The 288,358-nt window shown below is 43.6% G+C and overlaps 2 protein-coding genes across 8 annotated transcripts; one reads left to right on the top strand and one right to left on the bottom strand.

Moving 5' to 3' along the window:
- Positions 1 to 62,610: 62,610 nt before the first annotated feature.
- Positions 62,611 to 84,930, top strand: C1QL3 (complement C1q like 3). The gene is made up of 2 exons (XM_075587492.1): positions 62,611 to 64,088; positions 81,403 to 84,930. The coding sequence occupies exons 1-2, from the start codon at positions 63,495 to 63,497 to the stop codon at positions 81,580 to 81,582; spliced, it is 774 nt and encodes a 257-aa protein (XP_075443607.1). The 5' UTR covers positions 62,611 to 63,494; the 3' UTR covers positions 81,583 to 84,930.
- Positions 84,931 to 91,284: 6,354 nt separating this feature from the next.
- PTER (phosphotriesterase related) lies at positions 91,285 to 234,069 on the bottom strand. 7 transcript variants are annotated; one of them, XM_075587486.1, is made up of 6 exons: positions 185,829 to 185,846; positions 179,481 to 179,528; positions 146,852 to 147,291; positions 140,113 to 140,378; positions 124,416 to 124,556; positions 91,285 to 92,009 (listed from the first exon to the last, which is right to left on the bottom strand). In XM_075587486.1, exons 3-6 carry the CDS (start codon positions 147,281 to 147,283, stop codon positions 91,799 to 91,801), a joined length of 1,050 nt encoding a protein of 349 aa, XP_075443601.1. In that variant the 5' UTR covers positions 147,284 to 147,291; positions 179,481 to 179,528; positions 185,829 to 185,846; the 3' UTR covers positions 91,285 to 91,798. The 7 variants fall into 7 exon arrangements, with proteins under 7 accessions (XP_075443601.1, XP_075443600.1, XP_075443599.1 ...); XM_075587485.1 differs by lacking the exons at positions 179,481 to 179,528; positions 185,829 to 185,846 and adding an exon at positions 233,958 to 234,069; XM_075587484.1 differs by lacking the exon at positions 179,481 to 179,528 and having other exon boundaries at positions 185,829 to 185,872.
- Positions 234,070 to 288,358: the final 54,289 nt, after the last annotated feature.

The following is a 288,358-nucleotide window of genomic DNA, read 5'->3' as shown; positions in this document are numbered from 1 at the left end:
GGGCTAGTGACGAAAAAACTGAGGGACAATAACCTCAAGTACCGCTGGCTGTTCCCCTTCCCTCTGCTAGGAATTAAAAATGGTAATGCACATACCTTACGCAGACCTGAAGATTGAGACGCATTCCTCCGCAAGCTGGGCCTGGGACAATCATCAGAGTCTCCCCGGGTCTCCCCACACACTTCCCCGGCAAGGGGCGAGGTCCCACCATCTACCTGGAGCACAGCAGGCTCTGCTGGATCCATGTCCGCTCCTTCCAATACCAAGAAATGAGCCGAGCTGGGTCTCCCCCAGATGAGCCCAGCAGATCGAACTGAAGGCCCCCGAAAGAAGGTACCTCCCCAGGCTCATCTAACTGCACCATCCCAGCGAGCCCTGTGGAAAACACAACGTCCCTGTATCGATATCTGGTGGTCTTCGCTTGGATCCCCCTGCTGTTCCCCCCGCTGATCTACCTGAAAAATCGAAGTGGCGGCCATCTTGTCTTCATGCTGAGTGGGATCCTCTAAGGAGAAGCGCGGGCCCGCAGGACACACCTCTGAGAGGCTCGACCTACACCAGCAAAATGGCGGCCTTCCCTCCCCTTCCGGTCCCTCCTCCCCTGCTCCAGCGCCTCGCGATGATGCGGGAGATGTGGATTGGCCGGAGCCGGTGGTGACGTCATGGCTGCATGGTGGGGGAGGACACGAAGCAACCGGAGTGTCCTATGATGGATAGAAACTTAGTTTTTCCTCAGCCGCTCACACCGGAAGGACAAAAATAAGTTTAATAAAGGCCACTGAGCCCTGTCCTGACCTGCTCTCGCCCTAGTAAAGGGCTAGTAAACTGAGTTCATAAACATCGGGGGACACCCAGTAGTAGTGGTGTCTAAGGGGGCCAACATATCTCCGTCCCCTAAAAGACAGAAATCTTAATTTTAAATATAGGTCTCAGGTCATGAGATTGGGGGGAGGACTTAGATTAGGTGTGATTTAATCTACTGTATAGTTAAAGTTACAATCTGAGGGGCATAAGGATAGTTCATTTAGGTGTTACAGGTTTATTTACAAAGGTTATTTATATAGATTTATATAGGCTTATTCTAGATATATAGGCAAGGTATCTATCTATATATATATACGTTTAAATTATGTAAACTATGAGAGTTAGATGGGTTATTTAGGTTTTATAGGTTATATAGGCTATATAGGCGAAGAAGATTATATAGGTTATATAGGCTACATAGATAAGGGTAGTGTCATACTAAAACCAATAGGTCATTCACATGAGGGGGTAGGCTCCCCCCCTATTTGCAAGTATATATCTACCCTGCTGTACATTTTCTTATGCTGTTTGTAAAATAGGTTATTCATATATTTTATATGTTATTACTGTTTGCTGCCGGTAATTGTTAAAAACAGAAACTTACCCGGTACAAGTTAATATACAGTATTGTGTTTCAAGTTTACAGACGATCTGTCTAGCTCTACCTACGGGCATAAGGATCCCACTCGGGCTGGTCCAGAGGGGATCCTGCCCATTCTCTGTTTATATGCTAATAGAGATATATCGATAAAACTGACAGTGTTGTTTTCATGTTTTCTGTATGTTACATGTGTCCCCGTCCCCTCCTATACTCATGTTTCCCCCCCACCACCTTTCCCTCACTCAGCAGATAAAGAAGTGGCCTTTCACGGATCCTATGGAACCTATGTCTCCAATTCGCCCGTCAACCCAACCGACAGATCTCCCGGCCCTAGGAGAGGGGTAAGATTACCACTCAGGAGCTGCACTCCACACCCACTAACATAAAATGGCCCTTAGCATCATCTCACACAATGTAAAAGGTTTCAATAGCCCCACTAAACGGAAAATAGCTTTCACAGAATATAAACGACGGGCGCCGATGTATTGATGCTCCAAGAAACACATTTTAGCGACAAAAGTGCCCCTCGCTTCATGGATAAACAATTCTCTAAGTTCTATCTTTCTTCGGCCCCTGAAAAAAAGAAGGGGATTGCCATACTTTTCCACAACAGGATCCCTTTTGTCACTAAGACAATAAGAAGAGATAGAGAAGGCCGATACATCATTCTAACAGGCTCCATACATGAACAACCCATCACATTTGCAGATGTGTATGCTCTCTGTGAGCAAGATGCAAAAAATAGCACATGGTCATCTATTTGTGGCAGGGGATTTCAATATTGCCCTCCAACCAGCCATAGATAGGTCTAGTACCCCTAAAGAGAATAACAAAAAAGTGTGGCTCTCCCTGACTACAGGCCTCCGTAAAAACCATTTATCAGATATTTGGAGAGAATTGCACCCACTAGAGAGGGATTACACATTTTACTCCCACCCTCACAATTCATACAGTAGAATTGACTACTTCTTCGTCTCTAGTAGACTGGTCCCGTTGGTCGCCCGAGCGGAAATCCATGATATTTCATGGTCTGACCATGCACCTATAGAGCTAAGGTGTAACCAAATTAAATATGACAAGCTTGGAGCAAACTGGAAATTAAACGAATCCCTTTTGAAAATCCCTGATATATGCGAACACATTGGTAAAGAAATTAACCAATTCTTTGAAATCAACACAGGCTCTGTGGAATCTCAGTTAGTTCTCTGGGAGGCTCACAAGGCGACCCTCAGAGGCACGTTGGTAAGTGTCGCATCGAGACGCAAACGGGAGAGAGATGCTAAAATGATCACCCTTCAGACTAAATTAAGCTCCTTATTTGAGAGACACAAAAAAAATCCAGATCCGCAGGTCCTCAAGGAAATGAAAGACATTAGAAATTAATTAAATATGCTTCTTTGGTCCAGGGCAGACAATTCGCTTTGTTGGTCTAAGAGGAAATTCTATGAGAGGGCTAACAGGCCAAATACGATGCTGGCCCGACTCCTATGTAACAGACAGGCGAATTATAATATTCAAGCGATTAGATTGAAGTCGGGCGCCACTTCGGCCAACCCTAAAATTATAGTAGACGAATTTGGCAAATTTTACGAATCTCTATATAACGGAGAGAAAGTGGCACATACCGCCAAAACGAGTAAAACCCTAGGAGATTTCCTAGCAAACTCGAACCTAGCAAAACTTACGGAGGCGGACAGAGAGAGTCTGGGTGCTGAATTTACTATAGAGGAAATTGCCACGGTTATAAAGGAACTAAAACCGTCTAAGGCCCCCGGCCCAGACGGCTTCTCGGGGATATACTATAAAAAGTTCTGGAAAGTACTAGCCCCTAGGCTGCTGCGCGTGTTTAACGCAATCTTAGCGGGAGCCCCGATCCCCGGAGACATGCTTCGGGCGTCTATATCACTAATCCATAAATCAGGCAAAGATCCGCTGGACTGCAAAAGCTGTAGACCAATCTCCCTGATTAATACTGATATCAAAATCTACGCCAAACTTTTGGCCAATAGACTAAGTCAGATCCTGCCCAGACTGATACATCCAGATCAAGTCGGATTTATTAAAGGTAGACAAGCAGCGGATAACACCCGACGAATCATTGATCTAATAGAATTGGCTAACAGAGGAAAAACAAAAAATATGATGTTACGTCTGGATGCAGAAAAAGCGTTCGTATTTGTGGCCGTATTTAAAAGAGATGCTCGGGGCATTCGGATTCGGAGATAGGGTGAGTGAAGCGATCATGGCACTTTACTCAGGCTCTACTGCTAGGGTCATACACCAGGGCTTCCCATCTTCCCAATTCCAAATTAAAAGCAGCACGAGACAGGGGTGTCCGTTATCCCACCTCCTGTTTGCCCTCTGTATGGAACCCCTAGCAGCGCAGATCCGTGGCTGTCCAGACATAGTAGGGGTAGATATTTGCTTGCAATCCCACAAAGCAGCTCTATACGCTGACGACATTCTATTATTACTATCACGACCCCTCACTTCTCTGCCAAATCTCTTCAACTTGCTAGACAAATTTACTAAAATATCTGGATTCAAAATCAACCAATCTAAATCGGAAGCTCTTAACATCAGCCTCCCCATGGAGGTTGAAAAGCTACTAAAGCTAAATTTTGATTTTAATTGGAAACAGAACCAGATTAAATACTTGGGAGTCCATATTACCAGAGATGTCAGAGACATTTATAAAGCAAACTGCCCTCCCTTAATTTGGTCACTAAAGGCTGACATCTTAAAGTGGTCTTCCCAAAGAATCTCATGGATAGGCAGGATACAGAGTATCGAAATGAATCTTCCGCATCCTATACCTATTCCAAACGTTACCAGTACCACAGAGACTGAAAGAATTACTTTCGCTTCAGTCTGATATCTCCAAATTTATCTGGGGAGGCAAAAAACCGAGAGTAAACCAATTAATTATGAAACGGCCCACTGCTGAAGGGGGCTTAGCGGTACCTTGCCTGTTGTCCTACTACAAAGCGGCACAATTAAGCCAAATTATCCAATGGCACTCCAGCCCTTCATTGAAAAGATGGGTGGAACTAGAGGGGGCGGTTTGCGCTCCAATAGAGCTGAAGTCCCTAATTTGGCTCCCCAAAACAGCACTAGTAGCTGCTGATATTCCGCTTTACTCCCTAACCACTAAAAACTCCCTGATGTCCCACCTATGGGGGAACACCAACTTTGCTCCCGGTCTGCGATGTAGCAGTACCTCAATTTGGGAAAAGACAAGATATTTACGCCTTAGGGACCTGGAGGGAAATAGTACAAAAATTAAATCGTTTGAACATATAAGATCTGAAAAAAACATCCCTCACTCTGAATTTTTTAAGTACCTCCAGGTCCGAGCATTTTATAACAAATTTGCCCCTTTTCCAGCACTGACTAACTTTGAAAAGCTCCGTCTGGCAGAATCAGACACTTTGGTACTCACATCGCAGTTGAACGGAGAGGTGGTCGGTTCTATCAACCCGGCGCAGCAACACCCGAAATACAGAGCCCAGTGGGAATCAGATCTCGGAGAATCCCTAGAAGATGATGACTGGGATAATATCTATCTAGCTGCAGCCAAAAGCTCAATTTGCACTACACTAAAGGAGAATGCATATAAGGTCCTAATGAGATTGTACCACACCCCACTAAAATTATCAAGGTATGTGCCAGGACTCTCCCCGCTATGCCCTCGACAGTGCGGAGAGTCAGCTGACCTGTTACATATGCTGTGGTCTTGCCCTCGGATCGCTCTGCTATGGGAAGAAATTCGAAATTGGACTCAGAGGATCTTGGACCTCCCGATTCCCCTTGACCCGTGGCTGTTCATACTGAACAGACCACTGAGGGGGCTCTCAAGAGCAAACAATACATTAATCGGGCACTTTGCCCTAGCGAACCGATGCAAGATCGCAGCAGTATGGAAACTTAATGAGATCCCACACATCCCCAAAATTCGGAACAGGATTTGGCATGTCTGCCGGATGGAGAAATTAACAAGCTTAGTTAATGACACTGGCAACAATTATCTAAAGATCTGGGTACCTTGGCTGGCCCAAACAGACATCCCCGGGTGGAACGTACCACAATTTGGCACTGATAGCTCTAGATGCATTCTCCTTTGGCTGGTCCAGATCATACCTCATCTTTACACAGAGTCAACTGTTAGCATGAATAATATTGCAAGAAAGATCCCAGCCAGCAGGGACTTGGAAACATACCCAAATAGGATGAGGTTCAAAAACCCCAACCTAAACGGCAACTCCCTGAGAACCTCCTCCACACCTTGGGGCTGACCCACCCATATCACCCTTCTACTCTCTCCCCCCCATGTCATCCCCACCCCTCCCCACCCCGTGGTACGCGATATCCACGCTATAAATAGGATAGCAGCCGATTCACCGTGAGCTGGGTGTTGTCTCAGTTAGTCTAGTCTTGTCTTGTGTTGTCCTGTTATCATTCATAACGCAATGTAACATTTTTATAAATTAATTTTGATTTATATTTTATTTTCTTTGCATATGTTACTGCTACGATATAATTTGTTCCTGTACTTTACATCAATAAAATTGTCACGTTATAAAAAATAAAAAAAAACGAGGAACCTCAAAACAAAAAGATTAAACAAAAATATTATGGGTGCACCAATAGTAGCATAGAATAAAAATCCAAAAATATAAATAAGGTACACCAAAAGGATTTATAAACGTACAAATAAAGGCTTTATTTTAACATCCTACCAATGGGCTCATTAAATGTGAACCACAGTCCTTTCCATATACTGTATCTTCATAAAAAAATACCCAATGTTTGTATATTTAGCATCATCTTCAAGAATGTTATAAATAAGTAAATAATGCTGGTTCTGCAAGGACAGCCATGGCAACGATGCAGAATCCTTGCTTATTATCTCATAACGTTTGGGGTCAGAGACCCCTTCATCAGATGTAAAAATATGGTATGGTAAGGACTGAGCTTAAGATTCAATGAGCCTAGTGGGAGGATGCTAAAATAAAGCATTTACTTTTATATTTACAAAGCCTTTTGGTGTGCCTGGATTACTTTTTTTTATTGTTTTAACAAAGGTTGAACAATGTCGACGGACTGATGTGTTTTAACAACCTAAATTACTATGTAGATCATAGAAACGCAGTTTACAGTGTAAGCCGTAATTTTCTCATTCAAGGCAAACTTATTGGCTGTTGACTTAAAAAAATCAGGATGTAAGCATCTAAAGATATATGTTGTACAAAAGGAGGCATAATATTGCACATATATACAGGCATACCCCACATTAACGTACCCAATGGGACCGGAGCATGTATGTAAAGCGAAAAGGTACTTAAAGTGAAGCACCACCCTTTCCCCACTTATTGATGCATGTACTGTACTGCAATCGTCATATACGTGCAGAACTGATGTAAATAACGCAATTGTAACAGGCTCTATAGTCTCCCCGCTTGCGCACACCTTCGTTACAGGTAGGGAGCCGGTATTGCTGTTCAGGACGTGCTGACTGGCGCATGCGTGAGCTGCCGTTTGCCTATTGAGCGAGATGTACTTACTCGTGAGTGTACTTAAAGTGAGTGTACTTAAACCGGGGTATGCCTGTAATGATGTTTAATTTAGCTAACGTTGCTCTAGCCCTGACTTAGATGAGCATATTCTTCACTGCGGTCTAAATGTTGGCCCCCGCTGTTTTATCACAGATGTATTGTTTGTTTTGCACGTTGGTTTTGCTGTTCAAGATGGCTGACATGTCATTATGTTATCTAGCTTCTGTGGCATTTCTTGAGCGCTATAAGCAAATAATTGCAAAAAGGAAGCAAATAAGAAGGAGAAGACTGTGTGCCTATTAAGGAAGATATGCAGTGGTGTTAGACTTTTTTCTTCCTTCTGGATTTTCCGGTCTAACAAAATAATTGTACATAATTGTAGTTTGTTCTTAAACTGACTGCAAAGTATTATGTTGCACCTTCAAGTGGAGTTGGGCTTTTACTTAAAAAATAAATGCCGACGACGGTGGTGATGATGATGACGAAGATGATGATGGTGGTTCAGATTCTCTCTCCATATAATCATAGCATTTTTACATCTACTCTTGCCTCATGGATAGGATAAAAGCAATATTAAACTTGCTATGCAATCCATTGACAAATTACAGACTTAGTCATTCCTTGTTAACTACGTGAACTTTGTTAAATATAATAGTTTTTTTTAGCTGATGCTTATTTTTGTCAGTTATCAAGGACTTTATGTTTCGGATTTTTTAAAACTATTATTTAATTTAGCTGACAAAATAGTAATTTATAAATATTGCACAATTTCACAATGCCATATGGCCACCGCACCTGTGTAGTTATTCCATCCTCCCTCCCACCCCCATCCATCTCCAATTGCCCAAGAGCATTCGCTTTGAAACTGAGTTAGATATATTTCCATACATAATCAATTATTTTACAAAGGAAATTATGTAATTACAAGTGTTGTTATATTATGTGGGTTAGAAAATGTTTCTTGTATTTCAGAAATTATAATTAAATGGCCAATGTGAGACCTACAGTGCAGTGAATCATTGATGGGTCTGTACATACAGTATATGAATTAAGGATAGGCGGTTTGTGATTCCTTATACCTGAACCCAGCAAACTTACTGTAGGAAGTTCAGGATTCTGATTGATGATTCTATTCAAAGCTGTGCACAGACTTATTCTCAGGATTCTCTCTTCATTATCCTACTCCCTCCTACATTGGGTCCTATGCAGTAAGCAACGGTAAGCCAATTATCACCAGCATATCGCCAAAAACCCTACTGCTATTCAGTAAGCCCCGATAAGTTGGCGAATAGAGAACTTTAGTCAACTTTTTTTTTCCAAAAAAATAAATAAATCGCCAAACGCGCGGCGAAAAGCTGCTTATTGCCAGCTGGTCAAACTTGTGCTATTTGAGTAGCCCCAAATAGCTTATTGAGGCTAATCGCTGCTCTAGAATGGAGATTTCCTCTTAAAAACCTCCGCCAGGAAAAGTTGGTAAGAGGAGCTGCCGAAAAGCGTTGAGACTTAGAAAAACAAATGCATTTTTCCTGCATCGGATCGGAGCTGATACCCATTATTATAGGCTAAAGCAGTAAAATTCCGGGCATTATTGAAATCCCTGCTCTCTGATTGGTTAAAATTCCAGGCATTATCCAATCAGAAATGCCCGGAATTTTTGAGCTTGCATTGTGTATATTTTCAATATGTTTATTTCCAACCAATCAACTTTCAGAACAGCTCTGAGACAGGGCAGGGGATTGGTCAGGAAGTATCAGCCATGGGTTGACTCCTCTCCCTCCCTCGTGAAACAGAGCTGACTGAGATTGACTGAGCAGATTCAGTTGAATTGGGGGGGGGGGGAGACTGCAAAGTAAGTGGCTGTCTGCAGTTTGTTTGTGTCAGTAGCAGTGTGTGTGGTGTGCTGTTGTGTGTGTGTGTGTGTCAGTGTCAGCAGCAGTCTTTAAGGGTGTAGCAGCAGAGTTTGTGTGTGTATGTGTGTGTGTAGAGCTGCTGTATTGTGTGTAGAGCTGCGGTGTGTGTGTGTAGAGCTGCTGTGTGTGTGTAGAGGTGCTGTGTGTGTAGAGGTGCTGTGGTGTGTGTGTAGAAGTGCTGTGGTGTGTGTGTGTCAGTGTGTCCGTATCAGCAGCAGTGTTTATGGTTGTAGCAGCAGCAGTGTGTGTGTGTGTGTGTGTGTATGTGTGGTGTGCTGTTGTGTTGTATGTGTGTGTGTAGCAGCAGCAGCAGCAGCAGCAGCAGCAGCAGAGTTTGTGTGTAGCAGCAGTTTGTGTGTGTAGAGCTCCTGTGATGTGTATGTAGAGCTGCAGGGTGTGTGTGTGTGTGTGTGTGTGTACACACAGAGGGGGAGCAGTGTGTGGATATAGATAGCTGCAGTGTAAGCATATATAGAGGTGGTTCAATGTATTTACCATTTTATTTGAATAAACTATATATATATATATATATATATATAACTATCCAAAAGTGTCTATTATTTATTTAAAAAGCCTATATTTAGCCTATAATAGTAATAATCCCCTCAGAACAGGGCATTACTGGCCAATAATGCCCTGGCTGGGTTAAAGTCCCTCGGCTTCGCCTCGGGCCTTAAACTCTTTCAGCCAGGGTATTATTGGCCAGTAATGCCCTGTTCTTCTGGGATTATTACTTAAATATCAGCACCGCAGACCCCCGGCATCAATCCCATGCAACAAAAATGCATTTACAGTCAACTTTATTACCTTAGCGGCTAACCGCTAAGGCAATAGAAGAGTTGACAACAGAAGCTTTATTGGAGACAGAGGGGGTAAGTGAAAGGGGTACTTGGCCGTTCAATCACCCCCTAGGCAGTCACCCACCTAGTCAGTAACCCAACCCACCCAATCAGTCAGTCACCTAGTCAGTAACCCACCCATCCAATCAGTCAGTCACCCACCGAATCAGTCAGTCAGTCACCCACCCACCCAATCAGTCAGTCACCCACCGAATCAGTCAGTCACCTAGTCAGTCACCCACCCACCCAATCAGTCAGTTACCCACACAGTATGTCATTCAGTCACCCATCCAGTCAGCCACCCACCCACACAGGCAGGCAGTCGTCTGCCTTTTGTTGAATATATAAAAATAAACAGATTGCATTGTAATGTTTTTTTCCGTATTACAATAAGAAGAAAACAGTTAAGTAAAAGTTGCGCGCTAAAAAATATTTTTCGTGGTAGGTGTGCTATGGGTTCGGGGGGAAAGGGAGGCTGAATCTTTCATTTGGCCCCACGATTTCTGTTGGCGGCCCTGGATGTAGTCAATTTTAATGCTGCCAGGTGGGTTTGAAGGACTTTATTTTCTGAGAGAATATTCTCAGACTGCTCCTGACTCTCAGCACTCTAGTATTGTACAGCAACCGTTTTTTTCAGGGACTGAAGTGCACTATGCAGCTGTCCCTTCAGCTCCTTACAGCTCTGCTGTGATTTTTGGCTCCTAAGAATCTCAAATTTCAACTCCCCCCTCAGTTACTCACCTCCCTCTGCTGTTTCAGCATCCACTCCAGATTTTTCCTCTTGACCTCTACCATGTGCAGATCCTGCAACTTCTGCAGAGCGCTCTGGTGCTGCTCTTTTATTCACAGCCCTACCTCCTGCAGAGCATATGATGTGCATCTCCTTTCCTTCTCTAGTTGCACTTTGAGATATCTCTTGCTTCCTCATCTGTTCATTGCAACTGTAGCCGAAAACTAGAACTGTGCAATCTTTTTGCCTGACTTTGCGAATATGGCAATGATGGGAACACCTCCTAACCACCACAATCAGTTATGTTCTTCTCTCACTGGTTTCTTTAAAGGTGTTTAATTGCAGCACCTACTTTGACTATTTGGGTTGCATGGTAATCTGGCCCAAATCCTGGTCTGGATTTCTTATCTTTATCTCTATCCGGTATCCTTTGAGGTAGGGAAATTGTAATTTATTCTTCCAAGTACGCTCCTTCATAATCTTCATTCTCCTATTGATTTCAATTTAAAAAAATCCCATCCACCGATACTTATTGGCCAAGGAATACATCGTTTTCAACTTCTTATAGTCCTAGTCCACTTATTTAGTTGTTGTAAGGATCCGTGAGTCTCGCTACCCTTGGCGCGCTTCCGTTTTACCTCAGCCCACAATCGGTTGCTCCGCTTCCCTCGCATCCTGCGGCTCGTCACCTGGGCCATCTACCAGCCGCCGGTATATGACAGCACGCACGTCATATACGAGAGTCAATGCAGACTCCTCTGGTCCCGCCTCTGGGTTGCACCTGCGTGGGGACGTCATCGGCGCACCACGTACGCACGGGAAGCGCCCTCTACATGCGCAGGTACTGTGTCACCAACCCCGTCAGTAAACCTTCCCACACCTGCCTCCTGCATCTCTTCAGCCAATCACAGCAGACGTTCCTGATGAGCCCCCTCTCGTCTTGTCTTCGTTGGTCCCAGTATGCTTTATATGGTCAGCCGTCCCACTGCTTCATCGGTTGAGCATAAACCTTCCTACGTGCGAAGTGTTCACTGCTGTCTTGCCTCACCAGTCTTGTCTTGTGCTTCCAGATGTTTACTCCTGCCTGTAGCTATTCTTCTGGACTCCGCTCTTCTGTTCTCCTGACCCCGGCTACGTATGATGATCCGCACCTCTCCATCCCGACCTCGGCAAAGTACCTCGACGATCCGCTCCTCTCCGATACTGACCTCGGCAAAGTACCACGAGGATCTGCCTCTCTCCAATCCAGAACACGGCTAAGTACCTCCTACTATCCGCTACTCTCCAACACCGACCTCGGCAAGTATAACTGACCATCAAGACCTCTCCTACCCCGACCCGGCTACCTCGACCAATCTACACTCCAGACGCGCCCACGCGACAGTGGGTTGGTGTAATATCTAATCCCCACCTCAGCCTCGCGGTCACGCCTTGTTTGTGGTGAGCACTCCATTACAGTTGTAGAGTTGACACATTTGATCCCTTTCTAACTTGCTTTGGCAAGTTCTTTGATTTGTTGGTGGAGATCTTCTGGACTTGTGGCAAAACCCGAGCTTGTTGTCCGCAAACCGTAGGGGACATAATGTCTTGAACAATTCTTATACAATAAGTGTTGTGTTGTTGTGGAAAGCTTTGTGGACAGTGTCTCTCTGTCACACACTTGCTTAGCCTTATATTGCTTGTATCTTCATATAATTTAATGGTTAATGTGTCATTCTCGTAAATGTACTTATCATATCAACGTACACTTCTTTACCACTAGAGATGGGCAAATCCACCCAAATCCGTTTCCCAGATTTTTGCTAATGTTACCCCCAAAATCAATTTCACTATATAAAATCCGCAAATGGATTTGAGCAGTTTGAATACACATGAATTCATCAAAATCTGCCATTGGATACAGCTCTCGATCCTCGCCCAACTGGTAGCTCCCCTCCATGACACCCATGGTTTGATTTCAGACAATATTGTTACAAGCTCCTTCCATAACACTTTCAGCCTAGTGCACTCTGCTTGAATTTGAAACATTAATTCCATCAATTTACCTTTCCCTACGTCATTCCTGCAAATGTGTATTAACACTATGGGGCCTATTCTATAAACTTCGATAACAAACTCATCGACGATTTTGAGCACTTGCCATACAATTTGGCAAGTTTGCTATTCAGAAAGCTCCGATGACCTGCCAAACTCGTTCGGGAAGTGCATCTACCCGAGCGGTCTGGGTCCTGCCCAAACACACCGAGTGGGTGTGAAAAACAGCTCAGATCGCATTTTTTATAAAATCACTCTATTCTAGTAACACTATGTGGCTCATTCACTAAACTATGATAAGTGGCTTAATGTACGTTAAATGCCTTATAGCTCAATATTGCCTGTTTTGCTATTCACTAAACCTCGATAACAGTGCAGTATCGCCTTATAATGGCTTTTTAATGAGCTTTAACAATCTGACCAAAAAAAGTCGTACAAAAAGACAAAAAAAGGCCCAAATCACTTTTTTTTTGCCAGAAACTGCTATTCAATGAGCAGTGATAAGCTTATCGAACTTTAACATTTTGCAATATTTTGGCGCTAGCTAAAGGCTGGGGCTAAAGATATTGCAAGATGCATAAAAACATTTTATATTTACTGCACAGGATTGATACCGGAGGCCGGTGGGAACCCCCAAGAGACCCATGGGGACCCCCGAGAGACCCATGGGGACCCCCGAGAGACCCATGGGGACCCCCGTAGACCTGTCCGGCCCCCGAAGATCCAGGGGTGCCCGCTGGTCCCCTCCGGCCTCCGGTATCAATCCTGTGCAATAAAAATTAAATTGCAGCCAGTTTCATTACCTTAGCGGCTAACCGCTTGTTTTTATTTCATTATGTATTTTTGGTGCTTGTTTTTTTTTTAATTCTTGTGTATTTTTGTTGATTGTTTTTTTTTTCTTGTGTATTTTTGGTGCTTATTTGTTTTAGGTTGCCCATTGACTGCCATAGTGGTAAATCATGCCCATATAATATGGGCATGGTGTACCACTGTGCCAATCAATGGGTAAAGGGTGGGGGTAGTTGCTCCAGGGATTGGGGTTAGGCCTCCCGGGTGCGTAGCGAGGGTTGGGGGGGGGGGTTAAACCCTTAATTACTAGAGCGGTTACTAACTGCTAAGGTGATTAAGGGGTTAGTGGCCATTAGTTTGCTTTTTTTATTGTAATGTTCCTGCCAACGGAGGAAATGGACGGGGAGGAAGATGAGGACGGCATCCGGGCAGGGGTAAGTGCAACTTTTATTTACTTTACGCTGGATGGGTAATGTTTTATTTTTAATGTGCAAAAGGACTATTATCCATATCTGGATCATTGTAATTTTGCCCATTACTGTACTGTATGTGTTGGGGGGAGGGTTGTGGGGGGTACAGTGGTGGGTCGGTTGTGTATTGGTGGATATTTATTATTTTAATGTTTATTGGGGGTAGAGGGATTAGATGACAGAGGTACTTGGCCCACGGTCGGTGGTTAGGCCTACCTGGTGGGTAGTGTGAAAAGTGTGAATAAATAAGAATCATCTGAGGATTATTTTGCAGAATAACAAATACGTTTATTGCAGTGTACGGTGCACACACAGAAGGGAGGTTCAAATTAAACACTCCCCCAACGACATGGTGGCATACAGGCCTTATTTATACACAAAATACTAAGCCCATGCCCCCTAAACGAGGTTGCTTGTGCGTCACTACATAAGCATATAAGATAAATAAAATATGAACATGAACACATTGAGTTAATTGTATTACTATGAGATTCATATTAGAAATTAAATGACTCAGCTAATATTCCTTATACCGGCCGATGACCTTTCCTCTACATACGGGACTTCATGGGCACCTCCCTCGGAATGTGAGACGTTCTGGTTATCTATATTTTATTTTCAGAACATTCGTGCTTTTCTTCCCTCTTCAAGGTCTTGTGGCTTAGCTGGAAAGCTTAATATCATTTAAAACTTCAGGAGCAGAAAAATAAAAAAAAGTGTCTTTAAACTAACTTCCATACCAACACCCGTGCAGACAAATAGACATGACAATATGAGGCACCTAAGATGGATGCTGACTTAAAATGGCTGCTTAGATCCCAGCGCTGTTATGTCAGACCTCCCCCCTCCTTACATCATATTCTCACTTTGTCAGTTCCCTCCTTTTTTATTCTAAAACATCGCTTTTGAGAATTAAGGTTATGATGTTAGTCCAGGGACACATAGACAGACTCGTAATGTATACTGGGATGCTCCATCATCTGATACTGTTTGTATGTATACACTGGAGTGAAAGGGAGAGGGTGGTCCCCTCCTGCTGTCATAGTCTCGTATGGTGCGGTGGCCCCCAACATGTCTTTTGGAGTTGAATAACTGTGATCGGCATCTTCTTTCTTCAAGGGACTGCTGTTTCTGGCATCTGCAAAGAGTGGCATCAGATTGGAGGGGGGTAGCACATTTGTGGATCATACCTCTGCAACACGTGGCACACACATATATGGCAACAAGTAACACCAACACACACACCAAAGCATTCATACATTTTTTGCTCCAAGTGATCTAAGCCATCCATCTAACCCCAAAGGGTGATATTCTGTCACTTCCCTTTGTAAGCCTTTTTTGAATCTCTTCTATCTCATCTAGTTCATGCTGTACACTGCTACACTGATCTTGAATGAAAACACAACATTGTTCTTTAATCAAGCACATACCCCTCCTTTTGAAGCTAAAACATAGTCTAAAGCAATTCTGTTTTGTATGGCCATAAACCTAGTCTGAACCTGTTCTTGGTTTAATGATGAAATTTAAAACTGCAAAATTAAGGCCACATCCTTCCTGTAAATTGTTATCTGACTGAACATACATTTTTACACAGGTTTCATTGGTTGGTGGAGACACTTGACCCATAAATTGATCCTTGTTCCTAGTGTGTGATACATCCTTTAAAGAGGTTCCCTTAAAAAATGGGAAAATAAAGAAATTATACACATAATACTAAAAACCTTATTTTATGCAAGCAACCTTTCTTTGGGTATGCAGCTGCTAGATAAAGAAATGGCATCTATCTCTATCATCATATATTTTCAGAATCATCACAACATTCTATTACTGAGAATTGAAGGGGGTTGATATCTGTGGAAGCGGAGGCATGATCATCACCCCTGCACGCATTGCATACATCATTCACTCAGAATATCAGAACAGATGATGTATTTGATGGTCAAAATGGCTGACTTATGATCCTTTCCTTGTGGCTGACACACGCCCCTGGGTGACCCCCTCCTTTCGGTGGAGGTGCAACACACTTCTGGATCAAAGTTTTGCTGCACATGACACATACATAGAGAGTGATGAGTATTGCCAAAACACATACAAGAGCTTTCACAAGCCACGCTTCCAGGAAACCAATCCTCCCATCAAGGCTCAATTGTACATACATCTTAAATTTCTAACTTAAACACACTCTAAAAATAAAAATATTCAGTCTTTGAACAAATTAAATGTTCTGATAAAACCGGGCCTTAACCTGGTGTCTTATTTTCCTCGTTGGTTAACGGTTAGAGTTTTGACTTCGCAAGACGTTAACTTGTGCTTTAGGTGACTTTGGTCTTTGGTGGAGCTGAAATGAGTCTTTACGTGCTTTGGGTCCAAGAAAAAAACTCTGCCACTTTAATTGCTGTATTGGTGGTTAGTATAGGCCTTTTCATCTGGGATGAAAAGCATGCTTGCGTAGGAAATATTTGACTATTAACCCCATCTCGAGTAGGTGCACTTTCAACTTTGCCTAGAGAGACTCAAAAAATGTATTAGTTGCATACAATACTTATTGTTTTATTACCAATAACATATTCCTTAATTCGTTCCTTTGGACTGCTGATAGTCACAAGTCATCCCATAAGTGTCTCATAGGTAGATAATTTATACCTAGGAATAAATTCTTGTATCAATGTGTTTACTCATGTCTTAGCATCCGCATATAGACCGAGGTATTCCCTATTAATGTTCCTCAAATTAAAACTAAGTAGCCAATGTGAACCTGACTTTGCTACAATCTAAGTTCCTAAGACTTGATGCCCCAGCCATTGCCAAACTAATTGCTTCCATAGTTAATTCTATCCTGTCTGCAGGCCATATTCCTAAGACCTGGAAAACTGCCAGAGTTGTCCCAATCTTCAAAAGTGGGGACAAAAACACTGTCTCATACTACAGTTACACTCTCTCCTCCCAATACTATACACGGTCATGGAAAAAAAATTCACTCCCGATTAAGCAATTATTTTACCCATACAAATTTCCCTAGCCAATTCCCATCTGGCTTTTACCCAAACACTCCACTGTAACTTTTCTGCTAAAAAATTGAAATGCCTTGTATATAATGTATACCCTGTTCACTTATGTAACTTCTTTTGCAACTATGTATCCCCTGTATTTAACCCTATGCACAAGACACACCCACAAATGAGAGGTGACTCCCAATTCACCACTTCCTGGCAAACCCATTCTAGATTACACAGCAATTTTGACAATAACCACTGCTTATGGACACCTTTGGAAAAAAATAAATGATTAAAAGTTATAACATACATCACATATTCAGTTAATAGACAAATGATTTTGTATAAGACTTCACACTAATGTCTAGCTTTATATAATCTCTTTGCACAGTGCTGAGCACACGGTCAGCTTTATATTTTTAAAGACACTCCACATTTGACTAAGAAAAAAAAATGGTATAATACTTGTTCCCGGGCAAAGAGCCATCTTGTTTCTGGGCGTTTTGCCAATTGACCCTGAACAGATAAGATAACGGCACACCACGGCTTCTTCCTTAAAAATAATAATTATTGGATTGGAACTTTTGCTTAAAGTTTAAATACATGGAGCTTTATCCAGAGCCCTAAGAACTACATTTTTTATGGCCTCTCACAAATTAACTAACGGGCTTTTATATAGCTGAGGTTATGTAACTTCTTAACACACAAATAGCTCCCACACGCTCATGCTATCTCCCTACACTCAGTTCTTTTTAATGCCTTCTGTTTGCACTTTCATACTTTCACAGACTTCCTTCACTACAAATTTATGCTATCCTGTTTCAATTCTGCCCTTTCTCACGCTAAACAAACCTACTTCTCTCCATTAATCAACACTCACAAGTCTAACCCACCCTGACTCTTCCTTCATCTCATCTCAGGACTTTTGCTGACTATTTTGAGGAAAAGGTGGAATGTCTCTCTGTTATCTCATCCTGGAAGGCCCTCCTTTGCCTTAAACTTAACATGGCAAAAACAGACTTCCTCATACTTCCTCCAAAACCTGACCCTATTATCTCCTTCCACATTACTCTTGAATCTTCCATACAGTAGCCCAAGCACGCTGCTTAGGGGTCACTCCCTGCTCCTCTCTCATATTCTCCTCTCTCATTCAAAACATTTCTATAACTGTCGCTTTTTCCTCCACAATATAACAAACATACACCTGTTCCTCTGTTGCTCAACTGTTAAAACTCTGATTCCGGCCCTCATTCTCTCCTATCTTGATTACTGTAATCCCCTGCTAGCCCGCCTTCCTGCCTTTCACCTGTCTTCTCTACAATCTATCTGCCAGAATCACTCTACTCTTTAAACTCTGATTCTGCGTTTCCCCTCCTGAAATTCCTCTCCTGACTTCTAATCAAATCCTACTGTCTCTGTATGCTCTCCCTACCTACCAATTAGATTGTAAGCTCCTCAAAGCCGGAACGTATCTTCCTTAATATTACTTTTATGTCTGGATCACTTATTTCATGACCTCTTACCTTTACCATTTGATACCTATATGATTACGACGTGCACCACTCCTGTGAAGCGCTTTGCATATTAATGGCGTTATATACGTAAAAACATACAATACACTATATAATTCAAACAATGCTTGTGAGCTTTTACCCGCATATTTAAACACAAAATATTCCCAAACATATCTTAATCCTATAGAAATAAAAGTGAAAGGTGTTTTTACTGGTTATACACAATACAGAACACACAATACAAAAACTTCTCTCATACACAGCCAAACAACATCACAAAAATAACGAACAAATAAAAGAAAAACATTTCTCACCTATTACCAAACAATTTCATCCTGTAACTAAATTAATAAAAGTTCCCTTCTCTTTCTTTATTCTCATAAATAACCTGACTTTAAAACTACTGTGATGCTCCGGAGCTTTTGAGTTAACTTGCTTATCTTGGCAAATTCCTCGAGCTGGAGAAAAAGGTGGGGGCACGATCTGTGCTGCTGCTGTTCTGATTCTCTTTCTTGCAGACATTTGAGCTGAAGGAAAAAAGAATACTGTATCTCCTGGTTTTAAAACACTTATCCGTCTGGCCAAAACGAACAACCCTTTAAACTTTCACCAGTGACAGAGCTGAATATATGCCCTCTCTTTTCCGCATTCTTTAATCCTTCTATACTTGATGTACAGTGGCAACACATCTTAATCTAACATGTCCCGCACGGCAGGATGCATGTGGGCCGCGTGGTGATGCGGCATATCCGCGCGTCACTGTGACGTCGCTGCCCCGTGGCGCGCCCGGCTTCCCCGGCTTCCCCGACATCCCCAGAAGGTAAGCGGGGGTACGGGGAAGCAGAAGGGGCACAGCAGGAGCAGCCAGGGGGTCGGGAAGGGGCTGAAAAATGTGCGCGAGTGGAGGGGGTGCACGGAGGAGATGCGGCTGGCGCCCGGTCTAGTTTCAGTGCCAGCTGGAGTAAAGACCCGGTCAATTGGCGGCAAATGTAAGAATAAGATGTGTCGCAGCAGTACACCTTTTAACACCTTTTTCAAATTTAGTCTTCATTGTGAGCAAATAATATTCATGTAAGTACTTGCAAGTTTTTGGATGGTCATTTGTGTACACAGGTGATACTTAGCATGGTTTATCTTTCACACAGGTAATCATTCAGGAAAAATTAATTAGGGTATCAAATCCATCTGGCAATTCTCCATTAAGGGCGCAACAATTTTACTTGCCGGCACCGAAACTTGAGTTTATATCAGGAAATGATTTATAACCACTTATTGCTTGTGGGGAAATTGAAGGAAAAGCTGATACGTTTACACCTGATTTCTGAAGCTTCAGCCAGCCGGTCTTGCCATGCCTAACTTTAGCTACAAAAACCTCATAAAATCCAAAGATTTATACTGCCACAGACACACAGGGATTACTGAAAGTTAGAAAGTTCCACTATGAGCCCTTGCGTTCGCATTCTTACGAATAAGAAAACCGTTGCGGCTGCACATAGGTTCACGTTTCCTTCCATAGTAATTTATTGCAAACAAACTTTTTTCATTGGGGTGGCGTGTTTTTCACTGGGACTTGCATGTTTTTTTTCACTTGAACTTGCATGTGTATTTTCACTTGAACTTGCATGTGTATTTTCATTGGCCAACAAAACATATTTATATTGTCTCTTCTTGTTCTCTGTATCCATTCTTTATTATTTTTGTCTGCAGACACACAACCTCTAACGGCAAATTTTGAGAACTTTGGTTTCCCATTATTCTCCTGTTACAGTACTGTAATCACATTTAATTGACCTGTACAATACTCCTGATACAATAATCAGTTCAAGCTGATTGCCTACAACTCTTTTGGCATGTTATTGTTCTGATTTTTTTCACCATAACCATACCCAAAAAAACACTTGAATTACTTCAGCGAGTCCAACCCAGTCCTGATAAACCTTATACTTTTATAACATGGATACAGATAAGACCTTCTAAACAGATATCCATAAATAAACTCACTTGGTATGTTAATGACAAGACAGAGCAAATGTACAATCAGGGACCCTTCCTGCTCAGACAACAAAAAATATTTATCATAACCCAGGACGGTCTGAAAACAATCCCTTAAGCATACAAACACTCACCTTCATCACCAAAACACCAAAACTTTTACCGGGACTCTAACCTTAGTCCCTAACAAAACTTAACAACTATTACACTTTAAAATGGATACAGGAACAGACAAATAAACGTATTTGAAACTGCAAGGTAACCCGTCAACCCAGATTGAGACACCCTTCAAAACACATCTCTCTACACACCACTCAAAACAACTTTTTAAACTCAGGCTTTCCTCAAAAGGTGCCTTTTACCTTGATTCTTATGAGCGCTCAGGTTTGAGTGACCGAGGAGTGTTTTTTTTCAGGTGCTCAGCTTCCGGTATATTCAAGTCCCTATTCGGGCGCCATCTGTGAAAAGCGTGAATAAATAAGAGTCATCTGAGGATTATTTTGCAGAATAACAAATAAATTTATTGCAGTGTACGGTGCACATGCAGAAGGGAGGTTCAAATTAAACACTCCCCCAACGACTTGATGGCATACAGGCCTTATTTATACACAAAATACTAAGCCCATGCCCCCTAAACGAGGTTGCTTGTGCGTCACTACGTAAGCATATAAGATAAACAAAATATGAACATGAACACATTGAGTTAATTGTATTACTATGAGATTCATATTAGAAATTAAATGACTCAGCTAATATTCCTTATACCGGCCGATGACCTTTCCTCTACATACAGGACTTTGTGGGCACCTCCCTCGGAATGCAAGACGTTCTGGTTATCTATATTTTATTTTCATAACATTCGTGCTTTTCTCCCCTCTTCAAGGTCTTGTGGCTTAGCTGGACAGCTTAATATCATTTAAAACTTCAGGAGCAGAAAAATAAAAAAATGTCTTTAAACTAACTTCCATACCAACACTCGTGCAGACAAATAGACATGACAATATGAAGCACCTAAGATGGATGCTGACTTAAAATGGCTGCTTAGATCCCAGTGCTGTTATGTCAGACCTTCCCCCTCCTTACATCATATTCTCACTTTGTCAATAGCGATAAAGGTTAACCCCTTCATTACCATATCGGTTGTCTATGCTGTCTCCCACAACCTTCCCGGTAGGCCTAACCACCCACCCTGGACCAAGTTCCCCCTTCACTCTCCCCCTCTGCCCCCAATAAATGAGCTACTTTGCCTTAACCCCTTCATTGCCTTAGCGGCTATCCGCTAAGGTAATGAAGCTGATTTTTACGACTAGTAGATGGATTTCAGCGTCGGGGACCCCCTGCTTTCCGAGTTATAGACCCCAGTATGGAGTGCTGGTCTCCCCACAATGTTTAAATCTCACGGTCACGTGACGCGGGCACCCTATATCGGGGCCTAAAACTCAGGAAGCAGGGTGTCCCCGAGGCTGAAATGAATGCGGTTTAGCTCAGGACACCCTCTGCTCCTGTACACTATTAGTAAAAATCAGATTAAAGCAGCTTCATTACCTTAGCGGCTGGCCGCTACAGTAATGATTTTGTATTTATTTTTAAAAAATGTAATACTGGTGTGCGAGAGCTGTGGGTCTCCTGAGCCGAACCGCATTGAGATTTCAGCCTCGGGGACCACCTACTTCCCGAGTTACAGGCCCCGTTATGGTATTTAAATCCCCCGGTCACGTGACGCGGATGATTTTAACATTGTGGGACACCCCATAATGGGGCCTGTATGTCAGGAAGTAGGGGGTTCCTGAGGCTGAAATCAATGCAGTTCATCTCAAGAGACCCCTTGCTCCCACACACTAGTATTAAAATTAATACTTAAACTGCACGATGATTCGATGCTGCATTTTCGTACCGAACTTTAAAAAAAAATGCTGTTTTTTCTGAGTGAATACCGTTTTGACACATGTTTTAGAGCGTGATAAAACAATGCAAAATCGCTCGGCAATGCACGGATTTTATCACTGTTTAGTGAATAGGCCCCAATGTCTTGGATACAATGCTAGATCCATGATTTAAAACAAACTGCTCATCTTCTCTCTCCCACAATGCCAATAAAAAACGACTTATCAGTCCAGTGTTTGATGAAATGTTGAACAAGACTTGTTAAAACCTATTAACTGTTTACCACCCAGCCCTGCTACAACTGTTTGTGCCAGACAGCAATAAGCTAAAAAATCTTTCCATAGTGACATTGTAACATCAGATGACATCTGGACAGGCTTTGAGGAAATGGCAAAAGATAGTGTTGGTGCTACTGAGTCGTACACTGCTATTAGGGGGAATGATTATTTTAAAGATAAAAGAAACTTTAACATCAGGGACATCTTTATACATACCATATTGAAAGTTGGATTATGTAGAGATTATCATTGATATAATAATGATGACCATGACATGGACAATCAGGAAGATGACTATGTTGATATCTAATATGAGTAGGCTATCCTTGTTGCTGAGAAGCGGCAGTGAAGTTGAAGACTTGGGGTCTTCCTCTGGATATCTTTTTAAAAAAAAATTAAGTGTTCATTTATATAATTTTTGTTCCCTTATTGTTTATTTAGTTTTATGTCCATATTTTTCCTACAAAATGAAAACCCCCCTGAAAATAGCACTCTCCCAGAGAAACATTTTTTTCCTCTACCCATCTTCCTTTGTATTGTATTGTATTGTATGTCTTTATTTGTATAGCGCCATTAATGTACATAGCGCTTCACAGTAGTAATACACGTGGTAAACATATAAATAACAAATAAGAAATAAATATAAACAGACAAACGTAACATTTAGGAATAGGAGTCCCTGCTCCAAGGAGCTTACAATCTAATTGGTATGTAGGAGGAACATACAGAAACAGTAGGAGGGCATTTTAGTAACTGCTTCTGCAGGGGGCTAAGCTTTATGTATCATGTGTCTAGTAATATCTACGGTGCTACTCATATGCTTTTTTAAGAAAGTGTGTCTTAAGGTGGGTCTTAAAGGTGGATAGAGTGGGTGCTAGTCGGTATCGAGGGGAAGGGCATTCCAGAGGTGTGGAGCAGTCAGTGAGAAAGGTTTAAGGCGGGAGAGAGCTTTAGATACAAAGGGGGTAGAGAGAAGACATCCTTGAGCAGAACGCAAGAATCGGCATGTGCATAGCGAGAAATTAGGGATGAGATGTAAGTAGGGGCAGAAGAGTGTAAAGCTTTAAAAGTGAGGAGGAGAATTGCATGTGTGATACAGGATTTGATCGGAAGCCAGGAGAGTGATTTCAGCAGGGGAGACGCTGAGACAGATTTAGGAAAGAGTAGAGTGATTCTGGCAGCAGTGTTCAGGATAGATTGTAGGGGAGACAGGTGAGAGGCAGGAAGGCCGGACAGCAGGATGTTACAGTAGTTGAGGCGGGAGAGAATGACGGCCTGAGTCAGAGTTCTAGCTGTCGAGCAACGGAGGAAATGGTGAATCCTTGTAATATTTCGGAGGATAAAGCAACAGGTTTGTGGGCCAATTACACTCATGCAACGCGTGTTCTGCAATACTGGCAAAGTCTCTCTGCCGATTTGAATTGTGATAGCTGGAGTGACTTGTGGAGCCAGAAAATGGTGATTAATCTGGACCGCTGGTCCTCGGGCGATGCTTTGAACCCTTACTGTCCTTCTTCCTGGCACTGCAGTGTCCACAATGTAGCAGGACATGTATTGCCTTTCATCTTTTGCATTTTATATTTTTCACTTTTTTTCTTCTTTTCCATATTTGTGCCTAATTTTTTTCCTTTTTTGCTTTTTGACTTTTTCAGAAAACCCTTTCTTGAAGTTTATTTAATAACAATGGTTAAACTCTTCTGAATATCTGTCTGTGAGTGCTATATTCCCTTTTGGTTTTGGTATTTTCATATTTTTCCTACAACTTGACACAAGATTTTTAACAATGCTTCTGATCTCGGTGGCTTCCTGTTGAAGTTGAGTGGACATTTTTAGGAAGATTAGGCCACCCATAACTACAATTTGCATTTTTCTGAATATAATTTTGATAGATCACGCATTTTAAGGTAAAACAAAATAGATAAGACTGTGGGGTGTATAATACAATTCTTTTGTACTTTAATGAGTAAATAAATTTAGCTTTTTACAGTCATGAAATGTTATACTGGGTAAAGAAATCTATCTTCTGTTGAGTACAGCCGTGTAGATATTGGAAAAATAAAAAAAAACATAGTGTATGTAGCGAAACCCTTGGAGTCATATCACAAGACAAATGGCATTTATTTTCTCAATTTTAGATGCATCAAATCTTCAAGTTTAGAAGTTAAAAACATAAACTTTTTATATATCTTCCTGACAAAATGACAAGACATGTTACACACAGTGTCCTGGTGCTAAATCATTTGCCAAAGAGATGTTGATTGATCACATAGTGAATTCTGAATTATTACTCATGCATACATTTTTAAAGCTTTAAAAAGATTGTTGAACCTCTGGAACACAGGTATATATGTACTGCATACAGTGTATATCTATCAATGTAAATATTGTACTGTATTGGACTTTTAAAATGTGCTTTTATGTTTAGAATGTTAGAAACATACACAGTAATCCCATATTTACTAAGCAGCAAATTACCAGTTCTTTAAAGTAGAAATCCCGGCTGCTCTGTTTTTTTTTTTTTTTACCCTACCCCATTTATTTTTTACAGGATGAGACACAAGCTGAACAATGCTATCTTCAGCTTTGGGGTTGCCCCTGTTCCCCCGATACTTACCAGTGAAAGTGTGGGGTTTCAGATGCTAGTAGCCTTCATAACCCACTTATCGAGGCTTTTTAGCAGTTATCGGCCAAAAAAAGCTATAGCGACTCAGAAAGCCTCGATAAGTGGGTGGCGAATGCATTTTATCGCCATTTTTGACTCTCGCCCCAACTCGTTGTCAGGTGTGCAGCGATAAGCCCCTTATCGGCAGTTTTTGAAACTCGTGCAATTCTAGTGCCTCGATTAGGTTATCAAGGCTTTAGAATGGCGATTTTCTCCCAAATTCGTCTCGCCAGAAAAAGTTGGCATGAAGCTGGTGAGAAGGGGTTAACTACCAGTGCCATGTTTATTTTGGGTAGCAGGGGTGGGTGAAGGTGGTATTTGGCCCATGGTGGGTGTTTAGGCCTTGTGGGGGGGGAGGGTGTGTGTGCGCGTGGAGTTAAACCCTTCACTACCTTAGTGGTTAATACCGCTAATGTAATGAAGGGGTTACCCCTCCTGCTACCCACTCAGTAGGTATAAACACCCAGCAATGGCCAAATACCAACTTCACCCACCCCCGTTACCCACAATAAACATTCAAAAACACAATAACCCTACTACCCACCTCCTCTACCCCCCAACACATACAGTACAGTAATGGGCAAAATTACTATTAACCAGATATAGATAATAGCTCATTTGCCCATTCTAAATCAAACATTAGCCAGCCAGCATAAATAAAGTAAATACAACTTCTACTAACCCATGCCATGACGATGGGCATCCTCATCACCAGGTCCATGTCCTCCGTGACAGCAAGAGTACAAGAAAAAATACAATCTAATGGCCCCTAACCCCTTAATCACCTTAGTGGTTAATAACCGCTATAGTTATTAAGTGGTTAACCCACCCTCCCCGACTACCCACCCAGGAGGCCAATCCACCTACCCAGGCCCAAGTACGCCCACCCTCTTCCCATTGATTGGCACAGTGGTACATCATACCCATATAATATTCTTTCAACCCAAACCTAATGGTAAATCCAAAACGGATGCTGACTCGTCGACATCTTCAGCTAAAATGTGACGGAACAGGCCTTATATAGGGCCTGTGACGTCACATTTTAGGGTCCGATGGTACATCTCCCAGCTGATTGGGTGCTGTACCATGTGACAGGCTTTAAAAAAAAATAAGGATGTGACGTCATCTCCAAGCGAGGTACGTCACACCCTTTAAACCAAATGACTGATATCACATCGTATTACAGTCAATGGGATTGAAGACAATCCCATTGGTTCCTGTACCGTGTGATATGTTCCATTAGTTTTAAATTATGTGACATCACCCCTTAAAGTGATGTTGCATCTTTTTTAACAAATGGAACATATCACATGGTACAGGAACCAATGGGATTGTCTTGAATCCCATTGGCTGTAATGTCATGTGAAATCAGCCATGTGGTTTTAAGGATGCGACATACCTCCCTTGGAGATGACGTCACATCCTTGAGAGAGAAAAAGCCGGTCACATGATACAGCGTCCAATCGGATTGGAGCTGTACCATCTGACCATAAAATGTGACATCACAGGCCCCATAAAAAGGGCTTTTCCATCTCATTATAGCTAAAGAAGACGGCGAGGCAACTTCCGTTGCTGGATTTACCATGGGGAATGGATTACAAATAAAGAAGATAGAAGAAAAGAAAAAAGGAATGCTGAAAATGAAGGTTGAACAAGGAAAAAACTGTCTTGCGCTTCGGTGGTTGGTATGTGCACCAAGGGTGTCAATGTCGCCATATGGGGATGTGGAAATGAGGGTGCAGTCTGTGACCACTACTCTGACCGGAGTAGGAGGGAAATAAAACCCTTACCTAAGTTGAAACTCCGGTCTGGGTCTTGCTCTCCTCTGCTCCTGCGATCCTGCGTGCAACCTTCAGTGAAGATTCATGGAAAGAAAGAAGTTCCGGCACAACTGCGCATGACAAGAATCCAAGCTGCTTCCGGATGAATACGAAAACTTTATTTGCACATGACACACAAGGCTACAGCACGATCTCCCCCTCAACGCGTTTCACGCTCTAGTACAGCGCTTCGTCCGGAAGCAGATTGGATTCTTGTCATGCGCAGTTGCGCCGGAACTTCTTTCTTTCCATGTATCTTCACTGAAGGTTGCACGCGGGATCGCAGGAGCAGAGGAGAGCAAGACCCAAACCGGAGTTTCAACTTAGGTAATGGTTTTATTTCCCTCCTACTCCGGTCAGAGTAGTGGTCACAGACTGCACCCTCATTTCCACATCCCCACATGACGACATTGACACCCTTGGTGCACATACCAAACACCGAAGCGCAAGACAGTTTTTTCCTTGTTCAGTTATACTCTGTCAGTTGCTTGGTTCATTGTTGGTACCAAGATACCTTTCTTCTGGATTTATATTTATTCCTCATCGTTGTACTGTTTTTACAGTGTTGGGACTGCATTACCCAGTGTTCATCTGGCACTTGGTGCACACACACACATTAAGGCTACACCAGTATGGATATTTAGGCACTGTACCGTGTATGAGTTTCACTTGATGTGCTAAAACTGAGCTTTGTCTGTGTTTTATGTTCTGTCTCTGGTTTTAAATACACCAGCATGGATACTGAACCTGATCAAGATTCAGATTTTTTATTTAGCTGCTGCAACATTTCCAACTGCTCTCACAGGGCGGAGGCTATTTTCAATTGTACCAATGAGTTATTATGCGAGGACACAGCAGATTTAAAGATGCATTTTGCGAGGCTTGAAAGATGTTTATTACATCGCCAAAGATTATGGTGGGAAATTACCACCATGGAAAATTATAACCGTGTTAAGCGTATACCCAGAGGGCTACGCCACACCAAAACACCATCCTTTGGGTTTGTTAATGGGGATTTTGAGCGACAGTGGTGCCTCATTCTGGACGATTGTTCATATAAATTAATGGACCTTATTGTACAACATAAAGCTCAGGAAAACAAGATCGTGCCTAAACAAGTGGCAGAATTGCAAAAGAAGTTGCAGGTCTTTTCCCATATGGAGAATTTTAAAGAGCTAGACTCCAAAATAGCTAGCAAACTTAATAAACAAGAAAAGATCATTATGTTGAACAAACAAACAAAATTCGAAAGAGATAAAGCTGATTATGAGGCGCAACAAATTTATATCTGGCAAAAATTATCCTCTAGAAGCAAAGGCAAACCCAGATTTAAGAAATCACAGAAAGAAGGTGGGGGCAACAAGTCCATTCTGAAGGTTACTAAAGATAATGAATTAACACCACATGCAGTTTCTTTCTCCCGTTCTGAGAGTGACTTTTATCCATCATCCGGTGAAGATAATGCTGTATCCAGTGAGATGGCCCATTCTAGCAGAACGGACAGTCACAAGTCTTCAAAAAATGGGGAAAGACAAGAAGAAGCAGGAGAAAAAACTTACAGTGGGATGCCATCAAAGAGATTAAAGACTTAGACATTAAGAACAGTAATGTCATTAACATCTCTAAGTATGAATTAACACAGTCCGAATTGTCTGTTTTACATCTTGGACTATCTTTCGCACCCAGTACACAATTTAACCTCTTCTCCACCATGGTGGATGTTTATAAATTTACACGTAAACTAACCCTTAAGCGTTTTTTTTCCACTAGGACTGGAACAAAGAATACGACGTTACCAATTTTTGATGTTAACCCTGATATTTCTATTCCCCTAGGCATTCAAGATTACTGCCATCAGCAAGATTTGACAGATCTCTTCAATGAAAAGAATACGGTTAATGACCCTGTAGACTTCCTGGGTAGCATTAACTCAGGTTTCAAAAGGAAGTCTGTTTTCTACCCTTCCCATATGAAAGGGCAATACATTGATATATTTCAAAAAGCAGTGGAATGAGATCTTTCACTTCTTGCTAGCGGGGTAGGAGAGAAGGGATCTAGAGCATATGGATCTCTTCGAGACAATTTAACCATAGATCAGAGGACAGCTATTAGATCACTTGCTGACAATGATCTTATCCTTATTAGAAAAGCCGACAAAGGGGGTGCAACGGTTGTGCTCGGTAGAGACTACTATATACTGGAGGCTCGGAGGCAGCTCGGAGATCCAGAGGCCTATGAAGCCCTTGGCAGCGATCCGACCCCTCAATTTCGCAGAGAATTTGCAGATCAGATGGATGAAGGTGAGATTTTACAGATTCTCACTCCTTCTGAATGAGACTTCCTCATCACTCCAGATCCCATTACCCCATCTTCCATCACCTTCCCAAAATTCACAAAACACTTATTTCACCCCCAGGTAGACCCATTATTTCCAGCATTAGTTCCCTGGGTGAGCACCTTTCCCAGTATATAGATCACATTTTACAACCCCTTGTGCACTCACTACCCTCACACATTATTGATACCAAACATGTTTTAGCACTTTTAGCACCTTTCACCTGGCACTCATCCTAGTACATCTGGGTCACCCTTGATGTAGCTTCCTTGTACAATATCATTCATCACGAGCACGGTCTCACAGCAGTTGAATTCTTTCTTAATTCCCACTCTTCCCTTTCCCCTGCACATATTGCTTTTTTATTGGATAGCATCAGATTTTCACTAACACACAACTATTTTCTTTTTGATCAGCAGTTTTATCTCCAAACACGTGGGACTGCTATGGGGACTTCCTTTGCCCCCTCCTACGCCAACCTCTTCATGGGTTGGTGGGAGATATCCCACGTGTTTGGAGATTCTAATCCCTTTAGGCATCATATAGACGTTTTATAAATGCTATACAGATTACCTACTTTTGATCTGGAGTGGTGGGGAGGAGGACCTAAATAAGTTCTTCGAGTATCTGGCAGACAACACACTGAATCTCAGATTCACACATTTGTTTGATATGCATCAAATTCAATTTTTAGATCTCAATTTATATATTGATATCGAGAATAAGATACAATCTGATATATTCAGAAAAGAAAATGCCAGAAACTCATTACTTCATGCCAGAAGTTGTCACTCCCGCCCTCTGGTCAGAGTTATCCCAAGGGGACAATTCCTTCGTTTACGTCGGAACTGTTCCTCTTTGGAGGACTTTGTACACAGGGCAGATGAGATGATGGATAGATTTCTGTCAAGGGGGTATGCCAAAATGGATCTTGATCAGGCCTTTGATCAAGCTCTCAATACTGAAAGAGATGTCCTAATTAATATGGATAAGAGTCAATCCAGACAAGGTGGACCTACCGAGAGTACCGATGCACCCTACTTTATTACTAACTACAGCGAACAAGCCAGTGCGATTAAATCCATAATTTGGAAACATTGGGGTACATTATCTTTGGACCCAATGATACAAAAAATGGTTTGCACTGGCCCTCGTGTAGTTTTTCGTAAAGCGGCTACGCTAGGTAATTTCTTGTCACCAAGTATGCTATAGCCCAATAACCCAAAGAAAAATAGGTTATCTTTATTTCCTAAACTATTGGGTTCATACAAATGTGGCCGTTGTAAAATATGTCCTAACATGAGTAAATCAACACATTTTTCTAACCGTGATGAGACACGCAGATTCAAGATCAAATCATTCGTTTCTTGTCAGACAGATTTTGTTGTTTATTTGTTGAGATGCGGATGCAGCAAACAGTACGTTGGCTTAACAAGTAGAGTCCTCAAGATTCGTATCTTAGAGCACTTAAGGCTTATATGTAATCATGATATGTTGCATCCGGTATCTTTACACTTCAACACTTGTCCATTGGGTTCGGTGGGTTCCTTGCAATGTATAGCCATTGAGCATATTCCTTTACCTCCACGTGGAGGAGATCGGATCAAAATCTTGCACCAGCGAGAAGCTCATTGGATTTTTGCACTGAACACACTGCAACCCAATGGACTTAATGCAGAATGGGATCTGCGTTGTTCCTTATAATATCACATGTATTTCTTTATTAATCATATTGCTAGGGTTTGCTGTGTTCTCGCGTTATTTTATTATTAATTATTGATTTTATTTATCATGGGTTTAATGTAAATTATCCTCCGCATTTGTATTTTCTTGTGATTTTTTTCTTGTGCTTTCTTTCTTCCTGGTTCCCCCCTTTTCCCCCCCTCTTTCCCCCTTCCCCCCCCCTTTTCCCTAATTGCTCTTTTCTTTCTTTTCCTTAGTCTCTTTGCTGATCATCCCTGAATAACACACTATGATCCAGTTCCCCAGTCCTTACATACTCAATAGGTTATTATTAAAGTTGAGTGGACTTAGTTACCCATTCATAGGGTTTAATGATTTAGGGAAGCTGTGGGACGTTGTTTAAAGGTTAATATCAGGAGTGCAGCATTACTGTGGATGTTGCAATCAGGTTTTAGATACCCCAATTGTGTTTATGCCTTGTAATAACTTTAGCTCTAAAGATGTGATCCACTATATAATATTTTGTGGGCTCTTTATGCTTACACATTACATAAGTATAACTTATGATCAGTGCTATGAATGTATAAGGGGAATTTGCTATGAAGGGGTTAACAATAATCCGTTTTTGCAGGCTTTTTTATTATAAATGTTCAGGCTCATACCACGTCTCCCCACTCCAAGACGAAGCGCTGTACTAGAGCGTGAAACGCATTGAGGGGGAGATCGTGGTGTAGCCTTGTGTGTCATGTGCAAATAAAGTTTTCGTATTCATCCGGAAGCAGCTTGGATTCTTGTCATGCGCAGTTGCGCCGGAACTTCTTTCTTTCCATGAAGATGAAGGTTACCTGATGCTGATCATCGCAGAGGATGGAGGCGGATTGCAGTGGATGACATCGCTGGTCAATAGCTTCCTGATACTTCGGTATTCGGAGGGTGAAGACTTCTAAAGGTAAGATCAATATTGAATGTATGTAAATGTCTTTTTTCAGGTTTTTTTATTGGAGGATTTGGCCCTCCACCGTACTGAGGTGTCCCTGGGCACCCAACCACCCTGGTGTCCACAGAGTCAACCACCCACCCAAGTGTGTGAGACAGTGCTGCCCACTAGAGTAGATGTATAGTTGGTGCACATGGGAGGTGAGGTACCTGCCAGGTGCTCCAGCACATGGCGCACCGACAGAGAGAAAGACAGGATCCGCTGTTCCAGCGATGGCGTCGTCCACGATGAGTCCGCCTCCACATGGGGTGGTGTCCGATTGAGTGTCCCACCATGCAGATTTTCTCTGTGTCTTTGAGTGATGGTCTGGTCCCAGACCACAGACTGCAACTGCTGCGCAGCTTCTGCTGTGTCCCTGACACTATGGGGCCGATTCACTAAGCTCCATTACGGGGCTTATATCTCCTGAAGTAGGGGCCCCCCGGATCTTAAACCAATGCGGTTCAGCTCAGGAGACCCCCTGCACATCTACACTAGTATTAAAACACCAATACCAATAAAGAATAATTCATTACCGTAGTGGATAGCCGCTATAGTAATGAAGATGCATTAAAGTACCTTTTAATAATAGTGTGCAGGAGCAGGGGGTCCCCTGAGCTGAACCGCATTGATTAAGGGCTCAGGGACACCCTGCTTCCCAAGTTACAGGCCCCGTTATGGGGCATCGTGCCAGTGTCGGCGCCATCTTTATAGCATCCAAGACGCGACGTGGGCTCTATAAAGATGGCGGCGACACTGGCATCCGATGCCCCTTACCGGGGCCTGTAACTCGGGAAGCAGGGGGTCCCTGAGCCACAAATCAATGCGGTTCAGCTCAGGGGACCCCCTGCTCCCGCACACTATTAATAAAAATACATTAAAGCAGCTTCATTGACTTAGCTGTCATGCGCTTCTGTGTGTAAAGGCAGATGCACCCTCAGGGTGTCTCCAGGCAATGTAGCTATGTGGGAGGGAGCTATGCGTGGCCACTGAATTGACCTGTGCAGGGGGATGTCTTCTTACCTCTCCTGCACCGTTGGTCTGGGACCTGCTCTCCTCCCCAGCTACTGCGTGCCGCCGTCGGTGAAAGTCAGGAACGAAGAGGTGAAACGGCGCTACTGCGCATGCCTGAAGAAATGAAGCTCCCGGATGTTCTTCTGAAAAACTTTATTGACCACAACACAAGGGCTACACCGCAATCTCCCCCTCTACGCGTTTCACCCTTACAGATAGGGCTTCGTCTCGACGAAGCCCTATCTGTAAGGGTGAAACGCGTAGAGGGGGAGATTGCGGTGTAGCCCTTGTGTTGTGGTCAATAAAGTTTTTCAGAAGAACATCCGGGAGCTTCATTTCTTCAGGCATGCGCAGTAGCGCCGTTTCACCTCTTCGTTCGTTCATTGACTTAGCACCTATCCGCTAAGGCAATGAAGGGGTTAAGGCATAATAGCATGTTTATTGGGGACAATTGCCCCCAATAAACATTGCTATATACAACACAAATCCCCACCCCCTAACACATACACACTACAATAATTGGCAAAATTACTATTATCCACATATATAATAATAATGCATTTGCCCATTAAATATACATTAATCACAATAAATATAATAAATACATTTTGTACTCACCCTTGTCCGGCACCCACGATGAAGGCCACCCTCATCTTCCTCACCATCCATACACTCGGGTGCTGAAAAATATACACAAGAAGAAAAAGAGCCAAACTAATGTCCCCTAACCCATTAATGACCTTAGCGGTTATTAACCGCTACAGTCATTAAGGGGTTAAGCCACCCTTCACCCATATATTTGTACAGTGGCTTCATCATGTATGTATGTATGGTATGTATGGTATGTATGTATGTATGTATGTATGGTATGTATGGTATGTATGTATGTATGTATGTATGTATGTATGTATTGTGACATAGTCCAAAGATTTTAGGCAGCTTTCTGCCCCATTTTAGGTCAGAAAGTGCAAGAATAGTTAAAAATAATCTATTCCACAGCTTCACACTAACTCAGGCTGCTGGATGGAAAATCCAGACCACAGATTACAATGGGTCTAGTTCTCCCTCACCTGCTCTTCTAATCACTTGCACAGGTATTTAGAGCAGAGAGGTTTGCATTTCAGTCTCTCTCCTTAGAGCCTGGGGGCTGGGGGTGTCGCTGCTACCCTGCATCCAGTTTCGGGGTGGACGGCCCCTCCAAGTATCACAGTACCAGAAGATTTGCCTGGACACTTGGGACCGAGTTCCCACCACGAACAGATAAGACAAACAAATATGTATTGCTGTTTCTAAAAGACTATGCTGTATCTAGTAACCCTAAATGAGAGGGCATTGTTTTAAGCTGGTGAACCAGGTTAGTTGGCCCAGCAGCAGTTAGAGGCTGATTATGATGTGTAGTTAGATCCCTGAAAGGGATAGGATTTTGTTTATATAATTTGGTTTCTTGCTACTTGAAATAACAGTGTGGGAAATACTATGACACTGATATAAGTGAACCGCTGAATGAAAATGTCTGAGTGCCTCTAACCTACACATGTTAAACCTGCAGTACCTTACTTGGATGAAAATAAAGCAGGCAGAAGCCTGAGTTAAGCAACGTAATACTTTGCATGTTCCTGTTTGTTGTATAATTAACCCTAGAAGACTGTGTCGGGAAGAACCCAGACAGACGGCCGCGCTACAAAAGGGGGGCGTTTGTCACAGGTATGTATGTATGTATGTATGTATGTATGTATGTATGTTATGGTGGGTAAAAAAAGTGACAAAAACCCTCCACAGTAAAGCATAAAGCAACTGTAAATATTACTGTATGTTCATTTGCATGTCTTAGACAGGTCTGCAACCCGGTCTTTCCCCATTATCGCCCAGCATACAGCGCTTCCACTGCAGCAAGGGATTCTGTGAAATGACATGCAAATGAGCACTCAGTGCCACCTTTTGTCTCAAGCTCGTATTACACAAGCAGATCCTCAAGCCAATGCATGCTGTCTTAAACACAGCTTTTAGACAGAGGCTGGGATGAGATGCAAAGCCATTAAACCCACTCACAGACATGTTTCAACCTTGATGGGTATCATCAGTGTGAGGTTGGTTGTAATGGCTAAGCTGGTTTTGAGACTATAAACTAGGTAATCACCACAATTATTAAGGTTATGGTGAGTAAAAAAAGTGACAAAAACCCTCCACAGTAAAGCATAAAGCAACTGTAAATATTACTGTATGCTCATTTGCATGTCTTAGACAGGTCTGCAACCCTGTCTTTCCCCATTATCTGAGTGCTCATTTGCATGTCATTTCCCAGAATCCCTTGCTGCAGTGGAAGCGCTGTATGCTGGGCGATAATGGGGAAAGACAGGGTTGCAGACCTGTCTAAGACATGCAAATGAACATACAGTAATATTTACAGTTGCTTTATGCTTTACTGTGGAGGGTGTTTGTCACCATAACCTTAATAATTATATATATATATATATATATATATATATATATATATATATATATATAAAATTCCATTTATTATGTGCATCAATACAATCCACACAATGATAAGTAATTAGCCAAGTTACCGATGGATCCGTTCTCCTGTGATCGATTGGCGAAGATTCGGCTCGGGTGTTCACTAAATGGCTGTCAGTGCAGCAGAAGAGGACCAAAGATGCAAAGTTCTGTGGGGAAGATCATGTGACCAGGCAATTACTAGATACAATTGGTGCACTGCTAGAGAGAGGGAAGGGCTGAAAAAGGGGTGTGCTGTTTCAGAAGAGGAAGCGGATGTGATTTTGTAAATGATTGCTATAGAAACAAAACATGCTTGTTACATTATAATAATAATTAAAAATGTCATTCTGAGTTTTGTTTTTTTAAATGCTACAAGTATTTTCTCATAGTACAGAATTGATTTAAAACAACAAACACATGTGTTGCTTGGTCTGCAGCTTTAAATCCTGCTGATATATGAGGGAATGTATTTTGGCATTTACCAATTCTCAACTCACTGATGCCTTTTTAATGCCTTTCTAAAGTGCTATCATGTCTGATTTTTGCATTTGCTAGTTTTAAGGCATAATGTTTATTTGTTCAATTGCAAACAAAATGTGAAAGCAACTTGTGCATTTGCATAGAAAATTAATACATCACTGAAGCCTATATATTTACAATTATTTAAAAGACTGCCAAATTGGTAACACTGCTAAAGCAGTAATTTTATATCAGACTTCACCCATAATATTTCATGGTACTGGTATAATTTTCAAGCCAGTCTTATATTTATTCTGAATTATATTTTTCCTATCTTGCCTAAATAAATTGTGCATATTAATCACAACACGCTAATTAGAAGCAATTTATAGTTGGTACTGTAGCTACAGTACTTTAGATTTTTTTTTTTATTATTTGAAAAACAGATGTTCCTCCTACTATCTTGATCAGTTGTTTGTGCTCTAAAAGTCCTTGACAAACACCCCCCCAATATTTTACATGTGCAATCATGTTTTGCCAGATAGCATTAGTTAGTTTAATCTAACAAAGATCTAATTACAATTAACCTAACATAAATATAATGTCTATATTGTTGCAGAAGTTAAATGATTTTGACAATATATTTTGCAAAACACTTTGCTATGGAAAATAAGGCGTTACACTAAATAACTGTATCACATTACTGTAGCAATTTTATTTCATGGCACAAAGTATTGATGGCAGCACAGTGTTTAAATGATGTTCATGTTGAATCATTGTGATGTTTTTTTTAATTTAATTTAATGAAGGAGCCAACATAGGGTAATATAGGTTTCATAATAATGGTAAATTGGAATGGGAAGGGGAATGGGTGCTCTTGTATCAGCTTTAGAGCAGATTATATAATAGGGTGCAATGGGACGAGGGTACAGTTTTAAACAGATAAGAAGACAGAGTCCCCTTGAATGTACTATCAAATTAGTGTGTAATAAGGATGGTGATTAAAACACTTTAATAAGTAGTTACAAAAATAATTTAAAGATTGGTAAAGAGGGTAATACAATAGTTAGATGTATACATACAACAAATTTATGTGTACAAATACAAATGTATCGCAGAAATGCTGTCACTTCTTCTATTGTTGTGAAGGTCTTTCTCTGTTTAGTGTATTTACACCATGTCTATTCCAATGGTCTCTAAAGCCTTCACTACATACTGTATATTGTTTTATCAAAATAGCTCCACATCAATCATATTTGTCCATATGGAGCATAAGGAGACCTAGGTAGATAACAGGGGCAACACGAAGGAAGTGATATACTTGGATTCCTAATTACAAAACAAAAGGAGTGCAAGAAAAAGGCCATAAATTTGGTCCACCGTACTCAATCCCAACGTTGAGATATACGATTCCTCTTCCCAGAGTGAACTTGTACAATAACGGCCTTATTACATCTGATCACGAGGTGAATCACAGTGGCTCTGTTAAGTCCATGCACCATTGATGTATAACATGGTTTGTGGATATCCATATAGTATAGAACAGGGTTTCCCAAACTTTTTTTTCCGTGACCCGGTTATTTTTTAACTTCTCCTTCGTGACCCACTAAAATTTTTATCGCCTATACTGGCCTATAGGGCCTGCACAGACACACACACAGCCACTGAAACACACACACAGCCACTGATACACACACACACACAGCCACTGACAGACACGCAGCCACTGACACACGCAGCCACTGACACACACACTGATACATACACAGCCTCTGATACACACACACGCAGCCACTGACACACACACGCAGCCACTGACACACACACGCAGCCACTGACACACACACGCAGCCACTGACACACACGCAGCCACACAGATATACACACACACTGATACACACACACACACTGATACAGATACACACACACACACACACACACACACACACACACACACACACACACACACACACACACACACACACACTCGCTCTCCCCTATACCCACACACACTCGCTCTCCCCTATACCCACACAGACACAAACAGTGAATTACAGGCAACGACGGATGTGAGTGACTGGAGAGGGGACCAGGGGCACTTGGGTGGGTGAGTGGGAGGGAGGGAGGGGACCAGGGGCACTTGGGTGGGTGGGAGGGGACCAGGGGCACTTGGGTGGGTGGGAGGGGACATGGGGCACTTGGGTGGGTGGGAGGGGACCAGGGGCACTTGGGTTAGGGGACCAGGGGCACTTGGGTGGGTGGGTGGGTGGGAGGGAGGGGACCAGGGGCACTTGGGTGGGTGGGTGGGAGGGAGGGGACCAGGGGCACTTGGGTGGGTGGGTGGGCGGGAGGGGGACCAGGGGCACTTGGGTGGGCGGGAGGGGGACCAGGGGCACTTGGGTGGGCGGGAGGGGGACCAGGGGCACTTGGGTGGGCGGGAGGGGGACCAGGGGCACTTGGGTGGGCGGGAGGGGGACCAGGGGCACTTGGGTGGGCGGGAGGGGGACCAGGGGCACTTGGGTGGGCGCGAGGGGGACCAGGGGCACTTGGGTGGGCGGGAGGGGGACCAGGGGCACTTGGGTGGGCGGGAGGGGGACCAGGGGCACTTGGGTGGGCAGGAGGGGGACCAGGGGCACTTGGGTGGGCAGGAGGGGAACCAGGGGCACTTGGGTGGGCGGGAGGGGGACCAGGGGCACTTGGGTGGGCGGGAGGGGGACCAGGGGCACTTGGGTGGGCGGGAGGGGGACCAGGGGCACTTGGGTGGGCGGGAGGGGGACCAGGGGCACTTGGGTGGGCGGGAGGGGGACCAGGGGCACTTGGGTGGGCGGGAGGGGGACCAGGGGCACTTGGGTGGGCGGGAGGGGGACCAGGGGCACTTGGACCAGGGGCACTTGGGTGGGCGGGAGGGGGACCAGGGGCACTTGGGTGGGCGGGAGGGGGACCAAGGGCACTTGGGTGGGCGGGAGGGGGACCAGGGGCACTTGGGTGGGCGGGAGGGGGACCAGGGGCACTTGGGTGGGCGGGAGGGGGACCAGGGGCACTTGGGTGGGCGGGAGGGGGACCAGGGGCACTTGGGTGGGCGGGAGGGGGACCAGGGGCACTTGGGTGGGTGGGAGGGGGACCAGGGGCACTTGGGTGGGTGGGAGGGGGACCAGGGGCACTTGGGTGGGTGGGAGGGGGACCAGGGGCACTTGGGTGGGTGGGAGGGGGACCAGGGGCACTTGGGTGGGAGGCAGTGATTGGGTGGGGTGACTTACCTTGCCGCCCCACCCAATCACCGCCGGACGCTTTCCCGTTCTCAAGCGGACATGTGTTGTAACATAATAGCGGAATTATATCCTGATAGTTTAAAAATTTTAAAGTAGGCACACGAATTATAGCCTCATAGTAACTACTGCAGCTGAAAACTGTAACCAACACATATGAATCTCTTGCCCCCCTCTATTTGTACATCATGACGTCAGCGAGCACGTACCACCGACGTACGTTTCGCATCAACACACTTCTTCAAGGATGGACCTGCATAGTCAACGGAGGCGATATACCACGTGGTACACTCACAATCCCATTGGTTCCTATACCATGTGAAGGCAATTTTTTTTAAAGGATGTGACAACACCCTTAAAGATGGTCACATCCTTTTTTTAAAAAATGGAACATGTCACATGGGGAGAATCCGATTGGCTGTAGTACCATGTGAAGGCAGCCATTTTGGAGATGACATCACATCCTTAAAAAAAGGGGGGGTGCGCAGGCAGCGTCATGGAGGATGGGAGCTCTCTGATTCAGGTCTGTGAGCTCCACATCGTTCACGGAAGTTATAGCCCTCCAAACCGGCTAAATTTACTTTAAAAGACCTCCCCCTGCTAGAGGAACCTGCAGTGATGCCGCTCAGGAAGGATAGGAAGTCGCAGCCTGCACCAGTGACCCCTTTTTCTCAAAAAACGGTCTCTCCGGTTGCCGAAATCCAACATGGCGTCCGTTCATGCACGCTCAGCAACAACAGCCTTAGCTTCAACAACAAGGGGAAAACTTTACTGAGCCGGACCAAGAACAAGATACAGAGGAAAATACCCAAATCACCCCAAAAGCTTTGAAAGAGCTGTTTAAAGAGATGCGGGGTGTTTTTCAAGTGGCTCTGGATAAGGCTGTTGCTGAATTTAAGGCAGATCTGACTTCCCTGACGGAACGAACAACTCAGCTGGAAAGTAAACTTGAAGAATCCCTGCAGAGTCAGGGCTCAATGGAAGACGGGTTATTTAGACTTAACGACGAAATCAGGAACCTGAAAGAAAACGTCAACGATCTGGAAAATTGGGAAAGAAGACAACATCTGCGCCTCCCCTCCTTCTAAGAGGATCGTAGTAAGCCATCAGGACCAGGTAACAACACCGACACACACACACACACACTCCATTTCATACATTACAATAAGCAGAGAACTAGACTTAACACATAATCCATGACTAATCAATTATCTATACAGTAAATGTAGTCTCTCTCTGTAAAGGGATTAAACTCGAATAGTAAAAGGACACTAGCCCTGTGAGAATTTAAGAAGATGCATGTGGATATAACCAAGACACACCTAACACTTTTAGGGGTACCTACCCATTATTCTTCTTCTTTTACCAAGAAGAAAAGAGGAGTAGATCTTTTGTTAAAACAAGATGTCCCATTTCAAATGGAATAAATAAAAAGGGATGAGGGTAGATTTATAATGGTGAGGGGTTTCTTGTCGTGGGTTAAGTTAATTTTAGTGAATATATATGCTCCGAATGATCAACAAATTGAATTTCTGAAATCAATTGTAGAAGAAATTGGGGAGACCACCCCAGGGGATATAATACTAGGCGGTGACCCTGAACCCTGATCTGGACAAGTCCTCATCACCAAATCAAAAGATAGCGAACAATGTATTTAACAAATCAAAAAGCGAACAATGTATTTAACAAATCAAAAAGTATTAGGAAACTCACAAAATAATTCACACTCGAGGACGCTTGATGAATTAAGAATAAAAAACACAGAGACTGTACATTTTATCCTCCCCTCACAATATTTATACAAGAATTGATTATATATTTGTCTGCGAATCTTTTGGATCGAGTCGCTTAGACAAATATAGGCCCTATAACATGGTTGGGCCATGTGCAAGGTTTTCTTGTGGCATCTAAAGGGTCGCTTTTGAATCAGACTGGGATCAAGGAGGAAATAGGGAATAAATTGGTAGATTATTTTAAGTTAAATAAAGGTTCGGTTGAGAGCCTGACCATTCTCTGGGAAGCCCTATTAGAGGTCAATTTATCGCAATAGCTTCATATAGGAAAATAATAAAAAATCTCAACCAGGGAAAGTTAACAGCAAAAATAATTGAGTTAGAAGAGGAACGTAAAAACCACCCATGCAGGAAGTTTGAAAAACTTCTACGCAGGCCAGAGAGGAATTACATAGACTAAGATTGGAAGACACAGAAAAGGCACTAAAGTGGACTCGTCAGACCTATTTTGATAAGGGTAATAAAGCAGATACGTTGCTTGCAAGTAAGTTTTTAAGAGGGGTTCAATCTAAAATACAAGTCTCAGCGATACGACGGGGTAGCGTGAGGTCACACATAACCCTTTCCAAATTGCCGAGGAGTTTTCTAAATATTATAATAATTTGTATAATCTGGAATCATCAGACCCCAATTTTAATAAAGCATATATACAACAAATAGCTATTTACAGGCTTGCAATTTCCCAAAGTTGTCTGTGGGAGAGTTGGAGGGTCACAATGCTAAAATAAATATTTTATAGTTATAGAGGTTATTAGAGGTTTGAAACCCTCAAAAGCCCCAGGTCTGGGTGGATTCTCAAATTTACACTATAAAAAATATTTTGCCATTTTAGCTCCATATTTCCTAGATATGTTCAATAGTTTTTTAATGGGTTCCCAGATCCCCAAGCAAATGTCAAAAGCAAATTTGGTAGCGATACCTAAAGATGGTAAAGACCCAATGAGTTGTGCAAGTTATAGCCCAATTTAACTTCTTAATACAGATTTAAAAAATTTAAGTCAAATTCTGGCAAATAGATTATCAAATTCTTCCCCGCCTAATACATAATGATCAGGTAGATTTTATAATCAAGCGTTAAGCCTCGGATAATACACCTAAGATTATCAATATAATAGATTATATCAATTTTTCTAGACCCAAAGCAATGTTATTGAGTTTAGATGCTGAAAAAGCGTTTGGCAGAATTAAATGGGATTTTCTAGATAGAACTACTGCAAGCATTTGTTTTTTTCTGGTCCATTTTTAAAAGGGGTCCAGGCTCTATATGACTCCCCAACTACTTCTTTAAAAATGCCAGGTTGGGAGTTAAACCAAATTAAAATCAGGAATGACACTAGGCAGGGTTGTCCATTATCTCCTACGGTTTTTGCATTAACAATTGAGCCGCTTATAACTAAAATTAGGAAAAATCCAAATATACAGGGTATTAAAATCTTTCCGGAAAATTTCAAATTATTTTTGTTTGCTGATGATATTATTCTGACAATCTCTAACCCCTGATTTCTCTTCCCAATTACAAGAAGAGCTTTCTGGGTTTGGCTCTCTTTCGGGTTATAAAATTAATTCTGCCAAGTCAGAGGCACTAAATTTAACTTTATCAGACATTGAGGAAAAACGAATTAAATTAAATTTCAATTACCATTGGAATACAGCAAGATTTAAATATTTAAGGATCTTTCTTACAAAAAATTACCAATCCCTTTACAAATACAGTATAACTACCCAGAGCTTTTCACAAGAATCAAACAACATCTTTTAATATGGAATGGGCACTAAATCTCCTGGATCGTCTGTATTATATCAGTTAAGATGAATGTTCTCACGAAACTCGTAAATTGTTTTCAGACACATCCGGTCTCTATCCCGATAAGATATCTAAGGGATTTACCGAATAAGATTATGCAGTTTATTTGGGGTAACAAAAGACCAAGAGTTGGGAGATCAGTTATGCTTACACCCAGAGAGAGAGGAAGTCTGGAGGTCCCTGATATTAAGAAATATTATTTAGCTTCCCATTTGAAACAGATCATTTTTTGGCATTCTCAGAAAAACCAATACAGGTGGGTAGATTTAGAAAATATATTTAACAGCTCAGCGGCACTTCTGGCCTTTTTGTGGAATAATACGTTAATAAAATGTTCTAGACAAGACCTTTTTGATTCGACGGTAATAAAATTCTCTCTTAAGATTTGGCATTGGGTTAAACCTCAATATCAGTTATCAGTTTCCTCAAGATGTACCCCCATTTTTGACAACCCTGACTTTGGTCCGGGATGGTTTACTGGCACTTTTGATGTATGGAAGGCTAAGAATATTAGAGATGTGGGGGATATGCTATTTAAAAGTAAACTGTTAAACTTCGTCGACTTTTGTCAGAAATACTCTTTCACTGGCTCTGATGTGTTTAGATGTTTACAAGTTTGCCATTATCTTAGGCAGTTGTCCCCGGGTGGGTCTTTCCCAGATAGCTCTGTATTCAAAGAGTTATATAGAAAGAGAAATTGTCAAAGGGGACTCATCTCAACTCTGTACCAAGTTCTTATTTATCAGGAAATTAATGTCTCCTGCACCCACGGTTATATGGGTCCATGACTTCCTGATAGAGATCTTGTGGGAAGACATTTGGGACAATGCAACGAATACATCTATATGCACAGTATCTAAAGAGAATATTTATAAAGTTATTTTTAATGGTATCTGACTCCTCAGAGGTTGAGGCAGATTTACCCAGGGGCCACGAATCTTTGTAGGAGAGGCTAGGGTGGTGTTTGGTGATATGACCCATATCTGGTGGCTCTGCCTAAAAACACAGAGATTTGGGGTATTAGTGCAGAATTTGATACGAGAAATAATGGAGATAAGAATCCCTCTAGACCCCTTTACAATGGTTCTAGGGAAACCCCTAGATAATTTAAACCAAAATACATGTAAATTATTATTACATATTCTGACCACAGCGAGACATGCAATCGCAGGGGCCTGGAAAAAGACCCAACCCCCTTCCAGGAGAGAGATTATTTTTAGAGTAAATGAGGTCCAATCAATGGAGAAATTGACAGCCTATGGAAGACATAACACAAGAAACATTTACAAGGTTTGTGAGCCCTGGTACTCTAAGAGGAATCTGTAAATCTTTGAATCAGTGTGGGTAGAGAGTTGTATCCTCTCTCACAGAGTTGATGATTGTGTGAAGTGAGTGGTGATGTGGTCACTCATCGACAACATATTTTATGATACCTGTGTTAAAAATTGGTACTTTTTCCTTCCCCCCCTTTTCTATTTTCTGTGTCCCTTTCTTTTTGTCTTTCTGACCCTAAAATGTGATGTCACAGGCCTTATAGAAGACCTGTTCCATCTCATTTTAGCTTAAGAAGACGACGAGACAACATCTACCTATGGATTTCTATGGATTACAAGTAAAGAAGATTCAAGATTGAAGAAAGAAGATTTTACCTGGTGCTGAGGATGGCAGTGCAGGTGGTGAGCTTCCAGATACACAGGGAATCGGAGGATTAAGACATCTAAAGGTAAAAAAAAATATTGAATGTATGTAATTTTTGTTTTTCAGTTTTTTTGATTGTATTTTTTAATTTTTATATTTTTGCTTGCCCATTGACTGCAAATGTATTTATCTGGGCCCCTTTAAGGTATAGATAAATACAGTGACAGGCAATGCATTTTTTGACAAATGGTTGTTTTTAATTAATTAATTGTTATGTTTTGTATTTCTGTTTATTGTTTTGAGGTAATTGTTATGTATTTGTAGGGCTTGTTTTTATTTAATGTTTGGATTGTTTAGGCGTTTGATTTCTTTTATTGTTCTGGTGTTTAGGTTTTTGATTTCTTTTATTGTTCTGGTGTTTAGGTGCTTGGGTATTTTTTATTGTTATGTCTTTTTGGTGCTGTTTTTTTTAGGTTGCCTAAATTATATGGGCATTATGTACCACTTTGCCAATCAATGCATAGAGGGTGGGGGTAGTTGTCCCAGGATGGGTGTTTAGGCTGCCTGGGTGAATAGCTGTTAATAACCGCTAAGATGATTAAGGGGTTAGTGGCCATTAGATTGTATTTTTTTATTGTTGTGTTCCTGCCAATGGAAGACAAGGATGGGGAAGAAGATGAGGACGGCCTTCATCCTGGCAGGGGTAAGTAGAAGTTTTATTTACTTTATGCTGTCTGGATAATGTTTTCTTTTGAATGGGCAAATACACTATTATCCATATCTGGATAATAGTAATTTTACCCATTATTGTATTGTACTATACTGTTATGGTTGTTGGGTGTAGAAGGGGGCCCATTAATTCCAGTTGAGGTTATCTTTGCTCCCATTGAGGGCATAGGTAACCACACTGGTAATGAATGAGTGTATTGGCTAGTATTGTGGGTAGCAGGGGTTGGTGAAGGTGGCATTTGGCCTGCGTTGGGTGTTTATGCTTACTGAGTGGGTAGCAGGAGGGGTTAACCCCTTCATTACCTTAGCGTTAGTAACCGCTAAGGTAATGAAGGGGCTAACTCCTACTGCAACCCCCCCATGCCCCCTCGCAAAGCCTAAACAGCCAAGGCAAGCCAAATACCACCTTCACCCACCCCCATGACATCACTTCCGCATGCCTCTTAGCTGTAATCCACATCAGTAAAGTTTTATTCCCAGAAGCTTTTTGCCTTTAGAACCAGTGTCCTATCAAACTGCAGGTACATAGGTTGTGTTTATCCAATTTGCCACATCCATCGTCATGACGTCATCCTTTGGGATTATTTAGCCCCATCACCTCACCTGAGAAGACCATTGCATCCCTAAGGAAGCTCATCATACGAGTGAAACGTTTAGGGTGGTTTTACACATGCACCCACTACTGCCCCTGTATCTTTGGAGAACATCACCAGAGCCTGATGTCAACAAAAGTCCATTAATTGTATTGTTTCACAGACTCGGGGATCCCAGTAATGTGCACATTATTTCTCCGTGATCTATTTTCCAGATCATCCATTTTTTCCTCTAGGGACTGATTTTTTCTTTTTAAAGTCTGCATTTTTATTTGCAGTACTGCAGAGTTTTCCTCCAGGTCACTCACTCTATTTTCAACCTCCCCTATTCTGGTGCTCTGGGAGGTGAGTTCCCCTTTAAGATCTTCTATGACTCTCTGCAGCTTCTCAAAGCTCTTAGTCAGAGTTGGCATGATTTCCCTCCCCACAGCTCTGGCCACCTCACCATGCTCTCTCTGCTCTCTGTGTCCCTCACTCTGCTGTGGGTCACAGACATCCTGCTGATTCTACGCATGCTGCTCCATGAGGTCAGCAGCCATCTTGGATTTTTCCTTTTTCTTCTCTGCCCTCTCAGGACGTTGCTGCTGCTCTGGAGGCATCTTGGATTTTTTATTAGAGATATTTTTCCATCCAGCTCACTTGGGACCCTTTCCTCTCTCCTTGCCTGTCACTTTTTGTTCAGGTTAGTGCTGTTTTGGGTGATTACTAGCTCAGTTTCTGCAGAGCTCAGCACTCTGCTTTCACTTTGCCTAGCACCAAAACAGAACCCCCCCACAATTTGTTTTGGGTAATCTGACTTTAAAATACTAAGGAGCCTCTCCTCTAGCTTTCTCTACTCCTCTGGTGCCTTTTTTTGTGTGTGCAGATTATTGCCTTTTTGGTTGCGATCTGTGGAGCCTTCACAGAGCTCAGTCTTCTGCTGCTGCTCTGTCTGGTGCCATACCGGAAGTCCCGGTATGCCAAGACTGTGGCACCTACTATCTGCGGCCTGCCAGCCCATTGCCACCGGAGGTATGTGTGCCTCCTTCAAGAGCCGTTACCCCGACTGGTGCTTGCTTTTTAATTGTGGTTTATTTCTTTAGCTTTTTAATAATGGTGTTTATTTTGAGTCTTCGTTTGTTTATTTATGTTTTTTTGTGGTATTTTGATTTTTAATTCTGGTGCTTATTTGGTTATTGCTTTATTGATGTTTGTTATTTGTGTTTACTTTTTAATTGTTGTTTATTTGATGATAGTTTTTATTGAATTTGATATTGTTGGTGGTTGTTTTTTTTAGGTTGATCATTGACTATGATAGTGTTAAATCATGCCCATATTATATGGGCATGATGAACCACTGTGCCAATCAATTGGTTTATTGGCATTTGGAATGTGTATATTTTTTATGTAATGTGTTTTATTTTGGGCCTGCTTTTTTTAAGCTTCCCTATTTATTACTATAGTGGCAAAGCATGCCCATATTATATGGACATGCTGTAACGCTGTAACACTGTGCCAATCAATTGGTAGCTGGGGAGGTGTCTCCGGGTAGGGAGGGTGGGTAGTGGGGGAGGATGGTTAGCCCCTTAATTACTATGGCGGTAACTAACCACTGAGGTGATTAAGGGGTTAGGGGCCACTATATTGTATTTTATATTGTATTGTTGATGCCCACAGAGGACAAGGACTGTGATGAGGATGAGGATAGCCTTCATCCTGGTAGGGGTAAGTGCCAGTTTTATTTACTTTATGCTGCTGATTTATGTTTTATTTTAAATGGACAAATGCACTATTATCCATATCTGGATAATAGTAATTTTGCCATTACTATACTGTATGTACTGTATTGGCGGGGGAGGGGATATTCATTTGAATGTATTGTATTTGGTTTTTTTTTATGGACAGGATTGATATTGCAGGCCTGCGGGGGCCCCCGGACTCCCACGGGCACCACCCGAAGAGCCCCGCCAGCCTCTGGTATCAATCATGTGCAGAAAAAATTAATGCTTTTATGCGGTGGCCCCGGGGGGCGGGTGGATGGTGTATTGGTGGTTAGTACATATTGTAATGTTTATTGGGGACAGAGGGGGTGAGTGAAAGGCCAAGTACCCCCTTTACTCACCCCCTCTGCCCCCAATAAACCTGCTATTGTGCCTTAACCCCTTCATTGCCTTAGCGGCTATCTGCTAAGGTAATGAAGCTGCTTTAATGTCATTTTTACTAATAGTGTGCGGAAGCAGGGGGTCTCCTGAGCTGAACCGCTTTCATTTGAGCCTTGGGACCCCCTGTTTCCCGAGTTACAGGCCCTAGTATGGAGCATCTGGTGCCGGTATCACTGTTTTTAACTCGGCCGCGTCACGTGACCAGGGGATTTAAATAATAATAATAGCATGTTCTTGTATAGCGCTGCTAGTTTTACGTAGCGCTTTACAGAGACATTTTGCAGGTCCCTGCCCCGTGGAGCTTACAATCTATGTTTTTGGTGCCTGAGGCACAGGTGACATGTCCAAGATCACAAGGATTAAGCCAAATAGTTTTAACCGCTCCTCCTATTGTAGAATGCAGATACAGTAGAGGCAACGCTTATTCTAACATTTGCCTTAAACTAGCCGGGTTACATTCAGGGTATGTGCTGGGTATGTTCTGGGCTAGTTTGAGGCACGTTTAAGGCATTTCTGCATTGACTAATGACCCATAGGATTAACACAGCAGGGATTGAATGGGACTGCCAGGGACCCCCGCTGTTAATCTGATAGGCCATTAATCAATGCAAAAATGCTGGGGCTAGTTTAAGGAAATGTATTCAGAATGTACCTGGGTGTACCTGGGTCTTTTGGGGAATTGCCACTGGTTTTTGTTAGAATAATCGCTGCCTCTACTGTAATTTATTGATCAGTAATAGGGTGCATGAGGAAAATATATTGGCATATACAAATTTTATCCAAGAAGGACAGAAAGAATTCCTCTATTTGCACTCTCTATCATTTTTGTAAAAAATACATATATTCTTCATTACAGGCTTTTAAATCGGTAAAGACTGTTAAAACCAAAAAATAATAAAATTTTATTACATCAAAAAAATTAATTAGTGACTCTGTGAAACTTATAAAGGTTTAAAAATCCTGTTCACAAAGGGAAATGGTAGTGGAGGACTCACTATTGTATTTCTGACTATAAAAACACATTAATATGTGTGTCTGTATATTTTTATATATATCCACTCCGACAGCTCAATATTGTAATCAGTCAGGTCTAGATCTATGCCTGTTCAGTATAATGGTAGTAAATAAACACTAGGTACAATGCACATTTCTATGGTCAGTTTCAAATTCAGGATACTGAAAAGTAAGTAATATATATGCATATAGTTCTAAGTATGACGTTTTAGTAGGCTAATAGCCCTCAAATCACACATCTATGTATAAATTCAGCATCCATAAAGCGCACACACACATATATCTATCTATCTATGTTAATGTTCTATGTGCATAATTGTAAGTTGGTAGATAATATAGAGCAATAGTGTGTTATGCGTTGATAATCTCCGCGATTTCAAGGTGTGCAATACCCAAAATAAGTTTTATATGTAAGGTCACGGCGGACCTAAAGATATAATAGTCCCCAAACAACTTCCATTGATATGGTCACAGCGGACCTCTATTCACTTAGTCAAGGGGCTGCCATGTATCAGACACGGTATACAGAATCCCCGGAAGGTGTAGTATCTTTACACCAGTATACTGGCCGTATTTCCTGGAGTGAGCTGTCGTCCCTCTGTGACGTCAGGACGTATGACGCGTTTCGCGTGATTGGACACGCTTCTTCAGAAAGGAGGAGTCTAACTCCCGATTGTATTGCCTAGTTTTCATACCCTCCATGGCTTTAGGGTGTATCCTCCCATTTTCCAATCAGGGCTGAAGGAGGTAATGAATGACTGATTATGTTCGTGTGTATTATTTTAACGCGCCATTTTGGTCCTGTCTAGGATCAAGGGTTGCTACCCTGGAGGACAGTGTTGAGGACATTGTGGTTATGTGCGGTGAAAATGGAGAATCTGCTTGCCAGACGGTGAGCTACAACCCAAAATCTACCTCAGTTGCTATTGTGAGTGGCCGGGCAAATCAAGATGGCGGCTCCCGCTTCCCTGGGAGACCGTGTGGGCCGAGTGCAGAAAATTCTGCAAATGTTAAAGTTGCAAGGAGTTGGCCGGGATTGGCGCCAAGCAAAGAACCCCACCCTGCTGGGGGGTATGGCGCGAAAGCTGTGGCCGTGCCCTCATGAATTGTGACGGGCTCAGAGCCAGTGCTGGAGCACCCAGTGAATCTGTGGGACCCTCCCCTAATCTCTACCAGGGGGAGTGGTTTCCAATTGTGCCAAATGAGAGTGGAGCTGGCGGAGGGAGAAGTTAACAAACTGACCCCTGCCCTTCAGATGCGAGGAGCTGGTGAACAGGAAAGACCACTGCAGAAAGTGTCCCCTGTACCCAGCATGGCCAGCAAACAGGAGAAAGAGATGGAAATCTCCGCTCACCCCTATTCATTACCAGGAGGCTTCTTGGTGCTCAGGGCGGGTGACAAAGAAATAATAAAATGCCTCTGTATGCAGTGCCGACTACCGGGTGGCATAGCCAGCACAACGGCTAGGTGCCCCCAATGTGGCATCCACTGCCTATGGGCCGTGCAGCCCTTCGTGCCAGGGCAGACCGTGGAGGCGGGAGCAGACACAGCTAAGCCTTGCCCTCGGTCAAAGCAGAAGCTGTCGATCCCGGAACATGGGGACCGTTCCTGATGATCTCGACGTAGCTTGGAGAGAAAGGGGCCTAAAACCGCAGTGAGAGCCTGGAACCTCACCGTCGGTCACCTACGGGAGTGCCAGTCCCCGAGTTGGAGTTCGGCTCCTCGGACGAGGAACAAGCGACCTCGTCGTCGGTGGTGATGCGCCTACCGGCGGACCACTACAGCGGTGCTGTGAAGGAAGCAGGCCTTACCTGTGCCACTGCGGAGCTGAGTCCGGAGGTGCCGAGATCGCCTGTGCGGAAGCAACCGGAGAGAAGTCCCACGGCCGTGGTGACTGGCAGCGCAGACGGAGGAGAAGAATCTATCCCGGGCCGATGGAGCGGTGAGCCACCTCCATACCCTCCACAGGCGCCGGTGGTGGTGACGGCGAAAGAAGGCCTAGCCCAGGCCCGAGCGGAGCGGAGAGCTGAACTTTCACTTCCGGCGGCGGATGTCGTTGTGGATGAAGAGGTTCCGGTGGGGAGCCCAACCCAAGATGGCGGCGGTGAGTCCCGCGAGATCGACGACTTCACATCCGGCGGACACAGCGGAGCCGAGTGGAAGATGGCCGCATCTTTGCATCCACAGAGCTGCGCCAGGTCGCCTGGGTCCGGGAAGAGCTGGCAGGCCCTGCGGAAGCCTGGAAACAAGGGAGCGGGTGAACTGGAAGGCCAGTCCGATGGCACCGGGCAAGGTAGCGAGAAGTTGCGGGTCGTAGCCCTGCGTTTGCCCACAGCGTTTCCCTATGCCCAACCCCCGGCCATAGTTAAGACACCTGCCCCTGTCACTTCCTCATCTGTGTCCTCGTCTAGCCAAGGGTTGTCTGGGGAATCCCGAGCCACTTCCGAGGAACGGACTGGGGAGAACCTGGACTGGGGAGAGTGTTTTACATCTGATGATGGGTCGGGAGGGGGGAGGTATATGCGGAAGGTATCATCATGTCTTAGTGAATGTACTAGTCTAGCCAGTGTCAACAGTAGGCCTAAGCGTTTGGGATCGAATTCCAGATCCACTGGTACATCCGGGATATCATGTGGGGGGGAGCTCGAGGACAGTGAGGGTCCGGTGGCGGTACCAGAGAGCATCAGGGAGAGAGAGACCAGGTGGTGGGCGCCACTGTTTGAGGGGTACGAAGCTTGGCTGGACCGCACATGCTTTATTTTCAGGAAAGAAGGGATCGTAGATTATTGGTGGGGAGTAGGGGAGTTCACGGAAGAGGAACGGTTGGAGGAGCTCAGGTTGAGATGGCATGGTATACACTCAGGAGTAGTGGATGCCAAGGGAACAGCCATATTCAGGGACCCCGTTGACCCAGACGAGCCATTGTTGTGGGTACTGCCAGGCAGGGCAGGCAACAAGAAATTGATTAGAACAAGTAGGGCTGAGAGGGCGATAGTCACAAAGTACAAAAAGTTTCATGGGTTGGAGTACCCTTATGTGCCGGAGCCCTTGATGCAGGAAATCGAGAATGGGAGAGATGCGTGGCTGAGGGAGACCATTGAAGACAACTTATGAGTTAGTCTGGTGGGTACGCTGGGTACAAAACGGAGGAGAGAATCACTCAGTTGATGAGGGTGTGGAGTGTTGGGCGCAACATATATATGCACCGAATGGAGTATAGGCCAGAAAGTGGGCCGCCTAGGGAGTACAGCGTAACCGTTAAAGACATAACTGGTAGGGAGGTGCAGAAGCCAGACCCTAGGCACTACTATTAGGTAGTAGATGGGGATTCTCCTTAGGAGCAGTGCGGTCTGCTGGTCAGCAGGCACTGTAGGGTTATCATGTTATACGATAAGAACTGTAATGTATTTTTATATATATTGTTGTTATGTTTTGCAGTGCTGCCTGGAAGAGGGTCCTGCAAATTTAGATTCCAGCCGGGTCGTTGGGGTTCACCAGGGGGAGAATGTAGCCATGTATAAAAATGGTATACAGTTCTTTCTCATGGTGGCAGTAAACCTGGTAAGTATGCAGGATTGCCAGCATCAATCATGGAGGTTTGCCCTCACACCCAAGTGAGGTGTCATATGTACACAAGGGGAGTGGCAACATGCTCTGTGTCCACTATTAGTGACACAAGAGGTGTGGCTGTTTTCTGAGTCTATATAAGACACAGCACTGTCTAAAGTTAGTGTGTCAACTAGGAGTTCAAGTGTGTGTTAATCAAGGGATCAGTATGGTCCAGTTCTGGAGGTCTGCAGCAGTTAAGGCTGTCAGATATACCAAATAGAATCTACACTGTGTTCAATGACCTGACACAGGTGGGGATCTCCCTACGGGCAGAGGTGACTCAACTCCATTGGGAGGGAAGGACCTTCTGAAGGGATGAACCGTACTACAGTGAGCGGCTAAGTACAACCGCTGTCAGGGGCAGTCTGCCTATGATGATAATAAAGATGCCCTTATTCACCGAAACCCTCATGTGTGAGTGTGGAGTTACTCGGCAGAGGAAGGCACCAAGAAGGAGTTCCTCATCAGATACATCCCCCTGTGGCCGCAGAGATCCTGATGAGGTGGAGGCACTGCATCAGATGTGAGTAGGACTCAATCCCCACTACCTCAGATGCCTGTCTTGCTGATATCCCCATACCAACCCAGGGGGAGACTCAGGAGTCCTGTAAGCCAGCAGGTGCACCACAACATACAGACATGTAATGGGGACCAGTTAGACCACAGGGGCCAATCTGAGATTGGGTGGGTCCAGAAAAACCGTTACATATATATATATATATATATACATATATATATATATATATATATATATATATATATATATATATATATATATATATGTATATATATATATATATATATATATATATATATATATATATATATATATGTGTGTGTGTGTGTGTGTGTGTGTGTGTGTGTGTGTGTGTGTGTGCGCTTTATGGATGCTGAATTTATACATAGATGTGTGATTTGAGGGCTATTAGCCTATTAAAACGTCATACTTAGAACTATATGCATATATGTTACTTAATTTTCAGTATCCTGAATTTGAAACTGACCATAAAAATGTGCATTGTACCTAGTGTTTATTTACTACCATTATACTAAACAGGCAAACAGTAGATCTAGACCTGACTGATTACAATATTGAGCTGTCGGAGTGGATATATATAAAAATATACAGACACACATATTAATGTGTTTTCATAGTCTGAAATACAATAGTGAGTCCTCCACTACCATTTCCTTTTGTGAACAGGATTTTTAAACCTTTATATGTTTCACAGAGTCACTAATTAATTTTTTTGATGTAATAAAATTTTATTATTTTTTGGTTTTAACAGTCTTTACCGATTTAAAAGCCTATAATGAAGAATATACTGTATGTATTTTACACAAAAATGATAGAGAGTGCAAATAGAGGAATTCTTTCTGTCCTTCTTGGATAAAATGTGTACATGCCAAGGTCACAAGGAGCCAACACCGGAAATTAAACCAGGTTCCCTCGCCTCAAACTCAGTGCCAGCCAGTGTCTTTACTCACTGAGCCACTCCTTCTCATGAGGAGATACCAGCACCCCATACCAGGCCTCTAACTCAGGAAGCAGGGGGTCCCCAAAGCTGAAATCAATGCAGTTAAGCTCAGGAGACCCCCTGCTCCCGCACACTATTAATAAAAATTACATTAAAGCAGCTTCATACCAGATAGCCGCTACAGTAATGACTTAAAAAAAATGTATTTGTGTTTTGATACTAGTATTTGGGAGCAGGGGGGTCTTCTGAAGTGAACCGCATTGATTTTAGCCTTGGGGACCCACTACTTCCCGAGATACAGGCCCCGTTATGGGGTGCCGGTGTCCCAGTGCAGGATTTAAATCCCACGGTCACATGACGCGGGGCACAGGGATTTAAAAGCACAGGGGATACAGGCACCCCATACCGTGGCCTGTATGCTCTTTATATTCACCTGTTCTCCTATACACTGTATGCTCTTTATATTCGCCTGTTCTCCCATACACTGTATGCTCCTTACATTTGTCTGTTCTCCCATACACTGTATGCTCCTTACATTTGTCTATTCTCCCATACACTGCATGCTCTTTATATTTACCTGTTCTCCTATACACTGTATGCTCTTTATATTCGCCTGTTCTCCCATACACTGTATGCTCTTTATATTCGCCTGTTCTCCTACACACTGTATGCTCTTTATATTTACCTGTTCTCCCATACACTGTATGCTCTTTATATTTACCTGTTCTCCTACACACTGTATGCTCTTTATATTTACCTGTTCTCCCATACACTGTCTGCTCTTTATATTTACCTGTTCTCCTACACACTGTATGCTCTTTATATTTACCTGTTCTCCCATACACTGTATGCTCTTTATATTCGCCTGTTCTCCCATACACTGTATGCTCTTTATATTCGCCTGTTCTCCCATACACTGTATGCGCTTTATATTCGCCTGTTCTCCCATACACTGTATGCTTGTTATATTCGCCTGTTCTCCCATACACTGCATGTACGTTATATTCACCTGTTCTCCCATACACTGTATGCTCGTTATATTCGCCTGTTCTCCCATACACTGTATGCTCGTTATATTCGCCTGTTCTCCCATACACTGTATGCTCTTTATATTCGCCTGTTCTCCCATACACTGTATGCTCGTTATATTCGACTGTTCTCCCATACACTGTATGCTCTTTATAGTCACCTGTTCTCCCATACACTGTATGCTCTTTATAGTCACCTGTTCTCCCATACACTGTATGCTTGTTATATTCGCCTGTTCTCCCATGCACTATATGCTCTTTATTTTCGCATGTGATATTGTACATGAGCATTGCAAGATCTTAGCGTTTCTCTTGTTTTATCATATAATATTCTTCTTTTATAAACAGAATATTATATAATTTTTTTTTTTAAATAATGCAATTGCATAGGTTATTACATAACAATGATAATTTTGAAGCAGTTTTGATAATTATTAGACGTATAAATCTTGAGATTACAGGAATAATCTTTTAATATCATCCTAATCCCAAACAGCAATAAGTGATATAGAGAAGCTCAAAACTAAAACAAAATAAGCTTCTCTGTGCAGCTTTAAATAAACGATATCTAGAAAATCGTGTAAAAGTGTTAGTGGAAAAATATAAAGCGCAATAGAGTGCTGGCAAACAATGAACTTATACTAAGATTGACCCAGTGAAAGTGGTGTGAAAGGGGTTAAGTGAACAAATCACTCACATATGTCTGCATAAAGATGGTCTGATCACGTGTGACTCTCTCTTGAAAAACAAAGAGGAGTACATAGCATAATACAGTTTTAATGCACAAATGATTAGATTCAAGGGGGATGGACACATTCACATTCTCCCGAAAAGTAAATCACAATGAATGCTTTAAGGGCACACTCTGGCCACTTTGGGACTGCCTCTGGAACCGAAAGAGTCACGGTGTAAGTCCCTGTTTGCCGCCAGGATACTTCGATCCACATTGTTCAATGGCGACCGACAGCACTTCCGCGTCTGCGCGTGCAGCAGGGTACGGTGGCTCACGAGGGACTGGACTCTTCCTCACCAGCTACGGAGTCTTCAGAGGGCCAAAAACCCCTTGGGGTATTGAAGGGTAGTGTATAAAGTTGAGGTTGGGACGCGGGAGACCCACTCATTCTGCTATTTCATGCCCTGCAGTGGCAGTATTGTATTTACCAAGCTGTTCATTGCTTCTGTCCCTTTGATCAAGTTAAATCTAATCAGTTGTCAAAAGTTTTGAAATGACAAGGGAACAACTTTTTTTTATAGAGTATTTGGAGCTGTGTGGTCCTTTATCTGTAAATTCAAGTTCCATCTGACAGGAGTAACAATGTTCATTGCACGTTTACCCATCTCCCTCCCAGACTTAAGAGCTCTGGTGACCAAAAGATCTCTATGCGTCTGTGACAGATAAAACTAAAGCATTGAAAGATGCAGAATGGGACAAATATAATATTTACAAATGAAAAGATGAAAGCAAAAGCCCAACCTTATCAGTCTGATGGGAAAGATATCATAAAAGAACCATAATATTTTGCCTGCAGAATTTGTCTCCTGCAGGTTTAGTGCTGATTCTCCCAGGAAAGAGCTTTACTAGTATCTGACATTTCTTCTCAAATGTAACAATCAATAAATCTTTGTTTCCCAGAGTCAGGCTCTTTGACCTTATTGTGTTGCAGTGTAAAAAGGAAAATAAAAAGGCAGCCTGTGATAATAAAATACCAAACAAGAACACGCACTGCAGATCATAAGTGGAGCGTTTTGTTTGTTTGTTCTAGCTGTAGCTCATTTTAGATTCTGGACGCTGTGTAATAAGTCACCGTACACCAGCCATCATTCAAATTTGGACAAGTAAATGTCACATACGTTTGACTGACGTCTTCTGTTCCAGAATACAGGAGTGTGATTTAGGGATCAATTTGTTTTATTTATCTAAATATTTCCTGTCTTTACTTGTACAATTGATGATAGGCTGCCACACTTAGTGTAGTTAAAAAATCTGTATTACAAATATAGATACTGTATTTAATTGTCTGTCAGTAATACTCTGCCACTTATTGACTCCCATACATAACTACAGAGAAGAGGACCGACAATGTATTTTTAAACAAATGGGTAAAGAATGAGCTCTAAAAAATCATTAACTAGGCTACACAGTAAGCAGAGCCAAAGAGCAGTGGTTGGAACCAGAAAAACATTCCAAGTGGTTTAACTATGCCCCTTCCTGTCACAGGGACTCCAGGAGCAGGTAGGACCTTGATGGCCGGAACAGCAGGGAAGGCAAGGATTGTTGGGGTCATGGGCTGAGGTCGGTGGCAGGTGGCAAGCAGGATCGTCAGGTCACAGGGTTCAGTGGCAGGCGGCAAGCAGGATCAGCAGGGTTTGGTGCAGGCGGCAGGCAAGGATCGTTGGGGTCCAGGCAGGGCTCAAGGCAGGAACAGGGCAGGGGCGCAGCAACTGAGACTAGGGAGCAGGAACTGAGACTAGGGACTCACAAGCAGGAAACAAACGGTGACAAGCAAGAACACTAGCAAGAGCCCTTGGTTCAAGTCTGTTTATAGAAATGCAAGTCTGAAAATCTGCAATGGTAAACCCAGAAATGCAGGGAGAGAAAAGCCTTGTCCAGGGAATGAAAGTCTGAGTCTGAAATGGTGACACCAGGTACTGCAGAAAAATACAAGTTTTTTTTATAAGGGAATTCTTCTCAGGGAGAAAATGCACAACAAATCCTGCAGAACACTTTGTGGCAAAAAAACCCTTCAAGATCTCAAACTGGGTTTCCAAAAAACAAAACAAAAGTACTTTTCTTCCTCCCAATACAAGCGGGTGGGGTCTGCTGAAGCAGGAGGGCAGAGAATCTGTTCCGGCGAGGTCAGAAGATGGCCTTTGTATTCTGTTACGGGGACTCAAGGAGCAGGTATAACCTTGATGGCCGGAACAGCAGGGAAGGTAAGGATTGTTGGGGTCAGTGGCAGGGGCCAGCAGAATCGTCAGGGTCATAGGCAGGGTTCGATGGCAGGCGGCAAGCAGGATCGCCAGGATCACAGGCAGGGTTCGGTGGCAGACTGCAGGCAATGATCGTAGGGGTCAAGGCAGGAACAGGGCAGGGGGGCAGCAACTGAGACTAGGGAGCAGGAACTGAGATTAGGGAATCACAAGCAGGAAACAAATGGGGACAAGCCAGAACACTAACAAGAGCCTTTAAAGCCTTGAATCAGGACTCAACAAGGAACAGTAGCAGAAGCATGGGCATAAGGTGTCAGGACACAAAACAAAGGCAATGGAGGAACAGGAAACAGGAAACTGTAAGGACAAGAGCAACAAGAGGAGACAGACAGACAGAGGAACCTCAGAGCAGACAGAAACAGCAGCACACCCGGTGGACAGACAAGAGAACTGTGGCTGGGAGCAGGATGTCTACAAAGACTCTGACACTTCTCTTGCAAGAATAATACTGTAGAGTGTATATACACTGTGTTTGCAATGAAAGGTTTTAACAGATTGTTACTGCAGAGAGCAGTAGAGCCACTAACAGCTTTCCGGGGCCCAAGACTAGTCTCCCTTTTTTCTCTCTGACTCTGACCCCTTTTATTCTCCCTGCCCTCTCTCTCCCATCTCTTTCTCTCCCCTCTCCCCCCCCCTCCCTCCATCTCTCTCACCCCTCACTCCCCACAGTATTTCTCTCCCCTCTCTAAGACACAGATCATACTGTGTGCGATGACGCTTGCACGCGGCAAGAAGAAATTGTAGGATCCATTTGAGGCCGCTCCAAGTTCGCACGTGTGCATATGACGGAGCGTGATGTTGCGACCGTGTTTTGAACAGACAAAAAATATGTATTTTCAAGAGGCGGCCACATCACAGCCGTGTCACATGAGCGGTTCTGCTAATCACGGCGAACCAGCTCCGTGACATCCTAACCACACCCCCACCATGCCTTGTGCTTCAGCCTCATGGCACGGTAAGGCTAAGCTCATGCACTCCGCTTGCTTTCGAGAGTGCGAGCTCCTTCCGTGCTGCGCAGCTGTAGCACTAGCGATCTGTGCTCATAGTGTTTCAAGCGATGGTGGGCATGACTATGACATCACAGAGCTGGTTCGCCGTGATTGGCGGAATCGCACACGTGTCGCGGCAGCCACCTGAAAAGACAAAATGTATTGTCTCCTCAAAATGCTGCCGTGTCAACATGCTACTTCGCCTGCAAGCACGCATGTACTTGGCAAATGCATATAGCAAGCAACGGAAGTATGTTTGACGCACATGCGTGCACATGCATGCAGCAACTCCCGAACTATGAGCTCGGCCTAAGAACTCGCACTCTCACAAGCAAGCGGAGTATATGAGCTCTGCCTAAGAATGTTACCTGGGGGGCATCTTGTCAGGAAGGGCTCCACAGCAGAAGGGAGCAGGACCCTGTGGCCAGGCACACCGAACTTCCAGTATTGGCCAGCCAGGTGCACTTGGGAGGAGGTACGGTAGGGAGAGCCCTGCGCAAAGCTCAGGGTGTCTGGGGACCAATGGCTCTCCTCCGGCAGCCCTGGAGAGCAGTAATATTGCCACTTCATTAGGGGGGAAAGGGAAGAGCGAGAAAAGGATATAGGGACAGGCAAGATTTTACCTACAATATGCATTATGAAGAGGAAGTGAAGAGGTAGTGAAGAGGCTAAAAATGTAAAAGTAGGCAAAATGTGTCTGTTTTATACACCATGTTTTGGGGCACATCTGAAAGGTTTTATCAGGTCACGTGACCCTTTATATACTGCTATTTGTGTAAAATTATTATGAAAAGTGGCAAAATTTGGAGCTAGGTTAACTTTCAAGAAAATTTCACAAAAACGTCACATTTGAGAAAAAGAAGCAACCAATTTTGCAAAGCACATTTGCACAGCTCTATAAAACTGCAAAGCTAAAAGTCAGCGACTCTTATTTAACCCTTTCACAACCCGAGGGCATGTTAATATTTTTAAAAACGGTATAGAATTGAGTCAGTCTTTTGATAAATATATACAGTATGCATGTGTATGCGTATGCCTTCGCATACAGTATATCAACTATACACACAAGCATATACAGTAGACTTGATTCATGTAATAGCGTATAAAAGAGTTTGATAAAATGTGTCACCTCCAGTTAGGATTTAGGAAAGAGCATGCATGGAAAGGTATAAGGAATGTTTCTCATAAATCTTTTTCCTCTACAATAGTGTATTTCGTTTTGTAAGCAACCTAGCAATTACATTTACTTCATGAAACAAAATGAATTATCCTTGAAATGCATAGGCCACTTTTTTTTGCTGACATACCACATTGTCCTTTTAACTTGTTAGAAAAGACCTTTAAAAGCACAATGCATTTCCAACAAGTGTCTTCTCCATGCTTAGCCCACCATCTCCTTGTCCGGTTACCCAGGAAGAAAATGAAGGGAATAAAGTAGGGTTATGGTTAGGGGTAACAAAGCTTCCTGGCTGCAAGACTAACATAAATTTAGGGCAGCTGGGAGATTTTGATACCAAACTTCATTAAGCTCTCCCCTTCTGAAGCAGTGACACCATTAAAAAGGGAGATGCTAAGATAAGTCTAAAACTCTGCATATTTGAGCTAATTATGATTAAAAACAAACTTTGACAATATATTTAAAAATACTTATCTGTGTTAAAAAAAATGTTTAAGGGTGTCAATTAGTGATCAAATCACTGAGCATATCACACTGCCTGTGGGTCACCTTGCTCCTAGGTGGGGTGGCACCTTATATACCTCAGTACATAGAAGAAATGTGCACTCAGAGGAGGTTATGTATAAAATGTTCCTATGCGTTGTTGTTTTTGTAAAACAGAGGTACAAAAGAAGAGCAGTCCATTGTGTCTTTGTGTGCCAATGTATACAAAATGTTTTATGTTGTACAGTGTGTAAGTAATTTTGGGGTGTTTTACAAAGAAAACAATGATGCTAGGGATGGAGTTAGAAGTGGAATTTGAATGTTGTCTGTGGCACACATATATACAATTGTCAGAATACATTTCAAATATGTTCCCCTTTTGAGTGCAATTAATGCACCAAAATTGTGCATCAAGTGTTTCTGTCATAACAGACAAATGCAAGTAGACACAAACAAGTCTCAATGCATATAATGAATAATGTCATACCAACATATTCCGCTAATGATTTTAGGGGATAAATTGATTTATTGATGCAATGTACTGTTTCGGTTAGTTTTCAAAAAAATTCTTTAATGCATATATACCCTTGCTATTTCTCTTACAAATACAATTCTATTTTCATGAGCAAATATTTTTGCAAAGGGTTAAGTGAGGGGTGTACAAGAATACCCTGTAGGAAGTGCTGCTTTACGACTTTGGGGGCGTCCTATATACATTATCAGTGCAAAGAAAAAATAGCATTTTCTTCTATTTTAGCTGCATCTGATTGTCAACAGGTTAATTAAACGTCAATATATGCTGCTACAGTATGTTGAACACTAGAATTAGCCCTTCTGGAGCTGTAGGTAAAAGAAAGGCATTGCCTTATTAATCTGTATATTATTTGTAATAATGGTAATAACACAGAGTGGGCCATAAATGAATTAGAGAAACTTAGACATGGGTATCCCATGACCCCACCCACTGCTGCTATTCATATCTCCTCCCTTTAATAAAAGCAGCCCTGGGTGAAGAGAAAACAGTGCGAATCCTCCCCAGTAATACCATAATACGTAGTAACCTTGCTGTTTGGAACAAAGGTGCTGAAATAGTTCAAAAAGTTGAAATCCTACATATTAGTCAATACTTTTTGTTGTAGTTTCGTAGCCGTGATAATGTAATCAAATTCACAATGCATGGCAATATAAGACACTAAAACAAACTGACATATTTTAATTAGTGAGCAAAATTATATGCCCACAATTATTATGAATCATTATGCTTTAACAATGCTGTTGAAATTAGTTAGCCTTAAAATGCGTTGCATCCCATTCTGGTGACTAAAATAGGTGTACGAAAACCTAAAATCATTTTTTTAGACTACTAAAATGCATAGAAAGCATCTGAAACAGCAAGTTAATTTTCCATTAAAACTAACAAAAATCTGTTTTGACTTGTTTTTCGTGATTAGAACAGATATGGATTAAATGTAAAAGCAGCAGCATTACAGTACATACAGTATGTTTTGCTAGGGCGTCATAGCCCCTACAATCTTAAAATTGCATGTAGGTTTATGTACAGTAGAGTGCTTCATCATACAAAAATATATGCTAAAACTCACTGTGCAGAGGCTAAACTGTTTATTGAAAAGTGAATAAAAAGGTTTTCTTAAAACGAAAAATAAAGTGCATTTTAACGCATTCAGTGAAATGTAAAAGTATTAAAAAAAAAAACCAAACATTGTCAAATCCAGACTTCATTGAAATGCTGAGCCTACAGCAGACTAAGAATTCCACTGCTCCCTTCTCTTAGAAAAACTCTGTAATGAAAATGTCAGAACATACTCCTGGAGTATTATAATGCCAGCAGCTTCTCTATATGAAAAGAGCTGGGACTGACAGGAGGGAGTCCCTAGGATGAGATCTCTGTGCATTCAAACATAGGGGCAGCTTGGCTTTCATCTCGTCTCCCCTGATCTACAGGTGTTCTATTTGCATCCCCGTGTCTCCTTCTCCCAGTTTTGTTTGAAACGGTGCAGTGGAGGAAGCCCCAGTGACTTGCTGCCAGTGGCAGGCATTGATCAGAATGAAGCTGGTGTGGGAGAAGTGCTGAGGGATCTCCTCTCTTCTCTGCGTGCATAACCTTCCAGTCTGCAGGACCCCTCTCAGCAGAGACCTACCGACATGCAATAAACATCTACAAAAGAATAACCCCAAACAAGAAGAAGACAAAAAAAGGGGGCAACTTAAGATGGAAAGTTGATTTGATCTGGCAGCGCTTCTAAAAAAAAAAAAAAAAAAAAAAGAAGAAAAAGTCGATCAGGATGAGCAGCATAAAAGATGCTTAGTGTTGGGAGGCGGTGAGATCTGATCTGCTACACGTGGGTTTAAGGCAGCTTTGGGGTAGCTCGGAGGTGAAAGACGTGTCAGGATTCCCTTTGATGCTTTTTTTCTGTCCATTGTATGGAAAGCCTTGAAGACTAAAGAGACTGTGAGTGCTCAGCTCAATGCATCACCAGTGATAAGGAGAGGACAACCCCAGGAGTGAGAGAGCGAGAGAGAGAGCTGTCATGTGAAAAGCTTTTTAGAGAGAGAGAGAGAGAGACCTTCTATGAACAGAAGAGACAACCTGAGAGGAGAGACAGCAAAGTTAGACAGCAGACTGTCCTAGTGCCATGTGCCAGACCTGAGGGGGTCTCCTAGAGTCTGTGTATACCCAGGTGTGGTGTGCTGGAGATCTGTTGGCTTCTGGACACCGTCCACCACAGCTAGCACTGGTCCCGCTGCTCCCCGGGAGGGGTTTGCCTTTTATTTTTCCTTTAGTGGTGGTGCTCAGCAAGGCTTCAAAATTTCGTCGAAAAGTAGACAGGAGGATCGGCCAGCTCTGAGCCGGCTGGTGGCCAGGAAAAGGCTGGTGGCCGCCGGTGCGCTGGGGGTGGTCATGGTGCTCCTGCTGGTCATCCTCATCCCGGTGCTGGTTAACTCAGCTGGGACCTCCGCGCACTATGAGATGCTGGGTACCTGCCGCATGGTCTGCGACCCCTATGGGACTAAAGCCCCCAGCACAGCCACTGCAGAGACGGTGCGGGACCACAGCCTCCTGCAGTCCCTGCCCACCTTCATCCAGGGGCCCAAGGGGGAGTCCGGGAGGCCTGGGAAGGCTGGACCTCGGGGACCCCCCGGAGAGCCGGGACCCCCCGGACCTGTTGGACCCCCGGGTGACAAAGGGGAGCCGGGCAGACCTGGGCTGTCAGGTTCAGCAGGGGCCCCTGGGCTCAACGCTGCTGGGGCAATAAGCGCGGCCACTTACAGCACGGTGCCCAAGATCGCCTTCTACGCTGGGCTCAAGCGCCAGCACGAGGGCTACGAGCTGCTCAAGTTTGACGATGTGGTCACCAATCTGGGCAACCACTATGACCCGACCACCGGCAAGTTCACCTGCTCCATTCCGGGCATCTACTTCTTCACCTACCACGTCCTGATGAGGGGAGGGGATGGGACCAGCATGTGGGCAGATCTGTGCAAGAACAACCAGGTAAGACAGGGAGCCTGTGGTGCTGAGGTCCTGGTGCCAAGCACAGGGGAACTCACTGGAATATACATAGGGAATAAGTGTGCAAACTCCATATACTTTGAGGCTAGTGTAGGGTTTATTTGTTTACCTTGTGGCTGGCGACAGAGGATGTCTCTACATGACACAATACAATTAGATGACATCAAATGCAATGTTAGATAACGGGGGAAAGCAGATGATCAGAAATACTAGAAATCAAAAGGTTTCCGTGGATTAGCTAATGTTTTAAAATACAAGTTTTCATAACCCTCATGTATTCCATATGCAAGCGTGCGTGATCATCCCTGGCACCCAATCAATGACAAGAAGTGATTGGCAATTAATGGGCCACATGAGCTCAGTGATGGACAAGGAGAATTCCACTGTCATTTTCACATTGCTCCAAACTTTTGCTCAAGCCCATTTGCGAGGGCTCATCCATCCACCTTCAAACAGGTGCAAGCTGATTCTTAATTTTAACTGTGTAATCGCCATTGGGTCAGATAATGTGGAGAGCGATCATACCCTTTTCTCATAAGTATCACAAGATTTGCACAAGATGTGTCATGACAATTTTTTGGCACCTGTGGTGTAACATTTATTTTCTGCATAGTATTTCTAAAGCTATTTAGCACCATTACTGTATAACCTTATAGGACACCGGGTATTTTTTTTTCCTTTGGGGGGAGTTACACTTATTTCCTGGGGGTGGGGGATGTTTTAGTGAATGAACTGTGAGAGCATCTGCAGAGATTCATCAAGTACACATCGAGTGCTGTACAACTAAATGGAGGATTTGAGAGGTAAGTCTTAAGAAGGCAAAGCAAGGGTATTTTGGTTGGAACAGCTTTGAAACACCTCCCTTTGATTTCTTTCAATATTGTGGGTAACGCTAACATATTCAGACGCTAATGCAGAAGAGAGATTATTCTGTTACATTCACACCTGGATGCAGTGAAGTGGAGACATTCTGCATGTGAGTTAATCGAGCTACGGTATAAACGGGCACCACTGTACCTTATAATGAGTGAATCTGCTTAATAGGTTACATTTAGTCCCTAACCACTTTCACATAATACATCACTAAATCATATAATTGTATACAGCAAAAGTAAACTCTCATGCCTCTAAACCCTAAACCATTCATTGCTGGGAGTGGGGGGCTTTTTAGAACGTATATAAACAAATTAAGATATTGCAGACTGTAGATTTCTAAGATAAGGATGTATTTGTAATAAAGTTTTTATTTTTTTTAACTTCCCAGTATTGTTATATGGCTGACCAAATAAGGCTAATGTTAGAGTACCCATGAAAACAGTACACATCTTGATAGTGGTGAATTATTTGTTCATTATCTCAGCATTGGGTTGTACAGTACTGTATGTCACATTATATTGCTCATCTAAAAATAGAAAGACAATTAATTTGATCCCAATCAAACCGTTGTATTTTTTTAATGATAATCTGAAGAAAATTGGGAGGATGGCTGCAATTTTAAGATCTTGGGAAAGGCTGGCATGGCCTTTTGATTTGGCAAAACATAGATCCTATTTAAACCATTTCATACAAATGTGTACAGGTATGAATGTTCAACTCACAACATTTCCATTATGTATCTTACTTATATGTTCACACACATGTATTCATTTTGTAACCCAATCAATTGTATGGTTGTATATTTAAGAATAACAGATTGCAGCCTTGGAGGTAACCTGTTTCCAGTAAATACTTTTATGTCAGGAGATTGATTTCTGTTATTTCGGATTCCTACCACCCATTTATAAGCTCTTCTCTGCTCCTTTCGAAGGGAGAACAGCAATTTGTCTATTTGAGAGGTATAATATTCAGACAAATTGATGTGGTTTATAAAGAGTCAAACTGCAATTGCGGGACCCATAACAAGTCCAAATAAAGAGCATGTCAGTGATCTAATCAAGAGTCCCACACACATGCTCTGGAGATGGACCTGCATTGCTTCTTTTATTGCAATTTACTGCAGACAGCACTGAAATCATTAATGCAAAGTCTCATTAAATAAGTTTTTTCCCCCTGATGTTTGCTGGATTCTCCTTTCATCACATACAGTACTGAGTGAAGGCCTATAACACAAGTCATTCATTGTGCATTCATTCATTTCCACACTTTGTATAATGCACCAAGTTACATAGTGAGATCTTGGTTAGGTTTGCATGTGTTTGGTCATCTGGTAGCAGATCTGGTTGCTTTCTCTCAAACAAATACTTGAATTGACCATCTGTTGAGATAAGGCTTACGGTATATGACATACAGTATAGGACACTAGTTCTGAACCAAAACCAAGTATGAATAATGCAAATGGCATTATATTATCTTGTTAGACTTGTTTATGCATTAATATGAAATCAGAGTTGGTATAGCTGTTTTATCTGGATTATTGAAGGTTTTGAAAATAACTTCTCAAAGTGTTAGCCCCTTAAAGTGAAAGAAATGAAAAGTAATAGACTGTGCAATATGTGCTATTTAAAAATGAACATATGTGTTCATTGCTTCTCAGCTAATTTCTCTTTAGAAAATTGTTGTATTGATATAAATGTTCCAGTACATCTTATTTCAAACTGAATGGGCCACACATTGAATCCTAAACATTAGAGTAACCAATATGTTTGTGCAAGCACCGTTATCACATTCTTCTGTTTACACACACATTATATTCTCTAGTTGATAGATATTGCAACGTGAATCAACACCGAAAAATCATGTTAACTAACAATTATAGTCATGTAAAACAGTCATGACTAAGCATTACATCATATTGAAATAACTGCAGTGTTTATTTTTAAAAACGTACCACTGTCATAATTAAAAACACAGTTACTGCAAAAAAATAGATATAATAAATAAATGCATCATGAACTTTTAAATTATAGTTAAGCCCAAAGTACTTCACATGTTCATTTTTATTTGACTTATACAGTAGTAGAGATGGAATATATTACTTCTATGAAATACTATCATAAGGTGTAGCATATTCTTTGATGTTCAATTATTAAACAAGTTGGTTATATATGATCTCGCAGGAATTGTTATTTCATGATTACCCATTTATTTTTCTAAGCATTCATACGATCAAATATTGGAAACACACTATATACTGTATATATATATATATATATATATATATATATATATATATATATATATATATATATATATATATATATATATATATTCTACTTATAGGCTTATTCTTGGTTTTTGAGCTGGGATATTGGGCAGCAATGTTATGCATCTTGTTTCTCAGTTCATATTCAACATTGTACAAATATTAGTATTGTGATAAGTCTGCTGCACTTTAATCATGGACATTGTATTTATGTGTTTTCTGAATTTTATTAGCAATACAGTACATTCCAATCATATTTAATGCAAATTGAACTCAGTCAATAGCACGTTGAGCATGTTTCAATTGTGAAATGTCAAGTGCCCCAAATTAGGAAACTCAGCGGAGCAAATACAGACATATTACCCGGGATAACAAGAGAAAAACCACCTCTCTGGTGACTTCACGAACATGTACAGTATGTCTTGGGTCTTAAAGGCTCACATAGTCACTCTCACAAAGTAGATTGTATTATTGTTGGTGGGAGGAAATTGAGAGCTGGTACAATGAGAAACAGGTTCATTAACAACATTGGGGTTATGGATTAAGTCAAAACTGGAGAAATTGTGGAGCAAAATTAATTGCAAGATATGTATAAAAAAAATCTAATTGAAATCAATAGGATTTTTTTTCTATGATACATACGGTGCAAGTTTTTTTTCCGCACAAATGGACCACTTTTGTGTTGATATATAACCAACATGGTCTTCCTTCTGCAGAACTGTTACAACACTCATGCACAAAACCGCACCACAATGGGAGATTTTGTGTGATACATTTGGTGCTGCGTTTTCAGCATTACAACAATATTTTGATAGTAAGCTCCCTCATTGGCACACTTTACCAAAAATAATTAGTTTTGTCCAGTCATGCATCATTCTCAGCTATTGCACCCACATTATTATTGCACAATTATGAGTATTAGATTGGCCTTCAGGAGCCCAAATCCTGTGGGTGCTTTACAATATTGAACAATGTCCCTAAATGATAGCCCAACTACCCAGAGCAAACCACAGAAACTCAGTAGAGTATAGTAGCGGATATCATTTTAAAAGTGCAATTTATATACGAACACTTCATTAATTGATTTTAGTTAAAAATATAAAACAGAGGTGATGGATACAGGAAGAAAAGCTAAAGATTAAACAAAATGGAAATCTGTTATAAAGCACATTTCCTTATCATGTTTTTTAGTTCTGGCCTATCCCATTTCTCATGCTCACCTTGCTGCACAATTTGATTTGTCATGCACTTGTAATGGCATTAGGCCACCTCTTCCTAGTGGGGGTTGTCAGCTGATTAGTAAAGAGAAAGAAGCCTAAATTGCATTACTATTCAATACATTTTGCAAGGAATGAAAGATCTGTTAATACTGAAAATGATAAATCTTCTGAGAACCTTTTTGTTTGTATATATATAATATATATAAATATATAAAATATGTTATATTAAATAAAGCATAATATTTTCTTACATGACCAAAACTGCACAAATGAATCACTTGTATCATGTTATGTTGTTAAATTGCAGTATGGTAGTAAATAACAATGTAGAATGTGTTTCTCTGTTGTGATGGGCCTGCATCCTTTACAATCGCAGACAGTGTTGAGCAAATGAAGTTCTGCAAAAAACACAATAGATCATTTGAAAGCAAATATAAAAATAGTACCTAAAAGGGTTAGTTAATATTGATATCAGCTGAGAATGATTCAAAGATTCAGCTATGTTAAAGTGCAGTACATTCATGTAAAAAATTATAAACAATTTCACAAATTTAATTTCATCCATTTTAGACATTTCACCATTAAAGCAATAATACTACATTGCCCCTTTAAAAAAAAATCATTTAAAAAATGTATATATGTACTGCATGTGACAAAGTATAATTCTATATTCTTACCAAAACCGGCAATCTTTTTATGCTCCTGTTATAAATCTGTAAAAATCCTGATTGTGTGCCTAACGAAATGGCCGCCTTTTAGCTTTGTGCTGCAGCCTGTGAAATGCCGCAGCTGGTATGTAACATTATATTACGAAGTGTAACAGATTAATGTTACAGCTTCCAGAGTAATAGACAGTCTGATGTTTGGAACACAGCAACAGATCTGTTTGTGATACTTTGTTGCCAAAGGGCAGAGCTCAAAAAGGTGTGTGTTGAAGGCTGTTTCAAAAGAGGAAGTGGATATAACTTTCTAAATGGTTGCTGTAGCAGCCAAAGGATGATCAGTACATTAAAACAAATCATTAAAATGGCATTAAGAGTTAAAAAAAAATGTAGACAATATTATCTAATACTACAGAACTGATTTATTTATTTATTTTTAAAAAGTAGGATTTTTCACGTTTTCCTGCTATAATATATGCGAGATGTTTTCTTTTGTTATCTTGTTAGAAAAGACAAGATTTAAGCAGAGAAACAAGAACCCCTTGGTGCACTTGGCAACAAGATTGTATAAATATTTATGTGATTTTGTGGTTACACATCTTTGAACTCAAGCTGAATAGCACTATCAGGATTTCAATCTCCAAATGACAATTGTATTACAGACAAAAAGGTGCTAACAATATTTGAAACTGAAATTCCCATGTTATTGAACATGTTGCTACCATTAACTAGTATCATGCTTATGTATGAAGACAATGAATAGTCAATATTTCAAACGTGCCTTAATATACTTTAGCAGGCCAATTTATTCATGCATATAGCAATGACCTTTTATACAAGGTTCAAGCAGGAATTATATGTAAAAAACAAGAAAATAACTAGGTACCTCAAAAGGTTAGCTAATCCACATTGTACAAATGCAGCAGGGGAATTACAGATTTAGTATGTGCATTTAGGATGAAGCTGGTTATATTTCTTGAATCATGTATGCACAATAATCAGTAGGTTATGTTAAAGTTCTCTATCAACACATTACTCTTATTTCTGCCAAGGAGTTATTACAATCCTGTTACTATATTTTAACCCGGAGCTCTTCTGTTACATTACCTGGCAGGAAGACATTTTGGTTCTGTTTTAAGAGTTGAGTTGTTTTATTTTCTCCTAGAGATTATAGTTAGATACAACAGGGCATAAACTCATATATAAGACTTAGGGCCTCATGCAGAGAGCAGCGAATTTAAAAATTGGCGAGTTTAAGAAAAAGTAGCTTTTTTGGAGAGTTTTATTCTCCATATGCAGAAATGTGCGAATTCTGCAATGTTTGGCATTAATGCATGTGGCGAGTTAGAATTGGAGATGCGCGCTGCAGAAATGTGTTAAAAAAAAATCGCGCATTTTTTTTCCCTTTCCTATAGGCGGCGAGCTCCATCTACTTGCCAACTTTTCTTGGCGAGGCAAATAGTAGCAAATCGCGCCATTTTCTTGGCGCGAACAGCCGCTAGATGCCGTTCGCGGCTCTCTGAATTAGGATATTTTTAAAACTGGTGAGATGTAGGTTCTCGCCAGCCGCGCGGCGAGATTTTGAAAAAGAAAAAAAAAAATGGCGCGTTTTCCGTAACTCGCCATTTTCGGCAGTTTTCTGCGCGAATTTCCCCAAAAAATGGCGAGATTTGAAATAGCGCTGCTCTCTGCATGAGGCCCTTAATCGGCGATTTTTGCACTTTGATTTTCTATGGAATGTTAAATTAAAAGCAAATTCCTATAGCTACAAATGTAACCCTTTCCGCATACAGTATGACACAAACAGCTCGGCTCTTTTGTGGTCTAGATACATTGCTGCACAAATTATGCTACATACAGTAGTATTCCCAGCCTATTGCATTTATATATGGGAAAGGCAACACCTTTTGTTTTTTTTAAAAGGTACATTTAAATAGAGTTGTGTATTTAAGAATGAATGCCAAGAAAGGTTGACAGACAGTTAAAATATAGGCAATTCAAAGCCTATCTCATATCAAAATATAATGCACCATCTTTATTTAAAATACAAAATGAGTAAAATGAGAGAACAGATAATCACATGCACCATGGAGAACACAGCAAGTAAAGCGAGTCACATCCACATAAGTAGAATACATTCGTTTTTGTACTTCACAATAAAACAATCCTGCGGCCTATTTACGTATAGCATCAACTATGTACTGTACATAGTTCGTAGGACAGTCATTAGACTTCAGGGAGTTATAAAACAATAAGTGCAAGAAACAAATAAGTACACATTAGGAGAATGAATCCCTGTCCCAAAGTGATTCTAAGAGTTGGGAGTCAGAAGGGTTTATTCAATAAGTTCTGATGCGGTTGATCTTACTTTGGTTGGCCAAAAATGTTCATTAAAGTCCATTTGAGTTTTCAGCCGATCACTGTGTGATTACACCAGAGATTATTGAATAAGTCCCTTAAAGAAACATTAGGAGTAGGTGTTTGTGCAGAGGTTTATAATGGCTGGTCAAGAGTAGGAGTAAGTCCAACTGGGGGTGGAGGAAGCAAGGGAGGAGTGACAGAGGAGTATAGTGCACTGAAAGTGAGGAGAAAGACTACCTAGTTTAAAATATAACAGGAAGACAGATTTAAGTAGAGAAGTTCTAGAAGGAAGTTTGGGGGCCGCTTACAATAGCCTCTTACAACAGTTGTGAGGCCTCTTGCAAGATGAGAGAGAGAATGAGAAGGGGAGATGGCATCTAATTTAGGAGGCTGTCTGAGACGACCTTCTGTGTACAAATGTTAGACATAACTGCATGACAAATGTTTCCTGAATTCAAGATAATTACTCATTTACACCTGTACTTGGCAATAACTTGGAATGGCCTCATTGTTTGGAAGCTGTTTATAAGTGTGCTGCTTCTTCTTCTGAAGTAGCTTCTCAATAATGATAATTATTTTACTTAGGAATGTCTTCAAAGAGTACTAAGTGAGTGTAGAAGAGACAGAAGAAAATAAGGAATATAATATCACAGCATGTTAATCAGCTCCACTTCCAGAATTGATGGTTGCAGCAGATGCAACATAGACTTGTAAAATATTTTTACACCTGTTTTAAAGTTTTATAACTACTAAAAGTACATACATAGGGAATATAAAGCATTTGAAACCGCTTATGATGGGAAATTACATTAAGTAATGTGTACAGTATGTAACGTACAATAACAATACGTTCCCACAGAAAATACTGTAGCTTTCTTTTGGAGTTACTAACCTTATATGGCTTGTTTTGACTTATGAAATACACTATACTGTTTAGAAACACAAACCTCTCTATTTGAATAGTAACCAAACAATGACAATAATACAAGTGATTCAAGTTTCAAACCAAGTTTACTACGTATAATAGTATACAACACATTAAGAGTAGGGTTAGTTTTTAGTAATACTTTAATCCACATGGAAATTCATTACAAGAAGCATAGTTACAGTAGGTAGCTTTTTGACCTCATTGTGTAGGGGCCATACATTGTATTTAATTAAAAAATATAGACATGACCATAAAGTAAAAATAAGACTTGAACAGGCTGCACGGCATCGTGTGCAATAGCACCACTTAATACGTACAGTATGACCCATAGTGTGTATAGCACTATTATAAAGACACTCTAGGTGCACTGTGGATTATATATTACTAAGTGATCTAACCTTTAAGAACCTTACAATCCATTACTTTCACGTAGTAAATATGAAGCTATGGGGTTTTTTTTACATGAAAGTGTGACGATGCCGACCATGGAACTATCACATAGGAACTCCTGTTGAAGTCAGATCAGATTTGAATGAATGACGACCTATATCACTATTCGAGCACTTATTTTCTCTCAGTGCATGAAATTGCTGCAGTATTACCAGCACTGGCATAAAGTTTTGACCTAGATAGAGGCTGTATTGCTCCCCCACTCCAATTATGAACACATTCCACTGATCAGCCATGTACTGTATGTGATAAATATTGTATTCAACTGAAACTTCTCGTTCTCAAGTTATTAATGCAGGATCAAAATGCACAAGCATTTTATTTTGAAAATAATAAGCATGAATGGGGTGTTAAAAAAAAAACCCATGAACAAATAAAAAAATAAGTTGTATTCTTCCTCCTGAGTCATACTGTACATTATAACTATCTTCCATTTAAAGTGCTCTTTAAATGTCTTCATATTGTACCCTTCACAGCATTTTCCTATCTAGGGAAAGATACAGTTACAAATTCCTAAAACATATTGATTCCCCCCTCTCCCCACCCACCAAATACAAAGTCCTGTCTTATGAAAGGTTCAGATGAAATGTCATTTCAGGTCTATTTCTTGCAAAATGATGTAGTGTATAGTTCTAAAAGCCAAATTGATTCTAAGGTAGTGGGGATTTGCCTCAGGTTGTGGTGTTTGATAATCAACCAACAACGGTTTTCCAGCTCTTGACGTCTCACATCTGAAGAAGAGACTTGTGAGGTCTGTAAAGGTAATAATGTCAATGTGTAGCTACGAAGAACAATATTGATGGTAGATTAAAATAATAATAACAATGCAGATATCACATTATTATTAGCAATGTTGTATTTATTTAATTAATTAAATAAATTATTCAGACTGTAGGGTACGTTTAGCTTTCAGAACCATAAATTCAATGTCATTAAAAAATCCATCAGCCCCAGGGAGGGGGTAATTCTATATAGTCTGAAGCAGCCATGTGGGCACTTTACAGCCCAAAATCTCCATTGACTTAAACGGGCTCTTAGGACAATATAGAATAAGGCCCTAAACCTCACTAAAGTAGTGCCAGGCAGAAATCTCAGAGACTTTTAGCAAGGATTTTGACATTGTGCGGTAGCTTATTACAGGGGTTCTCAACTCCAGTCCTCAAGACCCCCAATAGGTCAGGTTTTCAGGATATCCCTGCTTCAGCACAGGTGGCCACCTGTGCTGAAGCTGAGATATTCTGAAAACCTGACCTGTTTTGGGGGGTCTTGAGTACTGGAGTTGAGAACTCCTGGCTAATAAAAATGACACTGCTTCTGAAGTGGATGAACCTGTTTGAAATCCCAGTTTCAGCTCTCCTCATGACCTTGGGCAAATGAATCTAACTCCCAGGGGCTCAGGGTCCAACAATTACACTGTAAACTCTTTAAGCCATGATTCATTGTGCCTGCAAATGTGCATCTCTGCACACATTGCTCGTGTTACACAAGAACACATATTATTATTGTTCTGCTTGCGGAAAGTAAAGGGCCACTGTTTTTGTCAAAAAGATTATGATACCAAAATAGTGCTGGCCATAGGCTACACTTGAGTCTTGTTGGAAGAGAAAGTATATGGGGTGGATACTCACAAGTGAGCTAAATGAGGGCAAATAACGTGACGTTACATAATTAGATTTAAAAAAAAGGATGTTATTTTTCCTTCCTTTAACAAGGAACCTGAAAGCTAATCATATGCATAAATAAAGTCAGTTAGCAAAACCACCATCGTTACGTTACCTGCGTTTTCCAATACATTGCACATGCACATAGGCCAAACTGCAAGGCATGTTATTAAGGCAGCGCTATTAACACACATTTTCATGTGTGTTACCAAGAGCTAATGCAAAGCTTGTTACAATATTAGAAATGTATCATTTTTACACTTAACGGTTTCACTTAATTATATGATATATAATGTAATAATGACTGTATAATGTATGGGAGTACAAAAATGTACTGTATATCCATACATACCCGCAAAAATATTAATGAATATTGTTGAGGTATATATGGATATACATTATTGTACACCCATACTTTATACAGTCATTACTAGATCATATACTGTACCTTTTTAGTTCACACAAACATACCACTTTATTCACAAAAAAATACTATACTACTATTATATAGTTTATGATGTGTTTCAGACATTGCTATGATCCATAATAGATATCTTGGCATGAGACGTAACTTTGTGTAATGAGAGGGTTATGTCCTGTACGGATTACATTGCTTTGAGGCTGTTCCCAGAAATAACGCAGTGATAATCAGGGTTTGGATGGGAGTAAGGGCAGCTTTTGAAAGGTGCTAAATACTGTAGTGTTATTAACATGCGCTCACATTAACGGAGGGCGGAGTATCTCTGTTGTTAAGTAAACTTCTCATTACCATATGAGTAAGTCAGACGTCCTTTATCATTTAAGGATGCGTTATTTTTAAGGAAAACGCCAGTGCATCGTTTCGCTAAGCACCATTGGGGATATATATATGTTAATACGTTAAATTCACATTAACAGTTAGTTTAAAAATTAGGGCGCTTCTGAGGATTTTCCCCTATGAGAGTAAGATGCCTTGACGTGCATTCCAATGGAAATGGAAGATTATGGTGCGAGTATGTGGATGCTGGTTTATTTTAAAGCTTTATTCATAGTCTTCAAAAAAGGTAGCGGAGATTCAATAGCATGCTGAAGAGTTAAAAAGTCAGCACTGAAAAGGCCATGTCCCAGCATCATAAATATAGGCTTGTCATCGAATTTAGATATTTTCGTCTCACTATGTTATTTGATCTAGATTACCCTGTTATGAGTAAAACTGTTTAGTTTAATTAATTTATGCACAAATGAAACATTGCAATATCGACATATATTTCACACAATTCAATTTTGTTATTTCTTGTTTTCACCACAGAAGTGGCATGAGATACATTTACCGGAAATGCACCAAAACTGCCCCTACAGCTACAGTACAATACAAAACGAAACAATGAGGCACCCAGACACAACGTATATACAATAAACTTGTATACAGTCAGAAATCTACGGGTGGGTTACTTTAAACTAAAATACAAAGGCTGACTTTGTAAAGCTTCTCTAAATGACAGATACAATTAAATGTAGACCCCAATACATAAAGGCAAAAGTGATGTAACTCTGGGGCAATTTGCTCCACGATAATTAAAGAAACAAATCCTATTGTTTCATATACATAGTGTAGATTTTTGCCTCAAAATTGCACAATTTTTGCCTTGATACATATACCCATTTGTTTCATTTGAGTTTACTTTAACAGCCCCTGACAAGACAACGAGGTACATTTGAAGGTGCAAAGGCAGTGCTAATGTCAATTAAGAATAATAAACACCGCGTTTGTGGAAATGTGTGCCTGTAGGATCTTGTGAAATAGAAGTGTTCAAATAAGAGATACACACAAAATGTAAATACAGCATGTGTTGATTAGTTGATTATCATAATCCCTCAGGGACAATGTTACGCACATAAATATGGTATCATCTTTGACAGTCACGGTGACTTTATAAATCAAAAATATCCATTTACTGTACTTGTAGGAATTAAATTGTTCATAACAACCATTGTCATAACGACACAAAAAAATTAAATGATGGAATATTTAATTTGTGTGTTTACAATTTATAGTATAAGAGGGAAATTCACTCACTTTTAATCTTTGTGTTCTCCCCCCCCACCCCCTATTAATTCCTTATTAACTAATATCCCCAGTTTTTCCAGCTGTTACCGTCATTGCCCTCTGATCCGTCTGGGGGCTGATGGGTAATCCCATTATTTCCACAGCACAAGCAAATCAATGCCAGACCCTCCAGGTGTCCAACATAACGGAAACATTAAACATCGAGCAGAAAGTGTTACAAGAACCAGGAAAGATATAACATAACTCATTTCAAAATAAACTTTGGAGGACAGTGACAATTTACCTGTTCACTTTGTCACATATAATACTTCTCTCATCAATATAAACCACACAATCCTTTTTGTCGGTTTTGCTGCAGTTGATTACCAGATGTCTTGCCGAATGCATATTTCTATGTGAAGGAAAAAGCTTTCGCCTATTATCTACGACCTTTTTCAGACTGCGGTAATGATAAAAAAAAAAATGTGACTGTGGAATGGACAAAACTAGAACTTTTTAAGAAAGCAAGAAAATAGACTGACTGATAAAAGCCTTTTCTTTTCAAATTCACAGCTGTTATGCATATGGAGTGGAAATATTAGAATATAAATTAGGCTACATTATTTATTTTTTTACAGTATGCTGCATTTGTCAAAAATATGCACAATCGCAGCTTATTGTTTTTAGACTTCTCATTTTCTGATTCAAAGTATAATCAAACCTGTTATGCTACTGGATGAATGATTCCAAAATAAATTAATAAATGCAATTCCTTAATATATACACCTTTTTTCACAGTAAAATTTGAAACGATAAACTTCAGATTGTTTTGCTGTTGCTTGTGGTAAAATATGTTGAAACCTCTTCTAAGGATACGATACTGTTTGTAATGTGAAGTAAATTGCAACGAACATATTGCTGTCTGGGACATTTGGTCCCAGTCATTTTGCCACGACCAAGTCACTGCCGGCGTTTAAGCCGCCACTCACCTCGCCGCCTGGACATCTCTCCACAGGCTATTTTACCGCCAAGGTTACCCCCTAACCTTACCCCTTACCCATAAACCCTCTAATATTAATGCTACCCCCTACCTTAAAAACCTTAACCCCTTACCATAGGCTCTTACCCTGAAACCCCTTACCCTAATTCCCTACCCTAAAAGCCTAATCCCTTGTCCTAAAATCCGTATCCTTATCCCCCTACCCTAACCACTAAAAACCCTTAATGTTCTTACCTTATTGTCAAAACGGCAGGCGGGTGTGTGTCCGGTGGTGGAATGGCCGTGCTGAAGGGTCACTCAGCGGCCAAACACCATCGATCAAATGTCCGATTCCAACATACTGTGCATATACAGTGACGAGAAAATGTTTAGGAACCCCAATGATAGTTATGGAAATTCCATAGTTTTTCCATGATAACCTTCTTGAATCAAAACCAGACTTTTCTTAAATATCCAATAGGGTTTATATTAACCAATTCCATGTCTTTTGAAACAAAATGATGTACAGTATGAACTAGGCACACAATGAGTAAATAAGAGTCAGGGTATGTGCAAGAGTATGTCAAACCCTGGTTTTATCAGCTGAATTAAAGGGGATAATTAGAATCTGGTGTTTAAATAATTAGGTAGATCTTCAGGTGACTTTGGGAGGACCCATCCTGTATAAAGATCAGAAACTTTGCGAGTTTGGTCTTCACCATACAGGTGTGTGGAAACATGTCTTGCCACGATCAAAAGAAATCTCTGAGAACTTCAGAAAAGCAATTACTGATGCTCATGAGTCTGAAAAGGGGTACAAAACCATTTCTAAACAATCCACTGTCAGACAGATAGTCTACAAATGGAGAAAATTCAAGAGCACAGTCACTCTACCCAGGAGCGGTCGTCCTACCTAAATCTCTCCAAGAACAAATTGGCAAATCATACAGGAAGTCAAAAAGAACCCCCAGAGTAATATGCAAGGAGCTGCAGGCCACTCTCGCCTTGGCTAATATAAGTGTTCATGACTCAATTATCAGAAAAAGACTGAACAATAGCCAGGAGGAAACCACTGCTCTCTAAAAAGAACATTGCTGCCTGTCTGAAGTTCACCAAAGAGCACATAGATGATCCACAACACTTCTGGAACAATGTTCTCTTGGCAGATGAGTCAAAGGTAGAATTTTTTTGGGCCTCAATGAGAAATGTTATGTTTGGCGAAAACAAAACACTGCGTTTGAACAGAAGAGCCTCACCCCAACCGTCAAGCATGGTGGTGGAAGTGTGATGGTTTAGGGTTGCTTTGGTGCCATCATTGACACAACCATTAGTTCTGCATTGTATCATACGATTCCAGAGGAGGAATGTCCCAGTTGAAGCAGTTCTGTAAAGAGGAATGGACCAAAATTCCTCAAAACCGATGTGAGAGACTGACCAGCAGTTACAAGAAATGCCTACTGTAGTTTAAGCCATTGCTGCTCAAGGTGGTGCCACCAGGTACTGAATCTAACGGTTTACATACTTCATCACACAAGGATATTGAATGTTGAATCATTTGTGGATAAATAAATGTTGATAAAGTATCATGTTTTGTGTCATTTGTTTGATCAGGTTATCTTTATCTATTATTATAACGTAGATTAAGATCTAATAACATTTTAGGTTTGAAATATGTGAAAATCCTAAGGGGTTCACAAACTTTTTCTCGCTACTGTAATATAGATAGGTATAGTTTAACATTTTATAAATATCAATGATAAAAACTTTAAATGCTTCTAAACTTGGATATACAAGGAGAGGAAAGAAGATCTCATATATTTACACAGATGCATAGTTAGAGGACACCATAAAAATATTGCATTCACAAACATCGACGTAATATATTCTCCTGGTGTTGGTGTTTTACTCCCACTGGGAGAGGCTGCTCGTCCTTCTTCCTCCTCCTATTGTTGCATAACATGCAAAACTATTAATCATATTCCTTACATCTGACCCAGATAGAAGGAAGAGAGGTTTTAGGCAATCTTAGACCTGGCAAGGATTCGTAAATACAAGAACAATGGAGGAAAATGTCAGGCAGAGATGTACAACTTATAAGTAAACATCGGAAGGATGCTGATCCAGGGAGAAATCTGATTGCCATTATTTGAGTTAGGAAGGAAGTCATTTTTCCCCTTATGAGATATCATTGGATGATGTATCACTGAGTTTTTCTGTTTGCTTTCTTCTGGATCAATATACTGTAAATACTAATATAGGATAAGTATCTGTCGTACACATTTTAACAAAGGTTAAACTTGATGGACATATGTCTTTTTTCAACCTCAACTACTATGTAACTTGATATTGTATATCCCCATGTACTATGTGTCTCGTAACTACTCCCTCATTACTCTAAGGCGGAAATTCTATATACGCCTCATACAATACTGGGGCCGGAGGGACAAATATGTTCAGAAGAGCTTAATGCATTTTTTTAAATGCCTCTCAGAATAAATGTACAGTAACAAGAGAAGTGCTTTACTCTTTAGTCATAATTTAAAAAGTGAATTTTACTAAAGGGTAATAAGTTCTGCGTACATCAGAGTAAATACAAACAAGCAGTGGGTTAGTGGGTTTACCACACAAGAAGACGGCTGGAGACGGCACTCTTTACTCAATCTCGGGGAGCAGTGGGCCAGCGGTCATCTATCCCGACAGGTGGTTCCTCTACGCATGTAGCATCCGAACACTCCGTCTCAGGGTGGTAGGTTGGTCTGTCCGTAGTGCAAAGTCCCGGGGAACAAGTCCCACACTAGTGTGTAGCAGCCTCCGTTAGTGCCAACACGGCCGAACGCCACTCGCACGCCGCTTCTCCTCGTGGAGCGCCCGCTGATGACGTCACGGACCACTCCTCCACTGCAGGGAAGCGTCCGCTATAACACACAGTACACGGGGCGGCACAGAATACACACAGCAGCAAGGGCTGTCACACTGTGTACTATAGCGGACGCTTCCCTGCAGTGGAGGAGTGGTCCGTGACGTCATCAGCGGGCGCTCCACGAGGAGAAGCGGCGTGCGAGTGGCGTTCGGCCGTGTTGGCACTAACGGAGGCTGCTACACACTAGTGTGGGACTTGTTCCCCGGGACTTTGCACTACGGACAGACCAACCTACCACCCTGAGACGGAGTGTTCGGATGCTACATGCGTAGAGGAACCACCTGTCGGGATAGATGACTGCTGGCCCACTGCTCCCCAAGATTGAGTAAAGAGTGCCGTCTCTAGCCGTCTTCTTGTGTGGTAAACCCACTAACCCACTGCTTGTTTGTATTTACTCTGATGTACGCAGAACTTATTACCCTTTAGTAAAATTCACTTTTTAAATTATACTTCACTATGTGCGTTGTGCGCCTTGTTCTTTTGTTTTTTCTCTAGCTATAAGGGTGTTGAGCCACCCCCAAAGAAAGGCTGCAGACCCATAACTAGTGACACTCCTATTTTTAAGGTCCACAATATTGTTTTATTACACTGTATTCACTGTGTGTGTTTCACCGTGTATTAGTTGCGCACTTTCACCTTTTTTTGTATCTTTACTCATAGCTCTGAAAATATATTTGTGTGTGATGCATAAGGTTTTATATATGTTTCTATGAACCTCATTCAATATACTGTGAAGCCATATTCCCTTTGCTCTGAAGGGTTTCAAATGAATGGAGCGTAAATGTTCCAGAACATGGGGAAGATGGCTTCATAGAATATTGCAAAGGGGTGTACGGATGCTTTTATCTTGTGTACGGAAGACATAACACTCATTTTATAACCATATCTTGGCAGTGAAATCTTTGGCGAATGCAGGAGAATAATGAATGTGTGTTTGTCTCTTTCAGGTCCGTGCAAGTGCGATTGCTCAGGATGCAGACCAAAATTATGACTATGCTAGTAACAGTGTGGTTCTACATCTGGAGCCTGGAGATGAGATTTATATAAAACTAGATGGAGGAAAAGCTCACGGAGGGAACAACAACAAATACAGCACATTTTCTGGATTTATCATCTATGCTGACTGAGGATGTATCACCAAAGGAACAGATTTTTTTTTTTTTTTTTTTTTTTGCATTTTGCAGCCTATTGGATGGATTTATTGGGCTTTAGTCATTGAATCAACAATGCCCAAAAGATGCTGATTATGGGACCGGGTCAACAGCGGAACAAAGTCTAGTGCTACCTGACTCACATCTGTACACCTCAGAAACATTATTACTGTAGTAAAAAAAATATATATACATATATATGTTGTTCAAGGTACAACATATATATGTTGTTCATGTGTCATCCCCTATCACCAAAAGCAAAGATCCTTTGTTTGTGCCTCATGTGAATGAAATTCTATAAAATATAGGTTAAAAAAAAATTGCATAGATAAAACATTCCCTAAATATATGATACATTGACATATTATAATCTTGCAGCTTTAGCCATGTGTCAGCTTTCAATTTTGTGAGTTGCCTGCCTGTGATAATGCTTGGAGTTCACTAGTACCATGGTGAAGAATGATTTTTGCAATATACAGAAGGTGTACAGTCAAATGATGTGCATCTTTCTCAAGGCACTGTTTGCATTTTCACAATGCTGTGACTGTCACACTATCATTAAAGCTCCAATTAAACAAAAATGACATTGGAAAAAATAATGCAGATTCAAAGAAAACAAGAAAATGTTTTAGCATTACACTTAAATAAAACAGTGGCGGTATACTGTATTTAGTCAAACTGTAAAAGAGCTAATCACATTTTAAAATGCAAATACATTGAAAAGTAATAGAGATTCAAATTTATTATTTAACATTTATATTTAATATAAGGAACTCGACATGTATTTATTTTTTAATGTTTCTTACTTTTGCCTATTAAATTGTTGTAACCATAAACCAATGTATTATGAACAAATATGTGTGCTAAATGAACAGTGGGAAATGCTACAGAATTCTAAGAACATTCCTGTATTCTGCCAACAGTAAATAATATTTTCTATCTGATGTCTAATTTCAAAAGAACAATACAATGCAGGTCATTAAATAGTCACAAGCTGTAAAATAAGGTATTTATTTGTGCACTAGAAGAGCTCTACATAATTACATTTTAAATGTAGTTATTTAGATATCTTTATTGTCTCCTCAGATAGCAGGATGGGGACATCTATGATTTGTGAAGTTACTTGTAACATAGAAAACATGAAAGTGCATTGCAAGTCATTGTTCATTATTCTGGCTTCTTATTTTCTTGAAACATCACAAACCTGTCCCATTCTCCAATCAGTCTTATAATTGTGCTTTAAACTTCAGCAAAGAGGACAGATTCCAGCAGTTCCAGAAAAAGCAAAATGCAGAGGTATTAGTAATGAAATTAAATGTTATTCAGTCTCTTTAATATTACCAGTTATAAGTAACTACCAAAGGGAATTAAGAAGAAAATAAAACACCTGTACGTACATCATACATTTTGTTCCATTTAAATTTGTAAGTCTTTCAGTAAAAGTACAGTATATTTCTAACATTATGTGAATCCATTTTTTTTTTAAAAGAGCGCAGTCTACATTGAACCTTTACAGCGCCCTAGTGATGTGAATCCCCCTCCACTTCTATTTCCGACATCTGGGGCTTGGCCGTGTCATGTGATCACTCGTGGGGTGATCACATGACACGGCGGTGCCGGAGGACCAGCGGCAGAGACCCGGCACGGTAAATCTTAAGTTGCTCACTGACCACTGTACTACATTGCCCACAGTTCCATGTGCTAAAACTAACAGAGTGGATGTACTGTAGGAGGCAAAATATACGTGTGATAATATCTCTGACAAGGGCACAATTATATTGTTTTCGTGTAGTTTAAAAAGTAGTTTATCCATTATAGAAAAACTCCAGTAATGCAATTGGTGTTTGTTATAATGTTGAACTGCACATTCCCTACCTCAGATAATTACCGTAGTTGATGTCAGGGCCATTATTACACATTCAATTAAACAATGATCTCCACTAGAGATGGGCAAAATTGTTGCCAGAATCCAAAGCATATTGGCCAGTTCCTTTAAGTCAAGGAATTCTGCGGATCAGGCTCAAAAAGACAGATTGTTTTGAGAGAGGAACTATATTGAGTTGACAAGTATAAGGCACCTTGTGAAGAAGGGGGTACTGATTTCAGACCCAACAGGACTACAACCCACAACCATTGCTATTTTGGGCAGCAGCTCTAGCAGTGTGCGCTAAACCAGCTGCTGGGTAGCATCACTGTCACAGCATACTTTTAAGCTCAACTGCTCGCACCTGTCTATAATCCAGCTATTAGGAGCACACCTGAGATACCAGGGAGATATGCTTTTTGTGTACAAGGAACATTGAACTGGCAATGGCAACCAGGAAGTGCAAGTGGTCTTCTTTTAAAGGAAGCCAGGGAGAGGGGGCTTTAGGTGTGTAATATACAGTAGTGTGCGCGCGTGTTGTACCGTGCACGTGCGTCAATTAGAATTGGCTGTGTTCAGGCCAGTCGTTCTATACTTCAGCCGCGCGCGCGCACGGCAGTGAGCGGTGGTGCGGCAGATCACAGCAAATACATGAAAATTAATTTTTTCGCGCTGCTGCGCCACGTGACACTACCTTGCCAATCACAACGCGGCCATCGCTGTGACGTATATAGCCACGCCCCCTAGCCGCGCACGCCACCGCTTACAACATATAAATGAAACGTGCATGCGCAATGCCGGGTACGCCACCCAGCGCCTACTATATAACAAGCCTTAGGTGTGAACAGCTCAAGAGTGTGCTGTGACAGTGATGCTACTCAGCAGCTGGTGTACATAGCTCATACAGTAGAGCTGCTGCCCAAAACCAGCAGAAGTTGTGGGTTCAAATTCTGTTGGGCCTGGCTCCAGTACCTCATTACTCACAAGCTGCCTTATCTCTTTAGCATATCCATCAGGCATGCTCTCCCTATGTTATTTGGTCTCTCTCCAGTCGTGTTTTTTGTAAGTGACTAATCCATTTTTGGATTTCACTGTGCGGATCGGATTTTGGTAAAACCAGTTCGCCCATCTCTAATCTCCATACATTCTCATAACCAGAAAAGCTTTTATTTGCATATTTATTGCTTCTGAAAATATCAAGTGAAGTCTATCAAGAAATATTACAATAGTTCTTCCAAACTTGTTGAATGGCAAGGGTTTTTAATATTACAATACTAGGTTGTATGCCAATATGATTGTCCTTTCCCATTTTGTGACCATTTAAGACTTCTACACCTGGTCAATCCTTAAAATGAAAACAGGTTTTATTCTTTTTCTATTGTGCACTTTACTGTACCTGACCAAGAAAGCAATTATTTTTGTTTCTGTGAAAAATAAATGTTAAAACATGCCAACAGCAAGCTTCTTCCTATTTACTTTTATTTAACAAAGCTAAACAAGTTAGGTTTTAGACCATGATACTGTAGTGGTGAGGATGCCTGCTCAGTGTATAATAACTGGTACTGGAGGGGCGCTATCAGGGAACAGGTTATAGACATACATACATAAATATATACAAAAAGGTTCCCTAGTTATGCACTCTACCTCACAAAATAATATAAATTAAAATATAACTTTTAATGCGTATTGTAAAATATATCAATGAGATATATTTTACAATACGCATTAAAAATTATATTTTAATTTATATTATTCTGTGAGGTAGAGTGCATCACTGGGGAACCTTTTTTGTATATATATAGTAGGTTTTAGACCACATACAAAGTTATATTTTTTTAGGTTATATATCTCTAAAGGTCCTGGTGGCCTACGTAAGCAAAAATGTCAGCTACAGTCCTGCTGGTAGTCGTTGGTTATACATGGAGTACAATTTTGGACACCTCTCCTTAAAAAAGACACGGAACTAGAGAGAGTGCAGAGAAGAGCCAAGGGGAGGGGCTAACTAAATTAGTATTAGTTACATTAGAAAAGAGGCATCTAAGAGGGGATATGAAAACTATATACAAATATATCCGGGGACATTACAAGGAGCTTTCAAAAAAGAACTATTCATCCCACGGGCAGTACAAAGGACTCAGGGTCACCCCTTAAGGTTGGAGGTAAGGAGATTTCACCAGCAACAAAAGAAAGGGTTCTTTACAGTAAGGGCAGTTAAAATGTGGAATTCATTACCCATGGAGACTGTGATGGTAGATACAATAGATTTGTTTAAAAAAAGGTTGGACATCTTTTTAGAATGGGAAGGTATACAGGCATATACCAAATAAGTAAACATGGGAACGATGTTGATCCTTGAAGTAATCTGATTGCCAATTCTTAGAGTCAAGAAGGAATTTATTTCCCCCCTTATGAGATATCATTGGATGATATTTCACTGGGGTTTTTTGTTTGCCTTCCTTTGGATCAATATACTGTAAGTACGGATATAGGATAAAATATCTGTAGTCTAAATTTAGCAAAGGTTGAACTTGATAGACGCATGTCTTTTTTCAACCTCATCTACTATGTAACTATGTAGGAATGCACATACTGTAGGTACAGTGCCATTAATATGCCCCAATGGAAAGCATTGAGCATATGCAACGCACTGTGCTGGACAGTAAAAGGAAATACCCTTCCAGACATACAGCATTGAATTATTTTACAAGTTCTGGGAATCTTTTCCTATTAATACCTTATACATTAAAACCTGAAAATGGGTTTCGGAAATACCACCATTATGAAGTTAATATTAATGCAATTAAGCCGTGCTATACATACAGTGCCAGGAGATTCCATATAGCCCACTGAAATGAATGGGCCATAATGGGTCTTCCAGCGCGAAAAATTCCCCTATGGAATGCAGTAGCACTGATTAGTAAGCGAGGCTCCATATACAGTATTTGACTATTTCTTCAGTTTCTTTTTTCCCAGGTTAACCCTTTCAGTGTCAAAATATCAATAAATCTCCCTATGTTTTCCTGAACAGAACAATGAGAAACTAATTTCAATCCGACAGGTTGTCCTACTGACTCAACTGCAAACTGGTCAGTATTTTATGTAATTTCTGTTTATTTAGCAATTATTGTACTCAAGGGTTATTTAACAAATTTCTATAAAGAAAAGATTAAAGAGTTTATTCTATATCAGCCAGAGCAGCTAATAGAGCTGTTTTGGGCCAAAATGCAATGCTAATTTAGTCTGAAAACGGTCTAGTAAGGCACTTCTGCTGATACAGAATAAGCCACTAAAGATTTAGTCACAAAATTATGTTAGGGATATAATAAAGTGAAAAGTTACATGGTGAATTATACCATATTAAACATTTGTTTAAAAATGATCACATTAGCTATGATTTATGTGACCTCCTGAACAGTGTACTTTATATCACACACACACACACACACACACACACACACACACACACACACACACACACACACACACACACACACACACACACACTAGCTTCTCCCCGTCCTCCCCCCCCCACCCCCTGCTGCTGGCACATCTCCCCAGCCACCGTCCTCCCCCCTGCTGCTGGATGTAGTGCGGGGTGAGATTTGTCTCTGTCTGTGTGTGTCTGTGTTTGTGTATATGTGTGTGTGTCTGTCAGTGTGTGTGTCTCTCCCTGCTGCTGGAACATGTCCCCGGACCCCCCTCCCCCTCGCTGGCGGCACATCTCCCCGTGCTGCTGTGACATGTCCCCTCGCTGCCAGCACATCTCCCTGCCCCTCCGTTGGTACATTTTCCCTCACTGGCGGCAAATGTTTCCGCCTCCCCCCGTTGGTACATCTCCCTCCGCTGCCGGCACATGTCGCCCCCCCCGTCCCGCTGGTACACCTCCCCCCGCTAGCTGGCACATCTCCCCCCCCCATCGCTGATACATCTCCCCCTGCTAGCTGGCACATCTCTCCCCCCCACCGCTAGTACATCTCCCCCTGCTAGCTGGCACATCTCCCCCGCACATCTCACATCACACACACACACACAGAGACACACACACACACAAACATAGCCCCGATCCAGGTAAGGACACGCCCTTCCCTTAGTAGCCATGCCCACGCCCACCTCCCCCCCCCCCCCCCCGCTCCTGCTCTAACATTTTTGCTGGACAGCTGAGGGAAACTTAGAATGTCCATAATTTGGGAGGTGAGTCACATTGGAAGCTCAAAATAGTTGCGTTGACCTACAAATCCGCAGCAGAATGTCCAGTGAAAGTTTTGTTGTGCTACGTGGTGCCGTTTGAGATTTCGATGCTTCGGACATACCAAGAAACAAACAAACGGAATCCAACTAAGAATTATAGTATAGATATATATATAGACAAAACAAGAAAAAAATACAGGCGTATTCCTAGTGTATTAAAGTTTTCACAATTTTACGGGACTGGATAATAGTAAAATGCACACTCACAAACGCAGCTTGAACTTGAGCATTTATGAGAAACATTTTCTAAAACCCTGCACTGCAGTAGGATCCTCGAGGCTTCTGCTGTTATCAGCTGCACACTTTCTCCACAACCGGATGTGGAGTCCACGCACCGTGTACATCCGAAATCAGCTCTCCCGGGAACATGCACTGCTCCACTGTACCTTCCGGCTCTTGCTTAATGGCTGTTGAGTCCTGCGGCACAGATCCTTTAACTGCTACTATGCTTTTGAGGTTCAAATGTCTGTACAAAAGTGCCCCTGATGAAGTCATCAATGACGAAACACATAGGGTGGTAGTGGAGCAAGTGCCCTGCAGATTTTATAGAGCAGACAGTGATCCCTGTATTCGGCCTGCAAAGACTCCGGAGGACTGTGTTTTGGGACTGGTTTCTATGATTGCATTTTATATATATTTTTTTGTGGTCAATTTTCACATTTTTTGCTAAGTTTTGATTGTTTAATTGTTGATTATTTTATGATTATTTTATCTGGTTATTTTAGATTTTACATTAAGTGTGTTATATTTAGCACTTTATTCCACTACTAGACCCTTTTGTCTGTGATACTGTCAATAGTCACTGCCACATCTAGCAAAAATTGGTCTGCCAGAATCACAGCTACATCTCAGTTTATATCTACTAGCAGGGGATTGTAGTAGGCGCAACTCCAATTTGTTTGAGATATATATATATGGCCCAAGCAGCACACGTTTGGTACTAGGTGGCGAGTAGATTTTTTTGTTCGGCGAGTAGATTTTTTGGTGGTTTGTCGACCACTGTATATATATATATATATGTGCAGAAAAGAAAGAGGAGAGAGCGCACGCCCCATAGTATAAAACCGTACATTTAATGATGGGAAAGGGAGGGAGGGGGAAGAATAAAACTCACAAGGGTACAAGGATTAAAAGCATTGTGTGAAATATCACCACCATCCGATATCTGCAATGGGATCAGAAGTCCATCAGTCTCACAGAGATGAAGGGGCAGTGATCCGTCACTTTATCAAAGGATACCCTTTGATAAAGTCGCCCGTGTGCGATGAAACGCATCAGGGAGCGTCATTACGCATCACGCACGGACATTACGTCATCACGCATGCGCAGGAACTGGCCGGTTCGAGCGTGAAACATTACAACAGCCATCCAGCCTAGGAGACATTTTCTGGGACTCGTGGGACGTTTTCTGTGGAATATCCGAAGTACCCTGGACATCCTGACGGATCACTGCCCCTTCATCTCTGTGAGACTGATGGACTTCTGATCCCATTGCAGATACCGGATGGTGGTGATATTTCACACAATGCTTTTAATCCTTGTACCCTTGTGAGTTTTATTCTTCCCCCTCCCTCCCTTTCCCATCATTAAATGTACGGTTTTATACTATGGGGCATGCGCTCTCTCCTCTTTCTTTTCTGCAGTTCTCCTACGGATGTGGTTAATCCCCTCTGAGAGCAGCCGGAGACCCCAATACCAACAATACTTTTGCACCATCTATTGGACATTTGAAAGGACTGATTTCTTCTTTCCCCTTATTGTTATTCACAGTTTGTGTTAGCATTCAGGTTATAGTAGCACTGTTTTATTCATTTAATGTATTAGATTAGACACTTAATCATCTATTATATGTAGACAAATTCTCGGTATTTATATTATATTATTATATTTTATTTAATACCTTCACTTAGGTGCTGCTTTATTGTTTTTTCTTTGTGTCTCATATATATATATATTTTTGTTCGGCGAGTATATTTTTTGGTGATTTGTAGTGGTCGACAAATCACCAAAAAATATACTCGCCGAACAAAAAAATCTACTATACATACTATATACTATAGTACTACATACTATATACTATATACATACTATATCTACTATACATACTATACTATACATATACTATATACATACTATATCTACTATACATACTATACTATACATATACTATACTATACTATAGTACTACATACTATATACATACTATATCTACTATACATTACATTTGCACGCCCCGGGGAGTGGATTTAACATCGTGGCGAGCTCCTATTGGCCCAAGCAGCACACATATGGTACTAGGTGGCGAGTAGATTTTTTGGTGATTTGTCGACCACTGTATATATATACAGTATATATGCACATTCAGACGTAAGCAAGTCTACAAATAATAGACATTTGTATAAAGATCAGTAGATATTTATACTGGTTTCCTACAGTATAGTGGTTAAGTTTGGTTCATGTTAACACTAGCAATGCTTTCTCTTCTGAGTGCAACATTTTGTAACACATTGACCCAAAATGCCCTGAATACTTGCTGCCATACATTTATCTTTTGAAAAGTATATTTGCTGGGGTTGATGTAAGTTTAGGTGAAAGTAAAAAAACCGATTGCAAATAAATTTCGAAGAAGCAATTTAGGACTTCTACCCAAAAAAGAGATTGAAACGTAACATTCATATTACTACAGTACAGATGTAGCAGCCATTATTTCTCCTGTTGGTGTGTTGCAGCGAGATACACACGATGTGCCAGCAAGAGCAGCTGTCATAGTGTCTGCACTAGATGCGCGCAAAAAAGGGGCGGGCTACGGCACTATTTCACCCACCGTCGCCCGCCAGCGGGTGCAACAATGCCTCCTACATCTGTATATCGATAGATAATAAAATGAACTATTTCAGCTCCAGGTGGAGTTCAACAAAGAGGTAAAAGATGAGTTAAACAATCTACTGAAGCAATCTAATGCAGGATTCCGTTTACAATAAAAAATATTACACCAGTGTGTGATTATTTTTAAATTTCTAATATGGTTTAAAGAATTTATCAATGTTTCTCCTTGTTGATTAATTTTGTCAAGAACAAGAAGTACTTCTCACGTCATTAAGAAAAGCACTGCAAGGAAAATTTAATTATTCAATGATAGCACATGTGTTTCTTGAATGTGTTGACTGCGCTAATTCAGTATGCCACATTCTGGAGTAGCATTTGCTAAGTCCCACTCCGAAATACCATGTCCTAGCTATATATTCAAATGAAAAGCATTTTTTTTTTAACATTATATTTTGACAGACTGATTTATAAAGTGGTTACTTTGTAACCTTTGCTATGTCGATAAAATTAAAAATCACTTTGTTTATCATGTATTTTTTATATTTTTCTTTGAACATCTTCAATGCATACAGCTTACCGTGAATCATAAATTATGAAAAATTACACACAATTTTAACACCTTAAAATAAATATCAGTCAATTGATGTTTAAAAGATGCACTAAAAGATTAAGGTAAGACATGCATTTCATAAAACATGTACTGTATGATAACCTAGTTTATCTAAAAATTATTTAAAAAAAAAAAGGTGATATCCAAACTTTTTGCCAGAAAGTAATTTAAATTGCCATGCTCAGAATCAAGCATTAATTAAAGAACAGCAGGATAATTACAAGCATCATCAATATTACAAGGAACAACAAATTGTTCCAGAGGGGAGTACTTTAGTTGGAACCACTTTACTTTTCTACAAGTTGTGCATTATTCATATTATTACTTGCTGCGCCCCTTGAATATAACGAACTGCATGTTGGAATTCAATTAATTGTTAAATGTTTCATTCTGTGACAAAAATATCTAGGATATAGCGATTCCCAATTAAAATTCAGTTCCTCCCTTTTTGGTTTCCATTAAGTCTTTTCACGGTCTAACCCAAGAGTGGGCAACTCCAGCCCTCAAAAGCCACCAACAGGTCTTTAGGATATCCCTGCTTCAGCATAGGTGGCTCAATCAGTGGCTCAGTCGAAGACTTGACCTGTTGGTGGGCCCTTGAGGACTGGAGTCTAACCTATACTTCTAAAGCCAGCAAACTCGCACTATTTAAAAGTCAGCCATTTCTTCGGATTCTCCAATAATATCTTGTCAATGGTTTTTTGGGGTATGTCTCTGAGTAACATCTTGGGAACAATGTTGGTGAGGATGTGCGAGTACCCATGGCCACCATATTTCACCAGCCTGTTCTTCGTATGTATGTCATGAGCAATTACAATTCTGTCTTCATAACCTTCACCAATCAGGAACCGAAGCCTGCAAAGCAAAATGAACACAGGTATTTGTAAGACGGGGGGAAAATCTAGAATGCAGCATCGTGGCTAATCCAAATGTGTATGAGTCGTTATCCCATTTGCTGCCATTGCTTTGCAAGGCGTTGCTGGACCATCTAGCAGAAAACACACTATGGGCCTCATGCAGTAAGCCCCGATACAAAATTTTCGGCACGAATTGCGAAAATGTTTTTTTTGGGCGATTTGCCCTCGCAGTATTCAGTAAGGGCCGAATCCTTCCGATCCCTGCTGAAGCACTGCGAAAGCAAAGCTGCCGATGAGCTGTGGCGATACAGCCTGCCTCCCGATAAGGCTCCCGATAAGCCTTTGGTGCCGATAGATGTTTGCAGCTGAGAGAGACAAGCCGCTCTCTCAGCGCAAACTTCGGCACCAAAAAAAGTATTTAAAAACAACTTTTATTCATAGTGTACATGTGCAGGGGGTCTTCGGAGCTGAACCGCGTTGGTTTGAGGTCCGGGGACCCCCTACCCCCCGAGATACAGGCCCCTTTATGAGGTGCCGGTATCCCTCGGCGTTTAAAGGTCCCGATCACGTGACCGCGACCTGTAAACAAACCAGAGGGATACCGGCACCCCATAAAGGGGCCTGTATCTCGGGGGGCAGGGGGTCCCCGGACCTCAAACCAACGCTGTTCTGCTCCGGAGACCCTCTGCACATGTACAGTATAAATAAAACACACACACATCAATAAAGACTCGTTCCTTACCTTGGCGGCTATGTGCAACGGTAATGAAGCAGCATGAATGTCTTTTTAATTATACTGTACAGTGAGCAGGGGGTCCCCTGAGCTGAACCGCATTGCTTTGTGGAGCAGGGACCCCCTGCTTCCCGAGTTACAGGCCCCGGTATGTGTCATCGGGTGGCAGTGTTGCCGCCATGTTTATAGCGTCCCCGCAATAAACATGGCGTCCACACTGTAACCGATGGCCCAAACCGGGGCCTGTAACTCGGGAGGCAGGGGGTCTCTGAGCCACAAATAAATGCGCTTCAGCTCAGGGGGCCTCCTGCTTCCGCACAATATTATTAAAATACATTAATGCTGCTTCATTACCATAGCGGATAGCCGCTAAGGCAATGAAGGGGTTAACGCATAGTAGCATGTTTATTGGGGACAAATGCCCCCAATAAACATAGCATCAATACACAACATACAGTATAGTAATGGGCAGAATGACTATTATCCACAAATGGATAATAGTGCAGTTGTCCATTTACAATACATACACAACAATAAAGACTTTAAATACATATAGCACTCACCCATGTCCCACTGCCACGATGAAGGCCATCCTCATCTTCATCCTGCCCATGCCCCATCCGCTTCTGCAAAACAAACACAAGAATTACAACATCCAAATTAATGTCCCCTAACCCCTTAATCACCATAGCGGTTATTAACCGCTACAGTTATTAAGGGGTTAAGCCACCATCACCCACATACCCTCCCCCACAAAGCCCCCCAACCACCCTCACCCAATACCCACAGGGGAGTCCTACCAAATACCCTTGGGCCTAATACCCCCTCCCCCAGCACATACAGTACAATAATGTGCCAAATAACTATTATCCACATAGGGATAATACATTATTTGGCCATTATTAAACACATTCAATACCGTTAAAATGTAAAGAAAATTGTACTAACCTCATCAATAAGAAGTCTCCGTCGCCAGCATCATCCTTGGGGTCCGTTGCCAACATTAGAAATAGCTACAACATTTGAATATCATTAACATAACACTGAACCCCTTAATCACCTTATCGGGTACTAACCTGAAAGGTAATTAAGGGGTGAAGCCATCCTGCAATGCCTACAACAGTTATGCATAACATCCTCAGTGAAATAAAAACCAATTGCCTAACCAAATTCCATTTAATCATTCAATCTGTAGGCTCACATGCCTCATAAAACATTGCATTTACAGTGTATACATGTAGCATAACATGTAAACTGCATGTACACGCTGCAAATCAATGTTAACAATACAATAATGCCACTCAAATCGCCATACATCACAAGAAGTATATTATTTAATACAATAAACTCACCATCAATGAATTACCACACATCAATTACATCCCTAAACAATTAAAATACCATCCATACCAATTACACAATGAACTAAAGCTATCCTAACAGAGAACAACTTCAAAACATAGTCAAAAGTACACCAACAATTACAATATACTAAAGCAAGGCTTTCCATATCCTACTGTACGGCCTGGAAGCCCAAAACTTACATCTGTCTAAAAATAAAATACATTTAGCACACATCAATGCATAGCCACAATGATTAACAATACAGAATTAGAAGCTTTAACAACTCTATCATTTCTTACCCTGTATATATATCTGTACACATACATACAGACATACATACACTGGGAAGAAATGATATGCATTATAAAAAATGAAAACATGAAAAAGCAACACAAAAAACAGTTACATTAAGTACATTTCTTTATTTAACTTACCATTACTTGCCCCCACCGACTCCCGTTGATCAGCTTACTCACGAACCAATCCACGACACCATCCACGACACCATCCAGGAACAAATCCACGAACCAAACCAGGAACCAATCCAAGAACAAGTGCAGGAACCAATCCAGGAAGCAAGCCACGAAGAAATCCAAGAAACAATCCACGACACGATCCAGGAACAGGAACCCATAAAAGAAAAAAACATAACAAATTAAACATTAAAATAATAAAACATGACAATCAAGGGTTGTACTAGTTTTATTCTTAGTGAATCTGTATTACAATACCTTGTTCCGGGGTCTTCTTGACGTCCGGTGCCACGCCCTGGTCTTCAATCTTCAGGAGGAGGTCCTTCCTCCTCGGCGTCTGGCTTCAAAATGAGACGACATAGGCTTTTATAGGCCTATGACGTCACATTTGTCGTCATATGGTTCCCACGGCCCTGATTGGGCCGTGAAAACCATGTGTTTTGGCCGATGTAAAAAAATTGATGACGTCACTTAAAGGCAATGCCAGCACAGCCAATCAGAATGGCTTTGCTGCTATTGCCTTTAAGAAAACGTCATGAAATGACACATGGCCGGACTCACATGGTACTTGAACCAATCAGAGTAGGGATGGAGTTCCCACGCTCTGATTGGCTGGCTTACCATGTGAGTCCGGCCATGTGTCATTTCATGATGTTTTCTTAAAGGCAATAGCAGCAAAGCCATTCTGATTGGCTGTGCTGGCATTGCCTTTAAGTGACGTCATCAATTTTTTTACATCGGCCAAAACACATGGTTTTCACGGCCCAATCAGGGCCGTGGGAACCATATGACGACAAATGTGACGTCATAGGCCTATAAAAGCCTATGTCGTCTCATTTTGAAGCCAGACGCCGAGGAGGAAGGACCTCCTCCTGAAGATTGAAGACCAGGGCGTGGCACCGGACGTCAAGAAGACCCCGGAACAAGGTATTGTAATACAGATTCACTAAGAATAAAACTAGTACAACCCTTGATTGTTATGTTTTATTATTTTAATGTTTAATTTGTTATGTTTTTTTCTTTTATGGGTTCCTGTTCCTGGATCGTGTCGTGGATTGTTTCTTGGATTTCTTCGTGGCTTGCTTCCTGGATTGGTTCCTGCACTTGTTCTTGGATTGGTTCCTGGTTTGGTTCGTGGATTTGTTCCTGGATGGTGTCGTGGATTGGTTCGTGAGTAAGCTGATCAACGGGAGTCGGTGGGGGCAAGTAATGGTAAGTTAAATAAAGAAATGTACTTAATGTAACTGTTTTTTGTGTTGCTTTTTCATGTTTTCATTTTTTATAATGCATATCATTTCTTCCCAGTGTATGTATGTCTGTATGTATGTGTACAGATATATATACAGGGTAAGAAATGATAGAGTTGTTAAAGCTTCTAATTCTGTATTGTTAATCATTGTGGCTATGCATTGATGTGTGCTAAATGTATTTTATTTTTAGACAGATGTAAGTTTTGGGCTTCCAGGCCGTACAGTAGGATATGGAAAGCCTTGCTTTAGTATATTGTAATTGTTGGTGTACTTTTGACTATGTTTTGAAGTTGTTCTCTGTTAGGATAGCTTTAGTTCATTGTGTAATTGGTATGGATGGTATTTTAATTGTTTAGGGATGTAATTGATGTGTGGTAATTCATTGATGGTGAGTTTATTGTATTAAATAATATACTTCTTGTGATGTATGGCGATTTGAGTGGCATTATTGTATTGTTAACATTGATTTGCAGCGTGTACATGCAGTTTACATGTTATGCTACATGTATACACTGTAAATGCAATGTTTTATGAGGCATGTGAGCCTACAGATTGAATGATTAAATGGAATTTGGTTAGGCAATTGGTTTTTATTTCACTGAGGATGTTATGCATAACTGTTGTAGGCATTGCAGGATGGCTTCACCCCTTAATTACCTTTCAGGTTAGTACCCGATAAGGTGATTAAGGGGTTCAGTGTTATGTTAATGATATTCAAATGTTGTGGCTATTTCTAATGTTGGCAACGGACCCCAAGGATGATGCTGGCGACGGAGACTTCTTATTGATGAGGTTAGTACAATTTTCTTTACATTTTAACGGTATTGAATGTGTTTAATAATGGCCAAATAATGTATTATCCCTATGTGGATAATAGTTATTTGGCACATTATTGTACTGTATGTGCTGGGGGAGGGGGTATTAGGCCCAAGGGTATTTGGTAGGACTCCCCTGTGGGTATTGGGTGAGGGTGGTTGGGGGGCTTTGTGGGGGAGGGTATGTGGGTGATGGTGGCTTAACCCCTTAATAACTGTAGCGGTTAATAACCGCTATGGTGATTAAGGGGTTAGGGGACATTAATTTGGATGTTGTAATTCTTGTGTTTGTTTTGCAGAAGCGGATGGGGCATGGGCAGGATGAAGATGAGGATGGCCTTCATCGTGGCAGTGGGACATGGGTGAGTGCTATATGTATTTAAAGTCTTTATTGTTGTGTATGTATTGTAAATGGACAACTGCACTATTATCCATTTGTGGATAATAGTCATTCTGCCCATTACTATACTGTATGTTAGGGGGGTATAGGTGTTGTTGGGTATATATATATATATATATATATATATATATATATATATAATTATTTAATTATTTATTTAATTCGTTATTGTGGGGCTGGGGTGTGTTTTTTTTATTATTGTGGGTAGTGGGGGTGTGTGAAGGGGGCATTAGCCCCAACGGTGGTTGTTTAGGGCTTGCGGGTGGGTAGTGGGAGGCCTTAACCCCTTCAGGACCGTAGCGGTATTAACCGCTACGGTCGTGAAGGGGTTAAGTGCCCCCGCATCCCCCCCGCAAGTCCTAAACTCACACCCAGGGCCAAATACCCCCCTCACCCATCCCCGCTACCCACAATAACGCTGGCACGGTGGGTTAACCCCTTCATTGCCTTAGCGGTTAGCCGCTAAGGTAATGAAGTGGCTTTTAAATGCCTTTTTCCTGCCTCGGATGCATGCCGGGGGGCTCCGGTGTGGGTATCAGCTCCGGAGACCCCCGGCATCAATCACAGGCAGGAAAAAGGGCTGATTTTTCCTAAGTGTCGCCCTTGCCGATGCTTCTCCTTCAGCAAGTTGCCAACTTTAGTTGGCGGGCTGGATTGGCCATAAAATCTCCAATCTGGCCTGCCGATCAGCACCAAAAAGCTGATCGGGGCTTACTGAATTCAGGCGGGAAAAAAAAGTCCCGATAAGTGGCTTATCGGCAGCCGGGTGGCGAAATTTTTTTTTTCGGAAGAAAAGTTGCCGATAATTCCCACTTATCGGGGCTTACTGAATCAGGAGGGCAAAAAACGGCTATAAAATGCCGAAAAAGCCTTATCGGGGCTTACTGCATGAGGCCCTATGTCCTTATATTACAATAGAATGAAAAGAAATGCAAATTCTTTGCATTCAGGGTTTCTGGGCATATGTTGGTATACATAGGCTTTTAATCTATGTGGGGAGAGGATGAAATAAACACCAATATTTTGAAGTAAAAACAAACAAACATTTGAATAGCAATCAATACATTCTCAGATAGGCTTCTTTTCTGACTTCAACTAACAGCTAATCTGATTTAAGTTAAGAAAACAGCAAATATTTTATATAGCATTCTGAAAAAATGTAGTCAACTGTTATATTTTATTTAAAGCAGAAATTTCAGATGCATATTTTTTTGCATTAATTATTTTTATAGCAATGGAATCGGGAATTCCTCCGGAGTTGTATTTGTATTTTTTTTGCCGGGATTGCTGCTTTAAGGCATGGTCAGACCCCAACTAGTTGAGTAGCCAAATAACCCCTTTTCATCTAAACATCAATCCAATGAGAAAGTATTAATATTGTTCTCTTTTATTTATAGTACGCCAACATGTTTTCCAGCGCAGCACACACAAGAACAAACCATAAAATACATACAACTTAAAACATAATGAAACAATCAGTAATGAGGTCCCTGCTCCAAGAAGCTTGCAAACTAGAGTGATGACACAAGAATAGGTGGGGGTATAAGGCCACCAAGCATGGTAATATTCGTAGGCTTGTCAGGAGGGTAGACCTCTTTAAAGAGGTGGGGTTTGTGTGAACTTTTGAAAGTGTCAATGATGGTGCCGGCCAAGGGAAGTACACAGTTGGGACGCAGTCCCGGAGAAGAGAATGAGAGGAAGCAAATAGTAGGAGAGTGGTAGTCATAAAGCAAGCAGAGATTATATGTGGGAGAGTACTGGAGGATTAGATTGGAAATATAGAGGGGGGCTGTCTCTTGGAGAGCTTTGTATGGAAGAACCAGAAACATGAAATGGATTATATGGTGTATGGTTAGCCAGTGTAGGGATTTGCACAGGGGAGAAGAAGACAGACTGGTAGTGGCAGTAGCGATATACTAGAGTGGGGAACAGTCAGAAGAGTGGTAGACAGACTAGGTGAGGAAAGATCATATTTTAGTAATACTTCAGAAGTGGGAGCATCAGGAATTGTTTAGGTATGGGATATCTGCTGTAAAGGAGATGGAGAAGTCAAATATGACACCTAGACATCTGGTTTATGGAGGATAGTGGAGTTTTCTATTGTCGACGAAAACTCGGGAACAGGGTTAGATGCCAAGGGAGGGAAATTATTCATTCTGTTTTGAACATGTTGAGTTTGACGTAGTGGTGGGACATCCACAATAAAATAGTAGAAAGACAATTAGTGATAAGAATGGAGAAACGGGTAGATTTGTGTGGCATCAGCATAGAGCTGGCAGAGAAAGATACATGATTGTATTAGTTTGTCCAGGGAACTGGTATAAAAAGAAAAGAGAAGAGGTAATAGAACAAAGTTCTGGGGGACACCAACTTTGAGTGGAAGTGGAGAAAAAGGTGTGCCAGCAAAGGAAACACTGAAGGAGTGGTCAACTAGATAGGAAGAGAACCAAGAGGACAGTGCCGCAAAGGCTAATGGAGTGGAGAGTATGGAACAGGAGAGGGTAGTCGACTATCAAAGGCAGCAGAGAGGTCTCGTGACATTAGCAAGGAAAACTGTAATTTTGCCTTGAGCAGATCCTTGGTAATTTTTTTAGAGCAGTGTCTGTGGAGTGGTTAGGGAGGAATCCAGACTAAAGTGCATCAATGAGGGAGTTACAGGAGTAAAATGGTATTATGCAGTTTTAAACAAGACGTTCAAGTAGTTTTAAAGTAATACAGTACATGTGCGAACTGTTTGCAAAATAAAATAAAATGTTCAGACTTATGACCCTGATGTGCAAGGTCATGTGACCGAGTTCTTTCTAAATAGAAGAACTAGTTAAACGGCATGCTTAAAAGTCGAAGGATATGAGCCAGTACTGAGACACAATTTGAAGTACAGAGTTATAACTCCTCACAGTTTGCGGTCTTGTACTGTAGCACAGTTTGTATCTTACGAAGAGTAAAAAAGAATTGCAAATATTTTGTATATAACATACTTGACCTAAAGCTGATGTTTTCCAAGACACTTACAACCCTCTTTAGGAGACAATATACAAAAGCAAGTACACATTTTAGTTGCATATCACACAGGATTTTATTTTAACAATATTGTTTCCATTTATTGATTCAAACATACTGTACTCAAATTTTAGAGTTGGTTCTTACATTTTTTTTTGGCAAAAATCTATATTTAAACAACCTATTTATTACATTGGCTTATTTAAACAAATCTTATTATTATTAAATCTTCTTTGAAAATTAAATGGTTTCCTTTTCAGTGGAGACCCTAAATTCAGCTTCCTGTGTTAATCTATTATTTCCTCCGCCCTCATCTGATGTCATCTCAATCTTGCCCGTTATGTCTGTGTTAGAGCACCAAGCAGAAGAAAAAAGACACTGTTCCTGTGGACAGGAAGGGCACTAACATTATACAGTTGTGTGAAAAAGAAAGTACACCCTCGTTGAATTCTATGGTTCTACATAATAATTATCATCTGTTCCTTAGCAGGTCTAAAAATTAGGTAAATACAGTACAACCTCAGATGAACAACAACACATGACATATTACACCGTGTCATGATTTATTTAACAAAAATTAGGTACATAAAGGAAAAAGGAGAAAATAGAAAGTATGATTGCAAGACTAAGCACAAAAGAAAAATGATGTACAGATGGAGCAGACGTTATTGCACTCGTTAATGCAGTGAGCTGTGTTAACACGTGTGCGTTTTTTAACAGTACTGCTACTGAAAACAATAGTTAAGGAGATAACACAAGTGTGATTTTGTGAGTTAACTTGCATTCATGGGGGTAATAAAGTGTGCTACAGCTGTATGGAACCATAACAAAGTAATACAAATAGAGATTAAAAGAATAACGAGAAAGACCCAGTATCGATAATACAAGGGGAAGAAGGATGAATGAAGGTAGCTTCAATGAAATGAGATACAGTGCTACTTTACTGAAAGGTTACTAGATGAATGTCACTGAAAGGGTCAATGGACCAGTCGCTCAGAAGAGGAGGAAAGTAGAAAAAATGAAGTAAAGGATTTAAACAAATGTCTAAAATTGACACAATGTTTAGAAATTAAAGAATAAAGAACAATGATCAAGTAAAAGCGAATGTTTTAGAATCTAGATGAAGTGGAAAAAATAAGCATGCTATGTGGGACGATCTTTTTCAGCCATTAGCTTCTATACTTTTACAAGTATGTTTCTGCCACCAGGCATCAGCATCTTGTCACTTTTATTTCCTTGGAAGGCAACCAAATTCATAAATACGTCCAGCAACAGTGACTACCCTAAAACATCACATATTGATTTGTCTCTAAAATGCAGCAGTAGTTAGTTACTCAAGGCAACAGGAGCAATCAGTGAAAACAGAAAGTATTCCAAAAACACAATACACTATGGTGTTCTAGTGTATACTATATAAACATTACAAATAAAACAATCTTTGGTAAATATGGTGCTGTTTTATGCACAAGTATTGCAGCTTGGAGATTTTGGTAAGTATCAAAACAAAATAGTCAGAATAAAATACATAAAAGTTGTTTATAAGCAAACTGGCTTGTTTAACAAATTCCACCTAACAGGAATAATTTCTAAAAAGCAGATTGTAGGCCGATTCTGGTTTCAGAAGTAAACAATTATTAAAAAAAAAAAAACCTGAAATACTTATATTTATAGAGGTCAGGGTGATTCCACAAATAACAAATATATTCAACTTAGCAAACATGAAACTTAAGGTAAGAGGAGAACTCCACGGGGAACAGGTATCAAAGGAAAGCATTATACTGTATTGCTGGTATTACCATTAGTATTTTTGTTGGTGTTGTTACATTTGGTCCAGTTTCTATTGCATCACTTTCACCTTGTTACACAGACAGAAAAGTATGAAACAATTCTTCTGTACTGTACAGTCTCTTATTTTAGTCAATTCCAATCACAAAGGGGTGATGTGTAATAGTTTCTGTGTCAAAACCGAGTCCTCCACAATACCTAAACAGCAAGCACCCCAATTTATATTTTGCAAGTCTCTGTGCCCAGATATCTTATTTGTTATCAAAATGTCCTTTGGCATTTTGAATTCTGCTTTCTAATTTTTCTCTTGCGTGTCTCATTACAATGTATTGTGCTTGTTTCCGTGCACGTAGACTCCCCACATTAACAAAAATCATGCCCATTGTCGCTTACATAGCACTGCACATTTATACAAAAGGAAAACTACATATTTGTTTGTGATTTCATTAATTACATCATTTCCACTTTGTACATGTCTGTTTTTTAGATATTAAATATTTTCTTTGCAATCCTGAATGAAATAAATAGGAGCAAGAACTAATAGTGGTAATTGTTACGAAAAACATGCAATAATGCAATGAGCAAATGTGAGCCTGTTTATGATATTAGAGTACTTGGGGATAAGGCTCGAATGTCATGGTATCATTTAAAGCAGGACTGTGCTGATCAAGTTTTATTTTATATACTTTTGTTTGTACCTTAATAGATCTACAATTCTGTAGTGCTAAACCTCAATGGTCCCAGCTTCCACACCTCTGTTGCCAGTAAATTAGACTTTAGACTCCATTATAATGATAGTTGACCGGGAGAACAGTATGGGTGCCTGGGGTTAGCCTCGCTTTAACGGCCAGAATAAAGCTGTAACTTCAACGGGAGATGAGGTAGCAATTGTTATTTTATAACAAGTGTAGCGGGTGTACCCCTAGGGTACTATAACTACTAGTACTGCTGTCACCCGTGAGGCCTGAACCTGAACCTCCGCCACTGGGAGCCTGGGGTATACTTACACTCGATGCAGCGCCTCCACTAATGAGTGATCACAGCGTGGTGGGAGTGTGCCCTCACCAGACCAATCATACAGTAAATACACACAGTGGAACGAAACAGTATTTACTGAGCATGTACTGTAACTTAGGCAAACTTATCAGTGCATAACATCATTACATCAAAAGCATCAGGTATCACCCCACATGTCAATCATGGCATTACATCACATATCAGTCCTTGCATCACCCTTTGTCCTTGGTGTACCAATGTGCCAGGGCACTTAACCTCTGAGTGTCCACCAGCTATAAAGTTAATGTGAATGTGAGGGATAGCGCTGCCCTGTGTTGGGGCCCGTTGGTGCACTTATACTACCTCCCTGGTTACTGTCCTAACCAGGATGACCCTTAGATGAAAGGCAGCTCAGCAACGTGATCCCACTGCGCGATGCGCTGCTCTCTGCAGGAATGAATACACACGCTGACTCCCCAGGGGAGGGATCCCCAGCCGGATGATCCCTTTGCAAATAGTCTCTGCTATGAAGTCAGATGCTCTTTCAGCTTCACGCTGTACTGACAGTCAGGCACTGTCCTGCAGCATCCCTCTCTCTATGAGTACAGTGAAGGAGTCCCTGTCTTAAGGCAGTTCCCTACATCATACAGTTACTTCTCTACAGTGTCTCAGGGGACTAACTGGGCCCTGGGGGTATACCACTGGCCTAGTCCCTGGAGCACTGCTCCGTGGACCTAACCTGCACCTTCAGGTTCCCGGCTTCCTGACTTGACTCCTGACTTCCTCTCCCAGCAGGCAGTAGTCCTTCCTTTCTTCAGAAGCAATCCAGCCATTCCATTGGCTCTCGTGAGTCACCAGGCAGCTTTCTCCCTAAGCATCATGGGAGTTGTAGTCTCTGAGCTGCCTGATTAACATTGTGACCGCGTGCGCATAGGAAACTGCGCATGCACGACTCTAATGGCCGCCGCGACCTTGCCCCGCTCATGCGCAACCTTCTGTGGCTCTTCCAGGCCCTCGCTGCTTTTGCGCCTGCGCAACTCTGCACTCGTGCGCGCGCACGCCCAACATGGCGGCGCCCTGGTGCGAGAACCACCGGCAACTCCTTTGCCCTACATAACATACTGAGGGTAAGGAGGGGGGGAAACGGGAGCGCGGGGAGACCGGAGGGTACCTGGCTACACAAGTCTAATTTACTGGGCAGCTTGAAGCATCATAATACACTCCACTAGTGAAATAGGTCATAAGACTAATACTCCCATATGCAAAAATCTTGTATATTAGTACATTTCTTCATCCATTCATTTTAGCTTGAAACCTTTAAGAATACAAGTGCTTCAATCTCTCTGCAGACAAGACACATGCCAAAAAGAAATGATGGCATGACATTACAATGACGTGAATGTATTTTGGATCTAGAATTTACACTACTGCACAAGATGATGTCTAAATGGTTAGAGCTAATTGACTTCCGAAAAGAAAGCATGTATGTTGCTCTGTATAAAATTATAAGGGAATAACAGATAATCATACACTTAAGGTTGTGTAGAATACAGTATACTGAAAAGTACTTTCAAGAATGATACTGTACCAGTTGCCATGGATCTCTTTTCTCACACCAGGAATGGGATAAAGATAGATTTATTAGATTAAGCTAATCTAACACTCCAAAACAGGCTCATTAATAAATAAGAAAAAGCCTTTACTGTATCCAAGAGAGTCAATAGCCTAATGAAGTAAGGAAGGATCCTGAAATGGGTAGAGTAAACACTCTTTCCTGATGCAGTATTACTGCAATTGACATGTTTTTGAGTGCCGGATTAACTTCAATTTACTGCATAAAATTAGCATTCACACAAAAAAGAGGCAAGGAAAACTTGAAGGTGAACTTTGAATAGTTAAAAATGCAGATTTTGGGTTTCCCCTGAAGAATACACAAAATTGTATTATAAATAAATAATTTTGATTCAGAATCTAAAAATATGCCATTTAAAGACCCAAGTGGGCTTTTTTTGGTACATTTTGAACCCCATTAATTTCAGCTCTGGGGACCCCCTGCTTCCGGAGATACTTACCTCTGTAGGGGGTGCCAGTAGCCACTCTGCTCGGCTAATAGGGTTCACATTATGGCAGAGTTTCAAAGCTCCCGTGCCCTGCGGGCCAATAGGAACCCGTGACATCATCAGGTTTGCCATCCTATTGGCCCGTGTGACAAGGGAGCTTAAAACCCCAGCTATCTCAGCCGGAGTGGCAACAGGCACCTACTATAGAGGTAAGTATATCAGGAAGCAGGGGGTTAGCTCTGGAGACCTCATGCTTCAAACCTATGTAAACATTTTTTTTAAATAAATGTTTGAAAAAAAGTGCTTAGATTGCTCCTTTAAAAAGGCACTATGATAATACTTCACAGCTTACTGTCCCTAAAATTCAGCTGCTTTCCGCTATCTGAGAATACAAAACTGTCATGAATCTGGTACAGAAAAAAATATTGTTTCCCCAGAGTTATTAGTAAAACCTACTGGATAATATCATGCTAAATAATTAAACCCTCACCATGCACAAAAACTGCAGTTTCAGCTCATGCTGACTTTTCATTCAAAGGCAAAATGTGCCTTGAAATAGAGGAATGGAGGAGTGTCCTGCAGTACCAAAAAGTATCATTAGAATATGTCTAATTTAAATTGCCTATAAAGATGATGTCATGAATATTATGTATTATTCAAACATAGTTTGTTTGTTAGTTATTCAAGTAGCTCATTTTTATCAATCTAGTCCTTTGTGTATTGATAAAACTGAAAATATATGTACAGTATGTTGGCAAGCATGAGTCAATAGATTATAGGTAACAGGTGGCTGTGTCAAAAAAGAGAGCAGGTGGCTGGAGACTGTAATATTTAAAAGACTGACATCTACAACGAGAGCACTTTTATCAACAATTTGGTGTGTAGAAGAGGACTCTCAAATTCACTCATTGTGGCCACTAGGATGAAGTATTTGACTTTTTTGTGTTTAAGTTTAAAGTTGTGTGTACAATTTCTCAAGAAAACAAAAAAGTTACCCAATTCCAACACAATGAAAGCCTATTGAAGAATGTGTGGATAGTGGTGCCCGTAACAAAATAATATTATTTAATAGTACCATATTATGTGTAACCCCCTTGTAAATGCATGCAGCTGACACATATACACCGCCCCTGCCTGGCTCCTCTCCAAAGTGTGCTCAGGATGTGACTTGTGATGGACAAGGCCTCAGCCAATAAGATTGGATTCTGGAGAGGAGGGTCTAGGAGAGAGAGTCTTTAGAGTCCCTGGCAGATCAGGCAGAGGCAGAGCTGGCGCAACACTGAGGGACCTCTGGGATATTAGGAGTGATTATGAGTCAGTCTGTGAGGAGTTCAACTCATCGGACGCTGGGTGACCAGATCACAGATTAACTCCAGCAGTGGAATCCGCGCTGAGCAGCCATCTACCTGAAGCACAGGCCTGCTATTTTCAAACAATAACCAAGAGCTCCAACGGTGTGCCAGCACCTATACATAGGCCTTTATACACTGGGTTGGGTGGTCAAAGGGAGAGACATGGTACACACCTATGCAGCATCTAGAAGGCAGTGTTCAAATATCTGTATACTGTGTATGTATGAATGATCATTCTGTTTTGGGATCACATGTTATCTGAGTGCTTAAGAGAACTACGCTATAAATATTCTTGTGTTAATTACATCACAGTGGTATGTTTCCATTTGTCTAACCTACGGCCACGTGTTGAGTAATAAAAAAAGGGGAGGAGGACTTGGACCCCCAGCTTAGCAGCGTGTGTCAGTCTAAGGCTTTGGACATGGTATGGCAGGCTGAGCGAACAGACTGCCTTAAGGCGTCTGGCGTGCCATGTGGCGTGCGGGCACGTGTGCGCAAAAGCGGGCGCGCGTTGCGTGAGAAATCAGTTAAACTGATTTCTCAAGGCGACAGACAGGTCACGTGAGCGGTTCGCCCAATGAGGGCGAACCAGCTCTGTGACGTCACTAAGAACGCCCCCCACGGCCCGTCTGGTATGGCCAGGGAAAGCATCCGCGTTCCCTCAGCCTCCGCTCGCCTCCGCACGGGAGAAGGCACCATGTCCGCAGCCTTGGGCCTCGTCCAGGGTGGGTAGAGGTGCGCTGGCGCTCCAGCGCTGCGCTCTGCTCGGCCATGCTTTTAAGGAAAGGAAGAAACATTGCCCTAAATGATGTCCATTTCTTTCAAGTAATTCAGATAAAAAATTGAAACAAAAAATAATGCAATGAAAATGGTGAAAATTATCTTAATTGCAACCCCGTACCTGTGGTTACAAATTTATGCTAGCTATTAAGGGGTTAAACAACCACATTTGGTCAATCCAACTCCCTGTAGCTAGTGTAGCAAGTGGTGGGAGTGGCGTCAGTCCAATAGTATAAATACTCTAGTCCCCTTCTAGTTTCAGACCAGTGTTCAGTTCTAAATTCTTTTTTGTTTTTAGTTTATACTAATGTAACTGTCTTACAGGAGCGTAACACATTTAAAGGTAAACACCGTGGTTTAGTAAATTCTAGAAGTCTACCAGATTACTGGCAGAACAGAACAAACACGGCTCCAGTGAAAGCAAGATCTAGACGCATAGCAGAAAACTAATGCCGCGGGCATGGTCAGCGCTTAGCCACTGACCCGCGCTCACGCTTGCCAGTGAGCCCCTGCAGCCGCAGTGGGAGCGGCTGTAGCAGGGGCTCGCGCACGCTTCCGCAGGCGTGCGGAGGCGTAGCAGTCAAAAAAAATGTAGTTTACGCGCTGAGGGGAGCGCAGGGCGAACCAGCTCCGTGACTTCACTGGCCCGCCCACAGACACGCCCCCGGACGGCGCACGTAGTAAGGCCAGGGAAAGCACCCGCTTTCCCTCAGCCTCCGCGCGCCTCAGCACAGGAGAAATATCTATGGACTCAGCCTAAGGATTCTGTCTGATCTGTGCCTGTTTTTTTTTGCTCTAGTCCTAGTTCCTTTTTCAACTTACCCTCACTTGGCTAATTTGCGGCTGCCTCCTTTTTAAGGCTGCGCTTATAGTGCCCAGCAACTCCGATGCGACTTCGCGCCCAAACAAATACATTGGATCCATTGCATGCGCTTATACAGTAGTAAGCGCGACAGCGACGGAGCAGCAAAAAATTTTTAAGCCATTGAAATTTGATTTTGGGAGAGACAGTCGCCACATGTGACTATCTCTACACCAATCACAGAGCGCCTACTGCACTCTGCCCGCCCCCTTTGTGACGTCACTGGCCTTGTTGCCAGCGACGTCGCTCCAAACCTAAGTGCAACTTTCGCCACTATAAACGCGGCCTAAGGCTGCACCACTTTCTGGAGGAAGTCCTGAGGGATGCTTCCTGATCTGAGATGAGATCATTCCATTTATTGCTGGACTCATATACTGTACTAGAGGTGTGATGTTGTGTTAATTTGTAAGTCGCCTGTTTATTCTTATTTCCAAACTTATTAAACCTCATCTGCCATTTACCTGCCCAAGTTTACAGCCTCTCCAAGTCCTTCTGGAGAAAAATTACATCCTGCTCTGAATCTACAGTACTACAGTACCTTACACAATTTAGTGTCATCAGCAAAGATGGAGACTTTGCTCTCTTTGCCAATCTAAAGGTTATTAATAAATAAGTTAAAAAGCAGGGGTCCCAGTACCGACCCCTGAGGTACTCCACTCACAACTTTAGCGCAACCTGAAAAGGTTCCATTTATGACAACTCTCTGTTGTCTGTCCGTCAATCAGTTTTAAATCAAGGGGCAAATATTTTTACCAAGTCCAATTTGCTTTATTTTATACACTAACCTTGTGTGGTACTGTATCAAAAAACTATGTAAAATCTAAGTAGCCCACATCAACTGCATTACCCTGGTCTAAATTCCTACTTACCCCCTAAAAGAAACTAATACGGTTAGTTTGGCACAACCTATCCTATATAAATCCATGCTGAATATTACTAATAATTTTTCAATATTATCCCATACTAAACCTTAAAATATCTTACCCACTATTGATGTCTGGCTTACAGGTCTGTAATTCAATGATTGTGATCTAGCTCTCTTTTTAAATATAGGCACCACGTCACTTGAATATTAAATGTAATGGCTGAATTTAGCTCCTTAAGAACCTTTGGCTGTATGCCATCACGGCCAGGTGCATTATTTACTTTACTTTTATCAAGCCGCCGATGCACTTCTTCCCCAGTTAACCAATTGTTCGTTACTATAGAGGTTGCGGCTTCGTCCTTTTGCACTATTTTTGCAATTTATTTTTCCCTGGTAAATAGAGGCAAAGAATGTGTTTAATACCTCTGCTTTTTCCTTATCTCCAATAATTTGCCTCTCTCATACAGAAAGGGTCCTATGTTTTCGTTTCTAATCTTTTTGTTATTAAGCTACTTAAAGAACTTTTTATGGTTGATCTGACATTCTATTGCAATCCTTTTTTCATTTTCAATTTTTGCAAATTTGATTGCCCTTTTGCAACTTTTGCTACATTCCTTATAATTCTGATACGATGCCTTCGACCCTTCTGACTTTAAGAATCTAAATGCCTGTCTCTCCTTTTGCCTCCCCTACCTGTTTATTTAGCTACATTGGTTTAGACATGTTTCTTTTATATTTATAACCCAAGGGTATACACTGAGAAGCGTGCTTTTCTAACAATGTTTTAAAGACTGCCTATTTATCTTTCACATTTGTCCCTGCAAAAATGCAATTCCAATGTATTCCTTGTAAATCATTTCTCAGTTTATTAAAATCTGCCTTTCCAAAATGTAAAGTCTTTGTTGAACCGATGTAATATGGGTTTTGATAATTTATTTCAAATGAGACCATGTTATGATTACTGTTTACTAAATGTTGTCGGACTTGAATATTTGTTATTGTACATTGTTTTGATATGACTAAATCCAGTAACTCTCCTGGTTGGTTTCTCAATAATTTGGGTCATATAATTATCTTTTAGCACCCACAAAAACCTGTTTCCTTTCGATGTAATGCTAAACTCATTGCCCCGGTTTCTGTGTCTAGATAATTAAAAAACCCCATTATGTAAACATGACCCAGTTTTGATGTCTTCTCCATTTGCAAAAGTATTCTTCCTTAATTTTTCAGATATTTGGTGGTTTATAGCATACCCCTACACACATTTTCTTTGTACTTTTACCTCCACTGCTAATTTTAATAATAATAATAATAATAGCATTTTGTTGTATAGCGCTGCTAGTTTTATGTAGCGCTTTACAGAGACATTTTGCAGGCACAGGTCCCTGCCCCGTAGATCTTATAATCTATGTTTTTGGTGCCTGAGGCACAGGGAGATAAAGTGACTTGTCCAAGGTCACAAGGAGCTGACACTGGGAATTAAACAAGGTTCCCCTGTTTCAAACTCTGTGCCAGTCAGTGTCTTGACTCACTGAGCCGCTCCTATCCACAAGGTTTCCACATTTTCATCATTCCCTTCAAAAATATACAGTATTCCTTTATAATAGGTTTTAGATCTTGTTTATGTTATAAAACATACTCCACCTCCTCTTCTATTTCCTCGATCCTTCCGAAAAAGAGAATATCCCTCTAAATAAACTACCCATTCATGATTTTCCTTCCACCATGTTTCAGTAATGCCTATGATATCATACTGCTCCCTTCTAGCTATTAATTCAAGCTCCCCCATTATATCTGTCAGACTTCTTGCATTAGTAAGTATGAATTTAAGGTTTTTTTTCTAGTTTGTACTATTATCTTATCTGCTCCTGCATTTCTACTCCAATTGGATTTTGTCTTTAGAAGTTTACTAGTATTATTTATATTTAATATGGGTGTCTCCCTGCTTGTCAAACTCCCACTCCCCCCCCCACCCATTCTACCTCCATGACTCCTAGCTATTTCACCATTCCAATCTATTCTGTCTAGTGCATTGTCTTTTTCTTGTCCCTCCCCTTGTGTGATAAAGGGAGTAATAATGCTTGCTTCCTTTGTACATACCACTCAAATAATGATCCCTCCGTATACACCTTATGTATTCTGTAAATTGTGTGGGAGATGTTGTTTAATGAGTGTATAGGAAAGGATTATCTGTGTGTGTGTGTGTGTGTGTGACACAGAATACAGTAAGAAACGTAATTATGAAGCTTTAAAAGTGATTAATGCTTTTTTCCCAGTAGCTTGTTTTTGTGTTTATTGTGTGCAAGCTGAATAGCTGATAAAGTTCTGTATGGAAACTATTCTGTTCTGTAGAACAATAAACTATGCAGATGCTAAACTGTATTTGTTTTCATTTTAATACAAATTATGTTTTGTACCAGAATGTTTTTCAGGACAATGAAATAACAGGATTATGTTGTTTCTCCTTCATTGTATCAAAGTAGAACTAAAGGAATCATTTCAATCACATTGATGTGATCTGATGTTATCAGCATTGCTTCTGAGCAATAACAGAAACATCACTGCTACACGAAATGGATCAGCAGCGTCAGGAGCTTCAAAGCAAAACAAAAATGCATTTCTATACTATTTGATCCCAACTATGTAAGTGTAGCCATGCATAATAATGACTGCATACATCTTCTCTGTTAGCAGTAAGTCCTGGTACACACAGGCCTGCCCACAGTAGTAATGGAGGTTTTCCCTCACCCCCAAGTGTGGTGCCCTGTGTAAGGATGGGAGTGGCTGTATGCTCTGAGTCCCTGGATAGTGACCTCAGAGATGCGCCTGCCCCCTGGAGTATAAAGGGCACAACACTGACAGTTAGTGTTGTTGTTCGAGGGAGAGAGTAACCTGACGATACCGTTATTGAAGGAACCCTTTTTGTGACCCTAGTGCAGTAACTAGCGGGAACACCGTGATAATTCCAGTGTGTTTACGCCACGCTGTGTCCAGGGACCTGGCACAGTGGTGATCTCCCTAGGAGAAAGGGAATCCCACTTCATGATTGGAGGGCGTACCTGGCAAAGGGACATCACGCAGAGATGTGCGGCTAGAGCTGGCAGCTGTATGGGGCAGTCTGCTACATCCCTGTATTCAATAAAGATGTCCTTGAGAAAAAGAACCCCACTGTGTGAGTGTGAGATTACTCAACAGTGGATGGCACCAAGAAGGAGTTCCTCACCAGGACCATCTCCCTGCGGAAGCACAGATCCTGATGAGGTGGAGGCGCTGCACATGATGTAAGTTGGACTCGCACCCACTACCTCAGCTACCTGTCCTGATTGACATCCCCTAATAACACCAAGCGGGAGACTCAAGAGTCCTGTTACTTGCAGGTGCACCACCACACACGCCTTGTAATGGGGGACTGGTTAGACTACACGGGCCAATATGAGATTGGGTGGGTCAGGCCAGAGGGAACACCCGTTACAATTGGAGGCGCTGCTGAGATACCTGTCAACAGGACAGGCTTTTGCTAGGCACACAGTAGGAATTAAGGAAAGTGTCTGCTGCCACTTTGTGCTTGAGGGACGGAGCCAGGGGTAGTCAGGGAGGTGCTGGAGATGCATGCCGCAAAGACGCCTTGGGATCCGTTAGGGGTTAGTGAGTCTGGAGCCGGGGGCTATTGCTGTTCTAGTCGCCTTGAGGTAGCGCTAGCGGGGGACGCCTGAAGGGGTAAACTGGTAACTGAGAGCAGGAATTCTGGAAGGGTCCGCACTAGGCTAGCCAAAAGTAGGTCGACGCCCAAAGTGCTGCATGGAAGAGCCAGAGTACTCTAGTCTCCATTCCAGATCACTTACCAAGGAGCACAGACTGGAGGAACGTGTTACGGTAGACACAGGAAGGGTGAGCCTAGCCTGAGGTAGTGCACACACGAGTCAGATCTACGTTAGGTACACAAGGTGGTGCACAAGGCATGTTTGTTGTACAGATGTGGTAGCTGCCCCGCAGAGCGGAGCTCCACGTGCAGAGAATCGGTGTTCACCCAAAGAAACAGAGAGAGAACTGTCAGAATGGAGGATCTGTACAGAACAGAAGGTCCAGGATGGCAGGGAAGGAGAACCACAAGAATGGAGGATCTGCATAGAGCAGAAGGTCCAGGATTGCGGTCATGTGAAGAACAGACTACAGAAGAGACTTTTGTGAGTTTGTTATGGAATGGCGTGAAAGCCGTGGCTGCGCCGTGTTTGTCGTGTTTTTGTTCTCGGGATGATACCCCTGAGAATAATGAGCAGGACAGTGTGCTTCGATGGGAGGAACAAAATGGACTTTGTTATACACCAATTAACAGACAGCCAGACGTTGCCTTCAGTGAAAGAAAAGACAGTGAACGAAAAGACAATGCTTACCAAGATGGCGGTTCCCGCGTCCCCGGGACACCGCGTGGGCATGCTGCAAAAGGTCTTGCAACTTTGCAGTCTGCTAGATGTTGGCCAGGATTGGCGCCAACGCGAAAACTCCACCCCGATGGGGAGTTTGGCGCGAAAGCTGGAGCCGCGCCCTCATGGACTATGACTCACTCCGCACCTGTGCTGGGTCTGCCTACAAGTCTACGAGACATCCCCCTAGTTTCAACCAGGGGGAGTGGTTTGCGGTCTCACCGGATGTCGCCAGAGGAAAAGGGAGGAAGGGTGACTATATCAGCCCATGCCTTTCAGTTGCGAAGAGCCATTGATCAGTACCGACCTCTGAGCAGAGTACCTCCGCTGATAAAAATGGCTGAAGCTGTTGATAAAGTGGACCAAGGTCCTGTGATTTCCACGCACCCTTATTCGGCTCCAGGAGGCTTCCTGGTGATCCGGGTGAAGGGTGTAGAGACTGTGGCGTGTCTGTGCCTGCAGTGCAGACTGCCGGGCGGAGCCGTGGGCAGCGAAGCCCGATGCCCCCACTGTGGACTGCAGTACATGTGGCCCATGACCACATTCGTACCTGTACAATCTACGGGGATGACCGGAAATGTACCGGTGGCGATAGAAGAACAGCCGGGAGCTCTCTGGAACAAGAGTGCCAGTCCCGCAGAGTCGGAGCCAACATTGGTGCTTCCGATAGAGAAACTCAGCCATCGGAGAGGTGATCACCGAGGAGCCCATCGCCGGTCTCCTACTGGGATGCCTCGGCCGAACTGCAAACTGGAATCCTCGGATGAGGAGTGTGCAAGGCTGGCGAGTAAGACAGTCATCAGACGAGACTGTCATACCATTGGTACGCCATGGAGGGATGAAATTCCTCGTGGTATGGAGACGCGGAGTCGAGTGTCCCCTGTACCGCGACCATTCGATCGCCGGAGTCCCACTGCCGTGGTGACTAGTGGATCGGACGGAGGCAGATCTACACCTACCCTGCACGGGACTAAGACACGGTGTCTGTCGCAGGCCCAGGAGGTGGAAGATCCAGAGGAGCGAGTCCAGAGCCAGACTGGATCGCGTGGCAGAATGGCGTTGGAGGAGATCCTTGTGGAGGAAGAGATTCCGCTTGGGAATCCACCGCAAGATGGCGTCGCAGCACGTGCGTGTGCGGAAGTGGTGCCGGAGGACCAGGGAGGTCCCGAGTGGGAGATGGTGCCGCCTCTGCGATCGAGCAGCGGGAAGCGATCCCCTATTATCCAAGGGAATGGGCGGTTGAACGGAAAGCCCAGGAGTCCCAAGGTTGAAGACAAAGATGGACTTTGTGGCGATGCTAAGGCAGGTACCGCTGGGGAGCAGGTCGAAACCCTGTCCGTGCCTACTGGTCGGTCCCGTCCCCAAACCCCGTCCACACCCAAGGTTAGTCCTAAGGCCCTAGCTAAAGCCCCTGTACCCGTCCCTATCCTATTTGGATCTAGTTCCAGTTTAGGGTTGTCCGAGGAGTCACGGGGTCCTTTTGATGATCGAACTGGGAGCCTGGACTTGGGTACGTCGGATGATGGGTCGGAGGGAGGAGGGAGCATGTCCCGACAAGTGTCGGTGTTCAGTGATTGTCCTAGCGGGATGAGTATCACTGTTAGGAATACCTCTCATCGCAAGGGAATTAATATCCGATCTGAGGGTACATCTGGAGTGTCTTCTGGTGGGCCTGATGAGGAGTCCCTAGAAGAAAATGTAGATTCTAGCTCCGAGGAACGGAAGGAGACTAGGTGGTGGGCCCCCTTGTACGAGGGGTATGTCTCGTGGTTTGACCGCACCCGCTTTATTTTAGAGAGGGAGGGGGTGGTTGATCACTGGTGGGCTGCCGGGGATTTTGATGATGAATCCTACCTTAGGGCTCTAAGGGTACGATGGGACCGTATACAGGCAGGCCTAATTATCCCTAAGGGGTCCGCAGGGTTAGATGATCCGGTGGAGACACATGAGCCCCTATCATGGGTGTTGCCCGGGACGGCTGGTCGAACCAGTTTAACTAGGGCTTGCAGAGCTGAGCGAGCTATCATTGCCAAGTACAGGAAGTCCCATGGGCTTGATTACCCCTATGTCCCTGAACCTCTAATGACAGAGATAGAGGAGAATAGGGAGAGATGGCTCAAGACTGATATTCAGTACTATATCATTGAGAGAGGGGGAGCCATAAAAGGGATACAGGCCGAGCAGAGGGTAGCTCAACTGATGCGGGTCTGGAAGATAGGGCGCAGTGTATATAAGCACAAGGTGATGTACTGTAATGAGAGAGGAGTACCACGGGAATACAGCGTGACTGTGCATGATGCCGCGGGGCGAGAGGTGAAGAAGCCAGATCCTCGGCATTACTATTGAGTGTCCAATAGAGTGGTCTGTTGTTTCTTTTGCGCTCCCTGCTGGTCAGTGAGTGTACTGAGCGTTCATTATTATGTTCATGTAATGATGTTTGCTGTGTTATTTGTGTGTTCTTTTGCAGTGTTTCCTGGCGCAAGGTACACCAAATTTAGGTCCCAGCCGGGACGGTGGGTATTCACCAGGGGGAGTATGTAGCCATGCATAATAATGACTGCATACATCTTCTCTGTTAGCAGTAAGTCCTGGTACACACAGGCCTGCCCACAGTAGTAATGGAGGTTTTCCCTCACCCCCAAGTGTGGTGCCCTGTGTAAGGATGGGAGTGGCTGTATGCTCTGAGTCCCTGGATAGTGACCTCAGAGATGCGCCTGCCCCCTGGAGTATAAAGGGCACAACACTGACAGTTAGTGTTGTTGTTCGAGGGAGAGAGTAACCTGACGATACCGTTATTGAAGGAACCCTTTTTGTGACCCTAGTGCAGTAACTAGCGGGAACACCGTGATAATTCCAGTGTGTTTACGCCACGCTGTGTCCAGGGACCTGGCACAGTGGTGATCTCCCTAGGAGAAAGGGAATCCCACTTCATGATTGGAGGGCGTACCTGGCAAAGGGACATCACGCAGAGATGTGCGGCTAGAGCTGGCAGCTGTATGGGGCAGTCTGCTACATCCCTGTATTCAATAAAGATGTCCTTGAGAAAAAGAACCCCACTGTGTGAGTGTGAGATTACTCAACAGTGGATGGCACCAAGAAGGAGTTCCTCACCAGGACCATCTCCCTGCGGAAGCACAGATCCTGATGAGGTGGAGGCGCTGCACATGATGTAAGTTGGACTCGCACCCACTACCTCAGCTACCTGTCCTGATTGACATCCCCTAATAACACCAAGCGGGAGACTCAAGAGTCCTGTTACTTGCAGGTGCACCACCACACACGCCTTGTAATGGGGGACTGGTTAGACTACACGGGCCAATATGAGATTGGGTGGGTCAGGCCAGAGGGAACACCCGTTACATAAGTAAGGCAAATATTAATGAGATCACTTGAAAAAATGTCCGGTGGTATCTGCGCCTGAGTTGGTCAACAGGATCAGTGTTATAAATAGGGTTGCCAGGTGGGTTCCCCAAAAATACTGGACACAATGGTGAAAGGTGCAACGTGCTGAAGACAAACACACAAACCATGCCGTTTCCTCCTCTCCTTGGCCCCACCTCCAGGCGACTCCTTGTGATTGGCTGCTGCTTGGTAAGGCAGCCAATCAGAATGGAGGAAGCTGCCCAGCCCCCTAGCAACAGCCCTGCTATCTCCCTACTCAGGGAAATCCCGTGGCCCCCCCAAGCCGGTCAGGTCACTATGTCCAGAGAGGTAATATTGGACACATACATGTCCAGTATTACCTCTCAATTTTTACTGGACAATGTCCAAATACAGGACAGTCTGGTTCAATAGCGGACAACTGGCAACCTTCGGTTTAAAGAAAACAAATATACTGAACAAGCCAAGCATTTCTGACACAGCTTGCCAGAAGTCTCCCCTCTTGTTGGACACTGGAGTATGCTATGGGAACATAGCTAACAGTTTAGCAGCTGCCCCAAGACTCGCTCTCACTTGGCAAAGACAGCAGTCTCTAGAGAAGAACTGAAGTCAATTGCTCAACTCCCCCATTTTGAAACCCATAAGAGTAGGCTACAGCAGCCAACACTTCTTCAAGCTAACTGAGCATTGCTAAACTCGTTTAAGATTATGCTCTATATTTACTACATGATACTCCACAAGAGAACTTCCAGGCATGAACATACCTTATAGCCCATTCTGTTGAAGGGCCATATTTACTAGAATGTGTCTTATGGAGTAGCATCGCTTAATAAGCTGGCCATGCACAAACACTTTTTCATTTTGCCCCTTAGGACATACAAGGCAAGTCCCCCATGAAAATGTATTTATTTATTTATAAAAATGTTTCATCAGGAAGTAATACATTGAGAGTTACCTCTTGTTTTCAAGTATGTCCTGGTCATAGAAATTGTTCTTAAAAGAGAAACGGAATCCAAAATGAGTGAGCATGGCCTCTAGTGTTTATTCAAAGTATTGAACATAATCTAATACAACCTACATTTCAACCAAGTCTTACGAGCATTAAAGAATCCATTCATACTATATATGCTATTGATACTTGATTATCATCTTGTACAGTCAAGGTTATGATACCGAGTAATATCCCAGATGGAAGCAGTAGAACGATGTCTATGTTCTCATTTACACTGCTCTAACTGAAAAAACTATAAGAGATGTTAAAAGAAGAATTACTGAGTGTAACAGGGCCTTTCTCCTGTCTAAAAGGCTTCCAAAATAAAGCCTGTATTTAGCTGATGAATCCAGCAGGGAGCTGGTTAATTTCAGCAGCAGTTAATTGACCAGCCTCCACCTGGCTCATCAAGCAGGCTTAAAAGCCTGCTGTACCGACTGCAAGAGATCTCTAGCACAGAGTATGTGCTGCCAGAGAGATCCCAGGGGAAGAGAGACTCTCAGATTCAGGCAACACCACTCCCAGAGGGAACCCCCACAGACACCACCACATAACCTGGATTGATGTGGAGAACACCCTGCCTACAGGTACCTCTCTTTTGACTTGAGTCAAAAGTTTGATAAGAGGCCTAGCGTTCCCGCCCTCAGATAGCGTTTGCTGAATGTTAATCAGTCCCCTTCATGGGATTAGGCCTGGTTGTTGTTTTCGGTTCTCATTTTGTTTTGCAGACATGAAGCTGATTTCTGTTTGTTTAAAGTGGCTGGCTAATAAAGCCAACGTTCATTTCTGCTAAAACATCTCTGGAGTTGAACAGTGCTGAAAAGGAAGAGATTTTCTATCAAAGACTCAAGTCACAGCAATTTTTACTGACAGCACCTCCACTCATAGATTGGATTTAGCAGATCTTTTACTTTGCATATACGAACTCCATTTCCAGTACCCACCACTGAACTTGCACTACTATGACTGCCATTCCTCCTCTACTATTTATATTTGCTTTATCCTCATTTCTTTTCAAACTGAAACTTTCTTTTTACCATCCTCATTATGTCTCTAACTCCATTGATATTTCTCCATCTCTCCTTCCTTCTCCACTTCTCAGTTCACATGAACTCCTTTCTTATCTGCGCACTCTGACACTACAGCACAATTCTTCTTTCTATGCTTCTCCTCCTTGATCCAGGCCCGTCTCATTTCTACATGCAGACGTTTTTGTCTCCCAAAGGCTGCCTCAACTTTACCTTCTCGTGGTGTGAACCCCTCTACCTCATACCCATCCCTTGTCAATGTCCCTCCTCTCTCCCTTTCTCATGTGCCCTTTGGAATGCACACTCGCTTTCTAAGAAGCTCTTCTCTGAACACGACTTATTTTTCTCTCGCTCTCTGCTCCTTTTTGCTATAACTGAGACTTGGATCACTGAGTCTGAATCTGCACTGGAAGCTGCCCTCTCCTATGATGGCCTTTCTTTCACCCACGCTCCATGCCCTGATGGCAGGGGTGGAGGTGTGGGGCTCCTCCTCTCCTCAATCTGCCTATTCCAAACCCTTCCTATTCCTCCCTCTCTTTCTTTTCCTTTCTTTGAGGCTCACACTGTCCAGCTTTTTTCTCCTCTCCCTCTCCAAGTAGCGGTCATCTATCACCCACCTACCTCGACTCATCCCACTTCTGTCTTTCTCTCTGACTTGGAATCCTGGCTCTCCTTCTTTCTCTCTTCTTGACTCCCTGTGTCTTCCCCTTGGGGATTTCAACTGTCATATTGATGACCCCTCTCTCACTTGGGCTTCCCACTTTCTCGCTCTAACCTCTTCTTTTGGCCTTCACCAATGGACTGCAGCCAGCACCCACAAGGATGGCCAATACCTGGAACTGATTTTCACCCCAAAACTTTTCTCGCTCTAATTTCTCCATTTCACCCTTTCCTCTCTTTGACCATCATCTCATCTACTCTCTCACTTCTCCCCCTCATTTCTGCAGAGACCTGTGCTCTATTAAATCTACCAGCTCTTGATTCAACTTTGTGCTCCTCCCTCTCTTCTCTCAGCTCTGCTAAAGACTCTGACAAACTGGCCACGAAATACAATTCTACCCTATCCTCCTTTCTTGATCTACATGCCTCTCTTTTTCTCGCCCGTTATCGCCCTTCTAAGCACAAACCCTGGTTAAACCACCACACACGTGTGATCCGTTCCTCCACTTGCTCCTCTGAATGCCTCTCGAGGAAATCTCATACTGTTCCTGACTTCCTTCACTACAAATGTATCCTATCTTGTTTTAACACTGCCCTCGCACAGGCTAAACAAACCTACTTTTCATCATTAATCAACACTCAAGTCTAACTCACACCGACTCTACTCTGTCTTTGACTCTTTACTCAGACCACGGTCTGTTACCTGTTTTTCTTCCTCCACTTCCCCTCAGGACTTTGCTCTTTACTCTGTTTCCAGACAAAGGTGGATTCCATTCGGCAAGGTATCCCCACTGTATCCTCCTCACATTCTACATCACTTCCTAACTTTCCTCCTGCCTTCCTTGACTTTTTTCTTTTGTAACAGAGGAGGATGTGTTGCTGTTGATCTCCTCCTCCACCTCTACCACTTGCCCTCTTGACCCCATTCCCTCCCATCTCCTGAAACCTCTCGCTCCTACACCAATCCCTATACTCACACATATTTTCAACTCCTCCCTCTACTCTGCTAACTTTTTAATCTCCATGAAGCATGCAATAGTAATACCTTTACTTAAAAAAAGAGAGCTGTTAAAGAGAGAGAAAGGTAGGGTAACTACCTTTCTCTCTAACTATCACCCTGTCTCCCTTCTGCCTTTTGCCTCTAAACTTCTTAAACGACCAGTATTTTCTCGGTAGCTCCATTTTTTCACCCCCCTATTCTCTCTAAATCGTCTACAATCTGGTTTTCGCACTGCTCATTCCACTGAAACAGCCCTCACTGAAATAATAATTGACCTTCATGCTGCCAAAGAGAAAGGCCATTACACTCTTCTCATACTACTCAACCTCTCTGCAGCCTTTGATACTGTGGACCACCCTCTTCTCCTTCACATTCTCCTTACCCATGGTATCTGTAACCGAGCTATATGCAGGATTTCCCCTTACATTTCCCATTGTAATTTCAGTGTCTCGTTTGCTAACTCCTCCTCCTCTTCTGTCGATCTCCTGGTAGGCATACCCCAGGGATCTGTCCTGGGACCTCTTCTTTTTTCGTTTTAAACACTCCCTCTTGGTGACCTTATCACATCCCTTGGGTTCAAATATCACCTCTATGCTGATGACACACAAATTTACTTTTCAACCCCTGACCTTACACCTGCTTTACTGACCAAAGTCTCTGAATGTCTCTCCGCTATATCAGCCTGGATGGCCCTCCGCCGACTCAAAGGTAATATGTCAAAGACGGAGCTCTCCTCATACTTCCTCCCAAGCCTGGCCCTACTGCCCCATTCTACATTACTGTTTGCAGCACTATCATAAACCCAGTATCACAAGCATGCTGCCTGGTGTCATATTTGACTCCATCACATTCTAATATTCACAATGTAGCTAAAACTTTTAGCTTTTTCCTCCATAACATTGCAAAGATACACCCTTTCCTCTGTCACTCTACTGCTAAAACTTTAATGCAGGCCCTCATTTTCTCCCGTCTCAACTATTGTAACCTTCTACTGTCCGACCTTCCTGCCTCTCACCTGTCTGCCCTACAATCTATCCTAAATGCTGCGGCTAGAATCACTTTACTCTCTCCTAAATCTCTCAGTGCCTCTCCTGCTGCAATCACTCTCCTGGCTTCCTATTAAATCCTGTATTACTTACAAAATTCTCCTCCTCTCTTTTAAGGCTATACACTCTTCTGCCCCGCCTTACATTTCAGCCCCAATTTCTCGCTATACACCTGCTCGACTCTTGCGTTCTGCTCAAGGATGTCTTCAGTGTACCCCTTTTGTATCTAAAGCCCTCTCCCGCCTAAAACCTCTCTCACTCACTGTCCCACACCTCTGGAATGCTCTTCCCCCAATATCCCACTGGCACACTCTTTCCACCTTTTGGACCTTTCTAAAAACACACCTCTTTAACAAAGCATTTGGGTAGCTCAGCTGACTGATACAATACATCTCATATGCACCGACCATGGCCCCTTACAGACGCACCTGCCAGAACTCCCTCCTACTGTCTCTAAATTCTCCCCACTTTTCACTTTGATTGTAAGCTCTTCGGGGTAGAGAGTAATTTCCTATTGCTTTGTCTGAAGCTCTTATTCCCATTGTGTTATAATATTATGTCACATGTATTTTAAAGCGCTGTGTACCTGGATGGAGCTATATAAATAAAGATATACATATATGTTACTAATATACTTCTGTTTTTTTTCCTTATATTTAGGTAGTCTTCTCAAGTTGAGCTGAAGGTACTGGGAAATATTCTAATGAGATATGCAAAGTATATTTAAATGAGTTTCACCACCTTCCTCTTAAAATATTTCCCTAAGACAAATACTGACAAGTCTAAGTCCCCCTGTGATTAAATGGGTTCTGGTGTCAGGCCCAACAGGATCAGAACCCACAACCTCTGCTACTGTTTTCTGGGCAGAAACTGTAGCATTGAACTAGACCAGATGCTGGGAAGCTCCACGGTCACATATTTCTCAGGTATTTAAGATTTGCTCCATCCTGTGCACAAGGCACACTGAACTGGCAACCAGGAAGTGGTCTCCTTTTAAAGGAACCCAGGGTTAGGGAACAAAGTAGTGTGAGCAGGAGAGCTCAAAAGTGTGCTTTCACCAGTGCGCCCTTCATCACATATTTTATGAGGAAGGTGGTGAAACTCATTTAAATATACTTTGCATATCTCATTAGAATGTCTCCCAGGTGAGTTCCTTTTTGCGCACAGAGGTCTCTCCTTATGTTATTTGGAGAGAGGTTTAAAGGGACACACATACCCCATTTCCCCCTCCCCTTCTCCCTTCCCCTTTTCCCTCCCCCTTCATCCCACAATAAGGCTTTTGCAGTGGTCTGGATGGGAGTAACTCCACAGTTAGAAATATTTATTTTTAAAACAGCGTTATTTCCTGACATTATTTTCCTCTCCTTTCTGTCTTCACTTCAGCAAAAGCCCTATTTCAGGGTCTGAATAGGACTAATGCTAAGACACACTTACAGTCACGTTATTGGAAGACAATGCAACTTTATGCTTCAATAACGTGACGTTAGACCTATGCTAATGAGATGGGCTTTGTTTTTGCGAAAGACTAGCTTTGAGGACACCATGTTAAGTCACGGAACATAACGTTCCTTTCCGTTTTAGCGAACGTCCCATTAGGAGCCCGGACTTGACGGAGCTTTGTAGATCTACTCTCAATGTGTTTCTCAGTTAAGTTTTCAAGTCTAAATTAGCAAAGTTAATACACTTTTATGAAATTTTGACACAACCATGAAAGTGTCAATTTATTGCAATATAAATATAGGATGTCACTTTAATGACTACGTGAACCTTTTCTTAACTCATACTGGATGCACACAGTAATAGAGTTAGGCAGCAATGTAAAACAGGAAATGGTGCACTGCCAGTCGCCAATTGCTTGTCCTGAACGATCGTGATATAACCTATATAAACATTATAACTAAAGAATAGTAATGTAACCATTGGTGTTTTAGTATATTTTATTACCTTTCTTGCCTCAATATGTTCATAGAAAATTACTACATGCCCTGTTGTGATTCATTCCCATTTTCCTCCTTTCGTAAAACTACATTCCATAGACAGTGCATGTACATACAGTACTTCATTTCATTCATGCTACAATGTATCACAACACAGACAAAACCATTTGACCCTGCCATCAAATCCCATTTTCCTGTATCCTGTACTTTCCTAGAGATGGCACTGAGAAGGCATTATGTACACAGAACAATCAGTGTATCCAGAGCTAAGTGCTTGGAAACTGACAAAAGCTTACAATATTTGGAAAGGTCAGGTGAGTGAGAATTTACCATTGTCAGCATGTGGCTCGTGTGATTTCAACTCAACCTTTAGAGTTTTACAAATACATTTGTAATGCCTTTCAATCAGCCATTTTTTGTATGTAGTATTGAGTATTTTTACATCATAGAAAAAGGAAGCAAGCTTCTGTATAGACACAAAAGTAAAAAGCCAAACATAATAAGAACAGGGTGCTCAAGGTGACAAGCCTACCTCACTGGGCCTGTACCAGTAACACACAAGTAATGAACCAGAAAGCATACCAAAGCTAAAATAGGAATAAAAAAGGTATCATATTTAATGATCAATAACAAACACACGGTGCCAACGATACAGTCCCTAGGGAGCTGTCTCAGGGCCTTTCCCTCCCTATGTGTCCTGCTGCTGAGTTTCATTCAACAGATGTGACCTGTCAATCACTTGGCAGCTCTTCCAGTCTGGCAGTGAATGAGAGAGGAATTGCTGCTAGGCGAATGACTTGAAGGATGCATCCAGTGATAAGAGCTCAATGTTCTGTAGTTGAACCCAGGCAGGAAATGATGGGAGGCAGAGTTCAAATTTCTTGGGATAGAGTTGGCTCCAACTCGCTTCTATGGACCGCATTGTACAGCCTCACACTTCATCCAACAATTCCCTTTTCCGTTGGTCTTGATTTACTAAGAAATTAAATTATGGCCAGATAGTCAAAGTTTTCTTTGATTGAAACTCAATTTCGTTTTTCATCTTTGAAAGAGGACCTAACCAATGCCATAAGACTTTTCCAACCTCGTCATGAGACTAAAAAAAGTATGTTTATGTTTTTTTATTTGTATCTGTATAGAAAATCAGACTATAGGCACTGTTTACTGTATTTACTATGGAGACCATGAAAAGATTTCACTTTCTTGATATACAGTACGTACTTACGTTTTGATCCTTTCATTGTCACTGGGCATGTCAGCAGCTTGGTTGAACTGGTAATTCAGCATTTCTGTTCCAAATAAATCATATTCCAGGTACGATCCGAGTCCAGCAAACTCTAGCAGTTTGTTATCATCGAATATAGTCCTAAAATAATAAGCAGCATACTTTTATTATTTAAATGTTGACGTTAACAGAAATTAGTTATCAGGATTAGGTTTTTCTATGTTGTATCAAGTATAATGATAACCTACGCCTCATTACCTTAAGTATCTATTTGTGCTGGTTTGTCCATATTTGGTATATCATTGTGTTTATGTAAATTTACATAACTTTGTACCCCAATTGTACCACGCTAAGGAATATGTTGGCACTTTACACATACACAATAATAATAATACATGTTGGTGTAGTAAAAAACACAGGTTTTAGTTAGGGAAAGCCTATAAACACTTTAATTATAAATTCAAGTCCATAGATAAGGTTTTTCATCAGGAGCCAGGATGTATAGTTATGTCAAAAAAATAAACTTTTACATTTTTTTTTTTTTTTTTTTTTTTAAACTGGACAAATTGCAGTTTATCAAAACTGGTGCAAAAGTTGGCGTTTATTGAATGGCACGCACATGCTTAATCTGGCACAAAATGCTAAATTATATAGAGAATGTTTAAATGTTTAAAACGGAATAATAACAGATTAACATTGCTGACCAATTCACTTAAATGGGCAGTCCAGTCCCTCCTAGGGCGAAATTATTATTATTTAAATGCAGCTGGTCTTGTTTGCTACATGTGAGGCACCTGTTAATATGATCTTCCATATCCTTGCGTATTGTGGGCCACCATCCAAATTTATTAACTCTGTCTAGGGTCTCCTGTAATGTAGGATATCCTCCCACCTCAGAACCATGTACCAATGTCAATAATGTATGGTATAATATAATTTAATGTAACTATGTATTATTAACATAACTGTGCCCAGGACATACTTGAAAACAAGAGTTAACTGGCAATGTATTAATTCCTGGTAAAACATTGTATAAATAAATAAACTATGGGCAGTGGCATGTTTAATATGTTACATACAGGCATACCCCGGTTTAAGTACACTCACTTTAAGTACACTCGCAAGTAAGGACATATCGCCCAATATGCAAACGGCAGCTCGCGCATGCGCCTGTCAGCACGTCCTGAACCGCAATACCGACTCCCTACCTGTACCGAAGCTGTGCGCAAGCGGGGAGACTATAGAGCCTGTTACAAATGCGTTATTTACAACTGTTATGCACGTATATTACGATTGCAGTACAGTACATGCATCAATAAGTGGGAAAAAGGTAGTGCTTCCTTTTAAGTACATTTTCGCTTTACATACATGCTCCGGTTCCATTGCGTACATTAATGCAGGGTATGCCTGTATATGACTTACACCTTAAAGCTGCAGCAATATCCTACATGTATGTTTTTTAAAATAAATCAGTTCTTTACTATGAGAAAATACTGGTAGCATTTTTTGTTTTAAAACAACTCTAAATGAAAATGTTAATGTATTATAATGTAACAAGCATTTTTTGTTTCTATAGCAACCATTTCCAAAGTCTCATCCCCTTCCTCTTCTGAAACAGGCTCTGGCACACCACTTTTTGAGCCCTGCTCTCTCTCTAGCAGTGCATCAATTGTATCTTGTGACTGCGTGGTCACATGATCTTCCCCACCGAACTTTGGTCCTCTTCTGTTGCACTGAATTTAGTGAAGCCCCGAGCTGAATCATCGCCGATCGATCACAGGATCACGGATCGATCGGTAACTTAAATTACTTATCATGGTGTGGATTGTATTGATGCACATATTAAAGGGAAAAAATAAATAAACAAACAAAAAAAGGCAGCTTGGACTGCGGCTTTATAATCAACTGGCTGCTGGCATAACATTTTGGGGGAAAAAAGTTAAACTTTCAACTTTTCCATGGTAAACAACAGCTTTAAGGAGTTAACAATCTTTTGTCGATAAGACTATTTGTCAGTGATAAAAAGTAGGTTAATAGTTTTTCTTTGTTCATTGTTTGTATAGAATTTATGAAGCCCTCATTAGTCAAACAGATAGCAATACCTATCTGACATTATGAGAGCAAAGAGTGGTGCTCAACACTGGTTAATATTAATAAGTGTAAACACATTCTTATTGTGATTCAAGTGAATAAATCCAAAAGTAAATACTGTATGTGAAACAAAAATAGTAAACAATGAAAAACTATATAAGTGATAATTCACTAATGCATTCAGTATAGTATCAAGTAATGTAAAATCCAAGTGAATAAAAAATGAAAGATATCAATATACGCCTCCACTCAAAACCCTGGAATAGGATATGTTTCAAATATCCTCCACAGCCGATATCCACAAAACAGGGGAGCAGGGGATGTGTCACCAAAGGAGAAAAAAGAACCGACAGAGCAGTGTTGGTATGTGTGTGTATGTCTATGTTGTAAGTGTGTGTGTCTGTGTGTCTGTGTCTGTGTTGGTAAGTGTGGCTACGGAGTGTGGAGCTGATCACAGAACAGCTGGAGGGAGGAGGGAAGAGGGAGGAGACGAGTAGGGCTTTCTTCCTGCTTAACCACTACCGGGCAGCAGGTGGCGCTGCAGAGCACTCCATAGCTGCTCCTCTCCGTATCTCCCGGTTCCGTGTGTCTGTGTGTGTGTATGTCTGTGTTGGTAAGTGTGTGTGGGTGTGTGTATGTATGTCTGTGTTAGTAAGTGTGTGTTTATAAGTGTGTATTTCTAATGCATGTGTGTGTTTCATGCATTATGTGCATGTATATGATGTATTTTAAATGTTTTTTTTTTAAATGTTGAATATAAATGTGTATTTGTGTTTGGTATGTGTGTGTTACACTAATGGTCTGTGTGTATATGGTGTAGTGTTTGTGTGTATCGAGGGGAGGGAGGAGAGAGAGGATTGGGAGGAGAGATAGCATGGGTGGGAGGAGAGATGATGATGATGAGGAGGGGAAGAAATCAGGAGGAGGGGGAGAGGAGATGGAGAGATGATGATAATGATGAGGAGGGGGAGAAATGAGGAGGGGAGAGGAGATGGAGCTGAGGAGGGGGAGAGATGAGGGATGATGAGATAGAGCAGGAGAGTGTGTAATTTTTTTCTCCTGCGCCACCCCTGCCGACTGTCCCCCTTTAAGCGCCCCCCCTTACCGTGGCTCTGGCATTCTGAGTGTCATGGCGTCATGTTGCCATAGCAACGTGACGTCACATTCCCATGGCGACGCGTCTCCAGAGGTCGTCTGAACCAAGGTAAGGGAAGTTTACAGAGGCCTTCGCCGCTTCCCTGGCATTTAATTTAAATGCCTTCGGGAAGCACTCGGGGCCTCTGTAAACCCCGCGCCCCCCGCAGATAATCTCGCGCGCCCCCAGTTTGCGCACCCCTGAGATAGAGGATCAAGGAGGGGATGGGAGGGAGGGGATGGAAGCGAGGGAGGTAGGAAAAATTTGTGTCAGTATTAATATTAATGGGGCCCTGAAATTATTTTTGCTCAGTGGCCCGCGAATGTCTAGCTACGTCACTGCTGCTGTAACAACCAAAGGATGAGTAGCCCATTAAAAAATATCATTCAAAGTGGCATTTGTAGTTAAAAAAAGAATACAGACAGTATTATCTAACACTACAGAAATTATTTATTTAATTTAAATATATATATATATATATAAATATATATATATAAATATATATATATATATATATATATAAAAGACAAACTGTGAGCGCACACTCCTATGATAATAAACTATAATAACAATTTAATAAATAATAAGCAAAAGATAAGACAGAACTATTGATGGAAATGACACTTCGAAGTCCGTTGATTAACTGAAGAAACGCGTAGGGCACGTCATCACGTTGGAAGCTGCGCTACTGGAGGATCCCGGAGACGTGATCAGCTGCTTTCTGCTCGTCCTCCTTTGGAACACCACGCCATCTGGCTGTGACTTGAGGCTTCCGCATGCCGTTTCATCTCCTCCTTCAGTGTTGAATGTACGGTGGCTCAGTTACCCCGGTCATGCTGGAAAGACTCTCCCGCTGAACACCGTGGAGGTGTTCTCCTTGCTATATGCGGGTCCCGACGCCGACCGGTAAGGTACTCCCTTCTTGCATTTGAATACATTCTGGTTCTCACTGCTCACAGACACAAGGCGTCCAGCTGACAGGCGCGCTATAAGCGCAATCACTGATCAGCATTCCATCTGGGCTTACTGTCGTGAGAGTGTGTTTTTCATCCATTTACCGGAAACATTTCTACACTGCCTCTATTGGAGTTTGGAGCCCTTCACCTACTTTCCCTTAGGAGGATTTACATGGCACATTGCTATACGGGACTAATTGCAGACTGATTATAACGCAGGTTAACCCCTTCATTGCTGCAGCAACCTCCGTCATTTCTATTATCCTTTTGTTTATTGTTTCACGTGTATTTTTCATTTAGGAATGTAATTTCCATCAATAGCTCTGTCTTATCTTTTGCTTATTATTAAATTGTTATTATAGTTTATTATCATAGGAGTGTGCGCTCACAGTTGTTGTCTTTCACATGTGGTTTAGGATCCCGTTAATCCTTGTTGAGCAGCCTTCCATTGATTTATATCTGAGCATACACTTACATCACTACATTTTTTACCCTACATTTCTTCTTATTATTATTAATAATCCCTATATTGAGCGCTGGTTATTCTTTGGCTTTATATATATAAAATGTTTTGCTGCTTTAAGTTGTTCAAGAATTTTTTTTTTTAACCTGATTTGTGGGACTGCTCTTTCAATGGTACACACAAAATGTGTAAAACAAAGGTATTTGGTACAGTAACTCACCACCATGTGGTACACCTGCAGTGCCTGCAGACAGGAAGACTATCTCTCCAGAGATGCATGCAGTACGTGGATTTATTTTACTAACAATTTTTTACTTTTTCAATCCAAAAAATACTTTTTCAATCCATCTCATACATTTTTTACATTTATTTTTTTAAGAAACCTCAGAAAATAAAAGCATTGTTAAAAATATCCAACACTGGGGCGTGCCGATGACGTCATCCAGGACAGACGGGTAAAGGGAGAGCTCCGGAGACCCATCCATATAAACACTGATTTCAGACCTATTTCGCCCGACCAAAAACCCCCAAAAAGCCCCTGACTAATCCCTAATACCAGTGGGATGTCAAATAAAGGAAAAAATCCCCCGACCCAAGGGGTTGGCAGGTTCTTCACCCCCGCGAAACAGCCCGCTGAGGCGGGGGGAAGACGGCGCCCAGACATCAGGCACACGAGGTAAACAAGGCCTCTCAGACCTGGCAAGTCCCTCCGAGACCCCCCCTTCCCCGGACTGGAGGATCACGAAGGAGTACCTAGAGGAGCTCCACGCCAAGCTCCAACGATCGCTACAAACCAACATAAAGGAAGCGATGGCGGAAATTAAACACGACATCCAAGGCCTGCAAGAACGCACCACCACGCTGGAGGCCAGACTGGATGAGGCCCTGCAACATCAATCTGAGGCCGATGATGAAATAATCCGCCTGGGCCAAGAAATACACACACTCCGCGACGGATTGGAAGACCAGGAAAACAGGGATCGCCGCCAGAACCTGAGGATCCGCGGCATCCCTGAGGCGGTACAGCCTACCCACCTAAGAGCCTACCTAGCGGATTTCTTTCTTTCCATATGCCCAGACCTCGATCCTCGCGATATGGAAATTGACAGAGCGCACAGGGCTCTGGGCCCACGCTCTGATGACCCAAACCGCCGGCGGGACGTGCTCATGCGGCTCCACAGCTACTCCACCAAAAATAAACTAATCGGAGCTAGCAGAGAAGAGGGACACGATCACGTTCCGAAGCGAACCGCTTCAGGTCTATAATGACCTCTCTAAACTCACTGTGGATCGACGCAAGGCGATGCGCCCCCTTACATTACTCCTCCGCGAGAAAGGAATAAAGTATAAGTGGGGATTTCCCTTTAAACTGATAATCTCCCACAAGGGTAAAATATTCCTTACCATAAGGCACCCCGAAGAAATGGAGCATCTGGCAAAAGCCCTGGGCCTTCCCGCGGAACCCTTCCAATCTATCCACCCAGCCGGAAACCGAACCCGGGACAGAGACGACCAGCCTGTAAGAGCCTCGGAAAGGATTGCGGAGCAAAGGCAATCCCGAGACAAGTGAGGGGACATCCGCAGATAACCACGGTGCCCGCCCGGGAGAACATCACCACCTGTCCCGAAATCTCACAAAATGGCGCCAGGAGAGGCCTTAACACTCCATGAAGAACCCCACCGATCCCCAGACGAACTGCAACCTTCATCATATACGGCACATCTCCGGTCCCAGCCGCCTCGTCACAGAAGACTGGACGACGGATCCCGTACAGTGAGCACCGGAACCCAACAAAATGGCGCCTGGAGAGGCCCTACCTCACCGGGGAGCATCCCGTCGAATCCCAGACGAGCCACGACTGACGTCACCATCGTGCGCGGTATACCTCCGCTACCGTCTGCAGCACCACGTGACACCGGAGGACGGCACCCGAACAGATCACCAGGAGAACCGAGTGGTCGTCAGCTGAAGGGATCATCACCAATCCTGGTTCCATTTTGCCCGGCGCCCCCCCCCCCTCGGCCGAGGGGGACTTGTTTGTTTGCCTTTTCCACCGGAATCCTTGTCTCCTCTCCCACTCCACGAGAGTGCTAGCAGCGCAGGACTCACCCGACCCACACACCCACATCCAGAGGACAAGCGCCTAAGGAAAGGGTCTGTAAAACTGTTGCACCCGCACATTTTCCCTATTAGACTCTCCCCATTGCTCCAAGTTAAGCATTGTATCCCCCATTAATCCAGTGTTGTATTATCCCCCAATAGAGGGTTTACCTAGAATAGATAAAGAACCCCCCCCTCCCCCCCCACATCCCCCTGCCCCCCCCTCCTCCCCCTCCCTCCCCTCTCCTTCCTTCCCTCTCCCCACCCCCATAACCAACCCCCCCCATCCCCCTCACCCCTCCATCCTCCCCCCCTCCACCCCCCGCCACCTACCATCACCCCCCCTCCCCTCCTTCCCCCTCCATCGCTTCCCCCCCGCCCCCACTAACTAGCGGATCCCCCTCCCATTACCCTTACCAAGACCCCCCCCCCCTAACCTGGTTAAGCAATCAGAGGATGCTTCAACGTAGGAATGTGCCTCCCTCGATTGATGTTCCACCCGGACTCTCAGCTCCCCAAGTTTAAAGATGTTCCCCCCTTGATTATGCATCACATAAAATGTTGTTGTTGCTCTGAATAGAGCCTCCGTTCTAACTCTCGGTTATTCAAATGCTGAGGCAAGTTGACTTTCCTGCTAACACATAAAGGACCAGCCCCTATGGCTCTCATGTAAATAAGTTCAAAGGTTCAGCTATGCCACGTCAAGCTACCAACCCCATGCTGCATTCCCCTCCCTCACCCCAATACCCCCCCCTTCCACCCCCCCCTCCCAGATCCCCCCCGCTCCCCCCACCCCCTCACCCCCCACCCCCACCACCAAACCCCCCCCTCCCTCCTCCACCCCCCTCCCCGCCAACACCCTCCCCCTTCCCTCCACCCCCCCCACCCACCATCACCCCCCCCCCTCCATCGCTTCCCCCCCTCCTCCACTAACCAGCGGATCCCCTCCCCTCCACCCTTCCCAAGGTCCCCCCCCCCCCAGCTTGGTTAAGCACTCAGAAGATGCTTCAACGTAGGAATGAGCTTCCCTCGATTGGTGTTCCACCCGGGTTCTCAGCTTCCCGGGACCCAGAGGAGCCAACCCAAATGGTAATACTGTTTCCAACAACACACTGTGGAGAGATGCATTACCCAGACTTACCGCAGGAGGGAGCGGAACCTCCTAAACGTTGCAAATCTCAGACACCTAATCTATAATCTACTGAATATATATTGTGTATCATGCATATGGTTTGATGTTTATGCCTAAACTCGTCCTTCCCTGCTCCACACCCCACCCTCTACCTCCCCTCGCCACCACCCCCCCCCCGTTCCTATCTCCCCCCCCCCCCTTTTCCCCACATCCACCACAAGGAAACTATCTCCGAATAAATGTCGGTCAATGTATGTTACACGAGAGTTGTATTGTACCAACCATCACACGATGACCCCCCCTTTATTTCCCCCCCCCCTCCCCCTCCCTCCTCCCCCAAGGATCTAAACTCTCCTGATATAGCTCCTAACAACATTATTCCAGCAGGCATCAAGAGTCCACAGACCTTCCTAAATGTTGAGAATGTCTAATCTGGTCGCAACTGAATATATACTGTATATTTTACATGCTGTCTGTTGTACACACCCAATCACAACCTAAGGGGCTCCACCCCTTACACCATACCCCCTCTTACCATACCCCCTCCCGTCCTTATCCCCCCCCATCCCCCCACACACATTACACAGAAAGCATATTCAAATAACGAATGAAAATGTAAACCATGTGAGAGATGTACATAAACTGACCCTTCCCCCCCTCTCTGCCCCCCCCCCTCCTCTCCCCCTCCCTTCACCCTCTTCCTTCCCCTCTTTCCCTCCGTACCCATCCCCACACCTGCCACTTACCCTCCCACCTCCACCCGCCCTCGCCCACTCTCCCCCTTCCCCTCAGATTCCCAAACACGCCCACATTCCACTGTTGGATAAATCAAGGAAGTCCCTTCCCCTCAAACCCCCCCACACGAGGGGAAACAAGGCTTACAGTAGGCTTAACAGATATTATCTGCCCCGCCGGTGATATGCTCCTCAGAAGCCCCACTAACCAAGACTCCCCAGAGAAAGTAGGCTCGGACGAAACCATAGACATCCAAGGGTCTCCACCCAGCCCGGCTCTGCTGGAGACCGTTACCGGACCCGCCCCCAAGGGTCTTAAACCACACCAGCCGGTCTTTAGTCCAGACCGGTTCAAAACCTTTTAGACCCCATGTTGTTTTCCTCCAGGAGACACACTTCACGTCTCAAGAGCCGCCCAAAACATTTCAACATGCGTATCCGTTGAGCTATTTCTCATCATTCAGTAGCAAACGCAGAGGGGTTGCCATTCTGATCCGTCAGGGTACCCCATTTAAACTAATAAAAATCCAGTCATATCCAGAGGGAAGATTTATTGTAGTTTACGGCTCACTTTCAGGCACGGCAATCGCCCTTATTAACCTATATGCCCCAAATGAGAACCAGACAGAATTCTTGAAAAAAGTTCTGGAAGAGATTGACCCACAGTACTTATCCTCGCTACTTATCGCAGGTGACCTAAATATGGCTCTCAACCCAGAAGACAAATCGAGCCACCCAGGACGACAACACTCCACTCAGTCACAAAGACTGGGGAAAAAATTCAAAGACATTGTGGGGGACTTTTCTCTAATGGACATTTGGAGAACACAACATCAGGGGCAAAGGGATTATACCTTTTACTCGGCACCTCACCAGACCTATTCCCGTATTGACAACTTTCTTGCTACCAAGAACATCCTAGAGGCCACCACAAACTCAGATATCGGCCCTATCACGTGGTCAGATCACGCTCCCATCACCATGACCCTATCCATTCCATTTGTGAAATCGATCTCGTATAGCTGGAAACTTAACGACTCCCTACTGAATCACTCCGGGACAGTGTTGGAGCTCAAAAAATCCCTTAGGGAATACTTTAGAATAAACGCAGGCTCCGTCTCGTCTCCAGCAAGCCTGTGGGAAGCCCATAAGGCGACAATCCGAGGAAACCTCATCTCGATTGCCTCCCACCGGAAAAAAACTAAACTCAAATTAACCAAAGAGCTTACAGACAAAATAATTAACTTAGAGCAGCAGCACAAAAATAACCCCTCCCGGAGAATCTATAAACAGCTGACAACTGCTAGAAGCGATTTAAGAATAATCCAATTGGAAAACGTAGAAAAAGCTCTTAAATGGACGGGTCAGAGGTATTATGATAAAGGGAACAAAGCCGATAGACTTCTCGCTAGCAAGTTACGCGGAATACAAAAAAGATCACAAATAATGGCGATCCGGAATGACTCTGGTGAGCTTCTATACAATGAAAAAAAAATAGCAGAGGAATTTACCAAATTTTATACCAAATTATATAACCTGAGGGCCCACTCTGCTAACCCCAGCTTAACGGACTTGTCATTAGCCACTGACTACTTAGCCGAATGCGACCTCCCCTCGCTAACAGAGGAGGAAAATATTATCTTAAACGCAAAAATAACGGTAGAAGAACTAGAAGCGGCCGTCAAGGCATCAAAAATCTCCAAGACGCCGGGCCCTGATGGTTTCACAAATGCCTATTATAAGAAATTTCTCCCCATCTTGTCCACTCACCTATTGAGCTTGTTCAACTCATTCTTAGAAGGGAGTCCTATCCCATCTTCAATGTCGTCCGCTAATCTGGCCATAATACTCAAAGAAGGGAAGGACCCCACCCAGTGCGGAAGTTATAGACCAATCTCACTGTTGAACAACGACCTTAAACTATATAGCAAAATTTTGGCGAACAGACTTAATCCTATCCTCCCAAGACTAATACACATGGACCAGGTCGGGTTTGTCCTAGGCCGACAGGCCTCAGACAATACCCGTAAAATCATTAATTTAGTTGACCATGCCCACCTTTCAGGCTCAAAGGCGATGTTACTAAGCCTAGACGCAGAGAAGGCATTTGACAGAATTGACTGGCTATTTTTAGACCAAACACTGATAAAATTTGGGTTCAGAGACTCGTTCTTGAAGGGTGTCCAAGCGCTATATCAAAACCCGTCTGCCTCAGTAAGACTATCAGGTGGAGGCCCCGAACGATTCCAAATCAGAAATGGAACCCGGCAAGGATGCCCCCTTTCCCCCCTCCTTTTCGCCCTCACGATTGAACCACTGGCGACTAAAATAAGACAAAACCCGAACATCCAGGGTATCCCCATCGATAAAGAACAATACAAAATTTCCCTATTCGCTGATGATATCATTCTAACTTTGACTAAGCCCCTAACTTCCCTCCCTAACCTTCAGAAGGAACTGACGGAGTTTGGAAAGGTATCAAGATATAAAATAAACAGCGACAAATCAGAGGCCCTAAATCTTAGCCTCCCAGATCCCGAAGTCAAACTCCTCAAACTAAATTTTAGCTATAGATGGTGCCCTTCATACATTAAATATCTGGGAATTAATGTGTCAAGGCACTACCGGGATTTCTACCGGGATAACTACCCGAAGTTATGGGACAAGATCAAAAAGGATCTAGATCAGTGGCAAGGTTACCAGATCTCGTGGTTCGGGAGGATGATCTCCGCTAAGATGAATATACTCCCAAGAATGTTATACTTTTTTCAAACACTCCCGATCCCCGTTCCGGGCACTGATCTAAAATACATACAGAACAGATTGCTCCACTTTATTTGGCAGGGCAAGAGTCCCAGAGTCGCCAGATCGGTCCTGATGGCTACAAGATCTAGAGGAGGTTTGGGAGTACCAGACCTATATAAATACTACTTAGCCGCACAGCTCAAGCAGGTAGTAATGTGGAACTCAGACTCGACCCGTTGTTGCTGGGTAAAAATTGAGACTCAATATGCCAAGATGCCTTCTCTGCAAGCCTGCCTCTGGAGCCTGGACAGAGGAGATGGGCACACACACAATCTTAAACTACAGGCCTCACGACACACGTGGGACGTCTGGATAAAATGCAAATATAAATATGGCCTTTCCTCAACAAGTTCCCAACTGACCCCTTTCTTTAACAATCCGAAATTCCCTCTGGGATGTGGATCTAAACTGTTCGACCATTTTAACACACGGGGTATAGAGACGATTGCCGATCTACTGAGCCTAGGGAAGCTCCTGAGCTATCAAGAACTGAGGACCAAATATAAAATTAGAGAATTGGACACATTCAAATACCTCCAAATCAGAAACTTTATTTGGACTACATGCCCTCTCCCAGAATACCCCACTCTCACTAAGTTTGAACATCTCTGCGAGGTTAAGACTCACCAGAAAGGTCTAATCTCGGAAATATATAGTGCACTAGAGCACTCAACGACCCCCACACAGCATGACTACATGCTCAGATGGGCAGAAGACCTGAGTATAAATATAGAAAGAGAGACTTGGGAAGAAATCTGGCAGGCAGCCTCAGAAACTTCCCTATGTACTACAATAAAGGAAAACATTTATAAAATCATGTTTGGCTGGTATCTTACCCCAGCACGATTAAACCAGATCTACCCTCTGGCATCAGACCTATGCTGGAGAGGCTGTGGTAATAGAGGGGACATGGTCCACATCTGGTGGTCCTGTCCAGAAATTGTGAAGTACTGGGCCAAGGTCCAAATTTTGAAAAAAAGAGGTCACCGACCTAGAAATACCTATTGAACCACTGACCTACCTGTTGGCCGCACCAATGACCGACATTGTCCGACCAACCAGGAAATTAATATCCTTCATTCTCACCGCGGCAAGATGCTGTATTGCGGCCTCCTGGAGGAAAACAACCACGCCAGCACTGAGTACAATCAAAAAAAGAGTCGGTGATGTGATGATCATGGAAAGGCTTACTGCCACCGTGAGACAAAAACTCCCCGCCTTTGAGGATATCTGGGAACCTTGGATTTTCCTCAATAGAGAGCGACAATCAGCTCCGACGAGACGGAGGTCCACCCCTTCCCCATAGGGGATTAAAAACTGCCCCTGGCAGAGAACTCCCAACAGCCAGATGGGACACCCGCCCCCCTATCCCCCCTCGCCCCCCTCCCCTCCCTCAAACCTCTCCCCCTCTGCCTTCCCTCTCTGAAGGCGCTCCCCCTTTTCTTTGACAACTCGAGTTGTCATTCTGTTTCCCCCAAAAAAACAATGATGTTTCAAAAATGTTAGACAACACTACTTGCTGTACCTGCTTTAACGTCTAATTGTCTAATAAAAATATTTGAAAAAAAAAAAAAAAGTATGTAGAGAGACAGAGACAATTACTACTTCTATATCAGTGACGTGTGTATAATTGGTGTAATTTAATAAAAAAACAAAAAACGTTAAAAAAAACAAAAAAAATATCCAACACTGATTTTATTTCTGCAAAATACTCCTTAGACATAATTTACTACTTAGAACTTATTATACTGTAGGTGGCCATTTGTATACGCAGATATCTCTAAAATAAGAGCAAAAGAAAGAAACTCTACAGAGACCACACAAAGTTGTGTTTTATCAACATTTATTAGTTGAGTATCATAATGGATTACATGTACTGTACCTGTACAATACAGGATCATGAAATCAAGCCATGAAGACTAACCAAAATGTTACTAGCCGTGGAGATGGAGATTAAAAAAAACTTAATGTAAATCAATGGGACTATGGCTGACTTTCCATTTTGTCTCACGGAAGCGTTCAACTTTACATAATTAAGGATGCAGTTGCAAAATGAGACTGGTATAATACAGGTAAACCCTGTTATAACGCGACCAATTATAACGCGATTCGGTTATAACGCGGTTTTCCCGTGGCTCCCGTTTAAAAAAAAAAAAAATTAATTAATTTTTTTTTTGCACACTGCACACACTGCACACACTGCACACGCTGCACACGCTGCACACGCTGCACACGCTGCACACGCTGCACACGCTGCACACACTCTCACTGCTCACACTGCTCACAGCACACACTCTCACTGACACAACACACACTCTCACTGCACACTGCACACAACACACACTCTCACTGCACACACTGTCACACTGCACACTGCACGCAGCACACACTCACTGCTCACACTGCACACTCTCACTGCTCACACTGCACACACACTGCACACAACACACTCACTGCACACACTGCTCACACTGCACACAACACACACTCTCACTGCACACACTGCATACTGCACACAGCACACACTCTCACTACACACAGCTCACAGCAGACAGCTCTCACAGCACTCAGATGTCAGCAGCCCCCCCCCTCACATGTCAGCAGCCCACCTCCCCCTCACATGTCAGCAGCCCACCCCCCCCTCGCCATGGGAAGGCAGCATGAATATAATAGGATTATCTCACTTGTCATGTACAGCCCTGCCTGAGGCATCCCTTTAAACCCTTCTCCTGCCCAAGGGTACCTGCAGCTTACTGCCTGGCCTATTGCTGGATAACCCTTTCGTTGCTGGATTTAACATCTTTTGTCCTTCAGCCGCCATTTTAACACCACACACGCACACGCACACGCACACGCACCTTTTAGATCAGCTCAGCACATCCTCTCTCCCCGGTACTAAGCCCCGCCCCCTGCATGCTCTGACCTCTCCGTCAGCCTGCTACCGCGCACCGCAAAACCAGCAATAACTTTAGTACAGCAATTCAACTAGAATATATGTTTAGTGAGAATATTATGCATGTTGTCACTTTGCCTAGGTTCTCCTCCCTCCCACAGCAACTTGTGGCTAAGTAGCTACAACAGTGTGAGTAATACAGCAAAGGACAATGGTTCCATCGGAGGTACTGGCATCACACATTGGGAGCTTCTGATCTGTTACCAGTAACAGAAGTTAGCATGAAGAAGTAGCTTTGTTGCAAGAACACTGCTTAATAAGCTAGTGAATCTAGTTCTAATGTCATAGTCAGCTATCCCAGTGCCCTTTTGAAAAAGCACTTTCTCTTCCTGTACCTCAGGCACCGAATTTACATCAGAGCAGAGTCTCATTGTGCCTGCTAAACATCTATGTACAATGCACAATACTTTATTATTAGTATATAAGAAAATCAACATATGTAAATATAAAATACACACAAACACACACACACACACCTTTTAGATCAGCTCAGCACATCCTCTCTCCCCGGTACTAAGCCCCGCCCCCTGCATGCTCTGACCTCTCCGGCAGCCTGCTACCGCAAAACCTGGGGGCTGGGAGGGAGAGGGAGGGGGCTGGGAGGGAGGAGGGATGAATCGCCGCCATTTTTAAAAACTTTTTTTAAATTTATTTATTTAATTAATTAACTGGCGCCCGGGCAGAGTCATCGCGGGCCGCACAGAGAGGCCAGACCGGCCGCATGCGGCCCGCATGTTGTGCAGACCTCTTCCTTCCCTCCTCACTCCCTCCCGATCAGGCGCGTGGCGGCCATTTTTTTTTTAAATTAGCGTGACCCCGTTACTAACGCGGTGGTCTCGGGGGGGACCCCGAGGACCGCGCTATAACGGGGTTTACCTGTATCATTTATTTTTGATTTACACCAAAGCAGGTGAACTGAATTAGTGATGCACTTCAACCTCGGGTATGAAGGGTTGTGTGCATGTGAAGTGAATACAATTACACTATTGTTCTTGCATTTTTGCGCTAACAACGGTACCGGAAGCAGGATCCACTATGCATACTGCTTTTTTTAAAACACTGTGTTACAGTATATTCACATATCTTTATTTTGTGTATTAATTGTTTACAATTGTACATATTATTACTGTATAATAATTAACATCTGAAAGATCCCCGCTGGATGGTTCTAGGGGTAATCCTGTTTACAACAAGTCACGTCTTTAAGGTTTAATTCTGGACAGTTAACTTTTGTGGACACATCTACAGTATGTGTATTTCTTTCACTTACAGCATGGACTGTTTGCAAAAATGAACACAAAATCACAGGTTGAACTTGGCTGCTTACCGATCAAGATGAGACATGACTGTTTTTGAGATATCAGCCCCAGACTCCTGCAGAATTTGGATGATCTGGAAGGGAGCATCACTATTTCTCCCAGGGTGAATAATCACAGGACAACCAAGCTGAGTTTGAGCTTCAGCAGTTGCCTGTAGGATTTTCTTTTCACTCTCGGTTAATGGCCAGGAGCATCCTATCTCCCCAATCACGCCACACTTTATATTGGTACCATCAGCTCCATGCAGAACTTCATTAACTAGGACCTCGGTCAGCTAAGGGAGACAGATGGATACATTTGTCAGAGAACAAAGCGAGTAACTTTATTTAAAAAAAGAAACAGCACAGTTACTACATACATTTTGAGAAAGGGCAGTTCAGATCATTCTGATAGGGATATCTCTGAATGGGTGTGGTAGAAATACTGTACAGTATCCAGTTAATTGAAATAATATACAGTATTGAAAGAAGAACATTTGGTTTCCAATCTTTCTCCGGAGACTACTCTCTTCTGTAACATTGTTGCATGAAATGATTGATTACATGGTAAAAATACGTTTATACAAATATTTTACTTTAGTTGGAAACACGGAAGAACATAATCACTCAAGTAATTTGTCAACTGTGTGAATAAAGAGGGATTCACTTTATACTCAATTACGCTATACTAAACATTAATTACCTTTTTACTACGGGTGTTTCCGAGTACAGTTCTAAAATGGTATTAAAGTGCTAGGATAGGGGCCAATAACCACATGCTACAATGTATAATCATACCATATGTAGCCAGGTCTCCCCAGCCTGTCAGTACCCCCCCTCACCTAGCTGCCGATCGCGGGTGCCGCCGAGTTCAATGGCGGCCCCGTCGGCGTATCGCAGGGGTGAGGGCGGTCAGGCTCCTGCTCGGGGGTTGCCGGGGACGCGTGCGGCCGGTTGCCAAGGCCGCGATCGCGTCGCTGGGCTCCCGGCGCTCCCGGAGCAGGTCTGTGAGGCCGCCGCCATTACATAGCCACTCGCGCATGCGCAGTGATCGCGCAGGCGCGGAAGGGTCCCTGGAGCAAGGGAGATGTCGCGCGAGTGTAGGGAAAGTGCAGGAAGGGTTGAGGCGACCCCCAAAGACTCGCGCATGCGCAGGGCAAGTGCGCACGCGGCCCCAATGTTATTATAGGTGCCCCGGGACTACAATTCCCATAGTGCCTAGCGAGGGAGGCACCAGGTGCCTCATAGGAGCCAATAGGGCTGCAGGACTGCCCTGGACAGAATTGGATACATTTCGCGGGCAGAGAGCACGCTTGTCAGTCAGAGACCGGAGCAGCCCAGGGAAGGAGGTAGGGTACAGGAGTCAGGGACTCCCTGTACTAGGCCAGCACCCCCAGGGCCCGAGATAGCTCAGCTCCCCAGTAAGGTGAGTGTTGCCAGGGGCAGCCCTCAGGTTAGGGACCCTGCCACTTACATTAGTGGGAGCTGAGAAAGAAAGGTTACAGAGAGTTGGAGTCAGGGAGCTGTGAGGGAAGGAAGGGTGCGGGGAGCGAGTGCAGCTCCTGCCCCATATAGGTACCTACACCCCAGGTAGGCCCCAACTCCCCACTAGTTTAGTGGGTAAATGCTTAGGGAGGCCCAAGATAGGGACGCTGCCCTTAGTGTAGAGTGCTGCCTTGTCAGAGTCACGGCTGTTAGTGCTGTGAGGTCTGACAGGCAGGCACCTTGTTGCGCAGCACGTTGGCTGCAGCATCCAGTGAGCTACAGCTTGCTGCTGTAGGCGCTGGGACTCGTTAGGTCTTAGTAAGTACAGTCAAGGCTGGGAAGAGTTAGGGGAGTGGGGCAGGTTATTAACCCCGGTAGGCCTCTAGGAGTTTTCCCCAAAGCCACTTTAGGTTGCGGTACCACAGGGACAGGCCCTAGGTTAGGGTTCCTGTCACGTTAGTACCAAGTGTTAGTTAGGGACTCAGCGGACGCTGCGGTTCCTGTAAAGCGCTTCGGACCCACGTTGGGGTCCGCAGAGACTATTCCAGAGGGAGACCGCCCTGGCGGTCTGCGTACAAAGGAGTTCGGTTGGAGGATCAGAAGGATTCATCACACGTCTGACCCTTTGCGAAGCCAGTTGCTGATCCGAGTACCGGAGTGCTCGGCAGGTACCATACAGTCATAAGTGCACCAACGGGCCCCTTAGTGTAACTGTGACTGCGCAGTCACCCACGTTCTCTCCAAGAGTGCGGGACATTGGGTGGGATTACCTGGTCTTGGGGAAGCGTCCTGCGCGACGCCGTAGGTGTCTCCTCTAGAGAGGGACACAGGTTATATAAAGGTATTGCGTGATATGTTATATTGCTTGTTAGTAAAGTCACTCGTTAATATATATATTCCCGTGTATGTGATTATTGTATTGTCCTGCGAGGAACCACTCCCCCTCTGGTGGGAGCCATCGCAGGTGGAGGCGCTGAATTGAGTAAGTGGTTACCCCTAGTATAATTGCCCCAGGTTCCCCGTGGCGGAAGCTCAGCCCTCCTGCGAGCCAACAGGTAATGCACCACACCTATGGTAACACCGTATGTTCCTTGCACTCACATCAGATCTGCGATTGGGGGGGGGAATACCCGTTACACATAGATCAGGGGTGGACAACTCCAGTCCTCAAGAGCCACCAACAGGTCGGGTTTTCAGGCTATCCCTGCTTCAGAATAGGTGGCTGTATATTTCCGTCATTGACTGAGCCACCTGTGCTAAAGCAGGGATATCCTGAAACCCTGACCTGTTGGTGGCTCTTGAGGACTGGAGTTGGTCATCCCTGCCGCAGACTGATATTTGTGTGTACACGAGCATGAATAATTATTCAAGAAGAATATATGTCAATGGAATATAGAATAGATCATGTGAAAGTTTCCTCTGTTCATCTGCATGGCAGGATTTATTCCACGTATATTGGAATCACTGTTTTTCAGACTGAACTGAGGAAACTGGAGAAACTTGCATGTGCTAGTACAGGGGTGGGCAACCTATTTTTCAATGTAGCCACAGGTGTGGCGAATTAGAAGTGAAAATAGCCACACAATGTAAAAATTGAGGTATTGTGTTGCACATGCGAAAATTTTAAACACACACTGTTTGAACAAGTTTATAAATTCTCAGGGCCGTTCTATAGTGTGTGCGCCCGTGCGTGCCTGTGCGAACGTGCGTGCACGTGACACATGCTTTTTGTGTGTATGCTGTGAGCGAGTGACGTACTGTGTGTATGTGTGTGTGTGTGTGTGTGTGTGTGTGTGTTATAAATACGTTTGAAATAAAGAAATGCTTTAATAAATTATTTATTAACATTGTACATACAGCACACACACACACACACACACACACACACACACACACACACACACACACACACACACACACACACACACACACACACACACACACACACACACATTTCAGTGGTGGTAGCGGCGTAAAACCATTATAGAAAGGCTGCTAACCTCAGCCAACTATAACTGCCACGCGCGCGCACGGCGCAGCAAGCGCGCCCTCTATAGAACAGCCCTCAGACCGCAACCCCCCTCATCCTCTCACCCCCCTCTTCATCCTCCTCTCACGCCACCACCACTACCCTCCTCATCATCTCCTCACCCCCTCATCATCACCATCTCATTTAACCCCCCTCATCACCATCTCATTTAACCCCCCCTCATCATCACCCTCTCATTTAACCCCCCCTCATCAACATCTCATTTAACCCCCCCTCATCACCATCTCATTTAACCCCCCCTCATCACCATCTCATTTAACCCCCCCTCATCACCATCTCATTTAACCCCCCCTCATCACCATCTCATTTAACCCCCCCTCATCATCTCCCCCAGCACCCTTGATCTCCCCCATCATCAAGCAAAGTGGTGGGATTCAAAATTTTTAGTAACTGATTATCTCTCACCAGGGGGGGGGGGAGGGGGACAGGGGAGGGGTAGATAGAGGGAGACAGGGGGGGGGTAGAGAGAGAGAGACAGGGGGGGAGTGAGAGACAGATGGGGGAGATGTTTTGTGTTTATGTATTATATTTATGTTTTTTTAATGTTTTTATTCAGTTAAAAACAGGACTGCATGTGGGGGGTGGGGGGCGGAGAAGAGACCAGAGGCCCCCTCACATCACTCCCAGCCCCCTCACATCTCTCCCAGCCCCCCTCACATCTCACATCACTCCCAGCCCCCTCACATCACTCCCAGCCCCCCTCACATCACTCCCAGCCCCCCTCACATCACTCCCAGCCCCCTCACATCTCTCCCAGCCCCCCTCACACATCTCTCCCAGCCCCCTCACATCTATCTCCCAGCCCCCTCACATCACTCCCAGCCCCCTCACATCACTCCCAGCCCCCCTCACATCTCACATCTCTCCCAGCCCCCCTCACACATCTCTCCCAGCCCCCCTCGCACATCTCTCCCAGCCCCCTCACATCTCTCCCAGCCCCCCTCACACATCTCTCCCAGCCCCCCTCACACATCTCTCCCAGCCCCCCTCGCACATCTCTCCCAGCCCCCTCACATCTCTCCCAGCCCCCCTCACACATCACTCCCAGCCCCCTCACATCTCTCCCAGCCCCCCTCACACATCACTCCCAGCCCCCCTCACACATCTCTCCCAGCCCCCCTCACACATCTCTCCCAGCCCCCCTCACATCTCTCCCAGCCCCCCTCACATCTCTCCCAGCCCCCCTCACATCTCTCCCAGCCCCCCTCACATCTCTTCCAGCCCCCCTCACATATCTCCCCCAGCCCCCTCACATCTCTCCCAGCCCCCCTCACATATATCTCCCAGCCCACTCACATCTCTCCCAGCCCCCCTCACATTTCTCCCAGCCCCCCTCCCATTTCTCCCAGACCCCTCCCATCTCTCCCAGACCCCTCCCATCTCTCCCAGACCCCTCCCATCTCTCCCAGACCCCTCCCATCTCTCCCAGCCCCCTCATATCTCTCCCAGCCCCCCTCACATTTCTCCCAGCCCCCTCACATCTCTCAGCCCCCATCACATATCTCCCCCAGCCCCCTCACATCTCTCCCAGCCCCCCTCACATATATCTCCCAGCCCACTCACATCTCTCCCAGCCCCCCTCACATTTCTCCCAGCCCCCCTCACATTTCTCCCAGGCCCCCTCACATTTCTCCCAGCCCCCCTCACATCTCTCCCAGACCCCTCACATCTCTCCCAGCCCCCCTCACACATTTCTCCCAGCCCCCTCACACATTTCTCCCAGCCCCCTCACATCTCTCCCAGCCCCCTCACATCTCTCCCAGCCCCCCCCTCACATTTCTCCCAGCCCCTCACATCTCTCCCAGACCCCTCCCATCTCTCCCAGACCCCTCCCATCCATGCCTTCCTTGTCTTGTAGTAGAATCTCTTGAGTCAGAGCAGGTGCAGCACGGGGAGAGGAGCGCTCCATAGTAGCAGCAGACAGGAAGTTCCGGGTCAGGCTGCTAGATGGCGCACCTCCCCTGCAGTCCTGCTTTCATACCACTGGTGCCGCATACCATCTCCCCCTGCTGCCTGTTAGCAAACGTTAGAAATCCCCCCCCCCCGGCGGCCCTGTTCGCCACAGTTTCCCTGCCAATTCGCCACAAGTGGCGAATGGCGACAGGGTTGCACACCCTGGTGCTAGTAAGTCTGAAGAATGTGTACTGCAGTTTGTATGGCATTTTGATCTTATACAGATCCAAAACCCAAGAAAACACCTTATAAATGTAGTTGAAACTTGTAATATATCACATAGCTAAACACCACACAGCCCTTCGTATGAAGACATCGGCAATTAGTGATCATACAAACTAGTTAATTGTAAAAGTAATTATTTTCAGTCATTTGTGAGGGCCAAATTAAAATGATCAATGAGAAACAACCAACGTAAAGGAAACCCAGTATTAAATATTTGTAGGCAACACTCTGGACACATATAAGTAAAGAGCTAAAGAAGCTATGTACAGTAATAGTTTGTATACAGGAGAAAAGGAATCCAGTCTTCAAGCACTCTGTCACGACTAAATGTATAATTGTAATGTTAAAATACTTTATTAATTGACAATGAATAAAAAAAGGGGGGTTAAAATAAAATTAAATAGTATGATTCAACAGCACGTGACTGTATCATTGGTAACCCAGCTATGGCTAGGTGGGTAGATGGTAATAAGGAGATCCCTAATAGATAATCGGGATCTAGTGCTATGTAAGAAGCTACCTAGAGATATAGGGAAGGAGCCATGGTGAACCCACTAGGAAGAGGTTATGTCTCAATATGGATGTATCAGGGCGTGTAATATAACGCGCTTTATTGACAAACTTTATGTAGTGTGTACGTTAACACACTTTGGCATGATATGCGGTAAGTCAAACCTGTAGGGTAATGCCCCGTGTGTAATAGTATGGTGGTAGCTAATGAAAAAACCTCAATCACACTGTCAGGGCAAAGTAACAATTCTATATGTGTGACCCCAGAGTGATGAGCTGGCCAGGTCTGAGTTAGTGACCTATGCAGCCCTCACTTCAGGAGATAGGTGCAGACAGTATAGTAGATACTGAGAGGTATGGTGTGGGATTATTGGCATAAGTAAGGCACTGGATAGAGCCACTGTAATACAGTAATGTGAAGACGTATTAGAGTGATTCTCAAGGCGGCAGTAATAGTTTTCATGTTAATAACATGATTTAGGAATCGCTGTTCATTTGGTAAACATTTAAAAAATGTATTTCGTCAGAAAAAAATAATGTATTCACCTGTTCAACAGACATTGATCGAGTTTGACGTGAATGAGTAGCGTCCACATAAAACCCAGCTCCTGAGATTATGTGGATCCCTGTCTCTTCGGCGAGCCTCTTTAAAGTCTTCATATCTCTGCTAATACCAGTAGTTGTATTTTCCACTATAGCACCACCACCAGCGGCCTTGAAAAATAAGAGTTCCTCTTTTATGGCTTCAACCTCCTGATTTAGAAGGAGGTTCTCTTTATTACTATATGGGTTTTGCTTCAGCCAGAACAAATTCTTCATAGCAATAGGTTCCTCAGACAAGGCTTCCTGACCTTCAGGAGGTAGGCAATAACAGCAGTTGAAGGTCATTGTCAAATGTTCATGTGTTAAGGTATACCCCAACTGATTTGGATGGATGGGTCCCAATACAGTCTGCACTTTACCACTCAGCGTAGACATGTTCCTACCTTAATTTGGGAATGAAAAGAGGAAAAAAGTATTAATTTATCTTGGACAGTAACATAACAAGGCAATTAATGTCCTGTTCATGAGCACCACAAATAAAGATTTGTATTTTTACTTAGATACAAGTCAGTCAAGTTAGAATTAGAGATGGGTGAACTTTGTGCCAAAGTCTGAATCTGCTGCAAAAATGCAATGTTTCTTAAGTTCCAACTTTTCGGAAACTCGCCTAGGTTTGAAAAAAAGTCACAATTAAATATATATATATGTATTTTTTAAATGTGATTATGTGAAAGAAAATTCACAAGAAGCACAAAAAAAAAAAAGCCTTGCAACGTTGACATTACTCCCATCCAGATCCTGAAATGTTCTTGAGATACATGGGATATATGCTAATTGGGATATGCAAAGCATATTTAAATGACACATTAGCATATTTCCCAGGTATCTCAGGCCTTGTTGTGCACAGATTATCTCTCCACGTATTGTATAAAAGAGTATTTTAGGAGGTATACAAGTGCCTTGGGGTTCTAGAAAAATAGTTCACTTTGTGAATCTTTTGCGGGGTTTGTGGAGAAATAGAAAAGTTTGTCTGAAAGTCTGCGGTCTGAACTTTGACACATTGGACAATCACTAGTTGGAATGATATATCCTACTGATCAGACTAGTTTCAATTGCTTCCCACACCAAATTAGGTAGGTCTTCAAAGTCCTGCACAGTCCCTATTACTGTAGATTTGTTTTGCGGCAGTAGCTGGTATTGTACCTGGAGGAAATCTTGTTTTCTGCAGGCAGAATTGACAGTTCTATGATAAAGCTGGCTCAAAACACCAATGTCAATAAAAGCAAACTTTCGCAAAGTACACATCATAAAACTGAAATAGATCCAACATAGCATCTAATAAAAGCAAGTCTCACATGATGCCCGGTGAAATTACAGCTGTGGTTGGTTTTGGAAGGTAGAAAATTGCAGTGGGTTATACATCAAAGTCTTCCAACTGCAAAAAAAAACTACACCAGATTTACCAAAGCAACAAATCCCACGGATTCATATTGGACTATTTCCATCGATAAATTTGGTGCCATTTCTTTGTTCAGGGAAAAGAGTGAAGGAAAAATAAGATTGAGGATGATATTCCCCTAAACATTCTGTAATAGCATTTTGGGGGATTAAAATAGCCGCGGTTAGGACATTTCCTATGGGGTCGTTGCTCAAGATTTGGAGCAGTGATTTTCCTCTGACCCAAACTATCTTGGAAGAACGCAAAATCATAACAGAGAACCAAGTGTATTATATACCTCCCCAAACACTCCTTTATACAAAACATGGAGATACCTGTGAACAAAAAGGAACACACCTGAGATACCTGAGAAATATGCGAACTTGATGCAATGAAAATCTTGTATTTTTGCCGTATTCATTAAAAATTATCTACGCTTAAAAAAACGCATGGTTTATCTCATTGCATGCAGTTTTTCCATTATATACAGTATATTGGAGGTAACAAGATTTGTGTATCGGCGCTCAAGGGCAAACAAGAAAAAATATGTGCACAAAAGCCATTCAATAAAACATGCTAAAATAGTGGCCCCCGTTTGAAAGAAGTAAACTAATCAATATATTAAATGAGTCTTACACTCTTCTTCATAATCCATAACCAGTAAGGTATAGAATTGAAAAAATCAGTTGTGGTTCATACTTCTAAAAACTCGGTTTTGAACCAATTTACACTTTGTAAATAATCTTCAGTAAGACACCATTTCCAAACAAGCCAGTAGGCTAAGACATTAAGTGAGTATTTTATCTCCACACCCACCTGGAGGTGCCAGCCCCAGTGCGATCAGCCGCAACTAGCGTCTATAGATCCAAAAAGAGATGAAAGCAGTGCACAGATAAATGGAGATGGGGTTAGAGTTGATAAAAAAATATTCTATAATGCCATCGATAAAAATGAGGCACAAAAGTCCTCCAATGCATTTTGCCCTAGTAGGTGCTTAATCAAGACTCTTGATAAAGCACCAACCGGTGCAAAACATGGCTGAGGGCTTTTGTGCCTCCTTTTTATCCATGGCGTAGAAAAATTGTCACACATTTATATTTTAGGGATCATTCAATAGGCAAAACAAGGCAGTGAAATAAAATGGGGTTTATTTGGATAAAACCTCGGAAATACAACAACACACAAAATACAGAAATATACACACTTACTGATGTTTGGGGGTTGAGATCTAGCCATTCCTAGATGCAGGGTGCCCGCTTGCAAGCGGATGTAATGTGTCCTTTTTGTTAATTAATCGAATATGTTCTGAAATTCTAACATGTAATGGCCTGATGGTTCTCCCCACATATTTGTGGTTACATCCACATAGAATAACGTATACGACATAGCTCGTATGACAATTAATAAACGAACTGATTCTGTATCGGGTGTTTGGATATAAAGTATGTACCTTTTTGGTTGGCAATACATATTTACAGTTCCTGCAGAAACCACATTACAAAAGGACACATTGTGTAAAAGGACATATTACATCCAGTGTCTAAACACTTCACTGAATGCCCGTTTGGTGGGCTCACCAACTTCCGATTTTTTGGTATTGAGCATGTTGCTCAAAGAATCAGGGGTGGTAATAGGCTCAACTGCCCCAATAGAAAAGAAATGCAATGGATTTTTTCCCTTAACACCTTGCTACCACATGGTTTAAATGTGGAATGGGAATTACGGCATTTTCTTCATGACTAATTATTTTTCTCTTTTTTCTCTCTTTGTTCCCCCCCCCCTCTCTCCTTTTTCATAATTTTTTCATTATTATTCTCCATACATTTATTTATGTTGAATATTTCTTTCTTCATTTTATTGTATTCATTTTCTTGAGAGTTCATTTGTTGGTACATTTCTATGCTATTCAATTGGGTATGATGATATATGGCTATAATTTATATATTTTGACATTTGTGTATTGTCTGACATTCATGTTTTTATTTTTTATCTTGTTGTGGACCAGACGTTTATTTAACATCATTGGTATATATATATATATATATATATATATATATATATATATATATATATATATATTGCTTGATGAGTTTATATACATCTCTGGTCCTATTTTAAACTATTTTATGTTGTATATATCTCTGATATTACAACGTGCTAGCCCACATCTGTGGCTCCTCAGTTGATGAGCAGCATCACAGGTGTTGTGTCTTGAACGGGCTATATCAGGCTGTTCAGCATGTCTGACGGATCATTCTTTGACAAAGGCCTCATGGGCTGAAACACGTTTGCTGCTGTTCCTGATCGCACGCCGAGCTGCGGTTCATGCGACTCCTATCCACGCAGTTGCCGCCGGTCATGTGACCACCCTTCGCGACGTTGCGTTGCTTGAGGGGTTGGCGGCTCATCATACTGCACTACACGGAGGATCATTCTACACGGTGCCACAATACTTCAGAATCGTAAGTCTCTCTATCTCAACTTCACTTGTGCTCTTAGGGGAGCCAGTTGCTGGGAGAGACTGTTATACATTGATTTATTCGAAGTGACCGTGATCAATCTCAGCTTGTATCTCTCGCATTACACAGCTACTAACGTTCTTCTGATGCCCTGCGAGGGTTAACCCGATTACATGTTTACATAACTGTGCAGGTTGCTCGAAGTTCAGTGGACTATGGATACTCATATTTATTACTGATATTGAATATACATGTTATAACTTTGGAGGATTCCAGGTCCAATGGGGGGCTGCTGGTGACAAAATATTAACTTTATATCATACCCAAAATATCATTTTATTATTATTTTTTCTTTTTATTATTTTTTCTTTTATCAATTATATACATTACATTGTCAATATAGATGACGAGCAGGAAATTGTAAACGAACAAATTACTATCTATGTTCAAAAATGTGGGAATAATTCAGAGAGAGTGAAAAGAGCCCTACATATATTTGATGAGACATCTGACAATATTACATGCGACAATCCCACTGACCTTATTGATCATTTTGTTAAATTAGAAAAACTTCTCACCTAAGATATACGAATCTTTTGGGACATAACAACTTTGGAAAATTACCTAAGGGTCAAGCGTATCCCTAGGGGTTTACGATTGAAAAAAATGCCATCTTTCGGGTTCCCAAACAAAGATTTTGAACTCCATTGGAGGAAGATTATGGATGAGTGTTCAATGCGTCTTATGGAGTTAATTGTTCGTTTCAAAATCACTGAGAAAAAACCTCTAACTACTGAAATAGAGACTCTTAAGAAAGAACTATATAAATTCAGTGATATGGAACGGTTTCCTCACAATGATAAAATCCTATTGCAGAACATTGAGAAAATGGAGAAAGGGGTAGTGACACAAAAAAACAGGATACATTTTTCCGTGACAAAACAGACTATGAGAGAAATCAGGTCTATTTTTGGGAGAGACATGTCCCAACTCATGATTTTGCTAGATCCAGAACCCCTTCCCACTCTACACCCCGTAAATGGTCATCAGAGGATGAGAATGTTGCTTTAAAATCTAATACAAAGTCCATTTTAAAATCACCACACTCAGAACGTAGGTCAAGTTTTGACACAGATTCATCAGATAATATGGATAGACCATCAGTATCCTTTTCCAAACATGGTCAATTTGATAATAGGGAATCTGATGGTGGTTATTTTAATAAAACATACATGATGAGCTCCAGAGAGGATCGTGTAAGATCTGCTCCCTCTAATACAGATACCCAGTCAAAAAACGGAAAAAGTGCAGAAGGGGTAAGAAGAACCGAGAAAACCTATGGCTCAGAAAACAAGAGGAAAAAATATTTTTAGATCCCAATAAGAGTAACGTCATTAATATCTCTGATACCATATTGACGCCCCACCAAATTCTACTTTTGGATAAAGGACTCAATTTTGCTCCTCATCAGAACTTTGATTTATTTTCTACTATTACTGATTTGCAGAAATACACAAGGAAGCTAGCACTGAAGAAGTTGTTTTCCAAAAAGGAACATTCGGTCTTGAATTCTAATGCTGACTCTGATAACTGTGATTCGTTGAACAGAAATATGTATTCATTTAGTGAAAATGTTTTCAATTCTGATATGCAAACTTTGTATGATGAAGCATGTACTGACATTTCTGCTGACCCCCCTTTCTTTGGCCATACAGTCTCAGGCCTTAAAAAACGGTCATCATTTATTCCCAATAGCTCTAAGGGACCTTGTGTGTCTACTTTTGAAAGATTAGTAGATAGAGACCTGAGACTTTTGGCCAAAGGTTTTTCTGTTTCAGCTACATTCCCTAAGTCCGATAACCTTTCCAGACAAGAGAGGATAGATTTGGACTTATTAAAGAGAGATAAGTCTATCATTATAAAAAATGCTGACAAAGGGGGAGCCATCATAGTGCAGTCATCCATTAAGTACAGAGCAGAAGCTCTGAGACTGCTTAATGACACCAAATTCTATCTCAGATTGAAAACTGACCCTACCAAAGTGTACCCTGGGGAGTTAAAGAAGTTACTAGAATTAGGTGATGTATTATATGTGTTGAGTACCAAAGAAAGACAGTTCCTGGAGTGTGAGTTTCCTGTCATACCGGTGTTTCACCATCTCCCGAAGATTCACAAATCACTAGATAACCCTCCGGGGCGACCTATCATATCTAGCATTGGATCTTTGGGAGATGGTGTTTCCCGGTATGTAGATAAGTTTCTACAGCCAATTGTGCATAATTTGCCTTCATTTATACAGGATACCACATCTCTGCTGGTTGCTTTGCGGGATGTGGTTTGGAAAGATGGATACAGGTGGGTCACCATGGATGTCACATCACTTTATACAATCATAGAACACAAGCACGGCCTTCAAGCCATTTATCACTATCTTCAGCAATCTTCACTTTCAACAGCACAGATTACTTTTATTAATGATTCTATTTTGTTTTTATTAACACATAATTATTTTCTTTTTTGATTCATATTTTTTTCTTCAAAAACACGGCACGGCTATGGGGACTTCTTTTGCACCCTCATATGCCAATCTCTTTATGGGTTTATGGGAATCTGTTCACATTTTTGGTAGCACTAATAATTTTCGTTCTAATATAATTTTTTACAAACGATATATTGACGATTTAATTTTCATTTGGGATGGTGATTTAGATACTTTACATTCTTTTATCACATTCTTAACACTAATGATGTTAATCTCAAATTTACTTATCAAACAGATTTAACCAAAATTAATTTTCTTGATGTGACACTCCATGGTGACTCCACAACAATGATCCAAACTGATATTTTTACAAAACCACACTCCAGGAACTCATACCTACACGCAAAGAGTAGCCATCCTAAATCCCTGATCCGTGGGATCCCCAAGGGACAATTTTTAAGATACAAAAGATTGTGTTCAAATCAAGATACGTTCCTGCAGCATTCAAAAACATTAAGTGAAAAATTTCTAACAAGAGGTTATTCTAAATGTGATGTACATGATGCCTTTGTAAATGCAGATTCTATGAACCGGTCCGATTTGGTTAAATGTAATATACAACGTAAGAAGAACAAATTCTCTGATAGTCCTTTATTTATTACCAAATACAGCAAACAGGCATCACAAATACAAAAGATTGTTTCCAAACATTGGAGCATTCTTAAATTGGACCGACCTAAAAATGGTTACAGAATCGGGACATAGATTTGCATTCAAAAAGGCAAATACTCTCGCTACTTCTATTTCTAGAAGTTTATTTCAGTCCCAACAACAATCACATTTGGGATATATACCTAAGGGATTTTACAAATGTGGTTTCTGCAGGAACTGTAAATATGTATTGTCAACCAAAAAGGTACATACTTTATATCCAAATACCCGATACAGAATCAGTTAGTTTATTAATTGTCATACGAGCTATGTCGTATACGTTATTCTATGTGGATGTAACCACAAATATGTGGGGAGAACCATCAGGCCATTACATGTTAGAATTTCAGAACATATTACATTAATTAACAAAAAGGACACATTACATCCAGTGTCTAAACACTTCACTGAATGCCCGTTTGGTGGGCTCACCAACTTCAGATTTTTTGGTATTGAGCATGTTGCTCAAAGAATCAGGGGTGGTAATAGGCTCAACTGCCTCAATAGAAAAGAAATGCAATGGATTTTTTCCCTTAACACCTTGCTACCACATGGTTTAAATGCGGAATGGGAATTACGGCATTTTCTTCATGACTAATTATTTTTCTCTTTTTTCTCTCTTTGTTCCCCCCCCTCTCTCTCCTTTTTCATCATTTTTCATTATTATTCTCCATACATTTATTTATGTTGAATATTTCTTTCTTCATTTTATTTTATTCATTTTCTTGAGAGTTAATTTGTTGGTACATGTCTATGCTATTCAATTGGGTATGATGATATATGGCTATAATTTATATATTTTGACATTTGTGTATTGTCTGACATTCCTGTTTTTATTTTTTATCTTGTGGACCAGACGTTTATTTAACATCATTGGTATATATATATGTTGCTTGATGAGTTTATATACATCTCTGGTCCTATTTTAAACTATTTTATGTTGTATATATTTCTGATAGTTGATGAGCAGCAGCACAGGTGTTGTGTCTTGAATGGGCTATATCAGGCAGTTCAGCATGTCCGACGGATCATTCTTTGACAAAGGCCTCATGGGCTGAAACGCGTCAGATGATCCGTCAGCACTACACTTGTTCAATAAAGCCTTAGTAGTCACCAGTTTTGCCTCCCTCCGCTCCTTCATGACGTTGGCTGTGCATCATTTCCTGCCTCCTGTTGGAGGAGTTCCTATTTGCTGCTGTTCCTGATCGCACGCCGAGCTGCGGTTCATGCGACTCCTATCCACGCAGTTGCCGCCGGTCATGTGACCACCCTTCGCGAAGTTGCGTTGCTTGAGGGGTTGGCGGCTCATCATACTGCATTACACGGAGGATCATCCTACACGGTGCCACAATACTTCAGAATCGTAAGTCTCTCTATCTCAACTTCACTTGTGCTCTTAGGGGAGCCAGTTGCTGGGAGAGACTGTTATACATTGATTTATTCGAAGTGACCGTGATCAATCTCAGCTTGTATCTCTCGCATTACACAGCTACTAACTTTCTTCTGATGCCCTGCGAGGGTTAACCCCTGGTTTACCCGATTACATGCCTACAGGTCATTTCCCTGACTGCCCCTTCTATCTCCTCCTCTTCTCTCCCTGACCTATCCCTGTTGTCTCCCACTTATACTCCCCTCTCTCCTATTGGTGTGTCTCCCTTTATAGTCCCTCTCTGTCCTCTCTATCGTCGCTCTGCATAGTTCCTGTTTCCCTGTGTGCTGACCTATGCTGTGCTCCCTCTGTATCCTGCTCCTGTGTTTACTTTGGATTCCCTGGCTTTGACCCCTGCTCGTCCTGGACTACCCTGCTCTCTGTACCCCTTGAACCTTGCTACGAACTCTACCTTGCTGACCTCTGGAATCCTTGGACCTGGCTTTGTACCCTGACGACTCTACTTTCTGGACCCCTGGACATTGGCACACGGACACGACCATTCTTACGCTTACTCCAACAGACGTTGCAAGTATCGTTAACCACTCTCTCTACAGGCCCAGCAACGCTATACCACACTCCGGGCTTGCTCCTACTGCTGTGAGTGTGGTGTAATACCGTTCCCACCTCAGTACTGGGGTCTTGCCAGGTCTGCGGGCATACAGGCGTGACATACGGACACCAGGGGGCGGCGTGCGTGCGCACCTCTCATCAGTACTGCAACCTCCTTCATTGTGGTCCCTAACTGAGCGGGAGTGCAGATAAGGGGTAAGGGGTAAGGGGGAACGGGGCCAGATGGCAGGGGGAACGGGGAGATCGGGCGCACCATTCAGCAGCTATAGCAGTGATTCCGCCCGCACTGCAACTCCTGGCTCTTTTCCCTCCGCTCTCCTCCTCCCCTCTCCCCCCGCCTCATCCCCCTCCTCCTCAGAGCTCGCTCTAGCCTGCTGCTGTTGTAAAACAGAACTTTGCATGTGAGTTACGGGATACGGGGGAGGAGGTGCTCTTCTACTGCATTCTGTGTGTGTGTGTCTGTGTGTGTCTGTGTGTGTCTGTGTGTGTCTGTGTGTCTGTGTGTCTGTGTCTGTGTGTGTGTGTGTCTGTGTGTGTGTGTGTCTGTGTGTGTGTGTCTGTGTGTGTGTGTGTCTGTGTGTGTGTGTGTCTGTGTGTGTGTGTGTCTGTGTGTGTGTGTGTCTGTGTGTGTGTGTCTGTGTGTGTGTGTCTGTGTGTGTGTGTGTGTCTGTGTGTGTGTGTGTCTGTGTGTGTGTGTGTGTGTGTCTGTGTGTGTGTGTGTCTGTGTCTGTGTCTGTGTCTGTGTGTGTCTGTGTGTGTGTGTGTGTGTGTCTGTGTGTCTGTGTGTCTGTGTGTCTGTGTGTCTGTGTGTCTGTGTGTCTGTGTGTCTGTGTGTCTGTGTGTCTGTGTCTGTGTGTGTCTGTGTGTGTCTGTGTGTGTCTGTGTGTGTCTGTGTGTGTCTGTGTGTGTCTGTGTCTGTGTGTGTGACTGTGTGTGTTTCTGTGTGTTTGTGTGTCTCTGTGTGTGTGTGTGTCTGTGTGTCTCTGTGTGTGTGTGTGTGTCTCTGTCTGTGTGCGTGCGTGACTGAGTGCGTGCGTGACTGAGTGCGTGCGTGACTGAGTGAGAGTGCATGAGAGATTGTGTAACTGAGGGAGTGCGTGAGAGATTGTGTGACTGAGGGAGTGTGTGAGAGATTGTGTGACTGAGGGAGTGCGTGAGAGATTGTGTGACTGAGGGAGTGCGTGAGAGATTGTGTGACTGAGGGAGTGCGTGAGAGATTGTGTGACTGAGGGAGTGCGTGCGTGGCTGAGGGAGTGCGTGCGTGTAAGCCAAGCTGATCAAGGACCTGAGTAAGGCCGTGCGTATAGTGCCGGCGATGCCGCCCAAAAACAAACACATTGCCGCCGCCGCGTGCGCTTATAGTAAGTGCGACAGCGGCAATGCGACGGAGCGGACTTTGGAAGACGGGAATATTTGATTTTTCAAGGGCTGTCACCTCATGTGACAGCCCCTGAACAAATCAAATGCCCGGGAGCCTGCGACGCCGCCGCAAAGCGAAATATAACTTTCGCTAGTGGGGATGGGTGACGTCGCCGGTCGCGGGCACTATACGCGCGGCCTAAGGAAGCACAGCATTGTAAAACACTGTACTGTACAGTATTTGTTTTCACCAAAGTCACAAATCAAAGTCCCAAAAATATATCAGTCAGTCAAATAAATGCACCTCACCTTCATGCCCTTTCAGTAAAAATTTTGTACATTAGAAGATATGCCCTCTCCTTCATCCTTCCTACATATTTTTAAAATAATTTTCGATTCATCCATGTTGTATCTATCAGCACTTATAAGAAAAATCAGCTGACATTAAAGATTATATTTCAATAAAGCCTACTGTGTTTATTTTGGTTACAAATGCATTATTTACATCAGTTATGCACGTATATGACGTTTGCAGTACAGTACATGCATTGTAAAGTGGAAAAAAAAGGTAGTGCTTCACTTTAAGTACATTTTCGCTTTACATACATGCTCCGGTCCCATTGCGTATGTTAAAGCGGGGTATGCCTGTATTACTGAGGATATTTGCGCTCCATTATTTGTTTTTGCCTACATTCAAGACTACTGGAAAAAAGGCATTTTTCTTTCGAAGCTGCACTATCGCTTAAGGTTGTATTGTATCATTTTATAAATTCACTTTGACTTTGCACTGCACATTATTCACTCAGAGTAACTCTTCTTGTTTGTTGTAATCATAGAATCAGATAGGAAACCCCCGCTTCTGCCAAGTATAGGTTTTGGGCGGTGCACTTGGGTAAGTATTTGATAAGAGAATATAAAAGGTAAGGAATATAAAGTTGAAGCACTCTGGCTCACACTCTGAATGTTTTATGATAAAATTAAAAGTAAACTTCATTTCTTCACAATAAATTAAAATACAGGGCATTAAAATGACAGACAAGACGCACACTGGATCCTGTTTCAAGTTTAATTTATATTCTGGGTCCTAATAATGTCAGAAGATGCTGAATAAATGATTCATCAAATACTTATAGCGGTCCTTAAATACAAAGGATCCACATATATTGGTAATTGAGGGGGAAAAGATATGATTAATTAACTGCAATGTTTATGCGCACACGCTGCACAGCAATGCAAACTGCAGTAAACTCTTGTGATTGTCTTTTGTGCAGGGGAGGATGCCATTGACCTGCCTAGCTGATGGCTGCCATGCTGCACAGTGCATATTCTGACAGCAGGATCAACAGATTACCCGTTTATTGCAGGCATATATAAAGTGGGGCTAGAAATGTGTGAGCGTAAACGCTTATAAGAAGTGTTGGAGTATTTATGCCTATTAAACTGAACACACTTGACATACACTGTCCACTTCAACCGAGTATCAGACACATGTTTGTGATTTGTGTGACCCAAGGTCTAACCCTGTGGTGTGGTAGAGAACACCGTATAACCTGCCAAGCTGATGGCTGCCGTACTGTAAAATATGCTAATAGAGAGTAAGTAGGTTTACAGAACACCTGTGTATTACAGGCAACACTACAGTGGAGTTTAAATTGTGTGTTTATACAGTGTTCGGATGTTATTTCTCTAGGGCTTTGCACATTATATCAGCCTAACATATCTGCTAAATATTGGGCACAAGGTACCTTGCCTATGACCTGGAATGACCCATGGTCTTTGTTAGTGAAAAATACAGTCTTGCATCTACTTGCTAATAACAGTATGTATAGAAATAGACATTTAGAGACCTCCTAGTCTGAATTGTGTGTGTAGAGAACCATATGCCTAGCTCCTCAAACGACCTAGAGATTAACCCTTTGATAGTTGTATGAAAAGGGTTTAAATGCTATTGCCCATGGATCTTCAGTGTTAACCCATTGGTAGATGGATAACAGGCTTAAAATGGATACCCTCTAGTCAGTGAAGGTTCCGTATAATTTACTGTATATATACTGAGCACTGGTTCCGGGTGAGTCAGTGTGTATCGTAGTATTGTTAAAGAGCACTATGATAGATGCAGCTGATAATCAGTATGTCTTTCACGTAAATAGAGGTAAGTATACACTATCAAAAGTACTATGAATGGCAACGCATATTCATGAATGGTACAAAGATGCCATACTATAAATAAAGTATGCTTCCTTAACTATAACGTAGATAGAGTTGAGCACACACTATGTAAAATACTATAAATGGCAACCCATATTCAAGAATGGGTACAAAGATGCCGTACTATAAAAATATCCTTCCTATGAAAGAAAAATACCCCCTTTAGAATGGAGACCTCTCGTGTCCGTCTAGACACTGCATGAGATCTATATGGTGCAAGAGCAGAGAGCCGTGACTACTCGCCGTGCGAGACCAGTGGAAGCGGTTGTGTGAACCCCTGCATGTGCAAGTCCGTTTGTGCCGACGCACGCTTTTCGCAATCATAATGCTTCTTCAGGCCTGTGTCATCAGAGGTGGGCGTACCATTGAAGCTGCCTGATATTTATAGCGTCACCTCAGGTAATTACTGTCGTTGTTAACCCTTTGTGAGCTTGTGCGTGTGGAAAGTGTGTGAGACATACTATCCTCAATGCTACATGTTCAGTTGCCTTAATAAACACGCATATGCTTAATTAAATACACTCGCGTAAAGCCATCCGTTATTTTCTAGCAGTTAAGTTGCAACATAGTTGCTTGTGAACATAGTTATAAAGTCATTGACAGAAAAAGTATTTCCTACTGCTGAGCAGATTTGTAGTTTCAGTCCTGCTAGTTTTTCGTACATGAAAATGGATAGGCAAACGGGGGGGGGGGGGGGGGGGGGGGAAATCAACCCCTCGCTAATAAGTGGAAAGGTCAGTTATTGTTAGTTTATTTGTGCATTAACATAGCCAATTATCCTGGGATTGACAGGAGCTATGTATGTTGAACTGACTTCAGCATAGTTGGTGGATACAGAGATACCACTAGAATATTCTTAATAACAGCATGTGTACATAACAGGACTAAGGTGAACCTGTATATCAGATACAAGCAAAAAATGACAAGGCATATCCTTTAAAAAAGTACAATTCGTCCATTCTGGGATGTTTGTGTACAGAAACATATACTCAGATATGGTATACTGAATGACAGAGTTCACTGCCTATAACCCAGAGATCAGATGGGATTGATCAGATGAAGGAAGTGAACATGTAACCCTCATTAAGTCCTTTCGGCGCGAGGGTGTTCAATGTGCATATTCATTTTGCTTCCTTCTGTAAAAGGGCCACATCCCAATCCCCTTTCCTTGGTCCACTTTAAAACTAGTCAATTCTCAAAAAATGGATAGCATTAAGATCTCCATTGTGGCAGTTATTCACATGCTTTGATAATGGCTTATCCACCTTATTGCAAATCATTCCAATGTGCTCAAGGACCCGCTGCTTCAAATGACGTTTGGCCTTCCCTACATTTATCTTCCCGCATGTACAGACTCCTTGGTAAATGACCCCGTTCTCAAACAGTTTATGAATGGACGAATCTGACTTTGATTGGTACCATTTCGTAAACGGTTTAGTTGTTCTCATGTACTGGCAGGCTTTGCACCTTTGGCATTTGAAGGAGCCCTTTGGTTTTGGTGGTAAACACGTTCTTGTTGTTACCTCATTAAAGTGGCTGTGGACGAGCATATCTTTAATGTTACACGCCCGTCCACAAACCATTGAGGGATTATCTTTTATTGCCTCTCTAATGTGTTCGCCTGCTCTCAATATATGCCATTGTTTTTGTATGATAGCACGTGCCTGATGCCACTGTCTGTTAAAAGTACCGAGAAAGCGTATCACACGGTCACATAAACATAATTTCACACTCACAATAGGCAGGGTATTGAGTGCAATTAGAGCAGTGATCTTGTTTTTCTGTCCTCACCTGTATACAGTTTATATATATATATATATATACATATATATACATATATATATATATATATATATATATATATATACATATATACATTTATATATATATATACACACACACACACCATCTGCTATGCATCACCCTATTTAAACGCTAGATTCAATTTAGACTGTAGCAAGGGAGCTCTATTACTTATTAAGTTAAAGTATTTTAAAGCAATTTTTAAACTTTTAACATTTTCATGGTAAAAAAAGGATTTTTCCGATGTTTGGCAAATGATCTTATCACCAAAATACACACTAAGGGCCTCATGCAGTAAGCGCCGAATTTTTTTTATCGTTGGTGTTTTGAACTTGCCATGTTTTTGCCGAGTTGCTCTCACGTTATGCAGAAAGGCCCGAATACCTGTGAGAGCAACATTTCTAAACATGGCGAGTTGCCGGCACCGAGATGACCTGCCCTCCGTGAAGGGCTCACCCAGCGAGTTGTATCTGCTGCAGAGAGATCCGCCTCTCTCAGCAATAATCTCGTCGGGAATAAAAATGTTAAAATTAAAATTGTATTCATAGTGTAGATGTGCAGTGGGTCTCCGGAGCAGAACCGCGTTGGTTTCAGGTCCGGGGACCGCCTGCTTCCCGAGATACAGGCCCCGTTATGGGGTGCCGGTATGTCTGGGGACATTCCTACACTCACCAGGTTTGTTGATGTACACATATGTCTGTTGGTGCCCTCGCTTGACAGTTTTCCTATGACAGCATTAGTATAGGATTGGACCATGTCTCACACATTAGATTGGCTTTAATAGTTTTTATTCAATGTATGCATTTATTTCATCCTAGGTAGTTCATCTGGACTACCTGCTATACTGTGCAGTTCCATCGCCATGGTAACATTGTCCTGTGCGGGGCTGGCGTCATGACGACCAAGAGGGTGACTCTTCATGCTGCTTGGAACCCGCGGTCATATGCGGTTTTGATGGGTTCCACCTATTGAGGAGCTTGATTCAGCCCTCGTTACCCTGGATGACCAGGATCTGCACTGCGCAGGCGCGCACCGATTTCAGGAGCATGCGAACGGGCTCCCTCTCCCTCAGGAGTCCACACTGGGACATGCGCAGTAGGCTCAACACTGTGATATCATCAGCTGCTTTCCATCCTCGGGGTGTCGTCTCCATCAGCTGTTGGTGATTAAGTCTCTCAACGCCCTCTGATGACATCACATTATCAGCCCTTATCTTCTCTGGATCGCACGGATTCATTCAGCAGAAGAGAGTGACAGGCATTACGGTTTTTGCCAGAAGCTATAAGGACTTTGCGGTTTGATTTTGAACTATACTGCTCATTAGCTTGTAATCTTCTGTGATTGCTGGATCATATTTCTTTAGCATTGATTGCTCATATGGACAATGGTTGTTCTTTGTTCTAGGGGCTCTACTCATTATATTTGGGGGTACAGCGTTAAGGAAAGTACCTTATGTTGCTCAGGGACATGAGGGAATGGGCTTGAGGAAGGGGTTTTCACCTCGAAACGTTGCCCCCCTTTATTTACCTTTTTTTCCACCCCCTTTCCCCACCTATCCTTGTTTTCCCACTCACTTTCCCTGTGTCATGTCCCCATGCTAGCTATGCTTTTAGGTTTTTGTGCTATATTTTTTTGCCTGTGTTGCATTTCTCCATGTACATGTTTACCCTGTGCTTGCATTAAATATTTTTTCATTTGGCATTTATCCCGTTTTCAGATTTGTCTAAGAAGTCAGTGAGTGCTGGAACAATTATTAATATTGGGCACATTGTTTATATTCTGCTGCAGCGCACCACGGGTTGCAATAGCGTTGGCTAAATCAGTATGTTTACTTATGTATATCAGATTGTATAATAAAGGCACTATAATTACGTCGCAAACCAAGTAACACAGCTAAGCTAACAATCTGTATGTCTTTTGTTGATAAGATTAGTTGATTAACATTGTAAAAGCCCCTCCCCAGCATTTGCTAAACATTTAAATGTTAAAAATTTTAAATATATATTTTAAAATATTTACACCTGTCCGATTTGTTGTAAGAAAGAAAATATCAGCTGCCTACATTTAACTGCAACATGCCATTTTCTTTAGTTCACCTTAAGCCTAGATTTTACCACCCCTTCACGTCAGTCCTGAGCTATTGCAGCAAGAGCTTACCAAGAATGCTTAAAACTTTACCTGGGTCGCTGTTCCAGATTTGTGATTAGCGGGAAGGAACTGATTCATATGCAAATAATGTGACCTCCAACCACACCTCCTTTTTCCTTGCGCAGAGCACATTTGACAGTTATGCAACATTCTACGTAAGCAATGTGTGATTCCTAGTTGATATAAACTAGTTATATACAGTAAATCCAATACACCATAAGAGAAAGTAAAAAATAACTAGAGTTCCAGCACTCTCTGACTCAGAGAAAGTCCAAAAACTAGGTATATGCCAAAAAAGTAAATAATTTAATATCTGCACAAGATAATATAGCACAACTTTGAGTGATCGGCGCAAATGAATAAACACAGAATCCTACAAGCACGGTGGTGGGGGTGAAAATACACGGACAGGGAGTGGGATAGACACTAGGCAAGGAGAGTGGGGACAACACAAATTGGGGGAGGGTAATCAGGGGGGAAACGTTTCGTGGGGAGACCCCTTCCTCTGGTCTATAAAGACCACAAGGTAGTTCTCTTAACCCTGACACCCCAGCTACCAGAGAAGCACTCGATAATCACAACAAAATAATGCAAATTGAAAGCTCAAACGGGCAAAGTCCTGAGTACACCAGAGTTTATATGCCATAGGAGAAAGGATTCACTAGGAGATTCCCAAAGCCCATAAACCTATGTGGAAGATGCTTGTTATTCCTTCTTGCGTTTCGTAATATGACTGTCCTAAAGCAGCCTACTACACATGACTATTTATGAACAAAGAAAAAAATATGGTCTTTGTTTATAAGCATTTGGTAACAAAACAATAAGATAATACATTTAATTAAATCAGCTCAGCAGGAAAAACATAGTTTGAGACTCAAAATCACAACAAAACAAGCCCAACTAAATGTTTTTGTTACAAAATGTTGGGCATTGTCCTTGAATGTAAGTACATATAGACATTTTAGAATGACAGATATGGCCTCTGGGAAACAAATGTGAACGCTTATGCTGTAATGCACAAAAAAAGCATAATTCACTGACTCATCTCATTGGATTTCTAAGAGTGATGGGCTACCTGCGTTATTGGAAGAAAAATTGCCTCATACTTTATACGTTGTTAATAAGGCTGCGGCCATATTGCTCACGACAAAAAACAGTAACTCTATCAGGCCGGACATAGTGTGCGTGACCAGGCACAAGCACAATGGCGCGGCAGTATTTCGAGGAGACAAATCTATTTGATTTTAGACGCGACGGCTGCGTCATGTGACAACTTTTGAACCACTGAGGGCGAAGCTCAACTTTTCTGCCTGGTTACTGCCCAAGTCTTTAGTTTTGGTAGTTTGTACTGTGGAACTTTAGTAGTTTATATACTATGGATAAAAGAGAGCCATTGTGGAATAAGCGAAGCAAGGCATACCACGACCGGTACATGCACGATAAATTATGGAAAGAAATTAGGGAAATATTGTCCATCGCAAGTACATTGATTTAATCCTTTTTAAAAATTATGTTAAATGTTTAATGACAGAATGGTTGTTCTATAGTCTTAAATTGTGTAAAATATGTATTAATGACAGAATAGTTGCTCTATACTATGGCCGTAAAATTGTGTAAAATGTTTAATAACAGAATGGTTGTGCTATAGCCATAAATTGTGTAAAATACTTGTGCTATAGCCTTAAGCAAATTGCTTTACCATTTGATGTTTACCTGTGTGTTGTGTTTTATTTTTCGTTGACTTAGCAAAAGGGAAGTGGAAGAATTTAAGAGATTCTTTCCGCAGAGAGCTGAAGAAAATTAAACCTCCGCACTCAGGGGACGCAGGTACAAGCGCTTCCGAAACACATCTGCATGGCCGTTCTTCAAGATGATGGCATTTCTGAAAGAACAAATGACGCCTGCAAGAACGGAGTCAAATCTCGAAAGTAATGAAATTACTGAAGACGTATCGAGATGTTACGTCCAGCGAATTAAAAAAACCAATTGATTAGTCTAGAGGAGAATAAAATAGAAATGATGACTAATGCATTTAAAGACAATGCGGATGAAGATTTGGATTTCTTTAAAAGGCTTATTCCGTACATTAAGAAATTGGGCCCTGTCAAAAAAATGAATGGTACGGAAAGACATTCAAGCTGTTATGATGAAAGCTTTGCAAGAAAATTTAAAAAATTGTTAAAAACAACTTGTTTTTGTATTTTGGGTTTTTCTTTAGTCAAAGTACCTGTTAATACATTTCTTTTATATTGAGTTTTCCATGTTTACCCATACCACTTGTTAATAAATGTCTTACTGTTTCAGACCAAGTCTATGCTTTTATCCTCATTTAAAAATTCTCTTTGACAACATTTATTCAATGGAAAATTGAAATATCACATAATTAATTAATAACATACATATAAAGTTTAGATTTATTATGTTTATTGGCTATAAACAATTATTAAATACTATTTTGCCATGGGACAGCTCCTTCAGCATTACAATAATCTTTGAATAAATCACAAATGCATTTTGCCATGTTTGCAAGTGCATTATTTGGGAGGCAAGAGAAAGATGCACCCGCTCTACCTAATGTGACCAAAGCGGTCATAGAAGCAGGCCGGTGCAATAGGGCAAGGGGATAAATATCAAACACAGAGAAGAACACTGTATGTATAAGTAAAGACACTAACATACAGATAAGGCCCTATATATAATGCACTCAAGGTCTGTGGGAGAGAGTACCCTATTGAGTGAATATTGCAGTACAAAGGAGATAGTCTGGACCAAGTAGTATGGGTAAATTGTTGTTTATTAAAATACTTTATTGAGAATAAACTATTAAAATATAATGGAACCAGTCTAATGTTGTGAGTATAGGAACTGAAAGTATTCCGTGCTGATGCCCCGTAGGGGGTCTATATTTAGCAAGATATACTAAATATGTGACACCTGCACAATGATAACCGTGCAAGTGAGAAGTCCAAGTAAGACTAAAAACATCAGCACAATGAAAGACCAGAAGCACAGGTACCCAATGCCTAGTGTAACGTGGCTAAAAGGGCTGCTTCCGATAGGTCATGATGTCACTGGATAGCCTGTAAATCGTAGCACTCACAGAAAGCACTAGTGTGTGTAGCCATGTGTAAGATTGGTGTACATATCTCCTTCTCATGCTGGCAGTAAACCTGGTAAGTATGCAGGATTGCCAGCAACAATCATGAGGTTTGCCCTCAAACCCTGGTGAGGTGTCATATATCCCAAAGGAAGTGACAACATGCATTGTGTCCACACTTAGTGAAACAGAGCAGGTTTGTTCTCTGGGGGGTGATATAAGACACAGCACTGCCTAAAGTTAGGAGTTCAGTTTCCTGTTGTTGTGCTGGCTCTGTTCAGTGAGAGGCACGTGAAGGTCTGCAACAGTGTTGCAGTGTCTCATGCTAGCTGTGAGTCAGTGAGCATACGCAGCAGAGTTAGAGGAACTGATAGAGACAGAGCAGCTCAAGAGAGGAGCTTACAGCAGACAGAGAAGCTGGGAATCTCTCTGAGAGGATAGGTGGAAAGCAGCTCTATTAGAGGAGAAGGGACCTTTCTAATGGAGTGCTGCAGTGAAATGAGCGGCTGAGCTGTTAGCTGTGAGGGGAAGCTTGCCCATACCACCATCAATAAAGATGCCCCGTTTGAATATACCTCCACTGTGTGAGTGTGAAGTTACTCAGCAGTGGATGGCACCACCAAGAAGGAGTTCCTCACCAGGACCATCTCCCTGCGGAAGCACAGATCCTGATGAGGTGGAGGCGCTGCACTGGATATAGGTAGGACTCGCACACACTACCTCAGCTGCCTGTCCTGATGACATCCCCTAATACCACCAAGCCGGAGACTCAGGAGTCCTGTTGCCTACAGGTGCACCACCAGACACGAACACGTAATGGGGACTGGTTAGACCACACGGGCCAATGTGAGATTGGGTGGGTCAGACAAGAGGGAATACCCGTTACATTTGGAGGCGCTGCTGAGATACCTGTCAACAGGACAGGCTTTTGCTAGGCACACTAGGAAACAGGGAAAGTGTATGCTGCCACTTTGTGCTGTGTTGGGATGGAACCGCAGGGACGACCTGGGAACCTGAGAGGAGTTAGTGGGTCTGGAGAGGGGCTATAGCTGTCCGAGTCACCTTGAGGTAGCGCTAGGGGTAGGATGCCTGAAGGGATAGCCTGTTAACGAGGTCAGGAATTCTGGAGAGGATCTGCACTAGGCTAGCCAACAGTAGGTAGACACCCAAGTATTGCATGGAAGAGCCAGAGTACTCTAGCCCATTCCAGATCACTTACCGAAGGGAGCACAGACTGGGAGGAAGGAGATACAGCAGACACAGCAAGAGTGAGCCTAGCCTGAGGTAGTGCAAACACGTGTCAGATCTACATTAGGTACACAAGGTGGTGCACAAGGCATGTTTGTTGTATCGGTATGGCAGCTGCCCCGCAGAGAGGAGCTCCATATACAATCAGAACAAACACTGCAACGCAAGATGGCGACGGCGTTGGAGTCAGTAGTAATGCTCATTCAGTCCGTTGCGTGTGAAGAGGACATAGGACAATTGATGAAGCGGTACTACAGTCTTCGCCAGAAAGACGGAGAGGAGCTATCTGAGTTCCTCCTGCGGATTGGAGCAGTCTTGTGGGAGATGCGGAGAAGGGATCATATTACGGCCACCGAGGTGGATGTGTTCTGTTGTGATCAATTTCTGAGAGGAGCGATACCTGACCATCCTGTTGTGGTCATGATGAGGTGCTCTTGGATGCGGGGTGACCCCCTTTCCTGGAAGTGGCTAGTGGAGAAGATAGAGAAACACGAAGTTACAACTGCTGCTAATATGGATTGCAGAGCGATCCAAAATGGCGGTTCCCGCTTCCCTGGGAGACCGCGTGAGCCAGTTGCAGAAAATGCTGCAAATGCTAAAATTGCAGAAACTTGTCCGGGATTGGCGGGAAAACCTAAACCCCACCCCCGCCAGCCGAGTGACGCCGTGCAGAGCCAGAGTCACTCCTTGAAAGAGTGTGCCGCCCCTCCTTTAAATTCCACCAGGGGGAGCGAGAGTTTTGAGCAGTCATCAGCCATTTCTGTTCACCAGGAGGAGGAGCCGGGACTCTATACTGTATCACTATGAGCCCTGCTGAAGTTCAGGCTGTCTTCAGGGAGAAGTTACTTAGTGCCTCCCGCGACCAACACCCAGCTGTGGTGATGCCCCAGCCAACGGACCACACCAGTGAAGCTGGAGATAAAGAATCACCTACCTCAGCTGTGGAGGCTGTGGAGGGCCCGTGTGCCCAAGTGAACATTTTAGACCCGGTGGAACCGAGCGAACCATTGGCGGAGAAGAGCGCGACCGCAGTGGAGGTATCGGAGCACGCCAGCTTCGTACCTATATCCACTGGTTGTATCGCAGAAGAACCCGGTGACTACCTTGCGGAGGATCCGATCGTGATATCCTCCGAGGCAGAGGTTAAAGTCCCATCGGTGGTGATGCGCCTACCGGCGGACCACTACAGCGGTGCTGGAAAAGAACCGGCACTTACCTGTGTAGTGGTGGAGCGGAGTCTCGTGTCGCCGGTGCAGAAACAACCTGAGAGGTGGGGTCCCACGGCCGTGGTGACTAACGGAACAGACGGTGGAGAGGAACCCATCCCGAGCCGACGGAGCGGTGAGTTACATCCGTACCCTCCACAGGCGCCGGTGGTGGCAACGGCGGAGCGAGGCCTAGCCCAGGCCCGAACGGAGCGGAGAGCAGAACTAAACACTACCGGAGGCGGATGTCGTTCTGGAGGAAGAGGTTCCGGTTGGGAACCCAACGCATGATGGCGGCGAGTTCCGCGAGATGGTCGCGTCTTCGCGGCCAAGCAGCTGTACCAGGTCGACGGGGTCCGGGAAGAGCCAGCCGGCCCTGCAGAAGCTTTTGAACAAGGACACAAGTGAACCAGAGTGCCAGTCCGATGGCACCGGGCAAGAAGTTGCGGGTCGTAGCCCCGCATATGCCGGCAGTGTTTCCCTATGCCCAACCCCCGGCCATAGTTAAAACCCCTGCCCCTGTCACTTTCTCATCTGGGTCCCAGTCTAGCCAAGGGTTGTCTGGGGAGTCCCGAGCCACTTCTGAAGAACGGACTGGGGAAAACTTGGACTGGGGCGAGTGCTTTACATCTGATGATGGGTCGGGAGGGGAAATGTCTATGCCAAGAATGTTATACTGCACTAATGATGACAATCGTACTGTTATGGTGGGGTGTGATCCTAAGAGCATTGGGTCAAAATTTGGGTCCCCAGGAACATGGGGAGTTTCATCTGGGAATTTGGGTAATGTTGCTCATATTGTGCCTATTGCCCGGGGAATCCCCTATGTGCCTACACTGTCGGTCAGAGTTATTAGGGATCGCCAAAGGTTGTTACTTAATTTTCACCATCCATGGGAGGGCGAAATTATGTTCGAAATGGGTTCCCTTGATGAAGAAAATTGGGATCCTGGCGGGTTAGACGAGAAGTGGTGTAGTCAAGGGGGGATATGCTACATCTCCAGGAGATGCATTAGGGAGGTGTATGGGCATGATCCTTTCAGTACATTAGCATCCATGCCAGAATTATGGGCTGATTGTGGGTGTCCAGTATGTCACCTAGAGTGTTACAGCATTGCTGCTCTAAGCCCAGTGGATCATGCTGTGCACAAGCCACCTTAAGCGGGTATGGGGGTACCAGTAATGGATACTACAGCAGGGGGTAATTCTGGTTGTTACACATCTACGTTAGGATGTACACTGGCGACACACTTTATTCGAGCTCGGCTAGTCCCACGAATTCGGGTATACTCGGGTGTATTGAGGTTTGTGACTGTTTTCTGCCCGAGTGCATTGCGTTATTTTCCAGGCAGGGATTGAAGCATTTTGTTCCCGCTGGCTGCAATACTGCACAGTATATATATATATATATATATATATATACTGCATTACAATTCATGAATTTATGCCATCTGGTAGACACGCGAAGCATTGCAGCCTATTAAATCCTAATCATTATCATTTAACAGATCAGCCGCCCGTCAGCCAGGCATGAACCATGGCTGGGAAGGCAAACGCAACGGGGCTTGTCAGAGGTGAGGAGCGGCGCATTCCAGGTATCTGCCAGGTACATACTGGGTATTTGCTCGAATAAAGTGTGTCGCAGCAGTATCTGTTATTATGTTTATGAGAAAAGATATGTACTGTAATAATGTGTTATGTTTTGCAGTGCTACCTGAAGGAAGGTTCCGCAAATTTAGCTCCCAGCCGGGTCGTTGGGATTCCACCAGGGGGAGAATGTAGCCAAGTGTAAGATTGGTGTACATATCTCCTTCTCATGCTGGCAGTAAACCTGGTAAGTATGCAGGATTATAAGCAACAATCATGAGGTTTGCCCTCAAACCCTGGTGAGGTGTCATATATCCCAAAGGAAGTGACAACATGCATTGTGTCCACACTTAGTGATACAGAGCAGGTTTGTTCTCTGGGGGGTGATATAATACACAGCACTGCCTAAAGTTAGGAGTTCAGTTTCCTGTTGTTGTGCTGGCTCTGTTCAGTGAGAGGCACGTGAAGGTCTGCAACAGTGTTGCAGTGTCTCATGCTAGCTGTGAGTCAGTGAGCATACGCAGCAGAGTTAGAGGAACTGATAGAGACAGAGCAGCTCAAGAGAGGAGCTTACAGCAGACAGAGAAGCTGGGAATCTCTCTGAGAGGATAGGTGGAAAGCAGCTCTATTAGAGGAGAAGGGACCTTCCTAATGGAGTGCTGCAAAGAGATGAGCGGCTGAGCTGTTATCTGTGAGGGGCAGCTTGCCTATACCAACATCAATAAAGATGCCCTGTTCGAATATACCTCCACTGTGTGAGTGTGAAGTTACTCAGCAGTGGATGGCACCACCAAGAAGGAGTTCCTCACCAGGACCATCTCCCTGCGGAAGCACAGATCCTGATGAGGTGGAGGCGCTGCACTGGATATAGGTAGGACTCGCACACACTACCTCAGCTGCCTGTCCTGATGACATCCCCTAATACCACCAAGCCGGAGACTCAGGAGTCCTGTTGCCTACAGGTGCACCACCAGACACGAACACGTAATAGGGACTGGTTAGACCACACGGGCCAATGTGAGATTGGGTGGGTCAGACAAGAGGGAATACCCGTTACATGTGTGATTAAATAAATGTCACCTAATATGTAATGCCTTTCAGAAATATATAATACTGTAAAAGTAATATCAATTGAGGGCAACAATGTAGTGTGGTGAATAACGGTGTGAGGTAAATGTGAGCCCACACACTGATTAAAGACACACAAGTGCACACTTGCAGTGTTTGCAACAGTGATAAGTGGACAAACACGTAAATGGAGTAGCTGGATTCGCTGAGTTGGCAGTTCTCTACTTTACTTTACGTGTTTGTCCACTTATCACTGTGGCAAACACTGCAAGTGTGCACTTGTGTGTCTTTAATCAATGTGTGGGCTCACATTTACCTCACACCGTTATTCACCACACTACATTGTTGCCCTCAATTGATATTACTTTTACAGTATTATATATTTCTGAGAGGCATTACATGTTAGGTGACATGTATTTAATAACACACCAGTGCTTTCTGTGAGTGCTACGATTTACAGGCTATCCAGTGATGTCATTACCTATCAGAAGCAGCCCTTTTAGCCACGTTACACTAGGCATTGGATACCTGTGCTTCTGGTCTTTCATTGTGCTGATGTTTTTAGTCTTACTTGGACTTCTCACTTGCACGGTTATCATTGTGCAGGTGTCACATATTTAGTATATCTTGCTAAATATAGACCCTCTACGGGGCATCAGCACAGAATACTTTCAGTTCCTATACTCACAACATTAGACTGGTTCCATTATATTTTAATAGTTTATTCTCAATAAAGTATTTTAATAAACAACAATTTACCCATACTACTTGGTCCAGACTATCTCCTTTGTACTGCAATATTCACTCAGTAGGGTACTCTCTCCCATAGACCTTGTGTGCATTATATATAGGGCCTTATCTGTATGTTAGTGTCTTTACTTCATACAGTGTTCTTCTCTGTGTTTGAGTGCATTATTTGCCCTAGCTCTCTGAAGCTGGGTATCTGCTATAGTCAAACGATTTGACGTTGACACATCAGTAGTACCTTCCAAATCTATAATAATATTATGAGATAATATAATAACCTGATGAGAACAAGGCTTCCTATTGGTCCGCAGGACCTTGGAGCTTTGAAAATCATGAAGGGAAGAAAATCAGGGCTCCGCAGATTTGCTCAATAAACTAATTTATTGCCAATAGACAATGTTTCGGCCACACAGGCCTTTCTCAAAATCAGAAATGGCATTATGCCATTACTGCTTTTGAGAAAGGCCTGTGTGGCCGAAACGTTAATTCTATTGGCAATAAATTAGTTTATTGAGCAAATCTGTGGAGCCCTGATTTTCTTCCCTTTGTTATACCCTGGATTGATACAGAGAATCCTGAACCAGGAGCACCGGTAGTTGTATCCCCTTTTTTCTGATTATAATAGTGTGCAGCAATTTATCATTCTTCTATTCAGCTTTGAAAATCAGCCATAATGTGAAAATGCAAAAAAAGAAGGGTGGAGACTCACAACTCCAGGATTAAGATGGGAACTCACCAGGTATATAGAAAAATATAAAGATAAGCTTTATTGGATGAGAATTAAAATACGAAAAACTTGTAGACACACAAAAAGAACTCTCCTATTCGTTTGACACCAAATAGTGTTTTCTGAAGGAGTAATCTCAATAGAGGAGGGATCACAATATATACCCTCACCCCAGACATGACATCACAGGATTAAAACCTCTGAAATAAATCAATGAATAAATCAACATATAACAAGTTCCACCTGATGATATTTGAACCATTGAAGAATAATCTATTGGATCAGAGGAAATATTTATTCTTACAAATATGATACAAAGCACTACATCATGAATAGAATTGTGGAAATCATAAATACATTGATCCACTATCACATCTCAGTTAGTCCACATCAAACTTGACACAAATTGTAACCCTGTAATAACATTGATAATAAATATACAGTATTCAAGATACATTTAAAGATAGATTTGAAGGTTTGATGGTCATGATGCAATACTACATCAATTTGTTGTTACGTAGTTGGAAAATAAGCATGAACCTGGCATTATGATAGCTCAATGAGCCCTATAGTTTTATAAATACGTCTGACTAGCAAACACACCGAGTGCCATATAGATTGTATATTGTATCATAGTAAAGCATGCATAATAATACTAGTGGCAAAGTTGTGAACAAACAGTTGTTTATATATCTATATATATATAAAACTGAAAGTGTTGTTTGTGTGTCCCTGTAGACAATTTGATTGGTCCGTTGATCCGCCCGCCCTTCCACGGCTCTCATTAGCCGGTGTGTCCTGCCCGCCGCCCCGTGTCCCCCCCACCCCCCACTGCTCTCATTGGCCAGTGTGCTCTAACACCAAACTCATACCCGCCCCACGTGTGTCCCACCCCCCCACGGCTCTCATCTTACCCCACGCCGCCACCCCTCCGGCCTCCCGCATGTTTGGAGATCGAACGTCTCATCAAATAAAAAATAGTTGTCAGTACGTAAAAAGTGTATACTGTCAAGAATAAAAATAGTGTGTACAGGTGAAAAGGAAGAAGACATTTGTAAGAAAAATCTAAGGGCTGCAAGGCCATGGTGATGTGCAATAACAGTGTAAAGGGAAGATACATCAAGTGTAACCCAGATTAAATTGGGTATCCAAACAAAATTAGTAAAGAGTGATAAAACATGATGTCTAATAAGTGAGAAGGAAGTGTGGCCACCAAAGGTTGTAGAAAAGGATAAATATAGGTTGAAAGGTGTTCTCACAAAGACCCTATATTGGAGACAAAGGAGCTTATTCTAGTAGCTTCGATAACTTTGCTGCCATCTCGAACGGTTTAGCACCGAATGGTTTGTCATTTGTGCTATCACGGTATTCAGAAAGAATCTGAAAGCATTTCCACAAGTCACAAACCGTGAGATACAGTAGGAAAATACCAATACCAATTGGGACAGCAGTGATGGTATCTCAGTCCCTCTCAAAGTTCTCCCCCGTGCGATTTGGACGCAGTCTGTAAGAGCTGCATCACCCTGCATAGCTCTCTCAGGTGATCACACTGCTTTTATTTACATTTTAAGAACAGTGGCAGGGGGTCTCCAGAGCTGAACCGATTTGATTTCAGTCTCGGGGACCCCCTGCATCCCGAGGTACAAGCCCCAGTATGGGGTGCCGGTATCTTTCAAATCTCCCAGTCACGTAACTCGTGAAACAGGAGGTCCCTGGGGCTGAAATCAATGCAGTTCAGCTCCAGAGACCCCCTGCTACAGTACACTGTTATTAAAATGTAAATAAAAACAGCTTCATTACCTTAGCGACTAGCCGCTAAGGCAATGAAGGGGTTAAACCCGAGTACCCGGTTTGTTGGGGGGTAAAGAAGGAGGTGGATGAAGTGGATAGTTGCCCCAGTGTGGGTGGTTAGGTCTGCCGGGAAGGCTGCGGGTGGAGTTAACCCCTTCACTACCATGGCAGTGGTCACCGCTATGGTAATGAAGGGGTTAACCACTCCCGCTACCTACCCGAGAGGTGTAACCACCCACCCATGGGCAACTACCCCTTCACCAAATCCCTCTACCCCCAAGAAACATTAAAATACAAGAACCCCCACGATATGGCAATGATAGAGATGAGTACGTTCTCCTCTGGGGTTGTAGCACAGGAATAGGCGTACAGGACAAAATAGAAATACCTGGGTTGAACTAAACAAAGCACCATGGAGGGGACACAGGTGTTGCCGGGGATAAATCTGGCCCCTCAGGAAGCGATGGTCCGGAAGACGCAGAGCTCCCAGCGGAACCACGGTGGAAGGTTCCCCCCCTCTAATACCCCTACTCCCTTTCATTCTGGTTTGTGAGGTGTGTCTGTTGGTTTGTCTTCCCAGTATGTGTTGTTTTATCATCTGTTGAAAGTAATGATACATGGACGACTGACACGGTTTTGAATAGAAATGTATGAAATGTCTGTTGAACATGTGAATAATCAATAAAATACAAGTTGAAAAAAAAAAAATACAAGAACCCTACTACCAACCTCCTCTACTCCCAACCCTCCCCCCCCCCCCCCCAGCACAAATAGTACCATACTGGTAAACATTACTACTATAAAGATGTGGATAATAGCTAATTTGCAAAACATACAGAACCCCAATAAGCTCATATTGAACCCCCAAAATATCCACACTATATATGGGTATAGGTGTCAAAGAGGAGTGCTACTGAGCATGGCAATATATATTTAAAACCAGAGACAGAACATGAAACACAGACAGAGCTCACTGCTACACGGTACAGTGTATATATATATATATATATAGATCTTTTGAATAAAATGGCCTTTTAGTTTAACCCTTTGGCCAAAGTGTTGTAAGCCCTTGATCCCCTCCGTGGCAGACCACATCTCAAGGGTCCTAACACTAAAATAGATTCTTAATAACCTGTACATTACCAGGAAGAATGATTTATAATAAATCTGTCAAAATTAGTTGCATAGTTCTAAGTCTGATTGAAGCTCTTATTAACCTGTACATTACCAGGAAAAGCACTCTGTATGAGATTTGTCGCAATCAAACTGTATGCAGGTTCCCATGAGTGTGGAGGTGAAATGGAGTGAGCTTTTAACCATTTAAAAGTGGGAGGGAGTGAGCTTCAAAACTGGGAAGGAGGAGACACCCTCCAAATCAGCCAGGACCAGCTGAACAGAATTGCAAAACATACAGAACCCCAATAAGCTTATATTGAACCCCAAAATAACCACAATATATATATGTGTATAGGTGTCAAAGAGGAGTGCTACTGAGCATGGCAATACATATTTAAAACCAGAGACAGAACATGAAACACAGACAGAGCTCAGTGCTACATCCATTAACACAGATACAAGGTACAGATAGATAGATAGATTAGATAGATAGATAGATAGATAGATAGATAGATAGATAGATAGATAGATAGATATAGACCATACGATACCGGTTGCAACACGACATCAAGGGACAGCACGCAGGTAAGTAAATCATGAATTTTCTATATTTGATAGAAGACACAAAAACCGACGTTTTGGTCCCCCAGTGGGACCTTTCTCTATATATATATATCTTTGGCCAAAGTGTTGTAAGTCCTTGAGCCCATCCAAGGCAGACCACAAGGCCCTCCAAGGCAGACCACATCTCAAGGGTCCTAACACTAAAATAAATTCTTAAAAACCTGTACATTACCAGGAAAACAAAAAGAAAAACAGCGCAAAAAACCTCATGGTGTAGTATATTTAAAAGATATTTATAGCTTTAAGGTAAGTATTGCACGTACATCAAAAAAGATAATAATCAGCATGACATGTTAGGGACATGTTACCACTCGGCGAACTGTGACTCTGGAACTCACCGTGACAGCTTATTAACAGGATCAGGTCTCTCTCCTCCGTTGGTGAGGGCTAGATGGATGCTGTTCCCACTCCGGTTGGAGTTCTCACTGCGTAGTGAGGATACGACCGCCGCTGCTGTAGAGGAAGATTCTCCTTGCCGGTTCCGGCTCGCCGCACGTGTGCTTGTGATGTCATCAAATGGCGCCGTCCAGGTACTCACGTTGCGTCTTTGGCGGTAAGGCCAAAGGAAAGTCCAGAACACTGTCAATGTTGGCACTTAAAATGCACAACAATAGGTAATGGGTTGGAACGTGCCCTCTTATTCCTACGCGTTTCGTATAAGGATATACTTCGTCAGGGAATGTCGCAGGATACCTTCTGGGCGCTCTATATACCTGTAACTCCCCTGTGATTGGCTGTTACTAAATGAGAACAACCCCTCACTCAGGGGTAAACAGGGATATCACTACACTACGAGAACTATATACATATATAATTCATTACATGTTAATAATTTTAATCATTAAAAAAATCACAATAAAAACGACAAAAAATACTCTAAAAAATAAAGAGACAAAAATTAGTACCTATTTAAATGGCAATACAATGATGCTTATCTACTGCTAAATAGAAGATTGAGAAAGTTGAATAGAAACAGAAAACAGAACCCATTAAAACAATATATAGAGAACCAGATCTAGGGGGTAATATAAAAAAATGGGGACCTCTAGAGTTAATAAAAAATAACCGTGATGCAACGATATAAATATAATGAGTTATAGAGGTTAGTACAATGACCAGACCAGAGATAGAGATAAAATGCTTTCCAAACAAGAAAGTTTATGGATCTACAAAATGCAGACATTATCTCCACTAAGTCTCAATGAGGAGATTGATGTCTGGTCATTGTACTAACCTCTCTAACTGATTATATTTATATCGTTGCATCACGGTTATTTTTTATTAACTCTAGAGGTCCCCATTTTTATATATTACCCCCTAGATCTAGTTCTCTATATATTGTTTTAATGGGTTCTGTTTTCTTTTTCTATTCAACTTTCTCAATCTTCTATTTAGCAGTAGATAAGCATCATTGTATTGCCATTTAAATATGTACTAATTTTTGTCTCTTTATTTTTTAGAGTATTTTTTGTCGTTTTATTGTGATTTTTTAATGATTAAAATTGTTAACATGTAATGAATTATATATGTATATAGTTCTCGTAGTGTAGTGATATCCCTGTTTACCCCTGAGTGAGGGGTTGTCCTCATTTAGTAACAGCCAATCACAGGGGAGTTACAGGCATATAGAGCGCCCAGAAGGTATCCTCCGACATTCCCTGACGAAGTATATCCTTATACGAAACGCGTAGGAATAAGAGGACGCCTTCCAACCCATTACCTATTGAGGTGCATTTTAAGTACCAACATTGACTGTGTTCGGGACTTTCCTTTGGCCTTACCGCTAAAGACGCGACGTGAGTACCTGGACGGCGCCATTTGATGACGTCACAAGCACACGTGTGGTGAGCCGGAACCGGCAAGGGGAATCTTCCTTTCTACAGCAGCGGTGGTCGTATCCTCACTACGCAGTGAGAACTCCAACCGGAGTGGGGACAGCATCCATCTAGCCCTCACCAACGGAGGAGAGAGACCTGATCCTGTTAATAAGCTGTCACGGTGTGTTCCAGAGTGGTAACATGTCCCTAACATGTCATGCTGTTTATTATCTTTTTTGATGTACGTGCAATACTTACCTTAAAGCTATAAATATCTGTTAAATATACTACACCATTAGTTTTTTTGCGCTGTTTTTCTCTTTGTTTTTGTATTAGTTTTGGTATGCGGAGCCATTCCATGATTAGAGCAGCATCAACTTCATCCTAATCAAGTCTTATTTGACTTTATCACTGCATAAGGGTCACCTTGTTCTTATTTGCTCTTGCAATTTTTTTATAAGCACTTGATCACATTTTTATGAGCGCAGATCACCTTTTGTTCACATTACCAGGAAGAATGATTTATAATAACCAGGAAAAGCACTCTGTATTAGATTTGTTGCAAACAGTTTGATTGCGACAAATCTAATACAGAGTGCTTTTCCTGGTAATGTACAGGTTAATAAGAGCTTCAATCAGACTTACAACTATGCAACAAATTTTAACAGATTTATTATAAATCATTTTTCCTGGTAATGTACAGGTTATTAAGAATTTATTTTAGTGTTAGGACCCTTGAGATGTGGTCTGCCTTGGAGGGGCTCAAGGGCTTACAACACTTTGGCCAAAGGGTTAAACTAAAAGACCATTTTATTCAAAAGATATCTATATCTATATATATATATAGGCACTGTACCATGTATCTGTGTTAATGGATGTAGCACTGAGCTCTGTTTGTGTTTCATGTTCTGTTTCTGGTTTTAAATAATAGCTAATTTGCCCATTAAAAATAAAACATTATCCAGCCAGCATAAAGTAAATTAAAGTTCTACTTACCCCTGCCAGGATGTAGGACGTCCTCATCACTGTCCTCCGTGCCATGTCCTGCATGGGCAGCAACAGTACAATAAAAAAACAAACTAAAGGCCACTAACCTCTTAATCACCGTAGTGGTTAGTAACCGCTATAGTAATTAAGGGGTTAACACCCCTCCCCTACTACCCACCAGGGACGCCTAACCACCCTCCCCAGGGCAACTACTCCCACCCCTGTTACCCATTGATTGGCAGCGTGTTAAACCATGGCCATAAGGCCATGGTTTGCCACAATAGCAATCAATGGGCAATCAACCAACAAAAAACCCAGCACCAAATAAAATACGTTACACTTCATGCAAAATTTACAAAAAAATGCCAATAAACCAATTGATTGGCTCAGTGGTATGCCATGCCCATATAATATGAGCATGGTTGGTCACTATGGCAATGAATGGGAAAGCAAAAAAAGAAAAGAGGCACAAAAGAAAACACGACATTTAAATAAAACAAGCATTTCACAATAAAGCCATTGATTGTGACTGTGGTAAACCATGCCCACAATATATGGGAATGGATTGCCACACAGACAATGAATGACAATGGGCAACCTATCTTACTATATATAATTGAAAGCACTGTATGTTTGCCTGCCTGGATGTCCGGTGTCCCTAGGGGAAATCTCATTGGTCCCTTGGGCCGCCCCCGCACACCTCTCATTGGCCTGAGGCGGAGTGACGGGCCAAAGGACACACACACACACACAGACACACACACAGACACACACAGACACACACACACAGACACACAGACACACACACACACACACAGACACACAGACACACACACACACAGACACACACAGACACACACACACACACAGACACACACACACACACTCTCTCTCCCCCGTCAGTTGGACCGCAGCTCACCTTCCACCCCCCCCCCCCCTCCTCTCCCGGTGCCCCTCACTCTCTCCCACCTCACCCAAATCCCCACGCTCCGCAACATCCCCAGCCGCACCATCACCCTCACCGTGCGCCGCGGCCCTCCTGCTCAGCTGCAAACTACAGGCTCCTCCCCCCTCGCGGCGCGGCCCAGGCCTCCTGCTCTCCCCCTCACGTGCGCCGATCCCGGAGAGGGGAAGCGCGGCCCGGGCCTCCTGCTCTCCCCCTCACGTGCGCCGCTACCGGAGAGGGGAAGCGCGGTCCGGGCCTCCTGCCACTCTTGCCCCCCGGGGTCAAGGTAAGTCACCCACCGTCTCCCACCCACGCACTGTCACCCAGTCACCCACACACACACTCACCCACACACCCACCCAGTCACCCACACACCCACTCAGTCACCCACTCAGTCACCCACCCACTCACTTAGTCACCCAAAAACTCACTTAGTCACTCAGTCACCCACCCACTCACTTAGTCACCCACCCACCCAGTCACCCACACAACCACCCAGTCACCCACCCACCCACTCAGTCACCCACCCACCCACTCAGTCACCCACCCACTCAGTCAGTCACCCACCCATTCAGTCAGTCAGTCACCCACTCACCCACCCATTCAGTCAGTCAGTCACCCACTCACCCACCCAGTCAGTCACCCACTCACCCACCCAGTCAGTCACCCACTCACCCACCCAGTCAGTCACCCACTCACCCACCCACTCAGTCACCCACTCACCCACCCACTCAGTCACCCAGTCAGTCACCCACTCACCCACCCAGTCAGTCTCCCACTCATCCACCCAGTCAGTCTCCCACTCACCCTCCCAGTCAGTCTCCCACTCACCCACCCAGTCAGTCTCCCACTCACCCACCCAGTCAGTCTCCCACTCACCCACCCAGTCAGTCTCCCACTCACCCACCCAGTCAGTCTCCCACTCACCCACCCAGTCAGTCTCCCACTCACCCACCCAGTCAGTCTCCCACCCAGTCAGTCTCCCACCCAGTCAGTCTCCCACCCAGTCAGTCTACCACCCAGTCAGTCTCCCACTCACCCACCCAGTCTCCCACTCACCCACCCACCCATTCAGTTTCCCACTCACCCACCCACCCATTCAGTTTCCCACTCACCCACCCATTCAGTTTCCCACTCACCCACCCATTCAGTTTCCCACTCATCCACCCATTCAGTTTCCCACTCACCCACCCATTCAGTTTCCCACTCACCCACCCATTCAGTTTCCCACTCATCCACCCATTCAGTCTCCCACTCACCCACCCATTCAGTCTCCCACTCACCCACCCATTCAGTCTCCCACTCACCCACCCATTCAGTCTCCCAGTCACCCACCCATTCAGTCTCCCACTCACCCACCCAGTCTCACCCAAAACCACCCACCCAGTCACTGACCCCACCCACCCACTCACCGACCCCACCTACCCACTCACTGACCCACCCAGTCACCGAACCCAGTCACTGACCCACCCAGTCACCGACCCTGAAAAAGTCACCCAGTCACCGACCCACCCACCGACCCAAAGTCACCCACCCACCCACCGACCCAAAGTCACCCACCGACCCAAAGTCACCCATCTACCCAAAGTCACCCACCCACCGACCCAAAGTCACCCACCCACCGACCCAAAGTCATCCACCCACCGACCCAAAGTCATCCACCCACCGACCCAAGTCACCCACCCACCGACCCAACTCACCCACCCAACCACAGACCCAAAGTCACCCACCGACCCAAAGTCACCCACCCACCGACCCAAAGTCAAACTGACCCAAAGTCACCCACCGACCCAAAGTCATACACCCACCCACCAACCCAAAGTCACCCACCCACCGACCCAAAGTCACACACCCACCGACCCAAAGTCACACACCCACCGACCCAAAGTCAAACCGACCCAATGTCACCCACCCACCGACCCAAAGTCACCCACCCACCGACCCAAAGTCAAACCGACCCAAAGTCACCCACCCAGTCAACGACCCAAAGTCACCCACCCACCGACCCAAAGTCACCCACTCACTCACCAACCCACCCACCCACTCAGTCAAGTGTCACCCACCCACCCACACACTCAGTCAACTCACTCACCCACCTAGCTGTCAAGGGGGGGGGGAAGCCCAACCCTGTCGTACGCCCCCCCAAAATTACATCCCGGGCAACGCCGGGTCTCTCAGCTAGTATAAAATAAAACACAAAATACAATACATAACAATTAAATAAAAACAATCCCTAAAATACAAAGCAGTTAAATAAAAACAAGCATTTGCCCAAAAATGCATTGCTTGTCACTGTGTTTATCTATAGCCCGAAAGGGGCATAGATAAACACATTGGCAGTCAATGGGCAACCTAAAAAAAAACCCACACAATTAAATAAAATACAGTCAATGTTTTTCTGCTAAGGTAATGAAGGGGTTAACTCATCCCGCAACCCTCCCGGTAGACATAAACACCCACCATGGACCATATACCACCTTCACCCATGCCCAGTACCCACCCCCAATAAACTGGGCAATAGTGTTTAACCCCTTCATTACCTTAGCGGTTAGCCACTAACGTAATAAAGCTGTCTGTAAATGTATTACTATTACATATGATGGAAGCAAGGGGTCTCTGGAGCTGGTATTAATGTGTATCAGCTCCGGAGACTCCCGGCTTCAATCCGATGCAATAAAAATTAAAAATACATTTCCAAGTCCTACTCGCAAATCCCATCTTTGACATTTGCGAGGAGCTCGCTAACTGAGTGCCTTGATGATCTCATCAGAGGTACTAGAATAGGGTGATTTTATAATAAACGCCAGTTTCAGCTTCCACTCAGTGTGTTTGAGGAGCAGCGCTACCGCTCGGGGAGATGCACTTCCCAAACGAGTTTGGCAAGTTATCAAAGCTTTCTGAATAGCAACCGTACCAAATCATTCGGGAACTGCTCAAAATCCTCTATGAGATAGTTATCGAAGTTTATAGACTAGGCCCCAACAGGTCTACCCGGTGGTTGTTGCAAAGATTGATGTAGCCACTGATTGAGCCACCTGTGCTGAAGCAGGGATATGCTGAAATCCTGACCTGTTGAGGGATCTTGAGGATAGGGTTGCCAGGTGTCCGGTTTTGAACCGAACAGGCCGGTAATTCTGATGCCTGTCCGGTATAAAATTGGAGGTAATACCGGACACGTGTGTCCCCGGTATTACCATTTTTTTCAGCGGAGGGCTGGCAGCGCAAGCGCGGCGTGATGGCGGAGGCCTGGAAGTGCTGAGACAGGAGGTGGGGGCGGCCGGTGGCCGGGCAGGAGCACTGTGTGAGTGTCTGTGCAGCCTGTCCCTGATCGGAGGAGCGGAGAGTCAGAGGACAGCGGGGGCGGAGCCCACACCGCGGCGGCCCAGAGAAGTCTATGTCCTTCCTGGCAATAAGGTAAGGACACAATTTGGGGGGTGATGGGGGAGCCAGGGTGAGATTATGGGGGGCCAGGATGAGGTGAGGTGATGGGGGGCCAGGATGAGGTGAGGTGATGGGGGCCAGGATGAGGTGAGGTGATGGGGGCCAGGATGAGGTGAGGTGATGGGGGAGCCAGGATGAGCGGAGGAGATGATGGGGAGCCAGGATGAGGTGATGGGGGGCCAGGATGAGCTGAGGTGATGGGGCAGCCAGGATGAGCTGAGGTGATGGGGGGCCAGGATGAGCTGAGGTGATGGGGCAGCCAGGATGAGCTGAGGTGATGGGGCAGCCAGGATGAGCTGAGGTGATGGGGGGCCAGGATGAGCTGAGGTGATGGGGCAGCCAGGATGAGCTGAGGTGATGGGGCAGCCAGGATGAGCTGAGGTGATGGGGCAGCCAGGATGAGGTGAGGTGATGGGGGAGCCAGGATGAGCTGAAGAGGTGATCGGGGAGCCAGGATGAGGTGAGGTGATGGGGGAGCCAGGATGAGCTGAGGAGGTGATCGGGGAGCCAGGATGAGCTGAGGTGACGGGGGAGCCAGGAGGAGCTGACGAGATAATGGGGGCCAGGATGAGGTGAGGTGATGGGGGGCCAGGATGAGCTGAGTAGATGATGGGGGGCCAGGATGAGCTGAGTAGATGATGGGGAGCCAGGATGAGCTGAGTAGATGATGGGGAGCCAGGATGAGCTGAGGAGATGGGGGCCAGGATGAGCTGAGATGATTATGGGGGGCCAGGATGAGCTGTGGTGATGATGGGGGGGAGGTGGGGGTATATTTTATATGTATTGGGGAGGTGGGGGTATTTTTCAAATGTATTGGGGAGGTGGGGGTATTTTTCAAATGTATTGGGGAGGTGGGGGTATTTTTCAAATGTATTGTGGAGGTGGAGATATTTTTCAAATGTATTGGGGAGGTGGGGGTATATTTTATAATGTATTGGGGAGGTGGGGGTATATTTTATAATGTATTGGGGACGTGGAGGTATATTTTATAATGTATTGGGGAGGTGGAGGTATTTTTTATATGTATTCAGGGGCCGTGGGGGTATTTTTTATATGTATTCAGGGGGCGTGGGGGTATTTTTTATATGTATTCGAGGGGCATGGGGTTAGTTTTTATATGTATTCGGGGGGCGTGGGGGTCCAGTATTGTGTCCAGTATTTTTGGACAAGCCACCTGGCAACCCTACTTGAGGAATAGAGTTGAGCACCCTGACCTATGGGATTTAGTTTTGTACATTATAGGATGTATCTCGAGTTTATTCTGTCCTATAATATATTTAAATCATCAAATGATATAGAAAACAGACATGCAATATATGTTTATGTTAATGCAGTAGCTTGCTGTGGTTTGGTCTTGGATTTTAACACGAGTTTTGGCTTTGGATCACTGTGGGATTTCCATCCAGGTCAGCTTTTAAATTCTGGTGATCATAATAAATATAAAATCCCACCGAGGCTGGAGATGTTCACAGAGTCGCTACTACCCACATTGCAGAGGGTCACAGAGGCCAGCAACGCATTGCAAAGGGGCTAACAGTGATCATCCCAAACTGCATGGCAATAAGGATTCAAATAATATGCTGCCCACTTCATAAAGAGAAACGTAAAAACACAGTTTGGACAACAAGAACTACTGATCGCCCATGTGACAGCCCATACAATGTAAACCTAGCCCATTGCTTGTTGCAAAGCTAATTTCTCTGTCTGAAAAAAACACTGTTACACATCCCAGAGCTTTAACAGGGAGATTAAAACAAAACACATAAGTGGCTCAATATTCCCTATATTTATTATATGTTTTCCCCCCAAAGCAACAGGATAGAGACAAACCTACTGAGAAGGTTGCAGTTACTTTTTGTGCATAGTGTTTGACAGGCTGATGACATAGGCTCCTATTCTACATATCACAGTAATGTAGGGTTGTAATGCACTGGGTGGGTAGTGACTCACCCACCTAGCAAATAACTCACCACGCTTTCCACTCGCAGCCTCTAATCCTCTCACTACATTATGACACCAAGTAACTACATACTAATGTAAAGTACTCTCTGATTGGCTATTAAACGTCAGTCACTGATTGGTCAGTATTGCCTCCCCCCCCCTCCGGTTGGTAATGATGGTTACAGTACTTTGTTCTGAGTTACTTTCTGCTTTGCCAGCAATTATATTATCTGACCTAACAGATTAAGTGGAATTACAGTTAACAATAGAATCGAGCTGTAGACTTTTCTGCCCCGGTACCACCTGTCTGGGTGCACAATCAACCCCCTCTTTCACGCCTTTTCTCTGTCCTCTCTCGTTCTCTCCCCTTTCTCTCTTTTCCCCCCTCTCTCATATACAGTCTTATACCAGATACACACGCCAGATGCACGCACCATACAGAAATGTGCACACATCACACATGCTATGCATGTACTATATATATATACTAGCTGAGAGACCCGGCGTTGCCCGGGATGTAATTTTGGGGGGGCGTACGACAGGGTTGGGCTTCCCCCCAGGGTTGGGCTTCCCCCCCCCCTTGACAGCTAGGTGGGTGAGTGAGTTGACTGAGTGTGTGGGTGGGTGGGTGACACTTGACTGAGTGGGTGGGTGGGTTGGTGAGTGAGTGGGTGACTTTGGGTCGGTGGGTGGGTGACTTTGGGTCGTTGACTGGGTGGGTGACTTTGGGTCGGTTTGACTTTGGGTCGGTGGGTGGGTGACTTTGGGTCGGTGGGTGGGTGACATTGGGTCGGTTTGACTTTGGGTCGGTGGGTGTGTGACTTTGGGTCGGTGGGTGTGTGACTTTGGGTCGGTGGGTGGGTGACTTTGGGTTGGTGGGTGGGTGTATGACTTTGGGTCGGTGGGTGACTTTGGGTCAGTTTGACTTTGGGTCGGTGGGTGGGTGACTTTGGGTCGGTGGGTGACTTTGGGTCTGTGGTTGGGTGGGTGAGTTGGGTCGGTGGGTGGGTGACTTGGGTCGGTGGGTGGATGACTTTGGGTCGGTGGGTGGATGACTTTGGGTCGGTGGGTGGGTGACTTTGGGTCGGTGGGTGGGTGACTTTGGGTAGATGGGTGACTTTGGGTCGGTGGGTGACTTTGGGTCGGTGGGTGGGTGGGTGACTTTGGGTCGGTGGGTGGGTCGGTGACTGGGTGACTTTTTCAGGGTCGGTGACTGGGTGGGTCAGTGACTGGGTTCGGTGACTGGGTGGGTCAGTGAGTGGGTAGGTGGGGTCGGTGAGTGGGTGGGTGGGGTCAGTGACTGGGTGGGTGGTTTTGGGTGAGACTGGGTGGGTGAGTGGGAGACTGAATGGGTGGGTGACTGGGAGACTGAATGGGTGGGTGAGTGGGAGACTGAATGGGTGGGTGAGTGGGAGACTGAATGGGTGGGTGAGTGGGAGACTGAATGGGTGGATGAGTGGGAAACTGAATGGGTGGGTGAGTGGGAAACTGAATGGGTGGGTGAGTGGGAAACTGAATGGGTGGATGAGTGGGAAACTGAATGGGTGGGTGAGTGGGAAACTGAATGGGTGGGTGAGTGGGAAACTGAATGGGTGGGTGGGTGAGTGGGAAACTGAATGGGTGGGTGGGTGAGTGGGAGACTGGGTGGGTGAGTGGGAGACTGACTGGGTGGTAGACTGACTGGGTGGGAGACTGACTGGGTGGGAGACTGACTGGGTGGGAGACTGACTGGGTGGGTGAGTGGGAGACTGACTGGGTGGGTGAGTGGGAGACTGACTGGGTGGGTGAGTGGGAGACTGACTGGGTGGGTGAGTGGGAGACTGACTGGGTGGGTGAGTGGGAGACTGACTGGGTGGGTGAGTGGGAGACTGACTGGGAGGGTGAGTGGGAGACTGACTGGGTGGATGAGTGGGAGACTGACTGGGTGGGTGAGTGGGTGACTGACTGGGTGACTGAGTGGGTGGGTGAGTGGGTGACTGAGTGGGTGGGTGAGTGGGTGACTGACTGGGTGGGTGAGTGGGTGACTGACTGGGTGGGTGAGTGGGTGACTGACTGGGTGGGTGAGTGGGTGACTGACTGACTGAATGGGTGGGTGAGTGGGTGACTGACTGACTGAATGGGTGGGTGACTGACTGAGTGGGTGGGTGACTGAGTGGGTGGGTGGGTGACTGAGTGGGTGGGTGGTTGACTGGGTGGTTGTGTGGGTGACTGGGTGGGTGGGTGACTAAGTGAGTGGGTGGGTGACTGAGTGACTAAGTGAGTTTTTGGGTGACTAAGTGAGTGGGTGGGTGACTGAGTGGGTGACTGAGTGGGTGTGTGGGTGACTGGGTGGGTGTGTGGGTGAGTGTGTGTGTGGGTGACTGGGTGACAGTGCGTGGGTGGGAGACGGTGGGTGACTTACCTTGACCCCGGGGGGCAAGAGTGGCAGGAGGCCCGGACCGCGCTTCCCCTCTCCGGTAGCGGCGCACGTGAGGGGGAGAGCAGGAGGCCCGGGCCGCGCTTCCCCTCTCCGGGATCGGCGCACGTGAGGGGGAGAGCAGGAGGCCTGGGCCGCGCCGCGAGGGGGGAGGAGCCTGTAGTTTGCAGCTGAGCAGGAGGGCCGCGGCGCACGGTGAGGGTGATGGTGCGGCTGGGGATGTTGCGGAGCGTGGGGATTTGGGTGAGGTGGGAGAGAGTGAGGGGCACCGGGAGAGGAGGGGGGGGGGGTGGAAGGTGAGCTGCGGTCCAACTGACGGGGGAGAGAGAGTGTGTGTGTGTGTGTCTGTGTGTGTGTGTGTGTCTGTGTCTGTGTGTGTCTGTGTGTGTGTGTGTCTGTGTGTCTGTGTGTGTGTGTGTGTGTCTGTGTGTCTGTGTGTGTGTGTGTGTGTGTGTCTGTGTGTGTGTCTGTGTGTGTGTGTGTGTCCTTTGGCCCGTCACTCCGCCTCAGGTCAATGAGAGGTGTGCGGGGGCGGCCCAAGGGACCAATGAGATTTCCCCTAGGGACACCGGACATCCAGGCAGGCAAACATACAGTGCTTTCAATTATATATAGTAAGATATATATATATATATATATATATATATATATATATATATATATATATATATATATAAAAACAAAGATCAAAAAAAAATCCACAGCACTCACTATACAGTCTTATACCAGATACACACGCCATAAACAGATACACACACCAGATGCACGCACCATACAGAAATGTGTACACATCACACATGCTATGCATGTTCTCTCTCTCTCTCTCTCTCTCTCTCTCTCTCTCTCTCTCTCTCTCTCTCTCTCTTTATATATATATATATATATATATATATACAAATACAACTGTATGCTCATCTGCATGTCTTAGGCGCAGGTCTGCAACCCCGCCTTTCCCCATTATCACCCAGCATACAGCACTTCCACTGCAGCAAGGGATTCTGGGAAATGACATGCAAATGAGCACACAGTGTCACTTTTTGCCTCAAAAAACATTTTTAACATGGTTCCCTATAGGCTTAAGCTTGCTGCATGGTCACAGCTTTGAGCACAGCCAGGGTTAAGGTGCATACCCAGAAAACCACCCACAGACAGCTGTTTCGACCTTAATGGGTCTCATCAGTGTGGGGTTGATTTTAACTGGATATGCATAAGAGGCTATGGGATTGGCTACCCCATAGCCTCTTATGCATATCCAGTTAAAATCAACCCCACACTGATGAGACCCATTAAGGTCGAAACGGCTGTCTGTGGGTGGGTTTTCTGGGTATGCACCTTAACCCTGGCTGTGCTCAAAGCTGTGACCATGCAGCAAGCTTAAGCCTATAGGGAACCATGTTAAAAATGGTTTTTGAGGCAAAAAGTGACACTGTGTGCTCATTTGCATGTCATTTCCCAGAATCCCTTGCTGCAGTGGAAGTGCTGTATGCTGGGTGATAATGGGGAAAGGCGGGGTTGCAGACCTGCCTAAGACATGCAGATGAGCATACAGTTGTATTTGCATATTTGCTTTCCTGTGGAGGGTTTTTGTCACTTTTTTTACTCACATAACTTAACTCAGTATTATGGTGTGTGTATATATATATATATATATATATATATATATATATATATATATATATATATAGCCTTTTTTCTGAACACCTTCCTAAGGGACTACTAGTACTGTACGTAACCTGTGGCTCCAGGAGATATGAGCCTCCGCTAGCTGGGAGCCTGGGGTAAGGGTTCTAGCGCAGCGCCTCCACTTATCCAGGATCCCCGTTACGTAAGATCGCCCAGGGCAAGAAACATACCAACAATGCGTGCAACCAAGTTTACTGGGCATAGGTAACCATAGCTTACTCTCTATACAACATCACACATAACTTATATACTTATACTATAACGTTGGAGTCCTTATACTATCGCGGCTCAGCCGCATTCCTAGTGAAATTGTCCCGTATACAGTGGCTCTGCCACGCCTATAGTGTATTGTCCTTGTAAGAGGTTAGCTAATATACTCAGTCCGCTAGCCACTGGCTAGTGTCACTACAAGAGTTATTCCTAAGGCGGGATCAGCGCCTGATGACCGGTGTCGGTGCACTTGCTTTACAATTGTACCTTCCGGTCACGGCGGTGACCGGTGCCTCTTCGCAAAGGGTCCGTTGCCTCCGCTCGGATCCTCCGGATGTCGTGATGTCCAGCCGTCTGATCCCAGATGACTGTGACTGTCCACAACTCCGTGCGCTGTCCCTGACTAAGTGACAATTCCTTCCACTATCGGGCGTCCCTGCAGTACAGCAGCCTACTGTGACTCAGGGATACTTCCTATGGGCCTGGGGAGTAATAGCTGGCTTATGCAGGCGGGTCACGGACCCCATGCACTCACACTACCTCCTCTCGCTCGGTCCCGAGCTCCTCTGCCTAGCGTGGTCTCTGCCCCCACGCTTCCTGTTCCTGTTTCCGTAATCCCCGCCCTCTCATTGGCTCCTAGCATCAGGTGTTTGTCCCAGAGCTCGCGGGAGTTGCCGTCCATTATCAGAGCCTTTCCTTATTGGCCTGTTGTTCGCGCGCTCCCCTTGCGCAGGCGCGACCTCTTCACCTTGTCAGTGTCCTTCGCAATATTGCGCAACAACATGGCGGCACCCTGTATTACCGTGCCGTCACGGAACCTGCCGTACACATGCACCTGGTTCTAGCACTCCCTTACACTCCCCCCCCCGCAGAACCCAACGTATTCGCTTGGGCTACATGTACATAACTTTATACACAGATCAACGCACACAGTACATTACTTTTTCTCTAGATTAAATTGCACAGTTCGGTGAACATTACCACTACCGACTGTACTCTGCGGCGAGCCCACTGCTGAGCCTCATAATGGGGTGCCCCGAATTGATCGTACGCCATCCTCATTGGAGGTTGACCAGTTCTTTGGCTTCTGCGAGGTAGCTCTTCAGCTACCTCCTCTGTAGAAGAGCAAGTTTCAGTTGGCATTCCCAGTTCTGCCCTTGAGGGGTTCAATAGTTTTACAAAGTCTTTTTGTGGCACAAAGCACGGGCTCTGCGGGTCTAACGGCTGGCTCACTGGAGTCAGCTTATCTGTCGTTGGACCAAGGGGCTCTTTACCCGTAGCTCCTTCGGGAGATGCCCCCGCGGTCGGAAGGCCCCTTTGAGAGGTTCCCTCCATCGGATTCTCAGAGGTGGCATTTATAACAGTCTCTAGGCCAGCCTCTATATTTCCATCTTCTCCATCTATTGAAACAGTGGGCACTTCCAATTCGTTGTCCCCTACTTGAGGTATGGGGAGCAGATGATTCCTATGCCATACCTTTACTCGGCCTTCTGAATCCTTGATGCGGTACACCGGGAGGCCAGGCATCTGTGATTCTACCTCATACACCCCATCTCTCCACCTATCAGCCAACTTGTGTTTCCCCGGAACGCCTAAATTACGTAGAAGAACAGCATCCCCCGGACGAATCTCTTTATGTCTCACTTTGTGGTCATAGCGCCTCTTGTTGCCCGCATTTAATTGCGCCGCCGTCTTTTCTGCTAATTTATACGCCTGCTGTAGACTGTCTTGCAGTCTCTGTACATATCGGAAATGCGTCCTGTTGGATACCCCATCGGTAGATATCCGCAGTCGCACATCCACAGGTAGTCTCGCTTCCCTTCCAAACATCAAAAAGTAGGGGGTGTACCCGGTAGACTCGTGGCGAGTACAGTTATATGCGTGCACCAGTGTCTCCACATGCTTGCTCCACTCCGTCTTCTGAGAACCAGTTAGTGTCCCCAGCATGTCAAGTAGCGTGCGGTTGAACCGTTCAGGCATAGCATCCCCCTCCGGGTGGTACGGAGTCGTCCGTGACTTGGCTATATTTAACAACTTCAACAGTTCCCTAATGAGAGTGCTCTCGAAGTCTCTGCCTTGATCCGAGTGTAGTCGATTCGGTAACCCATAGTGAATGAAGTATTTTTCCCATAATACTCTAGCCACAGTCACTGCTCGCTGATCTTTGGTGGGGAATGCTTGGGCGTATCTGGTGTAATGGTCCGTGATCACAAGTACATTACTGATGCCCCTGGAGTCTGGCTCGATGCATAAGAAGTCCATACACACCAAATCCATGGGGCCAGAGCTTTTCAAATGCGGCATGGGGGCAGCTCGAGTGGGTAAGGTCTTCCTCTGTATGCAGCGGGTACACTGTCGGCAATGAACCTCCACGGATTCTCTCATCTTTGGCCAGTAGAACCGGTCCCGAATTAACCCGAATGTTTTGTCGACACCTAGATGGCCATGATCATCGTGTAGGGCCCGGAGGACCATATTCCGCAGAATCTTGGGCAGGAATAGCTGTCGTCAGTCGGGATGATTATGGTAGGGTATGACCCGATACAGGAGGCAATTGTCCAGTTCGAATTTTCCGAACTCATTTAACAAGAGTTTCACCAATTCTCTGGGGGCTTGCTTAAGAATAGAAGGGTTTCCTTGCTGCAAAGCTTGTCGGGCTAATTCTATCACTGGGTCTTGAATTTGATACTGCACTAGCTTGTTCCAGGGGATAATCTTGTCTTCTGTAACATTCATTCCGTCCCCGCTTCGGTAAGCCCGAGGGACAGCCCGGGATTGACACCCCAATGAGTCGGCTACTCTTAATTCCGAAAAGGCGATCTGATTGTCGACTACTGCGGCTGTAGAGCATAGAGCATGTATACCAGGCCCCGGAATCTCTTCCCACACCTCCTCGTCCAGGACAGGTGGAAGCCCCGGTCTTCGTGACAAAGCATCGGCCCCCACGTTGGTGAGCCCTGGTTTATACTTGAGGTTGAAACGGTAGTTGGCCAGTGCCGCCAACCACCGGTGACCGGTCGCATCTAGTTTGGCGGACGTATTAATGTATGTCATGGGATTATTGTCTGTCCGCACTTCAAACTGTACCCCATACAAGTAATCATGTAACTTGTCCACTACTGCCCATTTGAGGGCTAGGAATTCCAGCTTGTGGACAGGGTAGTTCTGTTCGCTGGGGGTCAAGCTTCGACTCGCGTACGCCACGGGGCGGAGCCCGGTGTCGTGTTTCTGGTGCAACACTGCTCCTAGTCCGCTAAAACTGGCATCCACGTGTAGCACATACTCAGGGTCGGCATAGGCCAGTACCGGGGCCTGTGTTAGACTGGCTTTCAGTTTTAAGAACGCTTGTTCACAAGCCGGGGTCCACCTGTCTCCGAAGGGAGTCTGTGCTGTGACACTTTTCCGACCGGTATCCTCAGGATAGATCTTTAACAGGTCAATCAGGAGTTTAGCTTTGCTTGAGTAGCCCTCCACGAAACGTCGGTAATTGCCACAGAACCCCAGGAAGGATCGCAGTTCCTGGACGTTACTGGGCCGGGGCCAATTCACTACGGCCTCTATCTTCCCTGGGTCGGTGGAAATCCCTTCAGCTGAGACGATGTGGCCCACGTATGTCACGGACGTGCGACAAAATTTGCATTTGTCCAGGGACAGTTTGAGTCCCTCCTTCTGAAGTCGATCCAGTACCTTCAGTAACCGCTCCTCGTGTTCCTCCAAGGTTTTCCCGAACACTATAATGTCATCCAAGTACACTAGGCATTCTTGCGGGTTCATGTCTCCCAGGGTCTGTTCCATCAACCCCTGAAAGGTGGCAGGGGCCCCGCAGATCCCTTGTGGCATGAATGTGAACTGGTATAACCCTAGTGGACAGATGAAGGCCGTCTTCTCCTGGTCTTCCAGATCCATTGGCACTTGATAGTATCCTGACCGCAAGTCATTCAGAAGGTCCTCAATGCGCGGTAGGGTGTTCTGGTCAGGTATCGTACGGTTGTTCAATGTTCTGTAATCTACGCATAGACGCACCGCCCCATTCTTCTTACGGACCACCATGATGGGAGAAGCGTAGGGGCTGTGTGATCCCTGAACAACACCAGCTTTCTTCATTTCGGCTATTAGCCTCCGCACTTCTTCCACATCTCGGGGAGCTAGTCGGCGGGAGCGTTCCCGGAACGGGGCAGTGTCGTTCATCCGAATGGTATGGAGGGCGCTGCGACTGCATCCCACATCCATATCACTCGTAGAGAACACCCCTCGTCGTTCTCCTAGCTGGGTCTGCAGTCTTTTCCTCCAGTCTTCCTTTAGCGGCGAGTCTCCGAAGTCAAAGGCCAACAGGGGGGTTACTGCATGAGTGGTGGCCGCCGGCCGTCCTTCTAAAGTCTTCTTGTCGGGTACCACCGGGTATATTCTGCCCAGCGGTTGCCGACGATCAATGCACATGGGGTACGGGGAGATATTCTGCACATACACCCAGGTTCAGTTCGGAATCTTCCCTGGCCATTCTCTTACGGAAGCTAATAGTTCGTTGCCAAGCCGCTGATCATCCCGCGTCGTGCTTTCCAAGGAGAAGAGCTGATCTTCCGGACGTCTATCCGGGTAGTGGCAGGCCGCGATCATCATTCTCCCTTCCCCGGGCGGGATCTGAGTCAGTCCCCACTCTTGACTGTACAGCATTCCATGCTCCTCTTCAGTCGCGATTCTACCGTAGGCCTCTTGTAGTGCCGGACACGTAGCGAGGGCCAGCAGCGGGGCTTCGCCCGCTTCTTGTAGGTACATGCGGATCACTGATTGCACAATGTCGGTGTTGGTCCCCATGATTATCGGGGCGCTGGGGTGGTCTTGTGGCTCGGGACACACTAAGGCTTCCACTTCCATGGGGTGGTGCTTACCGGTGTTCAGCTGGGGAATGTCCAGGTGTACTTTTACCACTCCATCAATGGGATAATCTTCGTGGCTCAACCCCCTCAACCGTAAGGAATCAGCGGATAACAGCGGCAGCCTGTGTAAGTGTTGGTCATAGAATGGCCGATACACTATGGTCACCTGGGATCCCGTATCCATCAATGCCGAAGCATAGATGCCTTCAATTACTACCCGAACGATGGCAGCGGGTCCAATCCGATTACTCGTTGAGGGCTGGGCCACGGCTCCACCGTCCTGGGGAGTACATGGCATAGACTGAGCTGGTCTAGATGCCGTTCTCCATTGGGAGGGGCAGCGCGCCCGAAGGTGTCCCATCTTCCCGCAAGTATAACACTGGATTTGACTGAGGTAGGTATCATTTTGGGCGGGAGGTGAGTTTCGCCCCGACACCCGGCGGGGCCAGGCAGCGGTCGGCGCCTCTGAATCCTCTTTGTCGGGGTCCCCGCTCTCTGATGCCTCGGCTTTAGCTTCTGACTTTTTGGTGTCCTTGTTTCCACCTGACGCCTTCTTCCCGGGGGTTAAGTCACGCCCCAGCAGCACATTCTCATGCGCATGGACTCGGTCCATTAGGTCATTGAACGCCAAGGCTTGTCCGGGTACTAGGCAGCCGCTGACACGTACAGACACCGGATGCAGAGGCAGGAGCCCCCTCAATAGCTGGGTAGTGCGCAATCCATTGGCGTCCACCTTCGGTACCACGCCCTTTCTCACCAGGGTCCACAGATCCAGATGCAGACGTCTAAGGAAGTCGGACACCATTTCTCCCTCTTTCTGGGCCAAAGCATGAAACTTGGCCATCAGGGCATAGACGTCCACAGGGGCTCCACAGGTCTTGGTAAGGCAGTAAATGAGTCCCGCTGCGTCAGCGTCCGGGTGATCGTCCCGATAGCAGTGCACCATGTGGGACGCTGGGGGTCGGAGACATTCCACGATACGCTGCCGACGGACGGCATCAGTGCAGGACCAGTCAGGCAGTACCTGTTCCGTGTGATCCAGCCACTCTTCAAATCCAACTTCTCCCTGAGGCGTGGGTTTGTCACCTGAGAACGCCTTTAACTACCGGTATTGGTGGGCCTGTGTGGAGTGGTGGATGGCCTCGGCGAGCACAGGAATAGAGGCATTATCCATTAGGCTACTCCCGGCGGGGGAGTAGGCATCTAGTCGGGGCATACTGAGTCTATTTAGTGCGGGCCTCAGGACGGAAGGGGTGAACGAAGTGCCCAGGCCCATTGCAGCAGGCCACCGAGAGTGCAAACTGTTCTCAGGGGTGCGGTCAGAGCCGCTAGTGACGGCACCTAACGAGCTGGGATACCCCCTCTGTGGGGTAGAAGCGGCCAGTGGTTCGTTGGGGTCCACTTGCACTATGGGACAGCATACGCCGGGGGCCTCAGGTAACAGTAGTACCAAGGGCAGAGCTTCGGGGCATATGTCCTGTTCAGTGACATATAATATTTTGCGCCACAACTGGTCCCGATCGTAGTAGTGATCTTGCACTCGGGCAGTGTCCATGAGCGGAAGTTTTCTGACACGGTCCATCACAGTGCCGAGTGAGAGAACGGCGGGAACATGCCCCAGGCTAAAAACACGTGTCAGGGGAATCTCATGCCGCTGGGCCCACTTGCGCACCTCAAGCCGCGAGGGCACAGACATGGTGGAATAACTTGTTGCACAATTGAGAAAAAAATATAGGGGCACCCCAGGTCTGAATCTCAGCAGCGCCTCCAAATGTAACGGGTTTTCTGGACTGGCCTGACCCACCCAATCTCATATTGGCCCCTGTGGTCTAACCAGTCCCCATTACAGTGTGATGTCTGGTGGTGCACCTGTTGGCAACAGAACTCCTGAGTCTCCCGCATGATGGTGTGTGGGGATTTGCCAACCCAGACAGGCAGCTGAGGTAGTGTGTTAGAGTCCTACCTATATCCAGTGCAGCGCCTCCACCTCATCAGGATCCCAGCGTGAGCTTGTGGATGGTCCTGGTGAGGAACTCCTCTGTGGTGCAGCCCCCTGTGTAATCACTCCACACTTACACACGAGGCTATCTTTCAACAGGAACATCTTTATTGTTGGATGTGGCTAGCTGCCCTCCACAATGGGTGTATTTAGCCACACATGATTGTCCAGCGGCTTCCCTCTGAAAGGTATATTCCTCCTTGATTAGGGATTCCCTATCCCCTTAGGGATATCTACTCTGTGCCAGATCCCTGGTCACAGTCTCATAGTTCCGCAGCTTGTAACGTAATTCCTCTTACAGCCTAGCAACAACCTCTGAACTCCTAACTTTTGGTCAGTGCTGTGCCCTATGTATCCTCTGGGGGCTGACACAACTCTGACATGGAGTCAGGGCCTGTGACCACTCCCATCCATACATAGGGCACCTCACCAGGGTGTGAGGGCAAACCTCCATAATTACTGCTGGCATGCCCATAACTTACCAGGCCTTACTGTCAGCAGGAGAGATGACTGCAGCCATTTTACAGCATGGCTACATAAACAAAGATCAAAAAAAATCCATAGCACTCACTAGTAATTGCCCCTATATGGGCTTTATAAAGGACCGGGAGGTCTGTAACGTCGCTCCTTTATTCTTCTACTTAAAACTGATACTTTGATTTTTTTGATCTTCGTTCTATCTATTTTTGTTGCTGGATGGTGATCCTGGCTGCACTGCAACCACCCAGATTAACAAGATAAGTTATTTGTCTTACCTTTAAACATTTAGAGTGCCCTGAACATTTTTGTGTTTTATATATATATATATATATCTATATATATATATCTATATATATATATATATATATATATAGATATATATATATATATAGATATATATATGAGCATACAGCTATATTTGCATATATATATATATATATAACTTCTCCCTGAGGCGTGGGTTTGTCACCTGAGAACGCCTTTAACTTCCGGTATTGGTGGGCCTGTGTGGAGTGGTGGATGGCCTCGGCGAGCACAGGAATAGAGGCATTATCCATTAGGCTACTCCCGGCGGGGGAGTAGGCATCTAGTCGGGGCATACTGAGTCTATTTAGTGCGGGCCTCAGGACGGAAGGGGTGAACGAAGTGCCCAGGCCCATTGCAGCAGGCCACGAGAGTGCAAACTGTTCTCAGGGGTGCGGTCAGAGCCGCTAGTGACGGCACCTAACGAGCTGGGATACCCCCTCTGTGGGGTAGAAGCGGCCAGTGGTTCGTTGGGGTCCACTTGCACTATGGGACAGCATACACCGGGGGCCTCAGGTAACAGTAGTACCAAGGGCAGAGCTTCGGGGCATATGTCCTGTTCAGTGACATATAATATTTTGCGCCACAACTGGTCCCGATCGTAGTAGTGATCTTGCACTCGGGCAGTGTCCATGAGCGGAAGTTTTCTGACACGGTCCATCACAGTGCCGAGTGAGAGAACGGCGGGAACATGCCCCAGGCTAAAAACACGTGTCAGGGGAATCTCATGCCGCTGGGCCCACTTGCGCACCTCAAGCCGCGAGGGCACAGACATGGTGGAATAACTTGTTGCACAATTGAGAAAAAAATATAGGGGCACCCCAGGTCTGAATCTCAGCAGCGCCTCCAAATGTAACGGGTTTTCTGGACTGGCCTGACCCACCCAATCTCATATTGGCCCCTGTGGTCTAACCAGTCCCCATTACAGTGTGATGTCTGGTGGTGCACCTGTTGGCAACAGAACTCCTGAGTCTCCCGCATGATGGTGTGTGGGGATTTGCCAACCCAGACAGGCAGCTGAGGTAGTGTGTTAGAGTCCTACCTATATCCAGTGCAGCGCCTCCACCTCATCAGGATCCCAGCGTGAGCTTGTGGATGGTCCTGGTGAGGAACTCCTCTGTGGTGCAGCCCCCTGTGTAATCACTCCACACTTACACACGAGGCTATCTTTCAACAGGAACATCTTTATTGTTGGATGTGGCTAGCTGCCCTCCACAATGGGTGTATTTAGCCACACATGATTGTCCAGCGGCTTCCCTCTGAAAGGTATATTCCTCCTTGATTAGGGATTCCCTATCCCCTTAGGGATATCTACTCTGTGCCAGGTCCCTGGTCACAGTCTCATAGTTCCGCAGCTTGTAACGTAATTACTCTTACAGCCTAGCAACAACCTCTGAACTCCTAACTTTTGGTCAGTGCTGTGCCCTATGTATCCTCTGGGGGCTGACACAACTCTGACATGGAGTCAGGGCCTGTGACCACTCCCATCCATACATAGGGCACCTCACCAGGGTGTGAGGGCAAACCTCCATAATTACTGCTGGCATGCCCATAACTTACCAGGCCTTACTGTCAGCAGGAGAGATGACTGCAGCCATTTTACAGCATGGCTACATAAACAAAGATCAAAAAAAATCCATAGCACTCACTAGTAATTGCCCCTATATGGGCTTTATAAAGGACCGGGAGGTCTGTAACGTCGCTCCTTTATTCTTCTACTTAAAACTGATACTTTGATTTTTTTGATCTTCGTTCTATCTATTTTTGTTGCTGGATGGTGATCCTGGCTGCACTGCAACCACCCAGATTAACAAGATAAGTTATTTGTCTTACCTTTAAACATTTAGAGTGCCCTGAACATTTTTGTGTTTTATATATATATATATATATCTATATATATATATCTATATATATATATATATATATATATAGATATATATATATATATATAGATATATATATGAGCATACAGCTATATTTGCATATATATATATAGACGCACACAAAATATATGCACCATATACATACAAATGTAACACACTTTATTGCATCAGGTGGTCTATTATAATGAGGGAGGTACAGTAACACGTTACTCGTGCTGCATCACACCAGAGTAGTAATGTACGTTACATGCACCTTTTACATAAACACAGTGGGTGTATGTACAGTATGTAAGTTTGTATATGTAACAGGTATGTCCCATAATATCTCTCTTTCCCCATAGTATATCTGTTCTGTAAGCCCCTAGTAAGTTCGGGGCATTAATGGGTTAATCTGTAGGCTATTGACCCCCCCTTGTGCTCCTTCTTTGATGGACAGGAGTGCGCACTGCCGCCTGCCTGGTTGACCTGTCTGCCTAGAAGCACGGTGCCTGCACTGTGGCACCTTCTATCTGCGGCCTGCCAGCCCAGTGCCTGCAGAGGTGTGTGTGCCTAATTCGAGAGCCGTTTCCCTGACTGGTGCAGTTCCCTTTATATTTCCTGCCACGGATGCTGCGGGCCCGTGTGCCCTTATTAGTGTGGCCGGAGGCTCGAGTGGTCCGATGGCACCTACAACTACTACCTCAGCTGCTGCGGACCCTGCTGTGGGCCTGTGTGCCTACAACGACCGGTCCAATCCCTGAAGATGGTACTGAAGGTCCCAGGCTTGGGATCAGTACCTACTGACGCCGATGAGGGTGAGTGGACTGCCCCAGGGGTGTCGGGTGTGGGTCCCCAGGTGACCGCGGAGCATGGTAGCTCTATAACCATGGTCGCCCGGGCGACTGACTTGCCCCGGCATCGCGCCCTGGTGGAGGTGTCCCCCCTAAGTGAAGAGGAGGATCTCTACCAGGCGGGACCTGCGGAGAAGAGATCATCACTTACCTGCCCGTTCCTGTCAAGTTCCGGTCCAGATGCGTCCTTCCAAGAGGCTGCGGAGGTTCCGGACCATCCAGTGAGATCTGCCATCCGCGATGACGCCAATGCTGTTCCTGATGCACTTGCAGAGAGATTGAGGGACGTTCCCTACCTGTCTGTTGGTGAGCCGCCACGTTCTTACTTCACAGCGGATCCAGTTGGGGCCTACCTGAGTGAGGCGCCGGGTGCGGCCTTGTCCGGTGCGCAGCTCGGTGACGAACTTCCAGTCTCACCGGAAGTGACGTCATCACTGGTGATGGACTTGAGCTGCCCCGGTGGTCTCGCGAAATTGGCGCAGCACAGTGACGTCACCAAGATGGCGCCAGCGGAGCCGGTCGCACTACCGCTGGTCTCAGAAGTTGTGAGTGTGGGCCTGCCTCCACCAGAGGTCATCTGCCCGTTGAAGGTTACGCATCCCTGCACTGACACCGCCCCCTGCAGGGCTGGGAAGGGGTCATCACGCTGTAAAGTCACCAGTTAACAGCAAAGGGAAGCCCCTTTCCCGAGGACAATTGATGGATTTGCTGAAGCCCCAGTTACAGGCCATAGTGGTTAATGCCCCATCTTCCACTACCCCTGTACTGGACATTAAGGACTTTCCTCAGGCCCATTCTGCCCCATCTTCAACCTGTAGTTCACAGTTGGTAAAATATATCGACCCACAGTTACGCCGTTTGTGTTAACACAGTTCCCTGATGATGCAAATGTGGGAAATTGGGTGAGTGAGAGTCTGAGGGAGACATTCCTGTGGCAGGTATGTCAAGAGGCCTGGAAGTAGAGGGTCTTATCACTCCTTTAGGAGGTCCTCTGGATCTCAGTCTCACGTGTCAGATGTGTCCATATCTTCCTCACCACAAGTTACATCAAGTGAAATTTCAACCATGCGTGCTAGACTTGCTAGTGCAGGATCTGAGTTCATTTCCCAGGAACCCTGTAAATGGTGGGATCCTATGTTCCAGGGTTATGCCCCTGAAATCAAATACACCAGGTTTATCCTAATGAATGGCCCCATAGTCGACCATTGGTGGCAAGAGGGTGTATTTTATCCTGAAGAATCAGCAGAAGCTCTCCGTAAGAGAGAAGGAGAGATCAAGTTAGGGGACACATACCTAAGGGCCCTGATAGTTTACAAAAAAGGGTTAATCATATTGCCTGAAGAAGTTTACTTTGTTAAACGAAGCGACTGTTGTGGCTGGCGGTTTTACTACCCACCACCAGTACACACTCAAGTGTACCGTTCCTGCTTATTTCCGATCGTTTCTATGCTATCAAAAATGGACAGGCATCCTAAAGACACCTATTGAAGGCCCCGGTTCCTGCACATGTGTGCTACACTCTGCACCACGCTACCACACGTGGAGGACAGGAGAGTGAACAGAGACAGCCCCAGCGCGCGGGTCTGATCTCTCAGAACTGAGATTACCCTTCATACTTCCTATGTGATGCCCTACTCCTGTGATAGACACCAGAATCGGGGATTATTAAAGAAATTTTATATGTAAGTTACTAATTTTATTATTTGTTGCTAATACAATATCTATCTCTCATCTTGGTGCGCTTTTGTGTTTTTTCTTGTTTTGCTGATATTGGTATCACCATCGGGGTTCCGGTGGAGACCACATTTGGTGGTGGGGGAGATACCTCATAAACACAGAAGCAGCAAGAGAACTGAGAGGGACCAACACTCCAAGTTTAAAGAGCCAGAGCGCGGACTGAACTTTTCATTAATCCTAAGCATCAGGGAGCTGGTCGGAAGGTCCTTAAATTAAGTAGAGCTGACCGGGCCATAAGAACCAGGTTCCGATAATCTCATGGTTATCATTTTCCTTATGTCCCTAAACCCATTATGCAGGAGATAGAGGATCACCGACATGAGTGGCTCAAGTTATCACAGACTATCTTCAGCGTAAAACTAGTTTTAAGGAGTTCATAACTGACTCACTTATTTGTTCTATCATGAGGGAATGGTTAATCGGGACATGTACCTATATGGATAGGGTGGAGGTCCGCCAGCAAGCCGGTGCCCCCAAGGTCTATTCCGTATGGGTGGAAGATTTTGATGGACGGCCTGTTAAGAAGCCGGATCCTAGATACTATCACTAGGTTCACTCCATCTAGTTATTTTAAAATGTCATCACTGAAATCAGTAGATGATATGGGTGTAAAGATCCGGGAGTCACGCCGCCCTCGGCGTGCTCCCCACTCGCCTGCAGCTCCGCCGGGTCCTCCAAGCAAAATAGCAACAGCTCCAAGGTACTCTCTCCGTTCGTGCAGTAATGTCAGCCACAAACTGACGCCTCTTCGTCAGTCCTTAGTGACGAAACGCGTAGGGCGTTTCCCAAAGAGGCGAGTTTGTGGCTGACATTACTGCACGAACGGAGAGAGTACCTTGGAGCTGTTGCTATTTTGCTTGGGACTGCTTTCGCTTCCGGTTTTGCAGTTGCCTGCTGGTGAGCAGTGAGAGCTGTGGGAGGTGTATCTGGAGGGAGTCTCTGACCGTGTTGCTGATTATTAAATCATCTGGCTGCGGTGGCTCCAGTGCACCTTGCTGAACCAATGGATACACCAGAGGTGGCACCAACGGGACAGGCTGATACATTCCCTTCACAGCTTCAAGGCGATTGAGTATATCTCATAAATGCTATTATTTTTACTCTGTTTGTGAGTGCGCTTTTTATATTTTACAATCCCATAAATACTGTTTTATACTTTATCACACTAGGAGTGCGCCTGTTTTTTCTTCTTGTTTTCTGCATATATATATATACTAGCTGATATACCCGGCGTTGCCCGGGATGTAAATCCGTAATAGGTAGTATTTCTAAATAGGGTAAGAATAGGTTGAGTATTTGGTGGAAAGGTTGTATAATAATGTTGAAAAGAAACATGGAAGAAAATGTAATCGGATGTTGTTTAAAAATGGTTTATTGTAAAGTTATTGTGAGTTGGCGAGTGGCTGGTGAGTGCGGTGTGGCGGTCCCACTACAGTGGGAAGGGGTGTGAGGTGGTGGGTGAAAGGCAGGGGCGGGAGGGGGGTGGGGGGTGGGGGGTGAAAGGCAGGGGCAGGGGCAGGGGGGTGAAAGGCAGGGGCAAGGGGGGGAAGGCAGGGGCAAGGGGGAGGAAGGCAGGGGCAAGGGGCCGGGGGAAGGCAGGGGCAAGGGGGGGAGGCAGGGGCAAGGGGGGGAGGCAGGGGCAAGGGGGGGAGGCAGGGGCAAGGGGGGGAAGGCAGGGGCAAGGGGGGAAGGCAGGGGCAAGGGGGGGAGGGCGTGGGTTATTTAGTGACCTTTATTTAGTGACTGGGTGGGTTATTTAGCGACTGGGTGGGTTATTTAGTGACACTTTATTTAGTGACTTTTATTTAGTGACTGGGTGGGTGAGTTATTTAGTGACTGGGTGGGTTATTTAGTGACTGGGTGGGTGGGTGGGTTATTTAGTGACTTTATTTAGTGACTGGGTGGGTGGGTTATTTAGTGACTGGGTGGGTGGGTTATTTAGTGACACTTATTTAGTGACTGGGTGGGTGGGTTATTTAGTGACACTTATTTAGTGACTGGGTGGGTGGGTTATTTAGTGGATCTCCCCCTACCCCCGCCCCCCGCAGCCCCCATACCTCAGGCAGAGGCCTTAAGATAGTGGTCGGGCAGGCCTGCATTTCCCCCCTGCATCTTACCCCCCCGCATGAAGCTAGTTGTCCTGCGCCCGGGACAGACAGTGAAAAACAGAGTGAGGGGTGCGGCATGATCTCCCCGCCCTCACTGCTGGCCTTGATCCCTTCCAGGCTGTCCCCTCCGGAGTGTCACCAGTGACCAATGGGGGAGGATGGGGGCAGGAGGAAAAGGTGGGAGTGGGGTGAGCCTGGGCCTTGCGGTCATGCAACACTTTGCTTAAGGCTCCATGCTGTCTTCATGTGCTGCACTCAGCATCCCTGACTTAATAGTACATTTTTAAAACATATCTTTTACTTCATATGAAAAAATAAAGACCTCATTGATACCAACATTTCTATATGAAAAAATATGATCCGAAAGAGTAAATTACCCACTTCTTTAAAAAGGGGATGGCAAACTGTGGATAGTGTATCTCCAGTTAGTGCGTGAAATGAGCTGACTAAGCTTACTGTGTCATACAGTTAAAGTACAGTATTGAATATGATAGCAGTATACCCTGTAACAATAAATATTTTAAATGGTTCTCAATTCTGCTTTATCTTCACATTTCTTACCCAAACTGTATGTATAGTTTGCATACTAAATTATAATTAGTTAAGACTTATAACCTAAACAGGAGTCACAGAAAAACAGTATGTACATGTTATCATTTGTTAATACAGGATACCAGCAATATTGAGACAGTTAGCAGTGTGTCAAATTTTTAGTTTTGCTAATCCTTCCTCATTTTGCTATAACCATCTTTGTAAATTCATATCCAAAATACAATTATTCTTATATAGCCCAGGTTCCCCTCTGGCTCCCCTTGGCCCTGTTGCCCCCCCGCCCCCCCTTACCTCCGCTGTGGCTGCGGGTGCTGCCGGAGTGTACAGACAGATGCCTGGTATGCCGGGAGTTGTGCTGGGGGCTGGAGAGGCGATCCGGTCGCTGGAGCTCCTCAGTGCAGGCGGTGGCCATCATGAAATGTGCTCGCATGCGCAGTATGTTCACGCATGCCAAATGGTCCAATAGTTGCGGCGCCATCTTGGTACTCCCCTCACGCATGCGCAAAACAATAGTAGCAGTGGCCATTACAGAAAGGTGATCCGCGGGGACTACAACACCTAGCAGTCACTGGGGCTGTTAGACACATGGGCTGCATGAGCCAATCGCGCAGCCGGAATCCCCTGCGAGCAGAAGGATACATTTGGTGCACTGAGGAGACCACGCCAGTTGGAGCTGGGACAAGGAGAGGGTAGGGTGTGCGTGCAGGATGTCTGGGGCCCATGCACTAGGCCAGAGACCACCATAGGCCCCAACTCCCCTGTATAGTTTGCGGCTGCTACAGGGCAGGCCCTTAGACAGGTCACTGCCGCACTTAGCATCATTAGTGTCAGGGACACAGCAGAACGCCGACCACCACCAAGAGGCACAGATACTATATTCACGGCGGGACACTCCAACCGAATACCGCCCCACGTGGAGGCAGACGCCATTGTGGACAACGTTGCTGGATCAGCGGATTTCTTATCTTCAGTTGCCGCTACCGGGTGTTGGAGCACATGGCAGGTATACCACCAGTCTACAATTGCACCAACAGTAACACATTAGTTGTGGGCAGTGCTGTCACACACACTCCCAGTTGGGTTGGCTACTGTGGACACAAGGTTGGGTAGGTGCCATGAGCACTCTATACATTGGGGGACACTCACCAGGGTATGGACTAAGTGGATGGACAGGGGTATACCATTGTGTAGGTAAGGCCGTGCGTGGCCTATGTATAAGTAGTGTGTTACTGTTATTGCCTGTTCAGTAAAACTCTTAACTTATACCAAGTATGTATTTCTTATATTGTTCTGTGATGGGGTTATCCAACACAGTTAGGATCCCGCCCAGGTGGAGGCGCTGTCACTAGACAGATCAGGTAAACTCCAGGCTCCCAGCCGCGGAGGTTCAGGCCTCCTGTGAGCCTCAGGTAATGCACCACACACAAAGTAGCCGCCATATCTCCAATAGGGTGGGAGAAACTGCGCTACATTTGGAGGCACTGCTGAGAACTCAGACCTGGGGTGCCCAACATACTAGTTCAAAAACAGTCAGACCAAATTAGAGACCATGTGTGGACGGACGTTCACAGAGGTACACAATTAGGAGGCTTTATAATGTGAAATTATAATAGGCTTTATTGTGCCTGTTCCTTTTCATCAGGAAATTATCCAAACACAGGGGGGGAACAAAGCTTCCATTCACTTGGGAGTATTTCTAGTGAAATCCTATGCAATTAGTTCACATCTCCCTTAGTCAAGCAGTTCTCGCAGCCTCAAAACATATAGCATGAAAATAAGCAGATATAAGCAGTCTCTTAAGAATAAAAGTCGTATCTGTTTCTTGGAGGGAAAATCTCACTTCCTGGTTCAGTTTCAGGTGCAGTAGTTTTCCCTGTGTCTTGAATTCAGCTCTGCTGTGCAGAGCTCAAGACCGCTCAGCTCCAGAGATCTGGGTCTCTTTTGGTCAGTCTCTCCTGGGACTCAAGCTCCTCTGCTCTGTCTCTCCAAAGGTCAGCTCTCAGTCAGAGCTAGGGAGGGGTTACTTCCTGTCTCAAAGGCAGGCTTTTTCTACTACCTGTAATCAGGCAGGTGGTGCTAGTTAATTTGCTACCAGCAGTTAACCACCACACTGCTGGATTAGTGGCACTTTTGTGAACAGGGATAAGTCCCCTGTTACATACCTCCCCTGTTTGTGGGAAGCTCGGGCTTACCACGGCCAAAGCCCATCCTTCCACTCTCATTCGAGATCTTTCTGTGACTTGAATGAAAGTGGATGGAGGAAGAGAACCCTCTGTCCCACTGGGATTGGAGCCCTTTCTCCAGTTTATTTTTGTCTCCTCCCGAAGGTGCTTGAGATCAGCACTCCTCAGTCGCTCGAGGAGGACTTCCTCCACGTAAAGTCTTTTAAACGCGTGCGTGGTCATGAGATTTCTGTTGCGTCGGGCACTCCTCTTTTTATAGACAAAGTGTATGGCAACAGTTGTAGAGCAGTTAGGACTAGCCCTTAGAGTTTTCTGCTCTTCTCCACACCACGGAGTCGCCAGTTCACCTTCTTTGGGACTGAGTTGCACCTCCACCTCCTTTTCCAGAGAACGTCCTATTTTTTCAGCTTCCTCAGCTAAGGATTCTTCTGGCTTTGATTCCGCACTCCTACCTCTGTTTGTTGCCTGTTGGGAATCTGTAGGTTTGGCTAGTGCTTTCTTGGGTGGCAGTATTAGAGTCTCCTTCATATTCTGGAGGTCCGTAATTTTTGTTGTCAAGGTTGCCGCTGCGTCTGTTTCCTCCTTGGTGTACTGACGCAAGGGAATGGAACAGTCTCTCTGTCTCTCCAGCTCTTGCTCCAGTTTCTGAGCCTTCTCACGCTCCCTCTCATACAGAGTCACCTGGTATCGAAGCTCCGTCTCCAATGATGCTCTGAAGACATGCAGCGTGGCCTTTAGCTCCTCATATTGCTCTGTGGGGACGTACTGGGTATTCAGACGTTCCTGCAGCACTTGTACCTCTTTAGCAGCCTGCAGCTTTTCTTCCTGCAGCGTTTGCTGCTTCTCCTCAGCATACTGGAGGTGTGTATGCAGACCTTGCAGTTGGTTCTGCAGTCGGTGCTCTGCTTCAAACATTTCCTCTTTCAAAAGTTTATTTATTTCTTTAAGAGCCTGCAGCTTTTCATTCTTTCCCTTGACGTATTCTGTCAACTCAGAATTTTCTTTTTTTAATCTTAAATTTTCTCTTTTTTCAGTCTTTGTACTATTCAAGGCTTCCTTGCAGTTCACCTTCCATTTTTGCACATCTGCTTGGAGGCGGGCTTTCTCCTGGCGTGAGACTTCCATCTCCAGGTTTAAGTTCTGAAGCTCCTTCTGAGAGACTTTGAGATCTAAGTTAAGATGTAGGATAGTTTTCCTTGAAATGTCCAGCTCCTCAGTGAGACTGTGTAGTTCCTTTCTGGAAACTTCCAGGTCTGTGCGGCAGCTGTTGGTCTCATGATGTGAGGCATCCAGTGCTCTGTGGAGTGTCTGAACCTCTTTCTGAGCTACGTCCACCTCTATCTGGACACTGTTGACCTCCTGTTGTGAGGCATTCAGCTCTATGCGAAGAGTGTGAACCTCTTGCTGGAAGACTGTCATCTGCTTCAGTGCCTCCTCATACTTCCGCTTTAGTGTAGCCACCATTTTATCAGATTGGCTCTGCTTTTCATCCATGGCGGAAATAGCAGCATTTGCAGTATCTAGCTCAGTCTTGAGATCGTCCAATTCTGTCCTGGCCGCAGAGTAAATTGCGAGCACAGTCTTCTGTAGCTCAGCATTATTTTTTCTCTCTCTTCCTAATTCTTCACAGAGCAGATCACAGTCATGCCTGGCAATTTTCAGGGAGTCTTCAGGGCTGGTCAAGGGATCGTCACTCAGTGGTTCCGGCTCCGCTTCCTTGGGATGACTGGTTGAGGGTTCCTCACTGTTGACACCGGACAGACACTTCTTTGGGGTACACAACTTCTGCCTTGGGCCCTCTGGATATTCGGTTAACCGTGGGACGAATTCTCCATTTTCTCTAGGCTGCAGGGCAACTCGGTCCCCCTTTTCCTCCACAGGATCTGCGGACGTGTCAGTTCCTTCCACGGTAAGTGAAGAACTGCTTTTCTTTTTCTTTTTCCGCCTTTTTGATTTGGATGACACCGTCCCTTCAGGGATATTGGGGTCTCCATCTTCATTTGAAATTTTAGCAGCTTCATTATATACGCCAGGCTTTTCTTGCAGTTGCTTTAGCTGACAGAAATATTGGGTGATCTGCTGCTCCCGCTCTGTCTCCTGTTGATCATATTCGTCATCAAAGGGAGCGGTCTTTTCTGTTCGTGTCGAGTTCAGGCACCCCCACCATTCTTGGGGTATTTTGTGGGTGTGACTTGGTTCGGGTTCCCTGTAAGAGATGTCTTCCTCTTTATTGGACTGGAAGGGCCACTCTTCCGTGGGGTAGGGTTCATTACAGGAACGCTGCATCTTGTCCTCCATTTTTAGGCTATCAGGTGTAATTTTCTTCCTGACCTCAGGAGGCGCTATTGCAGCTGTTGCCACTGTATTTGCTAGAACCCCCAATTGTGGTAGTCCTACAGATGGGCATATTTTGCTTGTAGAGGTCGTAGCTCTCACAGGCATCTCTGTAGACTTTTCTTTCTTGGATAATTTTTTTTTTTTTCCCAATATCAGCAGTCCTGTGCATGCATTTTCTTTTATCAGGTATAAAAGATTGTGCAGTTGATAGGTAAAAAAAAGTCTATTTGCTATACACCATTTATTTGCTAGGTGCAATTCCTCCGCTTCAGCAACAGAATTTGGTTTTCTGCCTGAGTTCAGTAATTTTCAGTCTCATCTTTGGGTATTATGGCATTCACACTTCACACTTTGGGTGTCTGTTTTGCTCCCAAGATAATAGGCATACTTTTTTACTTGCAGAAAAAAAACATTCTTTGCAGTGGACTCAACACTCAGCAATTGGCTTTGAAAAACCTTTTTCTTTACAGGGCAATTTTACACTCAGCATTTGTTTGCTAAAAATTCCCTTGCTTCAGCACAGTCTTGTATCAATTTTCACACTTTTCTGCATATACTCCATTCACAGCTGGTAGCCCTATGCGGTGTGGCAACCTTTATTTGCAAAATCAGTACCACTCATTGGTCACCATCTGTATTCACTGCTTCAGCGAAACTTTTGAAAACAACAAACACCTATCCCTTTCCAAGGGCTGACTCACTTCTTGAACCCTGACTATGGCTGAAAGGCAAAGACCCCTATTTCAATGACCATATTACACTTTGTGACAGGCAAATAAAGTTTTAGCTGCTTCAGCAGTTTCTCTCCTCTTGGGATTTGGGGTAAATAGTCCATCTGTGTTTTTGTAAGTTTCAATGCAGTGTAAGTTTCAGTGCAGTGGTGTGTCCCTTTAATTCTGATCTCTGCTGCATGAGGTTTTTTTTTTTTTCCTCTAAGTTTCTCAGACTTGTTTGCAGGCAAAAAAGCATAACAAAAATTTCACATAAAACTCTCCGGTCCTTTTTAACTACAAAGACACCTCTTGTCCCACCTCGGACACCATATGTGGACGGACGTTCACAGAGGTACACAATTAGGAGGCTTTATAATGTGAAATTATAATAGGCTTTATTGTGCCTGTTCCTTTTCATCAGGAAATTATCCAAACACAGGGGGGGGAACAAAGCTTCCATTCACTTGGGAGTATTTCTAGTGAAATCCTATGCAATTAGTTCACATCTCCCTTAGTCAAGCAGTTCTCGCAGCCCCAAAACATATAGCATGAAAATAAGCAGATATAAGCAGTCTCTTAAGAATAAAAGTCTTATCTGTTTCTTGGAGGGAAAATCTCACTTCCTGGTTCAGCTTCAGGTGCAGTAGTTTTCCCTGTGTCTTGAATTCAGCTCTGCTGTGCAGAGCTCAAGGCACCTTTGTGAACAGGGATAAGTCCCCTGTTACACCATGTCTCTACCGTCCTGCCAGAGCATCCATGAGTGGGCCCTGCGGCGCCATGCATCTCCTCGCCACTTTTTCGCCATTCATCAGGTCCCAGTATCCCTGCCCTTGCCCAGCTTGCAACCCGCACTGAGACAGATACCAGGGTTCACCAAAGCACGTATTGTGGATGCTAAATGGGACACAGATTTCCAGTTGAGTACGCTCTTGATTGATTGTCGTTGTAATATTCCAGTGGACAATGCACCCCAATTCCTGCAACTTCCTGAAGCCCCACCCAGTGGAAGCCCACTTATCTACCCTATACAGAGTACCAGAACAGAGGCCGCTAGAGCTGCTCCAAGCATAGAGCGACGCTTGCAGCCGATGATCCGGACACACCCACAGTTCAAGGGACGCTCGGCTATTCATGGAAGCTCTGGAACAACTGACAGAGAAAATAGGTCAGTTGGCCCCGGTGCAACCCTACCACCCACTCCTGTCGTAGAAGAGGGAACCATAGTACAGGCATGCCCCGGTTTAAGGACACTCACTTTAAGTACACTCGCGAGTAAGGACATATCGCCCAATAGGCAAATGGCAGCTCACTTATGCGCCTGTCGGCACGTTCTGAACAGCAATACCGGCCCCCTACCTGTACCGAAGCTGTGCGCAAGCGGGGAGACTATAGAGCCTGTTACAAATGCGTTATTTACATCAGTTCTGCACGTACATGACGATTGCTGTACAGTACATGCATCGATAAGTGGGAAAAGGTAGTGCTTCACTTTAAGTATGTTTTCGCTTTACATACATGCTCCGGTCCCATTGTGTACGTTAATGCGGGGTATGCCTGTATGGAAGAAACATGCCCTCAAGGTAGTGGAGGAATGGACGTGCACCGAAGCATCTACGATGATGAGTATGCATAGGGAGCAGAATGGAAACGAAACGGCCAGGAAGCTAGTGGATTTCATAACGGAGGCCTACAGTCTAGAGGAGAGTAAGCTCTGGGCCCAGTACTATTCCTTCCACCAGAAAGAAGGCGAGGAGCTGTCAGCGTTCATCCACCGTATACAATTGGTGTTGAGACCGCTACCCACCCGCAAACTCATCCCGCTTCAGGTGCGGATGAATTCCGTTGCAGCAATTTCTTTGAGGGTCAAGCCCAACCCATCCTATCACCAACATGCTTCGTGTGGCCTCATACAAGGGAGTCCACCTACGTTCTTGGGACTCTTGAATCAGGTGAAAGTACATGAGGTGCACGCCTGACTACACGCTCCCAAGATGCCTCTAGGAGAGCAGACCAGTGCCAAAGAGAAATCTGAGGATCCTACTCCACGGAGGCAGCACCAGCCAATAACCCCACCACCTAGGAGATTAGCTCTCCCCTCCACAGCTGGCGAAGGTCGCTCCAACCGCTGCTACAACTGTGAACAGGGCGGACACTTTGTGAAGGGCTGTCTGAAGCCCAAGTAGCACATCTCTAGGGTCATTACCCTCACCGGGCCCCCTAAAGACACTCCAACCCTCACGACCTCGGAGGGTGCCCTAACGCTTACCACCGATGAAGCACTCCAACCGGAAGCCTGCGTTCGATTGGGAATGTCCACGATCATATGGATTCTGGTAGAAGGCATCTATGCATCGGCTTTGCTGGACAACGGTTCCCAAGTGACCATTATATATCGTCACTTCTACAACCTTCATCTTAAACACCTGCCCTCACAGTCGACGGTCAAGATGAAGTTGTGGGGACTGAGCAATGAGGATTAGCCCATTTATGGCTTGATAAAGGCACAAATAGAGATACCCCAGCTGAACACCGGCAAGTCTCGCATCCTGGATGTAAAGGATTTGATATGCCCCGAGCCCCGCGAATACTCAAGTTCTCCCATCATCTTGGTACCAACACCGTTGTGGTGCGAGCGGTGATAAGAGCCTACCTACAGGAGACCGGCGAACAACCTCTGTCATCTATACGGATCCATACGATCCTGAAGGAAGAGTGCTGCAAGATCTCTACCCAGGAATGATATTGGGACCAATTCAACCACACCAAGGAGTTGACTGAGATTCCACCATAGGAGTGAAGATCATGCACGCGGTGTGTGGCTATCTGGGCCAAGATGAGGCCAATCATCTCTTCTCTCTAGAGAGTACGCCGGAGGATGACGCCTACCAAGGTTTCAAGCTTGTGCCAGAGTTACGAGAATGGAAGTCCTCACTGCCTGGGAAGATAAAGGTATTTGTCCAAAACATCTCTCCTTACCCCATGCCCCCCAACCAATGTCAATGGTTGGGTAGGATATACCCAGTTACCCCTGTCGAGACGACAGCTCAAGAACATGCTACCACCATGCCAGACCAGCCGGTGGGACTGCCGTTTGACTTCGTGACTCGACCCTGTCGGCCGAATGGAAGGAACGCTTAAGCGCTAAGCTAGAGGAAAGTCGGGAAGTATTCTCCACTAGCGAGATGGATGTGGGCTGTAGCCGAAGCACCCATCACACGGTTCGGCTGAACGACACCACGCCCTTCTGGGAGCATTCCAGACGTATTGCTCCCCGAGATGTGGAAGACGCGAGGGACGTCCTGCAAGAGACGGAGACGGCGGGTATAGTAACGGAAGCCAGCAGCCCCTATGCATTACCGATCGTGGTGGTGAGGAAGAAGAATGGGTCAGACTGCTTATGTGTAGACTATCGGACCCTGAACAACCGCACTTTTCCTGATCAGTATACTCTTCTGTGGATTGAAGAGATTCTCAACACTCTGTCGGGAAGCCAGTGGTTCAGTGTACTGGACCTGAGATGTGGGTACTACCAGGTACCAATGAGTGTGGAAGACCAAGAGAAGATGGCATTTGTATGTCCTCTTGGCTTCTACCAATTCACCCGCATGCCCCAAGGCATTTGTGGTGCCCCAGCAACATTCCAGCGCTTGATGGAGAATACCATTGGCGATATGAACCCACGGGAATGCTTATCTATCTGGACGATATCATCATCTTCGGGAAGACTCTGGAGGAGCATGAGGCACTTCTGCTAAAATAGCTGGATCGACTGGGCAAAGCCTTGGCTTTGCTATGTATAAGTAGTGTGGTACTGTTATTGCCTGTTCAGTAAAACTGTTATCTTATACAAGTGTGTATTTCTTATATTATCCTGTGACTGGGTTTCCCCACACAGTTAGAATCCCGCCCAGGTGGAGGCCAGCCCCGAAGGTTCAGGCCTCCTGTGAGCCTCAGGTAACGCACCACACACATAGTAGCCGCCATATCTCCTATAGGGTGGGGGAAGCTGCGCTACACTTATCACACATTATACAGTAAGATAACTTTGCTCATATCCAAATCACAGATATTAATACCCTCAAGAGTGAGTAGATGGTTGTACTAAGAGAAGTAACATATTGTTCATTTTAAAAGAAACGTTTTAAAAGCGGCCTGCCCATGGAACAGCTATAGAAAGGTAAAGAATTACAGTAACTGTATCAATTCAATGTAGCAATTATAAGTGAGCCTGTAAAATTCTATGTATAGTGCTGTGTATTGTGCACTATAATGTACTTGTGAAGTGATTTGAGTGCCATTAGGAGAAAAGCGCTATGTGAAATAAATGTAACATTATTATATATTTATGCTTATTCTTTAGAATCATTTCAACATTATTTCTATACCACACATTTCTTTAATCATGTGTTATGGGGTTCTATCTTGTTTGCAATCAGGACTTTGAGTTGGAATAACAACGCTGTGTTGATAATAAAGACCAAGAACTAGGCTAACAGTTCATGTTTAAATGCAGGTGCTGCAAAAAGCACAAGAAGGAAGCATTTGTCTAAACAGCTTGGGCAGAACTTATTGCATGAAAAGTTATTAGGAAAGGCTGACCTGCATGGCTTAACAGGAAAGAAACAAAAGCTGTATGGTGCTACAACAAAGATCAATGGCTATGTAAGCCTAACGTGATAAAATACATACTGTGCATAATATCCTTGAAGTATCCCACATGAATAATCAGACCGAATGTCAAAATGATGACTACACCAACATCCACTATATTTCGAATAGCTGGATAGAGTTCCACTTCTTGAATAGTGAGAACACTCACTTGCTAGTGTCCAGGCATAAAAGCATCGATGTGGATAAATGGGTGTAAAAGAGTAGAATAACTCACATAGGTTGGGTCTTTGTGAAGATGTACCTCCACAGGCGTGTGCTCCCGGCACTCCGCTGGATCCAAACGAGCAGGTAAAGGAGAATTGGAGCACTACTTAAGACAGTAGAAACAGGAGAAAAACTGAAGGAGAGTGGGTCCCATGAATAAAACCATTTAATGGATCAGTGCATAAGCTACAAAAACAAGCCCAAAGGCCCCCACCAACGCGTTTCGAGCTACACGCTCTTTATCAAGGTGCATATTGATCCCTACTAACCAAGTACCTGATATACTTTCCGTTTCCCGCCATCTGTCGCCCTCCATCCGTCGCCAGAGCACGTCACAAGTGACTCGTCATGCGCGGCGTGGAGTGGTGACGTCAGCGCATTAAGAGGAGAGAGAACTCGCACAATTTGTCACATTTGTTAATTTTCCAAGTTATCCCTTTATGCTGATGTCACATCCTTTTTAAAAAACTGGAAGCAGTCACATGGTACTTCAACCAATCGGATTGGGGGTGTACCATGTGATGGCAGCCATTTTTTGAATGGATGTGACGTACCTCCCTTTAAGATAACATCACATCCTTAAAAAAAAAAAACCCTGTCACATTACCAGCCAATCGGATTGGGGGTGTAACATTTGACATTCAAATGTGATGTCATGGGCATTATATAAGGCCTATCCTGTCTCATTTGAGCTTAAGAACCTGACAGGACAACATCCACCACATTAGATTACAAGTACAGAAGACAGAAGAAAAGAAAGAAGAAGAATGAAGAACTCACCAAGGAGACGTCTCTTCAATCAAGATTTGAACACATCGGCTGGTGAGGATCATTGTGTCGAGGGTCGAGTTGGTGCTTGCATAGGACGGGGGTGAAGACATCAATGAAAAGAAAAACATTGATTGTATTTTATTTAATTGTGTATTTAATTTTTTAGGTTGCCCATTGACTACCAATGTGTTAATCTATGTCCCTTTCGGGCTATAGATAAACACATTGACAGGAAATGCATTTTTTGGCAAATCCTTGTTTTTATCTAATTGTTATGTATTTTTGGTGCTTGTTTTTTTTTTAATTGTTGTGTATTTTTGGTGCTGTTTTTTTGCCCATTGACTGCCATAGTGGCAAATCAAGCCCATATTAAATGTGCATGGTATACCACTGTGCAAATCAATGGGTAGAGGGTGTGGGTAGTTGCCCCGAGGAGGGTGGTTAGGCGTCCCGGGTGGGTAACAGGGGAGGGAGGTTAACCTTAATTACTATAGCGGTTACTTAGGGGTTAGTTGCCATTAGTTTGTTTTTTCTAATTGTATAATTGCTGCCCACAGGGGTCATAGAAGCGGAGGACAGTGATGAGGATGGCCTTGATCCTGGCAGGGGTAAGTAGAAATGTTGTTTACTTTATGCTGCAAGATAATATTTTATTTTTAATGGGCAAATGAGCTATTATCCAGATCTGGGTAATAGTAATTTTGCCCATTATTGTACAGTATGTGTTGGGGGGGGTTGTTGGGGGTAGAGGAGGTGAGTAGTAATGTTGTTGTATTTTGATGTTTCTTGGCGGCAGAGGGATTGGGTGAAGGGGGTAGTTGCCCCAAGGTGGGTGGTTAGGCCTCTCAGGTGGGTAGCGGGGGTGGTTAACCCCTTCATTACATAGAGGTTACCACCGCTATGGTAGTGAAGGGGTTAACTCCTCCCGTGACCTTCCCGGAAGGTCTAACCACCCACCCTGGGGCAACTACCCCCTTCAAGTACCCCTCAACAAACCGGGTACTCAGGTTAAACCCCTTCATTGCCTTAGCAGCTAGCCACTAAGGTATTATAGCTGTTTTTATTTACATTTTAATGCTAGTGTATGGGAGCTGGGGGTCTCCGGAGCTGTACCGCATTCATTTCAGCCCCGGGGACCCCCTGCTTCCCAAGTTACAGGCCCCGGTATGGGGTGCCGGTATCCCCCTGCAATGTTTAAAACTCCCGTGTCACGCCCGGGAGATTTAAATGCACAGGAGATACAGGCACCCCTGTTACTCAGGAAGCAGGGGATCCCCGAGACTGAAATCAATGCGGTACAGCTCCGGAGACCCCTTGATACAGTACACTGTTATTAAAATGTAAATAAAAGCAGTGCAATCGCCTTTGAGAGCTGTGCAGGGAGATGTGGCTCTCTCTTACAGACTACGGCCAGATCGCACAGGGGAGAATTTTGGGGGAGGTTAAGATACAATCGCTGCTGTCCCATACGTTATTGGCATTTTCCTACCTTATGGTTTTAGACTTGTGGAAATGGTTTCAGATTCTTTCGAATACCGTGATAACACAAATGACAAACCATTTGGTGGGCACATGCTAAACCATTCAAGATGGCAGCAAAGTTATCGAAGCTACTGTACTAAAATAGGCCCCTATGTGTCTCAGACCATTGGATATATTTAGAATATGCTCAACCATTCTAGTTTTCAACTTGCACATTGTTCGATCCACATAATATTTATTGCAGGGGCAAATTAGAGGATATACTACTTGCTCTGTGTTACACATGATATGAACCTTCATTTCATATTTTTCCCACTGATGTTCGATGCAAAATTCGTAGTGTATTTAGATGTTGTGGTATTGAAAGTACAGCCTCTACAGCCAAAGCATTTGAAAAATCCTTTGGATATATTCCCTAGCCATCCCTTATCGCTAACATTTGCAGGGAATTTGACTGGTGGCGATCTGATTTTTTGGGTAAATAATGTTGGGTTTAGTGGGCAGAATGGATTTAAGAATTTGAATCTTTACACAAGATCTCCCAATGTTTAGAAAATATATTTTTCACTGCAGTTGCCTGGCTACTGTATTAAGTGATTAGAGGTATTGATTTTTCATCAAATTTCTTCTCAAGATCTTTATGCTTTATCAGATCCTTCCTTATTTGTTTCCTTATTTGTTTTCTCGATTTATCACAAGCGTCCTCAATTAATGTGACGGTGTAGTTATTTATTTTCTCTGAATTTCTCCTTAAAGGAACCCTAAAGCTCTTTAAAATCTTAAATTACTTCTTATTAAAATAAGTAATACGTTCAATTAGTTGTAGGAAAAAAAGCAAGGAGGGGGGCCGATATATAAATCAATTCTGAACAAATGCATTTTGATCGCCTCAGTTACTGGTACAGCTATAGATGCCAAGACTGACAAGCTTAGGGATAGTTGGCTCCTTTCTTTTAGAAAGAAAGGTTGTGGAATTTTTCAGATATGTAAGGGGCCACCTGGGCAATTCACTTACCTGCCAACCCTCATCATTACGCTGCTGCATCATGTGACGATGTGTTGTCATAGCAATGCATTTCCATGTGACGTTGTGTCACCATGACGATATCGATTGAGCAGGGCTACTGCCTTACAGAGGCCCCGCTCTCATCCTTGGCAATCAGTTTCATTGCTGTGGGGAAGAGTGCGGGGCCTCTGTAACCGCTTGGGGTATTCATCTCGAGTATGGAGGGAGGGTCCCAACTCTCTTCTGGCCACCCTCCCTGGGCTGAGTCCCCCAGGATGTGCCCAGGGATTCTGGGTGGTAGTTGCCCAACTGTATTGGGATATGGTTTATAGCAATGAACTTCTTGCAGAAATTTTAGGTTGATTTGTGGATATTTTGGAGAGTAGATTTTTGAGCTTTTGAGGTAGTTCTGTTTTTAAAAACTAATGTGTGGATGAAGAAATCCACAAATTAGATCATGATTTTTTTTTATTAAAGATTAATTAGGATCAAAATAAATGTTTCTGTTGGTGAGGGGATTGTTTCTATAATCAAGAAGAACAATGGTGTTGCCCTTGTCCATAAAAAATATTACAATTGTTTGGTTATTAGAAAACCAGCCATTCAGTCTTCTCAAAAAATGTATTTAAAGATTTCTAAGTTGTAATATTGGTGTTCACAGAGGTGTCTACCAGTTGTTAAGAGGGTCCTCAACGCAAGCTTAGCTCCCACATTCTCACATTTAGCTGCGCAATAGTTCTGTCCTGGAAAAATACAGAAACTCCTTCCACGAAAGCGATAAAAACAAGGATAAAGGAGGTTATGACAATGGATAAACTTACAGCATGCTTAAGACATACAACCTAGATACTTAACAAGATATGGGACCCATGGATTACATATAGATAGAATAGATTCTATCCCAAGTTATTGAGGATAGGACATAAGGAGAAGGGAGGAGCTGTATGGGTCTAGAGCAGGGCAACTTCCTGACCCTACATATCAAAGAGAGGATTCCTGACTCTTTATATAGTTGACTGTGTCGAAAAAATAAAGAAAACCTGGCGCCAAATGTTCGTATGGAAAGTCCTATGATCTTCAAAGAATCTGCATATATGCTTGACAGGCCATGAAACAAAAAGAGAAAAAACAAACACACATCATAGCGCACAACTGTTGGGTAAATCAGTATACACTATGTACCATATATAAATAAAAAACTCCTATTGAACAAACTAAAAAACATATATTTAATAAAATTGTGAACTATGTCATAATAGACAACACTGATACAATGGAGGGCAGCTCGTCATCCGGAGATGGGAAAAATCAAAACCCTACTTACAAAAAGCAAGGTTATGGCAAGCAATGAACAAGCAGAGTCCTCACAGCACAGGAGAATGTCCTGGCAAGACACAAGATCTGCCGCCGGTATCCACGCCCAAAGTCCCTTCCGGTATGCACCAAACACTAGTCGGGCAATGGAGATGGTCTCTCAGGGGTTGACAGACCTGCATAGGCACTGCGGGATCCCCTTCCTTACTCCTCCTTCCTCCCGGCACTGGACGCGCGCCCGCGCGCGAGTGTGCACGTGCAGTTAAAGGGACAGTGGCTGGTTACCAAACACCGGTAACTCGCAGTGAAACACTGAAAGTCCTGGACAGGCTGCACACACAGTGATCAATGCGGTCCTTAGGGTGACTAATGCCATTAGAATATGCAGATTCTTTGAAGATCACAGGACTTTCCATACGAACATTTCGCGCCAGGTTTTCTTTATTTTTATGTGGTTTCTGTTTGTACTAGACAGTAGGTACTAGGCAGCCTACCTTTATTTAAAGGATATTGTTTATAACTTGTTTTTTCTACACTTTAGCGCTTTAGTCACAATTTCTTTTGTCCCTGACTGTGTCGAAAGATGATGGCGAGATGACCTTCCCTCACCCTCCCCACCTGATATATCAAAATGTGTTTTTTTGCAGAGTTGTTGCGCCTCATCCCTCTTGCCCCATGATGGGCTTCCCCGGCCGCAAAGGGGAATGTATATCTAATCCCCTCCCAATATTTGTATATTTTTGTTTGTTGTATTATTAAAGTTTATTATGTTACGGTAATTTGATTCTCCCCTCTCTTTTTATTCTGTACTCCAAATGAGAAAAGCTCAATAAAAAAATTGTGATAAAAAAGGGGGTCCTAAGGGAATATTTCTGAGACTTTGGCACCGTCAGCGCCTACACTGAAGCTACTAAGTTTATCTTGTTCCCTGGAAGTCCGTTACTCATTTCCACCCACACTGAGGCTGTATGGGCTATCTTGGTTACTGGTATCATGCCTATAAATAGGCAGGACTTCCTCCAGGATGTTGCCAGAGCATAGTTTCTGTTTGTTCCTGTCTGGCTCCTGTGTTCCTATTGATCTTCATCCTTCCTTGTTTCCAGCTTGTGACCCCAACCTTACACTTCTGCTACCTGCCTCGACCCCAGCCTATGACCCTGAGTATTCCATTCTCAATTCAGGACTATCTCTCGGTTCAGGTCGGTGATTTATATCCTTCCTTGGCCTTGCGGATCACTTCCTGTTTAGAGATGAGCATTGTTACAATATTTCCTCAAGTATTAACCTGTTAACATTTGTTGTAGTTTGTTTTACATTCTTCTTCTTCTTTTTACCAGAGTGCTATATCCATTCAGCCTTGGGTTTCTTCTCACCTTTGGTACAAACGCAGGTATGCCCTCAGGCATCAGGGTGCTCACCTACCTGGCATCAACTTATCTTGAGGTCTCCTTTGTGAGGATTGCGGCGACTGTACCACGTGGGTGGGGCTCCTAATCTCATTCAGCTGCATCGGCTACCTCAGATAAAGCCTGCAGTTGCCACGCAAGGCCCATCTTACTGCACCTCTGCCCAAAATGCATCAGGTAGGCTCCCATCAATGGATCGGGCTGCTGCTATTGCTTGATAGTGTGAAAGAAGGAGGCCCCAACCATAGCCCATCTTTTAAAGGGCTCCATAGGAGCTGCCCCATGCTCAAACCCTCCTACTCCCTGCACCTTGTCTAAATAAACCCCTTGCTGCCAGGACTACACCACAACCCACTGGGGGAGGGGTTCTTCATCTAGAAGCTATCAAACACAAGATGCCTTTTCTCTCTCTTTGAGAAGAGCTCTTTGGTAGTATATTTAAACTGATTTTTTTTCTTACAAGACCATGAACAAATATCTACAAAACTCATTGACAATTTATACTTACCAATTTGGGAGAATGAATCTGCTGACCTAGTAATTCCCGAGTAACCTTCATTTGCATTTCTAAAAATAATACTAACTGCTGCCTAAGTTGTACCTGATTAGTACTCATTAGTACTCCCAATTAAAGTAATTTAGTAAATGAAATGTATTAAAGCATATCTGCGACTTTATGCAGAGTGCATGCTGAGCGTAAAAACAATACAGTGACACAAGTAGGGATGAGATTTTATTCACAGGATGAGAACAGAAGGATTCAAAGACCAGAATCAGAATAGATTGTGTAAAGTAGAAAGTGATTTTACAGAAAACTTTATTGTTTCAATATTTCTTTATTACAGAGGGAATGAGTTCTAAAATGCCTTATGAATCATGATTCTGGAAACAAAATAAATAAACTCTGGCTGTGGAAATGTATAATAAGTAACTCAGTTTCCTCCCCTTTATTATGTACCGCTCTACCTTCCTTCCCAATTTTTTTTAAATAAAGCCAGGGGTAATATTGCAATATGCTAGATTACATTCCTCCTTATTGTAGTCATTCCACTTCTTGAATCAAGCAGAGATTCTGGCAGATGATAGTTTAGTATGATCTTGTACTGCTATACATTTATCCTCCCCAGAGTTTTTGTACATGCATATTTGGAAAATTAGTGGTTTAGTCTTATAAAACTTTGTGAACAAGAGTTGCCAGATATACAAATCAAGAGTCAGTCATATGAACTATCTCGTTTTTTTAATGTTGCTGTGATTTCAATACGGCTCCCTTAGACATCAGGAGGTTTTTTACCTTGAGAGAGATGATACCCATTTCTCTCAAGGTGAGAAGGCAATAAACTTCTGGAAAGTGCACGCAGGCTGCAAAGGAAGTTTTATGGCATGTATTTGAAATGTGCTAAAACACAAAGGTGTTATTAGTTTCATTTATTTTGTCAGATGCTAAAAGGAAGATGGCAATCAGAATGATTATGAGTAACCACATTTTTTCTTTGTCTGCAATATCTTCATCTTAAATGTATACTGAGGGGTATTACACTAGATAAAGCTACCTTTTTCATTGTTATGATGTTGATCTGTGGCAAGATAATCAATGGGAATTCCAGTCTTCACCACTTAAATTATATTTCTATACTACATTGCCAAGCATACTAATGCTTACCTTTTGGGATGCCTTTTTGTACTCTGTAAATGAGTTTGCGTAAAAATGTAATTAAACGTATTCTCTAAATCCAGGATTATGTTGCACAGCGTTTCCAGATATTTTATAATGCAAACTCTTTTGATTCTTAATGAAATGTCAGTGTAACGATAATGCCCTTTTTCTGTGTAATTAAGCTACTGTACAAATGCAGCACACAAAGTGTTAACTTCATCTAGAATTAATGATATTTTTAAAATGCCCATTTTCTGCTGTCTCATAGAGGCTATCAGGATCAAATCTTGCCAATATTTATGGGACAACTTTATTGATCAATAAATTAACAATGTTTACAGTGAATTTGACAGCCAGATGTATCACGAAATGACCAAGACATGTTCATGTAAAGTCAAAGGGATTTCAAAGGGCTCTGGACAGATCAAGAGGGTGTGGCCAGGTGGGCATTCCCATGTCTTTACAGAATTACTGAAAATAAAGATATTTTGGATACTTTACGCACCTTCCTCTCCTCTCTCAGCCCAGCTCCAGACCCTGACAACCTGGTCAGGAAATACAACTCTGCCCTGTCCTCTTCTCTTGATCTAAATGCCCCGCTTTTTCTCTGCCATTCTCGCCCTTTAACCCCCAGAAACAATAAGTAGTTTGTAAATACAAACAGGACAGTGCTTCCTAAAAACCTGTATTGTATCTTTTTAGAGCATAATGAAACTGTGTTGCAGTAATAATAAATTTTGTTGCACAATGATGACGTAGAAGAAGTATATCAATCCTACATAGGTGAGTCTCTGTGTTCAGACAAGCCTGACAGTCCATATGTTGGTAATCATATAATATACATGATGGTAATCTGTGAGTGACTAGCGAAATGCATAGAAAGCACCCTAGTCACATAACACAGAATGGCATTGTCTCCACTTGAATACATATGATGAATGAGAATTAAAGTACTCACAGGAATCTGCTTCACTAGTGAAGCATTCAACGTGCTCCTGGAGATATCCAAGACAGAATTTAAGAAAATGTTTGGCGGTTCACAGTCAAAATGAAACTCCGAGGTCTGCTAGGTAAGTTCTAACAAAAATGTATTGGCACATGTTGCACAAGAATAAAAAAAAGCTGTGTGTGCTGTGCACGCGCATAGTAAGTGAAACTTCTTTGACTTTTGTCACAGAAATTGACTTATAACGCGCGTGCTCTGCACATATGTGTCAGTCAGTGTATGTGTCAGTGAGTGAGTATGTATGTGTGTCAGTCAGAGAGTATGTATGTGTGTCAGAGAGTATGTGTGTGTGTTTGTTTGTGTGTGTGTGTGTGTCAGTCAGTGTGTGCATGTGTGTCAGTCAGTGTGTGCATGTGTGTCAGTCAGTGTGTGCATGTGTGTCAGTCAGTGTGTGCGTGTGTGTCAGTGTGTGTGTGTGTGTGTGTGTGTGTCAGTCAGTGTATGTCTCTCTCTCTCTCTGTGTTGTGTGAATATCTCTGTGTCGGTCAGTGTGTGTATGTGTGTCAGTCAGTGTGTGTATCTCTCTCTCTGTGTTGTGTGAATCTCTCTGTGTCGGTCAGTGTGTGTATGTGTGTCAGTCAGTGTGTGTGCGTGTGTGTCAGTCAGTGTGTGTGCGTGTGTGTCAGTCAGTGTGTGCGCGTGTGTGTCAGTCAGTGTGTGTGCGTGTGTGTCAGTCAGTGTGTGTGCGTCTGTGTCAGTCAGTGTGTGTGCGTGCGTGTGTGTCAGTCAGTGTGTGCGTGTGTGTGTGTCAGTCAGTGTGTGTGCATATGTGTGCATGTGTGTGTCAGTCAGTGTGTGTGCGTGTGTGTGTCAGTCAGTGTGTGAGTATGAGTCAGTCAGTGTGAGAGTGTGAGTCAGTCAGTGTGAGAGTGTGAGTCAGTCAGTGTGAGAGTGTGAGTCAGTCAGTGTGTGAGTGTGAGTCAGTCAGTGTGTGAGTGTGAGTCAGTCAGCGTGTGAGTGTGAGTCAGTCAGTGTGTGAGTCAGTCAGTGTGTGTGTGTGTCAGTCAGTTTATGTCTCTCTCTCTCTTTGTTGTTTGAATGTCTCTCTGTGTTGTGTGAATGTCTAGTTGTGTTGTGTTGTGCCCCCCTCCCCCCTCGCACGCAAATTCTGCCCCCCCTTCCCTCGCACGCAAATTCTGCCCCACCTCCCCTCGCACGCAAATTCTGCCCCCCCTCCCCTCGCACGCAAATTCTGCCCCCCCTCCCCTCGCATGCAAATTCTGCCCTCCCCCCCCTCCCCTCACACGCAAATTCTGCACCCCCCCACCGCGGGGTACATGCGCCCGGCACGGGCATGAGTGACTGAGCCCCTGTGCCGCGCGGGTTGTGCCCGGGTTTGTGCTGTGTGCCAGTGGAGGGCTGAAGGACTAGGAGCGTGTGGGGGGAACCACTCCTCTGCCAGCCGCTTCTGCGCATGTGTGGCGTCCATCAGCGGTGCCATCACAACTGCGCATGCGCGGCATGGCAGCAGGCGGGGAACAGTGTTACAGCGGCCGTGGGACCATTAGGAGCGTCGGGTCAGCAGTTGGGTGTGTGGGGGTGGGGGTGGCGGGGGGGTGGGTGTGTGTGTGGGGGGGTGCGGCGGCGATTAGGACGGCGCCGGCGGCTATCGCCGCCGCCGCATGTGACAGGGGACGTGTGAGCGGAGCGGCGTCCATTACGTGACGTCACTTCCGTTTCACATTTCGCCCCTCATCTATTCAGTTTTGTCCCATCAGGTGCCATGAAAGAAGTTTCACTTCAAAAACACTTACGTGTTTCACACCCGTGAGTGCTTTATCATGTATTATTATATTATTATATTATTTTTGATAAAGCGCCTACAGTGTGAAACGCGTTAGAGTGTTTTTTATTCTTGTGCAACATGTACCAATATTTTTTTGTTAAAATTTACCTATCAGTCCTTGGAGTTTCATTTTGACTGTGAACTGTCAAACTTTTTTGTCACTTCTAACTCTAGACCCTGGCTAAATTCCCACATGCACATTCTGCGTTCCTGCACTTGTTCCTATGAACGCCCCTGGAAGAAATCTCACACACTCTCAGACTTCCTTCACTACATATGTATGCTATCCTGTTTAAATTCTACCCTCTCTCAGGCTAAACAAAGCTACTTTTCTTCACTAATCAACATGCATAAGTCTAACCCACGCCGACTCTTCTCTGTCTTTGACTCCCTATTCAGACCAACTCCACCTGCCTCCTCTTCTTCCTCCATCTCACCTCAGGACTTTGCTGACTATTTTAAGGAATAGGCAGAATCCATACATCACATCATCCCCTCTGTGTCCCCCTTCCACCTTCCACCTCTTTCTAACTCTCCTCCTGTCTTCCTTGACTCTTTTTTTGGCTGTCAAGGAGGAAGATGTGTCATTGTTCATCTCCTCTTCGCCCTCTACCACTTGCCCTCTTGACCCCATTCCCTCCCATCTCCTAAAACCTCTTGCTCCTACGCTCACACAGATTTTTAACTCCTTCCTCTAATCTGGTACCTTTCCCTCCTCCTTCAAACATGCAACAGTCATATAATTACTCAAAACCAGCAAGCTTGACCCTGCCTGCATTTCTAACTATTGACCTGTCTCCATCCTGCCTTTTCCCTGTAAACTCCTTGAATGCCTTGTTTTCTCTTGCCTGCTCCATTTTCTCACCACCTATTCTCTCCTGGACTCTCTACAATCTGGCTTCCGCACTTCTCACTCCACGGAAACAGCCCTCACTAAAATAACTAATGACCTCCTTGCTGCCAAAAACATAGGTCATTACACTCTGCTCATATTACTCGATCTCTCTGCAGCATTTGATACTGTGGACCGCCCTCTCCTCCTCCACATTCTCCATACTCTTGGAATTCATAACAAAGCTCTATCCTGGATATCCTCTTACCTCTCTCATTGCACTTTCAGTGTTTCTTCTACTAACACCTCCTCCTCTATCGATCTCTCTGTGGGGGTAGCCTAGGGCTCTGTCCTCGGACCACTTCTTTTCCTCTGTACACACTCTTTCTAGGTGACCTAATCACACCTCGGGTTCAAATATCACCTCTATGCTGATGACACACAAATTTACTTTTCAACCCCTGACTTTACACCTGCTGTAAAGACCAAAGTTTCTGAATGCCTCTCTGCGATATCATCCTGGATGGCCCTCCATCGACTTTAATTCAACATGTCAAAAACAGTGCTCCTCATATTTTATCCCAAACCTGGCCCCACTACCTCCTTCCACATAACTCTTGGAAGTTCTGTAATTCATCCAGTAGCCAAACTTGCTGCCTAGGGGTCACATTCAACTCCTCTCTCACACATTCTCCTTACATTCAAAACGTATCTGAAACCTGTTGATTTTTCCTCTGCAATATTACAAAGATACACCATTTCCTCTGTTGCTCCACTGCTAAAACTCTGAGATTCTCTCCCACCTTGATTACTGTAACCTCCTGCTGTCCAGCCTTCCTAAGTCTCACCTGTCTCCCCTACAATCTATCCTAAATGCTGTTACCAGAATCCCTCTAATCTTTCCTAACTCTGTCTCAGCGGCTCCCTTGTTAAATCACTCTCCTGGCTTCCTATCAAATCCCGCATCTAGCACTCAATTCTCCTCCTCACTTTTAAAGCTTTACACTTTTCTGCCCCTCCTTACATCTCAGCCCTAATTTCTCGCTATGCACCATCCCGACTCTTTCGTTCCGCTCAAGGATACCTTATATCTACCCCTTTTGTATCTAAGGCCCTATCCCACCTTAAACCTTTCTCACTGACTGCCCCACACCTCTGGAATGCCCTTCCCCTCAACACTAGACTAGCACCCTCTCTATCCACCTTTTATACCAACCTTAAAACACCTGCTTAATGAAGAATATGAGTAGCTCCGCAGCTAATACAATACACCTGATACATAAAGCTTGACCCCTTGCAGATGCACTTACTAGAATGCCTTCCTACTGTCTCTGTACGTCCTTACTACCTACCAATTCGATTGTAAGCTCTTCCGAGCAGGGACTCCTCTTCCTAAATGTTAATTTTTAAGTCTGAAGCACTTATTCCCATGATCTGTTATTTGTATTATTTGTTATTTATATGTTTGTCACGTGTACAGATGTATCCACCAGTATCCGATGACTTGCCTTGGAAAATCTGGGGCAATCTCCCAGTAAACTGCAACATTTCTGTGAGATTTCTGCAGCCAGACTAATGGCCTATCAGATTAACACAGTGGGGGTTCCTGAAGGTTCTATTCAAACTGAATGGGACTGCAGAGACCCCTGCTGAGTTTATCCGATGGGCCATTAGTCTGGCTGCAGAATCTCATAGAAATATTGCAGCATTTACTGTGAGATAGCCACAGTATTTTCCCAGGCAAGTCATCGGATACTGGTGTCTGCATCTGTATTACTACTGTGAAGCGCTATGTACATTAATGGCGCTATATAAATAAATATGAATGGAAAATCCAGGGCACTTCGGATTTGGTATATGAATTTATTCTGTCAAAGGCCCGACGTTTCGAACTGCACAGAGTTCTTTATGAAGTGACTAACAGAATAAATTCATATACCAAATCAGCAGAGCCCTGGATTTTCCATTCATACTTATGCATAGGATCTCGCCAGACAGGTGTTTTCCTGAACCATGGTGCACCGGTATTAAAACGTTAGTATTTTGCTTCCCTTTTTTTGATTAATTGTGTGCAACACAGAACCCCTTTTTGCTATATAAATAAAGATATACATACATAAAATATGAATCATAAGAATAACAAATACAGCTTTGTGACGTAAAATCCGGCGGATTAAATTATACTGAATAGTCCACAATATGGTGCCAAGGTCAGATATTTGTTTGCCTCTCAAAATTAGGCATAGCCCTCGCAAGACTGCTATAACTGCCTGCTATTTAAAGGCCAGTGGCAGCTGCTGGCAACGAGCCACAGAGAGGCTTATTTCCTGTCGGGGGTAAGGGCAGGATTTGCCAGGAAGTGATGGCCACACAAGTGTCGGCAACCAAGGGCAGGCTTTGCCAGAAAGCAAGATGGTAACAATTGCTTCTGTGAGGACGATGGCACTACATGGCAGCAGCCATCTAAGGTATCGAATAGATTCCTTATAGTATCTCCCCTTTCAGGATCAAACTCTGGACAATCCACTATAGGCTTGGGGGAAACAACGAGAGAGTTCTTACCTAGGCAGTGTACGAGGCTGGGTTCCAGCCAGATTTCCATGGAGAGGTCAGTAGAGAGTCCAGACTGCGATCAAGGCAAGGTACGCGGAACAGGAACTATTAACTGGAACTATGAACAGGCATTACAAACAGAACAACCTGGAAATTCATAGGAATAGAACTCCATGGTCTGGTGCTATCCGGAGGACGTCCAGCCTCCTAAAAGGCAGAGTGCCAGTAACCGCAAAGACAGCCGAATCCTCAGTGAGGATGGAAGTGACAAGCAGCACTATATGCAAAGTAAGGGTTCTTCAGTTAAATGCTTTGGCCAAAGGATTATAAGCCTGCTACCACGTCACAGTGAACCCTCGGCAGCAGGTCCTACACTACCCGCAACGGTTTTCTAAAACTCCCTAATGGAGGGAGAAATTTCCCAATATCCGGGTAGCAAGAAGAGGACAAGCAGGGGTCCATGTGGAATTCCAGGCAGGACAAAGCATACAATAACCAGGAGAAAAGGGGAAAGGCAGGGATCCAGAAAAGGAACACCCAGGGTGCAAGGCACTAGAAAGTGGATACTGGCCACGCCAATGGCCCCATAGCACTGCTCCCTTCAGGAGAGTCTTCCGGACTATCCAAGGTGGGAGGGGATGTCTATGTTCCCTACCTCTGCGGGTCCATTGCATGGCTCATGCAACGTGTAACGCTGTTGACTGCAGAACAGGATACGGATCCGCAGGGCAGAGGTAGGGAGTAGGTACACTGACCTTGGCCTGGGATCTGAAGCCTAGGATGTAGTGGAAGACAGGTCCAGTGCCGGGGAAGGTGCAGGCACAGGCAAGGGGAAGACTCAGGAACAAACAAGGATGAAAGGATCCGGACTGGAACAACAGGAACAACGCAGAAGGAACCGGACTAGAACAAAGCAGGAACAATGCAGGGGGTAATCCAGTCCAGGCAGGGGTCAAGACAAACAGGATCAAGGCATAGAGTACTTGACTACTTTGCACAAGCAAAGACAAGTTGCAACTTATTTAAAGGCTAGTGGCATCTGCTGGTAATGAGCCAGAGAGAGGCTTACTTCCTATCAGGGGGTAAGGGCAGGATTTGCCAGAAAGGAAGATGACCATCCTTGCTTCAGTGGGATTGAAGTCACTTCCTGTTGGGAACTGAGGGCAGGATTTGCCAGGAAGCAAGATGGTAACGATTGCTTCTGTGAGGACAATGTCACTACATGACAGCAGCCATCTTAGGTATCAAACAGATCCCTTATACTGTCTACCACTTGCTTCTCCATACCTATTTATATCAGTATTGCATTAGGAACTTTTCAGTTGGGCAAATCCAAACACAGGGCCTCATGCAGAGAGCATAGAATTTTAAAATTGGCGAATTTCATAAAAAGTAGCTTTTTTGGAGAGTTTTATTCTCCATATGCAGAAAAGTGCGAATTCTGCTATGTTTAACATGGATGCGTGTGGCGAGTTTAAATGGGAAAGATGCGCGCTTCAGAAACGTGTAAAAACAAATTCGCGCCTTTTTTCCCCTTTACTATAGGTGGCGAGCGCCATCTTGCCATCTTTTCCTGGCGCGGCAAAAATGCGAAAATCGCGCCAAGAAAATGGCTGCTACATGCCGTTCGCAAATCTCTGCATTCGGAGAGTTTTAAAAATGGCGAGATGGAGGTTCTCGCCAGCCGCGAGGCGAGTTTTAGACATAGGAAAAAAAATTGGCGCGTTTTTCGTTACTCGCCATTTTCTGCCGTTTTCTGCGCGAAATTGAACAAAAAATGGCGAGTTTTGAAATAACGATGCTCTCTGCATGAGGCCCACACTCTGTAGTTGTTAACCATGAGAACTCCTTACTAAAAGCATGCTTCCTCATTCTCAATAGTGAGAACAATCTTGGACTATTACTACTGGTGCTTATGGAAAGGCATGTTCCTTAACTGAAGACAACAAATAGTGACATGACACTTCTTAACACGCATAGCTATACGCACAAACCTATTTACAGGACTCACAGCGAGGCCCTTGTCTGAACTCTGAAGAACCTTTCTAGGACATTGAGTATAGCTATATATACCCTTCTATTTCCTTACAGTGACATCACTGGGCACAAGACATACAAGGGAGTGGCAATCCCCTTCTGCATAGTCATTCTTCATTACATGATGGGGAAGGAAGAAACCTGAGTGAGCCCACACAATTAACCCATAAAGCGATATAGTAATCATAAAGGGTGCGGCTACACTTAGAATCTATTATTATGCCTTCTCCTAGAACAAGTCGTTGTAATCTATTTACTATGGCTTAGGTCTAGAGCTAAGCAATCTTATGAAGTTATGAGCTCAGAGGTCAGGGGTTACCTGTGTATCTCCCATTACTAGATCTGCAGCATATGAGATTGTTTTGCATCTCATCCTGTTTATGTTTGACTTAGGAAAGCATTGTCTTTCCATCCTACTTTGATTATTGCATTTCAGGATTGCATGTACTATTCATTTATGCACTAATACATGTTTTAAAATTCAGAAGAACACCCTTTCTTTATGCTAGCTAGAAGTTGAAGAGTAGTTCATCTATCTGTATAGTCTCACAGTGCTACTTGTGATGAGGACAGAATCAAGTCTTTGTTGTTAATTGCCTAGAAATGTCCTATCATGTTCTATTATTTCCTTGTCTTTCATGAAGCATTATTGATTTTGTTGATAAGATATCTTCTTTCCATTTGAATTAAGTAAAGCAATACAAGTGGAAGGTCATTTAGTAACACACTCATTAAAGAAGCCTGTCTATTTTTTAATTTTCTTTAAGTTGCCCACTTTAAAAAAAAAAAAAAAAATACTTGATTTAACTGCTGATATTTAAGTGAAACAATTGAGCAAGTTCACCTGTTTTGCCTTTAGCCTGACAAAAAGAAAGGTTTTTTTTTTTTGGAAGAAAAAAACATGGCAAACTGATACCTTTAATACCTTTAACTTGTATCTTTTTTTGTATTTCTAACTTTTATTATATTTCAGTAAAACACCCTTTGTGTTGGTTATCTATAGCAGAAGCACACAATTGCATGTATACAATTCTGGAAATTCTTTTAGGAAATAGTTTTTGACAAGTACCAATTACAGAATATTTGAAACATTTGGGCAATAGCTTAAATTCTTATGGCCTTTTCCTAATTGTCTGAGACAGCTGTTTGATCCGTTTTCGGATGAAAATGGTCCGAACGTTCGCTTTGGATAATATATAATTACCCTATTAATGTAACAAAAATGACATTCCGTGTACAATGGCAATCCTTTGCGTCACTGTATCAAGATACTTATGGTCCAGTTTTGCTCTGTGTACACAAGTTTCCAATCTGAGGAGTGTCAATACTGTACTAGGTGACGTTACCCATTAGCTTTATTATAGTGGGATTCAACAAGTTCTGATTCTATGTTACACCACTGTTTACTTTCCCTTGTGCCCAAAATGTGTCAAATTTGAGGCTCTATAAACCTCAGTGGCTAACAATTTGTGCCAGATATAGTCCACGACTGACTACATTTTTACATGTAATACAACCAACAACAACAAAAAGGACTATTGCACCAAAATATACGTGTCTTTGTGTTAATACATAGATACATCCTTAGTTTATTAAAAATAGAAACATGAACTACAATTTTGAAATAGAAGTGCCCTGTTTCAAAGGGCCCACACTGCAAAACAGTTGAGAAAAGCTAATTCATTAACTTAATAGCATGGACTTTCATCAAGGACACAAGCTGGGCAAGAGGTTAATGTGTAAGCTTCTTCTCAATAGAATTACAGGCAGATGCTGCAGAAGTTATCTATTGATCAAATGTGTGCAGTTTAAATTTCAGGTCTAATGCTATAATTTGATAAATATTATGTCTTTCTCAAGCCTCATCAGTCTTTGAAAATTAATTAGTGAATGTATTTCAGGAAAACAATAAAAAAATATCTTGCGTTTTGCAAGCGAATATATACTGTATATATATTCTTTTTTACGTTCTATTTGAATCACACTGGCTTAGTGTAAGGTTATATGTGTGTGCTTGTGCATGTATTACTTTAGTTTGTACCTGATATTTGAGAATCAGGGCCTGCCTGAAAACATTTTCTTTGTTTGCATTTTAACCCTTCAGTTCCGTGGCATCCTGCACTGCATTATCTTCTGTGTTTCATCAGTACCTCTAGCACAAAATGCTATAACAATACTTTGTATTATTGATAACATCTAATTTGAAAGTGCTTCCACTACTACGGACAAAATAACCTCGCTTTTACATGTAATGTTCATGTAATTTAAAATACAACATGATGTGAGTAAAGTCATTTCTGAAACAAAAACCCAAGTTTGCCACTTGATACCACAAATATTATTTCTCTTCTTAGTGCATTTAAAACAATCTGTTTTGCTATAAATTATTCAAACTAATAATAATAATATGCATACACAAATAAGAGTACGTTTTTTTACATAATTCTTTCTCATCAGCAAAAGTCTTGAAAACAAATAACGTATACGAGTATTAGAACTCTTGCCTTTTAAATTCCGGGGCAGTCTCAAAGTAAATGTCTCAACATTTCTGTGAGATTCTTAATGGCCCATCGGATTAACACAGCGGGAGGTCCCTGCAGTCCCATTCAGTTTGAATGAGACTATAGGGACCCCCCGCTGTGTTAATCCGATGGGCCATTAAGAGTCTCACAGAAATGTTGAGGCATTTACTGTGAGACTGCCCCAGAATCCCCCAGGTAAGCGTTCTAATATTGGTGGTTGCATCTGTAGGATTTATATTACAAATACCTGGCAATCATTTTTTTAAATATATATATATATATATATATATATATATATATATATATATATATATAAGATTGTTTCTGTGAATTGCACACCTTATTGGAACGTAGTACATGTTACTATTATTGTTACTGTTAGTTTAAAATGCATCAGTGTGTTTGGTGGTGCAGTACAATGGAAGTACATTTCTAAAGTACATAACACAGATCATCATCAACAAAATAATAAACCAGTAGAACCCTCCTTCAATGTGCTTACTATCGAAAAATAAAATTTGTCAAAAAATAAAAGGCAATTTATTAAAAGGGCACTAACAATATTAGGTACTTTGAAATAATTAAAGTATTTGCCCAGCTCACCTTTGACTGAATTTTCTTGTTTTTTCCTTTTGTTGATTATCAGAGGTGAAATAGCTTCTACACACAGCGGTCTCTTCCTTGTTTACCAAAAATGGGCACAGCAGTTCCAAATGATGGCTGCTTTATGTTGGAGTACAGTTAATATTAAACAAAGTAATACTGTAAAAATGTGAAAGGTCACATGCTGTAGTTGATATTAACTAATTCTGTGCTGAAGGTCCTACAATCCGGTCACTGTCTTGCAGCAAGTAAAGAAAAGGTTGTATCACTATATATTAAAGCAGGGGTGAGCAAACTTTTTATGCCGAGCCCCCCTTTTCATCCATAAAATTTCTCGGGCCCCCCCTGCCTGATTTAATCAAAATCACATGAAAAAAAAAAAACCTTTATTAAACGGTATACAATATAAATCCAAATATGTTTAAATACTTACATATTTCAACAGCTCGCGCTTGCAAAATTAGGCTGCGTCCACGCTGCCGCTGAGAGCGGTGACATCACCAACTCTCCAAGCATGAGCACAGGGTGTCCTGCATAATTTTGCAAGCGTGGATCGGGGCTATTTGTGTCTGTGTGTGTCTGTGTGTGTCTCTGTGTGTTTGTGTGTGTGTATTGACTGCTGCTGAGCGCACATCAAAGTCAATTTTGTTTGTCTCCCCAAGCGCCAAGCTTGGGAGAGCGTATGTGCACAAAGGCAATCCTTTGGGGGGGCATTCATCCACCTCTTTGCTACCTCCTTTCCCTCTCCCCCCCCCTTTTTTTTCTTCCTTCCCCTCCATTCTTTTTCTCTTGCTATCCCCATTGTCATCCAAACTCCTACCTACAGTATTATTTATTTTTTCCCGTTTTCAATGTTGTGTTTTCAGAGTTTTTTTTACATTATTTCTGTACATGCATAGTATGATTGATATAGGTGCAGCCTACCCTTTCACTTGCAGAGGATCACAGCGAAGCAGGTTGCCAGCGGAGGAGTGCAGGAACACAGCGCTATTGCAGGGCAGACACCGAAGGAGGGGCGTTTGACTTCACTGTGCTCGGGCGTGCTCCTCCCCGTACCTCTGAAGCCCCTGCGCGTGCACTCACACACCATCACGTTGCCGCCACCTGCACTATCCTGTTTAGCCACCCGCACACATCTTCGGCTTCCCGCCCGTGCACAGCTTCTTGGCCGCCCCTCGCGCACAGCGTTTGCCGGCCTGCACACCCAGTTTTTGTCGCACGCCGCCTGCGCCCCCCTAAATAATCTTGCGCCTCATTGCCCCCCCAGTTTGCGCACCACTGCATTACAACACACACTCTCAATCAATCACCACATACACACACTCACAACATACACTCAATCAATCACCACACACACAAACACAATCCCCCCCCCACACACACACTCAATCCCCCCCCCACACACACACAAACTCAATCCCCACACACACTCAAATCACCACACACACACACTCAATACCCCCCCACACACACAACCCCCCCCCCACACACACACAATCCCCCCACACACACTCAACCCGCCCCCCCCCCACACACACAATCCCCCCCCACACACACAATCCCCCCCCCCACACACACACACTCAATCCCCCCCACACACACAATCCCCCCCCCACACACACACACACAATCCCCCCCCCCCCCACACACACTCAATCCCCCCCACACACACAATCCCCCCCCCACACACACACACTCAATCCCCCCCCACACACACAATCCCCCCCCACACACACACACACACAAACTCAATCCCCACACACACACACAATCCTCCCCCCCACACACAAACTAAACCCCCCCCCCCCCCACACACACAAATTCAATCCCCCCCCCCACACACAAACTCAACCCCCCCCCCACACACACAAACTCAATACACATACACACACACACACACTTTCTCCTGGGGGGGCGACATGCTCCGATCCCCCAACCCCCCATGCTGCTGAAAACTGGTGCGGGAAGCAGACAGGAAGAGAAGGAGGGGCTGTCTGTGTGCAGAGAGAAGCCCCACCCCCTCTGCAAGACACAGACACATAGAAGCAGCAGCACGGAGCTTCTGGCCGCCCGTGCACAGCTCTGCCCGCCCCCAGGTTTTCCTGCAAGCAGCCCGCGCTCCCCCTACATAATCTTGCGCCCCCCCAAGGGGGCGCGCCTCACAGTTTGCGCACCGCTGTATTAAAGCATTTAATTAATAAAGGGCATTATTACTCATTTCAGTTTAGCCTCAATAAGGCTAAGAGCCACAAAGCTCTGTGAAGTCACTTATCCTGACATTAACCTTAACATAACGTTAAGCATATCTTAAAAGGTTAATAATGTATTGTTGTCACGTTTTCTCCCGGAAACAGCATTGCGTTAACTATAACAGACGTAACTTGACATGACCCACATACAGATCCTGAAAAGGGGCTTTTGCTGTTGTTGTGGTGGTCGGCCTACTCCATTTTTCAGGGTCTGGGGGCGGGGGGTGTAAGACATCCTTAACATCATGTTATTGGAAGCTAGCATAATGTTGTGCTACAAAAATGGGATATTAAGTCTTTGCTGAGATACAGGCTACAAAGGCCATCGAGTTTGCATTAAATTACCTTAATGCAGTGGCTCCCAATGGCAGTCCTCAAGTACCCCCAACAGGTCAGGTTTTAAGGATATCCCTGCTTCCCCACAGTTGGTTCAATCAAAATGACTGAGAAACTGATTTAACTACAGTACCTGTGCTTAAGCAGGGATATCCTCAAAACATGACCTGTTGGTGGTACTTGAGAACTGGAGTTAGGAAACACTGCCTTAGTGGATAGGTGTTACCTTAGGGAAAATAACCCTAATTGATTTTATTTTGGAGTTTGCCCTATATTTTTTCCTAACAACCTTCCAGGTGCAGTGCATCCTTTGCTTTCCTTTATTCTCATTGCTTCAAGACATCAGGAGTGCACGCAGAGGAATCTTCATCCGGCTTTGGTGCTACAGAATCCAGGATACACCCAGGGCAAGTAATGGGCATTAGCCCTCATTGTATTACTTGATACCCCTATGGGGATGTATGTATACTAAGGGCCTCATGCAGAGAGCAGCGCTAGATTAAATTGGAGAGTTCAATTTTTTTTAGCTTTATTGGAGAGTTTTTTTCTCCATATGCAGAAAGGGCATAAAACTTCCTTTCTGCATATGGAGAGTTTCAACCAGCGCTATGAGCGCTGTTGAAACTGTTGGGAAAAAAATCGCGTTTTTTTTTTCTTCTCCCTCTGGCCAGCCTCCTGCCAACTTTTTTTGGCGGAGGTAAATTGAGAATTTCTCTCCATGTTATTGGCGCGATCAGCCACTAGATGGCGATCGCGCCTTTCTGAATAGGGAAATTTTTTCAACTGGAGAAATTTACCTTCTCGCCGGTCGTGCAGCGAGTTTGAAAGAAAAAAAAAAAAAATGGCGCTTTTTTTTAAAACTCGCCAGTACCTGCCTTTCTAAAGGCAGATTTTGCCAAAAAATGGCGCTTTCCACGATAACGCTGCTCTCTGCATGAGGCCCTAAGGGTGGGATGTGCAAAACTGACCATCTTTTGCGGTAGTCAGGCAGACTGACCGCTAGGTCTTTATATTTGCCTCCCCTTATACAATGATGCTACATATGTGAGCCTATGGACTATATATAGTTCCTTCCTCTGGACGATCTTTTTCATTACTAATATGTATGTGTGCACACACGGTATTTGAGTATCGCCCTATCCATTCTTCTTAGGGAAAATAACGCCTGTTACTGTTTTAGGTAATATCATGTTATAAACTCTGATTTTACAGAGTTAAACTGATTTAGCTATTCGTATGGTGTATTTTCTTTCATTGGTGATTAGTTTAATTTATAAAAGAACATTCTCTTACTTTGGATAAATCTTTCTAATTGGTGGACAATCTCAATAATTTAGTTGAAGTTAACCCTTCTTTTTGTGACAGGGGTCCTTGCTTCTTCTTGTTATGACAGGGGTCCTTGCTTCTTCTTCTTCTTATGACAGGGGTCCTTGCTTCTTCTTCTTCTTATGACAGGGGTCCTTGCTTCTTCTTGTTATGACAGGGGTCCTTGCTTCTTCTTCTTCTTATGACAGGGGTCCTTGCTTCTTCTTCTTCTTATGACAGGGGTCCTTGCTTCTTCTTGTTATGACAGAGGTCCTTGCTTCTTCTTGTTATGACAGGGGTCCTTGCTTCTTCTTGCTTTGATAGGGGTCTTTGCTCCTTCTTTACACCTTAGTTCTGCTGAAAAGAGTAAAGGCAATAAAAAAGATGAGATCTATATTAATCTGGAAGAAATGATCTTCTGAGCCTAGTTTTACACTTTTCTGTGGTATGTACACTACCCGAAAAGAGCTGCGTGTGGATCCTGCAATTTTTATTACATGTAGTGATGCTGTGAAAATCCAGTGTAACGTTGCTGACTGTAGGACAGGATACAAACCCGCAGAGTAGAGGTAGGGAGTAATACCGAAATTGGCCTGGGATCAGAGGCCTGGGATGCAGGGGTAGTCAGGTACGATTCCAGGGTCGTGGCAGGCGGCAGGCAAAGGGTAGTCATGTCCAGTTCTGAGGTCAAGGCAGGCGACAGGCAAGGGGTAGTCAGGTCCGGTTACGAGGTCGATGCAGGCGGCAGGTAAGGGGTAGTCAGATTCAGTTCCAAGGTCAAGACAGATGGCAGGCAAAACAAAAGTAAGGCTGAGCTCAGACTGGACAAGGTACACACACTTTGCACGAGCAAAGTTGGATAGCAAGAGTCTGCTACTTAAAGGCAAGAGGCAGCTGCTGGCAATGAGGTCCAAAGCGAGGCTTACTTCCTGTCAGGGGGGTAAGGGCATGATTTGCCAGGAAGTAAGATGGTCATGGCAGCTTCAGAGAAGATGATGTCACTTCCTGTCAGCAGTCATCTTGGATATTCGGACAGATCCCTTATAGCCAGGAGGGATTGCAAACTTACTGTATGTGCCACCTAAAAACAAAAAATCGAAGCATTTGAAAATGAAAATGTTTGAAGCACACTATGCAGGCATTGGGGTCCATATATAATAACTGGTGCTATTCCATGACACCTTACGGCACTGGTATGTACCATTCAAGTGAAGGTCTTAAGATGTCTTCCAGCAGCAGAGGGTCTATTTTGGAAAAGCACCAATTAGTAAATATGGGCTCCTCTATTTATTCTCATATGGGCCTTCATCTCAATAGGAAGCATGGTAGTTACATGAGAACAGACGGAATATCTACTGGAGATAAAGTACAGTTGAATGCTTAGCTGAACATTTATTGTTGTACCAAAGCATGGCCATGTACAGTAGATGGCACTGTTTAATTAATCCCTTGAGTTTGCATACATCGGTCCCCCTCTCTCCCTCTCTCCTTCCCTCCCTTTCTTCCTCCCTCATCCAAACTGCCTGCGAAAATCTCTCTGCGAATTGAATTTTGGTAAAAAAAATTGCAAAGAATATGTGGCTCGTATTTTGACACATTTGCCCATTTCTACAGTAGAGTTCAGCTCTACATTTTGTTTTCTGTTTTGGGTCATAATTGTAGTGGTAGAGTCAATCTGGTTTTGCTTCTCTTGAGGAAAAAAAACTCACATGCATTAATTCCCATGAAAATTAGCAGAATTTTACAGTTTCCATATAAAGCGTTTTGCAAAAACAAAATCTTCCTGGTACATTGGTGCAATACTGCAATGGGATCTTAGGAGCAATAACAGCTGCAGTATGTTTTTACGCTTATATACAGTTCTGTGCTGTTTTTTGCAGATTGTGATCAACCCCCCCCCCCCATTTATTGTTATATTTAATAGGGATTGTGAAAAAATGCAGGCAGCCCATATCAGGTGTGAAACTGGGGTAAAACAGTGCACACAAGTATTTCCCATCCTTCAGTCAAAAGAAACTACTCATCAACCGAGGCTGTTTAAAAAAAAATCTACCAACAATGTTGCTATGATCTCATGCATCTTTTTTTGGGGTGTATTCTATCCGGTCTCATGGCTTTGACCTCTATTTGATGGGAGAATGATTGTGTGTCCTTCTGTTATACCCCTTATAGTAAACTGTCTTTTTACCTGCTTTTGTGCAAACAGAAACACATGTAACTATTTAATACAGGATATAGTAGCTTGTTTGGTTTGATCTCCCTCTATCTTCTTGTGTCGTCTTACTCATGTCTTCTGCGTCTTCTGCAACTCCCTGTCTTTTCCAATAATCCCACGCATTCGGAAAGGTGTCCTATTGGCCTTGTAATCCCTCATGGTCCTTACTTTTATATCATTTTTATCAAAAAATTATATGTTGCTTTCAATTTAGCTTTTTGATTTGCTTTATTCCATTGTTTTTTACTGAGTGCAATTTGCCTTTACTGTACCAATAATTTTTTTTCGCTTGAAACAAAGTTAGTTTTCCTAAAGTCCAATACCTGTATTCTTGCCATTTCTAACCTTGAGACACAGCCTTTTTTTTATTAAGGCAAATAAAATAACAACATTAAATATAAATACAATAATTGAAGTTATTTTAGTGGGGAAAAAAATTAATGACAAAACAATCCAATATGCATTTGCACGATAATGTAACAATACTTTATTTTTTCATTGATACATTTTGTACTTATCACTTTGGGGTATATAAATCAATAAGGAATAGCTGCAGAAGATGTGAAATGCATTTACACTAAAATACAATAACAGTGAAATATAGAGAAAAAGTGATAAAAACATTAGGAAAGGAACAATATTAAACATAACTTTAATTATGACTTTCATCCAAGGTAATACCTTCACATATTCTTAAATATGGAATTATTTAACATATCATACTCTATATGTTACAATAATGTTGGTTAACAAACGGCACATTTAAAATAAACATACAAATAAATTGTCCCAGGCGCTGTGAATAAAGTCCAATGAACCCCAATACCGTGAACCAATTGGGCAGTCTTTGGTAAGGCTTCCTATGCCTGATAGATGATCCTGATAGTTGGTGGACAGGCAGGGGTGTTGTCTGATCTGGTGTTATGATGTCTCTGAAATCATAGAGAAAAAAGGCAACAGGGCACGCACATGGCGTGGTAAGGCTTTCCTCAATCACCCCCCTGCCTAGAACCCTGAAATCCTACTTACAGGATGAGGGCTCTCGAGTACAGTTGAGAGAATCTGTGCCTCACGTCTCCGTCCCTCACAGCGTCTCACGGATCCACGTGGTCTAGTCTGCAGGGATCCCCTTACTCGGCGTTGATGGTACCAGGGATGGTGTACTCCAGCACTCCCACAGATAATTGCATGCGGGGGGATGGGGGGGTTTGAGACGGGGAGATAAAGTGGAAATAGACTAGTGTGATAGCATACAGGGTATTTATTAACACACAAACTGATGAAATTACACTTACAATATAAAAGATTGGTGAGCTCCGCTCAAAATGCCGTCCGCAGCCTGTGTAGATCCCAATGCTGCTCAGGGAACGGTCGCCGCGCGCTGCACTCGATTCCGGATCTCGAGTGACGGCAGCAGTGGGGCGGGCCGAAATTCTCCTCACACTAGGAACTACAGGTGCCCGGGCAGCTCAATTCACTAGGCTCCTCCTCCCTACGCGTTTCGTGACGAATTGTCACTTCCTCAGGGGAAATGGAGCCTAGTGGATAGGCTATTTATGCTAATTTTAGGTAGAGAGCCCTCCTATAAGTGGGACGGACTAGGCGTGATTACCATGAATTACATTCAACTGCGATCGGGGTAATAGCAGATTGGGATCAATGTTAAAACATACATTCCAACTGAGGAAGTGACAATTCGTCACGAAACGCGTAGGGAGGAGGAGCCTAGTGAATTGAGCTGCCCGGGCACCTGTAGTTCCTAGTGTGAGGAGAATTTCGGCCCGCCCCACTGCTGACGTCACTCGAGATCCGGAATCGAGTGCAGCGCGCGGCGACCGTTCCCTGAGCAGCATTGGGATCTACACAGGCTGCGGACGGCATTTTGAGCGGAGCTCACCAATCTTTTATATTGTAAGTGTAATTTCATCAGTTTGTGTGTTAATAAATACCCTGTACGTTATCACACTAGTCTATTTCCACTTTCTCTCCTCGTCTCAAACCCCCCCCCCCGCATGCAATTATCTGTGGGAGTGCTGGAGTACACCATCCCTGTTACCATCACCGCTGAGTGAGGGGACCCCTGCAGACTAGACCACGTGGATCCGTGAGACGCTGTGAGGGACGGAGACGTGAGGCACAGATTCTCTCAACTGTACTCGAGAGCCCTCATCCTGTAAGTAGGATTTCAGGGTTCTAGGCAGGGGGGTGATTGAGGAAAGCCTTACCACGCCATGTGCGTGCCCTGTTGCCTTTTTTCTCTATGATTTCAGAGACATCATAACACCAGATCAGACAACACCCCTGCCTGTCCACCAACTATCAGGATCATCTATCTGGCATAGGAAGCCTTACCAAAGACTGCCCAATTGGTTCACGGTATTGGGGTTCATTGGACTTTATTCACAGCGCCTGGGACAATTTATTTGTATGTTTATTTGGCTTATACAGGTTTGGAATAGCCTGTTGATTTTTTTGTTCCATTGGCTGCTTTTATTTTGATCACTTTAGTGCTATTCACCTTAATTTGTTACCACTTCCTATTCACATTTTTGTAGATTAGCGCTTTTTAGAGGGTTTATAATTGTTTGTTTGTTGGGACATTTAAAATGTTTGCTCTAATCGATTGATACCCTAGCAATTAGTACTTTCAAAATTGTAGCATTTTGGTGCATTGCAAAACAAGATGCCATTTTTTATAAAACCTTTGTATATTTTACAGGAGCAGATTAACATGTTTAATGTCTACAAAATAGGACTGAACAGCACAATTTCCGACTTCTCTTGAGTTTTGGCACTTTTACAATGGCTGCTTGTGTCTTTTTCCATTTTTATATTTTTCTTCACAATTTTCACATTTATTTTCAGAAATAAACATGCAGGTATCTGTTATTTTCTGTTTGAGAGTAAAATAGTGGCAATACCTACAGAACTGCTCTGACTCTCATTCAGACTCCCTTAGAGAGACCCTATTAAATCAAGGTAAATTGTACCAAGTAGCTTAAACTGGTCCCTGTCTGTCCTAATTTTATTGATTTATCTAGCTGCAGCTTTGTGTAATAGTTGTTGTATTGACCTATTACAGAGTAATCTGATAAAAAAATGCACTTGTCACATCCAACTTTATTGGTGTGTTCCTACACAGAATGTGCTTTTATAACTGATACCACAAACAGAAGTGCCATCTGTTACCCTTGATGTAGGAGGTGTGTGTGTGTGTGTGTGTGTGTGTGTGTGTGTGTGTGTGTGTGTGTGTGTATGTATTTATATATATATGTGTGTGTATATGTATGTATATTATATAAAAAAAAAAGAACTTTTTTTTAAAGCATTTTTCATCCTGTCTGAGTCTGAAATCAAATCACAGAGCAGGTAGTATTGGGTGATTCCAACCACTGCTGTCTGTCACTGTCTCGTTCTGTTATTGCTTACAGTGTTATCTGCTGTTCTCAGTGTGCATAAGGGTGCACAATGGTCCAGAATTGGTTGGACTCATTGGGAATGCATCATAGCCTACACATCCTACAACAAGGACACAGCATATAAGAGCAAGCATTTGCTATCTCAAAGACAAGACTCGGAGGAGAAAACATATCCATAAAAGTGAACAATAGAAGGGCATCTCTTCCTTTTGACAAGGCAAATGCTGCTTCTTGACCAAGCAAGATCATATTACAGTACCAGCCCACAAATGAAGTGACAAACAAAATAAATTAAAGCAACATGTTTTTTTTTACATAATTGAAATCGAAGGGTCACTTGGAGCTGAATTTAAAGGGACCCCCCTGTCGTGAAGGTTCCCTACTGGGGAAACAATATGACCGCCATAACTTGTTGCTTCCTATTGATAACGGTCATCATGGTGTAGCCCTCTTTCCCCCACCCTAAGTGAGATTGGGGTAGGTAGGTGTATCTGACTACTTATCAGTGTGGCGATGTACCTGTTTGGCAACAAGGAGGGCTGCGCTTCCGCCACGGGGAACCTGGGGTATATACTTACACTCGGTGCAGTGCCTCCACTGATCAGGGATCCCAAAGTGGTGGGAGTGTGCCCTCACAGAACAACCATACAGTACATACACACAATGTGAATAAACAGTATTTACTGAGCATGAACGATGACTTCAATGAAACGCTCTTTTCATAACATCAATACATCATATGAATAACATGGCATCACACTTAATGCATACCATCCCCTCACCCACATGTCCATCATCACATCACCCTCAGTCCCTTTGATAATGATGTGCTTTATCCCTTGGGTGTCCACAACAATAAGGTGAATGTGAGTGTGAGGGATAGCGCTTCCCTGTGTTGGGGCCTGGCGGTGCACTTATTATACTACCTCCCTGATCACTGCTCCTGATCAGGATAATCCTTGGAACTCAGCAACACCGCACAGTGATCCCACGCCGCAATGCGCTGCTCTCTGCAGGGATGGATACACACGCTGACTCCACAGGGAAGGGATCCCCAGCCGGAATGATCCTTTACCACAGTCTCTGCCATGAAGTCAGATACTCTTTCTGGACTCAGGCTGCATGGGCATTCAGGCACTGTCCTGCAGCTTGTCTCTTCCTCTCTGAGTATGTGAAGGAGTCCCTGTCTTAAGGCAGTCCCTATCACATACAGTATTCCTCTAGTGTCTCAGGGGACTAACTGGGCCCTGGGGTATACCTCTACCCTAGCCCCTGCATGCAGAAGATCTCTTGCTGTAGATTCTGTCTGATCCCAGACTATGGCAGTTCACCACATGCAACTGGCACTGGTGATATTAAACACACTGTATAACTTAGAAAGCAACCCCCCTTCTTCCTATGAGGGGCCTTTCCCTGACACAGCCAAAGCAACTACTCTAGATGCACTGCACACAACACTGTCTCTTCTTGTCAGAGCACACAGCACTGCAGCTGTGTCACTGACTAGACTTACTCTCACCAAAGGGCAGGGTCCCTACCTAAGGGGCCTTCCCTATGAACTTACCCACTAACCTAGTGGGGAGTGGGACCTACCTGGGGCCTGGGGGTAACCTGGCCTAGTGTAAGAAGCCACTTGCTCCTTACACACTTCCTCCCCCTTCCTTCTCCCAGCTCCAACTGACTAGCGTGGTCTCTGCAACATTGTATCCTTCTCCAACAGGAGAAGCTGCAAACCCTATTTGCTGGCTGGCTGCATGTGATGTGGGTGAAAGGGCAGTCCCCAGAGGCTGCTGGGAATTGTAGTCCACTCAGGACCTCGTTAGCATTGGGACCACGTGTGCTACCTTTACTATACCTGTGCAAAGCTGTAATGGCCGCCGCTATGCTTAACTGCCCCTGCACGACCCTGGGGAGTCCCTGCACTACGGAGCGCCATCTCTGCCCCTACGCACTCACTATATTGGCTGCCGCGTCGCATCTGCGCATGCGCGAGCCTCCGCGCCCGTGCGGACATAACAAAGATGGTGGCACCGTGCCTCTGACGCCATCGGAAGGACTCTTCAGTACAGTATACAGTACCGTACAGTGGGATGGTGCGCAACACTGTCAGTCAGACCTGCACCAGTTCAGTCCTAGAGGGCAGCAAACAGGGCAGGTTTTCAGGGCAACCTTGAAAACCGTGCCTGTTTGCAGCCCCCAGGGACTGGAGTTGTGCATGTCCTGTGTAAAAAAACACACAACAACATCTCCTTTTTTAAGTACAGCAGGTACTGTAGGGCAAAACATGTACAGTACAATATAGTTCAGCACAACAGTATAGTCTCACTGAAAGTCCTCCACATTGTCCATCCATGGCCGATTCCTTGCATGGCGCAAAACGCAATTAATGCAGTCTCGAACGCCTTTCATTACAGGATCTGTAACTGGATAATAGCGCCGCATTTCTTCCACAATGTTTTTCCTTAAATTGGTAGGAAGCGCCTTTTTTACGCGATTCCCATCGTAGTTAACTTTGAAGGGCCACTCGCAGTACAACGCGTAGGGAACATGGTGCTTAAAAATGAACAAGGCATACTTGTGGGGTACACCAGCACTCTTCACCCTATACTTCTCCCTGAGCTTCGGTGGCAGATCGCACAGGGTGATGTCGGGCACCGTTTCGATGCGAGCGGGTGTCTTTTGGGAGCTGGTGTGCTTGAGGCGACGGGCGATGGTAGGTTGTCTGTGAGGAAGCTTTCCTCCGGTCGTGTTCGCCGTGTTGTCTCCTGGCGTGGTCTTGACGGGGTTGTCATGTCCTCCTCAACGGCATACATGTACACTACATCTTCTGGTGGAGGGGGATCGCTTGGTGATGAAAGGGGGTCGAAGGTCTCATTCATCACATCCATGTCACCCCCCTGCTCCGGCGTTGGGGAAACAGGGGCATTAGCACCGAGCAAATAATGTATGCCCGCTATGTCAGCCTCTATCTTCTCCATCCGTCGATCCATCCGTTGCTCCATTTGTAGCATCCGTTGCTCCATTTGTAGCATCCGTTGCTCCACATTTAGCATTGTCTCCAGAAGCAGATCTATCTTTGCCAGCACAATAGAATTCCCGGGGAGATCCACACTTATCCCATTCAGCATCCGGTCTAACGACCTGCTTCTTGTGCATGGCGTCTGGACATCTGGGGGGATGAGTGCAAAGGAGGATGAGATGGGGGTTCCATGGAGAGAAGCAGCATCGAGGGTGAGTGGAGGAGGTGACCTGTGGATACCCGGTAGAGGAGAAACGGCAGCGTCGTCGAAGAGGGATGGAGAAAGTGACCTTTGGATTTCCGGGCGAGAAGCAGAGTCGTCCAAGAGCAAAGGAGACAGTGACCCGTGGATTTCAGAGGCGGCAGCGTCGTCAGATGGAACCGGAGAAGATGGGGGTGGAGAAGACAGGCTGAAGATTTCCTGGACAGCTACAGCAGAGTCGTCGAAGCATATGGGAGGAAGTGGTCTGCGGATTCAATGGGTTGGCTGCCAATCGTTTTGTGTCGAGAGTACATCACCGTATATCTTCTTCACATAATGAGGCTTATGTCTAAGAAAACCCTTAACCTTTGGGGTCAGCAGAAGGTTTTCTTTATTGGCCTTAGCCTGTTGCTTTGCCCTTGGCATGGAAATGGCAACCGCCTTTCGCTTTTTCAGCTTGACAGGCACGGCAGAGGTGAGAGGGTTCCTGCGTCCATAGAATCGGGGTTGCTCCATGGAAGCAGGTGGCACAATGCAGTATCTGGAAAAGGACAAGTTCAGATAAAGATCATCGAGTGGGAAGCTATGCAAAGTGTGTGACCTTTTATGCATGGCGACCAGGTACAGTTGTTGAAAGTGGGCGTACTCTAATGTGAGTCATTACTGTATAAATACACCATCCATTTTGTGTATTGACTGCACATAGAATACACATCGACTAAACATCGAATATACATTCTTGTGTTTGTATTTCGTTCTACTCGCAGCAATGCCTGTTAAAAAGATTTCAAAGGATCTCAGCATGCGAATTAAGGAGATGTACACGGGCGGACACCGAATTGCTGCTATCCAGTGCTGGTTAGCTGCTTCTGACCTCGTTGTGCCAGTAACCACCATGTGCTATCATACATACGGAAAAAAGAGAGACCGCAAAAGGGCACCAAGGGTAACTAATGCGTAAGTATATTTATAAAACTTAACAAAAAAAAAAATATAGAAAACTGTATGTACTGTACTGTTCATACAGTACAGTACATCTACAGTACAGTTCTGTATCTACTGTAATACTGTTGTTATTTCTGTTGATTTATATTACAACATAGTTTGTCTATTTATATTTATAGTACAGCAGTATACATTTTTTGTATATTTCTATTTATCTGACAACGGTATATATAGGATGTATATTTATATTGCAGCAGTATATTTATTTTGTATATTTATATTTATAGTACAACAGTATATATATTTTGTCTATTTATATTTATAGTACAACAGTATACATTTTTTGTATATTTCTATTTATCTTACAACGGTATATATAGGATGTATATTTATATTTATATTACAACAGTATATTTATTTTGTATATTTATATTTATAGTACAACAATATATATATTTTGTCTATTTATATTTATAGTACAACAGTATACATTTTTTGTATATTTCTATTTATCTGACAACGGTATATATAGGATGTATATTTATATTTATATTACAACAATATATTTATTTTGTATATTTATATTTATAGTACAACAGTATATATATTTTGTCTATTTATATTTATAGTACAACAGTATACATTTTTTGTATATTTATATTTACTGTATATTACAACATTATATTTATATACATTTTATATTGCTGCATATTAATAAAACAATATATTTTCTTTACATTGTAGGGAGACAACTCTTCTGGTGGACAAAATAAGTGAGGAGAATGATGAGAGGAGTGCATTAAGGGTTAAAAACACAATCTGACTGTATCCAAGAGCAGCATAAAGAAGATGAGACGCAGCATTGGATGGAAATATGGATGTGTGAGGTTAGTACTGGACAGTACAGGAGGTAAAAGTGTTGTTTAGCAAACTGTACTGTACTGTGCCGCTAATTTCTTTTATTCCTTGTCATTACAGAGCGTACCCCATGATACGGGCCACAAACAAAATCAAAAGAATGGTCCAGGCCCAGGCATGGATCGACAGTGGGGAGACTTTCCAGGATTGCATCTTCACTGATGAGTCTACTGTGTCGCTGGAGTGATTTGCAAGATTTGCGTTCCACAAAAAAGGCCGCATATCTTTGAAGCCGCGGCCAAAACACCCTTTGAAGCTGCATGTGTGGGGTGCCATCTCTAGGCGTGGACCGGGATGCATTGTCATCTTTGAAGGTAAAATGTATCAAATATAATGTCGCCTAATGTACTGTACTTTACTAGTGTTGCCTTACCGTATGCACTGTACTGTACTATAGTGCAGTTTTTTGAGCACTTTTCTTTTCTTGCTATAGGAATTATGAATAAAGCTTTCTTCCAAGACAACATTGTGCCCGAGATAGTGCAATACATCACACGCGAGTTCCCCAATGGTCACCGCTTCTACCAGGACAACGAACCCAAGCACACCGCGTCAACGGCGCATATCCTTGAGCGCGGCATCAACTGGGTGAAGACACCAGCGGAGTAAGTGCAGTAGACCGTGTCCCATTTCTGTTCCCCACTGTTTTTAGCTCTTAAACCAATTGTCCTTTCTTTCCAATGACAGATCGCCAGACTTCAATCCGATCGAAATGGTCTGGCATCAGCTGAAGGACCATATCCGGAAAGTGGCGAAACCCTCCAAAAAGAACGAGTTGTTGAAAGGCATAATGAGTTTTTGGAACGATGTACTCACCGTGGAACGCTGCAATAAATATATAGACCATATTGCCACTGTGTTGCCCATTGTCATCGCACGTAATGGGCAAGCATCAGGAAAGTAGTAGAGTGCTGTAGTATTGTAAGTACAGTATGATACAGGTAAGTATGGCACAGATTTTTTCTTTCCAGATAGTAAGAGTATACAGTAGTTAGTTTTTTCTTTACAGAGAGAGCAGCACCAGCCATCAGGTTACAGTACAGTACATAGAATTTAACACTAGTCAGAGTATACAGTAGTTACAGTATACAGTAGACTAGTTTGACAGTACTACAGTAACTGCCTACTAACTGCTCCATTTTTTTCTTTCCAGAGAAAGCTGCACCAGCCACCTACAGTAGTTCTACACATCACACAATGCCATAATACAGTACAGTACGCACATACAATACAGTACAGTAACTGCACTAATTTTTTGTTTTCTTGTCGTTTCAGGAAAAAGGGTGGCCTAGGGGGAGGTGGGGGTGTTGTGTCCAGTCAAATCTGCTTGTACAGTCAAATGTACAGTATATAAACAGCAGTAATGATGTACACAAAACCTCTCCTCTCTCAATGAACTACTGTACTGCAGACAGAATGAGGAAAAGATAAAGACGGAAAAAATAATATTACTATACAGTATATAGTATATATATTATACAGTACATTACAGTACTGTATATATTATTAAATAATATTCTTATAAATGTGCATTATTCATGTTTCCCCATGTTTTACAAATGTTTTCCAAATGGTTATCCAATTTCAAGCTGCCAAAAGAACTTAATAAAGACTGCATAATGTATTATTCCTGATTATTTTTATATTTGTATTTTTTGGTTCCTGATAAAATAAAATAAATATTTATTCACTTTCCTGCGAATCATAATCATTGACAACCACAGTGTATCAATGAATAAGAATGTTTTGTAAATGTTTCTCCGATTTCAATCTGCCAGAATAATTTAATAAAGGCTGCAGTATGTATTACTTGTATTCATGATTATTTTTATCTTTGTATTTTTTTTCCCTTGATGAAATATCAGTTTACTCTCAATTCTCACAGTGCTGTGTACATCAGATTTATATTTCAAATTTGAGAGGGGATTTTCCAAAGCGTTACCGTTAACAAAGCAAGCCTCTAAGGGTTGTGGGGGGGGGGGATGGTGTGATTAGACACAGGCACACTGAGTCTTTGTAGCTCGGCTATGGGCGGATTAAGAACACAATGGCAATATGCAGAAGATTAACGACCCATTGGAGAGAGGGGGTTGGTAGGATAGGGTGACTCAGCCGATTGACGCTTGGCTAGGGAGGGATTAAAAACACAATGACAACAGTAACTGCAGAAAATGAGCAAAGCGTTGTTGTGTGTTTTTTTAAACAGTACATGCACGACTCCAGTCCCGGAGGGCCGCAAACTGGCACTGTTTTCAAGGTTGCCCTGAAAACCTGCCCTGTTTGCTGCCCTCTAGGACTGTACTGGTGCAATCTCAACCTGCTCAGACCCACAGAATGGATTATTTTAAATTATATTTATATATTAATATATTTATATTTTAAAGAGATTAATGAATGTACTGTATTGTATTGAAAACATGTGACTGTAAACCATACTGACTGACAAATGTTTTCACACATGTACTGTACTGTAGCAGTAAACCATACACCTGTTGATGGGGTGAATTGCTGTGCACTTTAAATGTTTCAACATTGTACAGTATTTGTAAATAAATGTTTTTGTACTGACTCCACCAATAAAAGGACATGTTGATTTGTCTCACATTGTTTCCATTTGCTCCTTTGACAGTGTAACAAATGTCGAAGCTTACTGCACTGTTTTTTTACTGCCTGACCGCAAAGCCGCAAGATCGGCAACATTGTAAAAAAAGAGCAATGATCGCGCAATTGGCGTGGGGACTAGGGCCATTGGCGTGGGAACTAGGGCAATTGGCATGGGAACTTCTGTTCTAGGGCACCTAGAAACAAAATTTTGCCCCTAGATGTTAGAAACCCCCTCACTTGACCCCAACAGGGTCCGACCAGTAATGGCGACGAGAAAGTGTCACGCCGGCGAGGAGGGTCCTATCATTGAGCGTAATGGCGGAGAAAGCTTTGAAACGGCTAAATCAGAATGAGCAGAAACCTGGAACCCACAACTCCGGTTCTGTTCAACCTAGAGGGCTCAGATTCGGTCACCATGTAGTCTAGTTGCGGCAGGATTGCATGGCAAATTGCGACCCTCTCGTGGCAACAGAACGGAGTCAGGGTAATGGTAAAGTTTAGGTTTCTGCCATTGACTTGCATGGCAGAAAAAAAGCCACTTTGGTAATGTGCTTTTAAACTGTATTTTGGTATCTCCGGTTCCGGGGGTCATGGTAGGCTGATATTTTGCCACTATGGCAAGGGTCCTTCCGCATGAGGACCAGGCGAATTTCAACCTGCTCAGACCCACAGAACGGATTATTTTAAATTATATTCGCGCAATTGGAGTGGGAACTACTTAGGGCCTCGGTCAAGTTCACGGCCAATTGGCGTGGGAACTTCTGTTCTAGGGCACCTAGAAATAAAATTAATTTTGCCCCCAGATGTTAGGAACCCTCTCACTTGACACCAACAGGGTCCGAGCAGTAATGGCGACGAGAAAGGGTCACACCGGCGAGGAAGGTCATATCATTGACCGTAATGGCGGTGAAAACCGTTTCAAACCAGTGCGGCTAAGTCAGAATGAGCAGAAACCTGGAACCCAAATCCTATGTTAGCGGCGAATTAAAAATAAGGTGGAGGAAAGGTAGAAGGGTAGACCAAAAGGTATTATGTATCCCAAATAAATTCTAGGCTACTGTAGCTCTATACCCTCTAACAGGGCAGGCAAGTACAGTATATGTAATGATACAGTGTAAGGTTTCCAAATGTTTGATACAGTGTGTAGCACTGACATGTGAAAGGAGATACAATATTGCCAAAAGGGCTACTCAAACAATGTCAGTAGCGAGGGTTCCCTTTACACTGCTACAGTACTCTTCACGCCTATGCATTTCACCAATTTCAAAATGAGACATACAGTACAGTACCGTACAGCAGCACAGCCCGCAAATGCATGTACAGTACTTTAAAATAAATTAAATATGCAATTTTACTATTGCTGCGCGCGCACGCACAGACTGTGTACTGACGTAGGTTGAACCACGAAGGTATTAGATTTCAAAGTCAACAGTACGCAAACGTGCTGTGGCAGGACGGCCTGTAGCCGAGGTCAGGGAACAGTCCACACGTGTAGTTTCAGGATAAATGAAAACGTTCAGTGGCTTTATTTCTCCACAGCAACATAACATGCGGGTACACTGTCCCTTTAAACAAATAAATCCTGCTCCACGTTGGGAGAAAAACTGACTAACACAGCAGACCTATCTAGCAGGCTGGCTGGCTAAACCATAACCAAACCTTAAGAGTCTTTTAAGCAGTCATGAAAACAAATGAAACAAATCTTACTTTAGCTGCAGTAAGTCTTGTCTTGTGCTGTATCCGTCTGGCTAGCAGCACATCTCCATGTGCTCTGGTCTGAGAGAGAGCCAGCTACTCCTGATAACAAGATCCTTATCTACCTTGCTGGCTCTCAGGTGTTAGCTTACTTCCTGACTACCTAACTTCCACCTGAGTTAACCCTTATGAGTGCTGGATGAAGCACTTAGACATATGTCTTCCAGGCGTAACTGATAGGAGTTGACTTCACTCTGTCACACGCCCCCATGAGTTTTTACACGGCATTGCAGTATTGCAGACAGCGAGAATAAAAAGCTTAAAACACGGGCGAAAACGACACAAAACAGCACATAACCGGGATAATCTGAAATTCGTGGAGCTAGCCGAGTTAGAATAAAGGCTGTCCGCGTGACTGCGTATGCGCTGCTCGCGCCCTGCTTCTCCACTCACTTCCATGTTTGGCGTCCGCCAGGCATCCCCAATGACATCACAGCGCTCTCTTGAATAAGGCATTGCCATCAATAGCCCAATGGATTTTGCTGGTGATAGCTTCACCCCCAGATGAAGCTATCACCAGCAGGTAACATGCCTACCTGAGCCTTGAAATGAACATGTAAGTGAGCATTGTATGTTAGTATTCTTTTATATTTTCTTATATGGTACTGATTCTACGTTGTGCGTGTCTATTTTTCTCTTACACTATCTAAGGATTTCAATTGGGGGAACAAGAAGAGACAAGAAAACCTAGCTCTTATGGACTGAGCACACCACTATTTTTGGCAGTTATATCTATTTATCATTCGTATGTGAGGTTTAGTCAAGCACAATTATTCTTTTCTTGTTAAGAAGTCAAAGGTGAAGGACAGAACAAATATGTTGTTTTTATGTTATTACCTGTATTTATGATATAATATTATTTCAAACCTACTGTATTGATGGCTAATTAGTTCTTTCTCTAAATGTCAATTCAAAATGATTACGTTATTAACCGATTATAGTCTAGTAGTTTACAATAAGAAAAAAAATTAAAATGAAGTCCATTAATTTCTAAGCTTTCGGAAACAATGCAGTGTAAACTATTTCCCCATGCGCGTAAAAGGTGAATAATAATTTAAATGTCAGACATCAAACTGGGAAGCATAACATTTTTACACCTTGTATACTGAGAATTCACAATGACTGACATTTAATACATTTTCTACACTTTATAATAGGAGAAATATTAGTGCAAATCTATATCAGTCATTGTTTACTCATTAACATGCATCCTACTTATATAACACACAAGACAAATGCTGAGTATTTAAAGTTTGTCACCTTCACAAAAGCAATTTGGAGAGGTACTGTAGCTTACCAGAAATAACAAGTAGCCTTCTCGTTAAGTAATTGTCTTTAACATTAACCCAGTTTGAAACTCTTTGCAAGGTTCATGTTTTCTGTGAATAAGCAATTATATGCATATAAGTGTGTAGCCAGGTCCTCCGGTACACCCCTTCTTACCCTAGTGCTAGTGGGAGCTGCCGGGGCGGCCGCGGCGCCGGGGACTCCCGGAGGTATTGGCTCAGGGCGCCGCCATGTTATGCACGATTTGCGCAGTAGCACGATAGTTGTGGCGGCCCCTACAGATAGAGTTGCGCATGCGCAGTGATACAGGAGAGGTGGCCATTTTAGATAGGAGCATCCCCAGCAGCGGCCATTACCAGGGAAGGCTCTGTGTGGGACTACAAGTCCCATGAGCCTCAGGGAGTTGGGATACCAGGTGGTCACAGCAGCCAATGGGGTTGTCAGAACTCTCTGCTCTCTGATTCTGAAACATTCCGCGCGCTGGAGAAAACAGGCAGTTGGTGTCAGTTGGTGCTGGGAAGCAAGGGGAGAGGAGGTGCGTAGTGAAGGGGGTCAGTGAACCACTGCATCGGCCAGAATATTCCCCTAGGCCCCAGCACAGGCCCTGAGTCACCACCAGCTTGTGGTACTGCAGGGAACAGCCCTAGATAGGGACTTTACCATTTACTGATAGTAGCAGTCAGGGACACAGCATCTTCCTGAGCTACAAGTTGATCTGTAGTTTGGGATCAGACTGCATTGCGGAGTCAAGCCTCGTGAGAGACCTCCCTTACAGTGAGGCACTACTCGTGAGAGACGACGCTAGATCTGCAGATCCTTTTCGAAGTATCAGCGACTGGGTGCTGGAGCGCCCGGCAGGTATTATTATAAAGTGCACCAACACCGGTACCTACAGGCGCAGACAGTTTAAAGCATGTTTCCCTATTTCAGAGCTCTGGAGTTTGTTAAGCAGGATAACATGATCAACTGTGTCAAAAGCCTTTGCAAAATCTAGGAATACTGCACCAGTGAGTTGTCCCCGTTCCATTCCACACTGGATTTCATTGCAAACTTTTAGCAGGGTAGTTACGGTGGAGTGTTTGGGACGAAACCCAGACTGGAATTGGCTAGGGAAATTTGTCTTGGTGTAGAAATCGCTTAATTGGGAGTGGACACATTTTTCCATAACTTTGGATAGAATTGGGAGAAGTGAGATTGGCCTGTAGTTTGAGACAGTGTTTTTGTCCCCACTTTTGAAGATTGGGACAACTCTGGCAGGTCTTAGGGATATGGCCTGCAGACAGGATAGAGTTGACTATGGACGCAATTGGTTTGGCAATGGCTGGGGCACCAAGTCGTAGGAACCTAGATTGTAGTAAGTCGGGTCCACATTGGCTGCTTAGTTTTAGTTTGAGGAGCGCTTGTGTAATCTCCTCTTCAGATACTGGGCTAAATTGAAAATTGTGGGCAGTGTTGGGAGGGGGTGGGACTGTAGGGATACTCCCAGGATGAGATTCATGTTTGGGGTTTGTGCTGCGTTTCGCTAATAAGTTAGTGGCACACCCCACAAAGTAATCATTGAATGCATTTGCAATGTCAGTGGGGTTTGTCAGAGTAATATCCCCCTTAGTGATATTACTTGGTTGTTGATGGTTAGGAGGCTGGAATATATTGTTAGCTGGGTTTGATGTATTTTGGTGGAGATTGTCAGAGTAATATTGTGCTTTTGCATGCCTTTTTTGCCTTGTGCACATGGTCCGCATGCATCTGTAGTGATTGAGATCCTTGGTAGTGCCAGTTTCTTTGTAGCTTTTCCACAAGGCATCCCTGAACTGGTGGAGTGCTATAAGGTCATATGTAACCCATGGAAGGTGGGCCCCCCGTACCCTTATTTTGCGTAGTGGAGCATGGGTATCGCAGAGTTTTAAGAACTCGGATTGGAAATAGTCGAGCGCAGAATCGGGGTCGGGAATTAAATCGATTCTGTGCCATGGGCAGTTGGTAAGGTCATCCAGAAACTGTTGTGGGTTAAAGTTTTTAAATGTTCTAGTGAGGAGAACTTTAGGGCTTGAATGGGGCGGTTTAATTTTCCTTACACAGTACACTATTGCATGGTCACTGAAAATATCAAGAAGGATGCCAGAGGATTGGATTCTGCTGGGGTTTGAGGAGAGAATCCAGTCTAGCAAGGAATGGTTATGCGATTTCAGGTTTATCCGTGTGGGTTGGGAAATGAGTTGTGATAGGTTAAGTGACTTAAGTTGTATCTGGATTTTGTGGTTTTTAGGGTCAAGCCAATTGAAGTTGAAATCCCCTAGAACTAGCAGCTCACTCTTCTCATTCAGAGAGGAAATGGAGCCAAGAAATTGGGTGATATCAGTCAAGGATTGTAGAGGGGCTTTAGGGGGGCGGTAGATGCCAGCAAGCAAGATGGGCTTAGAAAAGGGGAGGCAGATTTTGCCAACTAGAGTTTCAAAATAGGGTGGACTTGGTGGGTAATTTAACAGTGTAAATTGTAAGGTGTCTGCAATATAAAATAACACCCCTCCTCCTCTCTTTGACCTATCTCTCCTAAAAATGGAGAATCCCTGAATGGCGATATTTGCATCAGGGGTTTTAGGGGATAGCCATGTTTCTGTAAGAACGATGGCTTTGGGTTTATGCATAAGGCACCATGCCTTTAGTTCATCCAGTTTGGGCAGCAGGCTCCGGATGTTTATATGGGCGACAGATAGCACTTTTTGGAATTTAAAGGTGGGATTCTCAGGGGCATGGGACAGTGCTGAAATGGGAGGACCTGGGTTAGTTTCAATATCACCTGCTAAAGAGAGTAATAGTATGAGTAGAAATTTGGGTAGTTGTTTGCAAGTTGTAGATTTGTGATGTTTGCCATTTGAGAGAGTTGGTGTGCTGGTTTTTAGAGTTCTCCACCAACATTCAGTAGATAGTGAAAGCCTTTTGAGTAGTCCAGGGTGTATGGTGATGTTGGGTGTGGGCCAGGATGGAGGAGTTTGTATTGGATAGAGGGAGTAACATCTCCATGAGGCCAGGAGAAAGAAAAAAGTTAAAATACATAGCAGGTTCATGATACTAGAGGTAGGCAGTGCTGCAAGGAGCTGTTGTGAGCAGAGTCAGTGTGTGCAGACTAAACAGCAGGTGTGTGCCTGTTCCTTGTCATATGTTTAGCTGTATTGCAATGCTAGAGTCATTCAGGGTTTCAGTGTATTGTGCAGTCAGTTTTGGGAGAGACTGCAGTGAATAAGTTGTAAAGGGGTGGGTGGTTGAAATAGGCAGGTTAGCAAGCATGGGATCATAGTGTGGTCTGAATAGCTTACCGTTTGTTGTCTTGAGTTAAAGAGTTTGCAGAAAGAAGCAGTCCCCAGTCACCTCTAGTCAAACTGTAGTCTAACTGTATTTATCACTTAAAAACCTCACTTTAAATGCCTCACTATCTAATGCCAATTGCAGTTCCTGCAGACTGCAGGAGAGGTGTTTGTTATATACAGCTAAAACAGTCCCATGACCCTCCCCCTCCCCAATCAGTCAGCTTGTTCCATTTGGTCAATTAACAGCACAGAGTTAAGAGGGAAAAAAAAAAAAAACTTTTTAAATGCAAACATACTAACTTATATCAATTCTACAAGGCCAGATTCAGTCTTTTACACAGGGTTTCAACATCAGGAACATACTTATATCAATTCTACAAGGCCAGATTCAGTCTTTTACACAGGGTTTCAACATCAGGAACATACTTATATCAATTCTACAAGGCCAGATTCAGTCTTTTACCCAGGGTTGCAACATCAGGAACATACTTATATCAATTCTACAAGGCCAGATTCAGTCTTTTACACAGGGTTTCAACATCAGGAACATACTTATATCAATTCTACAAGGCCAGATTCAGTCTTTTACACAGGGTTTCAACATCAGGAACATACTTATATCAATTCTACAAGGCCAGATTCAGTCTTTTACACAGGGTTTCAACATCAGGAACATACTTACATCAATTCTACAAGGCCAGATTCAGTCTTTTACACAGGGTTTCAACATCAGGAACATACTTATATCAATTCTACAAGGCCAGATACAGTCTTTTACACAGGGTTTCAACATCAGGAACATACCTGTGAAGAGAATGCAATTAGATCCATGTCATATCAGCTGAGGTTATTGGTTATTGGTCTTGCATGAAGAAAGTGAGTATATATATATATATATATATATATATATATATATATATATATATATATATATATTAACTGTAGTCTAACTGTATTTATCACTTAAAAACCTCACTTTATATGCCTCACTATCTAATGCCAATTACATGGCCTACATTTCAATAAATACACACCCCCCCCAAAAACATACATTACAGTAATGGGCAAAATAACTATTATCCAGATATGGATAATAGATTATTTGTCCATTATTAAACACAACATTAGCCAGCATACATAAAGTAAATAAAAACAGTTCTACTTACCTTTGGCAATATGAAGGGCGTCCTCGCCAGTTTACTGCAGGTCCATATCCTCCATTGCCAGAAAGAATACATAGCAAAATACATTCTAATGTCCCCTAGCCCCTTTATCACCTTAGCGATTAATAACCGTTATAGTAAATAAGGGGGTAACCCACCCTCTGCCACTACCCACCCAGGAGGCCTAACCACCCTCCCCAGGTAACCACCCCAACCCTACACCCATTTATTGGTACAGTGGGTACATCATGCCCATATAATATGGGGATTATTGACCAATATACCAAGAAATGGGGAAGGATTAAGAAACAGGCACAAATAAAAAACATTACATAGCCAAATAAAAAACATTACATAGCCAAATCAAACACAGCACATAGCAAAATAAAACACAGCACATACTGCTGCGGCAGAGTTTATTCGAGCATTTGCCCGTTCTCTGCCGCAGCAGTAGCCTGGCGCGCGCCCGAGAGTGACGGGCGCGCGCCGAAGCAGCGGAAGAGCGCCCTCCGATCGGGGCGCTCTCCCTACCGCTGCCGGGTCCGCCGGGTCCCCCGGAACCCCCTGCCGCTGTCCCGCGATCGCGGGACACCAGGGCTCCCTCGGGGAGCCCCTGGACGCGCGTGCAGGGGGCGCACGCTCCTGATGACGTGTGACCGCGCGTCTATGACGCGCGGCACGCCGAGGGGCGGCCACTAGCAAGCCGGGAGATTTCCCGGCTTGCGGTACCGACCACACTCGGATAAAGTGTGTCGGTACTGTATCATAATAAAACACACCACATAGCAAAATAAAATACAGGACATAGCCAATTAAATAGATAACAAATGCCAATAAAACAATTGAATGGCGCAGTGGGTACATGATGCCCATATAATCTGTGCATTATTGAACAATATGCCAGTCAATGGTCAAAATAAAAGAAACAATCACAAACAATCTCCTATGTGATCCAAACAATCAGAAAATAAAAACAAATCAAGAAGTAAACAGAACTAAATTACCAACAATCAATTAATCCAATCCAAAATAAAGACCACAATTCACAATTAAAACACCAAAACAAAACCATTAATAAATAAATGAAAGCTCACCATCCGACAAAATCTAACTAACAAAAAGAAGCCACTATTAAAAAGTAAGCACTCCCCCCTGAAATAAACTATTTAAAACATAACAAAAAATTATATCTTACTAAATAAAAATAAAAATTACATTGGCCAAACATTTCTAAACAAACAAACAAGCAAAATACATTTAAAACACATCAAAACAAGCATTGGCAAAAACAACCATTGATTGTCCCCTGTATGTATGGATATCCATAGAAACATATATAAATACAGTGGCAATGAATGGGCATCCCAAAACAATTCAATCACAATAAAAATCAAAAAACTGTAAAAGAAAAATAACATACATTCCATTTTTTTACTTACCTTTGGATGTCTTCACCCTCCGATTCCCGGGGACACCGCAAGCTCTCGAACCAATCCACGAACAGGAACAGCCACAGGTAAAATAATCCAAAATCTTTGGATTTGGAGAAGAATTACCAAATTGTAATTAAGGCAGCTGATAAGGGGGGTGGCATTGTTGTTATGGATGCGTCCTATTACCTCGAAGAGGCTGGACGCATCCTAGGAGACGAGGATACATACCGTATATTGGATCATAACCCCCTATCAGAATATCAGGATATTTAAAAAAATATCTTGAAGACAGGTCTAGATAATAAGATCATTAATGATAATGAATACAATTTTCTTTTTTGCTCCGATCCTGGAATTCCAATATTTTACATGATTCCAAAAATCCATAAGGATCTCAAGAGACCGCCCGGTCGTCCTATCATATTGGGCATTGGTTCTTTTACCTGCCCTCTATCTCAATATATAGATCATCATCTCCAGCAGTACAGTATGTGGTACAATTACGTTCCCACCTAAGGGATACTACACATATTTTACAGTTATTAGAGGACATTCAATGGCAACCGGAATACATTTTTGTCACAGGGGATGTAACATCTCTGTATACAACAATTTCGCACCAGTTGGAATGTGAGGCAATATCTAGAGTCCTTCGTAATCACGCTATAGTATCATCATCTATGAATGATTTCCTGTTGGAAGGAATAAGATTTATTTTAAATCATAACTTCTTCATGTTTGACAAACAATTCTATGTGCAGATATGTGGCACCGCCATGTGAACCAAATTCGCTCCCAGTTATGCAAATCTTTTTATGGGCATATGGGAGGACGATGCCATCTGGTCCAATTGCCCACTGGGGGCGAATCTGGCGCTGTGGCGGTGCTATATAGATGATGTAATATTCATTTGCAAGGGTCCTTCCAGTGAACTAGAGTTGTTCAAAATCTATCTTAATAGCAATGATAGAAATGTACATTTCACATTTAAGCAAAGCAAAGCAAAGAAAGCATTGAATTTTTGGACCTTCAGATATATCGAGTCTGATACCATACAAACTAAGACAAGCAAATAATTATCTCCTCCCCAGCAGTCATCACAATCCTAGTTGGATAAAAAAAACATCCCAAGAGGCCAGCTGGTGAGGCTCAAACGGAATTGTTCAAGAGAATCAGTATTTAAAGAACAGGCTGAATCTCTTGAAACAAAAGTTTATTGACAGAGATTATAACCGAAAATTTCCTGACAATGCGATTAAAACTGTAAGTGAAATGACAAGGTCAGATCTTTTACTATACAAACAAGAAGATATGTTGAATAAAAACAAAAATAAAAACAAGAAGGAAGAGAGAAATGATACAGTTGCGTTTGTAACTCAGTACAATTCTATGGCACCTAAAGTTATAGGGATATTCAATAAGTATTGGAACCTATTGAGACAAGATGAGGTCCTGAGGGGATATCTGAAAGAAAAACCAGAGATTTATTTTAGCATAGCTAACAATCTGAAAATAAAACATTCTCCTAGTTGTCCTTTCAGTAATGCAAATAAATCAGTGCATGATGGCATTAAGGGGTATTATCCACGTGCCAAATGCATTGCATGTAAGTACAGTGTGAAAACGAAAACATTTAGATCCAAAGTCACCATCAGAGAGTATAAGATTGGATCACTCATCAATTGCCATAGTCAATATGTTGTGTATTTGCTTGAATGCCCGTGCGGCCTGCAGTATGTGGGCCGCATGGGCAGGACACTCCAAAGACGATTGGGGGAACATATATACAACATAAAAAGAGGACTTATAACTCATAACGTATCACATAATTTCAAACTGGTGCATTCTCAAAGCCCTGAAGAGTTAAAATGTTATGCCATTGAATGTCCTAAAATTAGTCAAAGAGAGGGAGATAGGTTGAACCAAATCTCTATAAGGGAATCCTATTGGATTTTTGAGCTAAAACAATGAGTCCTCAGGGACTCAATTTTGAATTTGATTTAGTAGACTTTTTAAGGTAAAGTCCAATATTGCATTCAGGTTCTACTTAATCAGGCTTTGTTATGGCTTCTTTCTGATACAGTAAGACGTTTTCTTAATGGGTATGTACATCCTATACAATTTTCATTAGTATTAGTATACGCATTAGTTGCGTTATTAATAATCAACACATAATGTAAGTTTAATGTATTCATTTATTAGTAGTTTCACCTTAAATATAGTTTTCACTATAAGCACTTATCAAATATTTCCATATATATTCTTTTATAATATACACATTAATTACGTTATTAGTAATATACTGTATACACTACACACTATGTTTAGCTTAACGTTCATTTAGTAGTAATTCACAAATTAGGTACTTAATCTAATAAGATTCATAGTAATGTTTGGTCTGGAGATTTTTGTTAGTAGATTAAAAGTATTAAACTCATCTAGTATTAATTCACACATTAGGTAGTCATCCTTTTAAGGAATTAATATAAGTATTAAAGTTAGATTTTTAGTAACATTTAGTCTGGAGATTCGGATCTGTTTATCATCCTGATTAGATATGTTTATCATGTCCAAATGGTCAAATGGTTTTATATGATTGTTCATTATCGGTATCCTATGTAATGTGTATTCATTAACTAATGTTGATTTACTAACTAATCATCTGGTGCTTAGTGGGGTATAAATAAACATTCAAGACTGCCTTAATGCATATTCCTGATGAAGAGACCAGTCACTTTGCGTCTCGAAACGTGTAGGAATTGTGGCACAGCGAGGACACCGTAGTGGAACTAGAGCTGCGGCCGATTTGGAGGAGTTGGCGCCACGAAGCAGACCAGCTGACTGAAACCAGCATCCGCAGACGGGTGAAGATCCAACAAGCTTGTGAAATTGTCCACATTAAGGCTCAAGACCTAACCACTTGATGTGAGTTGGTTTTCAATTTTTACCCACGGTGGAGGAGTGTATGACGGAAGTGACCGAGGTCATCACCATTTTTATTGTGCTATCATTTGTGAGCACGTTGTGTGTGCATACAAGTGTATAATTTGATATTTTATTTTTGTCATACCATTCTTAATGGAATAAATTTGTTATCCTTTGCTAGTACACCTAGCTTAATCAGTTCTTTACTCTGGGTAATGCACTATGGTAGTGTATATGGTTTTTGTCTCCTTTTCCTGAGGTATACATCATTGCAAGGATTGAAGCATTTTCCATCCCAGATCCATCATGCTATTTAAGATCCTCAGTGCCAGAGAGGTCTGTTTTTGTTTGCATTCTCTTACTCAATACAAGACACCCAGAGGGACCTTTTAGGCTGCTTATTGGACATTCTCACAGGACACTTACTGTATATGGGACTTTAAGTTGTTTTATTTGCCTATAAGTGTTTAATTTTTGGCATTTTTAGCACTCATATTTGAGTTTGTTATTATATTATATAGTAGATATTAGCGCTTTTTAGTTTGCACTAATTATTATTCTATTTGGCTATACTGTGTTTGATTTGGCTATGTGATTATCTTTATTTGGCTATGTAATGTTTTTTTAATTGCACCTATTTTTTTAATCCTTCCCCATTTCTTGGTATATTGGTCAATCATGACCATATTATATGGGCATGATGTACCCACTGTAGCAATGAATAGATGAAGGGTGGGGGTGGTTGCCTGGTGAGGGTGGTTAGGCCTCCTGGGTGGGTAGTGGCAGTTATTAACCGCTAAGGTGATAAAGGGGCTAGGGGACATTAGAATGTATTTTGCTATTTATTCTTTCTGGCAACGGAGGACATGGACCTGCAGTAAGCTGACGAGGACATCCTTCATATTGCATGGGGTAAGTAGAACTGTTTTCATTTACTTTATTATGCTGGTAAAGTTGTGTTTAATAATGGGCAAATAATCTATCATCCAGCCGAGGACCCCCGTACACCCACGAGGCTCACCTGAGGACCCACGGGGGACACCCATGGGGACTGCAGGGAGTACCCGACGGCTCCCCAGACACCTGTGCAGACACCCATTGGGACCACCCGGGGACCCCTGCCGGCCTGGGGTATTAATTGTGTGCGTAAAATAAATAAATATTTGTTTTATGTGGGGGCACAGGGTGGGGGGGTGTTGTATTGTTGCTTATTAAATATTGTAATGATTTATTGGGGGCCTAGGAGGTGTGTAGTTGGGTTGTTGTGTGTATTTTTTTAATTGTAAGTAGCGGGGGTGGGTGAAGGGAGTATTGTCCCCAAGGATGGGTGGTTAGGCCTACCGAGTGGGTAGTGGGGGAGGGGTAGTGGGGCAGAGTGGGTTAACCCTTTAATGTCTATAGTGGTTACTAACCGCTAGGGTGATTAAGGGGTTAGGGGACATTAGATTGTCTTTTTTTATTGTTCTGTATTGTTTGTGGCAACGGAGGACATGGACGGGGATGAGGATGAGGACGGCCTTCATCATGGCAGCCTAACAGGGGTGACTGCAAGATTTATTTACTTTATTCATGCCGCTTAATGTTTTATTTTAAATGGACAAATGCACTATTATCCATATCTGGATAATAGTAATTTTGACCATTATTGTTCTGTATGTGTTACGGGGCGGGAGGGAGAGGGCAGGGGGGTGTATTTATTTAAAAGTATTTATGTTGGGGTTTTTACCAGGCACAGGATTGGTACTGCAGGCAAGCGAGCAGGCAGTGTTGGAGTTAAGTTCCTCATAACATGAGTCATCCTGTGTGTTCACCATGAGGTTTATCATTTCTTGCGGTCTACAGGTGCTAGCTGGACCCATTGGAACATGTGACCCTGAGGGTTGGTTTCCTGGAGGAGTGCTGCCCTCTTACCGAGCCTAAGGAGTGGGACCGTTCCCTGGGGTATATATCATGGTATCCTGCTAAATTTAGAGTGTTCTATCTGGAGTTCCAGATAGCCTCTCCTTAGGGAGTGGGTGAATACCCCTTACCCCATCAGGGGGTAAGGGAGCTGAGGATAGGTTCTTGGGGCCTCAAGCTCCTTGAGCTGATTCCAGGGATGGGTCTGATCCAGAAAGATACATGCAAGCTGTGAGGGATAAGAGCAAGTACTGCCTATGATTGTACCTATCTTGCATGGGAGAAGAGATGTCTGTTTGCTGAATAAACAACCAAAGTTGTACCATCATTGGCGTGTTTTCTATATGAGGAGAATTGACTGTGTGGGTTACCCCTGTTTTTAATAGGGTACCTACAGGATGGAAGCGCTGCACAGAGAGAAAGAAATGCTGAAAACCTGTCCTGTTGCTACTCCCAAACACCAACAGCAGAGACTGAGCCTTCTATACACCTACAGGTTAGTACCACAAACACCAGGTACCTGCAAATCTCCCTTGGGGGTTGGGGGGGTGGGGTGGAGGGTGCTACATTGGGAGGTGCTGCTGAGATTGAAGCAACAGGGGCAGCCTAAAAAGGTGGGAGAAGTGAACGAGGGCACTCGCTGTATCCAGGCCAGATATTCCCAGCTGTTTGCCAGCAGGATACCCAGGGATGGTATCCAGCTCAAGAGTGCAAACTCACCGCTGCCAGATTAGAGGGGTCCGAAACACACTGTATCAGGGCCATTTAATTACCTTGCCCGGGACATTTGCATAATCTGAGAGGTGCCTGGAAATCACTTTATCAGTGCCAGGTCCCTTCACATTCAAAAGGCTGAGATGTGCTTGAACCCCATGGTATCAGCCGAGAGCCCACGGATAGTATGCCTACGGGGAAATGACTTGAAAGACAGCACCCCCATTTTAGAATTATCTGCAAGGTACTCTTATTTGTTACATGTTACATGTGCTCGAAACCCATGGTATCAGCCGACGGCACGTTGCAGCGTATGCCCAAAGGGGTACACTTGAAATACAGCACCCTCTAAGATCGTGTGCTCAACTAAATGTTCCTAGATAAGCAGGGGCTGGATAGTATGCTCAGCCGGTGGGAATTACTTGAAACACAGCACCCCCAATTTGGGACTATCTGCCTGCAGTTGGGGAGGAATTAGTGTGTCTGTGGTGTATGCCAGCTGGTGTGACCGCTTGCTAAATAGCACCCCCAAGATGGAACTCGTCGCAGGTACTGAGGAGGGGAATTCAGGGTCCCTGTGGAGGATCCTGAGGTCTGAGAGTGGTTCCCGCCAACATCAGAGGAACCGCGTGGTGAGTTTGCAAGATGCAAACTTGCAATTTGCAAAAGTATCTGGACTTGACACCAAAGTCCGTAGCCAAGCCCCTTCCATCTTACACAGGACTCCTGATTTCACCAGAGGGAGGAGTCGAAGAGCCAATGGCTGATTGTGGGGTGTGGCCAGATGTGGAGTGCGCCAGCATCAGACGCACGAGTTGGTCAGCGCAGTAAGACCTGTGTCGAAGCTGCTCCAGATTCGCTATTATGGACAAAAACACCCTGCCAAAGATACGCGCTGCCCGGAGGCATTCTGCTGCTGCAGAATAAGGAGGAGGATTTGCTACATTATGTGTGCTTTATCTACAGTTGCATGGGAGGCAAGATAGGAGACGACAACCGTTGTCTGCTGTGCAACGTATCCTTTTTGTAACCGTGGCTGTCTGTGACCGACCTATAACGACCTTATCCTCGAAGGAGGTGCGGAATTGGGTTCAGCTAATCCGCAAACTCCAGGGTGGTAGTGGAGAATTCATCTGTGTCGCATAGAGGGACTATCTGACTGTCTTATCTGATTTATTCACCCTGGCCGCAACCCTCTGAGCATTACCCTCTGTGGGGAATATGACAGTGTAAGCATGAACTCAGGAGCGGATTTTTTATCAGAAGGCGAGCTGTGTTTCCAGCCTTGTGGAACTGCAAGGATGGAGGGGGGACTTAACCGCTTCCACGCCGGCCAGAGTGAGAGGCCCGAGCCCTTCTCTCTCTCCATGCTGGACTCGATGCCAATCATGCCCAGGTGGAGGTTAGTCGCTGCCGGGGGGAGTCTTGCTCTCAACCCTGCCTCTGGTGACCGGTTCCCAGTGCGAGGTGCCTACGACGGTAGTAACAACTTTTGGACAGAAGGTCGGCGAGGGTGCATCCGTCATAGAGGTACCGGACAGTACCTCCATCGCGCCCGATGGCACTGTCGTCTCCTCGGATCAGGCTCCAGGCGGCTACCTGTCAGTGGTGATCTAGGACATTGATCTGGTCTGGGCAGCAGAACACATGAACGCCACCCACATTCTACAGCGGTACCAGGAAGTGCAGCAGGCCTGTGTCCGAGTGGCTGCCTACGTGGCCACCTCTGAAGAGCGGCTGGTGGAGTATCTGCGGCATGAGCAGGTCAGTTGGAGTGCTTTGGTCCCGCGAATCGACCCAGAAGTGTCCCTGACCATAGTACCGTCTGGTACTACTTCCACTGCTACATCCACGACTCCTCCGGTGCTGCCGATGGGTGTTATTTCCGACGCCGACGCCATCCAAGGGGATGTCCGAAATGACACTCCTTCCCTGGTGAGTACTCCCGCAGTACATCCTTTTGTGTTGCGGTGCCGGGTGCGAGAGCAAGACCATTCGATGGCTGTGGTCCCCAAACATCGGGGCCTTAAAGGCCTAGACCAGGTATGTGCGATGCCCAAGGAGGCTCGGGACTGTGGACGTCTGAATGCCTTCATCCGTGCATGCTACTCTGGCGTGGATATGGAGACTGACCCACCAGAACTGTCCTACTTCACTTCTGACCGGGTTTGGACTCAGGACACTGTTCTTGCTCCGGTTGCAGAGGTGGCTGATGCTAAGCCAATCATGGACATAAATGTGCCAGCCAACCCCATACTGCCTTTCCCGAATCCTGCCCGAAGATCTCTGCCCTAGGTAATAAATTTAGACCCCTGTCACCCCGCCACAAGTCACCTGTGATGTCGGTGGGGCCCTAATGTGTTGCCGCTAATGCATGTCTATGTACATGCTAATGCATGTCTATGTCTATGTACTCTGAGGGGAATGATGTGTACCGCTGGTGGGAACCAATGTTCAGGTGTTATGTTCCACACCCAGACAGGACGCTCTTTGTCTTGGAAAGGGGTGATCAGGTAGATCACTGGTGGGAGAATGGCAGATATACTCCAGAGCAGGTGGCGGAGATAATGAGGGAGCGCAGCCTGCGTATGGACCAGGGGTTGTTTGCAACAGCAGAGAAGGAGGAGGATTTTTATACTTCCCCATGGGATGGACCACTATTCTGGGTATTGCCAAGCAGGACGTGTGGGCAAAATCTTATAAAGAGTAGCCACGCTGAGAGGGTCCTAGTACAGAGGTTCAGGCGGTCCCATGGGTATGAATGTCCTTATCTCCCTAAATCTCTAATGAGAACAGCAGAGGCCCAATGGTATGAGGGGGTCAGGGCTGCTGTGCTAGAGTATATGGCCCCTAAATATAATACCTCATCTGTTTTAAGGGAAGGTCATGCTGAATACCTGGTTAAGGTCTGGCAGGTGGGATGTAACATTCACCTGGATAGGGTGGAGTCTGTCAGCGAGTATCGCAAAAAAAAAGGTGCTACTCTGTGACAGTTCCAGACAAGGAGGGCAAGCTTGTTCGCAAGCCTGACCCTGACCACTATTATTAATACAGCAGGGGCGGTACTGCATATTGAGTTGGGAGGTATACAGAGCAGGAGCGGTGCTGCATGGGAGTCATGTGTTCTTCTGGTTAGGAGGACCGGTTATGTTATTGCTGGTTGCAATGTTATGTTATTGCTGGTTGCAATGTTATTTACTGTTATAGAAATCCACGTGGCAAAAACGGAGCACAGCGACGTCCATAAAACCCAATCTGGGGCTATAAAAGGTAACAAAAAGTTAATCTTTATTGTGGGTGAACATCATGGTGGCGCAGGGATGAACCTCTGACGCGTTTCACGCTAAAAATAGCGCTTTCTATATAATCTTTGAGAAAGCGCTATTTGTAGCGCGAAACGCATCAGAGGTTCATCCCGGCGCCACAATGATGTTCACCCACAATAAAGATTACGTTTTAGTTACTTTTTATAGCCCCAGATTGGTTTTTATGGACATCGCTGTGCTCTGTTTTTTCCATGTGGATTTCAGTTTCTACTTATGCTTTGGCTGGACACACGCCTTTGGGACGGCATACACCAGCTACCAATGTGAGTACTATTTCATTTATGGATACTCCGGATGAATGTATTATGCTCTAGGGTTGCTGATGATTTATATAGGGACCTGTTGAGTCACTGGAGTATATACCACTCCCAGCCAACTCGGGCAGTGTACCCTTTACGGGCAGCAGGTAACCTATTAATGAGCCCAGCTATCAAGAGTACTCTGATGTTGTGTGTTTCACATATACCAGTTCCCTAGTCCATTTAAGACTGTCTATATATTATCAGGATCCCACACTCAGACGCACTGAATTGGGAGGACATTCCTTTCTTATTCTTCTGTTATTTACTGTTATGCATAAATATGATGGTATGTAAATTGATGTCCTCATGCGTGGTTGTGAGGAATTTTTCACCAGAGGAAGAGTGTAGCCTAGCGCCCCTGGCTACTTTTGTCTCTGGCCCCAACACTGTAGGTCCTGGTAAGGAGCTGGCAGTGTTTGGGTTAAGTTCCTCATAACATGAGTCATCCTGTGTGTTCACCATGAGGTTGATAATTTGTTGTAGTCTACAGGTGCTAGCTGGGACCGTTAGAGCATGTGACACTGGGGGTGGGTTTCCTGGTGGGGTGCTGCCCTCTTACTGGGCCTAAGGAGTGGGACCCTCCCCTGTGGTATATAACATGGATCCTGCTAAATTTAGAGTGTTTTATGTAGAGTTCCAGATAGCCTCTCCTTAGGAAGTGGGTGAATACCCCTTACCTCATCAAGGATAAAGACCCTCTGTGGGTTCGACATGTCGGATCCATGTGATGTTTATGACAATATAATTTTTTTTGCAAACTTACCTTCTGAGTGCGGCCTCTGTCTTATCGTTCATCTGGATGGTAACGTATTATTTACATACCTTTAAAAGACTAGCACCAGGCTATTTTTGATTTTTTTTAGAGGAGTGCTGTCTCTCTTCTCTCTCCTCACTCTCTCCTCTCTCTCCTCTCTCTCCTCTCTCTCTCTTCTCTCTCTCTCTTCTCTCTCTCTCTTCTCTCTCTCTCTTCCTCTCTCTCTCTCTCTCTCTCTCTCTCTCTCTCTCTCTCTCTCTCTCTCTCTCTCTCTCTCTCTCTCTCTCTCTCTCTCTCTCTCTCTCTCTCTCTCCACACATATATACATTAAAATAATATACATATACATATCGGCATGTAGAATATGTTAGCTCATGCTGTTGTTATAAGAAGAGTGAGACTGTTAATAATGATAACAATCTATAGTTCTTACAGTATTCAATTAGAATTGTATATGCAGAAATATTGCAACTAAACACATTTGCATGTAGTTTTTGTGACAAAATCAATCACACTTCATCTGGGTAAATTCAGATACTCATCACCTTCTTTTTAAAATCCCACAGCTTTGTAAACAAATTATCTTACTTGGATTCTCAAAAACCACAAATACTGTAGGCCAGGTTTTCCATAACACCAAACCATATCCATGTTATCCCAAATTAAATGTAATTAGCACTCCTGCTTATTAGTCCCATAGCGCTACTAAAGAAATAAAACACCTCGGAAAAGGTGGTGATTACAAATGAGAATAGATTACCGTTAGGCACATGCATGATACATTTATGCTCCACTCTTAATTGTACTACCTCAAAGTCTTTTCATATAATACCTCTGCAGTCAGACAATTTCAGGGGATATGATATAGTCGTTGTTGAGTTTTCAAGTAAATGGGCAGGTTTTAAGTGGAAAATACTGTGTATCCCCCTTGCTATTTTCCCTAGCCTGGTGACCAGTGGGGTTACTGGTTAGCAACATACAGTTTTGTCCAGAGACTGGGGGTGGAAAGGTTCACACCCCTGGGTATATATGTTGGGGACCCTCCCCTTTATCATTAGGTTCTGAGGAGCTCCTGAGTCCAGGTGCCTGACTCCTGGTGAGTCCTGTCCTGCCCAGGGAAGGGATAATGCCCCTGGGCTGGGATATGTCAGATTGAAGTCAAATATAGCTGCTACTCAGAAGAGGGTGGGGATATACAGATGCAGCGGCCATTATCCGATCATTTCCTGGGTTGTATTCCTTTGCATACCCGGTCATGGTGTGTGATTTCTTGAAATTTTCCTGCGTTAAGACGCGAGTTTACTAGTGTTTTGATCGAGTGCAGAAAATTGCATTTTAGCGTTGTCTGCAATACCGTCGAAACTCAAGTGGGCGATCGCGAGTTGTCTTAAAAATCTATTTGCAATTCAGCCTGTCTTTTATTGCCGTACAGTACTTTAAGTGTGTGTAATTGTAATTTGTAATTTGAAGATTAACGTTATGAGTTCTTACTGTATACTTTACATGGCAAAGAAGTCCGTTCTGAGGTTCCATAGCCATACACAAATCCTCAAACTGTACCAATCTGTATATAATAAAAAAATATGAACACATACAACAAAAAGTATTTATAACGAATTAAATGTTTTAGTTGTACAGGATAATAAACTTAAAATGAATTATACAAAAATACAACGTCGCCTCTTTTTACGAATGTAAAATGTTTATTCCACACATGCGTGTATGTCAAATTCGAACTTTGTTGAAATACATATGCGTGTCATCACATTTCTGTGCATGCGTGTATGGCAAATTGGAACTTTATTGAAATGCTATGAGGATTCGCCATTCTGGCGGTTCTGTCCCCTTAACCCTACCCGCTTGTCTGGTTCCTGTGGCACTCAAGAAAGGCCTAATGGTGGTGCTCATGCGCGGCGCGAGCATTGCGCAAGTTCTGTCGGTTTCCTCTATTCCTGTGTCCAGGATACACTCTCTTGCCTCTGGCATTGACGCGCGATGGATGCGTCTCCTCTGCGGTCTGCGGTCCCTGCCTCTCGTTCCCACCACCGTCCTGACGTCAGAGCTACACGGCACAACACTACCCCTTGCTCCTCCTCTGTCTCCACGAGTCCCGCCTCTGGTCTCCGCCACCATACTGAAGGTGGTCCGTGGAATCCGGAAGCGGAGCACAGCAACGGTGAAACAAAAAGGAGCTGCAATCTACTATGAAGATTAAAAACCTTTTATTGTGAGGAGGTGGGGGGGTCAGAACCAACTCTGACGCGTTTCGGGACGAATCCCTTTGTCAAAGGGATTCGTCCCGAAACGCGTCAGAGTTGGTTCTGACCCCCCCACCTCCTCACAATAAAAGGTTTTTAATCTTCATAGTAGATTGCAGCTCCTTTTGGTTTCACCGTTGCTGTGCTCCGCTTCCGGATTCCACGGACCACCTTCATCTTGCTATTCCCAGCGTGATGCACGCTCTACATGGGGACTAAGCTGCTGCATTTGTGAGTACTCTGTTGGTTGCTGTTATTGCTTTATTGCTAAGGTTGATATTTGTCCTGTGAGTTTAGCTGACAGTCCGGTCATGGTATATATGTATGGACAGTCAGCTGCTCACAGAGACTTATAAATGATTCCATACATGATACCATGTTACATATAGGCACCATACATTGAGTCTCACACAGCCTTCATAACTTTGACTACCCTAACTTCAATCAAGCCTATTGATACATCCAGTTCTGCTTGTTCTGAGCCCTGAACACTGGGACTAGTGCCCTCACGAACTTTGTCCGCCACCATACTGACGCGGGTGTCATGGTGCGTACTGACAGCGCACGACCGGGTCGCCAGCTTGATGCGTGGGTTGCGCGTGGCGCGTATGCACTCTCTTGAAACTCCACCTTGTTCTCAATCGGCTGTGTAATAGGACGCACCTGCGCGATCCAGCAGCCTATCAAAGAGGGCGGTTCTGCTTCCTGGATGCCTCCCATTGGTGGGAGGTCCTTTAAATATACTGTGTGAACTCTCATTCCTCGCCGAGCATAACTTCTGTTTGTGACGCTGAACCTCATCACTCCTAGTCTGTCTGCCTCTTGCCTTTCTGCCTGGCCCTGTTTAGCACCTTGGACTTTGTGATACTCTACACTGACCCTGGCTTTAGATACGACGACTCTGCCCTCTCCTGCACTGACTCTGGCATTGGATTACGACGACGCTGCTCTCTCCTGCAGTGACCCTGTCTTTGACTCTACGACGACTCTACTCTCTCCAATCCTGACTTCGGCTACGTACCCCAATGATCACTACTCTCCACTCCTAGACCCGACAAGTACCACGTCTACGCTGTCCTCTATAACCCTGATCCGGCTTGCAAGACTTTCCTACACTCTAGACGCGCCCAAGCGGTTGTGGTCGGCGTTCTATATCAATCCCTACCTCAGCCCCGCGGTCACGCCTCGTTTGTGGTGAGCTATGCATTACAAATGCATATGCGTGTCATCACATTTCTGCGCATGCGCGTATGGCAAATTGGAACCTTGTTGAAATGCATATGTGTGTCATCACATTTCTGCACATGCATGTCATTATGTTCCTAATTAAATTACTGTAAAGTAAGATACAGTGCATTTCCTCGCGGAGTCGCTAGACAGTTGTACAGAACTGCTGTTGAAGTATCTAAATAGTAAAAAGCACTTTTATTTTCTAGATTTATATAGTATTTTGTACATACTGTATTCTGTACAGTTTATTAATGACACATTTTTATATATTTAAATGCCTTTAGAACTTTAGAGTCTAAACAGTAGAGTCTAAACAGTAAAAACATGAACACACCAAAAAGTATATTTAAAGAATGAAACATTTTATTTGTACAGGATACAGGATATGCTCCGGACTTACATCGGTAGACAAAGGGTCAGAGCGGGGGCGGATGTTTGGGAATCAGTGCCGGTGAATGATGGCAGTGAAAAGTCTGGGACGTCCGATTCAGCTTCGGTGGGTGCAGGGGCACTTCTGGGGCCCATCCAAACAAGTTGATCATCGTTGATTTTGGCCATTTTCTTCTTCACATACAAAGGGTCAGTGTTATTTGCCTTTGGAGCCTTCGGAACCTTTTCTTTTGGCACCTTTGGCTTTGGCTTGGGAACAGCTTCCGTCTTTCACTTTCTCGTGGTCAGCACAGCAGAAGAAAGCAGGTTCCTGTGTCCGTAGAATCGGGGTTGATTCATGGAAGAAGATGGAAGAATGCATAATACAGTATCTGTACAAGAGCTCGTTCCGATAGAGATCAGCGTTTGGGAGGCTATGTAATTTGTGTTACCTTTTATGCACTCTGTACCTATTTGAATTTTTTGGCGGGCATGGACACAAGCTGCAGGTGTTAAAAGTGGGCGAATACTTAACCTGCTGAGCGAGGTCCATTACATTATAAATACACATCACTTCTGTTGATTCAATGCACATTGAATATATTGTACATCGATTATTCATTCCTCTGTGCTTGATTTCTAAATCAGCGATGCAGAGGAAAGTTATTTCAAAGGATCTCAGCATGATAATACAGGATATGTACAAGAGAGGACACAGAAATTTACAGATCAAACGCTGGTTGCTTACTTCAGGCCTCGATTTACTTGTATAAGCTTCTTGCATATCAAAATGCATTTTTTTGTTTACTTGTGTAACACTGTTTCCTCATGAACACATAAGTTACTCATGCTGTATTTACCTGTGTGGCCCTCAGGAGCCTAAGCCTCTGCATGGAGAGCCTGGGGTACATATATATATCACAATATCTCATGGTGCAACGCCTCCACCTGGGAGGGATCCAGACGGAGCGGGAGGAGTTCCTCATAGGACACAACACAATAATACTCACTGGTATAAACAGAACGGTCTTTACTGAACACATGCACATGTATATACTTATACTCTATATGGATCATAACAATAATCGCTCTCATTGAGAGGATTATCCTTCCCAACCACCGTGTACACCCATACCGTGTCCAAATGTACTATACAGGGCCCTTGGCCACTATACCACGTAAGTGTCCCCAAGTGATACCCCCGCCCTTTCGATGTGCTCCTTGCGTTGCTGTACAGTGTTGGTGCACTTGTAGAATGATACCTGCCCGGGGCTCCGGCCCCGGGCTCCGCAGACTACGACAGGGATTCCGTCCGGTCCGACGTCATCATCTGCCACCGCGTGGGGTGAATTCCGGCGTGGATAATATCACCGTAAGTCTCTGTGTCTTTGGTGGCGTTCTGAGCCCAGAACCCACCTAGCAGGGCTGCACTGCGTAGCACTGTGTCCCTGACTACCAAACAGATAATGGGGCAGAGTCACTACTTAGGGCCTGTCCCTATAGCACAACAAGCTTGTATATGGCTCAGGACCTAACTGGGGCCTTGGGGGCTGCTGGCCTAATGCAGCGGGTCACAGACCCCTGCACTCACCTCCTACCCCTAGTTCTTCCTGGTCCTGACTGCTCGCGTGGCCTCAGTGCGCGAAAATGTATCAATCCCCTGAGCAGGGGATTCGGGCAACCCTATTGGTTCCCTGGCATCACTTGACCTAGCCCCTGTGCACGCTGGGGGCTGTAGTCTTCTTCGGAGCTATTCTCCCATTGTTCGCCTCGTGCGCACCTCACCTGCGCATGCGTGAGGTATCTGAGGGCCTCCGCCACTGCCGCTGTACTGCGCATGCGCGAGTCAACAAAGATGGCGGCGCCCTGCACTACCGGGCTTCCGCGGAACCTCCGGAGCACCGGAGCACTCCCTGCTCGGCCCCCACCTTCCTGAAGGGCCGGCGGGTCTGCCGCTTGTCCCTGGCAGCACCCGCGATACCCCCCGCAGCAGAGGTACAAGGGGCCAGGGGGAAACCACTACACTTGTTTTCTTTGCAATTCTTTTAGATCCAAAAATTTCTGTACTACTTTTAGAAGTATAATTTTAAATACTGTATACAGTATGTCATGTATTTGTTTTGAATTATTTTTGGGCATAACAAATTGTTCTCTTTTCCTTTCAACTGTTGAAAGGCAAAGCATCTGGTGGATGAAATCAGCAACGGTAATGATGAGAACTTTGTAGCAACAGTCAAGACTGTTCTAGAGAACAGTCACAATATCACAGCATCTTAGACCAGCATCAGGGTGATGGGACGCCAATTCGGATGGGAATATAGACGTGTAAATTAAGTGTCTTACTGTAATAAAGTACAGTATATTGCAATAGTATGCAGAGTGACAGAACAGGGTTGATACTGTACTGTAATTACTGTGCCGTAGTTAGGACAGTACACGTAAAGTGTTGTACAGTACACTACTGTACTTTAGGTAAAAGTGTGGTTTTTCTGTACAGTACTGTTGAGATGAGGCCCCTTTCTATGTATTTGGTGTCTAAAAGTGTTTCTTAGTAGGTAGTGCAGGACGGGTATCGTGTGCTATGGGACTTAATTACAAAGTTTTTGATTTGGATTTATCTAAAGATTTCGGACTGGGGCAAGTCTGACCTCGTCTGGAGATTAGCGAATTGTTTTATAGCTACTCTCTGTGTCATGTCCTGGACCCTGGTGATGCCTGCTTTTTTCCAAGCCCAGAAAGTCAGAGGGGATATTCCTGGCAGGAAGTCCGGGTTATTAAATAGTGGAGTCAATAGTGTACTCAAATTAAGCTCTTTACATATATTGGACCTACATTTATGGGTATTACAAAAGGGAAGTCTAAAGACCATCTCAGTGGTAGCGGACAAAAAAAGGGTAAAATAAACATGTGAGACTATAAACTATATTGTATCTAAGGATTTACAACTCTGCAAAAACACCCGTATTTCATTTAGTACAGTAAATAACCTAAGGGTTCAATTAGCCTTAGCTCGAGCAACACATGCAAACAGGGAAGATAACGCATCAGCTTTATTAAGGCTAATCGGCAGAAACGCAAGGTAATCTAGGAAATTGCCCTTCTGTTAAGGATTGTGCCAGATGTCACTTTTTTAAATAGCCCCCAGTAGTGGGCTTCTTTAACTACCGGTACAGTATGTTGATAGAAAATGAGCCTCCAAGCCATTCTGTGTTTATGGACATTTGGAACAGATCTATACCTGTAGTAAAGTCAGAAGAATGAGAGAAGCCAGTGTGTGTCTCTGTGTATGAAATCCTGTGTACCATTTTAAAATACAAATATTCATATAAACATAGCATAATTGCTATTGTTTTTATTTATACGAACCCCTTCACTGCCAGAGGTGGCAAAAACAGAATTTGGATGGAACCTCTAGCAACCAGGGTTAAATTTATAAAATATAACTGAGTTTATAAAGCCATGCATATTTAAACCCCAAGCATCTTTCATCAAGTGTGGTAGACACTGTATGAACATTTTATTTAATTACCAAGTCTTCAATATATCTTATCCAATAATTAAACATTTTGACGTTTCAAAGCTGCATGCAGTGAGATAAATGTGTTAAAAATTAGATTCTAATACAGCAAAACATAGATTTCTTTCACTCTAGTGCCCTAATTTTTCTGGTCACATGTAGAATATAGATGCTGAAATATTTCACTAGGCGTCTTCTGTAAAAATAATAAAAATCAGTGACCATACAGTAACTAAATATTCTAGTCATAAGTGCTAGAATATTGTCCATAGTGCATAGTCCATTTAAAAAGACAGTGAGAAACCTGTTAAGATCCAAAGTAAAACGTGACAAATACAGAGTGAATGGTTTCCTCTAATTGTTAAATCGCCCTCTGTTTGGGTTCAGTGAAAATCTCAGTGAGCTCATTAGAGTCCTGTGAGGGACTTTTTCTCTCCACAGAGCTGATTGCTAAAAGTTCCCATGAGATACAGTCTGCCAATGTCCTGTCCTGACTGTCAAACAAGTCTATCAGTCATCTTTTGACCTCCGAGGAGGGGGGAAGGTGAGGTGAAGAGGAAACACTTTCAATTATAATAGAAAGAGAATAATGCTGTTCACTGATTGCTTTTGGAAAGTGTGACTAAAAAATATTGATATTAAAGAAAAATACGTCTAGTAGTAAGATGTTTTATGCCTCTTCTTTTTAAAATATCCACTAGATGAAAAATGAGGAGGGTATTTTTCATTGGCAGAAGCAGGGTCACCGACAGATTTCCCAGGGCCCAGGACTAGAGTTCCGACAGGCTCCCCCCCACATGTTTCAGCGGCCTTGCGAGACTCCCATTTCACACCTATTTCTCCCTCTCCCTATGAATTTCTCTCACTCTGTCTCACTCTTACCCCCTCACTTACACCCCCTCTCAATCTACCCCCTTCGTACATTACCCCCCAACCAATCAATCCCACTCCCTTAATCCCCCCTCCTCACACTCATTCCCTTCCCCCCACTGGCCACACACACAATCCCGTCCACAAAAATCCCACCCCTGCAAAAAAAAAAAAATACAAAAAACCCAACCCCCAAATACATAGAAAACACACATTTACCCTGGGGCTTGTCTCAAGCCCCGGCTTTCCCACACTGTGCAGGCCTCTCACTCTCCCCCATTGGGCCTGTGTCCCATGCCAGTGCGAGTGCCTATGTCAGAAAGAGGCCTTGCGCGGGACAGTGAAGGAGGCCCACAGCTAGGAAGGGTCAGGGACAACTGCTTTGTTCGGTTGATGGTCCTCTCGTTGTCGCTGGCCCCAGCTCTCCCCAGCTGCGGACCTCTCTTACTGTCCTGCACCGAGCTTCTTGCATGCCGGTGCGCGCCGGAAGCTGGGTCCAGCTTCCGGCATACGCTGATGTCAGAAAGAGTTCGGGCATGCTCCGGCATGGGACAGTGAGAGATGCCTGCAGCTGGTGAGAGCTGGGGTCTGGTGGCTAGATAAAGCAGTTGAACCTGACTTCTAGCAGGGTCCAACCGTTTTGTCTGGCTGCTGGTCCTCTCGTTGCCGCCAGGCCCCGGCTCTCCCCAGCTGCGGGCCGTCCTCACTGTCCCACGCTGAGTCGCTCTCATGTCTGTGCGTGCCGAAAGTTGTGCCCAGCTTCCGGCGTGCGTCAATGTCAGAGAAGGGCAAGGTGCATGACGGCATCAGATGCTCAGCGCGGGACTGTGAGGGAGGCCGGCTGCTGGTGAGAGCCAGGGCCTGGCAGCAATGAGAGGACCAGCAGGTGAACAAAGAAGTTGGGCCCGACCTCTGGCCGGGACTAACTTCAAGCGCTGACAAGCTGGGCCTCCCACCGCCACTGGGCCTGGGACACTTGAAAAAAGGCTCTCCCCCCCTGTTGGCAGCCCTTGTGCAGAAGTGCCAATCTAGGTTGGAAACATTTGGGATTGTTTGCGGCTATGTCCAAAAACATATAATACCTGCCCTGCACACCATGCAAAAGTAATCATGTATCTGGGTATCTTACATAGTTACATAGTAGATGAGGTTGAAAAAAGACGTATGTCCATCAAGTTCCACCTATGCTAAATTTAGACAACAGATACTTTATCCTATATCTATACTTACTTATTAATCCAGAAGAAGGCAAACAAAAAACCCCAGAGTCATATCATCCAAAGATAAGGGGAAAAATAAATTCCTTCCTGACTCCAAAAATTGGCAATCGGATTAATCCCTGGATCAACATCCTTCCCATGTATACTTATTTGGTATATCCCTGTATACCTTTCCCATCTAAATAGATGCCCAATCTTTTTTTGAACAAATCTATTGTATCTGCCATCACAGTCTCCATGGGTAATGAATTCCACATTTTAACTGCCATTACTGTAAAGAACCCTTTCCTTTGTTGCTGGTGAAATCTCCTTTCCTCCAACCTTAAGGGATGGCCCCGAGTCCTTTGTACTGCCCGTGGGGTGAATAGTTCTTTTGAAAGCTCCTTGTACTGTCCCCGAATATATTTGTATATGGTTATCATATCCCCTCTTAGACGCCTCTTTTCTAATGTAAATAAATCTAATTTAGCTAGCCTCTCCTCATAAGTTAGATTGTCCATCCCCTTTATTAATTTGTTGGCTCTTCTCTGCACTCTCTCTTGTTTCATAATGTATTTTCTTAGAATTGGTGCCCAAAATTGTACTCCATATTCAAGGTGTGGTCTTACTAATGCTTTGTATCTGATGGTGTGGTCCGTCCTCCATGGCAAATTTCCCTTAAATCTGTCACCAGCACAAATATATATCACAAAAGAGAGGGTAGAGGCATACAGTGCAAAGGTGTATTTAGACCATATACTGTATTAATATTTAAAAAGAAACAATGTGCACAATGTTTCGGGATACAGAAGTCCCTTCTTCAGGTAGAACAAACAGCTATGCTGTGGATCTTGTGCTTTCAAAGTATATGTGTATGTTTTTAGGATGCATATTTCTTGTGTATATGTATAGAGCATGTACATTTCTGTGGGTGTATATTCCTGCTTGTGATTATCCTAAAATAAACATTATTTTTAGATTAAAAAAAAAAAAAAAACTACCTTTTTACCACACCTTTTATAAGCCACAGGAGTTTTTTCAACTTCCAAAAATAATATTTATTTGTGGTCAATTTCAGACATGTTGCGTACATTACACCCATAATGCAAGACCCATACTGTAGTAAGCTACAAGATCTACCACATGCATTTTAACGTGTCCAAAAATTGTCATAAGATCCATAACATGATATCATGTGCCATATATGTACTACAAAAACTATGAATGCATACTATATGTATCAAGGGTGCATTTCTGGTGTATAACATATGCATCCCATGTATCCAAGAATAAAATCCAGTTTAAATTGATAGGGGTGTTTGTTTCCCAGGATAGAACAGGTGCAAATTCTTTGCAACGGAATCGCATTACTTTTCTCTGGATACACTGGTCCTATGACATTTAACGGTGCAGTTCTTCCTAAAATGACCTATTTTAAATGATTAAAATGATCCAAGTGATGCCATTTATAGCATATTAATAACCTTAATGGTTTTTTTGTTTTTAACTAGCTGTTTTGGATTGGGTTGTAGTTTTTTGTTTTTTGTTTTTAAACAAAGGTCCCCATTGCATTACTGTGTTTTGTTTGACAACTCCTGGTGTTGCTTCACACTTTCTCCACTCCACCAGGCAGCTGAGAGAAGCTATCCTAGCAGACATCAAAGGATCTTATCATCATGTATAGCATTTGTGGAAAAGCTGTTCAAAACAAAAATAAATTCCATGATGTAGGAACTGCCCCATTAAATTAAAAGAACATAAGATCAACTTTACTAGTCATTTTAAACATAGCTATCAACAAAGCTTTTAATGAGCTTTAAAATATGCAGCATACAGCCGCGGACCCTTTTATTCTCCAACATCTCCGATTTTTTTCGGGGATTTTTTCCGAATGCTACGCACCTCACCGCACTTCACCACGTTCATGCCGCATTCTGACCGCATTCATTTCGCATTCATGTTGCTTTCACACCCGCGGTTGATGCGCGGTTGATGTGTTTATTGATAATGGTTCGGATTTAATTGGTTGCAATTCTTTGCGTATCCGCCAGATGGCAGATATTCATGAATTGTAATGCACATGCGCTTCAGTAATATGTTGATTTGCAGGTGTTTAAAAGAATACCACAGTGGTCCATTGTAAATTGGCCTTTGGACTGATGAAGTTACAATAATGTATCAATTTAGGCTTTTCATATTAAAAAATACAAGCACAGTGTCTGGTCTTGTTTTATTGTCCTGAGAGTCCCGACATGAGTGCACAACTGTAGTCCGTGTTCCAAAAACCCGACAGAACGTACGCTTATTTAATATGGGCCGCGATTAATGCAACAGATGATAAGATGGCCACTGTTGGTCAAATTTATCAGTATTTTATCGAAAACTATGACTTTTACAAATTTTCACCAGATGCTCATGTGTGGAAGCATGCAATAAGGAAAAAGTTATGTATCGATCCATGTTTTTTTCATATTGATCCCGATGTTATTGGAGGGTATTGGTGTGTATCACCGGGTTTTTCCTGTATCTATGATCATGGAGACTTCAAAAGGCGAAAGGTCATGTTAAAACCAACTAAGAAACGTCAGTCGCAGGCAAGCAATGCGCCAGCACCAGCACCAGCACCGGCTTCCAATAACGGTCTGACCGTCAGTGAAAACCTGGTGACCGACAACCCTTGCTGTCTGTCCCCGCCCGGATACCTGCAGCCTGTGCCAGATTTCGCTTACAGATTCCAGCAAGCTTGCATATACCTAAGCGATTTCCAGCCTCATCAGCTGACTACATGTGTAGTAGTCCCGCTGTCACCTGTCAACACAGCCTTGTGTGTGTGCGTGGGGGAGGGGGGGTACAGGGTACAGCTGCATGAAGGATTAGCTGTACTGTAGTTCAAAGAAATGACATATTTTCAAAAGGCAGGTCATCATAATAATTTGATCCCTAAACCCCTAAATACATAAAAAGCACACAAATCAACCACGTGCAGTCAAACGCACAGTGTCGCAGTGAAAAGCTACAGCACAGATTGAATATCGTAATATCAAGATGGTTTAGGCAGGCTTGTGGAGAAAATAAAAATAAAAATGAGGAGAAAAAAAATATATTTTTTTTTGGTCACTCACTCTTGAACTTCGCAAGCAAGCAGTGGTGAAGTTACAGACGCATGCACAGTAATCATCAGCTATGTACTGTAGCTCCCATCCCAAAGAGGATTACATGCAGGTGTAGAGAGGTGATGCTCGGCTAGGGACGGACAATTAAAAACACAATGACAAGCTTTAGAAACGGAATGGTTCTGGAGAGGTGTCTGTCGATAAGAGGTTCAAATCCTTGAGCGAGCCTTGTGTGTCTGCGTGGGGGAGGGGGGTACAGGGTACAGCTGCATGAAGGATTAGCTGTACTGTAGTTCAAAGACATGACATATTTTCAACAGATAATAATTTGATCCCCATACTCCCAAATACATAAAAAGCACACAAATCAACCATGTGCAGTCAAACGCAGTGTCACAGTCAAAAGCTACAGCACAGATTGAATATCGTAATATCAAGATGGTTTAGGCAGGCTTTTGGAGAAAATAAAAATAAAAAAGAGGAGAAAAAATATATATATTTTGTTTTTGGTCACTCACTCTTGAACTTCGCAAGCAAGCAGTGGTGAAGTTACAGACGCATGCGCAGTAATCATCAGTTATCAAGCAGGAATGTGATTGAAACCAGAAAGACACACATTCAAAGGAATGGTGTGGGAGAGGTGTACTGTACTGTAGATAAGCTAAGAAGTTGAAATACTGCAGTACAGTAAGTTATCCTGTGTGTGTGCGGGGGCGGGCGAGGGGAGAGCGCTGTATATGCCGAAATGTGATACTGTTACAGTACACGCCTATGCGTTTCAACAATTTTCAAATGAGACATACAGCACTGCACATGCATGTATAAATATGCAAATTTACAATTACTGCGCGCGCACACAGACTGTATACTGACGTAGGTTGAACTGCTACAGTATTAGACTTTGAAGACAACAGCTCGCGAACGCCCCCCTGAGTTTTTAGACGGTATTGCAGTATTGCAGACAGCGGTAATAAAATGCTAATATTACGAGCGCTAAAATACCGCAATATATTCCGGGGAAAAAAATATACGTCATCTGCCCGCGGTTATCAGAGTTGCGCTGCTACGGCCGTGCTAGGATAAAGGTGGCTGCAGCTGTATCCATTTCCAGATTTGGCATATAGCTGTGACTGAATAAGAATCTCATGTACACCTAACAATGTTAAATTCTCGTTTTCAGGTTCCTTGCTTCCCATTTCATGTACAAAACGTCTGCCATTACTGCATGACCGAGCATCAGCTGTCTCAATGTCATTTGATGACCTTTGTGAAGCGTAATTGTTTTCATGACTAACATTCTCATGCAGCATTTCTTCATTGTCTAATGACATTGTTGAGACTCCTTTTTTGAGCCACTTTGGGCCATGACTCAGAAGGTGTCGCTCTGCAAAGAAAGGTTTCTCGTATTAATACAAAAAATGTAAAATATCTTTCTGACCATCATACATTGGGGCATATGTATGAATTGCCAATGTGCAACCACGCAAGGTAAAATAATCTGCCTAGTGTGTTACAAACAAATCAATCCCCTTGAGATTGTAAGGCAATTTTTCTCAAGTTTTGGCTTATTTTTCCAGATTGTGTGGCTGGGTGGTCCTGAAGAGGGTTCAAAACTTCAGTGTTAATACAATGTCTAAGGGGCCTATTCACTAAACTTTGATAAGTGCATTTAAGTGCCCTTTTAGAGCAATATTGCATGTTTAGCTATTCACAAAGCTTCGATAATATGGCAATATCGCAATAAAACAGCTTTTTATTGAGCTATAACACTCTGGCTATAACAAGCTGTGCGAGTATTAAGAGTCCAACAAGAACTGGAAATGGGGATGTGAGTTGCCAGGATTCCCTATCACTATCATGGAACATCAAGACCCTAGATGTGTATTATTCTGCTGAGATAATTTGTCTCTACATGCGCTATTTGTAGCTACATTTGTGAGTGTGCTATTTTAGTTTCTTAATTTTTTATATTAAAAGTCTGCACAGATTTATGCTACTGTGTGTGGTACTCACCTCCTTTATTTTTATTTTTTTAAATATATATATATAAAATCAAAAACAAATAGTCAATACCATTCGGTGGCTAACAAAATGCTTTTATTTGTGCGAGCTTTCGAGATACAGTGATCTCTTCTTTGGGCGATGTTACAATTGATTAAGCCAAGAAATGTACTTTCAAACAGGACAGCTAGGAATGTTATCTCTGTGGGTGAAGCCTAACCCTCCCCCTGTGCATTATGTGATTTATGACTTAAGGTGTTAAATGTTCCCTGAATGTTTGTGATGTTAGAGTATGTGCATATGTGTTTAAATATTAATTTATAAAGTGCCCACAGTGTATACAGCGCTTTAAAGAAAGGTGTATGTAGAGGGGGAATGTATATATACAGTATATATAATCTGTAAATCAATGTTACATTATGAAAATTTTACTACAAAAGAAAATGAGACATTCAGATCTGTCTCAACATTTTGACCTCATGATACCATGTGCCATGCTTTGATATTACTTTTAATTATTACCGTGGACTGTCCTTTTAAGCATATTATCTCTGAATGTCTAAATATATACTTGTAACGGTGTTTCCAGCACCCGATGGGAGATTCTGCCATTACAGCGTGTGTGGTGCGTGCTACCTGTTGGTAAGCAGGAGGGCTGGGTCATCCACCGATGTTTGTAGGGACACAGGACAAGCTTCTGGGGTACATACCCTGCATATATCTCTAGCAGTGCAGCACCTCTATCTGCCGTAGGCTCCAGATGTATGAAGGCGATCTCCTACAATAGAAATGGTTACTTCTCCCCCCCAGTAAGATCATACACCAGGCAGGAGGTATAATAACAGGAACAGTCTATTCTGTCCAGCATAATGCAGTCACAGCTGTAGGATGGTCCCTGGACCTGCACTACGGGTCAAGAGCCCCCACAGCAGTCATGGCTCTTCCTATATCCTCTATCAGGATCAGGGGAAAGGTGCACACTCACTCTCCTCCAAGGGGAAGAGGCACAGGGAAGGCCAGTCTTCAGGCAACCTGTGTGTGACCTGCCTCTCTTAAGTGGGGAGAGGCACTGACTAAATTTTGGCAGCAATCCCCTTAAGTACAGCCAGGAGGAGGGCACCAGGTCTGACCCAGGATTAGGTATACCCAGGCCTGATTCCCCCTCCTCCCCCCTCACTCAAGGGCACTGCAGTGAGTAGGGGAAAACTCATGACAAGTACTGGCAGTCCTGCTCTTACCAGGGCTTACTTCCAGTGAGGGAAAACTGGAAACCAAGAACCAGTCCTGGCTACGTACTATAATAAAATACATTGAAACTAATAAAGAGAGACACATAACTAAATGCATGAAACACTTGTCTTTTGATGAAACATAAATAATAATAATTTGTAAGCAACTGTCAGAACAATAATACTGTATGTCCATTCTCAAATTAAATGCATTCACCAGTGCGATTGTGTATAATCCGAGGAACTCACTATACAGTACTGTACATTGCAATACAAATGTGCTGCATTCATTTGGGTGGTGCTGCATTGGATATCTACACAATGTGGTGTGGCTGGGGCTCTGTGAGGAGAGGGTGCAGAAATAGCGAACAAACAATCTGTTTGCATAATTACAGTATTTATATACACACTTCTCCAGAATAGGGATACATTATATACTTGCTGATCATCATCCAAAAGGCATGTTGAGATGTTTTTGATTTGAAGAGGACATACAGTAGGATCCACCTGTTGCATGCTTTGTACATGTAAAATAGTTACATCAACTGTATGTTTACACAGTATTTGCATGTGGAAAGGCTGGAAAGGGATCCCTGTCTTTGGATTGGATAGAATGCCTTCATAATGATTGTATGGTTGCATGTTCAGAGAATCATTAAGAAAACGCACATTTAATGCAGATGGTGATATGCAAAGTATTTGTGTAGGGTTGATTAAAATAAAGAGGGTGTGTTTGTATGGTATGATAAGCATTATATTATGGGTGGTTGGCATAATTCATCTGTGATTTGCTGCATTGTCAACTGGTTACATATATTGCCCACTTTGTGGGTTTAAATTCAATAAACTTTGTCATTCTGACTGAATGTAATTTTCTGTCGTTTTTAAATCAGTATGTTACTCACCACTTTACTGTTGGCAAGGCTGTTTCAGGTCTGTAGCTTAATGCTGCTCAAATTCTGTCACCATAATGCCTATTGTTCACTTCTCCACAACAATCATCAGACTATGGTAACGAACCAGGTAGAAGAGTTCGCTGCTTTTTCCTGGGTCTTTATAGTGTTGTCGTGCATAAATTAATAATGAGGAGATTTTTAAAAAGATGCACAGTGTCAACACCTTTTTTAATTGGATTTCATGTACTCTTACGACAGATTTTACTGCACAGTGTGTAACATGACGTGACACAAATTAAGAAAAAGATGACATGCTGCAAATGTAAGAACATGGCTCTTGATTTAAAAACATATGTCACTAATAATTTCAGGTTACCAAAGGCATTTAAAGAGTGTTGTGTAATAAATATAAATTCTGAACACTTATATGAGTGACATTTTTAATATTCCAATATTGAAAAAAAGTCCCAGTGAGGTGATAATTATAAATGGTGCAGATAGCACCTATGAAAGTGATTCATTTAGGGGAAAAATATACAAAGTGTGAAAAAATCAAGCAGTAAAAAAACCTAATAATCTTGAAATAAATCTTGAAACTTGATTAGGTTAATATTAACTCCTTTCCTTGTCAGGAAGTTGGATACTATGGGTCTGCTTCAAATCAAATGGATGGCTCGGCATCACAGATCTAGGTAAAATATAAGAAAAGAAAAACACACAATTCTCATAGGGTAGTATTTGGAATTATATTAGTCATATAAAAAGGGGCAAGTATCACACTTACAAAAAAATACAATCACGCATATCATATAAAAAAAACAAGAATACAGCCTCTCCAGGAACGGACCAAACCTCGTGCTGGCAACTGGTCAAACTCAGTGGCAATAGGTGATGAATTGGATCCAGGATCCTAGGAACATTGCTGGATACCCGGTCTAGTGTCTTGATATATACGCCTGCAGTCCCATGTGCAGCAGAGGACACCGATGTTCCGTAGGAATGGCCGGGTTGCAATTACTCTCCCTCTGTCTTTTGTTGACCCGCTCTCGGGAGCCTGCTAATGGCATCACAGTAAAATATACCAAAGGAAAGTCCCGAGAGTATGCGGCCAAATGCCAGACCTTCAATCAGGACAAAAGTGCTATAAATATTAGGAATGTCACAATGTAACTCAAGTATTTTCAACGGATTTCATAACTGGTTGCTACTTTGTCAGGCAATGCCTTGATAATGATTTACCATTCTATTTTCACCCATCCTAAATCCAGGATTGGATAACGGTAAAGGTGTAATCAATTAGACAGATTTTTTTTATTAAAAATACAATTATTTAAAAAATGATTCACAATTAATGGCTAATATTAATCATATCCATATTAACAAACACTTTAATTTAAAAATCGACACAACATACAGTTAAAAATAAATGGATAAATCGTAGAAAATAGGGTTATTTTCTAGAATACCCCAACATTTATTAACAATTTTCTTAATCATGGTACCTAAAGAATTATACTTGACAAATAATAGTGACAATATCGATGGATCTTTCTTGAAAATCAAAAGTTGGTTAACAATTAAGGTTATACTGTAAGTCTACTGAGGGCATTATAAAGCAAATTCACTTGGTATCCCCTTTACAAA

The sequence above is a fragment of the Ascaphus truei genome, chromosome 2 (genome assembly GCF_040206685.1).
Source record: "Ascaphus truei isolate aAscTru1 chromosome 2, aAscTru1.hap1, whole genome shotgun sequence".
Classification (NCBI taxonomy): domain Eukaryota; kingdom Metazoa; phylum Chordata; class Amphibia; order Anura; family Ascaphidae; genus Ascaphus; species Ascaphus truei.
This window is presented reverse-complemented; position numbering and strand designations above follow the sequence as displayed.

What these genes read in the sequence shown, in the direction of transcription:
- PTER (XM_075587485.1), bottom strand. Translation starts at nt 147,283, where the DNA reads ATGTCTACGCTGAGTGGTAAAGTGCAGACTGTATTGGGACCCATCCAT. An exon ending in GATCAATGTCTGTTGAACAG is followed by an intron (nt 140,379 to 146,851) that starts GTGAATACATTA and finishes TGTCTCCCTTAG; the next exon opens with CTGACCGAGGTCCTAGTTAA. An exon ending in GACAATGAAAGGATCAAAAC is followed by an intron (nt 92,010 to 124,415) that starts GTAAGTACGTAC and finishes TTTGCTTTGCAG; the next exon opens with GCTTCGGTTCCTGATTGGTG.
- C1QL3 (XM_075587492.1), top strand. Translation starts at nt 63,495, where the DNA reads ATGGTGCTCCTGCTGGTCATCCTCATCCCGGTGCTGGTTAACTCAGCT. An exon ending in ATCTGTGCAAGAACAACCAG is followed by an intron (nt 64,089 to 81,402) that starts GTAAGACAGGGA and finishes TGTCTCTTTCAG; the next exon opens with GTCCGTGCAAGTGCGATTGC.